Below are 272,945 nucleotides of genomic sequence, written 5' to 3' on the forward strand. Positions count from 1 at the left end.
TAGCCCCCTCACGGCACCCCCTCACGGCTCTCCCCTCACGGCTGCCCCCTCACGGCGCCCCCTCACGGCGCCCTCTCACGGCACCCCCTCACGGCTCTCCCCTCACGGCGCCCCCTCACGGCTCCCCCCTCACGGCTCCCCCCTCACGGCTCTCCCCTCACGGCGCCCCCTCACGGCTGCCCCCTTACGGCTCCCCCTCACGGCGCCCCCTCACGGCTCTCCCCTCACGGCTCTCCCCTCACGGCGCCCCCTCACGGCTCCCCCCTAACGGTGCCCCCTTCACGGCTCCCCCCTCACGGCTCTTCCCTCACAGCTGCCCTCTCACGGCTCCCCCCTCACGGCTCCCCCCTCACGGCGCCCCCTCACGGATCCTCCCTCACGGTACCCCCTCACGGTACCCTCTCACAGCTCCCCCCTCACGGTGCCCCCTCACGGCTGCCCTCTCACGGCTCCTCCCTCACGGCGCCCCCTGGCGGCGCCCCCCTCAAAGCTCCCCCCTCACGGTGCCCCCTCACGGCTCTCCCCTCACGGCGCCCCCCTCACAGCTCCCCCTCACGGCGCCCTTTGGGGGCCGTGCGCGCACTGCTGCACCTGCCGCTCCTCGGGAACAGCGCAGGCGCTGGAAGCTGAGAGATCCATAAGTAATTCTCACCAAACTCAAGTTGAAATCAACCAAAAAAACCAAAACATGTCACATAAATTCATCTTGAGTTACTTTATTTTCCACAATAATAAAAAATAAATTAGTCATAAACAAAAATAGTTAACATTTTTTCATCAAAGAGAAAATGTATACAATATGAAAAGGATGCTGTACAGTTCTGGTTCAGGTACATTGCCACGGATATATATTCCTGAACGAGTCAGAAAGCAATTTGCTTATGCTCTCCCCCTTTAATTCACTCAAGGAACTGGCTAATCAGAAAGTTTAGAAAATTGTATTATGGATTTACAGTATGACATATATACAAAAATATATATGTAATACCTGTGCTATAAAATTCCCTAAAAAGATGGGTTAGTATAATGAAAAAGCTGGACAAAATTTGAATGGTATATGTAAATAAATACATATTAGGTCCCTTTTAATAAAAAAATCTGCCTATTCTAAATATTTGAAATATTTTGGTGCAGTGGCTTGTTCCATAGACACAGCTCAGAATTACATATTTCCCATAGACATCTTGTATTTACAAATAACAACAAAATAAGTTATAATAAAGTATATCCTTCTCCCAAAATCAATTAGGAGGGTCAAATAGACAATTTTATACATATTAAAAAAAAGTTAGGGTTTCTTTTGTCTCCCGTCCTTCCTGATCCTCTCTGTAGATCCTGAGTGACTATGATGGGACTTCACAAGCTCGCATGTACCCAACCCTGCCAAGGCCACTGGTCTCAAGAGACCCAAACACAGTGTGGAAAAACAGGTCAGCAGCACTGATGTGCTGAAAGGTGAATGATCCACCAGAATAAAGCTCCCCTCCTCTCCAGGTATGATGGTACTTATCCAGTTACAGTACATAGGGATATAGAAAACTGGGGACTCTTCTCCTCTGAACTTCTGGTTATTAAAAGGTGAGAAGTAAAGGAGCAAATTCAGGTCTGCTATGAATTCTCTGAAATGGAATTTCCTCCCTTTCCGGTCTGAATTTTACCCACAGTGAAACATCATAATGATTACAAGTTTGCTTTAAAATATATTGAAAATATCGAGTGGATGATTTTTCATTTCTGATGTAGAAGTAATTATTTTACTCTGTTTTCTAAACAATGCCTAATTTCATCTCCCACAAACATTCTATAAGTATAGCAATAAATGAAGTTTACTTTCATGTTCAAAATTTCTTGGTTTTTGTTCCAGTTCCAGGCATGCACATGAATTATCTGCCCAATACACAGAATAGCTCCTAGGAAGTCAGAGACACAAAGTCTGAAGAAAACAGGTAAACACATGGCTTTTCCTTGGTGAGGACCATAACTATTTCTGTGCAATAGATCTTACATATGAGAATAAAGGGCCACCACAGACTTCAACAGCTGTGCAATCACAGGTTCATTGCACAGGAATTAATTCAGTATGTCCTTTACTACTATGCATTTTAAACTAGCCAGCATGGCTATGCACAGACACAAAAATCCAGGGGCTGGCAAAAATACAGCTCTCTTAACAGCTGGGCTTATTTCTAACACAGATTCTTATAAACCAAAGGCCAGTTCAGGATTTTCAGCAATTTAATATTGTCATCCAAAGGACAAAGGGATGAAAGTGAGATAAAAAGGACAGGAGAAGCATTGGTGTTGGTGTAAAAGGGAGGTAAGTCAGGATGAGGATGGGGAAAAACAAAGCCCTAAAAGGCACATTTTACTACTTACAGTGGTACATGTTATAAAGAGGCCAAGCCTCCTGTATGAGCCCTACACGAGCCATAGGAGCACCTCCCTCCTTCCTCCCTCAGTGAGGACCACTGTGCAGGACTACAGACTATATGACTGACACAAGACTGCACCACATTGCCATAACACTGGGATCTAAGCAGTAACACCAAACACTGCTTTATTCATACACAAAGTTCTCCATTTGCTGAAGTACTGGGGGAAAGCAGGATGTTTATGTGTGCAATGAGGAAGACAGCAGTACCCTGTGCAGGGATTCTGAGGTGGTCCTGCAGTGAGCCTGTGACCACCCAGCAGGGGTGGGCTGCAAGGCTGCAGGCCTGCAGCACAGCCAGGGGCACTCCCCAGCACTGCCCTGCCTCCTGACCAGCCCTGCCCTGCCCTGAGCCCTGGGCCTGAAGGCCACAGACCAAAGCAAACACCGACTGTCTCCCTGCTGGCCAAGGCAGGCACATGCACAGGTCATTCCCACAGGAGCAACCCTCAGACTTTCACACCATCCTCTGCGAGAGGAAGGGAGGACTCCATGAATTCAGTCTCTCAAATGTGGTGTGCTTTTGGTGTACACAAGGAATTCTACCTACATATGCTTGAAGATGACACTGCACAGGAGCTAGCAAAACCTGACAAGCCCTTGGTAATTTGATAAACAACTGCACCAGGAATCCTCCATTCCCAATGGAAAGTCCTTTGAGACACAGGGCCTGCTCTGGATGAAGCTGATTTTGAGCAGCTGCATGTGTGTAGGACATGGAAGTTGTATGCAGATTTTAACCCATAAGCAGCTGGACTCTTTCAATAAATTATCTAACTTACTCTGGTCTTCCTGGATTGCATAAGGCATCTTCAAGGCAAGGAAGCATTTTTTTTCCACCATTCTGCATTTTTTTGACTGTTAAATTGTCAGAAAAAGAAATTAAAACATTAAAAATCAGAAGTGTGCATAATTGATATTTGCAATTGATAATACACATAATTTCTTACTTATACTGGTTTCACATCTGCTCTATGTCTACTACATTCATTAAGGCCACCTTTGACTTACAGAAGATAAAATCAAATCCCCTGCAGGCATCCTCCTAAGTTGGGGCACAGCTCTATTAGAACAAACACTTGCTATAGGCACAATTTAAAAATCATGCTTTGTGAGATGGGGAAATCTTAGCACAGCACTTGTGCAGACAATATTAGTATATCAAAGTGCTGATGAAAAGGGCTCATTAGTTCATTTTGCAGGAACAACTATTTTAATAATGCTGACACATGAGAAGAGATGATAAATGATTAGGTTCAGCAGCATTCTGGTACTTTTCTTCCCATTAATATTTACTTACCATTAGATATTTAATTAAGTACAACTGTTTTTCTTTTTAATCTGGTACATCTGAAAAATGTCTCTTTACTTAAAAATAAAGTACAGTTTGTATAACCATATCTCACTGCATTAAATTCACAAAGCTGCATACCTTAGATGTAATACAGGGTTATACTGCCATGTATGTATATATTCCTTGACAGCTCTCACAAACACTGTTTACATTAGTGGCAGCTTAACAGAGCCTACAAGATGATCATCTTTGTAAATAAGCTAATGGCCATATATTCCAGAGCAAAATAACAGATTTTATAAAATAGGGGGATCTATCTATGTGCTGAGTCACTGATGGTCTCACAGCCAAAGCATGTGTAAGAAGAATTTGTTCTATGACTGCAAACCAGATTCCCTCTCCATCTCATTTGCCTCAGGGTTTCCAGGAAGCCTTTTCATGGAACAGGTATTTCCCTTAAGCTGACAGAGAACACTTCCTTGGGATGAAAGAGATAACAGCAAAAATTATATAATGCATGTCAAGATTTGCTGCAATTAGATACACAGATGAAAATCTGTATTCAGAAGTACTGGATTCCAGAGCTGTTTACACTGCACTATATCCATATCATTCTTTGGTCAAGAATCTAAGGAACATAATATGGTAACAAATCTGTAAAGTTATCTTTGTGGATAAATCTTTGTAATACAAGGAAACAGGAGGACTGTGAAAGATTAATGAACTTAAAGTTTCCTAATTAGAGTTTCTGTTTCTAACAACTTTATGTCTATTATTTACAGTGAAAAAGCCCAAGTCAAAGTGTACAGAAACAGCCAATGACATTTTTGGCTGACATACAACAATTTGTAGTCACAAAGAGTACCTCCAAATTTTAGGGGAAACACTTCTTCATTTCATGTAGCCAAACAGTAGTAGTTCATCATATCCAAAACATATTTTTCAAGAGTGACCAAATCAGAACATTCAGAAGTTAATGGCAATGCAAGGCAGCTTTTAGACTACAGGAATTCCACCTTCCTGTGGCTCTCAGCACAAAAACTGATGTGACTGCTTTCACACTCAGCAACCTTTGCCTCCCAGCGTTCCTCTCCACCAAAGCAGCAAGAAGAAAAGGAAACACAATGAGGCTCAAACATGGCTCTGCATCAGTGGCAGGATACCTTAACCACACCTCTGGGATTGGCTGAACATAGATTATTAAGCTGCTTTGCAACTCAGACATCAGGCACTTTAGGAACAGATGCATAGATGGGCACCACTAATTTACAAGCAATATGCTGTAATAAACAGCTGAATAAGCAGAGGTGTTTCTATTTTTCCCCTCAGCCTTATTTACACATTTGAAAGACCTCTCAAATAAAGGCTAGAGAACAAGCAGATAATGCAAAACCTCATCTGCACTGCATAGTATACTATTTGCCCTTAGCAAGTCTCAAGGCTTAGTACAGTAATTGCAGAAATGAAAAATCACCACTTAAAATCAGCTCTAAGTCTGCAGCCATTCTTAAGCAACAGGAAATGAGTGGTATGAATAGATCTGCACAATGAAACACTGAGCAAAAAAAGACAAGTATGTTGTAATAACTGATCAAAACCTGAAGAATGCCAAAAGCTAAGATCCCCTCTGTACAGATACTCAGCTACCAGACCCATACTGCTGCCTGATACCAGGAGTAACAGACTGCTCTAAGGCACACAGACCTCTCTCCTTTGGTGGCTGTTTCAGAAACTGGTGACATCTCCAGACTAGGTCTGAACAAAGTACTTTGGTTTGGCAGTTGTTAAACAATAGTGCAGAGACAAGAATTAGGCAAGATCCCAGTTCTGAAATAAGTCCCCTACAGAAAAGAGACCTCACCAATGGAAACAATCACTTTTTATACCAGCAAAGGTTCTTCACCTTTCTGGTTAACCTGTCTCACTGACAGCTGCAGCTGTTAAAGAGTTAGACACCAGTGTCACTCTGGTAGGGAATGGATTTTAAAATCCATACAGAATTAAAAAAGTGTGTCTTCATGAGTTTATGAATTAAATATAAAGGCACCTTCTGGCAGTCAAGTGTGTATATATTTGCTGCCTAAGGACAGGACATCACTTAAAAAGACAACTGAGAGACCTTAACAGTGACTCTGATTTATTATGAATGGACTGAAGTAGTTAAAAATAAATGTTAGAGTGCTAGGAAACTGATGATAAATGCTTTTCAAGGGTCTGGTTCTTTGGGAAGTCATTTTTCTCATGCATGTTTCATTGATTTAGTCCTCTAACTTAAGGCAGTCCAAAAAACCAAGTAAGCACTCAGAAAATAATGGAGCAGCTGCATCCATACTGGTCAATTATCTCCAGTATTGACTGCAATTGATTTTAGTTCTCATTAATTTCACAATCTTAAGGCCAGTATGTTCCTTAAATAAGTATCTGATGAGCAGGTGCAAATAATAGTATCATTAAAAATGAATGCTTTAAAAAAATCATGATTTTACAACAAACATCCTAAAAGAGATAACTGCACAATAACTGAAAGGGTGTGAGATTTAACCAAAGTCTCGATGCACTCAGCAATATAAACCCCATGTCTAGGAAGCTCCAAGTGCTGCAGTCCAAGCAGCAGCACTGCCCAGGCTCCACGTGCAGAGTGCCAGAGGTGCAGGGAGCAGGGCAGGCTGTGTTATCTGCGGCCCAGGAAGCCTGGCTGTCTGTTGGCCACGCGGCTGCAGGAGGCACAGCACGCTGATTTGTAGTAGGTGTACACACAGAGCCGGGCCTGAACCACCACGTTGCAGTTGTAGTATTTGTCCTTGCAGTTCTCATCTGTGCAGAGAAAGGAAGAGAGAGGAAACTGAAGAAAACAGTACTAGAGCAACAACTAATCAGTACTCTTCCTTTGACCATGTAAAACCTGGATTTGAACATTCATTGTCAGGTTAAAATAGGTTACCTAAGCAAATAAATTAGATTATTTAGGACTTCATATAAAGATATATAAAGCATGGAAGAAATGTAACTATCCCCATTTCCCCGGGTTTTTAATGTTGTCTTAGCATGTTGAATAATTCTCAACTGAAAGTTGTTGGAAAACATTCAGAGTTAAAACTGCCTCTAAATTCTTGCTTTTTTCTCTTCTTAGCCATTCTCATTACTATAAAATTCAAATCTGTATGAGATGAATGACTAATTCCAATGCAAATTAAGTGCATCCCTGTATTTACTATATACAAAAGGAAATTGCTTCATTGCACTTAATACCTTAGTTTAATTTTGTTGGTTCTTATAGAACCTGTTTCCAAAAACAATATATAATGATACCTTTTTTTTTGTTTTAAAGACTCTTCCAAGAGAAACCTTGGAGAATGCAAGGAGGCAGCAGAAAAACACCCTGAATTTACCATTTTCACAGAAGCAGATCTCTCGCATTCTCAGCAACTTCAAGAATAAGCCAGTTTCTTACACATTACAAGGAAAACATTTTCATTGGAAACCTACTTTTAAATCACAGAAAAGAGCTGTATTTTGTGTAAAAATAAAACCCCGAACTCAATAAAGAATATATACTATTGAAGTCTATAAAAGAACTTCTCCACTAGATGGAGTTGCACAGTTATACAGAAGTTTCCTCTCCCTTACCTATTTCAGGGACACAATCCTGTGTGTTACAGGGTTCCTTCTCTTCAGGTTTGAGCTGTGGGTCACACTGAGAGCTGGCTGCCATGTCATCCGACAGGCACCGCACCTCGCGCAGCCGGAAGCCTCCTTCGCAGGACTTGGAACACTGAAACAATGAACTGGAGTTCATGAAGGCCATAGGAGATGTGTCATTACAGCCAGTAAACAAGGGAACCTTGATGCCAGAGCCAGGTGTCACTGCAGCCTTTTATCAACTTCACCCTACTGGTTTTATTTTCTACCTAGGAAGCCCTTAATATACAGGGAAAATGTTCTTCAAGATTCCCAAACATTTTTGACCACAGCAGCAACAAGCAGACAAATAAACATAGTGGATGCTGTGCAACTGAAATGAAACTGGAACAGTTCCCTTTCTGAATTTATTACTTAGCATCTGCTTCTTTAATTAGTCTGGTTGTTCTCTGCTCATTTAGATGTATCTCCCAAATCTACTCTTTCCATAGTTTCCTGCTTTAAGAACTTAACTGCACTGAACTTTATTACTTGACTGCCCTGCCCTCCACTGTCCCTTTTGCCATTTATATACAAGCAAGAATAATTTAAATTACCTTTTTTTTTCCCTAGCACTCAATTATTTTTCACTTCTTGCAGCACAATGATTTTAGTAACCATTGTAAGTTTCTTTGAATTTCTTAAGGAAATATTTCTGTGCTCCTTCAGGGTCTGTTATGAAGCCAAAGACTTTTGTACTTGCTTGTTATGGTACTTTTAAAGCCAATTATTACACATTTCTGCCCATACTGAAGCAAATCCCCATTGGCCAAGGATTTTGCCTGAGTGAGGTCTTTGAGATTTGGCTCACTGTCCAGTTTGACCTAATGCTCAAAAACTTAATTAAACTTGGGTCATTTACGATTAAAACCCTAATAGCCCAAAACTAGTAAGAATGTTTTCTTTCTGACTTTTTTGGCATAATTATTTATTTTCCTAACACTGCATAAACAACTTATCGTGATCATAAAATCATATATTGTAAAAAACTAACCCAAGTAATCTCAATATTACATTTTTAAAGTGTTTTTTCATCTTTAAGTACAATCTTTACCCACATTTGAAAGGGCAGCCATGTGCAACAGTAACAGAACATGGATTTTTCTAGAGTTACTCCTGTTACATGCCCGTATGGAATACTGTAATTATTCCACATCCACATCCAGCCATAAGGACTTTGGGTCTCTAGAGATCTTAAGCACTTAGAATGGAAGCAAGACTCACATCACACTTCACACAAACCATTCTGAGCTGCATCCACACTGCAGAGCTGCCAATGGCAACCTGAGCTATGGCTCAACAAAGGGTCCAAGTGACTGCATTCAATACGGTGTCATCTCATTCTAAGATGACGATGGACTTCCTGATTTTCATTTAGGACAAAAATGTTGATTTTTTTCTGTAGAAAACTAATAAACTACATCATATATAGGAAATATGGATGAAATTGAAGTGTTTTGTGGCACAGTGGTAAATGCAGCTGGTCCACTTCCAGGGGAAACTGAAGATACATGAAGCTGTACAACACATTTTCTCCCAGTGAAGTTCTAAGTATTACAGTGAAGAGTTTACAGTAAAATATTATGGTAAAACTGACTCTAATGAATACATGCCTCATTCTTTATTAAATACTCCTTAATTTTAATGAAACTAGAGATCTAAAAGGAACTTCTAAGTGTACCACACTGTCTCACTGTAAGGGCAAAACCAACTTTCTAAAACAGGAAGATTCTATGAACAAGACATCAATGATACAAAGACAACTATGCCGTGTCTCTTTCTGGTCAAGATACTTCCTGAATTTTCTATGTTCCACCAGGCAAAGAGTTGCTTTCTTTTTATTATCATTCCTGTGCAAAGTTAAATCAATTTCATGATGGGTGGTTGTATGCAAATAGTGCTCTCTTTCAATATAAAGAGAAAAAGATGTGTCAAATAAAGTACAGATACAGGAAAACATGACAGACTTACTGTGCTCCATTCTGTATGAAACCACTTAGATCCACATGGTTTGAGGTAGCAGGACTGCTGGCTGGGAGGTTTTTCCAAATATGAACATTCATAGGGGTTCAAAACTTCAAAATTACCTTCAGTTTTCCTAACACAAATTACTTCTCTCTGCTGCGTTCCACTACCACATTCAGTAGAGCACTGTATCAGGGAACAAAAAAAGTGGGAAAATCTGTTACTCTCCTTATGTCCATCAACTTATTTACAGAGTAACATTTCTCTACATCACATGCTACTATGGACTCAAAACATTTCTAATTATCTTCATGAAGAAGACATATGACTCTAAGTGTAGTTCTGGAAAAATCTCAAAGTGTAGTTTTACCTGTAGCTATAAAAGAAACTGGTATTTATTTTCCCAATCAACAGAGAAGCATAACTCACTTTCTCCATAAGCAGAGTTACTGTTTCTTGCTGAAGCAGGATCCTATGTGCTGCACTGAACTTTGGAAGGTTGTAAGGTTAGAGCACAGTTTTGCCGCTTTACAAAGCCTCACATTCTGTGCTGTTTTTAGAAAATGCCTTGATCTGCCAGGGTGTTATTTTCATGCTTGCAAGTATCTATGTGATGTAGTGTTGGTTCCAGTCCTGAAAAGTGAATTTGACTCACTTGGATTCCTACTGCCCATTTAAAGGTTAAGTACACACACAATACTGTTTCTGGCACTTGTAAAAAGGTTTTTAGAAGATGATTACAGCAACACATTGGTTTCTAGGTTGCATAAAGGACTACGGTTTTCAGAAGGCTTTTTCCAGCCTAAACCAATGAAACATTCCTAACACTGGGGATTTTCTTTATATTTTTGGTAGAATTTACAATCCCTTTACCAGATTCCCACAAAACTCTTGAGCTGAATGAAGAACCTTAAGATAAATGCACCTGAATAAATTCTACAGGAAGTAGAGTAACTGCACTTTCTTTAACACAAAACATCTCTTTCAATGGTTCCTCTTAAAGGCACCATGTGAACACCCACCTTAGTTCTGGCAGGGGGAGGCCAGCCCTCAGTGTTCCCCCACTGCTCTGTCCTACTGACTGCTCTCATCTTGCTATTAAAAACCAGATAAAGCAGCCAGGGCTTGGCCAGTAGAACTGATGTTGTCAGACTTTGACTGTGTGCATCAAACAATTCAATTGCAAAGAAAAAAGGTGAATTAAAAGAATAGTCAGGATGCTCTGAACTGAAAACCTTTCCAGCACAGCAAAATGGGTATAGAGTTCCTGTTCACTGTCTGGAGCAGTGTGAGTAACAAGGCCTGGATTTCATCTGTTATTAGAACTGCAGATAAAGATTTTTTAAATATGAATTTGTTATTATTGTTATACATATTTTGATACACAATAATTTTTACTTGCACTTGAAAGCATTAGCATAGCAGTAGCCCTGTAATGTCCCCCTCAGCTGTTCCAGTTTAACTTCCAGCTCCTTATCTCCTGGAAGGACTGTGGATCTGCAGTGCAGTGAGTTAACAGCACAGCTCCACCAAGCAGTCCCAAAGGCTCTCCAGGCAATGCCAGAGCCCACACAAAGGGACACAAATGCCTGGGCATGAGTTAGCAGCTTCTGAAATGCCTTTGTACCTGACAGAAGAAATGCTCATTTGGAACAAGGGCTACTAGATGTGGATGAAGGGAAGAATTTACTTTGAGGACAGAGTATCAGTATAGAGCCCACTAACCAAAATTGTTCTTTTGCTTATTGTAATGACTTTCAGTACAAGAATACCAAAGCTAACTTTTGGATTTAGCCATTGCTTTTTGCCTTCTTTAACTTTTAAAAATGTCATATGCATACATATGTATAGGTATGTATCTCCCTGCATTCATGCATGATCACAAAGGCTCTACTTTAAGAACTTCAAATCCATTGTTTTAGTGTTTACCTGAACATGCTGAGCAGAATTCTGTCACCATTCTTTTCATAAATACACTGGGTCAGTAGGTGAAAAACAAAAAATGAAGATAGAGAGGAGAAGAAAACCAATTTTTTTTCTTTTTATCAAAGTAAAAAAACTCAGCAGATGCTGAAAAGTATTGAACATCAATTCAGTAAAATACAGGGAAAAATACCAAATAATACTGTAGAGAGAAATACTCTAGATACCAAATAGATATATTTGATATATATATATAATATCTATAGATATATTTGGTATCTAGAGTATTTAGATACTTTAAAATACCAAAAAATACTCTAGAGAGATGAAGAAATACCTTATGGCACACATCTTTATTGCATTGAAATACAAGTTTAAAAGTAAAATACCAGCAGAAAAGCAACAGACATGTTAGACTTGGTCCCTGCCTTACCTGTGTCCAGCCCCCAGCAAACCACTCGACCTTGCCAGCGCAGGGCCCGTTGTTGCAGGGCGTTGTTTCCGCGGGTCTGTTGTTGCCGCAGCCCTCCAGGGGCAGGCTGCTGACGTGGTTGGTCATGCAGAGCACGGAGCGTGTGCGGATCCCGTCCCCGCACTCTGCCGAGCACTGCGAGAGACACAACAGGGGCACAGTGTTGGGAAGGATGGAAGTTTGGCAAGAAAGTTTCACAGATGTGTGTGCTTAGCAGAAAGATTTTTAAATGTAGAATCTGAAGAAGGAATAGAGATGGAAGCAAGTTTTGATATAGAAGAAAAGAATTGCTGAGCCAGTCTTACTGGATAACCAAGGAGGCAAAGGGTGAGTTAGTTAGAAGGGGTTTTTATGACTTGAGCAAAGGATAAACCCACCTCAAAGAAGATGTTTTTACCAAGCAGAAAGATAGCACAGGCAAACAAGGCAGCAGATGTTGCAAGTAGAAAAAAGGTCTCAGAATTTTCCACTGCAAGAAAACTGAAAAACAACTTCTAGTCTAAGCTGTAAAGTACTAACTTTTAGTGATTGGAGAATAGTAACATGAATATGGTAATTATAGTAGTTATGATAGGCTATAGGTAAAAGTTAAGGTATAGATTGGTTCTACTGTATGAAGATGCTCAGCAAAGAAAAGTCTATAATGCATTGTAACCTAAACCAAAGGGTCTCCAGGCCTGCCTGCAGCTGGAGCTGACACCTGTAGGCACAGCTCTGTCACCCACCACCCTGGACTGCTGGAACCTCTTGGATATAATAAACTGCATTTTGAAGAACTCTCTGGAGTCCCACATCCCTCATTTAGGCTCTTACAGCACAGGAAATGACAATGACAGTCATGGAAGTTCATTCACTCATTCATTCATTCAAAGTCAATTATTTTTACTTGTAATTCAGCTGTAGCAAATTGTCTTACAGTTTCATACTTCCAAAAACACTACATGTGTACCTGTCTTTACAGTCAAAAATGAAAGGATTAGCTAAGAAAGAAAACTCTTGGTTTACAGCTTTTTGTTAGCTTTCTTACTTTTCCTTTCTGCTTCCTATCCATAAATTCTTCCAATTTTCATTTTATTAATCTTTTTTCACACTAATTAGTAGCTCTGAGAATGGGTAATTTCAATAGAAATAGGACAGCAGTCCTAGTTCAGCCTTTGTTTTGCTCTCTGGTTTCTCCTCCAAGCATTCAAGCTGTGAGCCAGGTGGATCTTACACTGGCTGAAAGGACAAGGTCAGGAAAACTCTGAGGGCTGTGGCACTGGGAGTAAAGTGACTGCACATGCTGGAACTCTTCCATATAACAAACTGACAGAGTCTGATAGCACAGTGAAGTAGAAGAATAGAAATTATTTTGACAGGTCATTTCAAAAGATTCAGGTAAGTCCTCAGTAAGTAACTGTAACTACCATGAGTTATTGCCCAGCCTGTTTCCACTGAAAGTTTAAAATTCGTTTTAGGAGAGGTGGCCATAGAAGCTTATGTCCATTCAATGCTGCTTTTTAGGGATATGACTTTCCAGTAACTAATGCTCACCATTCTGAAAGTTACACTGCTAAATTCTAAAAGCTCTTACTAAATAGTGATATGCAGATATTTATGTCACCCATTCAGAGACAGTATGCATGTCATTCACAAATCACAGGATAAATTCCATTTATGCCCTTAGAGTTTGCTCTTTCATCTACTGAAGCAGGAAAGTATCTGGTATTTCACTGTCCTAAGCAGCATCAAACTACTGACATTTAAAAACCAGAAACATGCCAAGGAAATAAAGTCTTGTGTTTGACTGTTCCTTTGTTGCTTAATTATTTCTTGATCTTCCCTTTTGTTTTCTGTTAAAATGCATTTAGCATTCTGTGTATAGACCATTAACAAAGAAGAAAAACCTATGTGCAGCTCACTGAAAGATATGTAAACAATGGAATTTAAACAAAGCAATTATATTTCACATGCAAAGAAACCCACAAATAAATATGTCATGTATGATTGAAAAAGATGCATTTGATTGCTATTTCAGATTTTATTTTTAACATATAATGTAATTAGGAGAAACTGTGTATTACTTCCACAATGAGTACCACATTCCTTGTGGTGCATTAGAACATTTAAAAAATTGTATTTACTAAGAATGAGTCAAAAACCTGGAAATGAGACACAAAGTTGACCATTAACTTGATTTAGCTGCCATTGGTAACAGTGTCAGGGTTCACTTGCAATAGTTCAGCTGCAGAACAGCAGATTCCATGACAACACCACTGTTAACAACAGGACCAACCAGCACAGTCACTCATCTTCCTGAGAGCCCAGGGACTGAAAGTGCCATTGGTGGCAAACTGCTCTTTACTCACTTGCAGGGAGGAACACTGGTTACTTGTGTGAAACATGTAGTCATGTTACACTTATTTCACTGATAGAGAATAGAAAAGCACTTTTCCTATCAGCAAGTTGATTTCTTTCACAAGATGTTCAAATAGAATAGCAAAGCTTTACTGAAATGGAATACCTAGGGAACTAAAGAAGTGATTCATCTCTTTAGAAGCAATTTTTCTAACAAAGTACAGTTTTGGAAAAAAACAGAAACTCAGGTTTCTTCCTCCATCTGCAAGATCAAGTAATTAAGCATCTCTTAAATGATGCCTAGAAGTAACATAATGAACCTTTTCTGTTGGTGGTGTACAACACAATTTTCCACCTTCAAGCAGGTATGTAAAACAGATTCACCTCCTCAGCAAACCAATTTCATGGCTAAGGAGGCCTTTTCAAGGTAAACTGGTAAAATCTTGAAACTACAAGAATAAGGTAAATTCTGCTAGTAGTGAACATTTTCCTGTTCACATAAACTACAACTGAACTACACCCATTTCAGACAGGCCACTCACAGGTGAGCTGAGCCCCACAGCCTGGCTTCCACTCAAACCTACAGAAATCAATTCTGTGGCTGTTCCCATTCCAAGTGTGTCCAATTACATTAAACAGAGAGAACTTATGCATATACTCTGCAAATACTTTTCTTATTGATAACTAATTTTCATTTGACAATCTAGTTTGCTTTTCTGCTTTTCAAATGAGAACTGGGAACAAATTTACTCTGTAAAGTTATCCAGAAAATCTCCCTAGTCTTATGTTTTAAATGATTATGTTATGAACTAGGCTTGCATATCAAATAACAGAGGAAATACCAAATGGGAAGGTATAGGGTTGTTCCACTCTCTGCTGCAAGATTTTACTACAGATTAACTACCCTCTAAGGATTTACAAAGCAAACTTAAACCTGAATGTTTCACATTATGCATTTGTTTTTTCATGTTTTTATCTCCTTTTCAGCAAAAAATCTTCTCTGTGAAAATCATAGACTTTTAAGGTCCAAGGCAGGGTGTACGGAGTTGGATAATGAATCTTTTCCCCTTGTTTTTCACAACTGACACACCCATTACTTTCAATTTGGTGCCATTGATTTGTTGCATTAATACACAGTAACTGCCATAACCTAACATTGTGAAACATGAGGAACTTTCACAAGCTGCAACTTTATTCTGGTCCTATTATTAAAGATATTTTGTTTCACAGTCTTGTTTTAATTGGCACAAATTCCTCAGAAACCTCCGTCTGTGTTTTAAGGAGTCTGCCATTTTTCCCTCTTCCTGAGGTCCTTCCCTCATGAGTTCAATTTCAGAAGCTTTCCATACCCATTAAAAACTAAAAATAAAACCCCTCATTCAGGGCTCTGATACTTGTTGGAAAGCAACTGAGCAGCAGTCCAGGAAAATAAGGCAAGTTCCTGTAAACTTGGAAAACTCTGAGTGGAAGTCTGAATTTTTGTCACAGCTACAAGACAAGAGTAGAGCAAGAAAATCCCTTTTAGCAGTGCCAGTTCCCCTTCACTAACGTGCCAGCCCTACTCATTGCACTCAAATGGGGCAGCAGAGCACAGGAGAGCGGCAGCAGAATTCTCCTGGGCCTCCAGAGAGCTTTCACACAGGCCTCAGCATCACTGCTAGCCTTAATTAAAGTTTTAAATAACCACCAATTGAGCTTGAGCAAAACACTCCTATTTGTGCAGGATTTCTGTCTACCACACTTTTAACCTTCATCACCTTAATTATCTCTCACAAGACAGTAAAGACTTTTACAGCCATCTGCCTGATTTTACTAGAAAAAAAAATCTATGTTTCAAATACATTTATAAAACTCCTTAACATTATTTGATCTACTCTGAGAAAATCCATTTCAGAAGGGATTTTAGACAGATTATGTAACCTTTGTTTTTCCAATAATACACCCAGAATCGTATTTCAGAAGATCACTTCTGCCACAGCAGATGGGGGCAGATTAAAAAAAAAAATAAAAAGAAGAAAAGGGAGTGAAGGAAGAATTATCTTTTTGCACTGTCAAAATATTTTCTGATACCTAGTTTTAAATTTCTCTTCAGAGTGGACCTATGCATGCAGCAGGTGCTGGGTCAGTGCAGCAGCTCCATGGCACCCTCCAAGCCCAGCACCAATGTCCCCTCAGTGATCAGCAGCACCAATGTCCCCTCAGTGATCAGCAGCACCAATGTCCCCTCAGGTGATCAGCAGCACCACTGACCCCTCAGTGATCAGCAGCACCAATGTCCCCTCAGTGATCAGCAGCACCAATGTCCCCTCAGTGATCACCAGCACCAAGGTCCCCTCAGTGATCAGCAGCACCAATGTCCTCTCAGTGATCAGCAGCACCAATGTCCCCTCAGGGAACAGCAGCACCAATGTCCTCTCAGTGATCACCAGCACCAATGTCCCCTCAGTGATCACCAGCACCACTGTCCCCTCAGTGATCAGCAGCACCAATGTCCCCTCAGGGAACAGCAGCACCAATGTCCCCTCAGGGATCAGCAGCACCAATGTCCTCTCAGTGATCACCAGCACCAATGTCCTCTCAGTGATCACCAGCACCACTGTCCCCTCAGTGAACAGCAGCACCAATGTCCTCTCAGTGATCACCAGCACCAATGTCCCCTCAGTGATCAGCAGCACCAATGTCCCCTCAGTGATCAGCAGCACCAAGGTCCCCTCAGTGATCAGCAGCACCAATGTCCCCTCAGTGAACAGCAGCACCAATGTCCCCTCAGTGATCAGCAGCACCACTGACCCCTCAGTGATCAGCAGCAGGGAGGGCACCTCTGTGCTCTGGCTCACACTGTGTCCCTCCCTGCAGAGCTGCCAGCAGTGCCCATGGGCTGAGTGCAGCAGCACACTGAGGGGGCTCTGCCCAGCCTCACCTGGCCCCAGGCACACCCTGCTCAAGGCCCCTTTAAGCCCTGCTCCATCAGTCCTTGCCCGTTTCCTCAGAGAGGTGACTTTTACCCAGCCACAGCCTGCCCTTCCATGATCCCTCCCCTGGGATCCCTCCCAGCCTGAGCCTGGCCCTGCCCCATGGCCACAGACCCGCCCCAGGGTGGCTGGGCTGGGTCTGACCCCGGGCTCTGTCCCTGCTCTGATCCTGAGCTTGACCTTGCCCCTGCCTCATCAGGGATCTTGCCTGACAGCCTGGACCCTGCTTGGGCCTGCCTGCCACCCTTCTTGTGACACTGGGCCACAGGTACAGCCAGGCAGGCTTCAGGGGCTGAACCGGGGCAAAGCAAGGCAGATCACAAGGAAACACAAATCTCTGTAGACCTTGGCCACCCTTCTATCAAACCCTCCTGGCTGTACGCTTCATTGCAAATATGAAGTGAATTACACATTCATAAAGAATGCAAACCTTCTATTTCCATATAAATCCCACATGAAATCAATGAAAAAAGGTATTCTCTCTTGTTTTTATTTTATACTAAAACAAATAAAGAGTGATAATAAAAAATAACTAACTCCTGCACAAGCTTAATGGTGGTTTTTCTTTTTTCCCCCATGTTTCAGGAGATTTCTAAGTGAAGTATCCAGATTTAAATAAAAAGCAGTGAAAGAAGAGTGTAAGCTACAGTACTCATTGGTCGTTCCAGATTTCACTGGTCAACAAACACACTTGAACCTTTTAGGGAATGTTTAGAATTGAGAGGAATAATGCATTGCTTTTATGAAGTTCTCCTTTTACTACAGTTCTCTTGCAGGAGATTATTACAGAAGCATTGCCGTTACTCTTTTTAATGAAGAGTGAAATCCAGAGCATGTGTTTGGTTTGTTTTGATTATGTTCCCTGATGTGCAGCGTTTTTCCTTTCTTCCCAAGATTTTATTTTGGCCGCAGAATCTCATTAACATCTAAGAATTGTTTGTATTTTGGCTTCTTTTCTAAGTAGGCTCTAAACATAAAATGAGAAACAAATGAACAGAGGAGATGGCAATGAGGAATAAACAAAAATGCAGGAGGGAAATGCTCCAGTTAGCTGGAAGGAAACATTGGTGAGTCTCCCATTGCTGTAAATCAGGAGAATGCAGTTTCCCGCTCCTGACCCATAGGAGAAATAAACTTTCCAGCAATTAGAGCTGTCAAAGAATCAGTCATGTGAAATGTTTGCAAGAATCTCATCTGCTCCCATCAATCCCATTTTGTTGCTAAGTTCAGTAAGGTTCACCAGATTTACTCTACTGATTAATGGACACTGGTGGAACTCTGCTGCTTTAATGCAGGATGACATCTTTAGAGAATTATGAGACAGGAAGCAATTTTTCTACAAATGCAAATAAAAATATCATAAAAGTTTGTCCAGACTCTCCATAGGCAAAAGAGGTTAAAGATCATATAGAAGTCAAAGCCATGAAACTTAAGTTAATTGTCTTATTTATGCTCAAGATAGAGCAATAAATGCAAAGACAGGCACAGACAAAGTAAGACCACCAGTCTCACTCTGCTACTAAAGACTTTTAAACCTGTAATCTTTTCCATTGAGTGGGTAAAAACTTCTGTTTCTCTCAAAACTGAGCCTGGGGGTATCAATAGATGGTGTTTAGACCTATTTCCCATACAAGGAACAAGAGTGTACACTTTTCAGAAAAGAAGTGCTTGTTTCCCAAGAACGAATTGCCTTTCCTCCCTTCCTTTCCAGAGCACACATGGTGGCCACACACCTTGTTTGTGTAACATACACTCAATGGACTCTGATACCTGTTTATCAAAATGCCACAAATCAAGAACTGCATTGTCTTAGGAATATGAAGAGGTTTTTAATTACATATATAAAGATTCAGGGTGTGCAGAAACCAACACCAAGGAGGTTAATGCCATGGGGCGAAACAGGTGGCCCCATAAAATGCATAAATACATTGTAGGAAAACAAGACTGGAGAACAGGGCAAGAAGGCAGCCAAGTGTTATTTACAGGGTAAAGCAACATATAGCCCACCCCTGGGAAGGAAACACAACTCCTACACACAAATTTGTATATGCTCTACAGATTTTTTAAGTGCACATATGTAATATTGCTGAAATCACATTTAGGGAAAAGTAATGATAGCTACTAGTTCAGAACCACAGAAACTATTAATAATAATATAGGTAACTAGCATGATTTCTGCATCAATTAAAATTTTGCATCTCAGTAAAATAAGAAAACAAAATCTTTTCACCATTCCTAAATTAGACCATGTTCTTTTCTTAAAACAATGTTAAAGAATACCCATGTCTAATTCTGCACAAATATCAAATCCTGAAATTGAACATCTGCTGCCAGCAAAGACAATGGTAATTTTTTATGTTGCTGTGTTTTTTTCTTGATGTTTTGCTAGTTAACCAAGGCTATATTGTAATAGCTCATGCATCCCATCAATCCAGACAGGGAAGTCTGATCTATCCCTTGCTGAAAGAGGAAGTATGTGCCTAACCAATCTCTGACAGGCTTCTGGAAATCTCTACTTGCTGCATGTGCAACTGTACACATGAAGTGTTTGCAAAGTGGGTTCAGAAAAGGCCTTCTCTTCCAGCTGTAACTAAGTTTGAACTCAACCATTTCAAAGTTCCAAAAGTTATGATAAGTTCTTTTACCTCTTATTTCTAGGCATGGCTGAAATGTCAAAATACAATGGGAAAGACTGTTCTGTGGTATTTCCAGCTGGGACTTGAAGTAGGCATGTAATAAATCTCACAAAGAAGGTCTGTTCTTGTGAGATTTCCACCACAGTTTTGCAGACTCAAGAGGTTTGAACAAGCTTTTTTAAAGCATTTGAACTTTTGGCTGCTTATCTGAACCATTTGTGGCTGCCCATCGCTGATCTATGCTTATTGCTGAAGTGTGGCTTGGCTTAAAGTACTTTTTAAGGAATTGTTTGGGGAAATGACACATGCAAAGCCCATATACCTGGGAATGACCATTTCTATTCCATGACAGAATTCTCTTGTTTTTCAACACAAACACACTCCTCTACAAAGAAAGAGAAATTTCTGCTCCTATGCTGCAGCCCTTTCAAGCACAAGCAGACAGCTAATGGCCAAGAGCCTGACCTTGCAAAGCTGTTCACTGCTGCTGTATTTCACTGCCTGCCCCTGAATGTCTCAACATCCCAGTTATGAGGTATGTGTGAATCTTAGGAGATCCTTCATGTTTCACCTCAAATCTGCTTTTTTTCCTGAAATAAGCTGTTTCTTACATCCTCTTTGTGAATCAAACTCCAAACCCACTCCTGGCAGAAGTGATGGTGAATAATGCCAACTACAGTAGCAAGCATTTGGAAGAAATTAATCTGTACACTTATATAAACTGAGAAGGTAACAAAATCCATTCTTTACTCTCCAGCCCTAAAAAGTCTGTGGTAAAAAAAAACCCCCAACATTTTCCACATTACCTGCTTCACTTCTACGTCTCATTTAACATGTATAAATAAGCATAATAACATTCTACAGTTATAACCTTCAGCTCAAAAGCTGCTTTTAATTCTGCAGAGGACTAAATATCAGTGTAAAATAATCAAGAGGATGGTGCTAGAGTTTTCACTGCAATGTCTGTGCTTTATGTGGTGGAACTGCACTGGACAAGAGCAGCTGGGCAAAATGATGACTTTGAGGGTATAATGGATTTAACAGCACTGTAGAAAGAACAGATCTGTGAGGAAAAAAAAAGGCAGAAATAAAAAGCACTGCTTTTTCCCTATAGCAAAATCTCTGCCCTTTGCACTAATACCTCTGCTTCTCCTGGTATCATTCTGTCCATACTATGCAGGAGCATACACTGGAAAAAAAAGTCATAATGACACAGATTAAATAGTCTGTACTTTTGTTTTCTTTATAAAATCTATTTGAGTCATCTGAGGGCTGAAAATTTTGCAGACCTTGTAACAAGAGTCTGATCAGCCTTTTAAAGTTCTGCAACATAGCAGGTACCTGCCCTACTTGTGAAGTTCCTGCTCCATCTCGGCATCTAAACCATGTGGAAAATCTTCTGAGTGTCCAAACTAATGCCCAGCCTGTGAGCCTGACATTCCTGGCTTTCAGAGGTACTATCACAAAGTGATCTAAACAATGAAATCATGAAGTTGTGAATGTAATCTTACAGCTTCACTGATAATTACATTATTTGTCTGTCAAAGCAAAGACAGACTGAAGGCTGAACTTGCCTACAGATGAAACTGATATGCAAGCATCCACAAGAGGGACCAAAATATCAGGCTTTTCTTAGCCCATGTTTGTAGCCCATGTTTTTTCTTAATGAAAGCATATAAATATCACCACTGAATAACAACTCTGAGCCCAATCACGAAACAAGTTAAATCACCACTGGTTTTACTGCTTTCATGCAGAGAATCTGACTCATTGGAAGAAAATTAACCCCAACATCCACGTTCACAAAATACAAGAGCCTGAATCAAGCCTGCCTGACTTTATAAAGTTGTACCCTTCTTTTCACACCTATGAGATAATTGGTTTATGGATTGAACTTAAACCCAGACATCAGGCCTCAAATCTATATCCCTTAACAAAACAGTGGAGAAACTTTTAAGAGTCTGAATCTCGAGACTCAGCACTAAGCAAGAATAATAATAAATCTCAGCACACTCAATATTTTGGAAAGTTCAGACTCAGAGCCAATTCTAAGTCTGGACATTTGGCCATGTACCCACAGGCTTGCCCTTTCTATGCATTCTTGCATCTTAACACAAATTCAAGAAGCCCTTGGGATCATTATTTTTTTGTTTGCTTTTGCCTGTTTAAAAGACCAAGAATAAACATGGAAAATAAGATTACTCCTTTTATGGCTATACAGATGTGTATTTTTACAATTCTGATGCTCTTGTTTTAGAAGGCTTGGCAGGATAAAGATACTGAGAAGCCTTACCCTGTCACTCCATTCTGTAAGAAACCAGCTCTTGGCACAGGGGCCCATGTCGCAGTTCTCGATGTCATTTGGCCGCAGTTTCATGTTACATTCCTCATCATCAACAACGTCCCCAAGGTTGCTGACACACTTCACATCTCGAGTCCTCTGCCCCACTCCACAAGGCACTGAACACTGGGACAAAAAGGAAGTTGCATCAGGACTGCAGTGGTTTATCAGGGAGCTGGAACCATTCAGTTCATTCATTTATTCCTGCTAAGACATCTTTCTGGTCAGGAAACTGATGGTCATAGTCAAGCAGGGATTTATTGAACTAAGATTTGCTTATTTCCAAGGTTTTTAATATTCCACTTTGTTTTAAACAAAACCAAGCTGCTGTTTGATTAGTGATACAAGAAAATTTGTATTCTTTCTGAGGCATTCTACCCCAAATGAATGGATCCTACTTACTGAGGTCCACTCAGTCCTGATCTGCCACTCGCTGCAGATCTTGAGCTGGCAGGTGCTGGTGGTGTCGGGCTTCTCCAGGTGCTGGCAGCGGTACTGCTGCACGGTCAGCGTGCGGTTGGCGTAGATCTGCCGGCACAGGATCTGCCGGTGCTGCATCCCCAGCCCGCAGGTTTTGCTGCACTCAGACCACTCCCCTATATCCCAGCTGAAGTGAAAAAAAAAGAATATCTTTGTTCCACAAAGAACTCTCTAACAATGATCTTAACAGAACTGGAATGACATTATTCTTATGCTGGTCCAGAATCCTATAAAATCCCACTTCAGTCTCTGTGTGTACAGTGATCCCTCAGGAGGCACCATCACACACTTGTTACGCAGCCTTCCTGCAGAGGCTGGTAATTGTGAGCATGGATACAGATTGCACAATTCATGGTCTCCAGACATACTACAAATGTTACTCAAGCCTGTAACAGCTGCTTGGTTTTTAAAAGAATCTGTCTAAAATATATATTACTGCTCTAATGACACTTCCCAAAAATTTTAAGATACACTGCATGAAATTTTTCTGAAGCAAAGGCTCTAAAATAGACAACACAAAAATCACGAAATGCATCCAGGCATTCATTCATCAGTAAAACTGAAATAGTAAATGATAAGCAATGAACAAATATAATTAACTTTAGAGACTGAAAAAAATCTCTAGATAGAGCTTTCTCATTCCAAAATTTCACTGTATTTATTCAGTCACTTTTAAATAAATATGTTATTTTCAGTTTTTTCTTTACAAGCATGAAGACACAGAAACACATTTAAAGGAAGTATCTAAATTGTTTACACATTTTATTTCAGAACTCCTGTATTTAGAAAGTCAAACTACTTTCCTACTTAGAATTGCCCCCTTGACATGCAAGACCCCAAAGACACTGGTTATTTCACTTAAGTTACAGTATCTTACAAAGCAGGGCATGGGAAGAGGTTGCAGGCCTCCTCTTCTGGAATGGGTTTGGTGCTGCTGTCACAGTAACCCTCGGGTACCTCCTCGTGAGTGATTCTGTTGACACAGTGGAAAATTGGGTACTGTGATCCTGAAATTAAACAGACAATTAATTGGTAAAAAATTGCAAAACACTCTGCAGCAACAACAGCAGCATCTGACATTGATGCAGAAAGGAAAAGCATAAATTGACAACAGGAAATACAGACAAAGGTTTTATCCAGAATTTCCAAATGTAAGAGCTGACAGGATGCGGTAGCAGTTTCTGCACGGTCCAAATTCCAGCAGATTTATTTGTTCAGTTATCTTAAATGGAAATCTAGGACAAGAGATGGTGGCAGTTCTCATGGGAAGCATTTTCACTTTGTAAAAGAAAGATAATCAAGTCTTTCTCTAAGTCAAAGTTTTACAAACGTGCTTTGAAATCTCTCAGGTTTTCATCAAAACTGTTAATTTAGCTCCCTTTTCTTTAGGTAGCACAAAAATAACTTATTTTTTCTTCTTGCAACTTAGAATTTCCTAAGGTCATTTAACTTTGGTGGATCTTAAAAAAAATAATTAAAAACTATCATTTATATTTCTGCATGAAGAAATAAAGTAGAAGAAAATGGAAAACACAGAGGTAAGAAAAAAGCAGAAAGTGTCCTCTACCGAATGATGCAAAATGAAAACAAAGCCTTAAATAGTACAGATTTTTTTCCTGATTTTTCCACTCCTTTCTTTGTCAGCCTATATAACCTAGTTTGGCTTGAAATGCCTTAGGGCCATCAGAGAGGCAAGGGCATTTCACAGCAAGATCACAAGAAATGTTCATACATTCTCAATAGTCTCAGGATTTGGCTCTCAAGATCCAGGTTCTTTTGAATTTAACTTAATCAGAACATGCACACATTCTTCATATAATGGGAAAAGAGACACTTATTTCTGGCAGCTCTGTTGCTAAATTACATGGAATAAATAGGAGGCTGAAATTAATTTTTTTTATTTTAATTTTTTTTAACGTCCTAGTGTTTTGCTATCTTCATTTTGACTCAGATTTCATTAATGCCACTGCCAAGAGTGACCAGATCCCTGCAGAAAGAACAAGAACCGTGTGCCAATGTTGATAAAGGCCACGGCATACACAACCAAGATTTCTGTGATGGAAAGGAAGAATACATTTACCCTGATGTGTTCCTGCAACTGCACCATAAATTACCTGATTTGGATACTGAAATTCACCTTGAGTATGGGAATTCAGTCACTCAGTAGTTGATACAGACTGATTGCTGCTAGCCAATAATCAGACACAATTATGGATTCTGCTAGATGACTTGTAGTAAAAGCACAGTGTGCTTAAATGCCAACTAAAATATTTTTCTCCACAAAAGGGCTGACTTAAGGAAGTCTGAATTTTACTGGTAGTATTTTAGCTCTAGTACTTCTGCAGTAATTTCTCCAAGGAGTTTTCTTTTTTTTTAACTGAGAAGCAGTTTTGATTGCTATCAATATTGCTGGATTTTTTCAGCTGTCTGTAGCTATAACATGCACACCCATCTGGCCTTAGACCAAATTTACAAAGTGTCTTCTCAAACTAATTAGGAAGCAAATGTTCTACATGTATATGAACTGGTGACAGTCAGCTGAGCTCCCACACTGGTACATGTTTATTTTAAACCTCTGCAGTTTTATGGTATGGTGGTGGGTGGCTATGCACAGTACAAAAGATTTCACTTTTACCATCAAAAAAACTTATTCTTCCAAGTAATTGCTTGTGTTCTGCATTATTGAATCTGTGGTCACTGTGAATGTCTGGCAGCAAAGCTTAATCCCTGTAGTATATACAAGCAGTTTATGCACCACTTCCCAAAAGTTCACCAGGCCCTTTCCACCCCTTTTCCTTCCCACTTCTTCCCGTTCAAACCTCAGACTTCTGTAGTCACACCAGTGCTGCTCCAGCAACATCCTATGAGACAGAGATCTGTCTGATGAAATGCCTGTGAAACCTTCCCAGGAAGATCAGAAAACACTTGACAAAGACACAAAAAGCACAGTGGGTGGATCTGACAAAGCTGGAGAGGCAAAAGGAATGGTAAAGAATGCCGAAGGATGTTGAGGAAAGTAGCTGTGTACCAAGGGCATAGGAGAGAGCAGCTGGCCATAAATGCTGAAATATTTCCTTTCAGAGACAAATGCCATATCCTTCCTTATAGTTTCCACACTTTCTATTTCAAATTTTGCCGGTTTTACTGATTTAAATATAAGCACAGGTAATAGCAGTGATGTGACCTTTGATTGCAAGAGAACAGAAAACAGCAGGTCTAACCATATTTTGTGCATACACAAAGCACTTACCTTTCCCACATGTAGTCGTGCACTCAGTTTTTCCAACCTGTTTCCAGTTGTACTCTCGGTTTTGCCTTGGTGGTTGCATAGCAGGCACCTGGTTTTCTGGCTGATGAGAAGGAAATCTTCCTGGCTGAATAACTGGAAAGGTTCCAGCTGACTGTCCAGTGAGAATGTCTGTCTCTCTGTGCAAATCCTCAGACTCATGACTTGTACTTTCTGGCATTCCTAACTGACCATTGAGTGGCTCCCCTGATGATGGACAATAATAGAAAAGTAAAATAATGAGCCTATTAGTCTTTGTTATTATTCTCTAATAATTAGAACTGGAGAATCACTAAACTTGGAAGCAGCTTTAATCTGCTATGTAGAGACTGCCTAATAGTGACCTGCAAAGATTGTGTTGTTTAAACTAAGATAACCAAATCTTAGCCAGCAAGTACATTAAAAACTAAAAACTGAGGAATCTCCAAAGACAAGGCAGAGTTAATGCACCCAGTGTCAAAATTTCCCAAAGCATTCTTGTTTTGTTCCGTGCTCTGCATTCTCTGCCTCCCCATGTCACAGCACAGCTGCTCCTCATTATGAACATACCAAACACTCAGAAATCTGCCAAAGCAAGTCATGAACATTAAAGTGAGGAGCAAATTCACTTGCAAAGTTTCTCCTGTCCTTCAGAACTTCCTAGGTGTACACACAGCACATACCCACAGCTCAGGCAGGAGCTGCCCAGATTCTTGCTTGGGAAGAGAACACTGTTCTGTTTCATCCTCTCCAGTTGCAAAAGGAAAGGGGAACTGTGGAGGGTTGTTTTAAATTATCTCAGAAAGAAAAACAGTCTGAAAATAAAGATCATGCTCTATTTAATTTCTGAGACATGGTTACAACACTCCTACTCAAAGTAGTAATCTTCCCAGCTAAAGCATAATAAACCCTGCCAGTTTTAATTCACTGAAGTTTTACCAAATCTATGGTGAGTTCTAATTTAACATTTCATAGGGTGAAATTCTGGGCCTCTCTGACATCAATGACAGCATTTACACTAATTCATTGGTATGAATTTCTCCATTAGCTTAATAAGTAACAAAAAGTGTTTGATAAAAGGAAATGGTGACATTTTACCTGGCCTCCTGTGAGCAAGCAACTGAGGACTAATGACATTGTCTCCTGGAATGATATATTCATAATGTATACCAGGGTTAGGCTGCTGATGAATCATCTAAAAAGAAAACCAGCATACATTGAGTTCTTCCACTTGTTATGTTACTAATACTTAAATATCAACTTGAACTGATCAGGTACATAACATTATTTATCACTGGTTGGGATAGAAGCAATCGTTAATGGCCAAAAAAAATGCAAAAAGAAGAAAATACAAGTTACTATTTGCAAAGAAGAAAATGCAAGTTCCTGTGTTTGCAAACTGAGCTAGCATTTGATGGCAGAGAAACTGTTTGTCTAAATCTTCTCTGAAAAACCTAAGACTGCCATGCTTGGGCCAAGGTGTGCTGTGGCCTGTGCCAGCCATGGCCTCTCCCCTCAGCAAGGGGAGCAGCAGAGGCTCACACCAGGCCTCAGCAGTAGAAGAGATGGTCCTAAGGTCATCAAAACACTCTCAGATAGCAGGGACTTGACAGACGCCTGAGGAAACAAAAGCAAAGAAGAAACAAAGCAGAAAAACCAAAACACCTCAACCCCCAACCCTACACATGCAGCCTCCTGCACTTTTAGAGATTCCCCAGTGGCTCAAAGAGACCCCTGCAGACACCACACACACACTGCTGTGTGTCCATGGCAAAGCTGCTGCTCCTTCCAGCACCTGCAGCTCCCTCAGCACCCATGGAGCCCCAGCAACCCAGCAGCTCAAACTGGGGCCATCCTGCTGCCCTCCCCAGGAGCACTGCCCAGCAAAGATCAGGGAGCAGGTCCCAAAGGCCCATGGACCTGCAGCAGCAGCTGAAGATCGCCTGCAGCCCTCCTGCATCCTTCCACATTCATCTTCAACTGAACCAAGATGCCTTACAGAACACAAGTCTATCAATGTGCTCTTTATGAAACACAGGCAGGAACCAGAAGGTTTTCTCCTTTAAATGTGAAAATGAAGCTCAGGGTTTTCAGAATGCTGCTGCACAAGCCCAGGTGAGCTGACAGGAGCATGACTCTGACAGTCACTGTTAAACTGGGGGTGCTTGTGTAAGCAGTTGGGCATAATAGGACCTGAGAAAGATATGACTTTAGGACAGCTTTTATAAACTGTTAGCAGCACACTCCATTCCCAACTGAATTCTACTGCACTGCTGCTCTGAGCCTGAGCACATCCACACTACAAATGCAGGGGTGTCATGAGCTGATAGTTCCACCACTTTAGCTCTCATTACTTCAGTACTCACACTCATGTTCTAGCCTGAACTCTCTGTGGAGATTAATCTGATAAAAGCCTCAGACTATACTCAAAGTACCCTTTAAAACCAAACCAAATCAAACCAGAACACAAACAAAAACCCAAACCAACAAACCCACAAGCAAACACCAGTGCTACCTCTGGCTTTTTGGTTCTCACCAATGAATCTCATGGATTCATGGACCTAAAAGTAAAATGTCCTGTTATCCTAATGGCCCAGTGACCCAGCAGAGGACAAGTAATGCTTCAAGGCTTCACTACATTCACATCTATTAATACCAACTAGGGATTCAGACTTCTGTTTTAACTTATGTCAAAATCACTCTTTCCTTGCCAAATATAATAGCTGTTCCTCTAAACACTGTCCCCCAGAGAGTATTCACTTTTCTGAACCAGCTAATAATGCACTGCCTGCAGTATTTTTTTTAAAGGTTGGGTCCTTCCAATGTCACTTTCTTATCCAAAAAATACACCCTCTTTGTGGTCCTGAGAGAACCAAGAACTGTGAACTAACTTCAGCAGTACAGTACACATCCCCTTCCAGAGCCAGGACCCTGTTCTTTAGATGGTTCCAGGAACAACTTCCCAGTGGTTCCCATGTGATGGTTTTTCCATCATATTTCTCAAAACAACTGACAGGCATATTTTAGACAGAGCTTAACTGATGAGGTCCCTAATTAGCATATTGTTCCAGGTTTCCTGCAGGAAAATACCTGAAATGATAGACCAGTTTTGCTTTGACTTAGTGGACCCAAGTCTTTGTAGCAATGTATACTTCACACTTGGACAGAACTTGCATCTCTTTTTCTTACTTATAACCTCCTGTACATCAGAAAGCTTTTCACTTTATATTTCAGAGTGGAAGAAAGACAGCATATCTCAGAAAAACAGATCAGAAGCCATTTGGAGTTCCCATCTGCAAATCTCTTCATTTTTCTACACAGAGCATAAAGATCATGAGTATGGGTGAATGGAGAATTACACGACTCAGGCACTGTAAGATGAAGTCTGAAAAAAGACATCTGTATCTGCTTGGCTACACATCTCAAGCCTGGGAGAGAGGCTGTGTCATACTGAGCATTGATTTTCTTGCATATAGCACTATTCACCTTTATCTTCCCACAGTATATTAAAAAAGAGACTAAACTACCATTTTGTACTGAATTGTATTATTCCTCCTATCAACCAGAAACATCTCAGGTGAGAATCCTGTCAAATCAGAAGTGGCAATCCACAGCAGCAGCCACAGAGCAAAGCTGGCAAAGCCATGCCCATCATGGCAGCTTTCTTACACTCCCTAAGCCTAAACCAAAACATTACAATATCAAACATCAAAACAAACATCAAACAACATCAAAACTTAAGGCTTTTTTATGATATTACTTTGGAAATGTTTAATCCATTTCCTAACCCATTTCTCTCTGGGTCATTACGTACTAGGCATTAATTGGCTGAACATAAAAACTCAGGGCCAAGCCTCAACTCACAAACCCTGTAACCTCACAAAAACACAAACATCTGAAAAACACAGAGTCTGCATTGCACAGTTTAGGAGCCCAATTGTTTATTTTTCCAGGCTTTTCCCAGTCATTCATTACAATCAATTGGAAAAGAAGTTTGGATCAGTTGGACTTGATGATCTTAGAGGTCTTTTTCAACCTTAATGATTCTAGTGTTAGTACAATTATTACACTGCTTTATTAGACACCATATAGCAGATGGGAAATAACTTTGCCAACATCTAACTTTTCCCAGCTTAGTAATCAGGGTAATTACTATTAAGTTTTCTATGGAATTATCCAGCACATTCACTTTTCTACCTTGCATTGCACTCAAGGACAAAAAAGCCTGTATGAAAGAATCATATATTCAGTTAATTTCTTTTTTTCAAGAAATGAATTTTACTGTGTGGGAGTGTATAATCTCAGAACACACCATTTATCTTGGAAGAAGTTGTAATCAATTCCAGTTATGTTTTTTATTTCAGTATGATGAACTAAAAACCCATCCCATCTAAAGTAAAAAGCTTTCTCAATATTTCTCCCTCTTAGACACAATTTGTCTTCTGTCTTCCTTTCTCAAATAGCCATTATCTATGGTCTCCCATCACAGCTTCATATTGAAACTGCCCTGCTTCAAATCCTACATTCTGTAGAATGGAATAGAAGCAAGCATGGACTTCCTTCTTTTAAAGGAAACTGAGATGGTGAGAGGCCTTGTCTGGCTTAAGTATTTGCTTCTTCACTGAGAAATTAAACTATACCAAATTTGTTTCAACAGGAAAGTATCCAGAAAAAATCCAGTTCACAAAAGAAAAGCCTTGAACATTGTATGCCATATTTCTACTTTACTGAGCAAGTTCAATTGGTTATACTGGATCAGTTAAGACTGAGAGAAAAAGGCTTGATGAAGATTTCCTATGATCTGGAGCAAAACAGATACCACAGCAAACAAGTATAAAACATCAAAACAAACATTTCAAAATTGCAGCAACAAAGTGTTGGTACTGAATACCATTTTAGTGTTGCGTGTTAACCATGAACTGAACGATTTCTTTTCCATCAGGAAGAATAATTTAAATACTAACTCACATAGACATCAAGGACTTCATTTGTTGGCCCATCAGCCAGAAAGGACTCCCCTGCAGTGCTGGAGATCTCATTGGGGCGTCTGTAGGTGAACATTGTGCCCCCTCCTTCGTACCTGCCCGGCCGGTCGATGGCCCAGTTACCGTTGATGATGGAGCGTCCCGAGCGGCTGCGCAGGGCTGCGGGGACACAAACACAAGCACTTGTCACAGGAAAGCCCCTTCCCACATGCAGGGACACAAACACAAGCACTTGTCACAGGAAAGCCCTTCCCACATGCAGGGACACAAACACAAGCACTTGTCACAGGAAAGCCCCTTCCCACATGCAGGGACACAAACACAAGCACTTGTCACAGGAAAGCCCCTTCCCACATGCAGGGACACAAACACAAGCACTTGTCACAGGAAAGCCCCTTCCCACATGCAGGGACACAAACACAAGCACTTGTCACAGGAAAGCCCCTTCCCACACTGCTGCCCAGTCAGCTCCCCACAGCTGCACAGAACACTCTCAGGTATTCCTGATGCCAGGCAACAAAGCTGATGAAAAAAACAGTTATATTAGTAAAAAACTCAGCAAATAAACACAAAGCAATCTTAGAAAACTGTGTCTCAACACTTCGTAGGTTTACACTGTAGGAAAAGAAGGAAAAATCAAAGACAGCTTGGAAATCTTTTTCAACAGTTTCTCCTAGGTGGCCATGTGACTCTCAGCCAGCCAGCAGCACACACAGCACACATGGATGCCAAGGAAGTGGTTTTCCTGCACTTTCTTCCCATTGCATGGACTAGTTTGTGATTTAGGCAGAACAAATCACAGAGTCAGGTACAGAAAACCAGTGCATTGCACAATGTAGAAGGACCAAACAACGTAGGAGCACATGAGTACCCTGAGCTGCCAAATGTTCCTGTTATTCTTCATGATGCCCTTTGGCTGGTCCCTCCACTTCCTCTTCAGAACAACTTTGTCAGAACATCTGCAGAGTCCTGACCTGCAGCACTGCTTGGAGTGCTGAGCATTCTGAAAATGCTCTGTAGGATCCCTTGCTTAAAGAAAGTGACTTGCAAATCAGACACTAGCCAGGGACTGATAAAATATGGATTCAATGTCCTGCTGGGCAGTGCCTTCCCTTGGTTATTATGGGCTAGTCACTGGTTTGGTGACATAGGAGCCTCTGTTCCTCCTCATTCCTATTTTCTTTATCTGTCTATGTGACTATAATTTTCAGTCTTTAAGGTCAGAAACTCCTGCCACATATATGCATAATATATGCAATACTACAGTTGCATTATTTTACATATATACATACATATAAATATATATACACATATAGAGAGAGAGAGAGAGGCTGAAGCCCTATCAGACATTGCTTAAGGACACAGGAATGACAGAACCCTTAGTTTCTCTAAAGGCTCTACTCATAGATTTTCAATTTTATTACAAAAGAATTTTCTTTTAAATAAAAACTTTTAAAGAGACAGTATAATCTAGTAATACCCTTGGCTTTATTTTGCTTGGTAATTTACTTTTTAAAATCCAAATTAAAGGTACAAGCTTTGAACTTAAAAAAAAATTTAGGGTCAAGGAGCCAGTTATTCCAATTTGCTTCTTCTTCACCCTGTCTCAACAACAGTGATACTCAGTTAAAATGCTCTCAACATTATACACAACTATTTATGCTACTAGGAAAAACTTACATGCATGGCCTAAATGATGGGAAATTAGATTTATGCTACTAATTCCAAAGTAATACACATTAGAGACAAAACTCTTCTTTTTTTGTACATATTCAAGACATCTGAATTAACTTAACTAATCAATAGAAGCAGTCTTTGTGCTTTGCTGCAGGACTCAGAACAGAACATCCCATGAGAAGGGACAGTGACACTCCCTTGTCTTGTTAGGTTGTAAAATTCAACATCTTTTGACTCAGAGGGGTTGCTGCTGACTACCCAACTATTTATAATTTGCTTAATATTGATGAAATATTTTTATAAAAGCAAAAATGTCAATGAATTTAATGGCTTTGGATCAGACCCTGTAAATGTAATCACACATGTTGAACTTTTATTTTACTTAACGCTACATGTTTATTTTCCCAAGAGCTGCCATACATCCACTTGCTTCCTAGGCTTCATTTACTGACATGCCAACAAAACAATCTCTATACTGTGGACATTACTTGAAAAATATTTTATACAACATCAGCCATGGAAATGGCTTCAGCATTCCTCATATCGTGCAGAGAGGAAAAATTGCAGCTCAAAAATATTGCACACAGGCTAAACAGGAAATCCAGCCACATTATTTGCTATTTACACTTTTTTACTCTTTGATTCAAACAACTATGGATTAAAAACTTCTGCAAATGTATTAAGAGACTGATTTTACTTTGGTTTATTAATGTGGAACACTTCCTTAACTTTATGATCTGAGTATTTTTTCTTAGATTGATGCTAAACAAATAAGATAAATGAATCATCAAGAGCTCAAGAAAAAAAAAAGAGAGCTGGCTAAGATTGTTATTAATAATGCAACTGTAGAAATATGGCTGTCTGAAAAACTGAGTGCACATTAAACTTTCATTTCAAATCCATCATATGACACATTTGAAAGAGGCCTCTCCATAAAAAGGGAAAATGTGCCTCTTTTATGTTTTGATCACTCTGCATCCACCACCTCAAGCCTGCCCCCTGAAGAATTTTTATGGTGTTAATATTTTTAGCCAAAGCATGAAAGATTATGAGAAGCTTTACCATTAAGTCCTCATGAGGAATTCCTCATACATGCTGTAGCCCATTTAATCTATCTTTCATCTTGGAAACAACTTTTAACTAAAACTGTGTTGTTTACAGTGGCCTTCAATAATGTTTTGCATTATGTGATATGGAGTATTTCAGGACCCAGAGTGATGTGGAGTATTTCAGGATTCAATTCTGATTAACTTCTCCATATTAGTAGTTTGATATATATTTTAAGTGTCTTGCTGAATGACTCCTATTTTTTAACCATATCTGAAGAGAAATATTTATGGTGTGGGTGTAGTACCTCACTATTTGCAGTACATTTTCACCCAAAATAGGCACAGTACCAATAACAAAATGAAACTTCTTAAATCTGGCAACAGCACTAACATGCAAAGCAATAGCGTATATTTTTCTGTCCTAAGGCTTTTCTGTCTGGGAGAACAGTGTCCTAAGTCCTACTTAATTGCTTTACAAGCCCTATTAAGGCTGCAGACAGACAGAATTGAAGTTCTTTCCCATACCCATGAAGTGTCTCCCATTTGGTCCTGCCCCACAGAGAGTGAAGCAGGGAGCAGTTCCCCTCTCTGGGAACAGCCTTGCAGCTGTGGCCAGTGGGAATCCAGGGCAGGGCCTGGCTGCTGGAGTCAACTGCAAATGTCTCACTGGTGATTCAATCCAGGGAACCTGCACAAGCTGCAGATGCATTCAAGTCAAAGACTGAAAAGACATCATAAAATGTTCTTTGATAAAGGTCCTCAACAAAGGCACCTCCAACAGGCGAGTGGGCGACATGGATGGGGCTCGCTCTCTCTGCATTTGCTTTGCAGCTGTCAACCAAAATCCAAAGCATCTTACAGGCAAAGTGCAGCAACTTTCTTGTTTTTTACACCATAAGCACAATTTTTACTTGACACATCACATTTGAAGCATTTTCCTTGTATTTTATTTTAACAAGCTTTCTATAGAAACACCACTTTCCCAGCACCTTTTAAGAAAGTGCCCAGACACAGCTGCAGTAAATAGTCAAGACTACTTCTGAGTAACCACTTTGATGAAAGAAGTAAAAGAAACATGCAACTTCTCCTTTTTATCTTTCCTGCACAAAAATACATTATATGGAGCTTTCAGAGACAAATCTAAAATATTCACATATTGCATTATAAAAATCAGTGCAGGGTGGTGCAATCTTGTACAACTCAGCCCCACAGATAGCCTTTGGTGACATCTCCTGGGAGGTAAGTCAGCTGGCTTCATGGTACTAACCATGAGGAATGCAACAGGAAGAGAAACTTGGAAGGGAAGGGCTTGTTGGAAAAGTGGAGCAAATGGAAAAGTCCAGAAAGTGGCAAAGTGCAGCAAATGCACAGAGCTGGCCTTTAACTCTGAGCAGCCATACCCACAGCCTGCTGACCTGAGCAACTCCTACAACCAGCGGCTACTCCTGAATGCATTCCATCTTGCAAGACTGGCAGGCATGAAGGCAGGCTGTGTTTTGTGATACTGAATAATTTTTTGGAATTTTTTTGAGGATTTTTTTAATGTCTGAAGTTGTCTTCAAGTGCTTTTGGAGAAGAGAATTTTGGTTGTCTGCCTTTCTATACAATTACACCATAATACAGACCCCTATTCTTAAATATATTACTTATTTTTTATTACATATATTACTATATTACTTATTTTTTTACCTAGAAGAAACTTCAAAATCTGCTTTTTAGAAATCCAACAAACATCTTTGCTTACAGCTTTGAGTAGCTTGGACATATGCTTATTTTGTAATGGTACTGTTGAATTTATCCATGAACTGAGTAGTTGTCATAACATTGCAAATTAAATATGACACATAGTAATTATTGCTAGCATTAGCAGTCAAGCAATTGCTTAAATATTTTTATAGTAGGCATTAGATAAAAGTACCAGATTCCCAACACTATTAAAAGGAAATGATAATTCAAGTATACTATTATTTCCAAGGAAAGGTTTGCACAGTTGTTTTTCTTATCTAAAATATTAACAGCAGAACTTCAGGTCAACAGCATAATCTTGTTCAATAAGTTATTCAGATATTCTCCTTGGGAAGCTATCACACAAAAAAATCCTGCTTCAAAGGGGAATAAATTTGAAACAGTGAATTTCATTAAACCAATTTTGCCAAGTTTGTCCTGAGGTCCCACTTTGGCAGGTTTTACCCCTCCACCAAGACAGTGTCAAAAAAAGCAAGTACAAGAGATTCCTATTCGGTTGCCTTAGGTGTAATTTAGTGTTGTTTTAGTTTTGAGAAAGCAGGCATCTTCTGGGTGCATTTCCTAATGATTATGAGAGCAGCAAGTCCCACTATCACTTTTTGAATATTCCAGATTTTTTTTTTTACCTGCAAAAAGAAAATACTGTTTATTTGCTTAAAAGCAATTATTTTGCAGTTAATCACTGCAAACAGAAATGCTCCTTTTCTGCACTGCAGCAAACAGTCACTTTCCATTTTGGAGGATCCATTGAACTAGTGCTTCCCCAATTTCCTCAGAGAGAAGCTCCCACTTCTCTCAGTTGTGCCTGCTCCTTTTTGTGCTTGACTCTGTAAGCCCTGCTGATGCATCAGCTCAAGGAAAATGCTGGGGCAGCAAAGCAGAGCAGACAATTAACCACTGATGCAAATAAGTATTACAGGCTTTGAGAAAAAAGCCAGATTTGCCCTATAGCTGTACAGTCTGTTCAGGCCCAGACACTACAGCAGGTCTGAAGTCTCCATGGCTTCAGTAAAAACCCCAAAGGAAGAGCAGGGTCAATCTGCATGGTGCCAAATACTGAGCTTCTGTCAGGAGAGGATGCAGGATTTCCCCATGCTTTTTAGCAGTCTTCTCTGATAGGTATTAGTAACAGCCCATGAAACAAAACCATATTAACTAGTCTAGGCTTCCTCTTCTGTCTTTTTGGTGAGATGAGAAGCATAATTTGAGAAACCCCTTCTCTGACTACAGCATTCTCACACTGTGACTGCTGAGACCTTGGCACACGAGGTACTGCAAAATACACAGGCAGATATATGACCTGACATGTGCAAAATGTGACCATTTGGCATTTATTGTGCTTCCATGTCACTGCTGCTCTCCCACACATCATCCTCAATCCCAGTGGGAACAATCCCAGTGCAACACAGACCTTTGGAAAACCATATAAACAGTAGTGTCACTCAGGCAGGGAAATGCTCTGCATCCTATTACCCAGCTGCTACACTGAGACTGAAAACCTGTGTCTGTGTACAGCCTGGAGCACTGAAAATGGGGAGCTCATGAAGCAGATTTGATGATGCAAGTAAAAAACATTCATCAAAGCAGAATTTCAGCATTTTGTTAATTCTTGCACTGCAAGGCATAAGCATTCCTTATGAATTGCATCTTGGATTTAATTTTCAGTTTTCTTCCTATTACTGTTTCCCTTTAAAATTGCTCTAATAAAATGCCTTTTCCCATTTTCCAAGGAGGTGCTCTTGAGTGATTGATGACTTTTAATATTATTATTCCTAAGTACAAAACTAATAACACTTACATGATTTCAAGGCTTTCCATGGGGAGTAAGTTATGCCAAGGCAGTAATTCTGAATGTTCAGATATGGCTCTAAATAGCAGAGAATTAGGGAACACTAAAGAGTATGCTTACCCAGATCATATAATTTAGTTTCTAAAAGCATTTATTGGAGGCCATACTAACATTTCCCAGGAAAGTAAACGAAGGAATAAGAGGAAACAACAGAGATGAAGTTAATTTTTAGGCTAGTGCTATGTTTATGAGGTCTCTAGCACAAAACCAAACCTGCCTAGGCCTCTTTAGTGTGACAGGCTTTATCAAAGTCAGGGAAGTGTGAAGGCATTAATGGTCTATGCTGTTCATGACATATGCAAATATTGGCACTGCATCTCAATAACCACCACAATTAAACAGGCAACAACTCAGCTCTTCATCAAGGGTGCTTCAATTCCTACTTTGTACCAAAGTATGGACTGCAATGAGCAAAGAACTCCTGTTAGAAATACCATCACTCCTGAAAAATCCCTTCATTTTATCAGGCATGTATTACAGCCCCCTATACTGGGGGGAAGCACAAGACAAGCTATCAGAAGGCCAGCACAACATTTGTTGAAGATAAGCATCGTTCCAACAAAATCTGAAAATGAGCAGATTCCATTATTCTGTGAATGACCCAATCTAAAAGGACTTACACAACTAATACACACAATGACAGTACACCTAGCCATTCTCTATAATTATATACTTCAAATACATTTTATTAAGTACTATTAAAATAATCTATAAAAACCTCTCTCTCTTATAACTTGAACAAAAATTTCCCTTGAGTTGAAGGGGTAGAAGTGGTTGGCTAAATTCCCAACTCCACTAAAGTCTATGTAAATTTTCTGCTGTTTAGTTGCATGTAATTTTACTGTTGCCATAAAAATACTGAAGAGGAAGGACAGAAGGACAAAAATAGACTGAGAGGAATTAAATATGAAGAGAAGGACAACACCAAGCTCCAGAGAACCAGAGTGAGAATCATACACGTCTTGTATCTGTAACTATGTTGAATGTATAGCCCATTGCATATCTACTATTTTGTTTTGGGAAATGCAGCACTTCAAAGAAAACTCCTATGGTTCAGAAGACTCTAGAAATTAATCAATAGAGTCTAACTCAAAATTGTGGGCTTTTTTTAATATAGAAATTCAAAATCCCTTTTCCCACTCTTACTTATACATTCTTAATTTCTTTCTGTAAAGAAGGCAGGACATAACTGAGGTTACAGTTTCTTAGTGGCAGTGTCAGAACTTCAGCTCTTACAGGGCATAATTAGAATTTTTATCTAAGCCCAGTAAAAAAGCAGGGCTTGAATTCTTAGCAATGTATTTCCTACCCTATGTCAGTAACATCAGGAAACAGTCTCCACTGGCAATAGCTGTAAATCAAGGATTTAGAAATAACAAACAACGTTCAGGACTGGTAGTCTCCAACAGGGATACATTTCCAGAGTAGCATGTGATATTTTAGCCATGCAGCTCCAGCTGAACCTGCAGATGATAGGATTTGTCTTAGTTACATTATTTCAGTAAGAATCTGGTTCTTGTATTTCAGGAGTTGATTGGACTGGCTGCTAATGGCTCTGAACATGATAGCTGAGCCTCCTGGCACAGTTCAACTGCATCTTAGTGAACCCAGCACAGAAACTCAGCACACATTTGGCAAAAGTCCTTTGGGTAGATAAATGCAATTGAATTATCTTCTAATCTAGACACTACTTCAGTCAGAAGGGCCAGATTAGTGAAATGCACATGTGTAAATACCCCACTTTTTTCTCCAGCTGGCATAACAAAAAGTGTTTTGTACCTCCTTGCACTCCTGTCAACTGCCAAGAATTGGAATAATTGTATGACAGCTAAACTAAACCAGCAGATTGTGACATTTCTGCAGAAAAGACCACTCTATGTCACAAGAATTAAAAGCTGAAGTAGAAACTGCTTCTTTTGTTTGCTAAATAGCTTTTGTTCCTTGCTATGAAAAACTGGAGCTAATGAATACTCCTAAACTGTTTTGAATTTCAAGTGGAATTTCTCAAGAATTTTGGAAGCTCTGTGTGGTGAAGTTAAACACTGGAACTCAAAAGACACAGACTGAGCTGCAGAGCACTGCTGGGTCCCCTGGCTTAGGCTCGAGTTGCTCTGGCGCTGGGTCTGACACTGCTGCTCTCTGGAGGCCCCTCACACCTCGTGGCTGGTTTCAGGCTGGGCTGACACAGGCACTGAGGTCCCAGGTACACTCAGGTCTCAGTGAGTGCTGACACTGGCATGGAGGAGAACCTGAAATGGTTTCCCTGTCCTGGCAGGAGCCCCCAGGGTGCTGGGGCCCGGCAGCCACGGGCCCTGCAGGGCAGGCAAACCTCAGACCAGGGGAGATGAGGGCACAGAGAGTTGAGAGCAGACAGAGACCAGACTGTGGGGGAGAAGATGGGCTCTGATTAATTAATCCTGACCTTTAGGGTAAGGACACACGTGCTTTGATTAATTCAGTGCCCATTACAGTAAGGATACAGCCACAGACTAAAGCAGACAGACTGCCCCTGCCCAGCCCTAAAAAATCACCCAGCTCTTCACTCATTCTTTCTTCCAATTAAAGTTGACAACAGCATGTAAACCTTAGTCTTTCACTTAAAACAACAATCATTCATTACACACCCTCTGGAGTATTTGACTCCTAGTGAAGAAAAATGCCAGACACTTGGGAGAGGTTGTCTCCATTTACCTGAGTACACTCTTCCAGAAGAGGAAACCTGGCACAATAAGCTGGGTGGTCAGAGGAAAGCTGGAAATACAGCACTGCTATCACTTTCTCAGGCATTATCTTCTGGCTATAAAGGCTTGGAGCAGTATCACTCATGTTATTGTTTATGTCAGTTCACACATTTTAATATAAAAAAGATGTCTGGGATGGAACTGATTTGATATTTATTTGACAAAGCCATCAAACCATGTGAAACACACAACTGATACCTGGAGGGAAGCCCAGAAATCTATAGACATGACAAAACCAGAAATCATCACATTTTATTGATGGCTTTTATAGCTCCAAAACCAACAAAGAATATGACTGAAATATTTTACAAAAAGTAGCACAGGATCATTCCAAATACAGAGAGCATTTCAGAGTATCACATCTCACTCTATTGCTGTTCTTTATTCCCAAGCTACCTACTAAGCTAATGAAAAAAAAAAAATTCTCTGATCAAACTACTCACAGAAACACAGGAAAAAATTATGGGTGTGCAAGGTGTGAGTCTAACCTCAGATCATCAGATAACTCTGGCTAATTAATGGCAGCATTTTGTCTGCAGCACAGATGAAACAGTGCAGTCCAGATTCCAAACAAACAATAGAAGAAAATGAGTTAAGTATAGCTAGCACAAACTATGTAATTATTTTGCCATCAGGAACTGAATTTATGCTTTTCCAAGCATACGTGGGAAAGAATACATTAATAAAAAGAAAGTTTCTCTCTTCTTTTAGCAAGAAGTAACTTATTTTTTTCCCCCTACAGTGTGCAAGCAGATCACTTGTAAACAGTTCTGCAGACAGTTGCTCCTAATTCTAAAGTTTGATCTTCTAGACCTCCTGCATCAGTCCCACAGATCTCCTGATCAATGCACTGTACAGGGACTGTTATATACAATGGTGTCAAATTATAGAAGCTGACTGAAATTAATTTATCCTTCTGAACATTAAATATTCAACATTTCAGAAGAAAGTTTCTAGCATCTCCTTAGGAAAAAAATCCTTGTCTTTCTATCTTTGATTAAGTCTTATTAAAGTTTGATAAGCTCTCTTTTCCCTTTAATAGGATATTTCCAGTACCACCTTTTCAGAACCATAAAAAAGTGATTAAATACAGGCCTAATTTTTGCTTAAACCAAAATTCGTACACTCCATAATCTATTTTTTCTGCATTTGAGACAGCATTTTTCACACTGTTTACATTAATAGTGAATTTAATTTTTGGTGAAAGTACATCCAGCACACGTAGCTTCATACTCAGCTGGGAACATTTTTTCCATGTTTGAGATAAATAAGCAAATCTTTTTATGAATGCTGTCTATGAGTGAAGAGCCTTTTCAATATCCACCCTCCCAAAGTAATTTAAACTAGTTTCCTGTTATAAACACAAACTAATCAATTACTGCAATGTAACATGTTACACATGTCTAGGAAATATGTGATGCTACTGAAAGTTAGCACGAACTCTTAACCAATGGTACAAAGTCTTCAACTTTACATAACCTATTTTAATACAACTCAAGCAAAACCAGGAGTTTTATCAGGGGGAGGGTAAATAGAAAGCAATCCACCTTTTCAATCCAGGTTTTTGTGGACTAGCCCATGATGACTGCCATAATTTCAAGTGGTTACACTCCCAGGCCACTGCCACATCACAAATCAAAGCGCTGATGTTTCTGTGCTCGTTGTATTCCAGGGACAGGACCTCAGAGAGCCCCTCCCAAAGCTCAACACATGAACAGGGCAGGCTGCCCCTCCTTGGGGGCTCAGCTGTTTATCTCCACACCCTGGGATCCTGGGGGAAAGGCCATGGCTTGGGAGAAACTGCTTTGCTGCAGTTTCTGTAGTATCTGCTGAACAACTGTGCGTGGCCTTTGCTTAATTACAGCTGTGTCACTGGGAGCACACACTGCAGCCTCCACTTCACCTCCTACTCCTGACTAAGGAAACACTGAAATGGTCTCACTGCTGACCACAGAACCAAGAAAAGCCTTTGGAGAGAAAAAAAGCCAAAGAGAATCAACTGTATCAACTTCAGAAAGGCTTTGGGATCCTTTAGAGGTTAGACATGTAGAATGCAACTGGTTTGTGCACAGCACAGTAGGCTGGGAGTAACTGCCAAGGCTTGCAGAGCTTGAGTAGGTATTATAAAATATAAAGCAATTGAACTGCAGATGCAGTCACTCAATAAAGCTGCTGAGTTACCTACATTTAAAAAAAATGCACAAGCTAAGTTTGAATAAATTAAATGAACCAAAAAAGTCTGTATCAGAGACTATTATATCATTCCAAGTAATCACCAATCCCTACATACTTCCTTGATGATTTTATATAGATATAAATCCAGGTTAAAATATTTACTAGCATTTTAAAAGATGTATTGGTAGAGTGAGTCTTTATTGGAATGAGTTTTGGTATTTTCCTTTATACTGCCTTTCACTTAGCATCTTCTTTCCCTTACTTCCTCCAACATTTCTTTTCCATTTACCTTGTTTGTTTCTATACTAGCTGCCTAAAAAGAAGTCTAACCTAAAGCACAAACCCTGTCTGCATCATCCAAAGCCATAACCAGCTCATCCAACAATGTCTATTCCACTCAAGCCAGTAAAATCATCACATGCATCTGAACTGAGATTCTCTTCTGCTTAAAGAACCCACCAAAACACAACCCCAAACCAACCCAAATGCCCAAAAATAAACAAAAAAGGCAACAGAAGGGTTCAATTCCTTTCTCAAATACGAATGTAAACACACTGTTTCTTTCCACTGCTAAAGCCTCATGAAGAGAAAGACTGCAGGGCTTTGTAGCACCATTTTCAGTTACCACCACCCTGAATAGATGGCTGCTGGTGTCACAGCAAACTGAGCTCAATGTTAACCCACAGGACCAAGGCTTCTTCATCACTCTCAGCCAGGAGCAGGGCAGGAAGCTCAGCACTTCATCCAGCACCTAACGCTGCAAACAGCACAAGAGCTTCAAGGCACTGATCAATAATGGCTTCTAATGCTTACTTAAGCAGAGTAGGAACAATAAAGCAGCAGAAGAAAGCACATAATTGGATTAAATTTGTAAAGAATTAAGACCTTATTGCACAAAAGCAGGAGTTTTTAAATTGGTGTTTGTGCACACTAAACAAACAGACCAAAGAGCCACCTCCATGTTACAACCTGTTCAAACCCCAGGATTACTGCTGCACTCTGAGGGGTGCCCTCTGTCACCCTGGTTGCCAGTGACCAAAAAAGACAGCATGTTACTGCAGGCTCACCTTTATGCAACATACCAAACTTAGCAGATCATGAATTTCTCAAGAGCTCTTCTCCCATCTCTTAGGCTCATTTCAGCCTACACTAAATAGGAAGATGCTACAAACCTGACAGAGTGCAAGTAACACTGCTCATTTAAATTGACAGATTGAAATGCTACTCATAGTCTAGCATGGTATTTATCAGTCTCCTTTTAATCAGTCACTGCATCGATGTTTCCAAGTTCCCAACCCATTCAATTAACAACTATTTTACTTCCAAATTAAACATCATGCTTGTATTATCTTAAAGGATCATAAATTCTAAGGAAAATATCTGATCATAACTGACAATGTGAACTAGGTATTAAAGGTCTTTCTGGACAAAACTGACGTGCATTTGTTCCAAGTTCAGTGAGTTTCAACACTGCACATTTTTTCATTTATAATCCTATCAAAAATCCACACAGCAACTTCAGCGGTCAACAGCATTTCCTGATTAACTTCAGTGAAGACAGAAACAAACCCCACCCTAAATACCAAAATGGTTCCCTTTACTTATTGTCAGATACAGTTTAGGATAATGGTCATTTGAGAGATAAAGGAATTTTCAGTAATCCAGTGGAGAGAGAAAATATTTTCCACTTCCATACTAGGTTATATCCAGAAATACCGATAACTTTATTTTGTTTTGGTTTTCTTTTCAATTTATTTAACATGTCTTTCTCTTGACTCTTACACAAAATCTATTCCATCTGTTTCCAAGTGCATCTTCATTTGAGGTGGTACTCCCATTCTGATGACTAGGTTTTAAAGCTCTTTATTCACATCAGGTCTTACTATACCCTGCTTTGCTTCCCAAGCAAGGAGCCAGGCCCTTCAGCTGGCCTGTGGCAGCCCAGGCCCAAGGAAATCAATGGCACTATTGTAATTTGGGAGCTGCACAGGATCTGCCCCTGCTTGTTTAACAGCAGCTTTTTTACATCCACAAGCACGAATGCATAAAAGTCTGCTCAAAGTTCAAAAGTAGTTTTAATTTTCGTACCTTGCTTTTCAAGCACTTTTAAAGTTATTTGGGCAGTTGAAAAAAAAACAAACAACCCAAAACAAAGCATTTTTTCCAGCTAGGCTGCAGAAGTGCTCAGTACAGTAGTGAGTGCTTGATGGGCACTTCCAGGCTGCTCCTTACCCTGCTCACAGGATCGTGAGGATCCAATTAATTAATGTCAGAAAAACACTCTGAAGATAAGAAGCACTTTCTGTGATGATTTTCTCAAAGAAGCAAGGAGCTTTTGTTTAAAAAGCCAAATTCTGGATGGAGGCATGAAATACAAACCCATACACTGGTGGATTTTAGCAGAAAACACCACTGAGAGAAGGTAAAGGAGGGCAGCGTTGCACAGCAAGAAGTTTTAGTCACTGTTCCCACTTTCCCTCTGGAACTACTCAGCATGTTGAATGGATTTTAAGCCCTAAACAGCTACACTGCTATTTATGATTAATTTTAAGAGGCAGTGTCTTGAAATACTTCTGGAATATCTTAATGATCTACTGAAGTCTGGGAGCCTTTCAAAGACCAGGAAGCCTGGGCAGCTCTGCTTCTGCTCAGGGGCACTGTGAATGCTAAAGGCTGCAGGAGATGAAAGCTCTGGCCTGTTCCTGCATTCCCTCAGAAGATCATTTCTAGCCCATGGAAATGGACTCTGTGAAAGCTGGATCATCATGCCAGCCAGGAGGTTCTAAATAATATTTAATTCCATTCCATCATTTCTGCTGGGGATGCCAACAAGCAGCACCTTTCATTGCACCTCACTTTCATCTCTGATTTGAAACCCAGTGCTTTGTAAAAGATGACTGTAATTCATCAGATGTACAACGTGTCAAAACAGAACCAGGACTTCACTAACTCAGACCAATTACACACATTACTATTAACATTAAACATTTGCTTGAAAAACCTGACTTATAGAGCGTGTTTTTAAGGTTTTAAGTTGTCAGAGTCAGCACTTATGCAGACCTAGTGAATTCCACCACTGCATTATTCTGCACAATTAGTGAGAGAATTTTTCTCCTTGCAAGGGGTGGCACTGAACTGCCTTAGAAGGAGAGCAAAACCAGGGGTGAGAACTGCAACTCAGAAATTAAAGGTTTTTTTCACAGTTTTCAAGGGAAGAAAGTCACAGCATGGTTGTTTTATACTGGAGGAGGGAAGAAAAAGCCCAGGTAGGTGGGGATGCAGAACAGATACCAGTTCCTGATAAAAACAAAATCCAACAGGAATTTGACTCCACATAAACAGTGCTGTACCAATGTTGAGACCACAGCAACAGATGACTCACATATGAGCAGATGCCATAACCTGATCATACAAATTCAGTTGAGTGTTAATTCATTCTACCTCTAAGACAGGATGAAAATTCAAACATAGTAAATTAAAATGACACAATCCAACCAATTGGAAAGAAAACAGCATTAGTCCAGTACTAATGACAGTAAGTTCATCAGGAAAACCTGCATCTCAGATGCATACACAAAATACACTAAGGAAACACTAGAAATTGTGTAACATCACTGTGTAATCCAGTCAATGTGCTTTGTGACAGTATTCCTGTGCTCTAACATGCAGCACTCTGAGGTTTAGATTTTCTCACCCTACAGTCTGACAGCCAGCTCATTAACACTGTAATACTAAGCAGAGTTGAGGGTCTCTACAGAGTATCCCCAGCACCTACAGAATCAAGGCCACTGGAGATGCATATAACTAATTTAAAAGGGAAGCTGCACTCCAACATGCCTGATTTGGGTTAGACCTCATAGGTATCCTAACCATATTACCATTGTCTTCTGCTTAAAATGAGTGATGAAGCTATAAGACTGAAAAAAGCCTTCATAAACTCACCTCCAGGGAAGTGTCACATTTCTATTGCTACATCTGCATTAGGAATGATACTGAAATAAAACACAAATGCTTACATCCCATTCCTCCCTCCCTGTCTCTTCCTCCTCAACCTTTAGATATATCCAAGGCAGGAAAAAATGATTCAGTTTGATTTCACCTTTGCTTCAATAATGTTTGCATTGGACATGCTAAAGACTTAGCACAGATTTTTGCCATAAAGAAACACTCCCAAGGGCCACTGCCAGGACAAGTTAATTCAATATTAACCTGAACACATTAATGGAATTTCCCATGTTTATCTTTATAAATTATACTATCTATAAGGTTCATGGCAATGTACTAAATTACAAACATGTGACACTTCTTCACAAACAAACAGAGCAGAATACAATTCTGTAATTTTCCTTTGTAGTTCTCCAAAATCTGCACAACTGCTCAGAACTGAAGTCACACTAACAGGCATGGGGAAGGAATCCTCTGTTCATTCATAAAGCAGTGAACCTTTGCTTAAAGTAACTCACAAACTTTGAAGTTTCAATGCAAAATAGCTCTCCCTCTAATAAAGCTGACTGCTGGCAGAACAATAAACTAGGTCTGGGGCTCATTAGGACTCTATGAACAGTTTCAAAACAATCCACGAGCAGCTCTTCTGAACCAGAGACTCAAAAGCTTCAGGGATGAGCTATGATGAGCTATTTAGTGAGGTAAGGGTTAGAGGAAAAATTGATTTCTCACTGTATCAATAGAGAAAGTCAGAAGAAAAGTCAGAAGTTCTTAAGACTATGTGCTTTTGTTTCAACAGACACATGAGAGACTTTTCTTCAGAAGTCTGCCTTGCTAAAAATGCAAAAGAAAATTTTGATGCTGAAAAGTTACAATCTATTGACACAAATGCAGGACTGCATCATGCTTCACTGTTTTGGTTTTTTTTTCTTTTAAATTGGCAAAAGACAACTGAAAAAAGTTATTGTGTGTTCATAAATTTAAGCTCACACCAAACAAATCTCCAAGACTTGGCCTTCCCCTGCATTAATTAGGCTTGGGGAAGGAAAGAAATTTTTTTTTGTAAGAGCAATCAAAAAATCTGAGGAACTATCATTCTGAATATAGAACAACCTCTTCTAGTTTTGCCAGACACTTGAGAAAAATTCAATCCCCCCAGTCCTCTGCAATATAAACCTGAAAGAGAATGATGAAGTGTTATGATGGAAATTCAACAGTAAACTTTTAATTCCACTTATTGAAGGAATCTTAATTCTGCAGTCTGACTGAACATCAGCAGACACATCACACACTAAGGTGCTGTTGCCTTAGGTCCTTACAAGTAATTGCAGTGACTAGGCCTCATTTCATTTTGCTAATAAATCACATTTCTTTTCCAAGTTTTCCAAAGCTCTGGTATGGCTTTTCATTTCAATCTCCCCATGCCTGGTTAGAGTCCTCCTAACAGCTCTGCTCTTGCTCCTCCCTGAGGGTGACCTGCCGTGATTTCAATGGAGCTCCTGCACAGAACCCCTATGTGCAGCCCAGTTCAGGTGTTCCTTGCTCAGGACCCCCAGAAGGCTGTTCAGGTGCCACACACACCCTCAGTGACCATGTGCTGCCTCAGGGCTGTGCTCTTCTCTTCCACAGAGGAGCTGGAGTAGGGGAATGGACTGAAGATGATGGACTAAGGAATAACCCAAACAACAACAGCTGCAGCTGGGCTGGTACACCTTTAAAACCCTTCCCCTGGCACTTCATGGTTATCAGTGCTCAACAGATCCTCACTTGTTCAGTCCTGGGGTCCCTAAGCCAGGTCTAAATTAGCCATGCAAGCTGGTAACTTTGCCAGGTAGCTCACCAAAAGCCAGCCCTCAATCTCACAGCAGATATTCACCTGACCCACATCTACCAACAACTCCCAGCATTTTCAGAACTACAGAAATTTGGTATTCAAAAATGGAGTTATGACCACGGGGCAACTACTGCTGCCATGGGTACAAATCTGAAAGGGAGACTGGGTCTGTAGTGCTTCTAAGCACCCAAATTCTTCTGACACAAAGTGTTTGAAGTAATATTCAATAGAAAACAAAGACATTGGGCAAGCTAAGAAATAAAGGATAAAGTTTAATCTCCCTTGACTAACTTAATCATACAGCCTATAAATCAAGATTTAAATCCCCATATATATTGTGTATTAGAAAGGACTTGGATTTCTTTTGGAATTTAATGCTGCAATATAAAAATATTCTCTGCAGATGAAATCTCTTTATTGGTTCCAACCATGAAGCCACTAATCATGTAGAATTTCTACTGGGTGATTATTTTACTAAAAGAGATTTTGAAAAGGGTAAAACCCAAAAATGTTGAAATTGAGCAGTTCAAAGGGAAATAAGAGAAGGAACAGCAAAAAAAAGAGAAAGTTTCTTTTACAGAATCAAAGATGTAAGAACACGTTCTATCTAACTAGATCAAGGGATGCTTAAGGAACAAAGAAAGGTTTTTCTCAATCCAAAAGAGAATTTTGCTCAGAATAAAATAAGATTATGGAATCAAAGAATGCTGCACAGAAATATCTGTGACAATTGAAACCAGGTTCTCAACCATTTTTCTTAAGTTTTGTAATGTAGCAGTTGAGCAACTATTTAAATTAGTAACAACTTCTCCTCTTGGCACAAAAGGGAAGAAGAATTGTGTCTTCATGAGATTTGGGAGTTTGCCTATGGATACTTTATGAATTTGGACTGATTCTGGTCATTCTTTATGCACAACTAAGTCACAGAATAAAATTAATTTTGAATTAAAATTTGTAAGAACAGGAAAATAGTATTGTATCAGAGCAATGACTACACCTTGCTAACAACTTTATAAAGTAGTGTTTATTCCAGATAAAATACAACTGAGCAATAGATTACATGTGAAGGATTATAATCAACTCCCAAAGCTAATAACTTCCCAAGAGTACATGACATTTCCAACACAGTCCTGTCCTGGCCCTTAGAGGGACAAAGGAAGAGTGAAGTGAAAGCAGAGAGTCAGCTGCATTAGTTAGAGGAGAATTCATTTTACTGAGGATTGCCCAGTGCCATGAAATGCACTCACCAAAAGGTGCCCCATTAGCACCCACTTTTCAGAGAGCTCAGGTATTTTAAGAAGCCTTGAACAAACAATGTGTTGATATTCCAAACACTCTGCACCCTTTAAGGGAGTGTTTGCATGGAAACTGCTTGGTTTGGTCATCAGCTAGAAGACAAAAATAATCTAAAGCTTTGAGATCTAAAAAGGTCCCATAATTGGGTTCAGATTAATAAAAACTGTTCAAACAGGCCATCTCTTTCATGTTTTAATGCATCTTCTTTGAAATTTTTGCATTCAAGTTCCTTAGTTGTGTCCGTAACTGGAAACAGAAGTCTAATCAAAACACTGTGAGAATGGCTGAAATTAAAGATTTTGGGGTCTGACAAGAAGCAGGAAATACTGAAAATCTTGCAGAGTCAGTTCTCCAGAGGCTTCCATGCCAAGGGGGTTTGCAAAGTTATATAAGCAACCAGATTGCTGGGTGTTTTACAAGTCAAACTGAACAACCAGCCTGAGTTCCCTCTCACTATTTTGCATATTGCTCTTTATCCTTTCCCTGCCTTTCAAAGCAACCTTTCCCAATTTAATGTGAAGGAAGAAACCATTCCTTTAATACAGAACTTTTGAAACCAACACCTCAGTGGGACTCATTGCTGCTGGCTGCTGTTCAGATGATGTATTTGCAGGGCAGATCATCAAAGCAACAGCAGGTTTCAGCTGCTGCTCTGTTGTAGCAAGTGTTGTTTTTATAAGAACAATGCTTACAAACACATGGTAAAAGAATGCACCACCACCTCTGTCATATGATGACACAACTAGGAAATGAAAATGTGATTTTTATGGGTTCCAAAACTGGTCATGACCACTGCCACCAAAGAGCAGGTATGAGCCAAAAAGCACAGCCAGCTGGAAAGAAACATCCATACTCTTCTTTAAGATGCAGAGGATAAAGGCCAAGGAGCCATTCAGTTGGAAAAACAGCAACATGGAGAATTCTCCTGGAGATTCAGACTGGGTGCAAAGTCATCAGCCTCCCAGGAAGGCACCTCTTGCTCAGCACCCCAGCTCAGGGCTATCCCTCAGACCTCCTGCCCTCAGCCAGCAAGGGGAAACTGAGTTCAAAGATCCTGAGTGAAAACACTGATGGCAAGTGACCTGCAGAGAACTGTTTTGTGAGACAGTGGTGGGAAGCTGGGACACACAGGTTAACCCAGCCATCAAGGTTTAACCTGAGGCCAGAGGAAAGAGGACTCTCCATCACCCAGAGGAGTAGCAAAGTCTGTCTTTTTGTAATATTTTTTAAGATTGGCCATTTAATATATAAAAATAAATAAACTAGCTTTTGAGAAAGTATTTCTTTTGTATGATTTCAAAACGTGCCTGGGACCCTACAGACCGCTATACGGAGTATTAGATACCAGCTGGCTATTTAATGAAGCCAGAAGGGAAAAGGTCACCTTGGAATTTACTATAATAAGATAACCCTGCCAGAAATTCTAAATTGCAATTATTTAAGCAACAGCAGTAGTTGAAAAAAATATATGGTCAGCAAAGAATAATGTCCTGGATATATTCTGTTCCAACTACAGGTCATTACACTAGGTAAGATGCTTGTGCAACTTGAATTCAGTGGAGTTGAATTCATTAGGGTTGAATTCCATCCAAAGTCTTAACAGCTTCAAGGGTTTTAGTAAGTGGTCATCCCAGCCAAGTAATACATGTTGGCTATAGTAAGATGAACATTTATTTAGTGAAAGACACACTCCCTGCAGAAAATCAATTTGAAACCATTTTAAGGACAATAACTGAGCAGATATAGGAGTGTAAGAGTGTGTACAGGGAGAACTGGACATGCTAATAAGGAACTACAGGTGAGAAATATTAGAAAGGGAGAAATTACACATCTCTGTTTGCCTTGATATACTGTTCTTCTATTGGTTTATAGCCCTTTTGCATTAAAAGCAAACTTGTGCTGGTTTTAATTCTCCCTCCTAGCTTATCTATACCTACATTGTGCACAGACACAGGAATATGACCACAAAGAGCAAGATCCAAGCTCAGCTGACCCAAAACCTCTTGCCAGAATCTGCTTCTAAGATTCCTGTCATCTCCAGGCATAAAGCACAGACTCCTCATACCTCTCCACCATAGCCTTGAACCCTTCACACAGAATATGGGAGCCAGACTGGCTATGGTAAAGGTAATTAACACCACAATGTCAGAGCAAGCTGTAGGCCCCACACGTACTGAAACTGCAGTTTGCAGAAGAAGACCATGAAATTATTAAAAATCACCATATAAACCCATTTAGCCATAACCAACCAACCACAATACCACATTTTTCAGCTCAAGGAAATGTGACCTATTCAATTTCTCAGGCCAGTATACCCAGTTAAACATAAATCCTGAAGGGAATCTGTCAGCAATTAGTGTAAGATTAAATCACAGGCTGGGTAGCTGCTAAAAAAGCATGTTTTCTGATCAGACCCTGGGCTTCTGTGAATAAAATAACAGCCATGGAAAAGCACTTTCCTGGATAGGTCAGCATTAGACACTTCAGTTTCAAGGCTGTTTTTAAATCCCTGGTGAGAAAGATGAGTCTTTTAGGAGACCTGTGCTGCTTTTGAATTAAGGCATGGCCACACAGAGAGCAATTAATTAAAATCATTATTAATTCAGGGAATCAATATATCTACAACTAGCAATACTAGCCAACTAAATTGAATTAACTGGAAAAAGGCAGAATCTTCTCTGCTCACAGGTCTCTTCTAAAACTGCCATTGAATTGAAATTTTTAAAGCGCCCCAAAATTTCTAAAGCAGCTATTAATGGCCAGTCTGGTAGAGGCAGAAAATATTTGACCAAATATAGAATCTGAAGCACTGAAGGATGAGACTGAGTGGAGACAAAGAGATAAGGCAAAAGCCAATAACCAGGAGTTATCAACTTATATTGCCAGTTCCATGTTTTTATCAGAATATAAATGATTTGTAAACATTTTCCAAAAACCCCCAAGTTCTTCCTCTTCCTGTGCAGTATTTCCTGACTCTCCAGTTCAGTATTCAGGAAACAGGGACACAACAGTTTCACTAGGATAGCTAATCATAAAAAGCATGTTCTTCTTAGGAACATTATTCAAAATGTGCTGCTTAAGTTTACACACTGATTGTAATTGCCTCTTCAGACAGTAATAATTCACTCTGAAGTTTCCTTATGGTTTGAACTTGCTGTGTCTAACTTCAGTTTATTTAAGAAGTGATTCCTTAAATCTTTTCTCCACATTTTGGAGCACATTGTTGGCTGTACTAAGAAATATCTTTGTTGTTTAACTCCAGCAGAGAACAGTCAAGAGTACAAAGGACAAAAGGTAAAAAAAATAGTTATTCTTATCCAGATATTGTAATTACATTTGTTTTTAAGTAATGCATTCAGGAAGCCACAGATGCAAGAGAGACACTCCAACTCTGATGCACTGACAGACACAGGGATGCACTCAATGATTAATACAATGTTCAAGTCCTTGGGAAGGTCTCAAATCCATCACAATAAACAGACATAACAGCATAGCTTTGGGTTCCAGCACTCCATAAACTCAAATGACAAACTGCAGGCTCTGGTTTTGAACAGAAATGTGAGAATTATCAATGGAGCACTGACAGTTCTCATGCAGAGGGAGAGCCACTGAGCCCAAGGCACACTGAAGCATTGGAACAGAAGTTTATTATAAGCAGATCCCTTGTATAAAGTTCATTCCAAGCCCTAAAAATTCCAATGTGCATCCTCTCCTCCATATTACTATATTCACTGCATCTTTTTTTTGCACAGAAACATTTAATCTTGTGTAAAAAATAAAACTAAAAGAATCATTAACAGCAATTTTAAAAGTATATTTTGAAGTATATTAGCTGACTTAATAAGCACCACATGAAGGAAATCAGTGAGTATATATATTATAAAGCTCTTCACATGATCACAGCAGTGCCTCTTGCAATGTTTATCTTCTAAATTCCTGCCAGTGTTCTATCTAACGCCTTTATTTGCTGTAATTTCGAATCTCTAAAGTGACTTCCAAATGTTAAGTTCAAGAGTTGCTAACAGTCTTTCATCATGAGATGTATTGTTTGAATGTTATCTGCTACAGAGAACACTGAATAAAAATGGTTTTCAGAGCCCCATTTCTTTTCACAGCCCCATTAGTATCAGGCCCTGTTGTTTTCATACAACAAATCCCTTAAGTCATATTCCTGTTCAGGCACACCAATATTCACAATAGTGCTATTAACATCCCTTGGACCTTTGTTTAAAAAAGTATTAATCTGCAACTTTTATTTTAATCACTAATTGTGTATACTGGCATGTGCTAATAGAAGATGCTAGAAATAGCAGAGTATTATTTTACAGAAAGCAGGGAAAATGGATTAGATCCAAAGATGTCTCTATCTCATTTACTGGCAGAAGTGACTTAACTCCATGAAAAACAAAACTGAAACACACAATATATTCCCTGAATGAACTGTAATGAGCTTTACAATTAGCAATTAAATAAGTTCATTGTGAAACAAACATCTTTGTAGAAAAGAGCATTCAGGTAAGAAAGAAAATGTTAGGAGACTTGCACTGGGAATGATCCACCTTCCCTTGGACAGAACCCCAGAGCCCTGCAATGGCAGGCAGTGTCTGCCACCTTCTCCTCACTCAACCCCAAACCCACAGGACTCCACACTCAGACAACTGCCCCAGAAACAACCTGTTCCTTGAGTACAGACATTACCACATTACCTCCATTAAAGTTCATTATGCAGTGTATTTCAAAACTAACACATTTTCAAGCACTGTGTTGTTCAATTCTGTATTAAGCTAAATTTTAATTTGAGCTGCTGACACCTCCTTCCCAACAGAGTGCCTTGCAGCTGAGGCTGTGGATATGGATAGCAACCAGCTTCTTTCAATTAGGTTCTCAAGACACAATATGCATAAAAAGCACATTCCAAATAATCACTTCAGATCTGTGTTATCTGGCTTTAAATTCTGCTATTATCTCAAATCCCAATCCCAAAGATGCAGAAGTATTTATACTCCAACCCACATGTTTTGCAGCACAAGTGCTGTAACGTGCTGGTCCCACTGAAGGTATCATGGTCCTACTTAATTCAGTGGCAAGTTTCCCATGTCAGTGTATGAGAACTGTCCAGATGATGATTACCAGTGGGATAAAAAGTATGCCTTTGTCTCTAGCATGTGACACAAGTGCTTTGCCAATGGAAAGGTCTGGCCAAGGTCAGCACTTCTGTTACCAAAAGGTTCTGTTACATGTGAGCCAGTAAGAAAATCCTGCTGAAAACAACTTTGAGAAGTCATTCTGACATAGCTCAGGGCTGGGCAGCCCATAGCCTTCTCTACACTTTACAGAGCTGGTAATACATAGCTTTTTCTCTCAACTGTAAAAAAATACCAGAGTAAATATACAGCCTGATGAATACATCATTAATAGTTATGAATAGCTGTTATACAGCACTCCAAAACTGCACTGCTTTCTTTCCCAACAAACACACACTAGAAAACCAGCATGAGATGTTTCCTGGGGAATTTCAGATACACCTCATGGCTCTATTAGTTAGTCTGTTTTGGCTCACTAAGACACACTAGTTAATGTTGCAGCCCATTCTCAACTTGACTGCTAAAATATTTTCTTTATCACATTGACACTCTTCCTACAGTAAAGATCTACAAGAAATGGAAAGTCTAAAAGGAATTGGAATACTTGGGCAGGGGGAGAAGAAAATATTCTGTTTGTGTTGCATAAAATTCAATTCATTTCAAACTGGGATTTTATGAAAAGTTAATTACAAACTTCCCTGAACAACCAATTAGCCCATCTCCTTTAATCTGCATATTCTGACTACCCAGATGAAATTCTAGAAACACTTTAAAGCTTTATATACCACTGCCATGCTTTCTCTTTTTAACAGAAGTTTATTGTTTTCCAGTGGCAAGAACTTAAAACATTTTATTCTGGAATCACTCCAGCTTGTGTGCAAAAGCCAAAAATGCAGTCCTCAAAATGAGAAAACTCAGTAAGCTGAATTATATTCAGCAGAAACTACAGAACTGTTCTTTTTAGGAGGGCTTTATCAAAATGAGCAATACACTATACAAAATAGTTCACAAAAGCAGTATGGAGAAGCTTTCAAATGTTTGGATGATTTCTAGCTGAGTTTGAAACTCATATTCTTGCCTGCTTTCCCCAGCACCTCCTGATTTTAAAGAAATACCTCCTTGTGAACACTCCTGATCACTCACTTGCTTGGTACTTTAGAGGAAAGTGTGGAGCTTGGTAAATCTGCTTAATGAAACCACATGGAACTCAAGACAATCTCCCAAACAGAGAAAAACAGGGTAACTGATACCTAGGAACACCTGCCATCATCTCCTAAAAAAAAATCTTAATGACCTTGAGCTGACTTCCAATTTTGCACTGAAGGAGCTAAAATGTACGAAGTGAAAGGAAAACCAAAAGCAACCAACTTATGCTCCTTGGAAAAAAAAAGGGAATGGTTCTTACAAGCAGCTCTGATAGCCACAATGGGATTATGACAGAAAAAGGTATTGAAAATTCAGTTTTGCAAAGCACTCAACTACATCCTTAAAGGAATGGCTGCTGGGTTAATTTTCTTGTTGCTGCTGCAGCCTAAGGATAATTTAATTTTTTTATTGTTATTTTTAAAGTTTGAGACTTCTGCTTATTACCATAAATATAGAGAAACCAGTAAATGCCTGATCTGAGTTTTCAAGTTTCCCAGATCCACCAGTGTTATGTGCACTATAAAAATGCTGAATTCTGAATGCTATTTTATCAGTGAGAAATTTGTGACCACCAATATACCAAAAAAAACAGCTGCATAATTACCATTTCACTTGCCCAATAAACTGTTTGATAAGCCTTTCTCTTAGTTTCAGCTTTCTGATCTGCTTGAACATGTTCCTTTTTGTCCTGGTGTAACTCACCTGCTTCAATAAACCAAATTTATTGTGTAACAATGTAAGCAGAGTGGCTGGAATCCTTCTAGGCTGGAATTACATCCTCAAGAATTCCTAACATGGGAGGGAGCTGGCAAATTTAGCAGATTAAATCCATACCAGCACTTTTAAATAAAACATATGAAATGGATAAAAACAAAAAAAGAAAGAAAGAAAGAAAGAAAGAAAAGATGATAGCATAAACCAAGAGCTCAGGGGATAAGAAGTAGCATGGGAAAGAAAAACTCTATCACTTTCCCATACATGCCAACAGCCTGGTTATTTTTGAACAAAAATGTTACTCTCTTTCTGTCCTGCCCATTACAAAAATGTTCAAGTTGCTCAGGACATTTTAATATAGTTAGGGGAGTTTTTCTGTCAGCTGTTTTCAGATGCTGGCACATAAATCTGACAGAAAAATTACATTCAACTCCTTGATTTTATATATTAGTAATGTGACTGCTTCCACTGTACTGCCAAGTCAGCTATGTTCTCACCCATTTTCTACCAAATGTACAAGTATCCATGGAAATTCTTTAGAAAGAATTATTGGTTTAGTTCATCATCAATTAAGTCAGTGTTGATGGATGCTATACAAACTGTTCTCATGAAAAAACAAATGCTGGTGTACACTGGCATATAATGTATCAAAACCCCATTTGGATGAAACCAAAACAAGTAAGAACTGAGACCACCCAGGCAATAGGTTCAGAACATTTGGCTTTCTTGGACTGTGGGCAGCTTTTTCTATTTCTTCAAATTAGAAGTAAATTTTTGGTAAAATTATAAAACTCACTTTCCAGTTCAGACTGATCCCCATAATAAACTCCCATCTACAGGCAACATTTCTGTGGAACTCATTCCAGCTTCAGCAGGAATTAAGGGGAAGAAAGTAGAAAAGAGAGGAAAAGCAATTCCATAATGAGCACCTTCCTTTTTTGTAGCTGAGCAGCAGCTGAGATGCTTTTCCCACCAGAAGGGAGGTAAAGCAGCAGTCCAACAAGAGGACTGGCATTTGGGACTTCTAGTACAGCCAGACTGTTTCTAGCAATAACCACACCAAGCCAGCACAGAAGTTCTCAGGTGGCTCCAATGGATGGTGAAGAGAAAACTGAAGGGTGAAGGGCAGGTTTTATAAATCATAAGTAACTCCTCTCTCTCCAGTCCACTCATCAGAATTGCCTACAAAACCTGCACAAATGTAGCCAAACTAAGGGCTTTGAAACCTAGGAACACAACAGGTTACAGTGGGGAATGCCACAGTTCATAAATGCATACAGGACTGATATAGATCTGGTATAAATTCCACATAATCTCTAATTTGCAACCCACTATACATATCTAGAAGTATACATTAAGATGTTATGTTACTATAAATATTCCAGGATCCTCCATGGTTTCAAATGAGGGACCTGCTTCTGAATAAACAGCTGTACAAAGAACTTGGATTCTGTGAGTACCTCCTCAATATCAAATTATCTCACTTGAAAAGAACTGAAACTTTTTGGCAGCCAGAAGATGCTCTTTTCTCCTCAAGCAGCCTTTTATAAACACAAGCATCTGCTTGGCTGGATTCTTGACTGATCAGAGAAGGTTAATGATGTGAGAAAGGGAAACATCACAGCGGAACCGATTAAAAGGAGAAACTAAAGCCAAGTCAGACAGACAGGGAAATAGATTGTAACAGGTCTAAAGTGTTTGTCATGCAAGATCAATCTAGAATTAAAAACAGCCAGTTAGTTCTGATCAAAACACCTGTTTAATGATTTCTTTTCTTTCCTCTCTTCTTCTTGACATTGATTTCACACTGCTCTGAAGGCCTTGCCTGGCATAACCTCCACCCAACTGCACGAGCACACAAAGCATTCTTCATTCACTGAGATGCAACTTACCCAAATAGTTGTTGCTCTTTGACATCTCAGTAATGTTGATTTTAGTAGCTCCTTCAGGAATTTCCACTATCTTGTGGTAGCCAAGATTTGTTAGCGTGTGTTTGAAAACTCCAGACACAACTTTGCAAGCAGTGTTGTCCCCTCCACATATTCCACACTTGTCAATCACCTTGTCAGAACCCAGATAGTCGTCACAGCCAATGCTCTGCAAAATAAAGTAAGATTTCTTTTTCCAAGATCTTACAACTGCAGACTTCGGACACAACAACTGAGAATAGCATGACTTTCAGAGAAGAATCAATTCTGAAATGATTTTGTGAATTAGCATTTCAGCAATGTCTTCTGTATGGAAAAAAGCAATAAAACCCAAAGGGTTCTCAGACTTGGTGTTTTCAAGGTAGCCAACAGGTTTTTACATGCTGCCAGGCAAAATCCAAGAACACACCACGAGCAGTAATGCATTGATCATGCTGACTGCATACTCCTCAGCTGAAAGAAAAGCTGAACATAGTTCCCACAGCTGCTGCTCAGGAAAGAGGTGGAGAGCTTTGATTTTGTTATAATTCAAAATAGGCTTTCTACAGAAGCAGAACTACTTCCTCTATAGTCTTGTCTCAATCTCCTCTAAAAGTGAGCACTCAGCCTATTCTCACCAAAAGAAGTATGTGAGAAATCTTTATACTACATCTAGCCAGTTAGAGAAGAAACTCATGTGTTCATTGAGTAGAAAACCTTCAACCCACTCAGTAACACACACCTGGACAGGATAGTTAAAACAAAATGATTTCCTAGAATATAGAATGGTTTGGGTTGGAAGGGGACCTTGAAGATGATCCAGTTCCAACCCCTTTGCCATAGGCAGGGACACCTTCCTCTAAAGCAGATTGTTCCAAGCCCCAACCAACTGATCTTGATCTGTACAATCCATAAAACAGCTTCTCTAAGATGAGATGCTAAAGGAATCCTGGATGACCAGGGATATAACTGTGTTTTTGCAAAAACAACACTGCTGGCCATTTTTTCGTACAGTTTAAAAACCAACTTATCTGAGATAAATCAGCTTCTGTTTTGTGACAACACAGAAAATACTTAAGCAGCAAGCCAAAGAAGAGATTTGATGTCCTGGAATTTTGATATTGGTTGTGGCCTCAGTATAGCCTGGAGATAAGTAGGAATTTGTGAGTGGCTGACAGCTAAGCAGCAAACAGACAAACCACATGGGATTTACTTCTGGAGTACAGGCTTGAATTTGACTTGGCTAGTGAGGAAGCCCCAGATCCTTAGGAGACAGCTTTAAGATAAGCAGCAGATATTTAATGTACCTCATGACAATACCTTTAAGTTATTAATGAGCAGAAAATCAGCTGCATGTAATTAGAAACTCTGTAGTCCTCAGAAAAAAATTTGGTTTTATTTGTGAAAAGGGTAGAAATGCCCAACTCAGGGCTTGCTGTTACAGGCATCACTGTACCTATGCTTTGGAGAAAAGACATTCCCCAAACCCTTCACAAACACAGCACAGCTGATCTACCCAGAGCCAGGATGTCCAACAAAGAAGCCCCTGCAACCCACACACCCCCAAAAATCACCCAGGCTACTTGCTGACATTGCATGAACACTTCATCCAGCATCTTTCACACAAGGACATTGGGGGTCACAACATAAGGAGCCTGTCAGAACCCCAGACATCTGGGCTTTCACTCCCATGGTATTCCATTGATAGCTTACTCAGGAGAAAGATCTGAGAGGGATCAACAAAGGAATTCCAGCAAGAACTACAAATATCACAAAGTAGTAGGACTTCAAAGTGAGACAAGTACTGGCTTTATATACAGCCCTTGAAGCCAGCAGTGGTGTGTTCTTCCACCTCAGCACATCAATAGCAATATTGGAAAATCAATCAAAATCTCCCAAACCTCAAAGAAAACATAATGAATTTCTGTCACAGATTTTGAAACTAAATTTTATTATTCTACTTCACCACTGTCCTATAATTAGATACAAGAATAATGATGTCCACAAGGTGGCACTTACAATCCTTGTGAAATCAAAATGTAGGTCTTTGCAAAACAATAAAAAAATTGAATTTCCTACACCTAAACACAAAGCTGATATTGCACTTCTTTTCAAATTAGCCTTTACCATATGAGTAACAACTCCTGCTGCTTTGTTACCAGTAATACATTCTTTAAAATTTTTCAGTCAACTCAAGGATTTCTTTTGCTTTGGAATGAAATAAAATGTTCTACTAAACTGAAATTTAAAAGAAATCTCAAACTGTTTCTTCTTGTATCATATGTTCTCCTTGTCTGGTGACCAGGTGGACTTCATTTATCAATTGTAAATAAATTATTTTAATCCAAATCCTCATGTCTTTTCTCCAAAGAAATCCTCACTGACTTCAAAGTTGACATCAACTGGAAATTTGCCAAGTCACAGAAGTCGGCCTCTTTATGGATTTGACAGGGCAGAATTCTATCAATTCCATGGTCTTCACAATGCAAAATTTACTAATGAATTTAAAAGATTTTTGGATTTAAGTGTGTCAAACAGAAGTATGTATGTTATTTTTCATTCACATGAATTTTTGTGTAAAATGAAATCACTTCCACTGAGTCTCGGAAAATGAGAAAGATCAAGTTAGGAAGCACCTGAGAAAATTTTATGTACACAAATCTTTGGGACCAGATGAGGTCATGATGATTGGTGGTGATGCCTAAAAAGTAACTGCCACATCCATCTTCATTTAGGGCAAGGAGAACCTGAGGCTCAGTTGCAGGTTGGTCACCCTAACAGTCCTCAGGAAGACTGCAGAGCCAATCCTCATGGAAGTCATTTCCAAATGTAGGAAGGACAAAAAAACCCAAAAAAACCAAAAAAGAAGACTGAGATCAACCATCATGGATGTACCATGGTCAAGTTGTGTCTAAACTTGTGATTCACTGACAAGTTCAGCACATGAGTGGAGAGGAATGGATGTTCTGTGCCTTGACTTCAACAAGGCCTTCAGGGTCTCCCTCAGTGTGCAACAGCCACGCCGGAGAAATCCAGAGTGGGAAAGCTGACAAGAAGGTATTGACACTAAGGTATCACAGACATGCTGCTCATGTAATCCTGTCCCTCCAGGCAGGAGGTACAGCAGATTAGGAACAAGGAAGCACACACTGCTTTGGCATCTGAAAGCTCTGGCTCCTCATCTTTCAGAACTACAGTTTGCATTAGTGGACTTAGATTCCTCTCCCAGACAGTCAGTTTCTGCTATTTTCTCCCCAACTTTTATTTCTTGCCTTTGGTAAGTCTCTCTTCTCTCCATTAGGAAGGACACTAGTTTTTCTGAGTTTTTTCCACTGAAGTCTAAGCAAGTCTGCCTAGAGATTGGTTGGATGGCTCTCCCCTCAATGTGTGAAGAAGCTGAACATAATATTACTACTTTTCTCAGGCTACTGTTAAAATCTTTGACCTTCACATATGATCTTAACTCCTACAATTAGATAAACATAATTCCTTTAATTTCTCTGTCTGTGAAGGGTAGTAAATGAGACCCCAATGAAGATGTTATGACTGCCAGAGAGAACCAGCCAGCATGTGCCATTTTACTAGCACAGCAGGGAAATGCCAGCACAGCCCATGTTTGAAGGATTTCCCTGTAGGAGGCACTGCCTGTGTACAGGCACCCGTGAAGGGTTTGGTGGTGCATGTTCTACAGCGCAAACAAACTGAACAGGCTGTTCAGCAGTGAGGAGCCATGGCTGTACTTGAGCAAGAGGTAAACCTCATGCTCCAGGAAACCTCCCAAGGCAGAGCACAAGAAAGGCAGCAGAGCCTGCTTGTCTCACTTCAATGTCTCACACGTCTTCAAGGTCGCAGCCTAACCCTCATTTGCTTTACGAATCAAAGGAGCAATGCTGAGAATTTACATTCAACCACAGGATAACAAACAACATTCTAATGGCTCTCACTTGATTTGTGGTTAGCTATAACCATAATTTTTACCCAAACATTTGATCCTGCTTTGGCTTTCAAATATTTCCTGCTGTCCACAGACCTAATGCTCACAAATCTTTGATGCTATTTACAGCCCCTCACGATTAGATTGTGGTCACATCCAGATGTGGTCCACTTAATTAATCACAGATTTTCTTACCTGCACAATAGCTGGTTTCATTACCTATCTGTGCTTTAAGCTGAACTTCACTTGGTCAGATAAATTTCAGACAGTAAGGAGAAGCAAGCTATTCATTTTTGACAACCTTAAGAATTCAAATTACATTTATAGTATGTGGATATGCAACAGTTTAGTGAAAAAAAGCTACTCACATGAAGACATATAAAGACTCTTTCACTAAGATATTCAATAGTTTCTTACTGGCTAGAAAATTACTTGAGAGAAAAAAGGTTTTATTCTTGTTACAATGGAAAAAGTAAAGCCAGGAAAAGTAATCATGTGAAAAGATGGTCTTAGAGATATCAACTAATAACAGCTAATAAAAAAGGATTAAAAAATCTAAAGTATGCATCTCACACTGATACCTCAGACAGGAAAACAACTTCTCTCCTGTTGTTTTAAGGAAAGATACTCTAAATGGAACTTGTAGCTCTCCCATACACAGACCCAATGTAAGGTCTATGAAATCTGCCTAAACCCCCAGCAATAAAGCCCTGAAATGCAGACAGACCATTGCTGCCTGTCACCTCTAGAAGTCAGAGAGCTGTTCAGCTTGGAGACCCCACTCTACAAAGAGCTTATTAAAGGAGTTTACTCAAGTGTTTTGAAGTGGCTGTGTTAGCAGCATTTCAGAGTGAAGAAGATGAAGAAGCCTAATCCTAGTATGTGCACTCCTTTGGCAAACACAGCTCTAAAGGTGAGTGCAGGGCTTGGGGTGCGTCCCCATTTGATCCCATGGATTCAATCACCAGCTCTCATTACTGCCTTGGTGATTCTTCCTTTAGGAGCAATCTCTCATACCCACTCCCAGGAGGCTCTGGCACTGAATCCAGCCACAGGCACATGTTCCCACACAGAAGGAGAGCAGTTTCCCCATGGCTGGACCCTGGGCCAGGCTGCTCCCATACATATCTGCTGCTAGAGCACTCACAAGCACATCCAGGGACCTGGGGCTTCAGTTCTGAGGCTTTGTACTTTCAAGCTCATCAGATTGCTCACATTCACTCAGAATGGAAATACTGTGATAGAAAAAACCACCAGAAGTATCTCAAATTGAAAGGTTGACTTTTTTCTTATCTGAACATTAAATTTGCAACTAGAAGCTCCATACTCTGAAAGTTCTAATGCTCAAGAGGTACAATAGGTCCAAATAATATATGCACCTCTAAAATGCACTAATTGTTTTTTCACTTCAGAAAATTTAAAACCACAAAGACATTAAAGCTGCTCTAGTACAAAAGCAGACTAAATATAATCTGAAATAAATATTCCTAGATCACATATTAACAAAGCACTCATGTCTGCTGCAAATATGCCAGATTACTTGATAGCCCAGATTCAGCAAGAGTAAGCAAACTCTATGCTTCTATTTAAACAACTTAACTGGAAAAGCAGAAAACCATTTCAATACCTAAGGTCAGATACCAATATAGTTCTTTAAGAATGGTATCTTCCTTCATAAAATTCGTATACAAAGTGCATATTGTGGATCATAAGGCCAAAGCCTTCAAAACTGCAGACAGGGCTTGGATATACAGATGTTCTGATTTCAGTAACAGTGCAGTTTGAAAATTCATGAAATGATTCTCCAAATCATTGCCTAAACTGACCTTGTTGGCAATGACAAGAAACAGTTAAACAAAATAGTCCAATCCACGTAGTTGATGTTAACTCTATGCCTTTTTAAAACAGCTCTTATCTAAGTGGCTAAAGCTAATGCATGTCAGCACCACCCGACCATATCTCAGTATCAGCGCTGGCAAGAAGCACTGCGCCATTGCAGGATTCAGTGAAAGGTCTCCACAGTTCTCTTCAAAAGGGTGGTACTTCAGAGAACAAGTGTGAAACCCCATAGAACCTCACCAAAGTTAGAGCTGTTTCCTCAATGCCTGACTCTCTGAAAACCCCAAAATGCTGCCTTTTCATTCCTTCCTGAGCTTTTAAAATACCTACCATTATTATTTTCTGGTTCATGAATGTCACAAAGAGCATAAACAAACAGTAATAACATTTGAAGCCAAGCTGAGGAAGAGAGTGAAGAGCACAAATAATTTCAGTTCTGAGTGGTGTTCAGAACAGCCTCCTGAGCCACTTCCAGGCAAACACTCACCTCTCCCACACAGCAATGAGTCACTGCCTCTATGGCAACTATTTCATTGTTTCAAAGGAAGTGCTTTGGCATGTTGACCTTTTGATGCTGTTTTTGTCCTGCCCTTTAGGAACAGGAGATGGAAAAGATGCCAGTCCATTTTGCTATTGAATGACGCAAAAATACAATCTGTTTCTTCTGAAAAATCAGAAGTGGCAGAGCAGCCACTCCACAATGCAGGAGACACCTCCAATGGCACAGCCTGGAGTGGAAGCCTCCATTCAATACAGTTCTATCTTCTCCATCTTTGGTGCTAAACAGCTACACAGTATCACCCCAATTAACATCCATTTAAGCAATTTGGGTGATTCACCCAAATAAACAAAATTAATGTATTTACACAAATACAAATTCTCTCTCTTCTCACTATATGCAGCTGTAATTGCATACTTGCAAAGGAGTCTTTCAAACTTACAGGTTCCAGTTTTCTACTTTTAAATTTTATTCTTGCAAAGCTCTATTTGAGCTTGCAGGACTGAAATACTAAAGTTCTGCCTGTCCTGTGAAAATAATAGCTCTCAAAACATAAAGCTGGGGGCAGGAGAGGAGTGTTGTGCAAATGCCCTGCAAAATACGTGGAATCTCCATCTTCTGGACTTTTACATACTCCTGCTGACCAGAATTTAGGAAAGGAGGCAGTGCACCCTAGCCCTGTTACATGACTTAAGTACAAAGCCCATTTAACACCCAGGAACCTGCATTAATGTTGTAGGGGGAGGAAATGTGCAAATCCAAGAGGGAGGAGACCACAAGGGCAGAAGATGTGATGGCACACAGACATTTGGATAAAGCTCCTTCCAAGTGTGTGACTGCATCACAACTGGCAGAAATAGGAACACCCATTTCCTACAAATACCTGTGAACATTTCTTTGTGGAAGACTCCACACAGCTGCAGATCACTTCTCTTCAGGATCTCATGTGGCCCAGAGCATTTATCAGATTTTTAGATTTATCTTAAAAAGAGATGATCCTTTACTCTTCAGCCAGCAAGGACTGGATGTAACTAGTGCCTGGTTCTGAACACAGTGTTGCTGGAAGGTTTGTGCCACAGTCCTATGCTGATTGTTCAGAAACATCCCTTCTGATTAAAAGAAAAAAATACATTTACTATCATGTGAAACAGTATTTCCAGGAGCTGCTCTGTTACCTGTTCAAGCTCTTCCTTGATAATCCTGCAACCAAGGTGTGCAGTAGATTCCCTTGGCTCACATTCTCCACTCTGGGTTTAAAGGAGTTTTGCCCAAACAAATCCTTGTCTATACAACACAGTAAAACACTGTTTTAAATACATCTGGTTTGTACTGCAGTGGGAGGTTTTTCTCCTATGTGATCTTCACCTCCTTGTGAGAAATTACTTGCAGAGATGATTTTCCTTTTTACAATGGGAGTTTGTGGTAACAGACTTGGAACGAGAGAGCTGCAGCACCCCATCCCTATTTGTAGAGCTCGTGTGAAGAGGGGCAGAATAAAGCTCTGGAAAAACACTTCACTAAAATTATACCTCTAACAATGAGTATGATTCATATAAAGATGATAGTTACATAGAACAGTGTATTTTTAGATGAAAACAAACCCGCTTTTTCACTTGTTTTAATGGACTTCTTACATGGGGCAAACCAGTTCACATCATTTGTCATGCTCAAACACTACCAAATAACAGAATTTATGTTTTGAGTAACACTTTTTCAGCCAGAAACCAGGGAATTTGGTTCTTTATAATTTGTCTATTCTCCTCTTTGATCAAGTCCAATTCTTAGGATACTGATTTTCCTGTAACTCAGAACTGTAGACCAAAATACCTTTTCTAGGCTTCTAAACCTATTCAGACAAGAGTGAAGCAGTTTCTCACAGAAAACCAAAACTTTAAAATGGTCTTTCTCCAGAAAATGCCACTGAATGCACCAAGCTCCTTCCTCAGTTGCCTGTGTATAGGACTTCATGGGGCTTCATAGGGGTTAGATTTAGCAGCTTGGATTACAAAAGAGATATTCCTGAAACCTAAGGGTGTTTTAAAGCTGCTATTAAACTCAGCAGTTTTAAACATCTCAAAGCAAACATGAAAAGGCAAGAAATACTAGAATTCACAGTGATTTGACCTGTCTATCACTAAAGATCTAAAATTAATTCCCTTTGTAAAATTTCAACATTTTTCTGTATTTTAGCAGCTTCTTAGTAGTTGCCAGATTAAGACATATGGTCAGGTATAAGCAATACTCTGTATTTAGTATCTTGACATATTTCAAAGCTGCAGCTCTTTAAGTATTTTTATTTCTGTTAATCAGAGAGAAGATGTGCAGACCATCAGTGATGAGGTCCCTGAGTAATGGAAAACTGTATGCATTTCTCTATTTTGATTGGCTTACAAATAAGGAAAAAAATGAGGCCTAATGCCCTCCTCAGAAGAAGGAGGTTCAACTTCAACATTGTGTCAATAATAACTTCATCCTTAATTTGCACTAGAAATTCCTGGCTCTTATTATTTTCTAGCTAATGTGAAGATACTCAGGTTAGCAAAAAAAGCCCCAAGTATGAAGAGCTTCAGAAGAATCTCAGGGCAGTGAATGATCAGGCCCTCTGAATGATTAAAATCAATCACCAAAACTCTCCCACCATATTACAAGAACAGAGAAACACCAAGTCCTTGCAAGTCACACCAAATGTCTGTTATCCAAAGGCATCAATAATGGGTGCATAAGAGTGATCCTAAAGCTGGGAAAAATGTATGCTATTTTGTCAGAATATGTTTCCAGGCTGCATTTTTACTTTGAGGCACAAAGACTTCCTCAGACAAATATAATGTCTTTCTATCATTTAGTAGTTCTTTATTGAATGTGCTTAGCTTCCTTCCTGAAATTTAGGAGGCCTAATTCCTGTGTCAGTCAGTTCCATTATGCCACATCATCTTCATTTGAGAATAGCACTGGGTAATTTCTGCCAGTGACTCAGAGATCTTGTCCTGAGACAGACAATGACAATCATTTCCTCTTCACATTCTCCATGAACTCTCAGGTTTTATGGACTTCACTCAGTCATTCTCACGCAAGTTATTATTTTTCCAGACTGAAATGTTCAGCTTATGGATTCCTGCTCATGTTATTCCATTCCCTTGTCATCTTCATTGGCTTAACTGCACCTCCTGTGCTTCTGAACAGCCTCACCTGAGCTGGGGAGCCACACACTGGAGATGCCACACGTATGTTCACCCATCTGTACACACTCATACCCAGAAACACACACAGAGCAACCTGCTCTGCTTTGCACTGCTTTCTTCATTCCTAAATTCTTTATTTTTGAGCCATTATGTTCATTTCAACACTCTTACTCTTCCTTTCTTCATCTCATTGTTGGAATATTACTTTAGTGCCTATGCAGGAGGCCCTTACATCTAATACTTTTAATAAAGTTAACTGGTTTTAAGATGTTTTTTAGGAATGCACGTTTCTCAAAAGTTCAGTTCTGGTTTAAATATCATTATAGGCTCTGTGCAGACAGAGCCACAACCACACTCAAGTGTTTTCTCAGGATGGAACTCATTAAAAGTTTGGTTAATTCTGGCAGGCTAAGCAAAAATCTGATATGCTTGCAAACAAATGCAATTGTAGCACTTTCACAACTGACCCAATCATTTCTGAGTTCAGCCTACTGCTATCCCTCATATTCTTACCGTATTGTTTGCTCTAAAATGCTTAGAGACAGCAACTCCTTCTTCTACTACCTTTCTTCAAATCACTTAAGAGCTCTTCATCTCAAACACAGTTTCCCTGTCTCACTGCAATAGTGTAGATACTCCCTCACCTCCCCAGACTTAGAAAGCAAGAGATCTCAGTGAAGAATCATTTTATATAGATGAGGACAAAGGAAACTGGAAATTACTAACTGGTATCAGCCATTACTAGCTTTACAACTCTTGTGACCTGGTCCAACATACAGAAAATCCAACTCTTAGAAGCAATTTTGTAGGAAAAATGTGTGCCAACTTCTGCAGAATCCAGTTCATAGCTATGTACTACTGCATCCCAACACTGCTCCTAGGAATACACAAACCTTTCTAAACCACATAGAATTCTCAGCTTTGTTCTGTAACAGATTTACAAGTTTTACCTGCTTGCTATGTGTAAATAAATGTTCCTATGGGTACACCATAGTTAGCAAATACTTGCATCTGTCACAATTTCAAAGTTAAAACAAAAAAAAAATCTAATTTTTTTCTGAAAATAAGGGACAATATATAAAAATATCCCAGTGTTACACTCCTGTAAACTTCTGACTGTTCCATGCTGTTTAATATTACAGGAGTCAAGAATAGAGACTATGTGAGGGACCCTTGAGAGGGGAGAAGTTAGATTCACTGTCTTTCTAATAATTCCCTATGTGAAAAGAACTCTAGCCCTTGCCAACAGACTAGTCCCAACTGGCTTTATGCTAGGGTTGTGTTTATTCAAGTGTTCTCCTTTATGAAGGAAAAACTTGGCTTTATTTCAAGGTAAAGAAAAAAAAACCTCCAAGCAGCAAAATATTTTAAGGACAGATGTCTGACTTGAAACAGCAGCTAACATAGCCAGAATATATCTGTGCAATAAATACTTACTCATTAGCCCTCTCTTTCAACTGCATGTATTTCTTTTTATCCATGATGTAGCTCACAAAAAAGGTAGCACAGAATACAGTGTTCTCTATTATCTCCTGGGACAACTTTAATGAATTTCTTTAATTCTAATAAGTCTGAAATTCAACAACGAGTGTTTGGGTTTTTTTCCCCTCCAGGGGTTTAATTATGTCTGTTACACTTGGAACTGTGCTACAAGAGCTGTGAGGTGCATGGCCCCAACAGCAGCAGCACCCAGGAACTCGATACCTCAGCAATCTCCTGTGAGCCCAAGGACCACCATGACCTGTGCTTCATCCTGCACTGCTCACTGACACTTGGCTCGTGTCCTTCCTCTCCACCTTGGTGTACCCACCTTGGAGAATACTTGACCTGATACAATTTCATGCCCAAAGAAACAAAGAAATACAAGCAGAGCTGGTAACTATAGTAATGGCTAATATTTTCAAGTGCTTTCCAATAGTATCCCTGTTGCTTTTAGATTGTTATAGCTCTGCCAAAATTTAACAACCCACACTGAAAATTTCCTTGCCAGGGACTTGAAACAAGCTGAACATTTATTTTCAAAGAAAATAAACAGCAAAAATAATTTGTTGGGTTTTTTCCCCCCAAACCTAGGATTAAATAAAATTGTGTGTTTTGCAAATATTTTTAGAAGAACTTATGACTGGTTTACTCAGAAATGCTTGTTCTTTTCTTTTTAAGACCAGGGGCTCAAAATTGGCGAGAAGACTGAGACAGTATCAAGGTTGTTTGTGTTCCTTTCTCTTCTTACGAAAAGATGCCCATGTTTAGTCAAGATTTAAAGCCCTGACTATCACCATGGCATCTGGTCAACACAACACCCAAGTTAGGGACTGGGCAGAACAACACTGAAAAAGACCTGGTCACACTGTGCATGCACCAGAGTTTCAGGTAAGTTCCAGCCTCAGCCTACAAACTGGTACTGTCATGCCAGGAGTGCAGGGAAGCAGTCCCTGAAGCAGCTCAACAGTTGTGAGTTCTGCAGACATGTTTGCCCAGCACAGAAGAGGACAAAAGAGGAGAGGATGAGTCATTCACAGCCAGAACCTGCAGAAACTGTAACAAGAATCCTCCTAACACTCCAGCTGTTCAGCAAACAGCTGATATCCAGTGGCTATTTGTCTAATGACTGCTGGCCTTCATGAGAGTCAAGGTGATTTCCTGATGAAACCTCTTGGAGGAGCAGGAGTTTGCAGCTTTCCTTCTCTAAAAGCAAAGAAAGCTTTTATGACTGTTTCAAATACCCAAAAATGACAATATTCAGGTGTATCTCTCAGTAAACTCTCAAACTCTATCTTGCCTCCCAACTCTGTATGAATTTCCAAGGTCAGCCAGAGGTGCAGAGATGTATCCAACACTGCACCCATAGTAAGGAGGTGGGATGGTACCTGCAGCAGGTAAGAAACACCCTTTCTTTGTAAGAAAATGCTACATATCTTATTGAGAAGTCTGGCTTGACATCTGGTCAGGCATTCCAGAAATGCTCTTTTGGCCCAAGGCACGGTGCTGGGGAATAGGCAGTACCAAGTTAGGCTGCAGAATCTGAGTTCCAAATGGTGCAGAGTGCAAGCAAGCAGAGCTCTGGTTCTTGACTGCTCATGCTCATTTTGACAAGAAGTTCTCATGGTCACTCCTGGACTGCTCCTGAGGCTGCACAGCCACGCTCGTGTCCCACAACGGCACCAGGCCAAGGCCTGAGAGAGGAGGTTCAGAGACACCTACTGTGGCCTGACCTCAGACCTCCCCTGAAGAAACATTCCAGCTCTTTAAATACCAGAAAGTCATAAACAGCCCATGGGAGAAAGTGGGATCACCACAATTTCACCTTCAGGCTGCCTACATATATCCAACACCTCTGTCCCCTCTGTGGTTTTATTAAGTCACAACCTGCAAAGTCATCTTAATACTCTGGAGCAAGGCACTGAATCCAATATTCTCCCTACCCTGAGCTGAAAGTGACACTCCCCCAGACAAGATAAAGTAAAAATTAACAGGTTTTGGCCTTGGGCAAAAAGAACATTTACGGAATGCCTAACCAAGTATGCCCTCTCTCCTTTGATGGAGGAATGATCAAGCACTGACATCCTGCAGCAACAAGAACTGAGCTGTTCTTTCAAGAAACTCATATCAACAATGGGAGGTAATTTCCTAGCTTGACTTCTACACTAAAAACTGGAAGCTATTGTATTTATCATGCTAATAGCAAAGCACATGCATCTTTTTCCTAGCACTTCTGTTCTTAGAATGTACAATCCATCTGTTAGTAAATGAGCTCGGCCTCAGGGATTATGTAATATTCTCACTCACTCACTGTATGGCACCAATTACACACAATTTCAGTTTCAGTTCTACTTTAAACATTTCAAAATCTCTCACTCCAAAGTACCAGCAAACTCACTGATGTAATTATCACACATTATTTGTGCCAAGACATGACAGTTTGAATTAATCAGTCTGTCCATCCTTGATCCCCAGCAAAATCACAAAAACAACTCTTCTAGGGCTCTTACTCTTTCAGCTTTTTACTCCAACTCCCTGATAAAGTGCATCATAGGAAGCCAAAGTAACATGGCATTTTTATTCAAGCCACATTTAGGCTCTTGCTGGAAATAAATACAAATTTTCCTCTGGCTGTAAACTGAGGATTTTCTTCCATTTAATTCTGCCTTTTTAAAATTTATTACTCTGCCAGTGAGTGCTTTTCAAATAGAAAACTGTTCATTTCTTTCACTTGGTTCTGTTGTACCTGCTGTGGCTTGCAGGCAAAAACATTACTTTGTGAGTGCTGTGAAGGATTTCAGTCCCATTCCTTTTTCAATCCTGCATGCTTTTCTCCAGTCTTTTCTCTCTACTCTATCACTCAAGTATCTGTTTTTTCATAGCAGGGGGTAGGGAGAGAGAAATGATGAATAGTGTTGTGCTTAGCCTCCTAAATACTTTATCTGGGCACTGAACTCAAAAGTAATTCTGCTACTTCATTTCTTGGAAAAAACCCACATATTTTCAATCAGGCAAATTCAGTGGAAAAAATGTAGCACTTTTCCAGCAACAGCTAATGAGATGTGTGTCCCACCTACCTCCATTTCCAAGTGTCTCTGCAGTGGGATTTACTGAACTGGTCCTACACAACCAGCAGGCACTCTGACTAATATTTGCTTTGCTGCAGCAATTTCAACTGTCCAATGCAAACACAAGTGCCCATCACAGTATGAACAGTGCAAATTCTTTGACAAGCAGCCAGACACCCGGGACAACTGTCCTCCTGCCCAAGACTGTTCTGCTTGCTCTTCTAGAAGCCCACAGCCCAAAAACTCTGAAATAATTTTTATGCTATTCAACAAAACGGAATAAAAATCTATTTTGAGCACATTTACTCATCTAACCATTTATGGTACATACAGTTGATATGGTTTCTCTATCCTTATCAGATTCTAACTTGCATATGACTTCTCTCTGAATGTGAAAGAGTATTAAATTCTTCAGAAATGCTATTTAATTGTGATTGCCCTAAAAATCTACTCAAGTGTGCATCACCATACAATCACTGGCCAGCTAAAGGGACACAATACCCTCAGGTATGAAGAACTGCAAGTTATGACTACAGTGGAGATCTTACTCTGAATTAGGCCCTGAATGAGGTCTACAGGACTGAGCCCTAACTCAAGAGTGTGTCACAAAATAAGCAGCAGTTAAAATAGAAATGTCCTAGAAGTGTGTACAGTAGCAACAACAACTATACTACATGCCAGAAAAATATGCTGACATACACATTTCAGGGCTTACAAATGCAATTAGGTTACCCAAATGGATGTCACAAGGTATCTAATACTGGTATTTCATAAATACCTTAATAATTAGTCGTAAAAATGAGACTAACTATAGCATGAATTTATACAACTGAGAAAAAACCAACATCTGAATGATTTCCTCATTCCAGTCCTGCAGTATGTCCAGACTCATTTCACACACACACAAACAAACACACAAACACAAAAAGCAAAATAAACTCTCTCTTTTCTGTAGCACAAAGTAGTTCAAAACAAGTAACTGCAAAAGCAGGGAAGTACAGTGTCAATAAAAGTTCTGGCAAACTTAGATTGTTCCAATTAGAGAGACTGCCAAAAGCTATATGGAAAGAGCCAACAAAATACCAATGGCAAGCAAGGAAAGAGCCAGCCAAGCCAACACACTGTTTGGTTTCCCATCCGAGGAATGGGAGAAGGAAGAGAGGTGAATTTCCACCTGGAACAAATACATTAAATAGTCCAGAGCACAGAATTCTGGCAGCTGTATTTGCTGTTATACTGAATCAATATCCTGATCAAATTTGGCAAAACTCAGGGAAGTATCTGTTTTCTGCTTCCACCTCTATGTAAATACCCAAGAAGCACAGCTCCATCCTAGGCAACGGGGGAGCTTGTATGCACTGAGGAGGACAATTCTGCAGCCTCAGGGGAGCCACAACAGGGAGGGTCTCCCAGCAGCTCTCTGCAAGAGGAAGTGGAGGGAACCAAACTTTCTCTCGGCACGTGAGCATCATGCACAGTGTGCATGCAGAACCAAGCACAACCAACCACGTGCAGTTTCAGCAATTCCATTACACAGCAAACTGATCACGGTACACAAAACAGCTGGGACTGAAAAAGGCAATGATACAGGAAGCACATGTCATTTAAAAATGTGTGCAATAATACAACAAAGAAACCCACAACAAACTTGAGATTAAATACAATACAAGCACAAAGGAATAAAAAAGGGGGAAAATTAATTAATCAAACCATACCATTACACAAAGTAAAGAGATGTCCTTGAAATCAACTTAAAGTTAATTAAAAAAACTCCAACTCCTTCATGAGTCCTAAGATTGCCTTAGGTCAGCTAGATCATTATAAGGAGAGGTACTAAAATGCAAGTAATGCTTTCAAAAACGCTACAGTACAATTCCACACAACCTGGATCTTTACTTCTCCAAGATTCACCTGAACAAAACAGTACACCAGAAGAGTTTCTAAGCAGTTTTATTTTACATAACTTTGGAACTGGAGAATCACAGGATAATATCCTCCCTAGTCTTTAAAACAATAAGGGAGCACTATCAAAATGTGCAATATCCCCTTGCCCCAAAATGCCTGAAGGGCTATAGAAATGGCTATCAACAAGGTGTTGTCAATTTGCTGAAAACCAATGCTCTAATCAGCTATTTTACTATCCAACATGTGTCTGCAGCCATGTTATACAGGCAACTTATTGCATAAGAATAAATAAATTCCCATATGAACATTCCAGACTGCATTTATATTGCTTACATCTAGATCTAACATCCACATCATTAGCAAATTAAATTAAATACTTGAAAAAATTGCCTGATAGTTCACTACAAATGAAACTACAGAGCTGAAACAAAGGACTCGTAGCACAATGTTGTTTTAATAAAATTTACTGTAAGTGGAAACTACTTAAAGTGCATAAAGGAAGGAAAATTATATTACATAATACTACCAAACTGTATTTTTAGTGACGACAGACTGGCTGTGAAATTATAGCAGATTGCAAAGACATCAGTGTTGGCTGAGGAAAAACATTTTGAAGGTAAAGCAATCAATTGAAACTTTAGTAATCAGATTAACAGAGGATACAATGAGAGAATTTAACAAGCAAGCAGATTGCACAGACTAGTCTCCATTCTGATGCCAACTGATGGCTGACAATTCATTCTATTCCTAGGAGGAATTTTGAACCATTTTTCATTAGTTAGATTACAGCTATGTCTAGGGAATACACTGTTAAAAAAAAAAAGTTACAAAAGCATTTTATTGAAATATTCCAAGAGACAGCAAGACACGGAGCGTTGTCATAATATTTGCAGACAAAGCCATAACACTGATGGACATCTTCAAAATTACACAGAAGTCTATGTACAGAATTCTACCAAAAATATTCAGATTGTTATGGATGAAAATATGTATGAGCTCCAGAACAAAGAGCCAAGCAACAGTTTAAAATAAAAGGCCTGTGTTGCTAACAAAGGACACTGTTCATTACAATCCAACGGAGAAACATGATGTTGATATCCAGATCAGAGAGCCCAGTGCATCACAGCTCTGCACTCTGGCAGGAGCAGGAGGCCTGGGTGTCACAGCAGGTCACCTTCACCCCTCCTGCTCCTGCTGCTGCAACAGGCACAGCTGTTGTCATGAAGTTACCCTGAATGAGAAAAGGGGACAATGCCCTGCAGCTCTCTGGATTTATGGAGAGAGTTCATGGGTCGAAAAGTCACTCCTAACTATCAATAAGGTTAGACAAGATCTGCCAAAAACCCCAAATCCTCCTCATGAAGCAAGAGCCAAGCCAGGAGACAGAGGGAGGACTGGAGAGGGCACTCCCTGCCCTCCACATTGCACAGAAGTGACCCCAGCCAAAGGACCTGGATAGATAAGTCTGGGTGTTTCAGTAGAGGACGTGGATGTGTCAGTGTCAGCAGTAAGATCAATGTGACTGGAGATTTAACCAGAAAAACCACTGACAAAGGCCACAGTATAATTGTATCACCTTAATTTCCAGAGATAAATAGGCAAAGGTCTATAGTAAGCCATATTTTCTTAATTTTACCCTTACAAAACCTCTGATAAATTTCAAAAGCTTCTTTCTAGAATTCTAAAACTTTTCCTTATCTTTAATGAAGCTGAAAATCCATTATTACTCACAAGTTAGCCATCAGTTCTAAACCAAAGCATCATTAGAAAACAGTTTTCCTGGCTCTGTTAAAAACTGGTAATGGCTTAAAACTGTTAATTGGAAAGAGACCATATTATTATAATACCAACTACAAATGTAATTTGTGATTTTTAGAAAAAAATCACTAAATATATGGAAGACAAATGGCAACTTGAAGTACAGACTATTTCTTAATGCCAGATTGAGAAAAGGGTTTGTGTGTAAGAACAATTCTGTAAGTGTAAGCAAATGCAAATTTACATCAGGAATTAAATTAATTGCAATTTAAAATAATTAAATTAAGAATTAAAAAGCATTTACATCCTTAAGTATATTATTCTGACATTAAATCAATCACTACTTCAGTCTTGCCAAAGTATGACAATACAAGGCATCTCACCTACCCTCATTCTATTTGCTGCTCGTTTTAAAATGTTATCTCACATTTCTGAGTTTTGTCAGGACTATGGAAGAGTCCTGATTTTAAAGCTGTGGATTAACAGATCATTTTTCAAGACCTGTCCCCTCAATTTGCAGAATTGACTGCACGTCTTATTTGTTTTGCCTGGCAAGCAGTGCTGAGTATTAATCTTTGCTTCCTGAACAGTAAGGCCCATTGACTGAGAGATGTGGTTGGCCTGATATCCTCATTCTTTATGGAAATCTAATTTAGCTTTTAAAGTAGATTTCACTCTTTTGCTCCTCTTTATAACACAGTTTAAAAACAACGGGTGTGTTATGTAAAAATGACAACTCAAAGATAACATAATCACTACTAGTGGAGGTAATTACAAGAAACTTTCAGTTAAAATGTCTTTGGATTGTTTTGTCATTTCACACTGATAAAGCAGCAGTGCTTCTAGTAATGACAGTTACAATGTGAGGTACTTCTTCCTTGGAAAGTTCTGCCTGACAGCTTTAAAATTGCCAGACCTCTGCAGGCCTGGTCCAGACGAGTTTCTGCCAGTGTCTCTCCTGCTCAAGAGGTGAGGGTGAGTGAGCTGTGTGGTAGTGGGGACCATTGTACCCATCAGACTACCAAGATGGCATGCTAGGAAAAAAGATTCTGTGATCCAACACTGGTGCTGAATGAATTGCCTGAAGTGCAAACTAACATGAAGCAGAGCCAGAAGTTTCCACTCCTCAGTGCTCTGTACATGAAGCAGAGCCAAGAGTTTCCACCACTGTGTGCTCTGCAGCATAAGACCAAATAGATATTCAAGCCCACAGCTAACAGGACAGGAGGAAAAGTAATTCTCTGCTCCTTCACTGCACTGAGCACGATCAATGACCAGGAAATTCAAACAGCTTATGCAAGGAGCACAGACTTGCAAAACGTAGGCAGAGGAAACTTTATAAAGACCACAGAATGAAGCCCATTATGTACTCATCATATTACATTTAAAATATTTTCTTTCTGAAGAATTTAGCCCAGATTGCAACTACCATTTCATATGAAGCTGTAAAAAAGTCACTACACGATGTTTCTTACTATATATTTGTTAAAAATTTCTAGATTAGAATTCAAAGAAATCATTATTTAAGTCAGTTGGTGCCTTTGTGATAATTAGCTTCCAAAAAAAATTATTTCTATAATTCTGGATCCAATGCATACTATCTCAGTATAAAAGAAAGTTATATCATGGTGAGCTTTAGAAACTTGATGCTAGAACTAAAAAAAGAGCCTGAATATTCTACTTTATACCCCAGAGCAAAATTTGCAGCACTTTGAAGTTCTAACACAAAACTTTCAAAGCCTGCCTAACCTTAACAAAGAGTCTGGGTGATGTTCACTGTATAAAAGGAACAATGAAATTTGTAGGGCTGAAGAAACTACCCATGGTTTAGGATCCAGCCCTTCCATCCCCTCTTCACAGTCCTGGATGGCTCCAGACCTCCCTGGCAGACTTCCCTTCCTCCCAGGCTGGCCACAGATCCACCGCAGGGTTTGCAGCCAGAGGCAGCGTTTCAGGATGCCAGGGTTCACAACATGAGGTTTCATCAAGGTTTCCCTGTTCCGTTTCCACATTCCTTCACTTTCTCCAGTGCTGTGCAGAACACCATAGATTAGAGCTACTGTGGTACCTCATCTAACCACCAAGGGAGCAGATAAAGTGATCCTAGAAAAGCAAACACGCCTATGCAATTCCCATCAACCACCACCTTGGCCCACAGAAGCATTTCAACAGGCCACATTTATGACATGCTCAGCCTCTCCGAGCAGGAAAGCATAAAACCCAGATCCACAGGAAAAATTCCTCACATCCTGTTCAGTGTGGAATTCCTCAATCCCATTATACAATAACTAGGGAGGTGCTACTGCTGCATTTTTGTTATGTAAGTAGTCCAGTCTTGCTTCTCCAATGTCTTTCATTTTGACTAGACACAAGCACAAGGGGAAAGTGGGTGTAACACACTAAAATTCTTATTTGTCCATATTTAGTACTTATTCTGCACACAACCTAGACACTCATCTGGGCATATGCTACCTGGGCAGCAAACACTGTGATGAAGCAAACTGTTCTAACTGCATTTTACTCGTTAGGATTTTAAAACCCGTTGTAAGCAGTTCGTAATTTTAAGATGGACTTTTTGTGTATTTATTGTATTGTATAAATAAACAAAATTTTCCTGGACTTGGTTCAAGGTTTTTGTATTTGTGATACTTGTTTTAAATTTAAAGTAAGAAAAAGCAAGTACACTGCTATATTTCACAGAACATCTATTCTGTTACCACATGACAAAAACACCAACCATACCAATAATTACTCTAATTCATTGAAGAGTATTTCTTTAAACTTGGCAGTGCAGTACAAAGAATTCCAAATGTAATTCTTAACATCCTCAGTCCAAAATACTGCCAGAGTTTAGAAGTCAGGCTTTCTTAAAAGGAATGTTTTTAACTTCAGCACTAACAGGGCTGAAATTATTGTAGAAAAAAGTGTATTTCCTTTTTCCTTCAAACACCCACCGCCTTCTGCGCAATTCAGCCCAAGGCTATAGAAAACTTTATGTTCTAAGTTTGGTGATCCAAATCCTTCAGTCTTTACTTGGGCAAAACTCCCACTGAAGTCAGTGAAGTCAGTGGGAGTTCTGCCTGGGTAAGAACCACTGGGTTTGGCTCAGAACATCCATGGCTCTGTAAGCTGAGGAGAATGTGAGTGAAAGTCATGGCTGTATGTAAGTAGCTCATTTTTCCAGCCATGAAGATCATAAATTACTTTACAACACAAAAACATAGAATGGTTTGGGTTGGAAGGGACCTTGAAGATGATCCATTTGCAACTCCCCTGCCATAAGCAGGGACACCTTCCACTATCCCCAGCCCCATCCAACCTGGCCTTGAACACTTGCAGGAACAGGGCATCCACAGCTTCTCTGAGCAACTTGTGAGAGTGTTCAACCACCCTCACTGCGAAGAACTTCTCCCTTATATCTAATCTAAACTTACCTTAATATACCAGTGAGCACCCTAACAATTTCATATTGCTTACATTAGGTTGTAGAACACAAAAGACAAAAGGAAGAGAGAAAGACTTTTATGGCCATTGATAGAGTTAAGTGGCCAGGATGACACTAACTCTGTGTGCAGTCACTGCTTTTCAGTACAACTTCTAACACAGCAATCACAAGAAAATATCTCAGACCTAAAATAAAAGCTTCTCTACAAAAAGGCAGTTAATGATTACTTGAACCTGCATCTCTGCTTAGAGCTGTGTATCTCATGAGGTCAAGGTCTGCTTAAAACCTTATCAATAGCTGTTCTATTGGCAACTCACGAGAATCATGACAACTTATGAGAATCTGTTCTTCAGTATATCCCAAAGCCCCTCTAGAAGAATTAGTTTCAGAGAAATGCTTCACAGAAAATACACTACTGTGCTATTTTATATAGACATAGTATCACAGCTGTGACATGTCCATTCTTCAGGGCATCTCACCATGCTTGCACTGGCCTGCATTAGTATATTTTCTCTCACACATAGGTACATGCACTCTGTGTGAATCTGGTCTGTGCTCTCAGATTTGGACAGCCCTAAACACAATCAGAGGAAACAGATACGGGGGTACAGAGTGAAAACTAGTGCATACAGAAGGGAAACAATTTAAATGAATTAAAATTAATTTACAGTGAAGCATTATTTGATTAAACCCATCTGAGCCACTCTTTGACATTCCACAGAACTGCATTTTAAGTATTGTGCCTAATTTTTAAATTTTCTGTTTTCCTTCCCTTTCCTTTTTAGCTTCAAGTTTAGATTCAAATTCATAAGTAAGTTTTCAACTTTTGAAATATTAACTGAATACTTCTACTCAACTTGAGCTTGACCTTGATAAGACTGAATGACATACCACTATCAAAATAATCTAACACTTTAGGTTCTTTCATCAGTTTTCTCCATTCTGCACCTATAAGAAACCAAGAAAAACCATTCTTAACAGTGTATCAACAACACACTTTATTTTCCAAAAGATTTATGTCAGGTTTACCTGAAAGAAGCCAACAAACACATCTGAGACAGAAGCCATGTGTGATAATTTGTTATGCCACTCTTGTACATACCAAAAATGTGGGCAAAGGCAAGCAAAAATGGAATTTGTAAAGTCAATGGTCCAGCAAATGGATTAGCAGGCACAGTTAGCAAACACAAAAGCACTGAGGATGGAATTTATCTTGGAGATCAACACTGAGGTATCACCTTGTGCCACTTCACACAGTGTTGGTTTAAACCTCAGTGGCACTTTTCTCCTTTCCTTTTTGGCAAGAGTGCTGAACTATTCTGCAGCAGATATTCCCATCAATTGAATCTCCTGCTGTTTTAAAACCAGTAGAGGAACTAAACTCTCCCTGGTTTTGATGCAGATCACTGCATTTCAGAAGGGACAGAGGATAACAACAGGAAACAAGTCAGAGGACAAATAAATATTGCTACTTAAGCCTTCTACATAACTGGAAAACACTAACTCTTCAAATAAAAAATACATGCTGTTCAAGCAGGCTGCCATGATAGATCTTAGAAAGACACAGACAGTTTTATGGTCTTATAAGCGCTCTTTGCTGAAAGGGAAACTTGGAAGTAATAAAGCATTTTCTTACAACTGAAGCCTGACCACAACTGCTGCCAATTCAACAGTAAACTGACTTCAGCTATGTGGAGTCAGATGGTTTCAGCTTCACCACTACAGGGAAACCAACTCTTGTAGCCTGGCACAACCACTATCTGGAAATGTGCCATGATTGTGCATTGAGTTAAGCTCCAGACAGACTGTAAGGGCTGAACTTTAAACCATTTGTATTTTTAATGTACACAAATAAATTTATGGCTGCATAAAAACTGTCATGCTTCAGGGATTAACCTGTAATAACCTCTCCTGCTATGTTAACAAAGACATTTAAAATCTGCCTCTCCAAGTTACACAGGATTCAGGTTAATGAAGGCAATTCAAAAAGAAATTTTAGGGCCTCATTATATCTAATAAGGGATTAGTGACACCAGCAATTTTTAAGACCATTTGTGGACACTTTGATGCTGCCCTGTGGCTTGGGACTCCCTCATTTTACCTCAGGATTCCCAGATGAACCTCAGTTTGGCAAGGTGAATAGAACATCACGGAAGTGAATGGCATGGAGGACTTGAAAATGGAAATAACTTCCAGAGTGTCATGACATACAGTTTCCTTGTAGGCATTCTACCATCTAACAGTTTTGTGTATCCCTATTTAATAGATGAGAAAAGGTCTATTCTCATGAGGCAGAGTTTACAAGGAAGAGTATCTACAGCTGAGCAGTGTTTTGTGATCCTACCATACCTAAAAACCCGACCATAAGTTCCCTACTTCTTAAGTTAAGCAAAAAAAAAGACAAGAAACATATTGGCAGAACAGGAGTGAGAAGTGGGAAGTTGTGTCAGTGGGAAATTTTAAGCCCTGACCAGTTTCAAACACCCTGGAAACATAACCAGCTTTTCTAGGCATTTGAGACAGGCACCACAGTTTTTGAGAACAGGAGATAAAGTAGGAGAAAGGGATCCTGTTAGAGCTCCATCAGGAACACCTGGCAGCACAAGGCCATCTTACCTCTGTTAGAACATCCATACAGAAACTGCTCTCAGTGTCACAATGTCAGAAAAGCTGGATTGGAGATATTTCATTAACCAGACAATAAAGGATCCCTATGGTACAAGGCAATACATGACAATGCTACAAGGGTCACCCCGTGCCATCAAAACTGAACAGCTGCAGAAATTCATGTGTGCACAGAGGCAACTAAAGCTGGCAAAACAATTAACAATTCTGATGACATTCCAAATCAGAAAAAAAAACCCCAAAATATCTGAAGGTTTCCTTTTCTCTTAGTTACTGTTGTAAACTTCATGATCTCACACATTTTCTGGGAAATTGTCAAATATTCAGACTATCCAACTTTTTCAGTTTTCTTTCCAAACAAAAAATGTATTCCTAAATTTAACTACTTATCCCTGAACCTTCAAGGATAGAAGGAAATATAACAGGAAGGAAAATGGAAATTGTCATGAGAAAGATCATAAGAGGTGACCTGAAACAGGAACTTGGACATCCTTACCCAGGATGGTAAGGACAATTCAAATCTTATATTCCAATATGACTCTTTAAGCTTCTATTTTTTTTCTTTTTATCTAGACAAAACAGTAAAAATACCAGGAAGAAAATTAAATTACATTTTTTAGAGATTCAAAGACACAAAGTTTAATTTGATTCCTGACACGAAATGATAAGGATTTCTCAGTTTCCATTTTATCTGAAGAAGTTCAACAAACCCATAGCAGAAACCAATCTAAAGGATAGCCATAAAAGTAGAAAAATAAAACTAAAATCCAAGAAAACTCAAGGTACCCAACTGGCAATCCAGACATGCATCTGATCATGTTGTACAAGTGCTGAAGTGACCTCACAAGCTGGGGTGTGTAGTTGGGCTTTTTGCAGCCACCAAGGACACACAGCAAGGCTGCAATCCTCTACAAATGGTGTCTGCTTAACTGAGCAGCAATACCAGATTACAATTTCTGTCCAGAAGATGCCATAAAATGCAGTTCAAATTGCAGTTCACGTTCACTTGTCTCAGGGACACAATGAACACTGTTATTGACACAATGTTATTGACACACTTTGTCAATAACAAGCCACAGAAAAATGAGCAAAAAACTTGATTCTTTGTCTGATTCAGGAAGTATTTCTAAAATGGTATGTTGTGCTGAAAGAAAAGAGACCACAAATGGACACAATGATTGCATTTATATGTACATGTGAATCCATTGGTAAGCATCACTGTGATCCTCTCAAGCAGCCCAGCAATGGTGTCTCAGAGGTAATTGTACGATAATTACCTGTAATTATCAGGTAATTATCGTACAATTATTTCAGATTGGAAAAAAATTAATTCCCTCTTCATATCTCTAAGTTTGACAATTCAGTGAGTGAATAATGTACTAAAAGTGCTAAGTGATCTTTGAGACAAAGGCTTAATTTCTCATAGATTCAAAGCAAATAATGGCAGATGTTATTAAAAATTTTATCATTAAAATGCAATTTAATAAATAAATGCATAAAAACCAGAAATCTATTAAGCTGCAGAACTTTTACAAATGAAAGAGGGACAGCATGTCTGCTGAATTTTAGCTCTACTCTAAAATTTAAAAGGGCTTGCACGGAATTTAGTAAGCTCTTACTATTTTTAGAAATGTCCCACACCAGATGTTTTTTTCATTCCTTATGTTGCAGGATACCACATTTATTTCCAGATCCTCCCAACCAATGCACTTACAACTCAGCCATTGTAGAGATATTTGTACAATGCACATAGGGAAATTTGCATCCAGTCAAGGCAGCGGGATTTGGCTAATGACATCTTTTCTAAATCTTCAGTCATTGAGATCAAAACCATAATAATGACAGTTTTAAATCAGAGACAATTTGGCTTTCAGAATCTTTATCTGAGCCAAGACTTCACCTTGACATTCCCAGTGCTGGTCCTCCACTTGCTTCCCTGCAATGTCTCCCTAATGAAGTCTCCAGTAGTTTCCACAAGGCTGATTGTTTTTCAGCTCATTTCCTTACTTTCCTTGGCCAAATCCTTCTAAAGCAAACAATGTTTTAACAGCATTCACTTCTTACTTTCTAAAATTTTGCCAAACTGCTTAGGATGAAGTAGAAATTTCCTTCTGGCTTGAAGCAGAAGTAGGAGCATTTTCTAGCACCATTATTTTGTTCTCCAAGAACTATCTTGTCCTCACAGGAAGATGTGAAGTTGTATGAATTTTAACTTTCCCACTAGGCATTCCCAGCCTTCTCTTCAACAGAGGGAAGAACCCAAAACTTGAAACTTGAGTGAGAACAGTGCTATGGTACTACTGAAATTTGTTCTTGCAAGTTCTGTGGTGTTTATTCTTCACTAAAATACAGCTTCACCAGGTCCTTAATGCTTATTTAGCAGCCAGAAACAGCTGCAGATGTTAACTTTTGATCTCATCTGCTCTCAATCAATTCTTAAAATGAACGGCTGCATATACAGCTGGAGCTACACCAACTGCCATTCTTTCCAAGGACTAACGGACTTCTGTGCATCATGTTGCCTTCTGACAACATGGAAAATGTCTTAGACTTTTTCAAGTAACTCCCACTTTATCAGTGCACTGAATGTCTTATAAACAGATATTTAGAGATTCTTCTTTCCTAAAATTGCCTTTGGGAAATTCATAAAAGGCTCATTTGTCACTAGTAGAAATTACTGCAGTGAGAATGACAAAATTGAAAGATGCCAAATGATTCAATGTATCCACTACTACAGCAAAAATGATGGACAGGAAAAGCCCATACTTAAGAAATAACATTTATTAACACCTTTAAAATAATGTGACAGTTGGGTAATTTGTCAGGAATGAGAACAAAGAAGAAACTAGAACTATACTTGAGAGGTTCCTTCAAAGCCTCTCAGTATTGACACAGCTATGTAGAAGGAGATTACCTCTAAAACTTTTTAATTTCTTCTGAACAAGTCATTATGACTATTTACCTTAAACTGAATCCTAAGCATGGTTTTACTTTGTTATTAACCATTTTTACATGGTTAGAAACCCATTTCTGTATTACAAAATAAAGCATCATGGCATTAGATGTCACTCCCAGTATTTCTCACTCTCATCTGAAAATCAGAAGTGGTGGTCATTCAGAAAGAAGAGGCAGGACACAAGCCAGCCTCTGCTGACATGGTGTAAGTGGAGATACTCCCCAACAGCCACACTGTGACAGCTGGATGCATTAGGGGTTTTCTTAATTTCACTACCACAATGCTGCAGTCATTTTGCTTTGCTTTAGCTTTGTTCATTCCCTGAACCATAATAAAGCAGCTGAAGAAATATTTCTATTTCTCGTGTTGATCCTTCCTAATTATTGGTTTCTTTGGTAATGCACTGTTCATCACCAATAGCCAAGCATCCAACAAACATAACCCATTACAACATTGGTGTATGCTCTGCCAGGGATCCTCAGGACAACACTAAGAGTTAACCTTGAAGTACTGAAGCACCACCTGAATACTCAACATTTCCAAAAGGATGAGATGCAGTCACAGAGCAAATGACACTGTAACAACCTCATGTCATGAGCAGAGTACCTGTGAGCAATCCTCAACAGCATGGGCGCCATGGACACATCACCTCTGTGTCACCTGGGTGCCATGGACACATCACCTGTGTGTCACCTGGGTGCCATGGACACATCACCTCTGTGTCACCTGGGTGCCATGGACACATCACCTGTGTGTCACCTGGGCACCATGGACACATCACCTCCGTGTCACCTGGGCACCATGGACACATCACCTCTGTGTCACCTGGGCACCATGGACACATCACCTCTGTGTCACCTGGGCACCATGGACACATCACCTCTGTGTCACCTGGGCACCATGGACACATCACCTCTGTGCCACCTGGGTGCCATGGACACATCACCTGTGTGTCACCTGGGCACCATGGACACATCACCTCCGTGTCACCTGGGCACCATGGACACATCACCTGTGTGTCACCTGGGCACCATGGACACATCACCTGTGTGTCACCTGGGCACCATGGACACATCACCTCTGTGTCACCTGGGCACCACGGACACATCACCTCTGTGTGACCTGGGCACCATGGACACATCACCTCTGTGTCACCTGGGCACTATGTACCTATCACCTCCTTTCTTCAATTCCTCCACAGCACCAAGAGAATCTGTGCCTGAGGTTCTCACTATCAAAATATTTAAGGAAATGTTTAAAGAAATTGTCTTCAGTTTAATGCATTGGCTCCAACAAGATAATTCTGTCATTTCAGCAAGAATCTTCCATTTAATGAGGAAATAAGAAAAGTTAAGAAAAGTTATTTATATAGTTAGTCTGTGTCCTTGTGCTTTTCTAGAGGATATTGGTTCATAGTTAACAACATCAAAACACTTGGTGCCCCTGGCTAGAATGCTTCACTATCACCTGCTCGTTCGAGCACTAAATAAATCTCAGTTTTCAAGTACTTACAAGCAAGAGTCCAGCACGTGTTTCAGACATTCTGCTCATGTACAGATGTTAATACATCCTCCACACACCAAAAGTTATCAAATGTGGCTTTGTTGTCTCTGCAGCAGTTACTTAAAGCTCATTTGAAATGTATAGTGAAATAACTACATTAATAGAAAGATCTTTCCTCAGAGGGGGTGATTTTAATGGTAAATCTGTTAACTCTTTGGGATCAAAATGCAGCATTTCCACACGCTTTTACCATTGCTTCTGTCATTTCAATTTCCAAGGTGCAAGGAAGCAATTTTATATTAAATACCAAGCCTCCTACTACATCATCTACCTGTGATATTAGTCAGCACCTTTTCAAAAACCAGTTTAAAAAAAAACTTTTCATTTTGATTAAGAATTTGAATAACAAAAGGATTTGTCTTGAAGTCAAAAATGTTTGAGAATTTTTTCTCATCATCATGACATTTAGGGAAGAAATCTCATGAAATATGGAAGTAAACATTATGCTTCAGTCAAAAAGCAGTTATGGTTGGAGGATTAATTTATTGACTCCTAATTCACCTCATTCTCCTGTGACTGCCAAATAGGTAGGAGTGGAGATTTGTCAAAAACTTTTGTCTCTTGATAAAACCTCCCTCACAACCCCACATGCTGGGAAAATAATACCTGTAACCCATGAAGAAACAGATCAACAGCTTCAGGCAATGACATACACAGGCAAACCTTTAATTTAATACTCTCTCATGCTTCACTTTCATGTGTCTCATTTAGCAGGGCTCTTTAAAGAGAAGCCATGTAGCTGCTGTCAGTGATATAATTGCTCTGCTGGTGCCCTTGGGTCCCTACACAGCAGTGAAGGATGATTGATCCCTGCTGCTCTCGTTTTGGCTGCCATGAACACCAAGTGATACTGAAGGGAAAATGGAGAAAGCTACAGATCAAGCAAGGACAGGGATCTGTGTCACATACCAGTCCCCTTCTGCCCATGGTCTCTCCACCATGCATTGAGTATTTGCTTTATGCTCCTGATGACTGCACAAGTGACCCAGCTCGGGACTCAGAGGCTCTGAGCAGCAGCTCAGTGAGCAGTGCCAGTAACCCACCTCCAGCAGCATGCCTCCAGGAAAGCTGGTAGCAAAATTCCATTTTGACATTTAACAGCAAAGCATTTCTTTAGTTACTCAGCAGAGTCTCTTTTGTGTGCCAGGTCTCCCTTCCAGAAAGGCCAGGGAATTCTAATAATCAGCCTGTTTCCCTAAAATGGGTACATCATCCATGGGCAGAACCTAACAGTGCTGTAACAAAATGCAAGATAATCTCACAGGCTGGGGGGAGCGGGAAGTGTTTTAAGAAGTGATACCACTTAAAGGCAACCACCAGGAGTTTACAAGAATTTCCATTCTTTTAATTAAAGATTTTATGAGTCTTGGAACACATTCCTGTGCCCTATTATACATCAGAGCACTTAAAAATTCAGTCTTATAAAATTGCCATAAAGAGATAGAAAAACCAAGGGAGTCTTTAGAAGAAAAACCTACTTATACAATGACTGTTATGATTTACAAAACAATTATAGTGTGACTTATTTTACTTACTATATCTTTATTTCCTCCTTTTCTGTTGTTTGTAACTACCTTTCAATACATTCTAATATTAGCTACCTGCCTTCTAAATTCATCGCTCCATTTATATGCTCAGCATGTTTGGAACAAATATTAAAATCCTCAGAAAGGAGCTAAATTCACTGTGCCAGAAGAAAAAGCATTTACATTACAGTGATAAAAATACATCCACTAGAATTCAATTTTAAGAGAATTATTACTTCAAAAAGCAAAGGTGAAAAAAAATGAGGCAAATTAAAAGAGTGGATACTGATAATGAAATATTATTAGTAAAGTATTTTGTAAACTATTAGTTTCTAGGGAAAAAAGTATTTCCAGGTGTAAAATCCATGGTAAACTCATTTAAACATATGTCTATCTAATAAGCAATCCAACAAATTTTTGGAACTGCTTTCAAGAAAATGGTCTATGAACCATGTCTCAGAAACAAATTGGCTCATCCATCACACATAACCATTTCTTTGGTAATGACTTAATGAATTTAGCTTCACTATGCTAGGACTGAGCATGATGCTGTAATTACTGTGGGAATTACTGCAGCCCTCAATCCATCTTTTAGATGTTTATGGCATGGAACAAGAAGCTCAGCACAGCCTGAACCAGAGCCCAAAGCCAAACGACTTTGGACCTAGAGAACTCCTAGGGAAGTACCCTTACAGAGTTTGGTCAGTGCACATCCCTCTGCTGGGACTGCAGTCCTGTCTCTCCCACAAGAACAGGCAGGGATACACCAGACAGGAAGAACTAATACCATACAGAAATCCTGAGAATAAAATTGGAACATTTATTCCCCCTAATCACATAGGGTAAAAGAACATGGTTGGAGTCATTTTGCTAGAATGTAATTAACTCTAAACTGAATGTTCTACTACACCAAGTTTACCCCAGAGTTTTCAAAGTAAACCAGGGTTGTAGTACTAATACTGCAGTTGAGACAGACAATAAAGTTGGGGAGAGTGAGGCAACAATGTCAGAGGTCAAATAAATGTGTACTGTGGTACTTACACCAATCCATAGAGCAGATTCTTATACTTTGGCCACGGCTGTGGATATTTACTTGACAGGATTATTTTTCAACTGTCTCACTTTCAGATGTTTTACTGGTGATGTCAACAGTTACTACCATATGTAAATTACCACATCTTTTTTCTCATCAGGTAATTTTAAAGTAAATCCAAATAACTTTCTTTTATGTATGCTAAATAAATAAATGGTTCAATCCCTCCTTAGTTACCAATCCACAAATATTCTCAAACATTCTCATGCCTCATAAACAGAAGGGTTAAGGGTGATGTTTTATGGGAAAGTAGCAGTCAAGGTGATGTATCAATTTCTCAGGAGAATCAATAGAAACCCTATTAACCTTGGCCAGCAGATGGAAACACTCAGGTACAGAGATGAGGTATTATTTTTGCCTGTATGGCAGTGGGAGAAATGATGTTTTCTTATATGCTGGCCCTGTGGAAGTCAGAGCTAGAAATGCTTGTTTTATTGGGCCCCATCATGAGCCCCCTGCCCATGACTGAAGGTGTGGCATCAGCTCAACTCCATCCTGGAGACTGAGCAGACACAACTTAACTAGTTCATCTCCCAGCCATACAGAGCTTCTTTGAGACAGTGCTCAGCTATAAAACCATTCATGTGCTAGAAAGGATGATTTTCAAGCCTCTGAATTGTATTTTACCTATGCGGTCCAGGAACTTATAAGTAACAGCTCTGTAACAGCACAACCTCACAGGACTATCATAAGGATAAAAAAACTGAAGATGACAAAATCCACAGATACATCAGTCATTATGGCCAATATGGCCGGTAATCATATGGCAAATAAGTCCAGTATGGCTGGTAAGCTACAGCTGAATGCAGTAAATGAAGACCACCAACAGTCATGCAGGATAAGCACTGCCATGTTTATTCTCTATGCTGCCCTTTCACAGAATTGGCCAAAATCACATCAGCTGCTGCAGATGTGACCTGCTGGGGAGCTCCCTGTCTCTTCACAAGAGCAGCAGCTCTGACCACAGAACACGGGGAGATTCAGCTGAATAGGATCAGAAATTTTACTGCAGTAAGCCTCAGGAAAGAGAGCTCCTCCTTGACAAGAGAACAGTCAGCCCAGAGTGTCAAAAGGACCATGACCTCAAGGTGTTTGGGGTCCTTTGTGGTTTGATTTTTGGGGGTTTTTTTTGTATTCTTCCTTCTTGCATGAGCAAGATCAACAAGGGAGAGCTCCATTCATATCAAAGTACCACACGGAAATAACTACCAACACCGAGTTGGACACTGAGTTGTTCACTGGGATGAACACTGAGTTATTTCTTGCAATGGGTTGCATTTGTGCAGTGGGGATTGTGACACCTGACCCTGTTCAGTGAATGATCTTTTAAAATGCTGCTAAGTTTGCTTTGCCTCTGTGGTTCCTGTGGACGAGCTACACACACTGCAGAGAGGCCAAGCAGTGTGGAGGTGCAAATGAACAGGAGAAATGGCAATCAGCTCCCCCTGCACTCCTGTCTGTTTATTCCTGGTCTTGCAAGGTGGGACACTGTGTGGAACAACTGCTCCATTTGTTGGCCCACAAGGCACAGATGAGAACCAGCAGTGTCTGCAGCACACCAAGAATCTCACTCAGAGTTGCTCAGGCTCCCTTTACTCATTTCAGAGGGTGGAGTGTGACTTTTTCACCCTCTTTATGCCCGAATTCCAAAGGGAAGCATTTCACATCTGTGAAATTTATTTATAATAAAAATATATTAAAACAACTCTTAAGGACACTGTTTAGTATCTTCTACACTTCATGCTGCACTACTTTATGAAGAAAGCTGAACAGCATCTAGTACTCAATACTCTGAAGCTGAACAGTATCTACTATTTAAGCAAACCTTTTGCTTCTATAAACAGCCTGATTAATGTGGCAAAACATGCTGTTATCTGAACTACTACTACTCAAGGACTGAAAATAATTAGGTATCTTCAAACCTGCTCCTGTTCACTTAAACATGCTGAAAGTTCTTTGTTAAGTCATATATTATGTATTTTGATGATTAGTCAGATTATGATTACTTATCACATTAAAATACAGATCAAATCAACACAGAAGTTATATGTGAGGCTTCCTTCCCATTGTCCACATATTTTGTCAGCTAGACCAATGTTTTTTTAAAAACTAATAGAAAACAATTTAAACCAAACTCAGAACGGTACAATTTGGTTTTGCTTTATTGCTGAGAAGGCCAGGCTGGTGACTTTGGAACATTTGCACAGCTTCACTGACACCTGTACTGAGGCAGATGGGGCTAACAGTATTGATTTATGGTCAATCTGTATGGGATTAAAGAAACTACTAAAATGGGAAAATTCAGTTGAATCAACTAAAATCCCAAGGCATGTGAAATTCTCAAATGCAAATATCTGACAAGTACTCTAAGAAAACAGAGTTTAAAAGGTTACCTGCTTTTGAGTGAAGAATAATGACAGACTTAGGAACACCTGAAAATACAGGGATGGGCTATTCCTCAGGAAAACTCCCTGCTTGCGCAAAGATTTCTCAAGCCCAAGGTATCCAGTCACACCAATGATTTTCCTGCTGGAGCTGATTCCAAATCACCAGATGACAGAAGTGAGAAGGAGGAAAGTTTGATTAAGCATTGTTTTGCAAGGAGTTCAGTGTGTTCATTTGCACACACACACAAGCTCTGGGCTTGGCCATATAAATGTGGTGCAAGTTGCAAATCTATATAACCTTATTTCCTTCCTGGATGGAAAAGTGATGCAATGTAGTTTCACTGACTTTATGCCAACTCATGCCTTAAATCAACAACAAATGAAAAGCAGAACATAATCATACATACATTAGAACAAGTGTTAGGGGTGCCTTAAGAATTATATGGGAAAAAAACATACTACTTGAATGTTTATTATTTTCTCTTTCTTGAACAGATAAAGTTCTGCAGCATTAAAATACAGGCAAAACAAGCTGGCAAGAAAAGCAACTTCCCATTGACTTCATAATCTATCAAAACCTGACATTTTTATGAGCAGAACTTTTAAAAATACATGCTTATAAATCAATTAAAATATTCAGAGATATATACAAAACAGTTCAAAGGAACACAAAACGACAATTCAGGTTCCTTTAAAAAATGGCTTCTCACTTATTTTCTCTGTCTTCAATTCACTGTCAACCACAGGAAAAATCTTTACTGAGTAATTTCCTAGAGAAATAATATTTATGTAGCTAAGGTTCTGCAGCTGGAGCAGGGAAATGCACAAGATTATCGGGTGGTCTCTTACAATACAGGACAAATAAATATTATATTAATAACAGTAGACACAGTATATTTTTATTATGAAATTTCAAAAATTAGGCATATGAACATAATAAAGGAGAAAATTTCTCACTACTTATGCTAAAATCTATAACCTAAAATTCACTGATAAAGTAACAGGCCAATTTTTTATATTCTGCTGTATTAGCTGAAAAACTAAGAAAAACAGTCCAGTTTAAAGTACTTGGCATATGGATCACAGTGCTAAAACATTCCACATTGCACTTTTACAGCAGAAATTAATTTCCAGGTAAGAGCACAGCATTGCTTTTATTTTACTTGCTAACGAGGATAATTGGCAGGCAGCACTGCTCTGCTCTAGATTTGCTCTTTATATGGATCTCTGAAGACCACATGTGCATGCAGTGGTGACAGAAATATTTTCCATACGAGCCACCACAGATTTTAAGGTCCCTCAGTCTGAACAAGGTGAGTCCATCTATCATTTTCTGTGCTCTATAACAATCAGCCAGGAAGTTAAAAACTTCTGTGACAACTAGAGGGCAATGATCAGCTTCCAGTTGCTCTGATCATCAAACCATTTAAATTTGTTGAGACACTGCTGAAAACCTTTCCCTGCTTTAACTAGATCAAAGGCAGCACAAGATTTCACTAAGAGACATTTTCTTGAAACAAAGCTGTTACAGATTCTCTTACTAAAACACCCTGAAAGCAAAATAAAGTTTATTTCTAGGCACGTGAGCTACAGAGAGTGTCAACCACACAGTGCTGGACAAGGTGTTTTTTCCAGTTCACTTCCACCTTTACCAGGGAAAGTAATTGATCTGGACTTCATTAGGCTCCTATTAAGTTATGACAGCACCAATAAAGCTTTAAAGCAGAATCACTGTTTTCAGAAGATTTACTTAAGGAATGCATACTTATGGAACAAAATTATCCAATGATTTGTTTAAAATGCACAGCTACACGTCCCATTTCAGGTAGAGCGAGGGAGAATGAGTATCAAATGTGTTTTCTGCAAGTAATTTCATTAGATGGAATATTTTATATCAAATAGTACCATGCCTGCTAAGTTATTTCCTAAATGGCAAAAGAGTAGCTGAAAATTTCTGCTTTGGTATGAAATAAGTACTTGATGACAAACTGCTCTGATGAGGACAAAAATCTGGAAAATGGCTCTTCATAAATCAAGCAGCAACTTTTTAAAGCATATAAAGAGCTGTTCTATTCCACTGTTGAAGATTTAGGAATTAGGAATATTAGGAACACATAAAGTCCTTCTTTGATTATACAATACAGAGTTTTTTAAAAATCAAGTTCTTTCTCCCCTGCCCCAGACTAAACATTACATATATTTGCACAGAAAGAATGTTATTAAAGTAATGAAGCCTGGAGGTTTTACATGCTCACATCCCCAAAATGTATCCTGTGCAAAAACTTTTTCACTAGCATACATTTTTGCAGAAAATATGAACAAAACAATACCATCTACTGCTGCAGAGTATCATATTTCTCTGTATGTTAGTATAGAAAAATTCACAAATTAGTCATTTCTCATAGAAAGCGTATTGTATATCAAATCCAGAGAAGTTGAGTTTCAAACTATTCTCCTCTAGTACCTTTTTGGCTTTTGCAAAGAAAAAAAAACAAAAAAATAAAACAAAGCAAAAAAGCAAACAAAAATCCCCCGAACAAAACAAACCCCCAAAACTAAACCAAAGCAAAAGCTTTTTACACAACACAAACAACACAATTCTAAAATGTCTAACAGCATAAAAATCATTCACAGTCCATCTTAACAGATCCGAAGGAAACGCAACTGTGACAAGACGATTTTTGACAAGACATTGTACTTTGCTTACCTCACCCCCAGGTCTTGCTAACATTGCTGTTTGAAAGCAGAGCAACGTTAGTATCAGGTAGCTGACAAACATTATTACCCAAAGTTAGAGCTACCCTGGAGGAGCAAACCCTGTGCCAAGTACTAACAGCTAGCAGATGCACTTGTGTCTCAGGATCACAGCCCTGAGCTCCTGGAGGTACGAGTCCGGCTCCCTCTCCCCCTTTCTCTCGCACTCACGGTCCGACCAGGAGCTTTGCTCTCAGCCACTGCTCTGAAGACAACTGGTAAGTTGATCTCTTCATGTAATGACTTCTCCCTGCTGGGGGAGGGGGCTCGGCCAGCACTGAGCTGGGGGGCTGCAGTCAGTGCGAAGCGAAGAAGGGGAGGGACAGAAATGGTCACTGCCAAGTTCTGCATCTGCTGTGATTCATGGAACAAGCTAAACGGTAACCTTTAATGCACGAGGAGCTTTGGCAAAGCGTTATTGACTTAGGCAGGCATGATTGGAGAAACAGGCTAAAGCTGCTGCAGGAGATGCCTGTTGATGGTTAGACGGCATGTGCTACTTAAAGGTACAGCACCTCCTTTTATTAACAAGTTTATAATACATAGAGCACAGCTTAAAACCTGACCAGGAAGCAACCTACGGTTTTACAGTCAGCCCTACACCAGCACAGTCCTGCAGCCCGAAGGGCCTGATCCTGCCTCATCAGCCAGAACCTGCTGCCTCTCATCCCTGGCCCCAGGGCAACAGCCCAGGGAAACCCAGGTACCCCAACTGCTGTCCCAACTGCTTCCTGAAATGGACTCCTTCCTTTAGAACAATCCTGAGTAGGATATGGATGTTGTCTCTCTTTTATTTGTATATTACAGCTGAAGAAAAGAAATTTTGATTTATAATGATCCAACCCATCAAATAACCTGCTTTGACTAAGCAGGCAAAAGTGCAAGTCTTTCTTAAAGTTCCAACTCCTGAAGTCAAAAAACCACACTATATTCTCATCTTTCATGTAAATACATAGTTCTTATCCATATGGTTCCAGGGGATATCTCAAAATACGACCCAAGAATAACCTGGTCTCGTATGTCAGACAGTAAACCACATGAACTCACAATACAGGTACTTGAAAATATCTCAACATTTTAGGAGGCAGGAAGTAAAAATGTTGGTGAAATTGAGAAGAACACCATTACTAAGTATTATATTTCTTTTTGTAATTTGGTGAGCTTTGTATACACAGCTGAGTATGTCAGATTCCTCAGGCTATTTTTAAACTAGCTTTACCAACCTGCCTTTTCCTCTCCTATGATAGGTGAAAGATAAAATAGTCTTCCTCAGAACTGCAATTAAATACAGTCAAACTCCCAAAGCTGTAGAGAAAATTAGCATTCACACTGCTGCTGAAAGTCCAGCTTCTGTTCTATTTGCATTTGGATATCTGGTTCTCCAGCACGGCAAAATCTGACCTCTATTAATTAGACATCATTGTCACTGTACATTTTCCCTCCCAGTTCTTTCCTTTTACAGACTATAGCCCATCAAGATCCCACCTTCTCCTGCCTAACCTGTCTTGCAATGCTGTGTTTGTTCAGCACCTCCAGAAAAGCCTGCCCATTTTTGCCTCCCAAATCAGCAGCCCACCTTTAACCTCTTCTTCCCCTTTTGGCACTCAGCAGTGCAGTGCTGTGTATCAATGTTTCTTTCACCTCTCCTTGCCCTTCTGATCCCCAGGCTTGCAGTGCTGTGCTCCTGGCAGCACCCCTGCAGTCCCTGTGAGCATCGTGCACGGTGAGGGCACACAGGGAGGAGGGAGGCCCTGTAATGCTGGCCAGGACTGGGGGTCTCAGTGTCACAGGAACCCTCTTGAGGTGACTCCCCTTGGGGGAGCAGGACAAGCTGCAGAACACTTAAGGAGTCAGAATGAGAGTTTCAGGATGGACCTCAAGAGTGGTTCTCAAAAATGATCTGAATGATCACAGGCTGGGGACTCTTAAGAATGGTGACTGACAGCCCAAATCTGCAGCTTCTGAAAACTTGACTCTGTAACCTTAATGGTACTTTCTGACAAAAATCACTGAGAACTCTCTATTACTATGTTCTCACAAATACAGCAGCTCCCTTCAAGACCTACAGTAAAGAAGTATTTTCTCCCCTTTTAAGGCAAGCTGAAGGTTTGCAGATTATACTGTGGTGCTGACAGCTAAATGCAGAGCTGCCATTACAGGTACTTTGTACATTGGTTGCCTATGGCAAAGTGTTCAGACTAAAAATGTAAAGCCAAATAAACTTAAGGAAATTTTCCATCAAAACCCTGTCAGGAAGCCAATCTGTCCTTCCATATTTTTTTGAAATATCTAGATGTACCACAAAAGGAAAAAGGATAGTGAGCAAACTGCCAACTAAACTGGAGTTCAAAACACTTCCAACAGAAGAGCTGCAACTATGATACTCTGAAAATAAGATTTAGTGCTTGAAAAAGTTTTAAAAGAACACACCATTTCAGACTGCAGTGTGTAACAGAAGCTCCAGTGATGAAAACTCCTTTATGCAGATTGACTACTGCTTCCATAAAATTAAACTCTGTCTTGTTTTGCTGTTCTTCACAAAGTGAACTAGTTTTTCTGAATAAATATATAGAACAGACACAGTATTGCCAATCTTCTTTAGAGGCAGGCAGAAAAGCAAATGTAAGGAAATGAAGAGTACCTGTGATTTTAGTCTCCCCTCTGCTGATCATTCCGCAGAGCAGTGTATTTTCTGCAAATAATGAACAATCTTACTGAAGTCTAACTGAATATTACTAGGATGAGTTTCTGAGCACAGAAAGCTGTGCTACATTCCCATTTAATAAGTCATGTAACTAATTCTTTCCATATGCATTTAATTTTTCCTCTATGAAAATCCAGGCAGAATTCCCTGAATTTCAGAAGCTGGTGCTCTGTTCTCCATGTTAAGACAAGAGATCTGTTCATACCTGGTCCTGTGCCTCCAAGCTTTCTCCCAGTGAACTGGATGGAACTGTGCTGGTTCATAGGCACAGCCTTTCTCTGCAGCACAGAGCAACTTGAAACTTAACACTGTGCCCAACTTGCACTGCTGCAACCTCGAGCAGAACTTCTCTGCAAACCTCAACAATCACTGCACTGGAGTTAAAAAATACTGGGGCAATAGGAAAAATCAGTTTATGACTGATCAGCTATTTCAGATATGAAGTTGGCAACAGCAGATAGAGAAACCAAAATACCTTACAGCAGTTAAATGGAAGAAATGTCAGTAATTTCAACATAAAAACGCCTTTGCTTTTACTTAGAAACATAGCAAAAATAACAGCATAACTATTTTAAGTATATAATTGAGATAGAAACTCCAACATTATAGTTTAAAACAAAGAAAAACAAAAACCAAAACCAGAAAAAGCCATCACAATATTTTGGGAGAACGTTTCTATCTCTTATTCTTGGAAATAAAATACACAAAACAAAAAAAGGAAAAAGGACCTTTGGATAGTACAGTTCTTATTAAGAAAATACTGACATTCATCTGTGAAAAAATTAGCTGTCAGTCTCAAAGGGTTTGTAAATATCAATTAGTTTATGAAGTTTGCTTACTACCTTCCTCCTGAGGCAATTGCACCTGAATTTCAAAGAGGACAAGTTTGTTAAACTTATCAAAAGTATCACAGCTACTGCTTTCTGCTAAATTAGTTTAGAAAGTTGACCAAATTTCTAATGTAAAAGTAATAATAGACAAAACATGAGTCAAAACAAACTTTTTAAAGACTTCCTTTCTACTTCCTACAGCCTCAATGTTTGTAGAGTTTAACTCTCAAATTCTTAAAGCAAGATAACACGGAGGATGACTACATATTTCAGGCTGAGTTACTTTAGAACAAGACATTGACAATTTCTGTGCATTTTGCATACCGTGAAAATAATTACTCTAATTCGTGTTTTGTCACTGCAGGTGCAACATCAATGCCACTGAATCAACTTAGTTGAAACACCTAAAGCAAAGAACTATTTAAAAGTAAGATGAAGGCCAAAACAAATTTACTGCTACAGCATAATCAACAGGTCCTTTAACTGTTTCTTAAAACAAGTATTTAAAATAGCATTCATTTGCTTTGGACAGACACCATCTTCCAGGAATCACTAACAGGAAAAGCAGTAGACACTGCATATTCTACTGCTATTTAAGAAAAGGTGTTAGGTTTTTATTTCAGTGTTCCATGTAAAAATTTAACAGAGGAGGAAAAAGGCTGAATATACAAGAAATTCAGTACAAATTACATTATCAAGTGGAAAATCTAGTGTGCTTTGGTTTTATTTTAATTGGTCATTTTTTCCAACTGGTGATCTACAGGTTACTTTAAAAAAAGAAGGAAAGGAGAAAATTTTTATGTTGATGAAGTCATGTGTAAAGATGGCTGCCATATTTATAGCTGTCAGATAGGCATTTCCAATCATTACCTCATTTCATTTTTTCCAAGAAGCATTCCTTTCTGAATTAATTATTCAGATGTATTAAGGTTAAAATAAATTACCACTGTGCTTTAGCCTGAACTACTGAAAGACACTGGCCATAACATTTTACTCAAAATTCCCTCTATGAGGTTATTTTCTTTTAATTTTATTTTTAAAATAATGTTGGTGTTAAATTAAACACTTGAATTAAAGAAGTCTCTTGCCACATTATGTGTGTCTGAGCAGACAGGTGATTTTGACTGCAGAAAGAATGCATTTTCCTTAGAAAAAAACCAGTGTATTTGAGATGGATGGAGACAGAAAAAGGCCTTTCCCTACCCTACCTTCTTGGCTTCAGGAAATACTGCAGCTGAAGCACTGAGGGATTTCTTTACCCCCATGAAGGCAAATACATCACCTCCCCTGCTTTCTGCATGTCACTGGCAGACAGGGATCTGATGAAAAAGGGCAAGAGATTCTCTCCTATCATCTGCCTCGTACAGCTAAAGCAGTTCTTGTTATTGCAGTTGTTTTGGAAGAGCTGTGATCACAATGAATCTGGATTTCAGCACAGGAAATCACAATAGCTACAAGAAGGACCAAGGAGTACTTGGACTTTTATAGAAGCCATTGCACAGAACCAAACGCACACAGCCTGGGGAGGAACACAAAGGGTGAGCTCTGACTGCACCTTGGAGGAAACAAATCCCAGAGCCTCACACATATTCCACTGCACCTCAGCATTCCTGCTTGGTTTTAACTCCATTTACTATGTGAAATACTACCACTTTCCCAAGTAACTCACAGCTTTTATTTGCACCATTTTGTTCAATTCTTTTGTTAGGAAAGCAGCTGACACACAATTTCTTGTACAAAGAAGCATTTAAGGGGATTGCTATGTCCCTAAAACTGAAATATTGTTTGTTACCAGAATACTCCACTGCATGGAGCAGCATGTCTCCTGCTGCTACCTTACATAATGAAGCTAGGGATTTACTTCTCAATCTGTATGTCTAATAATTTTTTGATCCCACTGTACAGTTATGGAAAAGACAAAGGGTTGCTGTGCAAAAAAGCTCTTTTTTAAAGAGTTTGTAATCAATTATTCCATACAGTCACTTTGTGTCCTGCCTAATACTTTAGTTGGTTAAGTACTGTCCAACTTAAGAGAAAAGAGAAAAGTAACCAGGTAGGATTGTGAATGTGATAGTAATTTTCAGTTTTGCTAGGAAACATTCCTGAAATGTTTTCAGAGGAAGAAGCCCTGGTAGAACATGTTTTCTTGCATATACATTCCCTGACCAGTTATTTCCTACATTGGTAAAAATCTCAAAGCACTAATGATATTCTTTGAGATGGAAGAAAACAGAACTTTGAAGATCAGTGTGAGTCCTTCCCAGGAGCAGCACATGCTAGGCCAATATGCAGATAGGAACTGTGTAAAAAATTATGGTCAAATCTACTTTTGCAAGAAATTAGCAACCACCTCCTGCCAGCTAAAGACAAAGACAAAGCTCTGCAAAAGCTGGCTGATATTTTTCATGCTTAGTACTTTACTAAAGCAATAAAACAGTATCAGCCACCTTCAAAAACTGTCAGGGAGCAGTGACAGAGTGACAGGGGCTCCCTAAAGGGATGGGGAGCCAGGTGTCAAGCTCCAACAAGGGCAGCAAGGCAGGTGCTTTCCCTGCCAGGACTCTGTGCCACTGCCACCGTAAGGCAGAGAAGGGCAGATCCAGAAGGGGCAGATCCAGAGGGGGCAGATCCAGGGGGGCAGATCCAGAGGGGCAGATCCAGGGTCAGACAAGTCTGTAGTGCCAGGGCAGGCCCAGGGCCAAGCCAAGCAGCCAGTCCTTGGAGCAGGGGCAGACTGGCAGGGTCCTGGCCAGGGCCCTGAGCCTCCAAAGCAGCTCCAACTGGGACTGGAGGCCCAGGGCTGAATTTCAGTGTGGCTAATGAGGTAGCCTGTGTGTGCACCAGGCTGAGGCTGGTCAGAGCTGTTCTATTCAGAGCCCTGAACATCTGTGATGGGCCAAAATTCACTTTTCTAACCATGTGTATGGAGGGCCAGCAGTAGCAGAAATCTACCAAGCAAAAGGAAGAAGGTAGGAGATTGTATCTGGCAGCAGATAAACAGTCTTGAAACAGAGGTAACCTCCTAAGGAGTCAGTACTGCACTTATCACACAGACTAATTAGGAGACAGGACTAGAGCAGCATTCCATGGAACAAAAGAAAGTCAACATCCCAGCAGGAGTCATACAGCTGGAGAACCAGAGCCAAGGACAATCCTACAGCACAGGCACCTCTGTTCTCTGATGTCACAGAGGTACTAAATCACAGATTAACATCCAAAGGATGAATAGAAAGAATCTTGAAAGACTTGTATCATGATCCATTGTATTTTTTATAGTTTATAGGAATACCAAGGTTCCACCCACTTCTGACAGGAAAAAAAAGGAAAAATAGCTGTTTTGTTACCAAAAAAATGTACATGTTTGACTGAAAACTTGGGATTTAACTGCAACGTAGGTCAAAATGCACTGGATGCACACTCACCCAGAATCCAAATACAGGAAGAAAGAGGAGGAAGGTTTCCAAAGTAATTTCACTACACATCCCAAGTTACCTGAAGTGAGCAGAGAGAACTAATCTCATAGTACTGTAGCCTACCCTTTGGGCAGCAAGCACATCTCTACTTTTCCCATCTAAGTACTAAACTCCTGAGTCAAAGATGCAGTTATTCCTCCCCAAAAATCTCTCCATATTCTGTTTGATTCCATCTTCCCAGTTCACCATCTCTACCAACAGGACTGTCAGGTCTCAGCATACTGGAACCTCTTATGCATTGCAAATTAAAAGAGTTAACACCAGCCTGGGTCAAAATCTACCCTGTTAGTGACTAAAGGCTCATTTTTCATCGCTGGGGGTCCAGGCCAGGTCAAAACCACAGAGCACCAGCAGATCAGTTACACTGCTGCTGCAAATTAGGTACAAATTAGAAGCATAGCTGCAGTGCTAGAACAAGGCTTCTCTTTCTCTGCAGATCTATAATGTATAAAAATGAACAACTCTTTCTAAAGAAATAGAAACTCTGCATCTTTATTGCCTAGATAAAATTCTGGGGAATCTGGTAGTTTATACAGTAGATTTTTTTGACAGTTTATCTTATAAATGTGCTTGCTTTCAAAGTAATCCTATTAAACACATGCTGCCCATTAGAACCAAGTGAACTTTCAGTGTATGTGGAGTCTTCTGGCTATCTGGACAGTGCTCCCACATGATTAAAAGCTTGGGAGGCACACAGCTAGAGCAGACTTCATTCCATTTTTCTAGGTGTCTTTCAAATACACATTTCTGAAAATGACCAATTCTGCATGGCTGATTTCTGCTACACAGGAAATTGGAACCATATAGCTACAGATTATGTTAAATCTTGAGCTAAATGGCATGTGTATGAATTCTGGAAATTCATGTGCAGCTTAAACTAGATAAGAAGCATCTTAAAATAATTATGCATCCTTGTGTCTCAAATATTTCATTTACTACTGGATTAGCAACTCACAAAACTGATAAATACTTGAATAAATAGCTGATGGGGCTCTGAGTACCCAGAGCACATCCAGTGTAATTTAACTTGAAATTTCCCTTCCTGAATCCACCAACTGAAACAAGTTCAGTACTGTCAAATTTTCTCCTGGGACAAACAACTTGTCTAAATTCAGGCAAATTCACTTCTCTACTATATAAGGAGGAGAGTCAAGCTCAAAATGACTGCATGAAATTGTTGGGTACTCTGAAAACTTTTCTCAAGTCACTCAGCATGCCATTTTTTTTTGTCAGCAGTTATATATAACTCTTAACCCTTGGTATATTAAAACCAGTATATATATATACACATATTAAAGACTTCAGTTTTACAGTGTAAAATCTCTACACAATGGCACAAAATCTGGAAATACTGTTTCCTGGTAACAAGGTGTAAATAAATCTAGAAATAATTCTAGTAGGAACACAAAGAAAAAAAATGACTTCTTAAAAGGTCACCTAGAACAAAGGAAGTGAGGAAACATTCTCTATGTGCATTTTGAAAGACACAAATGGTGCTGATTACTTTATCCCCATACTCAGACTGTCTACGTGGGTTAAAGCTAGCAATAATACCAGTTCTAATCTTAAAGGCCCATGGAGAGACATAAAACCAGACTGCTTAAGAAATCTGGTTGTAAAAGCACATCTGTGCAGCCAACACCATCACATGGCTGGAAAACAATCAGAATTCCAACAAGAATCAAGTGAATAAAACCCACAGAAAATTCCTTCATTGTGAAAGGAAGATTTTCTTTGGAAGATTTCCTACACAGTTCCAAATCTCTTCAATACAATAATTTCATACTTGTGTGGAGCATGTCTCAAACATAATTTTCCAACAACGTTTCAGGGGAGATTTCCTCACAATGAGCTACTTCTCAATTAATACATCACTTATTTTCAGGTACAAATCCATGTGCTAGCTCATGTCCAATGCCATAGTACTCACCAGGAACTTACTTGCCTGGGGTACCAGTGTTAGAGTCCTGCCAGTCCATTGGATAGCTGGTTTATATTTGATTTGCCTTTTTAACATGTATTTTGCAAACTACTTAAAACTGCTGGTTTAGATACACTGTCAAGGGATTTGAGCAATCATCCAAACCAATGACAAAAATAAGAATACTGAAAAGAAAATTTAAATATATATTTGCCTCATTTTTACTTTTTTATCCACTTGTAGTTTTTTGGATTTTCCCATAATGTTGGAAAGCTGCATGGAGAATGAAGGCACACTCACCTACATAGATTCCCCCAGTGAAAAATAATCAAACAGATCCAGCCACCATTTCCACAGTGGCATATATTTGTCTATTTAATTTGCATATTTGTCATTACTTGTTTTAGAAGCAAGTTTATAATTAAGAATGGTCATTGTATCCCACCCCAAGAAAACACCAAATCAAGTGCAATGATAAGGTTTTCAGCATCTGTCCTTACCCTCAACCATCTGAACAACACCGCAGGATGTGGCCCAGACCCAAGGTGCCAGCACTGCTCACTCAGGCTGCTTTGACAGTGCCAAGTGCCTCCTGCAAAGGGACACCAGGATCCTGGGGTGGTGACTTTGGTTTGCCAGGGCAAAGGGCTGGCATTGGTGGTCAAGGGCCTGGGGCCCTGACTGGGCAGCCGCCTCCTGTGTCTATGATTTTTTTTTCTCTGAAGCTTGTAAAGTAAGGAGCTGTTTTATAGTGCCTTAGTTAATTTATATTTAATCAGAAAAGGTGTGGTTGATTGGAAACTGTTTGCTTCTCTTTCAATCTCAGTAACCATTTCATTCATTTTTCTAATATGACACAGATTTTTATTTTATATTTACTGAAAAGAGCTGATATTCTTCTCTCTTATGAAAGTTTTCAGAGTTAAAATTTACAGTGCAAAATTCTGCACAATATGCTAGACCAGAAGTCTAATTCATACAAAATATGTAACGTTTCAAATTCCTAAACATATTATGTGCAAGTGGATCAAGACAATACTTCAGTATCCAGGCTAAAATGTGGTGGTAAATGGCATTAAACAAATTCAATCTGCCATGGAACCCTAATGACTACTTTTCCAAAGCCAAAATAGACAAAGAATTAAATCAAGCACTGCTCTTTGAATGAGAATATTTATTATGAAGTATTACAGAGAATACTAGGCATTTATATTAAAAAAACCTTTTTAAAATCTCATTCTTAGGACATGTAATATATCATAACTTATCAAGATTTTTTTGCAACCTAGAGACACTAAAAAAGTGTTTAGTTTTAAATGTTGGACTTCAAGTTGGTAACCTTTCTTTCTAGGAAAAAAATTGACCTTTTCTTTTCCTCTTAAAAACTTTAACTGTGAAGGATTCAAAGTCAGATACTAAACTTAGTTTTAGTAAATATTCTCATATCCATATCTAGAAGAACAATATATTTAAGAAGAGAAATTTTTTTTAGAAATTCCTCTGCACGATCACCTATTCTATGTATTATTAGGCAGAGCATTATCATCTTCTGAGGATATTTTAGGAGATTTCCAATTAGTCCCTTCAATACATCTGTCCTACCACCCCAACACTTTCAATCACTGCCTCTCAATCTGTGTAGGAGCCACAGACTATTCCTTTCATCGTGGAGAAAAAATATAGGGCACATCCATAATTCCCCATCTAGGCTTCATGCTATTCCCTTCCAAGGCGGTTTGGCAAGCAGGAAGATATTTCAAAGGAAAACATATAGGGCCCCACTCAGCCATATTAATGCTCCTTCACATTCCTCTTGCAATATTATCCTGCCCATAAGGCTTATTTAAGTACAGGAACATCTTTGGCAAGCAGGGCTTTCAAAACACAGACCCGCGTGGAGAATCCAACAGCAGGACTTAGTTTTCACCTTCACACAATAGCCATGTTACAAAAACAACTTGTACTTACATGGCAACACAAAGTGATGGATAGGTTTAGGTTTGAAATCAAATACAGCTTCCCCAGCAAATTTTAAAATTGAGAAAGTCTGCTGCTATCACCTTGTCATTTTGCATAAAAATTAGAAAGAAAACAACCAAAACCCTACAGAAATATACAAGCCAATATTCCACAGCAGCACCATAAAGGGTAACTCTAGACTAAAAAACCTATTTTTTTAATTGGACACAGTAGTGGGAAGCAAGGACTGTCCATTATATGGCTGACAAAAAACAACACACAGACACCCCTACCTTAACAAATGCCTTCTGTAAGCAACTTCATGTTATAAGTATTCTAACACAGTGTTTTAATTGGAAGAATATATAGGGTTTAAATCCAAAAGACATCCCCATTATGCTTAATTTAACATTCCTTTTCCAAACTGAAAACCAACAGGAAAGTTTGATCAGTTACAGGATGGTGCATCTTACACTTGAAGGGACAAAGAAAATTCTCAGAAGTGTGATTCTGAAAAAAGTGCTGAAAGCAAAATCTCTTGCATTTAAGCAATAAAGAATTTGAAGTCAAACTCATCAATGTAATTCCTAAAGCACAAGGAGAAAAGACAGCTAAGAGTTGCTCTGCAATAAGGACTGTTACTAGTTTATCAGATGTGATCAGTTGATCACAGAGAATTTTGAAAAATTATTTTAAGGCAGCTCTGTTTTGACATGGGCTATAGTAGGACTATGGAGAATATTTTTGTAAGAGTCAAACCTTTGAATGTATTGCATGCTGCACCCATCTTGGTCATCATTGTACAGTATGTGTATATAAATGACAGATTTGCAACAGGTTTCTGAGCTGGAAGTTTTTTTTAAATTACTTCCAAGTTCAGAAAAGTGCATAGGGATTATACTTAAGAAATACAAACTTTAAATGTAATATGAAATTAAGTTCTAATGAATTTGCTGTAGAACCGACTTTTTATGCAATGCATGACAATTCTGTATCTAATTCTGCATTCTGCCATAAATTCCATCAGGCTTTAGCACACCCCAGTTTACCACCACTGTTACTACTCACATCAATCACACAATGTTTACTCTGAACATACACTTGCTTAGTTTGTGGGGACATTGGAATACAGAGATTCCCAGGAATATATTGAGCATCTGAACCACCTATTCCACACAATTAAATCCAATACAACAGCAGCAGTATAAATACACTACTTCTGAAATAGACTGATTTCACTTTTTCTATTCTTCTGTAACTTTTGCAGACACATCCTAAGATTCTTAGATTAGCTCCCTATCATTTCATATAACAGGCTATGAAATCTTAAAAATGTACCTGGTTCTGTCTTCACTTGGAAAAGAAACCACAGCAAAATCAAAATCTTTAAAAACATATTACAATACATCTTTGTAGATAATTTTTCCTTTTACAACTAAAATTGCATTCAAGTCTGAGTTTGAACAGATATTCAGAAATATTTTTAGAAAATAAAAATTCTACACTTCTATTTGTGATGAATTCTGCTTTCTTCTAATAACTGATATCAAGGTCCTCTGTCCAACTTATACAGTCATCTGCTCTTTGAACCAACAGTGTTTTACAGGCACACACTACACACAAAGCTCTCTTCTTTAACTAATTAAAACGTGCTCATTTCACCCATCAGCCATGGGAATGCTGAAGAAAACAACAAAATCATGATGATAAAAAGCTTATTTAAGCTTCAAAAGGAAAGCATACTCAGGGATGCCCCATTTAACATGTAAGCAGAAACAGATCCAGCTACCAAAGCATCACAGGAATTGATATTCTGTCAGCAGAGGGGCCAAACTGTAAGCATCACCTGTACAGAGATTCAGACTGGCTTTCATTTGGCTGCTGCTATTTCCAATTCTGCCTTTTTTTTGTCTTGGAGAACTGCAAATGTCCAGCACCTCTAGGTCTGTATCTTGTTCAACTCCAGCCTGCTGACACACTGATGAACAGCATCTGCCAATTCAAAGCAGCTCTGAGCAGACTGACTTGATGCAATCTGGCAACCTTAATCATCTTAAGCTGTCCTCTGGAATACCTGTTCTGCATCTCAAAGTGCCTTTTCCACACAAGTAAAAATGGTTGGTGTAACTTTGTAGAAATTCATTGTTTTGTAACGCTGGGCAAAATGTTCTACATCTGGATAGCATGGACAAATACACAAAACCTCCTTTTATTCTCCCAGGTTAACATTTCCTGGAAGAAAGGAGGGCATGATTTAGAGGAAGAGCTGAGGCCTGAACATATGGTTGCTGTAACCTGTGCAACATGAACTGAGAGAAGGAGAGGGTAGCTCATCCAAGTTCTATTCTGGAATACATCTATGACACACCCATAGGCACTGTATAGACAAATCAAAGTATCACACACATAACAGGCTTAAAGAAAAAAGCAGAACTAGAAGGCCTTTTGCTAATTTTCTTGCTAGCAGAAAGGGTGATGTCTCCCTTTGGAAGGGGAGTTGGAGGCCAGTGGCAATAGGAGAACAAATTAGCTGTATTGGTCTGGAAAGTTTATGATTAGCTTGGGAGGTCTGAAGCCTGCTGATCACTACAAAAATAACATTTCACTTTGATGCATGTCTATCGACTCTCACTATATTAAAATGTTTTCATTTCTAAATGTGGGTTTCAGCTGCTGTGTCTGGCCACCATGTGACATGAAAGTGAGGATCTTTATGTAACACTTTTTTTTTCTAATCAGTATTTCATATAAGAGAAGTTAGCAAACACTGAAGATTCTGTGTCCTTGTGTGCCTGCAGTGATTTAAGAGTTCAAACTGAGACAAAATACTCATTCCTGAAAACACATACTGGGATAAAATGCACAGGTTCACCATTAGAACCAAAATATCTTACAGCAAACTGAGTGGACAATTCTGATATTTTAAAAATTAAGCCAGAGAACTGCATAAATCAAGATGAAGACTCCACAGTAAAAGCATACGAGCTACCAGGACATTGACCATATATCCTCCAGCAAACATTAGAAAGAATTCATTTGTGTGTTGGCAGAAGTACAGCCCCTTAAGCACTTGTGCAATAAAAACGTCGGACATGACAATCAGACAGTATGAAACTATTCCTCACAGGGGCTTTAATACTTGTTATGAACTGCTGTATTAGACAAGTCCAATCTTTCTTTGCAGCTACCTTTAGTATTTTTTCAGCCAGAGGCAAATAACTCTTTACAAATGTGCCTCTTCCACCTCTGACTTGAGGAATTGGGATTGGTTTCCCTAAATGAGGCTTGTCTTACATTAGCTTTGCAATAAGGAAGAACTGCAGTTGTACAGAGAAGCAATTCTGTGGCTATACAGCATATAAAGCTCCCTCTGTCCTCTCTTCATTGTACCATATGAAAAGGCTAATGGGGATCTTGTGTTTATGGCAATGGTCAGGGACTCTGAAAAGTTAGGGTCTTACAGCTAGGCACAAATGAAATGAGCTGTCTGTTCCTACATGGACAGCCATATACAAATACAATTCAAAATCAAGTTTGGATTTTAATACCAGCATTGAATGAAGACCAAATTTCACAATTTTGGAGATATTAGTGAATTTAGAGAATTAAGAGAACTTTAGAGAAATCTAACATAGATAGAAAACGACTAGGCTGTGATAGTTTGATTTGAAGATGCAGTTCCAATCATCACTTCCAAAGTTACAGTGGGTTTACATTCAACATTCCTTCTGATCAATCCCTAAATGAAGAGAGAAATGAGAAGCAAAAGTTCTTGAAGTGCCCAGATCCCCCACACGCAATGACAGCTTCCTTCTTTCACAGTCTTTGTGCCACAGGTCTTCACTACTCCTGAGTCTGTTTTCTTATTAGAGAGCCATGCAAATGTCCTCGTGACTTTTGTGCAATATTCTTTCAGCTCATGGAGGCTGTTTATTCTGCAAGAGTTTCTTCTAGCCCAACAGTTATTTGCAGGTAATTGCAATAATGACAGTTCTGCAAAGATTTTCAGAAATACATGAAAAAATTATGTATCGCTTCTCTAGAAAATTATTATCAACTTCTTTACTAAAACAGTTTTGGTGATCTCCAGTTCTCTTAGGCAGGCACATTTTGAATCCTACACAAAAGTTAATACAGATTCCAAACATTTGATGCTGACAGTTTATATGTGCAGGATAATGTATATTGTTGAGAGCATGTGCTATACAAACCAAGAAAACTGAAGAGATTGATTTAAAATTCACATTACACAGCTTGAGATAAGCTTCTGCATGAACCATCTGTCAAGGACAGCTACCATGATTCTGTGATCAAATAGCTGGTGACACTAGGGAAATTTAGAATACATATGCAAGTAAGCTGGAAATTATTTTAGACTGCTGTCACTATGCAAACAAACCAAAATGAAAGTTAAACAGAATGTTCTTTGTAATAGCTGAAAAAAGGAAGGAGACATTTCAGACAGATGTCACTGAAAGTCTATTGAATATGCTTCTAATATAGTATGAAAAATTATGCCAATGACTTTAATGGGTAAAAGTACATACTTGCAAAACTCAACTGAACACCTTAAATGAGTTATTTAACAAGTAAGAATGTCAAATACAAAAACTGTGCACCAGGCTGTACCACCTTTGTCATCTAGAAAGAAACAAGGCCAGGTTCTCCCTACTGACAATTTTGAAAGAGGTTTTCTCTGACTGTAAATGACGTAAGTACTGTAACCATGATATTCCATTAACATTATAATCATGAAAGGCTTTGATCTGTAGTTTATCAAGTAATTAAAGATGATATTGCTTTTCCATTGTTTTCCTGAACTTTTAATCCTTTCCTAACAGAATCTGTGGGTGGCAATAACATTTTCCCTGCACAGTAAGACACAGACTGCACAGATGCAATGGCTACAGAAAAAGACATTCCTAAACATACATCAATTTTCATATATATGCCCTTCCTCTTTGAGGAGCAGAGGTGTGACAGTGGCAGTGATCAGAATCAGGACATGCATTTCTGACCCACAGAGCTCCTAAGAATGCTTCCTTCACAACCCTCAAGGGATTGCTACTGACATCAAAGACAAGGACAAGTAGAAAACTGGAGCTCATCCTGTGAGATTTGAGTTTCTTCAATTCACTAAAAGATCTCCTCATGGAACAGGCACTGCTATAAAAGATTTCCAAAAGCAAAACTTCATCTTAAATTTCACATTCAAGTTTCAATAATTAATATTTAATTCTTAGCAAATCCAAAGAGAAGTTGATTAAATCCATTTAGTCAAGAACCCACCTTGCCCTTGGGGAAATTTTCAAAAGCACCTGAAGTGCAAGAAAACCAGAGATCCTAGTGCAAGTCAGCACATCTGTTGTGTTCATCTTTCCCAGCGCTTTGAGAAAATCTCCCCCATAAAGCGACAAAAATGTAAAAACATCTCTCAAAGCAAACTTTGCTCAAAAATGACTGTTCCCTGTATTCAGCATCAGATTTCTGATGTGCTTCTGAGAGTGCTACTCTTTGGAAAGTAAGCACCTCTTTATTTTGAGAATAAATAAAAAAATTTGAATTACAAATGTAAACTACTTTTCCAGCAAGCAATTCAGCTCAGTATTTCAAAATCCCAACAAAGCATTCATGAGTAAGTACTTGGAACAGTTTTTAAGCAAGGCACCAGTGACTTCAGGACTCCAAACTCCCAGGTTGCTGAAGGTCTTGACCAGCACACACATTGCTGTGCAAGGCAGAGACCCCCAGGGAGTGTTCAAGGGATCTGCTCTGAGTACAGAACATAACTGAGCTGTGACAAGCTAAACCAACAACTGCTGGGTCAGGTGTGTGCTGCCAAGTGGCTTCCACCATTGTTCCAAAAGGAACATCTCCAAAAATCTCCCAGTTTTTACCCATCTTATGCCCAGAGCTATTACAGCTGGCATAGCACTGAAAAACAAATGCTCAATAGGATAAAGAGAAAAGAGTTTGTGCAGGAAGTCTGCAACTGTGTTCAAAATGAACTCCTGATGACATTTTACATTTTGTATGCAATTGAATTCTTATTCTTTCTTTGTCCCTAAAAAAGATCTTCAAAGGAAAAAAAACCCCAAACTGTCAAGAGTCCTCGACATAAAAAAGTATGCACTAAATGCTATAGGGTCAAAAGTTTGAAAAATATCTGGGTTTTTATTTCCAATAAAAAACCCAAATATTTTTGGGTATCTTATATATTCTGCATATCTTTCCTTAACAGCACTCTTAGAACTGAGGAGCACACATGAGCCCATCTCCTCCTCCTCCTCTGGGGTCTGTCAGCCCCTGGAGGCTCTGAGGCAGCCCTGCAAACAGCCATGTAGGTCAGTCCTGCTGAACTGCTTGAGCTGAGCTCTGTGCAGCTGTACCAGCCCTGGGATACACAAGCCTCCTGTGCCAGGAGTCAGGTTTCTCCACACAAGGTTCACTGGCAACCGTGCCAAGGAATTAACCAGAGACTCAAGTCACTGGGGGGTTCATATGATTCCAAAAAAGCCAATCTGAACACAGTAAACTGTAAACTACTAACTAAGCCTTCTAAAACCTTATTATAGAAATTAATTACTCCTGAGTAGAAGGCTGGCATGCTAAAATGTTTTCAGAACCATAATATTCTCTAGATGACAGCCCTAGGCACAACTGCTGAAATAATCGTCCACTGTGAAAACTGAGGTTTGCTGGTAAAAACTTCCACAAAAGATTTTCATAAATCAGTGCCCACTCACACAAACACCACAGAGCAACATCCAAAGATTCCTGCTTACAGTTTTCCACGGAGCACTGCTGCCTTACAGCCAAAGATGGTACATTTTGCAATTTTTTCTATGCAGTTACTTCTAAAAAAATGCCTACATGGTACTTTGCAGCAGATGCAACTCCCTCTGTCCTCCTTCATACTCACCAGAAGCCAAATTTCCCTGTGCAGAGCAAGGTGAAAGGTGTAAAATTTAACAGTGGGACCACATGCCTTTTTGAGACAAAGTACCAGGCACACTCAGGATCAGCATCATGTGGTTACAAAGCTTCTGCATGGCAAGGAGCATGAGCCAAAAAACCTTGGATCTGCCTGCCAAAAAGCATGGCAAAGGATTACTTCAAAGCAAGCTGGAAGTAGATTATTTGAGCGCCTGAGGCTTTTGGCTGAAAATTTTTTTTGACTGGATGTCATGTGCATACCTCAGTCTCAGGGGTGCAACTTTATTATCTTACAAGAGGCTAAAACAAAAAAAGGAAAAAAAAAAAAAACACAGGAAAGAAAGCTTCTGAAGTAAATCTCTCTGCAGAGATACCACATCACCTTCTGGATCGGGACATGGAAACAAACTCCATACTCACTGCATCAAAATCACAGTACAAGACTCTGCTTAATGTAAGAAAATAATTCAATAAATGTGCATGCATCACTGACTTCTGGCTTTCATACCATCCATTAAGTTCTGGAGGTTTTTAGAGCAGAAGGTTACTATGAAGTTTACCACTTCAGTACTATCAGTTCTCCCACTTTTTGCACCTCCAAATGTTTTTACAAAATGGCATTGCTGCCAGGCATGTCATCCTGTGGGTTCCACCACACCGGCAATGAGCAACAGGCAAAAGACCCAACAGTGGTTCTGAACCCAGGCTCATTTCAACAGACTGATCACAGGCTTCCCTTTTTCATTAAAATCATTAGGAATAATGCAGCAAGAATCTTAAATATGCCAGTCCAAGAGAAAAGGCTGCAGTTATTAAATCTGATTTACTCGAAAGCTCAGAAGTCAGAATATTAGGACAGAAGACATTTATAAAGACCAAATAGCTACACTGATATCAAATTACTCAGCTACTGGGCCAAAACTATCAAGATAAATTATATTGTGCTAAAAATATTATCAGAAATACAACCCAAAATAGTAATTAAAAAGCAAAAAAAAAGCTCCAAGGAAAGGGAAGCTTAAAATGAAGAAGAGTGGTTTACACACTCTAGCCTCAGACAAGTAAAAAAACCCCTACAGACGTAATTTTATCTGCTCTACTTGTTTTGCAGCACAAGTACATGACACAAAGTACCTAGAAAATAACAACTGGGTCTATCAGAACACTGAAACATGATGTGACTTTTGCAGGTATATTTGCAAAATTCACTGTTTTAGATTAAGCTCTGTCAGTATTCCACTGGGAGTATGTGAAGAGATTAAAAATCTGCCTATGCTCTTTTACTTACACCTCTAACACTCCACAAATACATAGAAGCACAATCTAAGAATTTGTAAAACAGGATTTATTCTTTGCTATACACAGAATTAATGTTTCACTATTAAATCCCAAAACTTAAATTTATGCATTTCCCTGAACTTCTCAAGTCCCCAAGTCAAACACATATGAAAAAGAGAAACCTTGTGATTTCAACACATATCTTTGTTCTCACAAGCCTTAGCACCAACCTAGTTATTCCCTAAAGGAATATTTATTTCCTAGAGGAAAAATTCAGTCAGAAACAGCAGCAAAGAGCAATTAAACAGTATCAAAACATTCAGTCAATTTTGGCTTGTTATTTGTTAGTAACAATTTTATGTTACAGCAGGAATAAAAAACTTGACAGTTTGGCATCTGAAAAGCATTCAATTACATAATACCTGATACTGTGTACAGCAGATGTTCTCAAACTAGAGCCCACTGCCCTCATGAGGCCAGTAAAGACCTTCTAGGGCTTTGCAAAGTTCCTTCATTTTCCTTGTAAACTTGTGCAGTTACTTAAACGGGCTTGTTAGAGGGGGGAAAGGGTCTCCAGAAAAACCAAGTCTTCAAAGATTAAGAAAAGATCATCTGGTTTCACAGAATGTGCACAAGCACAAACTGACCATTTAAAATGCTCGTAGGAGTTAAGATCTGAACAATATTTATTTTTATCGTGCCATGGCAACAGAGAAAATTTGGGTATGGAAACATCTCTTATATCCCTGTCTGGGGAGTTATTTGAGAAACCTGGGTTCCTTCCTCACCTGCCCCCAGCCTCCTTGTGGCCCTGTCAGTGCTCCTGCTGTATTCCTAGAGAGCAGCAGACAGCCAGGAGCTGCAGGAATAAAGCAGCTTTCCTTGTCCTGCCATGGCTTTTGGCCTTCCCCTCCCAGGCAGAGTCAGGGCCTCCCTGCCACACACAATCAGAGCAATCATGTGACAGCATTTCAAAGGCAGCAGACAAAGGTGAGCTCCCACAGCTGGGAAGGCTGAGGGCTGACTGGCATGCAAGGCTTTGGTGCAGAAAAGATCCAAAGCATAGGTTTGACTGCAAATGAACCCACTGATTACATCATCTTACTGTCACAGGACATGCTGGTCACTATAGGCTGTGAGATCTCTCTCAAAGGCTCCAGTTCAGAAACAGATTTGCTTTATAGTTTGTATGAATTCTCTTTTTGCTGGAAAACAGTCACAGCATTGCTTTGTTTACCCAAATGCAGATTTCTGCTTGGGAACCACTAAAAAGCCAGAGAAAATGTTACATTCAGAAGTAAGATCACTCAAGGAAATTGCTAGTTTGCAGAAAGCCAGTAAAAATACAGAGCCAAAAGCCCCATGTGAGTAATTGCCAGATTTTGGAATGATGCTGTTCAAGACTTGATAAACTACTGCCACCACAACTCTCTGTGTTAGGTTGGCTGCAATTATTTCCCACTGAAATAAACATAAAAATGTGGCACATGCTGTACTTCCTACTTCAGTGCAACAGCAGCGGGCACTAGTCCTGTGTCATTAACTATTTTTTCATCTGCTGTAACTTTTTCCCCTATTAAATATGTGTTTCTGATTGTATCCATGTGAGATACATTAGTAAAGCATTTTCATTAGTATATCTGTGCTTGGAAATGCTTTCTTGTGTTACAAGACTCAGTCAGTCAGTAAAGCTTCAATTCATCAAAGCACTTAAACCTGCACCTAACTCCAAGTATGCACCTAATCCCATTGACTTTAATGGGACTGCTTACTTGCTTAGTTAGGCATGCATTTAAAAATCAAGGTCCATGTAAGCATAATTGTGCTCTTTGGCCTGGTCCCAAGCCCTTAAAAAAGGAAAAAAACAGAATGGAGAACAAATGTTCAGCAGAGCTGTAAGAAGGCACAGCAGCTTTCTAGGAAATATGTACAACATAACAAATAATTTAACTATCTTTACAGAAAGCCCCAACAATCAGTTAGCTGGCAATCCAGTTACTGAATTCTACCAAGATATCTTCAAACCTAAATTGAGCACTTTGAGGAATATTCATTCAATAAAGTTGTTAGAAATCATAAGTAAAAGAAAAGCTGTAAGCCTTTTGTGTGTTTATGCTGTTTCTCATCATTTTTCCAGTTACTAAGGAATACAATTCTCCAATGCTGCTAAGCACTGACACCTCTCTCACCTGTTATAGGGTTGAACTTTATATTAAATAGTTTTAGAACAATGTATGCAAAGTCTAAATTTGGAATATAATTTCAATGAGGTGCACTGCTGTAATTAAGAATTCAGTCCTGCAGCTTAAACTTCTACAGCATGTTAGACACAGAAAAACTTGAGGGCTGGAACACAATGGAAATGGTGAAAGTGAGGACTTTCTAGTGACAAGGGCAGCTGCAAGCCTCTAGTATATGAAGTGGCAATGGTTTCATTCAGATTATTAAGATGATTAAATATACATGAGGAATGAGATTTTTCCAAGACTGATGAGTCCTCCTCATCCTTCCTAACAATCAGGATAGATAAAGATAATAAGGTTCTGACAAAAAACGAACCCAAAAGCTTTCTATTTCATAAAACCAGAATAATTATTTCTCTTTCAGAATGGCATTTAGACATGACAGTTCAAATGGCCAAAAACCTGATAGATAAGATTTTTAGGTGGTTTTATAAAATGGTTACCAGAAAGTTTAACATTAGAAGAACAACTAAACAGAACACATTTTCTGAGGGATCAAGTTTCAGTTATACTTTACTCAGCAAAGCTGCCTTGCAGGAGAAAACAAATAAGATGAACCCATTTTTTAACAATGACTCATAGTGCAAAATAAGCCTGAAGCTTTTCTTAAGTACTGTTTTCACTAATATAACTACAAAAACACAAGACTTTAAACTCCTAAAATATATTAGATTCACAGAAAATACATCATAGCTTGCTGTAATGGCTCCTGAAAAGTAAAGAAATATCCAGTGCTTTAAGTATCTGGAACAATTGAAAGGTTAAGCAATAACAATTGGAAGCACACATTTTAAAAAGCCCTGCACAAGAAATCAAGCATTTTACAGGCCAGCAAGATGCAGTCAGTTAACACTGCTGTTTATGACCTCCTTTTGGACTGATTTAATTGGTTCTATCCAGTATCTGGTCTCCAGCAGCACAAACAGTAGCAGTAAGGCATCCATGATGTATGTCACAATGTACAAGTACTATTTGCAAAACAGTAACTTCAAAGTAACTGTCTTGCTCTCCTAGAAAATAGAAATTTAAGCTTTATAAATGTACCAGATGGGGGAAACAAACCTACAAAAGCAATTCCAAGCTCCAGTCCAGCCTCAGTAGCTGTACAAATTCATTAGTGTCCATAACAGAGGTGAATGACCTTGGAGCAGTCTAGGAGCCCCCTGCAGACATTCCAGAGTTCAGAGGTCATGTCCATCACACTGGGACTCTGTGTTGGCAAAGGGACTTAACAAACTTCAGGCACGTAAGATAAACTGCATCTGCCACATACAGCCAACTCTAAACAAACAAGTCTTGCAGTAATAAAATTTATTTGTTTTAATAAAATTCTATAGGCTGTAAAACAATATCCTCATGCAGGTAGGATTTCCACAGGTCAAAGACTTTTCAGTCATGCTCCATTTCTTGAAATATGAGCATAAACTGCAACAATCCCTTTAAAATGAAGCCTTGCCATGGTAGGAGATATATACAATTATGACTATTTTCCAGTCTTACAGAATACAGATATTTTAGGATGCTTCCATGCAGGTCACCATACCCACTGAAGGGTCTAAAAGCCAACTGTTCAGACACTCATACAGTTTCAGTGCATATGTACTTCCTCCATTCAGCACAACAACGAGATGACACTCCCTTATAATACTCAATGGTTGGGCAAGGCCACCTGAATATATTTTAACAGTTGTTTCCTCCCTCTTAGCAGACATTGAAATTAATATTTTGATATTAAGACGCCAAATTTAGGGATCAATTTGCCTGCGATCAAATTTCATTTAAATAAGCTTTAGGGAATGCCTATTCTTTCATACCTCTTGATATTTCACATTCAGTCCTTCTACTATTTTACTACATAAAACTTTTTTACATGCATTGTTTATGAGAATTTTAAATCATGAAATAACTGCATGAATGTGAGGACTTTATTCTTAAAAATGTGGGAAAGGTTAGCCAAGTTCTTCTTCAGCTTTGCTCACATACACAAGCATAACAAAATGAGATTGGTCTATCAACACAAACCCCAGAGATCTTCTGCAATGGCTAAGGTAAATTCATTTAAGTCCTGAAAATGATGGAAACCCAAACCCACATTTCTACTTCACATAAAGCACTACCTCTATGTGTGCATGGTACATCTGGCTGGAACCCCCTGAAGAAAAATATTCAGTAAGAAAAAATGTAGAACTTTTTCCTCAAGATAATTCAAGTGTTGATCAAAATAGCTCAATGAGTCTCTAAAATACAGAAATATATCTAAGCAATGTAGAATCACTGAAGTCCAATGGCACCAGAAGCAAGGGGAAGGTGAGGCACACCCAAAAACCTACACAGAATCACATCCTTTTTGAAGTCATGTAATACATACTAGATAGTAATGCTCAGAAAAATTCATGCATGTTTATTGCACTGAACTTCGAGGCATGAATAAAATGTATTAGTTTTTACAGAATTACTGGTAGCTCCCAGAAATTCATTGTTCCCCCTAAAATAATATTCTCTTCAGCACAGAGACATCTATCACTATAAAAATTTGCCTGCTCCCAAAGAACCTGCCAAAAAGGAAACAATTCACCATAAATGCATCCCAAAAGGGAAAAAAAAAAAAAAAGTAAAGAAACCAATCAAAGCAAGATGCTTTTCCAGTATTATCAATGTGTTGCCCAGAGTATTCTCATTGAAGTGACAATTTCCTCAGCAACAACAGAAAACGTGTTCTGAATCCTGATGGACCAGATGAAGAAATCAGAGCTCCAAGATATCTTTCTGTTGTTCTCCCTAAGGTCACTGTCTCAAGCTCCAGCACAATAGTTAATGGAACTAATTAATTTTAGCCTAAAATAGCTTTCAACAACAATGAGATTGCTAAAAATGGATCAATTTGCTGCAGAATTTGTTGAGATGCAGGCCTGGCTTCTCTTCTAATAAGTATGTTTACTCAATTTTCCCCTATTAGCTACCTCTGTTCCTTGAGGGAACAGTGTCACTGCCTCTTGCTCATACTGCTTTGGATCATGAAAGCTCATGGAAAAATTAGGAGCTATTAAAGATTACCTTTTTCCAAAAGGTTGATTTCTTTTAGGAAACTTAATTTTTTAGTATGAGTAAAATCAATATTCAAGCTATAGCTAGTTACTGAAATGAAGAGCAGAACTACAGTAATTGTAAAACCCTTCACCCACAGCAAATGGAAGGCAAACCTATTATCTTGAGTCTCTAGCTGCAGCAATTCCAGGCTGCATTATTTCCTACTTGACATGAACAAGCTTCATAGTCACAGGTGGTTACTGTTTTCTGGGAATCTGCAATAATGTAGTGTCACATCCAGCCCCTAAGCACATTCTAACCTTAGCAAACAGCAGTTGATTTAAAACTATGTTTTCTTCAAGATATTTGCTGTACTGCACAGGTGTGTGAAACCAAGACTTCCTTCTCATACTACCCAAGCTGTGTAAGACTCCTAAGTCCCCCATTATCTCCTCCACAGAATGCTCTTTCTTACCTGTGTGACTGCAAATCCATGGCAGAACTCTCTAGATTTGGTTCTGCTCTGAATATCATCAACAAAATCACCAAGGAAGGCAGAACTAAAGAAATCCAATTTGTCTTTTCATTGCACTTTGCACTCTACATAACTGGGTCAAACTGTGTGTGCTGAAGGGTACAAATCAATCATACAGACATGGTGGGAATCAGCCTTTTAGGAAAACAAGACTACATTCATTTATTGGAATCTTAGGTCAAGATGATGTTGAAGAAGAAGCATCTCCTCTGCAAGAACATGCATTTAACATCACAGCAGGAACTTAGCCCCCTTCAAAAATGTTCTGGTAAGCAATTCTTCCACTTTGCATTGTGCAAGATACCACCAAGGCACACTTGAAACATCTACAGAAATCCATTACACTCGTGTGTAAAGGCTCACACCCCTCCACAGCTTGGGCCACAGGGAACAAACACAGACAGGAAGGGAAGTGCCTCTGTCACAGAAATGTTTGGGACTGGAGAACTGCTTTTTGTCACAACTAGTTTCTTAAGTTGTTCACTAGAATTCTGCAGATATTTTTCATATTTACACAGGAACCAAACTGATCTGCACATTCCCACCTCTGTCACCACAGTTCTTTGTGTGTTCATGACCTTGATAAGAATTAGCCAGACTACATATAAATAGCATCACCAACAGTCCAATATCAGTAACTAACAAGTCTGACATTTCTGATTTCTGCAAGGTCAACAGCCTGAAACACAGCAGTTACTACAATTATAGGCACAGCTCTGGTATGCAAAGAAAAAGGCAACATCTTTAAAAACATTTTGTATTTTATAGAAGAAAACACATTTTAGTTTCAAATTTATCTTTCCCTGTTATGAGATATATATATATACATATATATATGTACGTTTCTGATTTCCACTTCACAGGATTTGTAAAAATTACACACAAGGAAAACTACACTAAAACACTCCCAGTGAACTATTGGGATCCCTTGACTGTGGACACAACAGCTTTAACCTTGGCCACATTTTCAATTCATGAAATGCATCAAGGTGCCACATTAAGCTGCCTCAAACTAGAAGCCAACAATGTCACATGGCAAACATTATTGATCCATTTAAATACATCATACTTGAAAAATAAAATGGATCCATTTTAATGCATGTGCTCAAGTAGGTTTTTACAGGAGGCTTGGAACAGGTCAGGTGTCTGTGTTACAAAGACAAGGAAGTCACTCACAAGCATTTTGATGACTTCACTGAGCAAGGTGTAAATGCTCCTGTTCAAAGACACCATACTGTCAGAACCCCAGAAAACTGGATTGTTTCTTCATCAGCAAGAACCTGGTATAGTCCTGTGACTGCAGAGAAGCCTGTGGCCATAAAAAGGATTAAATATGTCAGTCTTATGCAATACCATCACATTTCTGTTTTGTTCAAGTTTTGATGTTATTTCTGCAAATAGGAAAAATCTGTTGCTGCAATAATAAAATGTCTGAGATGCCAAAACAGGCCATGGGCTTGCAAACCAATAGACTTTTTAAGAAGGTTTTGAGCTCATATCACTTGTTTTCTGAAGTATGAGCCATTAAGTGTGATCTTGTCAGTTTGTGATTTCTCTCAGCAAACATGGAATTATGGAAATTTGCATTACTTTAAATGAAAAACTAAATTATTGTACACTCATGTATCTCCACTCTCTAGGAATCAAAAGTCAGACACACTGGCACTTGTGAGGAGAAAAAAGAGAACTGTAGAGGCAGTTTCAGTGTGAAGCCATACAAAAATCTGGCTGATTTCAGGTTCTGTTATAAATCAATTTCACCAAGTTTGAACAAGCTTGTTTTGATCTAGCTGTACACCATTTTTCCATCTCTAATCTTATTAAATTTCACAAATTGAGGTGGTACCAGATGGCATCCAAGATACTTTTTTATTCTGAACTTTTGAAAAAAGCTCAAGACCCTAATGTGAAAGCTTAAGCATTGTGAAATTTAAACTGAAAGGAACTCTGCATAGACTTCTGTGAAACTAAATCATATCTAAATTGTAAACATGACCTGCTGTACAAAAATTCAAACTCTGGTCTCAGCAAAGGGTTAAGACTCAGATTCTTGCTTTCCCTGAGAATATTCTCCCACCTTTGTTTAGCTGAAAGGCAAAGCACAACTTCCTGCAGACAAGTATGGTGAAAATATACATAAATTACACAAACCCAGCTTGTTACAGAGAACACAACACTCTGCTGTTAATTTGGCCTTAAGTACTTTTCACTAGCATTAGGACAAACAAATCACATTAAACCTATGAAACAAGGATCTGCTACATAATTCTCATTTACACATTTAGGACAAAGATGTATCACATGGAAGAGATGCCAGCAAGCCATCCAAGGGAGGGAAGTCACAAAACTACTGGGCTCCACCTTGGGTAAAAGAATTGGTTCTCCACAGGGCTACAGCATCCCAAACAAAGCTTCTGGGTGCAGTTTGCACACTCAGCTGACACCCAGTGCCCTTGCACGAGCTGGACTAACAACAACCAGAGGGTCAATGCAATCCCCAAGGTCCCACAGCTGGTTGGAATAGGGATCTGCATCCAGAGCAGCTCTCTGAAACAAGCAGCAGCCACTCAGCCCAGCCCAGGGACTCGGTCTCTCCACGAGAGTCACACAGTGGCACCTGCCCCACCCAAGAGTTACAGCTGTCACAGGTTTGGTCTAACACAGTGAGTCAATACTTCAAGCATATTTTAAAACAGAGCAGCTCCTCAACTATTTGCTCTGGGTCATCTCTATCTGTGTGTGCAAGTGCTGCATAAAAAGAAAAATAGATACATAGACACAACTGGAGCCTCTACAGACCCTCTTCCCAAGGATTTATTTATTCATGTGACAAGTTTGCCTATCCCAGTCTACCAAAATTGTATTCTTTGTTTTAAAAGAAGTGCCTAAAAACATATTGGAGCCTTTCCAGGCTCTAAAGTAATATTATAATGTAGTTAAATGAAAACAAAGCCTAAATACTTAATTTCCTGTAGATTTCCAAGATGCTGTTTCAGTTTCCTGGCTAAATAATAGGTATTTTGGAATATTCTGTTACAGTTATTAGCATTTTCAATTTGCTCCTAGAATTCATCAAAACAAAATTAAGCATTAACTTCCTCTTTGGCTCCTTAGTAAACATCAGCTTAGGTCAGACAACATTTTGCTGCACTGTCCTCGCTTTCTAAAAATTCCTCTATTTTCACTAAGACTTCTGGGTTACAGGCATCTGATAGTTTATTATAATTAACAAAGTCCTAGTGCCTAAATTCTGAAGTTCCTAAAATTACTGAATTGTAATAAATTTTTCATTTAATCAGTGATTTATCAGTTTTAACAATAATTAAAATACTACCAATACTCACCTGTCATCACGTATAAGAGTATTGCAAAAAAAAAAGAGATGAACAAACTTTAGCAGTAAATACACTTAAATCACTTCCATACTGTATTTCTAAGAACTCTGACTTTTACATGAAGCCTGAAATATCACTAGTCAACACAGTTAACACTGCTAGCACAAGGGAGTACAACTGCAAACAAAGAAAAAAATCCTGACCTCCAGACCACAGCTATCAGAGGAGGCAGCATGGATTGAAAGTGACAGTGAAAGTACCAAAACAAATCAAATTAAAATGAATACTAATTCCATTTATTGTTTCAATTATTGTTTTAGCACTCACCTCATAAATCCTCACACATGAAAGCCTTTATTTTTATCTCACAAATGTTCAAAATGCCCCCCTTCTACTTCATGACCCCACCTGCCATGAGAACACATCAATCTGCAATTAAGCTGTCTGTAACATACATATGTCTTTTTTTTAATGTACAGTAACTTAAAGTTTTACAGCACATTCCAACTCTACTGCAGGTTAAATTCTAGTAACCATGCAAGCAAGCAGGGTGAAAGTACCTAACCAAAGGAGAAGTCTCATTAAATATGTGATATACAAGCTTGCTCTAATGCTGTACAATTCTTTTTTATTCCCCTTGCTCTTCTTATATTTATCATGATAAAATAATCTGTGACTGTTTACAGTGACAGTCTTCTAGTATAAACATTAGCAGACAACAATAAATCCAAGAACAGCTCCTTCATTTTTATTTTTGTGCATGACATAACACACCACCCCCCACAGTAAGTGAGCTCCCCTTGCCAGAATTTTTCTGGGACAATGGTACAAAGCTGATGCTGCCCATTCAGAGCCTCTACTGCCACAGAACACAGGGTCAGTGAGCCAAATTCAGATGCTCCCATGTCAACACCTGCCTGAAGGGCTCTGCTGACAATCTCTACTGTCAGGCAGCTGACCAAGGATCTTTTTAAGCATTCTGCAGAGAGGAATCTAAAAGCCCTTTTTGGGAGTTCCAAGCTAACCACCACAATGAGATGCTGAAAGTCAAATGGCTTGAGCATTTCCAGGACGAGAAACATAATTCAGCCAATTAACAGCAAAAGGTATCATTTATACTGCAGGAGTAATTGCTAAGTTTTCAGCCCTCTTCTAAATAGGAGAACAAGAATGAATTCTTATGCAGCCAGTCCCCTTCTTAATAGCTTCCTCCCCACTGCTGGCTTGCCCAGGTGTTTAACAGATTCCTTAAATGTGAGTTTCAGAACATTACTTCTGCTGCACCCCTCTTTGTTTCTTTACAATAAAATCTAAATTACTTTGTTTCCTTCTGCTATTTCACCTCAGAAGAGGGGTCCTGCACTAGCTACATGACTCTTTTTTACAACTGCTTTCCCAAACTTTCATTGAAATCAAATGTATTTCAACTGGTTGAAATTTCTTGGTTGTTTTTTTTTTTCTTTGAACTGCTGTAATGTAACACAAAACAGGTTTGTTCTACTGGTTACCTAAAAGGCATTAACTACATCTTAGTAATTTCTGCATAAGAGACACATATCAAACCCTTCACCTCCACCATGCCACAGAGTACACAGCTCCTCACTGGTGTCCTCACTTGTGAATGCAGGACAGTGCTGCAATCTATCTTCCTATGGGCTACCAGAGCTGCTTTTGTTAGAGTGCATCCATGAACACTTGGCAAGGGACTGAGAAAAAGGAATAGCTGAGACCACATTTATTTTCTATTTTTATCCAAGCTCCTTTTTTCTTGTCTACACTTAATTTCTCCATCACAGAAAGGCAGTATTTCAGGGAAAAAAACAGTGATCATGAGTTCAGGATTTTTATGAACACCCATGTGAAGGGACTGGTGTGTTACTGAATGTTTCTTCATGAACACTCCCAGCCTCCTTTTATACCCTGTACCACAGGACTTTATCTTGTTTCTTTAAAACTAAGCTGGAGTGATCATTTGATTATTCCAACCTAGGGAATAATTAATTATTCACAAACACCCAACTTCACTTTCAATCTAATATACATCAAACTGTTTAGTCAGAAAAAATCAAGGCCCAACAACATGCAATATTTTATTTTCTACTCCACTGCTATACCCAGCATTCATGAAACCTTCAGATTTTTTTTCAGATTTACTTTGCTGTTATCATTTTCAACATCATTTTCAAACTAGTTCAAAGAGAAGCATAACTCAAGGATAATAAAATTCCCTAATTGTGTCACTTAATCATTAGAAATAACAGCATTTGCTTTCAGAACAACTTCTCTAGTGATACAATTAAGCCCAAAGCTGGGATGTATTTTCTACTGTCAGCCAATCTATGAAGACAAAGGCATACTGCAGATAAGGATTAATTCCACCTTTTTATAAAGATATCCACACCTGAAAAATTCTTGTTTTAAAAACGCAGAAATAAGAACAAAATAAAGGTACATAACATTCTATTCCTTTGCTGTAATCTCAAGCTGCTTGTGATAGGCAGGTGAGACATTCCTGACCACATCTGACAGGAGAGCAGAGTGTGGAGCACACAGGGAACCAGAATCTGGATTAGCCATTCTATGCTGCACTTCAGCACCTCCTTTTGCCTTCAAACTGAAGCAAAACAAACCTTTTCCAAGAAATGTGCTATGTATGCAGCACATATAAAAGCAGTTAAAAACCTTTTAGAATGAAGATATTTTGTAATACCATTTTGGTTGGTTTAGGTTTTGTTTGGTGTTTTTTCAAATGTTAAATGCCATTGTAGGCAACATCTGATCCTGATAAGGTCTGATTTCTGGGTCATTTACAGCAGAACTATAGATTCAGACAGCAGCTCCATGGAAGAATGAGGAGCTCCATCCTTTAGATTGTGAGGTCTTTTCCAGAACACGAGGCTGCTGCACAATAGGAAAAGAACAAATGTACAGATCCAGCACTTTGTCACTTTGTCTGAACTTGAATATTTGCTACTCACAACCACCTACCACCAGATTTCCCATCAGTTCACAGGCAAACTTAAAACAACAATGTCAGCTATAGTTCTCTTACCTGACCATTAGCACACACCAGCACAGTTCCAAATAGGAGCTCCTTACCTCATCCTGCTTTTCTGATGGAGATTTAGCATGGTTGGCTATGCTTCCTATAGTTGACACAAGTTATTTACCTCCCTAGAAAGTTTGCAAAGTTTTCAAGAGCTGATGCACTCTTTGTTTTAGGCAAGTAAAATCACTATTACCAATCATTTTGCTACTTAGGTTACAGTGTGCATAAAACTGCTAGATATTTTTCTATTAACGTCAGCAGTTAGCTGGAAGATGAAAACAAACTACATTGCAAGAGAAAATATAATATAAAAATCAGGAGACAGAAAATAATTGTTTCACGCACCTTTGAGAGGTACCTACGTTCCTACCCGAACAGAATTTTGGTTGGAATGCTGCATGATCCTTTGTAAAGCGCGCCCCCGCGTGGTACCCAACATCTCTGCAAAACCAATTTTTTTCACAGCTCCCAGGTGACGTTTCTGTCTCCAAAGCCACCTCGAGTCGGTGCTCACACCTGCCCAGGTACTGGCACGGCTTCTCCTAGTGGGAGTGTCCCCAGACACGTGCAACAACACATGCAACATTCTGCCCTAGAGGCACTTTCTCAATCCATGGGCAAGGTCAAAATTATTAAGAACATTCTTTTCTCATAGCTGGTTTATTGAAGTCTCCTCAGTATTCTCTCTGCATTTTTCTTCAAAGATTAAAAGTTACTGAGTAGGACCAACCCACTGTCTTCAGAAGAAATACAAGGATACACTCACTTCACACAAAAAAAGAAAAAAATCTTGAAGGAAGAAAACAGACACTTCTGATGAAATAGCAGATTGAAGGAAGTCCCATTGGCAGTCACTCTTTAATTTAATAGCACTGCCAAAATGCAGGGTTAGAAGAGGAGTAGCAAATACATTTACAAAACCAACATCTACTCAATAATACTGAAACATATTCAATGCATGTGTATTAGGAATAACCAGCTGTGGCACCAAATAAAACCTATAAAAAACCAGAAGTGGAACTCAATAGGACTGTCAATGAAACCATTTATTCACTTTAAAAAATGCATCAGAAATAATATTGTTCAAGTGTGCAGAAAACCAAACTTACACAGAAATAATGCAGCTGGTTATCAAGATCATTGTTCTACTTCTTTCTTCTGCTTAGGTAGAATATCACCCCATTCTTCCTGCTTTGTCTAGTTTTATTTTAAAGTATTTAATTAATTTAAGTATTTTAATTTCATTAGGATTCAGGAAATACACAATCATTTCAATGAAAAGTGAGCTTTTTTTGCAGCACTTGGGTTAGTATATGTGCCAGTTATGACAGTGTCACAGACAGTATGTTCTTGCAATGAAATACTCTAATCTGTTGGGCTTTTTCACTTCAAGTTTTTTTAAGGACTATTTCATCTCATATATCATTCTTTACTATATTTTTAATAATTTTTATTATTTCAGCATTTTCCATCTTTTTTTTCCTCTTAAGGTAAGCCGAAAATACTAACCAAAACCAATGGTCCTGGGAACAAAATAGATAATGGTTTGTAACACAGGGATATTATTGTTCTGGTAATGTAAAAGAATGTCCAACAGAGGGTGATAGAGACCACACATTTGTTAGACACAACTCAATTATCAGTTTTCTGAGTCATGGATCAGAAATGCAGTTAAAACAAGTTTCTGGCCCTTTCTGAGTTAGACTGAGATCAAGGAAAGCTTTAAAGCACAACCAGCTTCACCTAGATCTATCCTGTTCAAAGGAAATTCAAAGCTATGGCTCTGCTTGCACTAAGAAACACAGAACAGAAACAAACATGGCATTGTCCAGATGTGCACAAGTAAGAGGAATTGGGACATGCAGAGGACAAGGCTGTATTCATCAGTGATTTCCCCTGGCAAACCAACTATTTAAACTGAACTTGACCTTTCACTATTTGAGTTCATGAGCCACATCTGAGCCACTTCTGCAGCTTTTGCCAACACATATAGGAAACATCAGCCAAGCGTCAAATGCCCCTCGCTAGGAATTTATTTCTTTCACTAAGCTCACTTGACAGATTACAAATTTTTTTTCTAAACGCTGTAACATTTTGTTTAAAATTGCTACCATCTTGCAAAAAGTGTATTTATTCATAGCAAATGGAATCTACACAGCAGATGGCAAAAAGTCAACACAGCAGCTCTTTCTGAACCCATGAAATGTAACCACTCAATTGTTTTCTAAGAGAACATCACTGCTGAGTAAGAGGAGAGCCAGTAAGACCTGAGGCAAACATGGCCCAATCAGAAAAGTTTGACTACAAGCAGCTATAAAGCAATCCAAAGAAACCATTCTTTGGATTGCAGGTTCTGAAAAATATCTCCACTCTAAAACTGAATTTAAAAAGATATTGTATTTCTTTCTAATTTAAGCTTTCAATCCTCGTGCTCTTCTGTAGAAAGTAAAATATGTTGAAAAAGCTCATTGACAGACACCTTAATTGGGGCTAAAATCCTAAATCCATCCCTTCAGCACTCCTTAGTTTGTTCTCAGTAAATACAAAAGTTATTAAGAAATCCTCCAACCTGCAATAATAAAAGCTGATGTTTTTCACATCTACTTTAATACAAATAAATTTTTTTTAAAAGAAGCAAGTTTAAGCCAGCATTGCCTAAGTTTGGCAGCTGGGGCAGCCTGCCTTACCTTGCACTGCCCTGCCACGCAGATGGCCGTCCCGTTGGGCTCGCAGGGGGTGCCGTCGATCACGGTCTCCGCCTGGCGCACGTAGAAGCGGTAACCGATGGCCCGGCAGTTCAGCTCACACTTCTGACTCCCCTTCACTGCGGACACAACGCAAGGCCCCGTTACAGAGAGCACAGCAATAGACTGGGAGAGGAAAAGCTCCTTAAACGAGCAGTAAGGTCCGAAGGGAAGGAACAAATACGCAAACAATGCATTGTAAGCGACCACATCAAATGAACGGTGATTAAGAAACCAACTCCAAGGTAAGCACTCCAACACGCCTTATCACAGTGTAAACAGTACCTCTATTGGTAACGACTGGCACTTCCCTAAATGACCACGAGTGCTTTTAGTTCCTTAAAAACATTGCCCGGTTCGTCTTCTTTTCATAACTCCCGAGTGTCAGAAAAGTTACACCATAATCAGAAGGATGTGCATCAACTCAGGCTCACTGTACCAGTCTGTTCAGGTCCGTTAGGTACACAAACAGCCAGAACTGAGAAACATTTTAAACAGGACAGATGCACATTTGTAAAAATTCTCTTGTTTTTCTCTTCATTTTTACAAGTTACACTTTAGTAGGTGTTGCACTAAAAAAACTCAACTCTTACATTCTATTCCACTAAATTTGATTTTCAAAAATGTATAAAATGCTTTATCATTCAAAACCCTGTGATTTCTGCTGACATCCAAGAACCAATAGGAAATCAGTCCACTGAACTCTGGGTGAGAGAAACACAGAAGACAAGAAGCAAGACATGTTATCTTCCCTGTGAAAATCTGTTCCTTGAGCAGATACAGTCTAACACTCCCCACATCTTATGCTATCAGGTTTGTTAACACATTTGTGCAGCCTTTCTGTTGCAAATCATCTGTCAGGTCAGAGTTGCTCTCAGCTTATTCCCCATTTGCTAACTGACATAACAGTATCTTCAGCTTCCTTCCAACCCAGAGTAGTGCTGATACACAGTGGCAGTGAGGTCCAAACAGAAATCTTTTTTTATGACAATGCTTTCATTGCTGCCACAATAATGAACCAAAATTCCTCTCACTTCATAAAGCTTCAGCTCATCCCCTATACTGAAATTGAAAGTTGCTATTTAATCTAGGTGTCAAAGGAGATGCTATGTGCCCTCGTTGAATGCTAAAACATTGTGTTCACAAGATTTTCTACTTGATTTCAGTGGATTTTTGAATGTTCAGCTAAAAAAAAACAAACAGTCAAAATAAATAAAAGCAATCACATCAAATATATATTAAACAACTGTTTTCTGTAGAAGTACCAAAATTTCAGCTCAACTTCAGTTACCCCCTGTGCAGACACAGGGTTAACGCAGACCAGTTCTGTATCTTACATTTTCCTGTATACAGCTGAGCTCATTGAACTGCCACTCATATACACTATGAATTGTGTCTGGCAATCTTCTGATAAACCCCACAAAAACATCTCCTCATTTTAAGAGAGGTCAAAGATCTGTTTACTGAGTTTGGGTTTTTTGCAGAAGCCACGCATGCCATGTTCACCTAGGTCATCCATCCATTGGCTACCTTTTCTTTAGATTCACTAGCTTATGATTCCAATTACTTCACTTAGTTATTAAAAAAAAAAAAATCCAGCCCCCCACCCACCCCCCAAAAAACCCCCAAAACCAAAAAACCAACCAACCAAAACCGAACTGAGGTATTTCCTGAGTTCAATCTCCAAGTGTAACAGTCTAACGATAAACTGAGCTTTATTCTTAGCAGCTTCATCACTTCACACATAACTATATTCAGAATTCTCAAATAAATATAACCCGGTTTCAGTAATTCATTACAATTTAAGTCAACTTGTCCTTTTCTCAGTCTGAAAGTGTCCTATTTTCATAACATGCAAAGCTGGCAATCAAGCAGCACCTCTGGAGAGTACATTTTCTTATCTTTTCATTCTCTAAAATCAAGTCAAACAAGCCATTTAGGGTTTCTGAAATGTCCTTATCTTCTATGTTTGTTCCCTTGAGTTCAGTATCCTGAAGCCTCACATACCCATATTCTTCCTCTCACCATCTCCCCCATAGTTTTGATACTTTAAAATATTTATTCCTTAAATTACTAGCTGGCCTTCTAGATCCCAGTGAAAGTTTTGTGCTACTTGGATATGAAAAAATTACCTGCTGGAGGATGGTATTTTTTCCTGGATCTCTCTCATCCCTCACTCCTGCTGTGATAGGTCAGCCTACTGCATTGCTAATGCAGCACAGCAACAACCCCAACCAGGCTGAGATCACTTGCTGTGTAAAAATACAATTCCCATTTCATTATTTCTGTGTTTCATTCTTTCTCACCAGGAACTGTTCCCACTCATACAAAAAGAAGTATTAGAACAGTCACTGTTCTCTGACCACAAAAAACAAATCAGGCTTTAACACCAAACACACCCTATAACCCTCTGGCCTTCAATATTCAGATTCTTTTTATGAGTATGTGTAAGGTACTGCCTTGATCAGGCATATACCAACCACACCACCCAAAGACAACACTCCCAAATGTGAATGATCTGAAAAAAACTTGTCTACAAAGAGCAAAATCTGTTAACTGAACTGCCCCTGCTGAATGACAGGCATTTCCCATAAGGATTTTATGTAAGCATTATGTATTTATTATTGTGTAAATGCAGAAATTACAGCAGAACAAACACATTTTAGAATTCCCATGTAGAACAAGACACCACTCTAGTAAAAAAACCTCCCTTACCCCGTGTTCTGCCACAACTCTTGAGGTTTTACAGTTTAGGTGGTAGGTCAAGCTGCACTACTGGCATGGCAACTGGACATAAAATGTCAATTAAACAAAGAGCTGTGAGGGGATTGATTCCACACAGGCCACATTTTTGACTCCCATGTCAGCTGATCCCACACTTCACAAAAGGATCTATCTTCCCAACTTGCTGGCAGCAAGACACATTTCCAGAAAAAAAACCTCAGCTCTTCTGAAGTGTGGCACAGTTTCTAGGACAGTTAATTATGCAGGTACTGGTTAACATGTCCTCCTAGTGCATTTGTTTTTTATTCCCAAGCTCACCTTAGCATAACCGAGTCTTTGTGCTAAGTCTCACCTTATTCCCCCATAATTAAATAGTGAACTTGGGTGAAATTTAATGTTGCCACACAGGTTCTGCCAGACATATTCATTATTGATTTAACTGAAGGAGGTGCCTTTAGTGAACAGTCCTGGTAACATGTAATGTTTGGTTTTCATTTTACAGACTGAAAAAGTATCTAAATAAAAAAAACAGTACTTTCCTTAAAACATCCTTACCAAACTAGCCTTAAGTACCTCAGGAACATCCTGGTCTTCTCCAAACTGCAAGACTCCAGAACTGGTTTTTTTTCCAGGTCCTCTGTTGAAACTTACCTTCCACCTTTCCCTATGAGGAATAAGATCCAGGCATGCTAAAGCAGGACCACACCACAGTTCTACTGCCTTCCATGTCCCCAATAAGAACAGCAAGACCTCACATCTTACAAACTGCACATCACACAGCACACATTGCAGTGAAAACTTTCCACCATTCTCCTAAGATCGATTTTACTCATCAAACTGGAACCACAAATATCAACACATTTCATTGCAGATTTCAGTGCAGTAGAGGTTTGAGGAGAAAAATTCAACTGTCAAACATATCCACACATTTTTAAAGGCAAAAGAGTAATTTATGTGTTATCACACTACAGCCAGTGGCTGCAGTTCAAAGCGTGTCTCCAGCAGCATTTCCGGCTGAGGCCTCTCCTCGGGCCCTGCACAGGGGACGGCAGCCGCATGCCCGCTGGAAGCACGAGTGAGCAAGGGAGAAGTGTCCTCCACTGGGATTCACAGGCTGACAGCCAAAACTCAATCCTGATCTTTTAATTCCGCTACAGGGAAAGCAAGCACTGGCGTATCCGCGCCCACGACACGCTCCCACCCCGAGACGGTGTCCCCGTGATGAGGCGAGGCCGGCCCGGCCCGGGCACCTCAGGGCGAGAGCAGCGTCGGGCACGGGCCAAACGCGGCGTGGCCCGAGGGAGAAACTCCCGGGAGAGAGCAAACAAGCTAAAACTCCCTCCAACTGAACACGCTCGTTCTTCTCTTGCTCTCGCCCCGGGCCAGCCGCTCCCCGCAGCCCTGAGGGAGCCGATGGACCCAGCGAGGGCCGGGCACGGCCGGCAGCGATGGCGCTGCCCTCCCTCAGCCGCTGCCCTCCCTCAGCCGCTGCCCTCCCTCAGCCGCTGCCCTCCCTCAGCCGCTGCCCTCCCTCAGCCGCTGCCCTCCCTCAGCCGCTGCCCTCCCTCAGCCGCTGCCCTCCCTCAGCCGCTGCCCTCCCTCAGCCGCTGCCCTCCCTCAGCCGCTGCCCTCCCTCAGCCGCTGCCCTCCCTGGCGCGCCAGGCTAACCAGCCTCTCTGTGCAATTTCACCCTCATCCCGCGCCCTTTCGTTACATGAAAGTATAAGAAATTGAAGTCCTCACAAAACACCCTGCCCAAATTTAGAAACCATGCAGGTTTTCTAGAACCCAAATCTAGAACAAGGCAGGAAGTCACCCCTTCGGAAACATCCCTACTTGCAGGAGTTTGTGAATAGACCTGTTTGCATTTCATCGAGAAAGAGCATTTTCAAATCTTAGCGCTGTGCTGGCCTGTCCTATTGCCATGCTGAGGGGCCATGCTGAGGGGCCCTGGAGCAGCACGGTGGGATGCACAGTCCCCCCAGCTCCAGCCACCTTCCCAGGGCTGGACAGGGCTGGCACAGCCCACAGCCGGTCACCACAGCCTGTCACCAGGGCTGGACAGCATGGCTGGACACCAGGGCCAGTCACCCTGTGTGGTGACCCTGAATCACACGCGCTCCACCTTCCACACGATCTGAATCCCTCAGCATCGCACAGCCTCCATGTCCCACACTCCAGCCAGGCCTTCTGCCTCTGACCCTCCACCTGCACACCACGGAGTGTGTGGGAGGGCATTTGTACTTCATGCCAGCTTTTCCCCTCCTTCAGCTTCCTCTTCCAACATGTTCTGCCACCCTCAGCAAGTCCCCACCCAAGGAAAGGCTGTGGGGAGGCACACAGGCATGGTGGATGAGGCCAGGCTGTGATTGAGCTGCTCCACAGTGAGCTTGAAGAGATACAGAGAGAGCTCAGCAGGCAGCTTGCCAGGGCATGGAACTGCAATCTAATGATATTCTTAGGGAAAAAATGTCAGAAGAAAAAGCATTCTAACCACAATACCTTTGATAGATAATGTATTCAGTTGTTCAAAGGGAAATTTAAAATAGCCACAGACCAAAAAAACCCCAGGAAATAATGCCCAAATTAAATAAGAATGGAGCTATCAGTAAACTAAATGACACTGTACGCTGACTGTCCTTAAAGAATGTACCAAGTTCTTCCTTTCTGTCTCAGCTCCGAAGACTTGAAGCTGCTCGGAGCACATACTGCCTCTCACAGCACACACATTAAATCTGCCACAGATAATGCTGGCTGAAGGTGCAATCAGAATAAATGATACCATAAAGGAATTTCACATTCCTCATACCATGAGGTAGGGACTGGAATATACAAAACCTCCTCAATGGTTCTTTAGTCCAAATCTTAATTTAATGTGAGATCCAGGTTCCCTGTTGTTATCTACATAGCAGTTCTAGTTCTCCACAATACATTACAGAATGCTTTTACCATTTGTCAGTTTTTGTAAGTTTGCCTAAACATCTAAAAATAGTTAATAATAAGCTGTGCAATTTGAGAAACGTGCCTCAAGGGTGCCCACACAGAAGTGGCATGCACGCTCTTGGCAAGCAAATATCACAATCACGTTAATACTACATTATGGGATTAAGCAAATTTAAATTAGGCTTCATTCTGTGTGCAAACTGCCTTGTAAAGTCAACTTCAGTACTTCTCCATAGCAAGCCAAGATACACTCACCCATGATGTGTCAGAAGCAATTGTTCCAGGAACAAGTTGTCTCTGCATAGCTCAGTTATTTTCAGGGCCCAGCTTGCCATGGGCTGTAATTCAGTATTTACTCATGATAAAAGCAATGAATCTGCTTTACAGGAAGTGTAATGAAGCATAGCAGTCACTGGAAAAACTTTTAAGAGATTTGCTTATGTCAATCCATGTAACATCTCCCTTAGTTAAAGCTTATCAATGCTGAGATTGGGTGGGATTTCAGCAATAGATGTGCAGGTGACCAGCACTGTTCCCTGGGAGGGTGCTGAGCCCTGGCACAGGCTGCCCAGAGAAGATGAGGATGCCCCACTCCTGGAAGTGTTAAAGGTCAGACTGGATGGGGCTCTGAACAACCTGGTCTAGTGAAAGGAGACCCTGCCCACAGCAGGGGAATAGAACTACATGATTTTTAAGGCACATTAAAGATTTTCTTTCCATACAGGAAGTGCTTCAAGCCACATGCACATACAGAGAAACAAAGACAGGTCCAGTACATAACAGCAGAATTCTGGTCCTTTCACACTCTGCTGTGTCTGTAAGCTGGCAGCTCCACTGCAGAGTCCACACCAGGCCAGAAACAGCTAAATGTGACAATTCCACACTGATCCAGCAGTGATCCCCTGTGGAGCTTGGGATGGATAGCAAGTGTTGGTTTATTACTAAACACAGGCAATCCAGTTTACACAGCTTCCTATACAAAGAAGGAAAATGCATATGAAACACACCACATCCTCTACAAAAGCCTTCAAGAAAGCAGAGCTTCTTCATTTAAGGTTCCCTTGTTTTGGCTAATAGACTATGTGGGCTTAGTTATCAGACTGGAGCATGAGCTCAGGCTTTGCACTTAAGGAGACTAGAAGGTCCATGAGAGAAAACTGATCCCAAATTAGGCTGGTTTTCCACTGATGGACAGTTACAAGTTTTTGAGGTGGTCAGAGGAATAATGCTTTTTACAGCAGTTATCATATGCCAGATTTCTAAATAACAATATGCAAACATTTTCCAGGAAATAATTATCATGTAACTACATTTGGGCTCTCCAAAAGAAATAGTAATGTGATGTGGTCTGTTTTATTTGAGACTCTTTTGATACTTTGTCCTTATTAGGCTTGGGAACATCTCTTGACAATAACCAGAAAGGGTCGTGTTTATTTTTTTTCTTTGTCCCTTTCAGTTTTGTTAACTTCTTATAAAGTTTTATTACTCTGGTTCAGACTTTTTTTCTAAAAACATTTTCCATTCTTCATTCCAGTGATGGAAGAACATTGCCCTTTTTTTTTTTCCTACTTCCACTTTTCATTTTCTCATGTAATAAAGATGTTTATTACTTCACCTTGTCTCAACAATTTAATATATATTTGAAATGTTGCCTGCACTGGGGTTTTGATATTAAGTGAAAAAAAATTCAAACTTTTATCATGAATCTGCATATAAATTTTAACAAGCACGGAGCCCAAAAGGAAGGTACAATCCCAAAAAATTCCTCACCTTTACCTGAATGTACCACTTTTTTTTTCTACTCTTCAGTGAACAGAATATTTCTGAAAGTCCACAATGTTCCATGATCTTGTCTTCATAATTAATGTTTAAGGCAATAAGAAATTTTCAAACGTTGTCATTTACTTCAATTTCCCTGGTATCTCCATTCCTCCCAAACCCCTCTATCATTAAAAAACTATTAATAATATCTTACAGATTTACTGTCATGCATTAAAAATAACTGGAAAGTTGATTATTATTCAATGATATTAAAAGAAACCAACTACAAACAAGTAATTCATAAAACCACATGCACAAGTCTCTCTTGCTCAGTTGGATGTGTGAAAATCAGCAAAAGATTTAAGTCTGATGTGCTTCTATGCAATTTCAGTGCAGCAAAGCACTCAGCTGAGTGGCTCACATGGGCACCTGAGCAGTGAGTACTGCTGGCTTCAGTGCAGCTGCCACAAGTGAAATGTTTAACAGAGGCTCCTGGCCAGCACCCCTTTAAATGACATAACCAGGTAATGTAGTCTCCCACAGACCTCAGTTTTTACTGTGTTACATCTGGAACTCCTTTCTGAATTTAAAGGGGAAAAAAAACCCCAACTCCTAAAAATGTCTTTTTTCACATCAGCCTTTCATGTGACTGCAGTCACAACCCAGAGACAACCATTGGTCAGCCAGTGGCCACTGGATGTCTCCACTGGCCTATGCAAACAGATCAAGGCTCTCCATCAGTGAAAGCTCTTTCAAAGGGCATTTATCTGGTTTACAAGGCATCACTTACACTTTCCAGAGTGCACAGCAGCCACACAGAGCTGCCCTTTCTGGCCCTCAGCACAGGCAGGCCATGGCAGCTTCACGTGAACTGCACTTCTGGTGAGGTTTCTCAGAGCAGCCCCCAGAGTTTAGATCAGAATTATTAAGATGTGGCTAGGTAGGAAGAAAACCAAATAGCAATTGCTTGAGCTCAAAACTTTTTGTTTCTGTTTATATGCAGTGATAGCTAAAACTGTATCAATAAAACCCTCATAAGACAATCTCACAAGATAAACTATTAGGATTTCATGAAAGACGCCTTGTCTTGCAGTGATATTATACAGAATTTATTAAAATAAAATTACAATATTTAGGAAACATACTATTACAGACAAAACTACAGAGGACAAATAATACAGCTAGTCTAAACAAACTCAATTTCTGGCCAGATTTATATATTTATTTATAGGGGCACTAAACCTGCTACATGCAGTGCAACTTCTCATCTGGAAAAATACCAAAACGTGCTCCATCCCCCCTGAAGTGCTGACCACTTCCTGAGGGACACTGAGAGCTATCATTCCCAACTGCTCTTAGCCTGGGATGTTCTGGAAGGAACTTGATACTGCTTTCTGTCTGTCTTTACAATTGGAAAGAACTAACTATTTCTGTTTGTCTGTATTAGAATCTTACTGGCCTCTAGAATCTCAACTTGCATCCAGATCTGTAATTTGAAAAGTGATTTTATCTCATCAGCATACTAGTAGCCCCAAAAACTTGGAACGTCAAATAATGTTAAATTATATAAATCAGTATTTTGGCAACTTTAGTGAATACACCTTCAAATGCTGCCTTCAGACTTCCCACAGCCAGCTTGGTCAGTTTTATTCAAATCTGTTCTAGCTGGAGGACTTCATGTCACGCTTCAGAATAATAAGTGCCAAAGGTAGATGGGAAGAAAGGAGATTCAAGTTTAGACTTGTGATTCCACCAGCAGCATTCCAGACAAAAACTTTCAGCCATCTTTTAAGGAAGCATATTTAAAGTTAAATGTCTTAGAAGTCTCTCTCCTATAAAAACATGAACTCTGCACATGAACAGTAAAAACTCCCAAAGTAATGCCTATCATGAAAAGACCACAATACCCAAATCTCTAGTATTTCATAAAACTCCAAACAAGGCTGCAGAGAAAGGCTTGCCTCATGTAAATGGATGGCACACTGCTCTCCATGCAATCCTCACTGAAGTGCACCCTAAGCTTTCTTTAATATGAACATAAAGAAGGACCAAGCAGCCAAAAGTGACAGCAGGGAAGGAGGCAACATAATGCTGCTGTTTCTCAGTATCAGCCCCCAGACAAAATGAGCCTGCTCTCACTTTGTTACATGATTGGGAAAAAAAAATGAAAAAAATCATTGTTTTCTTTCTTGAACAAAACTTGCTCTGAGCTATACAGTTTGCATTAAAGTCTAAATGCTTTCTGATGTTACACTTTTCTGAGTTATTTTGCTTGGGGGATGAAATCTAACATTTTGTCTTTAAAAATGAAAACTGTTACATCATTATTTACAAGAAATAACGACACAACAATTTTTAAATCATTTCATATAGAAATCAACTTTCATTTTACTTTAATTACACAATTCAGAGACAATAATAATAATGTTTTCAATTATCTCAATCTGCCCTTTTTTTTTTTTAAATTTCCTTAAACAGACTGATTTTGCTAAAATTTCCTAGAGAAATAATTTTGGATGAACTCACAAAAATCATTCCCTGCCTCTTTTTCCTTGCTGTCTCCAGAGGAAGCAGTCACTTAAAAATGCTTCCCCAGCCCAAAAATCCAGATCCTGGACTCATTTTATATCCATCTGATAGATAACCTCATCATTCACAGTCTTCTATGCTGACATGAACACAGCCACTGAAGAACATGGACTTAAAATCTACTGCCTGTGCTTATCCTTGTTATACACAGGATACACATGGATCAATGTGAAAAGCAGGAAAAGAGACTAAACTGCTTTTCTGAAAGGTTTTTAACTGAAGATTCTTTGCTCTGGAACAACACCAAGAAATTACCACCTGAGGAGCCTCAGCAGAAAGAATGAAATGAGAAACAAGCAGCAGCTAAAGTCAGCCCCAGACTCACTGTCACTGTCCCTTGGGAAATATTTATCAGTAGGTTCTGACTGAGCCTTATACACTTCAGATTAAAAAAAAATACTACTGTGGGGTGAGGAGTGTTTCTGAAATAATAAAAAAGACTTGTACTCATTTAAATATTAATATAGCTATTATTTGGTCTAAAATGTCCTGTGTTTCCATGGCCTCTTGCCACAGTCCTTTAATAGGCAAATAAATTCTTAAGGATTACTTAAAAACATTCTGTGCTTTTATTTAAATACTCAAAGATGTTTATTTCCTTCACTCTCATAAACATCAGTTTAAAACATGAATGTTCATTAGAGCAATGTTTTCAGTAGGATGCCAGTGACCTGGAGCTCAGTCAGTTAACTTGAAAGCTGCTTCCCTTCTGGTAGCAGATAAACCCCTAAACATTCAGTGTTTCACATTACATTTCATTTTTAAGACTATTCTTCTATAAAAAGCTATAATGATCATTGATGAGACTCCAGATTTCTTAGCAACTTTGTTTCTAATTTTTCTCCTGGGTTTTCAAACTTTGCATGCCTTGATTGTTGCATGTTAAGATTCCTGCAGAAACCTGAAGGGTACCAACTCAGAGATCTCTTCTCAGGGAAAATCTAACTGGGTGGCACTGGGAGGCAGCTTTGCTCCCTGATGCTGCCAGCTGGGCTCCACCAGCTCCAACTGCAGCACTTGGAGCCTCCATGCTCTTAGCAACTGCATTTCAGAACAACAAAGCTTAAGCTGGGTCCTTTCCTGTATCACTGGCAGCCAAGGGACAAATGGGTGTCTGGTAAAAGACTATTTTCACATTGAGAATTCTGTCAGAAACTAGGATCTGTTTCTTTACTCATCTGTGGCATCACCCAACATCCCACTCCTCCAAGCACAGCAGTAGAAACCAGTATGGAGGTGTCAAGATAAAAACGTTGTCAAACCCCTTTAATTTCCTTCTACAAACAGGCTCTGCATGCACAAGAAGTAGTGCTGTCATTCAGCTTGGCTTTTCAAAGGTGTCTGACACTTCTTCAGTAAAAAATGACATCTGGAAGTTACTATAAGCAATGTGTAAAGTTGTTTTGAAAACTATTACTCATTACTACTCAGTAATTCACTGGCTGAGTTTTGGTACCTTACTGACAAAGAATTTGCAAGATCTTTCCCAAATACTGCTCCAGTTTATGTATTCATGCATGAGGTAGATGATGTGATAGCAGGAGGGATTCACAGGTAACAACACCAAGCTGGGAAAGGCAGCAGTACTGGAGGGAAGGATTAAAGCTGAAAAATATGCTGACAGCTTGGGGAAGGGTCTGAAAAGGCAGGATGAAATATAATAGGGATGGTATGATATCCTACACTTGTGACAGAACAACCACCTGCACAAACACAGACTGAAAAACTAATGGAGAAGCAGTAATTCTACAGGGAATCTGGAGCAGTGACAGTGGGTGCCATTTAATGTGAGGCACTGAAGGTGTGAACTTAACAAAAGAAAAGCAAACACTCTCTGGGTCAGTATAAACCAGAAGGCAATGTGCAAATCAGAGTCCAACACTCAGGGCAGCACTGTCCATTCTGCTGGGCCATGGGAAGACAATCCAGAGGAGAAAGTGAGTGACCAGAGCTCTAGTACACACACCTAAAGGGGGAAGATTCATGTAATAGTGGGGTTTTGGAAAAGCAGAAGGGATGACAGTCTCTAGGCAGAGATAAAAGACAAAAGGGAATAGAAGCCTTCCTATGTGTGCTGTGTACCAGACAGGAGCTAAGAGCCCAAACTGTTCCATGGAAATCTATATTACACTTCACAGAAGACTTCCACTGGAAGGAATAACTAAGCACCATTTGCTTATGGAGACTGCAGCATCTCCACCACTGAAGACTGGCACTGGACAAACTGAACAAGCACAAACTGTGCTCTTCTAAAGGGCTCCATTTCCTAACCTCAGATCTTAGAGAGCACACAAGCCTTCCTACATTTATTTATTGACTTATTTTTCCCCCCATAGAGCCTAGTTAGAATAGACACAGCAGTCACTTTTGTTCAAAATATATTTGCTGTCACGTAGTAATGGTTCAGATACTCTTGTTCTCCCATCAAGGAAACTGTTACCATTCATACAAACAATTTCTGCATGAACAAACCTCTTTCTGCAGCTTTTCCCCAAAGAAATGTCAATGCTCAACTGCAGTCCTAGATACACAGATGTTCAGAGTTCAAAACAACAAATAAGGAAGATTTTCTTGCACCTGTCTGGACTCTGTCCCAGAGAATTGCACCAAGAAACATAAAGTCTTAATTGTAAAAATATTTCCAATAGGTTAATTTTTTTCCTCTGGAAAGCAGTAAATCGTGCAAATTCACAGTCTTGCAAATTCTACCTCTCATTCTGGACAGCAGAAAGCATAATAAAAGTACATAAGTTTCTGTCCCCAAAGTTATACATGGAAAGTATCTACAGCCTGATCAATGTACAGCCAACACAGTAAAAGTAATGTAACACTTTAAAATCTTTGTAAAAATGTTATCACCTGTTATCTTAACTATTACACCAAAAGCAACCCACAGAGTAACTGCACCTCAAATGCCTAGAAAACATCAAACCCATATATCTGGGTTTCAGGCTGTTGATTTAAGGGCTCCTGTAATGGCATATGCTGTAAGTGCTTCAATTTATCTCACACACCCTGAAACATCTTAGTTTCTACCAACCTAAGATGTGCCTCTTGAACCAGGTCAATATAAATGCCTTAATAGGATTCTGGAGGTCAAACTATGAATCTCTAATAATAAAAATATCAGGGTGATCACACAGTAGTTAAATAGAGCCTTAACAAGTACAAACTCCTTCTCTTTAACGGTAACATACTTGTTGCCATCCAAGGGGAGCAAGGCAGAGCACATTTGCCTAATGCTTCACTTTTTCCTTTCCATACCACAGTAACCAACAGTCACCTCTGTGTGAAAGTACCAGAACCATTCCAAAGAGCTGAACCAATGAAGTTTCTCACTCTTCTGAAAATTACTTTAAGGTGTTAAATTTATAATCACCTTACAATGATGGTGTGAGGCAGATTAGCCTCTAGCTTTGTGTCCGTGCAGCCAGGCTATTCTATAGAAAACAATACAGAATTTTAGTGGAGACTGGGACAGAGCAAAAAAGTTTCCAAAGCCTCAAGAAAGCTAAATTAATAAACCATGTCCAGCCTAGTTACATTCATTCTTCCCAAAGCAATTAGGGGGGAGAGGGAATGAATGTTTAATTGTGCGGGTGATTTTTAAATGTCTGTATCAATTAATGCTTGCACATAGCAGAGAAAGAGGGACACACATCACTACAGCTCCCTTAAAATTTGCTAAAGCTCTTCTCCCTGCCCCTATCTCAAGTTGGACCCAGTGCAACACAGTAATGCAGAAATCCTTTCAAGTCTGGCAGTAAGACTGCAGCCAAATATGTAAGCTATTCACAAATATTATCCAAACACAGAGGGCAAGCACAGTTTGTGATTTAGGGTTCACCTGGTACAGACCTTTCAGAGGAAGAAGCTGGGCTGGAACAGCAGAGGTAGCCTTATTAACTAAAGAATCTGAGGGGCAAAGAGGGGAAACTTCAGCAAAACACTGTTGTGAAAAATAATGGATCACACTCACAGACTTTAAATATAAATTACCTCTCCTTTAGCCAAAAAACAGCTGTACAAAAGCTGATGTTAACGATTATCCATTTTCCATTGAAACCATTCTGTACTGGCTCAAACACTATAAAACTATAGTTTATATATGCACACACAAGCTTTCAGCAGCTCACCCTCCCCCTCTCTGAAATACTGCCTTCTCCTCTGGTGAAAATAAGCTGGTTAAGTCCTGTAAGCAGCCTGCTCAATATGATGCCCAATCCATAGTGCATAATCATGGATTTGGGGGAAAATCCACTTCTTCTTTTAACAAGAAACACAAGAGAGTTTTGCACTGTGATTCTATACCCAGACTTGTAAAAGCAATAAAATATCCATCCTCACTCAATACTCTCTTTTATTTGGCATTTCCCTAAACTCCAAGATGCTTGGCAGGGAAACAGGAGCACAGACAGGAACTGGCACTGCCCTGTCCCTGCAAGGGAACAGCCCCATTGTACCAGTGCAACCCCTGTGCCTTTAAAAGAAAACAGAGGAAAGTCAGAGGAAAACACAGGAGAGCTCAAGCTGCATTAACTGCTATTCTTCTGGAATTAATAATTATGGAACAAGAGATGTTGCCAAGCAAATGACCTATTCAGATAGATTCTGAGAAGGAGATTACTGATGAAATAAATATTTTGAATTTTGTGGCTCTCTATTAGCCCACTGAGCTTCTGTTACAATACAGCCAAGGACACTGACCCTCTCAAGCATTTTACTAAATAAACCCTACATAAACTAATACTTGAGCTATTCCAAGTTTATTGCCTGCATATTGACCAGCTTACACAAGACACAAATATGGAACAAAATCGTATATTAAATTAACAGCATACTCTTGAGAACTCCAGTGAAGATGCAAGAGAATTCAAAACATATGGAGGTATTTTCCTATGAACTGTATTAAATAGGAAGATGTATTAGCTACAACTGGGAATTACTGTAGACAGATATCAGCCACAGACATAGTGCAGCACATGATGTTTAACATTAGAACATCTCCAGTGCACATGAGGGCCTGATCCAGATATTTGCACTGCCTTGGGGTGCACAGATGCATCAAGAAAATTGTTTCTGTTGCTTTTTTCCTGACTGGAAAACCTTCCAAGCTTTAAATCATGCCACTGAGTAAATAATGTGAAGTAGCACAGCTTGTTACATGGGATGGAAAACCTGCAATACACAGCCCTGCTGCTCTAATGGTATTTCTTACACCAGATCAGTCCTCTCAACAGTGAGTTTCAGTTTAGACTCCAATTCTTTCTCTCAATACTTCTACAGCACAGAAGACTCTTACCTCAGCTGTGTCTCCATTTCCAAAACCAGACTTTATACCAACAAGCTAGTTCACAGCAACTAAGGTCAATCATGTTGGTTTTAAACAACATGACAGAAATGCAGATGGAAGGACCTACAGACAGATATATCCAGAAAAAAACCCAAATGCAATGTGTAGACATTAATTTGCATTTTACAATACATATAGTTATTTAAACTGCTTTATCTTCTAAATATTTTCCAACTCTCTTGCATGTCCAGTCTGTATGTGTTTGGTCAGATGCTTTAACTGATGTTTGATGTCCATTTGCAAAGACCTCTGTGAGCAGAAGGCCATGATTCTATTCTGCAGCAGGCAGCAAATACAGTCACAGAAAATTCCCCAAGAATCTCTTCAACACTGGCTGTGAGTCCCTCAAAAGACAATAAGGATGGCTTATGGGAATGAGATGTGAATGAAATTCATTTCAACTGAGTTAAACACATTGGAGACAACTGGAGTCAGAAAGCAAGTCTTGATCTAATATTTTATTTCCACTGCAAACAATCCCTTCCATGAGGGTGGTGATTGTGGATGGAGTGCTGATGGTACTGATGTGTGGCTTGGCACAGCAGGACTAGGAATGGGAAGAAGGATGGCTGCTGGTTATATATGATTCAATATGCTTAGCTTAGATCAACTAGCTAGCAGCAAAGATGAACAATTAACTGTATTTTTCTTCTGTATTTCCACTGGAAGCTGTCAGGCTGGTTTCAGGGAAATTCCCAAAATGCTTAGAGCATTGCTAAGATAGAAGTTTTTCTCATCAGTTTTTCAACTGAAAACTCATTTATGATTGTAAGAATTAAATTAATCATGACATTTAGTTTCTCCTCTCATGGCTCAGGGATGGATAGAATAAACAGCATTTCAGGCAGAATGCTTCATATTAGATCCTGCCATAACTAAGACTTGCTTTATTGCATTGGGCAAAATAGTAACCAGACATGTTCTATAAATTACAAACCACAAAATCAGGATAAAACTTCCTTTTTTTCCAGAAGTATTCCCATAATTTCTGTGATGCTCACTAAGTACTGTGACAAGAGCCAAATGAGTGCCCAGGCAGATGGAGTCTCCTGCTCCCTAACATTGATAAGCATCATATCCAACAAGATATCACTGTGATTAAAACAGATTTATGCTCAAACAACATTCAGATTGAGAAAGCACAACAAAACTGGCATCTGGGTCTTCCTGCTTCTTAAAAGCAAGATTTCCTGACAAGGAGCACTGCACACAATCTCCATCTTCATGCAGCAGGCACAGCATCAATTCTATCTGCAGCTGTTCCAGGCAAGAAAAGCAAACCCCATAGTTTGGATATTACTGCAAGTATAATCTGACTTCATTTTAAACTGGATTTTATCCAGTATTCCTGCAATAACCCCAAGGAGACTTGATCCACTGACGACTTCTAAACTGATTTTCACAGAACAGATCCAACATACTTCAAATATCTTCTTTAATTTCCCAGTGACTAATGTATGTTGTTTCCATCAACATAATGTTTTAATCTAGTAAAGAAAGCCAAAGCTTTTAATTTAGAAAGTTCACCTTCTTCCTGTATATGCTGCATCTTCTCTGTGTTCCCAGCTCCCACCCCAAATGAAAACAGAACTTGAGGCACAGAAGGGCTAAATGTGTCGACCCAGCCAACCAAAAGAACTTTCCATCTGGCCAAATGCAGATTTATGCAGCAAAAGCTGCTGTCCCCAGACAATAAGACCTTTGACATTTTTAAGTTAAACTTTCCAACTTAGCTATTATCACTTGAAAAACTTGAATATTTTTTTTTATGAGGATGCTGCAAACATGCTGAGAAATCACTGAAAACAATTTTCTAGATAACTCTCACTGATTTTAACAGGAGCTACTCAAATGTCATTGTGGTGGATAATCACCTCAGCAAGCTAAAATGCACACATGAAAACAAACCTGTTGGTTTGGACCTACTCAGGTTCATCCACACTTGAAGTATTTAAATATTGCTTTGTAGTTAATAGTAGCTAATAACCCTGTACAATACCTGAAAAAAATTCTGTATTTTTTCATGGTTCCTTTTGCTCATGCTTTCCCTGTGCTCCTGCTCTGGAACAGGAACCCCATCCCTATGCATATCCCCTTGCATTGCCAAGACACTTCATTGAGCCACCACCCTCCACAAAGAAATCCCTTGGTTCTGCTCCTGAGACCTGATCTAAACCTTCTTGCTTCCCATACAGGATGCAAACTGTGGTTCAGCACAGCTGCCTCCTCCTCTGTGCAACAGGAAAGGCAGAGACAGAGCCCAGGCCTCTCACCCCACCCCATTCCCCAAGGTGAGCAGCAGTAGCCAAAGGAACTCTGTAATTCCAGTTTCTGCCAGTCAGGACACTAAATAAATAAATAAATACAGCAGAATGATCTTACTGAACACACTCCAAATTTTAGTAGAGCAACAATCTCTTAATGTTGTTTGAACACAAACCAGAGATTGAGTGTTCTGCAATAAAATCTCTGTCAGTGACGCTAAGAAAAATATTAAATTTCAGCAATATGCTGACTTTTTAAAAACAGACATCTGTTTGTATTTAGGTTCTTCATGTGACTATATACAACAACAAGGAAAGGATGAGAGCATTCCTTCCTCCAAAACTGGCAGGTGACTATCAAGCTGATTAAATTGAGAAATTGGCATTGGAGAAAATCAAATCCAGCAAATCAATCACGTAGTCCTTGTTCAGTGGAGAGACACCTACTGAAATCAAAGGGAAAAACCTGAATTTCAAGTGATTGAAATCATCTGAGGTAAGGACTGCTGGATTTGGCACAGATTTGCAAGAGATCCTAGACTGTTCTCAAAGCCTCTCCATCCACATCTTCACACACCTGCCTGGTCCCGGGGCTTCACCAAGGAGACCATGTCCCATTGCAGTTTTGAAGTACAGAAAAGCAGAACCTTGTTAGGACTGAAAAAGCCTCATTTCAAGGACTTTCATGTGACTGACAGGAAATTTGAGCCCCAAGGATGAAAGCACTGAAGAACCTTCTCTGCTCTGCTCCACTGCTCCAAGGAGCAGCATCAGCTGAGGGATGTGGTGACATCAAAGCTCCATCCCTGGTGCTGAGCTACAGCCAAACACAGCCAGAGCAGCTGGGCAGCACTCCCACAGCACCTGTCCTCTGCAGCCTATTCCACTGTTTGAAACTCTCACCAGCCCACCCTCTGTGAGCCTCACACCAAGGACAGCCAGAGTCCTCCAGCAGGATTGCTGCACTCCAGCCACAATTACCACACTCCTGTTGCCCAGTCATTGCCCACATCTGGACATCCAGAGCTGGCAAAGAAAACTGGACAGCTTCAACCTTGGGGTGCTGGGATGTCACTGTTCCAACCCAGGTCAGCAGGTGACTATTTTTTTGTTCTACTGAAAAATGTCAAAGAAGCATTGGACGTCCCCAGGAGCAGCCAGGGCCAGTTTCCCAGCACAACCCCAGCTCACACACAGAGCAGTGACAAGGACAGCCTGAACCAGGAAATGAGGCAGAGATGTGGATGGACACAGAGCACTGGGTCTGCCTGGGAAGAAATGCAGTGTAAACACTGCCTGCTATTCCCATTAAGAAATGGGTATTGGCTTCTGTATAGCTACTGACCTCATTTCTCACACTTATTTTTGTGGAGATAAATACAGGACAGTAAATTTTCATCATAATCTATTATATATTAGAATTGTATGTTTTCACAATTATCAAAATAACAATTCTTGGGGAAAAAACTAAATTAACACAGAAAATTTGTTCTGAGTTACTCAAATAAACTACTTCTGGAAATAACTATGCTTTTAATCCACCCAAAAGTTCAGGAAATTGAGAAAACCACAATAAGATGCTTTTTTTTTTTTGCTGTGTTATGCAAGTATCTGAAGATTTGAAGTGTTTGAGCAAAGAAGCTGTTTCCACAATTTCAAAGCAAGAGATATAAATAAATTAGATTACAGTTCATAATCAACTCTATATATTAAATATATATCAGAAAATAAAAGGAAATTATGATGATGCAAAACTAGGTATTTTTACTATAATTCTTCATTCATTGCTTTCCTAGATCACCATTTGAACTAGCTATATATAATCAAACTCCACAGAAATCTGTTCATACAATATGCCTCTTTAAGCCATACTTTCTTACAGAAGGGAGAAGTCAAATACCATTGGCTTCCTTGGTTAAATCTGTACTAGGAGTGCACATTTCCAGGTACCTGGGTAATGCCCACTAATAACATGCTGTTAAAGCAGAGCTAGAATCCACTGTACTGCCACTTAGGTAATATCATCAACACTTCATTAATCCTATTTTCTGGGATTTATGTTAATGATCTGCCAGATTTTGCTGCTGGCTGGCAGACACTGTACAAAGTTAAGCATGTACACCCACACAAATGAAGCACCACCTCTCCCAGTCTGTGTTCTGTACAGGACCACAGCCTCATAGAACTCCTTCTCTCAAAGATGAACAAATCTGAGCACCATGAAAAGTAATCTTCCACCATCATATGAAAAAAGGTAGAATGACAAAATTCCCACTGACTACCATGAAGTCAGTAGTAGGACCAACTGTGCTGGCTTTTTGCAACCCCTGACTCCTATTATGCATTTACTGAAGTTGAGAAAGTCTGCAGATTAAAAAATATTTCCAGTCAGTCATTCAGCCAGCAAGCCTGTGGATATCTTCTGAGACATTTGACAATAAGGGCGAGTCCCAGTTTGGGAGTTCTGGTTTTTAATGGTAGCCTGTAGACCTCACATCTAGTTCCTGGGAGCAGTCAGCTTAAAATCCTGAAGTACCACTGATTTGTTTGCTGCTTCATTCTTAGACTTTGATTTTGGTATTGTATTTATGCATACTATGCATATTACTAGAATGTTAACAGTGCCTCATTTATTTGGAATATTTACCTGACTAAAGGGAAGTACAGAGAGGGGCAATAAGAAACATTTGAGTGGCACTTGGTTTTGTTGTTGGGATGCTGGAAGGCTCAGCTTTTTTCTCTTTTCTTTTTGGTAGATGACTGTAGAAATTGCAGAGAAGTGACCACAAGTGTCTGAGCTTGCTTTTTGCCTATTTCCATTTGCTGAAGCTCACAGAGATCAAGCTGATTGTCCAAGGTCACCCAGAAGCAAATGGCCCCAATAAGGACGACAGCTCCCACTCCACTCTTTCCTGCTCCTGCAGTTCTTTATGCTGAATCACATGGCAAAGTTAAATCTTCTTCCCCAAAATCTTGCTCAATTTCTCCCCATTCTTCTGTTTTCCATCACTTCATTGCTCTTCCAGAACTTGCAAACAATATGTGACTCAGTGACCTTTTTTCTTCTATTGTATTTCTCAATAAGAAGAATTACTGCATAATTAAACCACATTTTTGAGTATTTGTTTAGTTTCTTTAAGAGCTGTCTCTTTGCAACAGCCTTTGAAATTCTGTGAATGAACTTTTCTCTACCAGTCAATTTCTTTTGAAAAAACACAAATTTTTCCTGCACTGAATTTATTTTGTTTCTGTATTTGTGACTAGTTTAATCTGGACTTCATGATCTTAAGGATCTTTTTCAACCTAAATGATTCTGTGATTGTAGAAGACTTGGCTAGGATTAGAAACAGACTTCTACATCAAAAAGAACAGAGGCTCTAAACTGTGCTTAAAATTTACCTATTTGATCTGGCCCTTGGAAAGACATCTACACTGAAAGACTTCAAGCACCCAGGGACAAGATCAGCATCCCACAAAATGTTTACTGCTCACAGCTCACATTCTCAGACTCTGAGCCCATCAGCACTCATATGTAGGTCACTGTTTCACAGAAGTTTCCACTCCTCTGTATGAACTGACTCCTTCACAGAAGGGTGCACATGGAAATGGGTGCACATGGACATGTGCAGGACCCCAGAAATAACCTACAGGCAGCAGAGAGCAAGCCTTGCAGACAGACAACAACTTAGCATAAATATACAACAGTCTTAGAAATAAATGAACCCTGATCTGGCCTGTATACATGGGTAATCTAGAAATTCAGAAAGCACTTCCAGCTCACTCGAAATGTTTCCAAATTCAGAATAAGTGAGGCAACTCTTGGAAGAAGCAGCAAGGAGAAATTCACATCTTTCTATGAGGTAAACTCATCATTTCAACTCATGATTTATTAGAAGCATTAAAGGCAAGCTATTAAAATCTCCACTCTCTGGATCCAAAACAAGATCATGTTCAGCAGATATTCCACATGCTCAAGAACTTAAATTTGTATAACCATCTATATATTATCAGAATTCCTGATAATTGTAACCATATCAACATAAAGTGAAGAGTTAAAAAGATCCAACGGGACAGCACATACATACACCACTAACATTTTCTTTTTTATATTCTTGGGAAACAAAAATACCACTCTCTCCATCCTTCAAGACACTGATAGTTCATATTTCTCTTAGATTCCAAAGAACTGACAAGACTTTCCTTGTCTTAAGAACCAGAGACAAAGGGCATAATTATATGTATGTTGGAGATCCTTAGAGGTGCTTCACAGAACAACTTTGAGAAATCACAGGTGCAAGGTTGACAACACTGCTGAGCTCCCATTTCCCAAGGCTTCCCAGCCTGAAGACAGAATAAGGGATAAACCACCATGAAATACAGAGCTTGATGCAGTTCATACAGAACCTACACCAAGTGTCCTCCCACAAGGACTAGCTCAGGCTCTCAGAGAGATGCAGGGCATTTCCCTCTCCCTAAAGCCCCTCTGGTTTATTTCCACAGGGATGCAATCCAGGTGTCTGCCTAAACTCTACTGCAGCACTGGCATGGTGAGCTGGCCACGTGCCTCCCTCTGCTTTCACCAGTCAGCCTCCTAAAGCCAAGGCAACTTTTTGCAAAGCATATCTTTGAGATGCATCCCTGTTCTGTATACAAGGTGTCTGTGAAAAGAATGATCAGCTTCCTCTGCTCCCTTGTCCCCCCCTATGCTTGGATCCTCTTTTTTTCTGCAGGGCCTTACCAGAAGCTGACCTACCAGCCCAACTGTGCAGCTGCAAGGTCCAGGAACACATTTAATTCCCTTTTCCCCGTGAATTCCAAGGTGTAAGAAAGCACAGTCCTACAAGCCTTCATCTGTGGGCAGTAGCACATTCTGCCCTCCTAAGGAAAAAGGCAGAGGGATCAATTATCAAGACATGACTGGGAGGGAGCCAAATTATTCCTACCTAAGCAGGAGTGAACCTACAGGGAGCCTCTTGATTCCTCTGGTAGACCACAGAGCACGTCTCATGCCCAAGTAATAAATTAAGCTCTGCAGAAGAGGGGTTGCTTCAGACTCTGGGCGTGGTGTCAACTCCTCCTGGGTTAGGGAGCAGGGCCAACAGTCTCCGCTGGTCTCAGAAACCAGAAGTGCTAAATACTTTGATTTAAAAACACTAATAATGAAACATATAAACCTTTTGAAGCAAAAGCTCCAGGTCTTACTTGCTGACACAACACACTTTCTTCCAAATACTTGAAACAGTTACCAAGCTTTTCGGAATTAACCCACTTATTTAAAAACAGTAAATAAAAAATCTGATTTTATAGCTTCTAATGATAAGTTCCCTATGCCCTCACATATATGGATATACTTAAATTATGTGGCACATCGCTGCTTTCATTAATACATAGATTTTGTTAAACAGCTGGTGTCAAATAGGTTTTGGATGTACAAGCTGAAGAGCAGACTGTCACCCTTAATACTAAGAGAAAATTATAAACTTCAATCTATAAAATGCTAATGAAATAATCAACTTGAGATGGAAAATACTAAGCATTCCAGTGACAAGGCAGGAGTTCTCTATAAAATGCTATATTCACTTTGAAAAGTTGTAACACCTGGAATCTGGGAATGCTAAAAACAATCTCAAGAGTCTTCTTTTCTTCTGTAGTGTTATTTTCCTGCAAATGACATCTTAGCCAGTACAAATCACAGGGAGCTGGTGTCCCTCAGGCAGCAACAGAGTGCAGATGCCAGCAGGCTGAGGTGGCCGTGCTGCTCCCCAGCACAGCGGCAGTGGCAGAGCTGTCACCCCGCCTGCTCAGGCAGAATAATCAAAATATTTCATGTCAACAACGTGACTCTGTAAGACTCTGACAGAGCAAGGAATTCCCACTGGCAGGTGTGTGCAGAGAGACCTTCCCTGCTCTGCTGAAGCCACATGAACTCAGACCTGTGTCTGAGTGCAACTTGCACATCCCCCGTGTTTGGTTTATTAACATATTGTGGCACCTGCACAGCTCTGGACAGCACATAACCACATGCTGGATTATTTTGTAGTTAGTACTATTACATCTTTACTTACAATTAAATAGCTGTGCTAATTTCTGAGTTGGGATAAGGGTTTACTCCAGGGCATTGGTAATGACCAACTTCATTCTAGACAAAGGCAAATGATGCTTTTAGATGTGAAACACTATCCAAATACTGCTGTGCCAAACAAGCTAAAAGTCTCTGGAGAAAGAACAATGATAATTGTTATCTTGCTATTCTCTATCATATGAATTAAGCTTTCTCACATTTGGTGCTTTGTCTTGATGAGTTTAAGTTCCAACAGCATGACAATAGGCACAAGTCCAATCTGAACAGTAAAGGGTTTTGTTACTGTGCTTTGATTTTTTACTTTTTACCAGGCTGATCCTGATACTATTTCATTCATTATTATGAGTTTTACACTTTGATGGAAGCAGTTGGATCCTAAGTGAGTTTACACAGGAAACAGAAGATTCTTTTATGACTGAAAAATATGTATAACAATGTATACATTGTAAAAATGTGTAACATCTAGCAAGTACTATCAGGTTGTAGGGGCCTAGGAGAGATCAGCCCCTTTCAGCTGACTGAAAGGGTAACAAAGTGTTTCTGCTTCCTTTGTTTTCCAGCAAATAGAGGTTGTTTTCAAGTTTTTTGGGATATAGTGTCAGAGGTTTTCATACCTGTGTGATTGGTTGGGGATGGCCTCAGCTTTGCTCAGGGGAAAGAGGAGGAATCTCATGCTGAGCTCAGCAGCCTGCTCAGCCCCCACCTGCAGGGTGGCTCCTAATGGAAACCTGCCCTGGTTAAGAGCTCAGCCTTTAAGTCAGGGGAGATTCTAACTCACTGATGTTGCCCTTATACTGAATGTCCTTATTACTGAAAGACCTTTCCTCCTGTGTGTCTGACACCTGACTGCTCCTGCATTAACCTTTTGGACAGAAGAAAATGCCCCTGATAAAGATGAATGAAAGCTTTGCTCATGGATTCAAGGTAGTACGAAACTATCTCAGTTTCAGATTTTGGAAGAAGGACAAATCTTATTTTACACTAATTAAATAGATTAGCACATTGGACTACATCTAAAACCTCCAGTTGTCATATCTGAATGACTCCAGTAAGCATTACAAGCTCACCTTCTGGCATTTGAACATCCACAACCATTCCATCTAAAATTATTGTGAGTGCTAAAAAGCAACACAGATCTACAGTAAGTCTAAAGGAAAATTTTCCTGATGTCCCTGAGACTGGAAACACCAACTTTCACATATGCTGCCTCTGGGAACTGCACAATTAAATCAATTGACCTCTCAAAGTTGTCTCTTTAAAACATACTGAGGCTTTGAATGGGCAGTTGGAACCCCACTGGACCTCCAAATGGCTGGGCAACAGCTTTAAAATATGCATTAGCCCAATGGAGTTATTGAGGTGTATAGTGGTAATACACATTTGCTACTCAGGCATGCACTACTAGAAAAGTTCCTAATGAAAACATCTTTAATAAGTAATTTTGTTATTAGGGTACAGGAGCCACTTCTCAAGCACTCAGTTACATCAGCTTTATTTGCAAAGTATCAGCCTTAAGAGTTTATCCATCTCTCTTGTTCAAAAGAAGCTGTGGTTTTGATTCTAGAGTATGCAACAAATCTGTTATTACACGGGTCTGTCATTTTGGAACCCAACTGGACATGGTCTCAAAGATCTGCTGAAGGTGACCCCAAGTGAACTGAGGAATGGATCCAGACAAGCTCCAGAGGTCCCCTGGAGATTGTCTGGTTCTGTGACTTACAACTGCAGCTCATGTTTTCTCTCAGAGTTCCCCTAATGAGCAGGAGAAGCTTACCTTTGTATCCAAAAACCACCACCTTGCCCTGAGATCTTGCCAAAACCCTTCATGTATATTGTACTTCAGCATAAATACACATAACAATTACATTTTCATACCACAGGGTCTCAGTAATTTGTGATCATTCCATGCAATGTACCACAGAATACCAAACAACAAAACAGTTCAACTTCCATTTCTAGTTTAAGTGCCTCCAATTAGGCAATAAAATTAATTCTAAAGTTTCTGAAACCACACAAGACTGGCTGATGGAACTTCACTCACAGTTCATCCAGACTGTAAGTCAGAACCATCTCTGCTGGGTATCATGTATGTTCTGACTCCTATGGGTTTTATCACCAGTGCTTTTCTGTACCAAAACCAGCCAGCACTGCTTTCCCAGCTGTTTGGACTTCATCTTAAACATCACAATATTTGATATTTTTCTTTAAACTACAGACAAAAATAGAACAACCTCTAGGTCCATTTTTTAAAAACTTCTTGATTTTTGTGTGTGTGTACAATATTTTTAAAAAGTAACTCCATTAAAGAACAAAACTTAGTAAGTGAACAAAAATCCCTTTCCAAAATACAGTCTCTGAGGCTTCACCATTTCAGTGCAGTGTTCATGTTTTTCAAGGCTTTAGTTTGACTATGTATAAGACAATTAACTACATGGTAGAAGGTGCTGTAAAAGAAGCCTGAAGAAAAAACTGTCCCTGTAAAAAGGAAAGAAACATAGTTTTTGTTCTGACAAGAAATTCTCTCCTTTCCTTTGCTGTGGTACACAGAGCAGGATCTACAGGACATGCATGGACACATACCCTAAATACTTGGCATGCCTTCCCCACCCTTCCAGCAGCAAGGCAGCTCTCCAGCTCATGAGCTCATGCACAGCCCCACAGCTCTAATTCCTAATGCACTCTGCATAAGGAGCAGAGCACAGCTCAGGATGCTGAATTTCCCTTTGCATCTGCACACCTGCACATCCAGGCTAGAGGGGCTCACACAGACACATCTCCATCGTGCTCCTGAAACTTTCTACCCAGCAGTTCACCTGAGATTATTTCCATGAATTCTTATTAAATGTATTCAATTTATATCCTACTTGATTCTGTGAAAGTTTAAGACCCAAAACCCTTGCATCCTAAGGATAAATATCTTCTATGCCACAGAAATCTTGATCTATGAAGTTTAAAGAATATTAGCATTTTTATTTTTTTAATTACTTCCTATGTCCCAAAATATCTTGCTGACCTGGCCCTTCAGTGCCTGCTTATTTGCACCAGCCCTGGGCTGGGATGTCTGACATTTGGGAAGGTCACCCCACTGCAGAAAGCTTCCTGTGTAATGGACTGATTAAAGACACAGACTGTGTTGCATGAACTGTGGCCAAAGCCCAGTAAGGTACACTAATGCAATTACTGCTTTTCCTGAGGTCTCTCTATGTGGGATATAAGTGCAGGGGCCTCTTGGGAGGCAGACTTCCACAGAAAAGATTACCATGAATAATCCTAGAAAAAGGTCTTTCAGGAAACAACATATTACTTATTTGTCCTCGTGCCAACTCTGTCTCAAAAACTGACAAGAGGCAATAGCCTCAGAAGCAATGGGCCTGAATGCAATTCACAGAAAAAGAAACACAGAAGAATGAGTTCACAGCCAAACAGGAACATTAATAAAGTATCCCTTTGATAATAGCAGGACATGCCTATAATACCCATGTTTTCACAACCACTTGAATCTTATCTCAAGAGATCCAATATCCCAGGCAGTAGAAATATCCTTTTGAAACTCGGATTTGTTCTTAACAACACAGTCTTTTCTTCTTTGAAAACCTAACACCTGCTCTCCAATCTGTATTTGTAATTCAGGCCCCTGTCCTGGTGGTTCTGCTGTAACAGAGAGCAGAGGGATCGCCTCTGGCATGTACAAGAATATCAATCTTGCTAATATGATTAGAAGCAGCTGTGAAGACAAATGTATACAGATTTTAAGCTGTCTGTGGTGTAGGTGCATGTAGCAGTTGCCAACATACACAAATCCTCAGGCCATCATCTTCTCCCTGCAGTTGATGCCCGTGCTAACTGGATATAGAACACGTGCTGCTTTCACTTGGCCTTCCAAATTCAATATGCAGCACTAACTGTGACCAATGGCCAACGTAAACAGGTGGTCTGATCAGCAAAATTTCCACCTTCATGTGAATGCAATAAATATTTCAATAAGCAATAAGTATTTATTGAAATGTCAGGCCAAATTATTGCAAATTGCAACAATTTAGTGAATTATTCAATAATTTAAATGCTGCAATAAACACCTTAATATGTATTGCAGTATAGTTTCATAAATCATAAACTGACCAACATCTAGAATATATTGTATGTGCTATACAAACATGCAGCACCTCCTTCATATACAAACACTACACAAGCTGGCATACACATAATTCCTCAATTAAATGGTGGGGAGAGATTTACCAGTGCATAAATAAGACTAACTGCTTAGGTTTAGACACATGGTTTTAAAATCTGTTTGTGCACATTTCAATAAACTAAAAAACATATTTCAGTTCTAACTACTGGTAACTGTTTGTCCCTTTGTAAACACTCCTGTCATGCAAATGAATCTCAAATAAAAAGATTTATTAGAGACACACTTCATCAGAAATAATATCAATGTGTAAGATTAAAAGTAAAATTTAATTTGTGTGAACAGTTTTGTCTGCATGCATTAGGCAGCATCCATAAAACTTAACAAGTCAGCCTGATTTTGAATTTCAAAATATTTTTAAGGCCTTGACCATACTTTTTTTATGATTTTAATTTTGCATGTCTTCACTGTCAACCCATCACTCCTATTATTCCACTTGGAATGCAACATATGTTATCCTCAAGTACTGAAGTAATTTTCGTGGCAGTAGCAGCAAAAATACAGAATTACTGCTACTATTGGATAAGCCAGAGCTGACTTCACAGAACAGTGTGTATCAGAAAAAGGGCCAAAAGCAATCCTGTATTAAAAGACCATTCCTATCCCCAAAATTTCCTGCAGAACAATGCTAAATGGAGCTGGAGATTGAGATCTTGCCCCGGGCTGTGCAGTGAGGGCAGGCATAGCTTCACGTACAGCACCAGGATCCCATTTCCTCTGGCTCAGCCCACGGGGCTGGTGCCAAGTGTGTTTATTGATGGATTCCCCATGCTCTGCAGCAGGCTGCACATGAACAACATTTCAACCTAAACACAACCCACTAAAACTTCATCCAGCTGAGGTTTGTTCTCCTCATAGACTGCTCTAAGAAATGCTATGTTTTGCTGTAATTGTAAACCAGGTAATGGTGAAATGCACTTGGGCTGGGCTGTACAAACATGCAGGAAGCTGAGCCTGCCCAATTTACCTGTGAGAATGAGCACATTAGCTCCAAGATTGCCTTTGGATTTGAAACAGGGAAGACTAAGGGACTGTCCATATAAAAGAAGGATAAATCACAGAGAACAGGGAGGGAAGAAATTCAATATACCAAGCAAAAAATAATCCTTACTGCTCTGCAGTATCAGATCTAACCATGGTGCTAGAAAACCAACATTCATCAAAAAAAAGCTTATAAACAGTCACCAGAGAAAGCTAGATTATTCTAAAGTCTCAGACTCAGTCTTTTCATAAACGATGAAAGAAATAACTAGACTTTCCTTCCAATTATTTTTAAGCTAAACATATATGGTATAAGTGACAGTCATGCATAAACATCTGAAAATACTGTAACTATCCAATAAAGGATTAAGAATGTTCAGTAAAGCTGATATGGGTTTTGGATTAAGATCAAAATGAAACCCTCAAAACGAAGCCCAGAACCTAACTAATTAAAAGAAAAAGCAAACACTTGACAGCAAGATTGTTAAATAATTGAAAACCCTCTCAAGGAGAATTAAGACCTTTTAAACTCAGAATAGCAAGTTCTAAATACATCATGAAACTAAAGCTGGACAAATTAGGCTAATCAGCATGTCTTTTTTTACTCTTTTCCCTACTAATGTTCTGTATGTTCATTGAGATAAAATCACTGGGTTTTATTCTCTGTGTTTGGCTGCTGAGATTCAGGTTTGATTAATGAACAAGCACTGGAGTCAACTCCATGGCAACAGCTGCTCCTGGGGTGAGAAAGAGCAGCCCTGCAGCAGCAGCTCAGGGAGCAGATGCTCTTCTCAAACAGGCTGGGCTTGGGCTAAGGGGCAGCAGGGTTTAAAAAGGATCCTCCTCCTCCTCCTGTGACCTGCTTTAACTGCCAGGCAGTCCCAGCTGGAGCTGGCCCAGCAGAGCCAGGCACCTTCCTGAATCAAACTCCATCATCTCCACCACAACTGAACTGGTCAGTCTGAGTGCAGACAGATGGAACCATGCTGTATAAAACCAAGGAATGGGAAACTGGCTGGGATTTCTGCTTTCCCCTGACAGTTTCTGTTCAGAATCAGGCTTTTCTTCTATTCAAACGACTTGGCCATGTGCAAGAATCTCTTTGATATATTGTATTTCATATATTGTATTTTCAGCATTTTTTTCCATCTAGTTACAAACACAGTGGAGTCATCCAACTGATATTTTTCCCATTTTTTCAAAATTTTTAATTTCATGAAAACTGAGTATTTCCTCACAATGTTTGTTTTGCTGAAAATTAAGACAGGGATGTCAAAATCATTTTCACTTTCTCATTTCACTTCAATGCTGAAACACCTTAATACACTGAAAATTAAAATAATTTTACATCCTAATAATATTACAATTTTATATATATATTTATGTTTTGACAATACTGATCCCAAATAATTTGATCCTTAAAAATGTTTTGTATTCCTGGAACATTTTCCCATTTTCAGTTTTTGTTCAGAGTTGGAATGAACACAAGTAGTCAAAATGTTAACACTGCAACAACACAATGCAGCCCTCTCTCTAAGACACACAGAGCAATCAAACAATAAATTACATTACAACTCATGTAATTTTTAGATAAACAATTTTGACATAAACAATGCCCTGTTTGTTTCAGGATGCTTTGGCTCTTGTCAGTAATGTTAAAGCACCTCATTTATAGAAAACCCAAGAGATATAGAGGGCATTTGAAACTGAATTTTACACTTTCTCACTGCTAGATAGGAAACTTGTGCAAGCCTGAAGCGCAGCTCTGCACCCACCCTGCCTTCCCTGGGGATCTCAGTGCCTAATGCCACATCCCCACCAGTCCTACTCCCAGCTCAGGGCCAGCAGCACTGTCTGCCTTTCACCAGATCTGCATTTGCTGCATTATTTATAATTTTACTACTTCAGTTGATCAAAGTAATGGACTAGATGTTGACTTTTCAGATGTTTTGGCAGCATAGTTGGAGGAACTTGAAATTATTAAGCAGATGTTCTGTGCCATAACTGGGGGCTTGTTTTGCTCTAATGAGATGCAGTATTTGTTACAATGAAGGAAATTGCTTGTGGATTTGCTATAATGCATTTTACATACATGGGGTTACATTTATACTGGAGCAATGAAAAGAAAATACAGTAAAAGCCTACATTACTTTTCAGGTCTGATGATGTCACCAGACTCATATTATTACATTTGAAAAAAGATCAAGCTTGACTTTTTGAGGTCTGTTTCTGTTTTTATACTTGATATTCACCTCAGTGGTGAAATGGGTCCAAACAGTTTGAATCTTTGTGATCTCTCTCCAGAGGAATCACAGTACTACTGCAGCAGAACCAACCAGAGTAGGCTGCACCTCAGTGTTTTTAGGCCTCTGACCAAAATTATGCAGAAGCAGATCTCCTCCCTTTGTAGATATATGAGCAAATTTAATGCACGGTTTCTCTGGCTCTTTCAAATTCAATTTTAAATTTGTGGTGTTTGAATTTAAATTCAGAGTCACATAGTGCAATATGGAAAGTAAATTAACAAATTCACAAGTTGACTAGGTGGACAAATGCCAGAGATTTGTATCAATCTGGGTGTAAGAGTGAGGACTGATCCAGAAAAACATTAACAAGAATTGTCTGTCCTTTGTAAAAGACCTCAAACTGTGGCTTAGATATTTATTATGCACCACACTTATAAAACTTCCAAGATGTCTAATGGAAACAGAGCACAATAGAAGCCAGTTCTGCTTTTCATTTTATATACTACCACTGGGAATCTCTTTCTTCTGATGTTCATCCATATTGTAAGTTTTTTCTTCACAGTGGGTAAGAGTTTCCTTGCTTTGAAATAGCAATTCATCATAGCAAGAAGGAATATTGAGCGTACATAAATGCCAGTCCAACTACTTATACTGTCTAAATTGGCAAAATCATTTAATTCCCTTCATAACACTCAGCACTACCAAGTAACTCTATCAAAACACTAACAGAACACTCCAGAGACACAGAAATGCCAATATTTAATTAATTATGTGCAACAGGCACCCACATTCACACTAATATGTAGCCTCATTTTTCTAGCAAACAGTAACACCAGTGAGAGCTGTGACTCTGCTCCTTTAGAAAGCCTGGGAGATGAAGTAGGAAATTGTCCATCTGAGGGCTCTTAAGGGAATGCCACATTAAAAAATACACTGCAATCCTTAATCCTTTTGAACCCTCTGTAGAAGGTTGTCTTTACAACATCTCATCCCTTGCCCCTCTTATAATCCTGCACAGCGACTCCAAACTAAGCCTGGCTCAGTGAGTCTCAAGTGCAGCCACAGGCACTAAGCTTGGCTTTCCTACACACAAACCATCAAATCTTCTCCCCACAGACAGTGGTTTTATCAGAACAGGAGAGGCTTAAACACACAACTTCACCTTGTGTTTGTGCCAGGCCAGAGCAGGGACAACCTGCAGGCAGGGCTGAGCCTGCAGCAGTGGGTGGGTGCTGGGACAGCCCCTCCACAACAGCCTGGAAACGGCTGCACCTGCGATCAGAGCCACACCTGAGGCAGCCTGGATCTCTCCCTCTGGGCAAAAACTGCTCATGATTTAAGTGCCCTACACCATGCTTCAATGTCAAATATCAGTAAGCCACCAAGGAAGAAAACACAGCAGCAGCAGCCTGGCCAGATCTGAAACCTGACAAATTCTAGACTCCAGCAGGCTCCCTAAAATTCTCAACCACAACTTCTGACCTGTGACCTCGCACCACACTGCTGTTGGTAACTATGACCAAAGGCTTTGGCCACACTTTAAACTGACCCAAAACTTAGTTTCAAAACTGAGAAGTATTTAGAATGCTAAACAGGTAAAATCCACAGATTTTAGTGGAACCAGAACTATATACCTACCCTACTATATATCTACCATTTCAGTATATGTAGGTGTTAATTTCTGAAACCTGTATTATGCCATAGAAATTACATTAAGAAAAAAAATTTTACACCTAAATTTTCTGGAAAGTGTAAGTTCTACTACTGACAGCATGCGTAATGAATTTTTGAGTACACAAATGGAAACTGTGAACATAAATGTTTAGATTCACATTTGAGTCTCTCTGAAGTTATTGCTTTTTTTCATATTAGCTGAGACTGGAACAGGCTCAAAATGAACAAACTGTAAGTGAAAAGTATCTTAATATGTAATTCTTTCAATATAATGTAACATACTCAGAAGAAATCAGTCCTCCAAAGGAGATGGGAAAGTCTCTGTTTACTAAGACCCCTTTTATAGTTCATTTCTCCATTTCTCCATTACTTCAGTGCTTGGAGCTTTTTAGAACTAGAACTGCTGCACACTAAAAATACATGTACTATTTTCCCTTTTTAGGACAATTGTCAGTACTTTAAAAGTTCAACAGAATAAATGCTTCATTTCTAGTCACCATTTTAATTACTCAGGAACACAGCAAAACAAAAGACAGACATTTTGGGGAGGGGTAAATCAGGAAAGTACTTTGGTCTCTGAGATGATCCTAAAGCCCTTCTTTGTGTACCTGTAACTTGTTGACAGAATGAAAGAAGAGTCTGAATCTCATGTTTATGTCACTTTTTTCCGAGTCCCTGTTCATACACCCACCCAAGAAAACCATGCCCAAGTCAGCTCCTTGAACCTTTGAGCAGAATAGAGGCTGCAGGTGCACTCTTTGAACTCATCATTTTCAAAGAAACTGTGAAAATTTCTAGTGAGTTCCCTAGCCTCCATGGAATTATGTGCATACCAATTCTCTGAAAACAAAGAAATCTGGATATTATCAGCACGCAACAAAGTTTTTCAGGATCAGACTTCAGTTCTGTTCACTTTTTTAGTTACATGTGGAATTTTCTTCTAAATTACCTCATCCAAAAGCCATTGAAGTGAATGGGAAAAACTCATGCTGACCTGAACAATTCTTATACCATTAGGACCTATAAAAAGTTATATTTATATTGCTTTTCTTTAACTTCAGCAGCAACCTGACTGGGAGCTCTGCAGCCTGCTACACACAGCACCACATTAGGACAATTGCTCTTGGCTGGAACAGATAAATGTGAAAGCTTTTCTGAAATCAAACACATGGAAGATACTATGAAGCTATTGAAAACCTTTTGAAATGCATAATTGAATCAACAAAAACCATTTCCACACATTAACTGAGGCAAAGATAGCGTATTCACTTGATTTTTGAAACTGCAAATAGTAAAAGAAATGTGCTGAATTGTACAAGGAATGTGTTGAATAAATATTTCATGCATTTAACAACAAAAATGGAACATGTCTTGATAATCCTTTGCTTAACTGCTGCCCTGTTTATTCAATACTCCCCAAAGTTAAGGCATAACACGTTAAAGTGACTACACAGTCACAACCGTGCAGCTCCATTGTATTCTCCAGACTATTTCATAAATTTGGGAGATAGAGCAGGATCACTGGGGCTCATGCAAGCAGTGCACACCTGCAGAACACTGTGACCCCCAAGTTTGCCCCCATTCTTGTCATCGTACTATAAGGAATGGTTGTGCAGATCTGCCTGACGAGGACTCCTAGGACTACAAACATGGAACTCATATAAAATAATTTCCTTGTGAAGCTGTAAAATACATCTGCTCAGAGCATCTGATCCCACATGGCTCTGCTACAAAAGGAATCTATAACCAAACAGAACAGATTTAGGAGAATTCAGACTCAGACTCATTTTTTGGATCCCCAGAGGTGCAGGAATAAGGACAGGATGCCTTCTTTTCATTGGTGTTTTGCTATAAAGAACTCAAAGGAAGTTAAAATGCTGATTCAACAGCAAAGGCAAATTTTTTGAGTGAAGTTTTGTCTCTGAAGCTTAATGGAGGACTTTTCCCATGGACAATAGGAGTCAGTAGACAATACCAGCAAACAAGACTAAAGCATCCCAAATCCAAATCTCAGCACTCATTATGCAGTAACAGTTACTGGGACACAGTAACCATCCACTGCAGAGTGGGAGAAATAACACAGTCAGCATCTTCATTTGTCCCCATTCTCTCCCTTATCTTGTGAAATGGAGATTCCAAAAGAGTTTTTTAATTCTTCCAGTGGGTAGAACTGCAGGTTGCCACATAACCTTTGGGAGAACTGAGAGAAAAGAGATTATCTTTATTTCTTTCTCTTCTTCTGAAGAGATTATCTTCATACATGGCAGAGGTTTTGCTGCTGAGAAAGCTGTGCTTGGTCCAAAGCAGAGGGCTCAGAAAAGATAGAGACAAACCCCCTGGAACTGCCAGGGCAGGTTCAATTAAGTTCTCAGTGCATGTTAATTTAAAGCAACCTTGCTCAATGCTAATTTTCACTCCTGGATAATCACATTCATAACCACACCCTCGATCCCCAGTAGGCCTCTGTTTCCAGGGTATTCTCTTGCCCACCTCTACACAACTCAGGCTCTCCCCAAATCAAAGGGATCCAAATCCTCAGCTGTCCACTTGCAGCAAGTTTTAGGCTGCTCTGCACAGCCACTGGACACAATGAAGCTATGTGAGAAGTACAGACAGATAAGGGCTGGGACAGATTGATTACATGAGCTCATACATTGTTGACTCATGTAGTCCCACTTATTACAGACTTTGCCTGACAACCAAGTCAGACATTGACAAAGTTGTGCTAAAGTTACTAAATACTTAATACCAATAGCCTGTGTTTTGTGGATCAAAGCATTCCATTGATTCCATTTTATGGGGTAGAGGTCTTGGGTTTTAATTCATTTCTGAATATTGGATGTCTGCATCTTGTTTCAAGGGACACTAATAGGTAAAACAGACAAATTTCATCCAAGTATCTGTACCACTCACTGCTACACATGCTTTGCAAATAACAAATCTTCCTTCTACATTCTGTTCCAGCCTAAGAATCTTCAGTACCACACAATCTGGATACAATTTTGTTTCTACATCTGAGCCCTAAAGCCACAACATCTGCCCTTAACTTTCTGCTCCAACCAAAAGAACTAAGAAGTGTGCTTTGAAATGAGGGCATCCTTCTGCCTGGGACATTTCCCCAGCTCACAATTAATGCAACTGGACAGGCCAGATACTCTAAAATGCACCAGTAAATATTGGTCACCTGGACAGAGAGGGCAGTGTCTCTTACAGCAAACCTAGGCTACATTTATCTAAGGCCTGTAAGAACAGGACAGATGTGACCTGCCTGCTTTCTCTCACTTCCCTGTCTTACAGATACATTCTGTTTAGATGGTTTACCTTCCATTGCACTTCAGAGTGTCTTGAATTTACAGCTGAATGACGACATTTGATGGATGTAATTTCCCATTTTCCTAAAGGCACTAATAACCATTTCCAATTCTTGAGGCTCATCCAGGTGTCCATCTATAAACACTCACTTCTTGCTCTCACCACTCTTTAACCCACTTTCCCCTCCAAACAGCAAGTAGAAAAGTGAAGAAATTCAAGTATGCACAATGAATTAAAACATTACATGTGGTGCATATGATCTACTACAGGGAAATGGCTCATTTCAGTCACCAGAGTATGGTGGGCCCTGCTTAAAATAGTACCCTTAAAAAATACATATGCATTATTAATTATTGTAACAAATCTCAGAATCAAAGGTAAAAGCCAGGCTATACTATCACTAAGATTCTTACAAATGCAAATCAAAATATGTATATTAATAAAATTATACAGAAAAAGTAACTATAAAAGGTAAGTTACCATGTGGAAGCACTAGGTTTCCATATACATAAATATCTCAGCAATTTTTTTTATTAAAAGTTTCTATAGAAGTAGTTACATATTTCAGTAATACACAGGATATTTACAATTTCCAGGTCAAGCTCAACACAACAGATGTTCAGGAAGCAGATTTATAGATGAAGTCAAAGAAATGCCTCAGATACTTTACCACAACCATACTTATAAAAATGCAAACTTCCATGTGCTTTCTCTTGTGATCCATTCACAAACCAGCAATAAATAAAGGGGAAAACAGGGACACAGCATAAGTGAGCTTCTTGTTCTGCATTTGAATGAATTCTAGTCTCATAAGTGAGCAATATTTCAAACACATTTCAGTTAAAAGTGAAATAGGATGTTCAGTAATGTGTGGAAAATGGGTATTTCACTGCCTCACAAAGGATTTCCACTGAGTCTGAAGGAAATCAGGGATCATATTCCATGAGAATTCAAGAGGGATTTTATGCCTATAGTGCCTAAACTTTTGTCAGTAATTACAGGTATGTGCTTCAGGAAGTCTTGTATCTATCATTATGGAAGCAGGCACTGTTTGAGTTGTAACTAATCATTAGAAATAAACACTATCTACTTGTTACATTTCAAGTCTCCCAAAACTGTCTGATGCCTCACTGATGAATCTGTCTGCCTACAGCATTTCACATAAAAAAGGAGAAGCAAAACCAAACTGTCTTAGGAAATAAAGTGCATGCAATTAAAGGACATGCACTGTAAAGAACAACTAGCCACAGACTGGAATAGAAGCAATCAGAAATTTCTAACAGGTGGAGGCAAAAGAGAAGCAGAGAAGTATGGTCTGCTGCAATGAGAAATGAAGACTTCAAGCAGCTGCCTCATTGAATATAATAACTTGCAGCTGGGTGAACTGCAGCACAGCTGGATTATTTCTAGAGATACTGTGTACAGATTCCCAGTATATATGCATATATACATATATAGTTGCAAGATATATGTATATCTGTATGTTCACTAACTAGAAGTAAGTTACTTGAGAAAGTATAAATATAACAGTAAGATGACTTCTTGTCCTCTGCATGAAAACATTAGGCTGTCCAAGAATTGCACTCAAAGCTGAGAGAATGCAGCTCAGCACAGCCTCTCCTGAGCCCCAAGGAGCTGGCAGTCACAAATCAGGGAAGGCCAGGCATTCATAAACTGGGACTCAGTTATCTTTGGGTCTCAAGGACTGCACTGCCAAGGATCACAGGCACTCAGGAAACACACACCAGGACCCACCTTCCTGACCATACACAACGACCAATTCTCTGAGTACTCTAAACTGAAGTTCCACTTCCAGCTAACATAAACAGATGACACAAATGTTACATTTCTCCATATATATCAACCTACACAGTGTTTCTAGAATGGTTTCGTACCAAGATGTAATGAACTCCAGCAATGGACACTGAACTAATAATGTGCATAGAAACAATATATATCTATAATTTGTTTATAAACATATCTTACAATTATAAGAGGAGAGAAAAAACCCCACACTAAACCTCCAAATACAAGCATAATATATTCAGGCTTGGCCTTGGAACATCTTTCTGCTATTCCACCACTGAATGGAAAATACTCCACAAACATCTTATTGATGAGACTTTAGAAATGAATAAATGCTCTCCTCTCAAGCCCTTATACCCTTATGGTCTGCACAAAGCCCAGGCCACTGAGCTACAACCTCCCAAGCCTGAAACACCAGCACAGAGCAGCTCTGTGCCTACAGCTGGCTGTCCAGGATCCACAAGTGGCTTCTGCATTGTCCTGGTAACTGCACTCTCTGTACCAGCCCTCAAACCAGCCCTCTCTGACCCCTGGCTACTCCAAGTGCTTGATGCTACATGCACCTCGCAGCACCTGAGCAAGATTTTACACAGATCTTAGGCTTTTCTTCCATTTTATAATTACTTAAATCGTATTAATGAGACCTCATTCAGTGTCTTCAGTGTCACCAATTGCCAGCAGACTCGAGAAGTTTCTTAGCAACTTTAATATCTTGAGTTGGGCCACTACATTTTGATGTGTTAGAAGCAGCTATTTTGTCATTCAAAATGAGTGACAACTGTTAAAAATCCAGCAAGAAAAAAACTAAAAATCAATAAATGCTGCAGCTTTGCATTACTCTTCAGTCTCCATCTTAATACCCAAACTGATTCATACTAAATCTTAAATACCTCTTGTCTGACACAAAGTATTGAAGTTGCAGAATTTACTAGACACTGGTGGAAGCTATAAATTTCATTTTCTTCAGAGCTTATATTTATCCCAGCTGTAGCAGGCAGACATCTCTAGCTAGAAGTCAGGATACTAAAAGGTACTTTAAGACAAAAGTGAACTGATAAATGATTTTACAGCATGTACAGATTTACCTATACCGTGAGTTCTCCTCTGAACACAGCACAGTCTTCAGGATGGAGTACTGACCTGAGTGTCATTTTAGAGAAAAGAGTTCCATGGAAGTTCAGCATGAAAAACCACGCTGACCAAATATCCCTCCATTCATTCAATGCTTGGATTCTGATCTATTTCAAGTAAAGAAAAGCCAGCTGAAACTGCCTCCTGGCCTGTCACAAGGCTGGGTGCTGATTCCTGGCCCTGTCAGCCTCTTTTGCCCCAGCTGATTTTCAATCACTCTTTGTGGTGCCCATCAGTAGTCAGGTCTGGCAGCAACAACACTGGGGGACACTGGGGAGACATTTTTCCCCCCACAGAAAATGCAGCAGTGACATCAGTGCCATTTGACACACCCTGCTTTCAGCTACAGGAATTCTCATTCCAGCTGAAACTCAGCCTGACTCCCACTCTGCTCCCAGGAGCAACGCGGTATTCCAGGCTCTGTACCAACCCTGGCTCTCAGCACCAAGCACAACAGGGAGGTCACAGCAGCAAGCCAGGCATCGCAAGGAGGGATGGAAGAAAGGCTGCCAGGCCTTGCAGAGCTCCTGCTGCCAGCCAGAGCCCGCTGTGCCCGGAGCAGGCGAAGGAGCAGCACCCGGAGCACCCAGCGGGGACGGGGCCGCTCCGGGAATGGACGCGGCCGCTGAGGGGACGGACGGGGCCGCTCCGTTCCCGCTCGGCGCAGCCCTCCGGCCTCCAGGCCTGGCTGCCAGCAGCCGCTCTTCAGCTGCTCCCGAGATCTGAGCGTGGCTCCGCTCCTAGAAACTCGGCTGGCTTCATGCAGCACTTTGAGCCAAAGACATCCTGACTCTACCGAGTGGAACTGAATCAAGTGTACAGACAGCGCTGGGATGATCCCCGAGCCACGTCCCCGCTCCTGCTATTGCCTCCAGAGCCAGCATGCAGCCAGCCCCAACACAAGGCACAGCTGCTCATGTAAAATCACACACACATTGGGAACAGCCAGGATTCCTGGGGAGTAAATGGCCTGCTCTGCAAACAAGTGCAGTCACCTGAAAGGGGAGCTCTGAAACTAGAGCTCATTTATATACAACAAAAAGCAAACCAAAATATCATTTGGAGGCTATGCTTGGTCAAATATGCATTTTAGAAAATTTTCCATTAAAAATTCACTATAAAATAACAAAACAAAAAAAAAATAACAGAGTAATTTCCATTTAAACTTAACATTTCCCTTACTTTGAGGGAAGAGCCTCTGACTTTCAGTGGACCAAGCTCTGATTTGCAAAAAAACTCTATCTTTCTCTAAGAAAATGAAATTGCTCAAACCTTGCAGTATTTTTCTCCTTGTAAATTCCTTCACTTAGAAAGAAGAGAAAAGCCAAGTCCCCAAAGAACACATTTTTAGCTCTTTCAAGTTTTACACACTTGGGGGGCAGCCCTGACTGGTCACCATTCTGAAGAGCAACCGGGCCAGTGAAGCCCAGCGTCCCTGCAGGACCCTGCAGAGATCAGAGCTCACGGTGCCTGTGCCTGCACAGGTGGAACAGAAACCCAGGGCTGGCTGGGACTGCTGCTTAAAAGGCTGTTTATTACACATACCTGGCTGACATTTTCAAACAGAAGTCAAAGCAAGAGGGTCTGCAGCTGACCAGGATTTTTTGCAGTTGTTCATTTGAAAATACTGCATTTGACAATGAATTTTGGATTTATGAGACTATCCAGGTATCCCCCTGAAGACAAAATATCAGGCACAGGTTCTCCTAAGAGGACTTTATTCCATATTTAACCTTACAGAGAATTTCTGACAAAAAAGTCTGCAGCTGTCCCCCTCCTTTCAACAAATGCAGCCTTTTTTCACTAAGAGAGACTCCTGTGGCTACATCCCCACAGTTACCCTTTTCAATCCACCAATAGGTTCTCTCTTTTCAATAGATTCTTTTACCCAGCCATCAAAAGGTTATGAATTTTTCATCACAATTGAAAAGGAAAGTTAACTGAACTTAATATTTCAAATTAAAAGAGTTCAATTATCAGTATGATTAAAACATTCATTATTTCTTTAGAGTTAAACTTCCTTACAGGTGTTATGGTTACATCACTGTGATGTTTTCCCTCTGCCACAACTGGATCCTTCTTCTCAAATCCTGCCCTTAAAGTCATCATGTGCTATTGGTTCTCACACACAAACAAGGTTTTTCATTAAATACTCTACATTCATAGGGTTTATAGTCCTTCTAATATGACTTTTTTAATAAAGACATAAGTTTCTGTTGGAGCAGCGGATAAAATGGGTTAGAAATGCAGCTGCACCAATCTGAATGAGGGAGAAATAAAAATATGCATTTTTTTAAAAAACAACAATAATCACACTTAACTCACCACCAAGACAGTGCTGTAAATTACAGTTTAACTGCCCTTCTTAATCCAGTATAAACATTAGGAGCAAGCTGTGCTATGCAGGGGAAGGAAAAAGAAATGATCATGGCATGTTCTAGATCCCCTGATTCATCCTTCCTGGCAGAAGATGGAGGGATTCAAAGCTGCTGTGTAGGAAGCAAGGAGAGAGAGGTGGGCTGAGCTGCCTCAGCACTGCCTGGGACTTCTCAGCTGGGGTTTGAAAAGGGCTGCATCAAAGCTAATACATCATAACTCTTCAGGGCCACCTTTAGAAGCAGTGCTGCCTGCAGAATGTGCCTTCAGCCGTGCTGCATGCTGGGGTACCTGGCTCCTTGCTCTGCCTGAATGCATGGTACAGAGTGCCAGAGTTGTACAGCTCAAACTTCCTTTTCACAAAGACAAATGTGGCTTTAACTAGAAACAGCATACACTGAATGCTCAGAATTGGAGATAAAGAGGTGCAGCTCTGCCACTCCTCACTTTGCTCACAGTAGATAAGAGCAGGACTGAGACATGGCTAATTTGAAACAACCATTATCAGATCTACCTGAGTGTCAGATATAAACCTACCTTCATCTGCACTGACTCATGTTCAGCTGTAAAAATAGGTAACATCAGCTGTGATGGCTCCCACTAAGTAAAAATCACATCTGCCTTTCCAAAACACAATCTGTATAATAATGCAAAACCAAGTTGTTTTCCCTTACCTTCTGCAAAAGGTTCCCATTCATAAAATCGACCCATAAATGGCTTGTTATTGTATGATGCACACTGTACCTCTCTAATATTCCTGCTGCTTTCAGGACACATCTGTTTAGATTAAAAAAAAAAAAAGTAGCATTATAATCAACAGCCAAGTTAAGCCTTCCTATTAATGAACTTTAGAAGGTTAGTGAAGGCATTGCAAAATTCTAATCCAGATGAATGATATAAACATCAGGAGACCTCTTAAAAACAGGTAACAAGCTGTGCTGTTAAGTAACAGTATCAGAAGTGCCTGTTGAAGAAAATTAATTTGTGAAGTTAATGGAGCAACAGTTTTATTAAAAAAAAAAATAAGGTTCTATTGAGCTGTCATTTTCCTCAGCAACAGCACAACACTTCAAGATAAATTCAATATTAGATTAGAATTACTTCCTTTTCACAACAGCTTCACATTTTTCATTATTAGCTTTTTGGGCTCAGATTCAACAGAGTTGAAACGCTCAATGTGCATGCTTCCATAACTTAATAAAAGTTGACCACAGCAGCTTCTTATTCTCATCCTATGCTTCCATACCATATTTCCACTTTTCCTTTTGTATTTCTACATGCTGCTATTACAGTCACTGCATGGCTTTGCATTTCAAGTCATGCCTTCAGATCCTGAGCTCTTGAAACTCAGGAGTTGGTGTAGGAGTTTTGCAACTAAAGAGCTGCTGCTGTACAAGCACATGTGCACACACAGGTATTGAGGCAGGGCAGGTGTTACAGATGGAAGTGGCATCCTCCCTTAGCTCACCTGCAATGCACACCTTTGGCAGACCAGCCTTGTTTGCATGTGAAGTAGATTCCAAAAGCAAATACAAGTTAAATACTTAATGACTTTGTTCTGCCTGAATCCTCACTGCAGTTACAGCAGAAGTTGACTCTGTGTGTGGGCACATGCAAAGGGGAGAAAGGCTTCTACTAAAGGCAGGGGGTTAATTAAAACAATTTCTATGCCTGGACAAAATAGGCAAGCTTTGGGCACAGATGCAATTTTTTGCATAGCCTTTAGATAATAAAAATGACTACTAAAAATACAATTCAAAACCAGTAGAATTCACATTAAATACTTGACTAGAACAGCAGAATATTTTTTCTAGATGACAGATATCAAGGGAAAGCTGGAGATAACATTATATGAAAACAGCATGGCTAAATAACTGTGTTTTCAAAGGGAACAGAAGAGAATCACTAAGAACAACTCTGGTTGCAACTACAAGTCAGTTCTCTTATGTCTGTATAGTAGGAACGATGGGATGTCTGCTGGGGAAGCCAGGCACATCAGAGATCCCAGAGGAGTTCTTGCTTTGTATCCACCATCTCCCTAAGAAGATGCTTGTAACTGGATCAAAGAGATGTCACAGTCAAGAGTTTTCAAGTGGGCTATAAACTGTACCAAAGTCATGCCCAGGGGAAGGTTCATGGACTACTTTATCTTCTACTAAAATCATGGTAACAAATCTTCTAGAATAAACACTGTTTCTGGCCAAGCAGCCATCTGTGCTTCTTCGCCCACCCTTCTGAGATCTCCAAGTACATGCAAATACTGCTTTCCTCAACAAACCCTCTAATAAAAATTTTAAAAACCACTAAATCCAAAAAAAACCAAAAACAAACAAACAGAAAGCCTTCCCTGAAAATAGGACCATGAACCACCACATTGGAAGGGTGGGACCAAAAGCCTTTCCAGTGCCAAATGCAGAAAGCAAAGCTATATTCCCACAGCTGAAGCACAGCTCCTTCTGTGTGTGGCATCGTAATGCAGAATTTATTCACCACAACCACCATCCAAGGCAAGGAAATGGATTTTTCACAGAAACCAATTATTGCACATATCCTAAAGGTGAAGGGACAGAACCTGAGCTGGCATAAATTAAGGTCAGTACACTAAATTACAGCAGAACAAACATGAGTTTGTACCAGCCAAGAAGGCAGCCTCAAGGGTTTCTTTCTGGAATGCTTTTCCCTTTTTTTTGGCACACGTTTTCTACCAGCCTATTGTGAAGTTTAGTTGCTTCTTGTTTTTCCTTTCCTGACCCTTGAGCTCATGCTCTCGTGTACCAGTATTTCTGGCTCATAAACCATTTCCTGTACACCCTGCTCATACCAACTGCAGGCAATGTATGAGTAAAAATATCAAAATATTCATTGCTGTTGCCAACAAATAGTGACACCATCTCTTCTAAGATCCTTTTCATATAGCTACAATTTCTGTTTTTAAACTTATTGCCCACAAGACAGAGACCTCAGTGCTTTAAAGGAGGACCAAGGACAGAAAAATACACTGAACTCTGTGTGGATCAAGCAAAAATCAGAACAGGCTAACTCAGAACATCCCTGCTACTTTAGAAGCCCCAGCTCAGTTGCCCTTCCTTCATTTCATTCATCAAGATTTAATTGCAATATAAAATTTTGAGGAAAAAATTGAGCAATCTGATTTGCAAAAACACTTTGCTGCTTTGTTCTTGATACAGATTTTTAATGTCTTCTAAAATATTCTTTAGCTATGAAGTACAAGTAGGCAAAATTACTACAGTCCATGAATCACCAAGGCTTAAGAGTTACATTATACTCTATGTATATCCTAGTTAACATCTATGCACCATTTACTAGCCCCACCTAAATTGTTAATGCACAGCTGAATGCAATGACAGTTTTATGCTGCCTACAGCTCAGCCTCCCTGAAAATGAAATCCTTGAGCCTTTCTCAGAAGACCTAAGAGTGCCAGACACTGTCTCTTGGCCTCTCTGGCTTTTTAGCACTTTTGCAGGCAGAAAAGCATTAAAATAAAAAGTATGACCCTGTACAATGAAAAGTGAAGCTTCAGTATAGGGGCTCCTCTAGATCCTCATGTTTTATTTATTCCCTGAGAGTACAAGCTATTTTTACACTTCAATTTAATTACTATTTCTGTCATATCTAGCTTGACTAAAACTCCTAAAATACAGCAACAAGCTTCTGTGATAAGAAGATGGCAAGCCCAAAGCCAGCTTCTAGTTCCAGTGTCTAACAGTTGCCCCTTCCAGAGTTCACCATGGGCTTCCCAGCTCCCAGGCAGGAGAACTGGGGCAGCCAGGACACAGCCCTGGGGCTGCAGCACCACCCCACAGCTGCCACAGGAGAACTGGGGCAGCCAGGACACAGCCCTGGGGCTGCAGCACCCACAGGAGAACTGGGGCAGGCAGGACACAGCCCTGGGGCTGCAGCACCGCCCCACAGCTCCCACAGGAGAACTGGGGCAGGCAGGACACAGCCCTGGGGCTGCAGGTGCTTCCCCAGCATGCACAGAACTGGGGCAGGCAGGACACAGCCCTGGGGCTGCAGCACCACCCCACAGCTCCCACAGAAGAACTGGGGCAGCCAGGACACAGCCCTGGGGCTGCAGCACCACCCCACAGCTCCCACAGGAGAACTGGGGCAGGCAGGACACAGCCCTGGGGCTGCAGCACCGCCCCCAGCTCTGCCAGCCAAGGGCAGTGTGCTGGAAGCAGCAGGCACATTGGCATGGCTGCAGGTGAAGAATGTTCTCTGGCTAAGCCAGACTGCTAGGATTTAAACAGCCCAGATCTCTTTCCAAAATTTCCCAAAGGCTTTTGGAATGAACTTTGCTGTAATATTTAACTTACTGCGCGATTTCTCCCTCGGTTTCCCCTCAGTGACATCAAGGCATTAAAATCATGCTGCCTGCTGGAGACTTGAAAACAGTGTTTTGGTAAACAAAATGTTGACTTTGATTCAGGGTTTTGTTAATGACAGATCTGGAATTTCATTTTTTTCCCCTCAAAAACTTTGTCCTGTGATTACTAAGGGAGTCCTTTTTAAACCAGATCTAGGGAGGCCAAAGCAGCAAAAAATATACTTTGCATCTACTAAGATAAATCTCAGATTCCTTTGTGTAGAGGCAGATATAAATTATCTAGAAATACATACTCTCTGCTGGGAGAGGGTTTTTAAATTATTGTTCTTTCAGCTGTGCACTGTAACATTAGATACAGCATCTAGAGTGCATGATTTTGTATGGTTTTAGATGATCTTTCTCCTACTTCAACTATGCTGCTTGGACAACACAATAACGTAAATTTAGCACTTGGGGCTGCACTCAGCAAAGTGCCTTCAAAGTGCTGGATATTGGTATTTTCACACAGGGTAAGGTGTCTCAGAGCTGCCCCTGCTGCATTTGCACTCAGCTGTTTCAAGGAGGACACCTCAGCTTTTCTTGCTGTGCCTTCAGAGCGTGAGGAAATCCCCAGCAGCAGCACAGCACTGCCCTGACCAGGCAGGCAGCACTCAAGGGTCAATTTTATCAATTTTAGAAGTGTCCCTTTGTCTTGTTGGACCTCAGGCCACACTTCTTGAAATGCACTGTGCCTGCTGTTGATAGAAACTTTGTACTTTGGAAACAGTGGCATTATTTATGCCTCAGTTTCTTCTGAAATATGCAGGTATGAAAGTCTGAGGGACAGCAACACACAGTATTCTCTTAGTCTTGTCCATTCGAGTTTTCTTAAAATGACCGGCTAGTAGAGTTAAAACAAAGAAACCACCCTGCTAGCTTTTTAGCTTTTGGTTAACATTTGAAAAGCACACTTTTGAACAAATCCTTGACACTTGGTTTAATTAAAGAAGTGCTGGCAAAACACCAGAAAATTATCAGTCGGCCAGCTGTGGGCTCACATCTGCCATTAGCAAAGCTGTGTCAAAGCTGTGCTGAGATAACACTTCTGGAAATGTGTAAAGGGCTGATTTGGTCCTGAAACCACCTCTACAGGCAATTAAAACATTGACTAAGATTTCTGGCAATGTTTCATTCTTATGACCTACAGTAACTGGCAAATGCTTTTTCCAAGGCCCTACATCCCTTCTTGATTCTCCAGGTTCAGACATAATTCATAATTAATATTTTCTCTGTGTGCAATACTACATGCTTAATTAAGTCCAAATAATCTAGTTGTACTCTTGTTTTCATTTTTGTAGTGGTTCTATAGAATCACATTCATCCTTTGGAATCCCAATGGAAAAACAGATCTCCGAAGAAAAATCATTTAAATACTTGTTTCTTAAACAGTAATCTGAAAATTGTTCTTTCCTTTGCAGAGCTTACTCTTAAATGTATTGTGTCCTTCAATATGCATAGTCTATAAATTCCAGTTCTTTACACAACAAGCCACCACATCTGCAGTGAACTTTGAACTTCTGCTCTGAGCTGCTGGTGTCTTGTTTCTCCTGAAAACTACAGAAGTTCCAAGTCCACGTAAGAAAGTGGAATGCATGGTCCTTCAAATGTTAATTTTCCAGCTAAGCTGTTTCTCTTTGCATAGCCAAGGACTGTGCTTCCCATATAGGTAGTACCTCAAATCAAGGCAACCTAGTTTTGTTCAGCTGAACACCCACTGAAAGAGAAAAGGGATCTATTTAAAATCTGGAGACACTTATTTCCACAAAAGTTCTAATTTTATAAAATGGTAAGAGAACATAAAGACAACTGTCTGCCAACCAAGAAAAAAAATGTATATAAGGCATATTAAATATGTCTAGATATCTGTGGCACAAAATACCAGACACAATTCAAATGGAACTGATGCTCCTGAAAAACCAAAATGTGCAAGAAACTTTAAAATGCATGTGAAGAACAGCTCTGCAGTAAAAACAGTGCTAGCCAGCTCTGGTTACAGTGCACAGCCACAGACAGTGCTCTGAAAATGTCTGGCCTGACATGCAATGAGCATTTCCATCTGGGAATGCAGTGGTATCTGCATAAGTTTATGAGGAAGGAGCACCTGTACTGGCAGACTCTGCACTGCCTCAAGCCATGAATTTACACCTCCGTGTCTGCTGCAATGCAGACAAGCCGAGTAATGACAGTCCCTGTAAACTCCAGTGTGCTCCACCAACCACAGCCTCCAGGCCAGCAGAGCCCGCGGCGGCCATGGGGCACTGCAGCCCCTCTCTTCCCCCTCACTCCTCTCAAGGGCTGCCTGTCACAGATGGTAAAGAGCTCAGTTAGGTGTGTGCACAATACAAAACCAATGCACTTCTAGCAGATCCCATGCAGGGAGCAACGAGCTGGTGTTTGGATCAAGGGAGATGGGCCCTGGCAGAGCCATGGGGAGCCTGCCTGCCCCAGCTACTTGTGCCTGCCACTGCCATGGGCCAGGGAACTGCTGCCCCCTCAGCCTGCAACTTGAGAATGCTTTTTTCCATCAATATTTCAGCTTTGCAACAAGAAAGTCCTCTGAATTTAACAAGAAAAGTCTTTGAAGTGCTACCCAAAGCTGATCTTTATTAACTGCAATCTAGCAGACACGTAAGGCATTAATGCATAATGTGGCAAGTGCATCTATTACTGCTTTACGTTTTTTCCATCCTGTAGCACTTTACATCTGAAAATGCAGTCTGTCTAATAATGGGGAAGAAAGCTCAACCAAACAGATGGAAAAAGAAGTATTTCTGCTTAACTTCACAGGTTTGTGGCTTTTTTCTTTTTAAATTCTCACTGACAGATCCTTCTGATTAAACTGAAATAACTTATTTTATTTCAGATTTACAGCAACTTGTAAAAGATTCAAGTCCAGCTTTGGTTTTAAATAAAATCTGAGTCACTCATCCATCCCACACAAAGCATCTCCAATGATCTAATGTGCACAACTGGAAACGTTTGGAACTCCTACCTTAGGAGGGGCTAATCAAGGAGCTATAATAGGAAAATTAACAGTACATTTCCTCAGCAATACCAAAAATGTGTCAAGAAAATACTCCAGTTATGTTTAATGCTAAAATTTTACAAATACTATTCCAAAAAAAACCTAAGCAACCAACCAACCAAAAAATTCTGAGAAGCAATAATTGGTTTTTATAAGATGGAAGCTGAGCAGTTAGAAAATGGAAGGCAAATGCTGGAAACAGACCATGCTGGAACAGAGCATTATCTGCTGTAAAGCAATACAAGTACATCCTGAAAGTCAGGCCTATGTCAACTCACACCTGCACACTGAAGACTGTTGCTAGTCTTTTTTGATCCAGCTAAATACTAGATGACTGGTCTTTTTAAAGTTGGGGTTTTTTAAAATATAGTTACTACTTTACAGTCCCAAATTTCTTTTAGTACCCAGGCCCCTGAGCAAAGAGCTACTTCAGTATGGAGACTGGAATTTAAACAGAATATTCCTTCCATGCTCCCAAGCAAGCATCAAAAGCTTGCCATTTGCAGCAGAAATCATAACTGCTTTGTACAGCTGCTGTTCCCACTCTCAGCAGTGCTCACTTTTCTATAGAAATATGCTGCACTAAAAAATCCCACAGATACAAGAATCCCTCCAATCACCTACCTGTTTATAGAAACACTACACAGTGCTCAAGGTGCCTAAACTGCAGGCTATTGCCTCATTGAATGGGAAATCAATGAAAAGCTACTTCCATTTCACACAATCTGGTTCAAATGAAGAATGCCTTAACATGGAAGCTTTCAGCTTCATCATCCTGTACTGTCTCACCTGTCTACCTTATTCAAATACACCTGCAAAATGGAACATGTTCTATTAGTCCTTCTCAGAAAATGGGAGGTTTATGTACTAATAGCTGCTTTCCTATACTAGCAATAGCCTTCTTTATACTAGAAATACCAACCACTCCAAACCCTCTCTGGAAGGCACCACCAATATCAGCTATGAAATACCCTGAGGCAAACTCATGCTTGATCCATCTTTAGTAAAGTTAACAGACTTTAAGCAAAGTTGATGTGTCTAGTCCTCATAGTTTGTAGAAAATTATGCCACTGTGCTAAAACATCTACTCTAGGGCTTCCAGCAGTATTTGATTCCATTTTTATAGAGTATTGTTCTTGGAGCTGCCTGTTCTTTCTGGGGAGCAGTTTTTATGTGACTCTCATTCTACCAGCTTCAGCAGTGGGCAGGAGTAATCCTCCAGCAGTTTTCTCTATGAAAGCCCAATCAACTTCAATGGAAACTCAATTTCATGCATTCCATTTAAATGACTGCTCTTTGTGTGGGAGGAGGCACCACCTGAATGGTTCCGGCAGGAGGACTAAAAGGTTAAGGAGGTTTCTGATTGGTATTACCACAATAATCTACTTTTTAATTAAAAATTCATGCTGCAGCAGTAATCACAATATTTTTAGAGAATGAGCTCTAGTCTAAGTAACAACCAGGGAACAGAAATGTCAATGTGGTGCTACATGAGAGAGAAACATACAGGCAAATGTAAGCTGTTACTACAACCAAGGGGATTTGAAATACGTCTGTTGGGACAATGTATTTTGTTCATTTTTGTTAGAAAAAAAATAAAATCTAGGATGTGGAACAATTTATTTTCCACAAAAAGTGAACACCTTTAGAGCGATATAAATGCAACTTAAAAACAACTTTGAGCTTGCAGGAACCCAGTCTGGAAACAGAAATTGCAGCATTATTTAAATTTTAGAGTTCATGTTTCCATCAAAAATGAGTTTCTGATACAACACACACTTAACTGTTCCTGTGATATATTCTTTCCTCCTAGGTCATATACTTCAAAGAAAAAGAAAAAAGGCACTTCAAACCAACTGGCAGATACATTTGTCTTATTTTAGAACGGTTTAATATAGCTGCAGCTGGTAGCACTGTCCATTTACTGATGAGTTTGTCCAACTTTAGCCTCTCAGACTAAAACTTTCCACTCCTGTTATCATCTGTTTTAGTCTCTTTTTCTGACTGAAGCATTTCATCCCAGAATGAGTCCAAAGGAAAACAAAGGAAGAAGTGTTTTATTTTTTCCTGTGCTGCCAATGTTCTGACTTTTTTTTTTTTCCTAATGTAACTGCCTATTCTATTTTAATAAGTGAAATTATGTCAGCCAGGAAAGTGGTTTTTTTGTCAAGAATGCACCCTCTGCTTTTTCTATGGAAATCCACTCAAGTATAGTCAGGCCACAAGAATTTTAAAAATAATGCTGATAACATACTTTGTACATTTCCAATCAAAACCCATCAAAGTTCTGCATGTAACCTGGAGGAACAATCTGTTCACAGGTGTGCTCCATACCTGAGGCTCAAAGAGGCTGAGCAGCTTTCCAGCAGTTATTGGAAAGTGCTCCTGAGGTCTGTAATAGGGCAAGGACTGAAAATGAAAACATCTCTCTTCTGCTCTTAATAACCACTTGAGCCTGTTCCTAAAATGCAGGGAATAGTTTGGAAAAACAGATAAATCTGGGGACTGACATTCAAGAGATGAGGCTGGATGAGCCAGTCAGCTGAAGAAGGTACTGAGAAGAAGAAAGTGAAACTGGAAGAAACTGCAAAGAAGCAGGGAATTAAGTAGAAAGAGGAAGAGAGGCTGGAGGCAGAAGAGATGGGGAGAAAAGATGAAAAATATGAGACAAGATACTAAGGAAGTGAGAAGTGTGACTGAGGAGAAAATAGAGTGGGACAGCTCCAGGCAGAGGAGGGAGCAGAGACAGGCTGGCTGTGCAGAAAGGGAGGAGCAGCTGTGGTGAGAAGGACCCAAGCACCCCCCAGGGAAGCATTTCACCGCCCTGTGGTACTCTGGAGGGCAAACTCCCTGTGCCAGTGCCTCAGCTGCAGTGATCTGATCAGTTCTGTGAATACTGATGCATCTCAGGATGGCATTCTGCTTTTGAAGGCTTTTTTGGTTTGTTTAAACACTATAAAGTAAGTCACAGGGCCTTAAAAGAATGTTTAATCTCAAACTGGAAGAGACTGTCCATGCAATTACTGTATCACTTGGCTCTTGCTGCCTGTGAGGTCCTGCTCTCAATTCCATGATTGCATACCATTTTCCCCATATGACCTCTGACTCATTCAGTGTGCAGAATGGACTCACTCTGGGGAATGTTTAGCTGGAGGGGTTATTTACATAATCTCTGTCTCATTCACTGTAAAACCTGGTAGGTATAAATGGACATACAGAATAAGGAACATGAAGGACAGTCTGCAGCTTCTGGAACAGCAACTCTACCAGTTTTGAGGGGAAAAAAGTCACCTATGGTGCAATTACTTAATCCAATCCTTTCTCAATTTGTGAACTATGTACTTTCTGGTTTGGGGGTCTGACTGAAAACCTCTGGACCTGTTTTACAGATGAGCTGCCAAATCATAATTAAAGTTTTGGCAATGCAAATTTTACTTTGACTATTGCCAAGTGATAAATATGATACTGAACATGGGAAAAAATTCAATTCAAACTACTTGACAAGCAGCACTAATTATGGAACACTTCTCTTAAACCTCATTCTTCCACAGTGCAGCTCTATTTCTTACAACATATTAGGTCTTGCTGTCACACAGCAGCTTTGTGAATTTTAAAGCAAACACTGCAGTAATAGCATCAACAACTAGTCCTTAGAGAAGCCTTTTTTCTCACCTTCTGCAAGGAGCATTTTTAAGGCAGGGAGCCAAAGCCTGAATAAAAAGAGAATAACATTGAGTACCTTATCAGTCATAACTAAGCACTTGATCTATGCAGGGACCTTGGGATAAAAACTTATATTATTATGTAATTAAATAGTTTTCTTAACACAAGAGTTACCAGAGGATTGCTCACAAAACTCCAGGTCTGAAAGCTCTAAACCTCTGCAGGTTTGACTATGTCCTTCTAATGGCATTTTGCTGCTCAAACTAAAACCTCCCATCATCCAAAAAACCTGTCCTCAGAAAGTCACCCAAACTGAGGTCTCAAAAAAGCCATCAAGACCATCAGCATTCCTTGCTGTCTTTAACAAATGAAGATGCAAACAGAAATTCAGGAAAAGCAGTATGTGGGCTGGCTGGCAGCTTACTGAATGCTGCAGCCAAAGGCCAAAGCTGGTTTGCAGAATGTGGCAGGAGATGTTTCCCTGGCCTCTTCCCCCTACAGATCACCCAGTGCCTCCAACACTGCTTGACAGGTATAACCAACACAGGACTGGCTTTTCCACCAACCTAAGACAAGACAAACAGCCTTACCAACTTATCACTAGAGAGAAGCTCTGTTTCACTAATTACATGTGTATGTCTCTACATGTGCAATGTGCTGCCTGTGTTACATCTGGACAGACACCACAACTGATGAAGCAGATGAGACAGAGCACACCAGACTGGTTTGGGTTTTGTTGTTATTTTTTAATCTCACCACAATTGCAATTATTTCTGGGGTTTGCATTGTTCTGTAGGCAGTTGGCTCTTAATGTATCATATGCAAAAGGTTTGTTTACCTGCTCTGGGCACTGCAGGGCTTGCAGTGCCAGGTTTCTTTCAGACCACTTCTGGGGGAGAGGCTTTGGACTTCATCCCTAGTCTGTAGTTAGGCAAAGCAACACATGCTTGCTAGACATAATTTGATGTTTATGTTTCCTAACTTTCTACACAAATTTTGGCAATTTGCTATTTCCAAGCCCTGCTTAAAAATTCTATAATTAGATACCAAAAAAATCCAAAACAAACAAACACCAACCAAACAAAAAACCAAACCAAAATAAAACAAAACAAAAAAATCACCAACACCCCCCCTTTCCCAAAACTAAAACTAAAAACTTGACAGTACTGCTGACAGCTTTTTCAGTATCTATAGCTTAACTTTGGCAGCTTCTCCTGCACTTCCTCCTTCCTCTACTCACCTTGCTCAGTACAAGAGAGGACTGGTTGTAGTTTCACTGGAAGTTCCTGTATTCATGTAACAAATATTCTTTTCCTGCTATCTGGCTTGAAAATGTCTTAAACTTATGCACTGATGTCAACAATAACTGAACTAATCTCCTCCTAAAAATACCAAGAAAAAGCTACTCCTTCAATGTGCCAAAGCAGACACTGACATCTGACAGACCATGTTTTTTATACCTGTAATTAATGGGAATAGTTAACAAATATTCATCAAAACTGCATTAAAAAGTTTTCTGTAAATTAATCATGACATTTGCAGCCTCCTCTGCTTTGAAAACCTGGATACAATTAAACTGACATATAAATAAAAAGCACATTTCTTGTTCAAATTATGTGAGTGTTGAAAAATTCCACACCGGAATTTCAGACAAACACTTTTGTCAATATGAATTGACAAGAAGGAACAAAGACAAGCTGGAATGCTTTCAAATCTCTCCCACAACACTTGCCTATATTGATAAATGACACTACTCAAATTTACAATGCACTATTAAACAAAACTACAGATGTATCAGGAATGCAACCATCTGGTTACAACTGAGAAGTCCCAATTTTCATTGATGAGCTTCCTCTTTAAAACTTGGCACAGAAGTTACATCTGAATGATAACCAGGCAACCTAAATCACCCTGAGTCCTGTTCTACTGCAGAACAAAAAGCCCTATTCCATTTCAACAAGCATCCCAATGAAGCTTCCAAATCACTCCACAGGATTTTAAGTGCTAATGCTGCTATTCATAACTGATGAAGTGATGGAATAACTGTGGATCTTTTTCCTCTTTCCTCTTCTCCAAGACACATGTATTCCATTTATTCCAAGAATTAGCAAGGTAACTTCTTGGACAATGCCAACTACTACATGAAACCTCCCATTCAAAGTTCACCAGGAAGTTAGGAAAGAAGAGCTTTAGGCAACTGATTTGTATTTTGATTCTGAGGCACTTAGGTGAATTTTTAACATTCTTATGTCACACTGCCATTATACAAAAATGAGAGTCTGAATCTTCAGCTATTCACAGACACAAATTCACTCCACTTGAGGCAGACTTCTCCAGCTACATCATGCAACCCATGCAACAGGCCCAGAACTGCAAAATAAACCTCACAGAAGAAAAAGGCAGCTCAATGCTTCCTGCAGTACCATAAAATACTGAAGTACTACTGTTAACCATAGCTTCTGAAGTACTCTTATGCATTAAAATATTGGGAAGTTGACAGAGTCCATGGAAAATTCAGCTTCCGGAGCATTCAAGCTAAACCCCAAACATATCAATGACAGTGAATGTATGGACTGGCTAACTGACACACTGAGTAGATTTTTATCTCTGATACATGCTCTCAACCTTTGTTTTCCAGTGGAGTATTTCTGTTTTATGGCCTTAAGGTGTTTATTCTATCCTAGGCTCTACTGTATTTTATTTATATCTCACTGCCCTTGAATAAAGTCAAAGAGCTCATCCATAAGAATGTTACAGATCCCACTGGTCACTTCTCCCTAACCTGGAGAATACAGGACCTGGCTATAGCCATGTATAAATTTCCAAATTTTCACCTGCACCTTTTCCTTTTGGTCTGTGCTTTTATAGTTCGTGTCTCAACAGGGCATGACTCCTGGACTCCTAGATGTTTAAAGTGGATTAGATTTATGGCTCAAACTAAGTAACTCAATTTTCAATTAAAACCAACAAACCTCTAGACATCAAGGGTTTCTGAATTGTGTGATTTTGAACTTACTATGAACATTTTACTACATTAATAAGTAATTAACCTAGTAATAATGACCTTATGTAAAACAGCCAACTCTGTGTTACTGTCACAAGTACAGAGCACACTTGCACAATAAAACTCTTGGAGAGAGCTTTTCAAGTTACCTCAACATACTTTTCCTGATGACTTAGAGCTGAGAGTTTCCCATAATTATTTAAGCTCTAATAAGAATGTCATCATGCACAATGCTTTCTAAGACAGGGTTCTCAGATGTTGAAGGGAATGTCACATAACCACAGTGCAGAGATACAGAGGGAACAATTGTGGTCCAAGAGCTCCATCAAAGATGTCTCTCTGTGACTCTTTTCTACACAAATGACAACTGATCAAACTACATGAGATCCTTTACAAGGAATACCTCTGTGCCAGCCTCTGGTAAGTTCAGCCTGTACTGGTGACAAATCATTCTGAATTAATATTTACACACCTCTGCTGCAAATAGCAAAACATTCAAAAAGAAGGACAGTACAGCCCAAAGCAATGCAAGCTTTCAATAAGTTTCCTATACACCCACAGAATGTCAGACTACCAAACCCACACACAATCCCACAGTGTTTGCATGGAAAATTCCTCATATAAAGTCAAGTTTAAATTTCCTCAGGAAAAGATATGTCATCTTAACCCCACTTTGCCACTTATGTCAAACACCTACTCTATACAAATCTCAAAAGGAGAATAAATAAACCCTACAGGAACTCCTTGGGAATAACAAGGGGCTTTTCAGTCTAAAAAAAAAAAAAGTTCACCCAAGAAATACATAGGCTTTTGTTAGTCTTCACCTCAATGTGTGAGCATCCCAACTACATTAAAGAGTGCACACTTGCAGCACCCCATATCAATTCTGAAAAGACCTGTCTGGGAATTAGATTTTCAGTCCCATACAAAATTAAACATTTCCATTTCTACCTTAGCTAAAACTTGAAGCACTGGAAATGTTTCAGTTTCTATAGAGTGGAAAATTTTCAAAACTGCTTGGGCAGAACACCAGTGAGCTGGTGAATGGCCCAAGATCCCAGGTGCCAGGGGAGCCTGCCAATGCCTACCTATATCCTTTGGTGGCAGAAAAGCACATCACTGTTTAATGGACTCAACACATTCCTGCAGAACATTATAATTCTATTTAATTAGGATTCTGCATCCAAAAAAAACCTTTCAGTGGCACAGTTGTAACTCAGCATCGCTATCATCAATAAGACTCTTCGGAAAATCAAATATTTTAATTTGTCCCATCTTGACAGAGCTGAGGATTGATCCTGAGTCTTTTACCTCACCTCATCTCTTCTACTGTAAAACCTCTTTCCATTTCCAAAATTGTCTTTTCAGGTATTTCCCATTCCCTGCTCAGGTGCCATTTTCAAAAGCTCTGCATGCAAGAGCAACAGATCCAACAGAGGACTCTTACTCAGAACCAAAAGCCAGGTTTTCCATAGCTGTGCTACCACATGAATAGCAGGCACAGCTGGAGAGGCAGGCCAAGAAAGTAAAAGCAGTCATTGTCTTCTGATCCTATCTAGATACTGCTTCACAACACACCTGGCTTCTTGCTAGACACCAGTCACATCAAATACTGAGAAAAACAGCACAGTGTAACTGGAGACATGACAGTAATCCACATGGACCAGTGGCAGACTAGCAACTGGGAATGGAACTGGACGTGCTCAGCAAAATTTCATTAATAAATATTTCACTGAGCCCTCAGGAGTTACTCTTTCATACATTTTACCTTGACTGTTCCAAAGTCCTAGATGAATTTGGCCAAAAATTCACACCTCAAGCCATAGCTAATGAAAATTCAGATTTTACATCTATTAGGTATCACTCTTCATGCAGAAACTATGAGAGAATAGGAATAGATTGTAGGAGAATAGGAATGGGGCCAAGCCTCATCCTTAATGGGGTGCAGATGTGTAAGGCAGGTGACCAGCACTGAAGGAGAAGAGGCCTGGAATGCTGATGTGTACTGACCAACCACAAGAGAAAAGTAAAAGGGCACACAGGTGTTATGCAGGTGAGAAAAAACGTACAAAAAGTTGTACTGGGAACTAATTAATAAAGGGCTGATGCTTGTCACCATTTTTGGCATCAGTCATGTGCCACTGTCATGAAGCTACCTTAGGTAGTCTGGAATATCCAGAAGCCTGAAAGCCTCCTTGTGTACCCTGTCCAGGAGACCTGCAGCCTGGAGTTGGTTTACAAATATATTCTCACACGTTCAGGCACTCATGAAGAGCTAGTAGGGACTTGGCAGTGCTTGAGACAATTAATTACAGAAAGTGCTCAGTAAACAAATGTTCCATTTGAGTTGCTTCCTTTGTTCTGGTGACAAACCACACAAAGGTTGAATTCAAATTCTGTTTCAACCACACATGCATATAATCCCTTCTCCTTTAATGCAGGGGGAAATAAGGGAGATTTACTCACCACTTCCCTATTTCTGAAGGAATTGAGACCACATTGGAAGAATCCTGTTGTATTGCAGGTAGCTTATGGTTTCAGTTAGATCAGCCAGAGCTGTTTGTGAGGTAAGGAGAGATGTTTGCTGCCTGTTTCCTGCCAAAGAGGGTGACAGGCAGCTGTGTGTTCTGAGGTGAGCTTGCATGCAAGGTGCTGAACAGGGGAAGCCACTTATATAATAAGAAAATAGGTTTAACGACCTGCAGGAACACTTGAACAAATACAAGCACTTCCTAGGCTCTCCCTAACCAAACCTCACAAGTTTACCTTTAATGAATCAATCTGTCAGTCATGTGAAATGAGTTCAGCTATCAATGAAAAAACAATAAATGTACAATAATGAGGAAATGACCTAATGGACCAAGGCAGATTAACTTAATTTGTTATTAATTAGTTGCCCTCAGGAGAAACTGTAGAGGGAGTGGCCAAGTACCAGGATAAGGGTTAACAGAATACTTCCAATAAATGAGATTTTCAGTTTTGGTATGCTCCAGGAAGAATCAAAGAAAAGAAAGAAATAAAAATATACTGTTCTCTGCTTGCTGGCAAGACCACTGGTACATGTCACTGCTGATAAATTAAATTAAAGCCCGCGTGCAGAAGCATTTAATCAGGAAGAACAAGCAAACAAAGTGAAACATTATCAGCCTTGTTTTGTTCTCATCCTGGCCTTATACTACAACTGTTCTTAGCAACTTCTTTTTTATAATTACATTAATTACCACATTCTGGGGAGCAAAATAACCCTGAATAGCAATTACAGCCTCTCCAAGGGTAACAGAAACATTACTAAATAAAGAATATCATTATGTAGAGTTCTATGCTAGGAGAAGCTACTTCAGCTACAATTTCTCTTTGCTATTAAATCTCCTGTACTACAGATTTTTTTATAATTGTATTTATACAAGCAACAATGGCAAAGAGGCAGCAGCAGTGTGCTCATCTGTTTCCTCTTCATCAGTTGAATTCTTGTGTTTAAACAGCAGATTCTAAAACTAACATGAAAATATTTTCACTCCTGTTCTCTTCTATCAAAAGAAATCTGCCACTGGCCAAACCACTAACCATGCTGACCTGTCCAACCACTGTCCAATTCACAACTCACTGCCCTCTACTCTCCAGCCCACTTGCCATTCTCAAGAAATGCTTTCTACAAACCTTCCTTCTCCATACCTTGGCAATCTCAGATTGCTTCTTTCTTCCACCTCATTTCTAACTTCCTCATCTCTTACCCCTTGCCCTCTTAAAAGACCTTTCCCTGGAAACAATTTTGTCACATTAAGTCAGGCAGAATACTGTCCAACTTTGTGCACTGATGTGTGAGGGATGAAATAAAGACTGGGACATTTGTGTATCGCTTGGACACAGTGAGCAAATTTAGCTCAGAAAACTTTCCAAATTAATGCCCATGCACTAAGGTCATTTCCCATTTCCTTCAAAAAACAGAAAGTGTTTTTCGAAAGAGGAATTTGTCCCAGAGACTATTCTCAGAGGCTCAAATTAGCCGTTCATGGTTTCCATTCCAGACAAATACACTAAAGCTTTCTTGACATTAGGTCTTTTCAATTAACTGCTCCAGTCTCAATCAATGGACTTTATTCATAAACAAAGCAAGAGTCATAACAAAGAAGCAAAAAGGAACTCATCTGATTTGTTTAGGTTGTGGTTTTGTTATCCTGTGTTCCATTGTTACATATTCCACTACGCAGGTTTCACTAAACAAATCAGGATTTCTAGGAGGCAGAAGAATCAGATGTTCATCCATCCAAAAAAATATGGCCTGTCACGTCAACTTATCCAGATCTCTCCTGAATGTTCTGCTTTTAATATCCAAATACAGACTTCTACATCTTTGCAACACTAAGTTAGACTAGCAGGATAAATAAGAAGAACATACTAGGAAGACATACTTTGGGAAATACTAAAAGGGCACAGGCAGAAACTGGAAATTTTAGCAGGATGAAAACCACTAATGGGGACAAAGAACAAAACCTCACTTGCCTCCCACATACAATGGGAGACTGCCTGGAGCATGCAGCTACACCCAGAAAAACATTCTGAACCAAATAATAACAGATTAAGTTTTATTTAAAAATTAACACAGAACAGATTTTCGCTCCAATAAATTAAGAAGTTATAATCAAAGCACGTAGAAGTGAATGCTGGTAAAAGTATCAGCTGAAACAGAATGCACAGAGCAATACAGAAAGGCACTGGAGTGGCCCAGGCTACTGGGAGCTGTCTCTAAATGCTGTCTGGAACATGACTAGCACTCACAAAGGGATAACCTCATCTTACGGGACTGAGAAGTAGACAGCCTTCCTAACATGGCCTATCCAAACTCCATTTTTCAGTTTCTTTCATGGAAAAACATTAGGCTTGTCAGTGACTGCGGTGGTTTCACCCAGGCTGGGTGACAGGTACCCACTAAAGTCACTCTATTACTCCCCAGCACAACTGAACAGGGAATGGAAAATATAACAAAGGGTTAATGGGTTGAGATAAGGATCAGGAGAGATTACACACCCATTACTGTCATGGGCAGAACAAACCTGACTTGGGGAAATTGAGTAAATTTATTACCAATCAAAATCAGAGCATGAAGTAAAACAAATCTTAAAAACACCTTCCCCCTAGCCCTCCCTTCTTCCCAGCTCTACCTCTTTCCCTCAGTGGTGTAGGGAGACAAAACGGGGGTTATGGCCAGCCCGGCACAGGGGCTGCGGCCAGCCCGGCACGGGTTGATTGTGCTGCTGCTCAAGGATAAGAGTCCTTCCCCTGCTGCAGCACGGGTCCCTCCCATGAGACACAGTTCTCCAGAAACTCCTCCAATGTGAGCACTTCCCATGGGCTACAGCTCTTCATTAACTGCTCCTCTGTGGGTCCCCACAGGGTCACAAGTCCTGCCACCAAACCTGCTCCAGTGTGGGCCCCTCTCTGTCCATGGAGCTGCAGGTTCCTGGCAGGACCTGCTCCAGCACAGCCATTCCATGGAGTGACAGCCTCCTCAGGGCACCCCCTGCTCCAGTGCCCTCCATGGGCTGCAGGGCCAGGGCAGCTGCACTGTGGGCTGCCCCACAGGCTCCAGGGGAATCTCAGCTCCAGGGCCTGGAGCACCTCCTGCCCCTCCCTGTCCACTGACCTTGGCCTCTGCAGGGCTGTTCCTCTCACACATTCTCACTCTGCTCTCCTCTGGCTACCTCACAGCTGCACAACAGCTTTCTCCCTTCAGCATACAGTATCACAGGGATGGTACTGCAATCCCTGATGGGCTTGGCCTTGGCCAGCACTGGCTCCATCCTGGAGCTGGCTGGCATTGGCTTCCCTGTTGGACATGGGGGAAGCTTCTGGCAGCTTCTCATGGAAGCCACACCTGCAGTCCCCACACCCCTCCCCTCTACCAAAACCTGGCCATGCAAACCCAACATGCTCCACTCCTCACCACTGTGAATCACATACTTAAAAATTACCATTAAAATCCACATTCATCACACAAAAATCAAAATAATACCAGAACACGGAATGAAAGTGGAAAATTACACTAAATTCATTCCCTTGTCCCTTCAGCACAAGTACAACTAAAATTTTCCACCATTATTGCATTCTCTGACATTGTTCAGCCAATGTTTGTCCCTCTCTCAATTACTATACTTATCTCAAATTCCTTCATGCTCCTGGGTTTCATCAAATTAGAACTGTACATATTGGTAGATGAAGTGACTGATTAAAGCCCTTGAAGGTACAGTATTAGGTAACTGTAATATTACAGATCTATTTTCAGTATTCCCCAAGACACTCTAAAATAACTTCACAAAAATAATAATTAAATTAATTTTTAAAAAATTCAACTTAACTTGATGATTAGGTGAACATTTTGCATACTAGGGAAAACCAACAGCTGTCAAACACACGAAACACAGGAAAAGCAGACTTACATTTGTGTTGCAGAGTTTGTATTGCTTGTAGGCACCAATGCACACGATGGCTGCAGCCCTCTGGGGCTGGGGCTGGCCCTGCAGGGCCTGAGGGCTGGAGTCACCGCCGTGGAACAGGCTCTGAGACACAGGGAATGAAGGGGACTGATAAACCGAGGGCCCCAGGACCGGGTGTCCTGCCTGAGGCCCCCCTGGCTCTTGGTAGAGGCTGCCATGCTGCAAGGAAGGAGCAGCAGCCTGGCTGTAGGGGCTCAGGAGGCTCGGGCTCTGCTGGAACAGGTGGCTCCTGGACGATTGGCGCTGCCGCCGCAGCTTCTGGGGCTGCTGGCCAGTGTCAGTTTGTAAAGGTAAAATGTACGGCACCTTCCCATAGCCATACTTCCCTGGACCAATGGGATTTCTGTTTCTGCTTCTAAAAACAGAGAGAGAGAGAAAACAGTTATTGACTCCATAAGCAAAGGAGCACTTAGGTATTTACAGGACTTATAATAAATATGAACAAGATGTAGTCTAGCTTGATGTATCAGCAATCTCAAAAGGCCTTGATCCTATCTCTGCAGTCTGACAAGTAAGTTGGCAAAAAACCATTTCTTCCAGTTCAGAGCCATGAGTGAATGCAGTTATTCTGGGTGACATTTGCAGCTCAGGAAGGGAGACACCGTTAAAGAAAAATAATTTTCTTTCTGTACAGAAAATACATTTATGTTTTAATATATATGCAAAACAGACTTGAACTCCAGTGAAAACCAGAGATTATAAATTGACATACTTATTTTCTAGAAACAGAAGTGCTACAGATGTCAGACAGTCCCCAGATCAAAGGGACCTTTCTCTGGGTTTGTTTTCATTTGGGTTTGTTTTCTTCCCAAGTCTTATATTCTCCCAGGACTCTTGCTAGCTGGGAACCCTGAAAGTCATTTACCTCCCATTCCAGCCTTATGGCCACGTGGGGCTTTTACTCAATCTTCCTGGCTCAAGATGTGTGAACCAGAGTGCTGATTTGCCCTGGCAGATAAGCAACCAGCACTCTTGAACTGTTTATCCCTGTTAATCTGCTCTGTGAGCATGACAGTCATTGTTGAGGGAAGCTTTTGGTAGTTACAGCAGAGAGAGCAGTAGAATGGGTTTTGGTATTAAGGGAGGGAAAGAAAAGATTCCCATAACTATACAGGAGAGGAAAGAAAGAGAACCCCTCTTGTCCTACTTAGCCAGACCTAAACAAGAGTGAGATTACACAGAATTATTTTTTCTGTTGCTCCCTAGGCTAGAAGAAGAGAAGACAGGCTAAGAGGAAAGCAAGTACTCAACAATATTTGCAGTCAAGTAGGACAAAAAGGGGGGAAAATGCCACCAAGAATGGAGTTACCATCTAAAGGTAAATTAATGCCTAACAGAAAAATATTTGTAGAAAAGCATTACGTAATTCATGTCAGCCCACAGCCAGCAGACATCTCTGATCTACTGTGTTCATCTCCAGCAGAGGCCTAACAGCTGTTTAATGCAGACCTGACAATCTCCTTTCTTTGGGCATAATTCTCATATACACATACATATACTCTTTGATTGCTCAGACAAATCTCTTTAGCACTTTGATAACAAAAATGATGGGCCCCTTTAAACTTAAGCCAATCTAAATATATTCTTTATTTCAAAAAATGTATTTGCCCAGACAAGTAAGAAAATCAGGTTTTGTGCTGTTAATGTAAGAGTTGTAGCAAACATCATGATGATGATGATGTAGCATTTTTACTGTTGTAACTTCTAACAATTTCTCTCATGCTGAGAATATGTCAGTGAATAATAGAAACTGGACCTTCTTAGCACATTTGCAGTGTCAAAAAGGAATTTGGTTGTTGTAGCTTTTTCTAATTTTAGCTATAAGCAAACGTGTGCCTTGGCAAATCAGTGCATTATCACTGCCCCACAGACCTCATGCTAAGAACAGCGCTTTGAACCTCAAGTGGTCTTCAAGACTGAAGCACTTTCAGAGCTGGTGGGCTGGTTATTTATACTGAATAGAAACCCTCTTTGAACTAAGGATATCCAGTGTCTTTAAAATACACAGGTAAGATTGCAAATTTCCTGGGCCTCCACCTCTTCTCTGAAGTGCTCTTTACACAGCCTTTCTCCAACATACCTTTTTCATTTTTTCCCTTTTTCCATCACTTCCTCTCTCCTTACATTTCTCCCACTGCCTCTAAATGAAGGTTCCCTGGCTTACTTCCAGCTGAAGCATAACTCGTTTTCTTTCTCTTCTGATGTCAGGCAGAATAAAGAATGTACTTCCATGAGCTTTTCAGCATTTCATTTATCTTATCTCCTAGTATCAAAGTACTTCTCTTGTAAATGAAAAACTGCAAGGGTGAACATTAGCAAAACCACTCATTTATGACAACAAGGAAGACTTGTTCTACAACTGCTGGAAAGTTTCCTTAGAATTAACCCAAAGAAGCTTCTGATTGCTCCTATTTTCAATTCACAACCTTACATGATTTCTTCAGAAGCAGTGAAATGTTTTGGAATGGTAACAACCTTCAGCCACCAGTTTCACCAGGGATAAGGAGAAAAAAAACTGCATACAAATTACAGATTTTTTTTCCCCCTAGATTTTCTCTTGTCTATTGGCAGAAATAATTCCACAAGCAGAGGGAGATGGTTTTCTTTCCTGTATTCCCAGTCACAACAATCACACTAATGAAAGACAACAGAATCTCACCACAGATTCTCAGATAGAGTAAAAACAAGACCTAGACCTTTCTTTTCATTTTGTGTAGAGTTTGGTCAAGTTTGAAGCTTTTTTCAAAACCTTCAAAGGCTTCCTTTCCCAGGAGTCCTGTCCTGGAATGAACATTAAAGTCCTCTAACATACTAAGGAAAGCCCTGTCCTCAGTGAGCCTGGTCCAGCTGCATCTCAGGGTGCCCAGGGCTCAGCATTTTCCAGGTTCTTGCAGGTTCTCCTCACTCAGGAATTCAGCAGCTGCCCATAATCCATTCTCTGAAGTGTTGCTGGCTGTGCTTGTGCCCTATCAGCACAGCAAGAGCCCAGAGCTAGCACCTACTCCAGCTGAACTTAACACTGATCTATCAGCAGAAACAGAGGTTCCATGTGCACGATGAAAGTGGAAGAAAAGAGAGAAGACAGGTTACAAATGTTATTTGTACTTGATTTCCCAAAAATAGCCCACATTATTTATCACTGCAAAAGTCTTTTAAACTATACTGATTTGTGCTTTGGTGTTGCTGCTATTTATTTCCATTTCAAAAAATACTCCAAAACTGCAGTTCTTTGATTTTGGCTAGAAAATTACTTCTAAAGGAGCTGAGTCCCCCTAGATCCCTATCAAAGCTCTTTGGCTTAAATTTAAGCCCTTCTACTCATCATAGTTTTAACAGAACTGCTTTTTAGGCAAAATTGTCTATAACTGAATCAATTACATACATTAATTTAATTAAATCTATTTCTGTGGAGAAGTGTGCCAATATTTTGCCTAACACTTGAGATCATAGCAAATTATCTATTTTGCAGCACCACATTACTGTAATTAATTGACAGGTTTTAAAGGACACTACCCATCTACTCACAGTTTGAGTATTTAGTACAGAATTGCCTTGATTCTTTTTCTGAAGAACTGAAAGTGACTTATTAGCTATTCCTGTCAGCAATGAAGCTATTGAAATATTACTCAATTATTTTAAATGTAACGAAGAAAAAAAAATGGGGGGAGATGGAAAAGTCCTTGGAGACAAAATGTCAAATTGGAAAAAACCTGGTCCTAATTCTTTAAGTTTCTGTTAACAGGATCACTATGGGCATATATTTTTAATGTACTATTTTTTATTACTTTTTTTATTACTAGATAATGTTCTTAAAATAATTTCAGACATGCACATTTAATCCATGGCATTTCCTCCATAATTCAAAACTGTGACTGGCCTACAATTGTCCAAGTCAATCATTTACTTTCCTGCCCTCCTACTGCTTTTCATTTTCTTTCATGCTTTATATATTATTAGGCACACAGTTAACAAGGTGTACTTTCAAAAGATTCCACCGTAAATTTTTTCCCCCTTAAGTCACAAAATAAACTGTCTTATACTGTTCATAACTGTTAGTGAGTTTATACCTCACAGTGTTTTAGCAGATTCTTTGACAGGAATCATTTTTAACAAAAATGACTGATCTACTGGATCTGGGAACAGGTTTCCACCTACTCAAGAAGGAGAGCTCCCAGCAGTCAGGCTGATTCCCATCAAAAGCCACCCTGCACTGCCACTCCCACTGCACCACAGCCTGTGCTGCTCTGCATTCCACGTACTCACTTTGCACCAGCTCCAAATCAATCTGGAGAAAATCACTTAAACATGAATGAATGAGAGAAGGAAGCCCTTTGACTGTTTCATGTTACAAAATGCATGCCTGTCTGCTCACTGATCTAGAAACTGGCCTTACAGCAGTGAGGAGACACCTCTGTGAAATGTTTGGTCACAAGAGCTCAGACAGCCCTCTGAGAGTGCATCACACACTGCAAAGCAGGGCCAAAGGCACCGAGCTGTGCCACACTCCAGCTCATTGTTCCCTTCCCTGTGCCACTCTCCAGCACATTGCTCCTTCAGACACCAACCTGTGCCACTCTCCAGCACATTGCTCCCTTCAGACACCAACCTGTGCCACTCTCCAGCACATTGCTCCCTCAGAACACCAACCTGTGCCACTCTCCAGCACATTGCTCCCTCAGAACACCAACCTGTGCCACTCTCCAGCACATTGCTCCCTCAGAACACCAACCTGTGCCACACTCCAGCACATTGCTCCCTCAGAACACCAACCTGTGCCACACTCCAGCACATTGTTCCCTTCCCTGTGCCACTCTCCAGCACATTGCTCCTTCAGACACCAACCTGTGCCACTCTCTAGCACATTGCTCCCTTCCCTGTGCCACACTCAGCACATTGCTCCCTTCAGACACCAACCTATGCCACTCTCCAGCACATTGCTCCCTTCCCTGTGCCACTCTCCAGCACATTGCTCCCTCAGAACACCAACCTGTGCCACTCTCCAGCACATTGCTCCCTTCAGACACCAACCTGTGCCACTCTCCAGCACATTGCTCCCTTCAGACACCAACCCGTGCCACTCTCCAGCACATTGCTCCCTTCAGACACCAACCTGTGCCACTCTCCAGCACATTGCTCCCTTCCCTGTGCCACACTCAGCACATTGCTCTCTTCAGACACCAACCTGTGCCACACTCAGCACGTTGTTCCCTTCACCATCACACTGCAGGGCAGCTCAACAGGCCAGGCTGTTGCTGCATCTTACTACTGGCATTTCCATGAACTAAAGCAAGGGAACTAACTGCCCTTTTTACATTCATGGTAACTTTGGTAACCACATCATGATTTGTGGATAGGCACTGTTTCCCATGTATCACACATACATAAGAGTAGTAAAATCATTGTGAGCATATTTGTCTTAAAAAATTCAACTGCTAGAATTCACAGAGTAACCAGCAATGCCTAAAAAGTGTTTCTTCTGAAGAAAAATGGATTATACCACATGACACCACAAAAGCTCTCATTTCTACATCATATTAGGGGGAAAAGATATTTACATTTTTCTGAGACAGTAAAATTAATCAATAAGGTCACTAAATAAACTGTCTCTTGGGAACAGGTTTAATTAATGGTATGTGGACTATCTTAAATTAAACCTTCCATCCTCAGAGATCAGCACTGATACCCCAGTTCAGCATAGCTGCAATATACCCAGTACAATAACTCAGTATATTTGCCTTTACTGATCTCTCAGCAAGTGCTGTATAACCTCATTTATGTGACTTTCAACACTGAGATAGGATTTCAAAATCAAACCCAAATACTTCAATCCTCTTTTTCAATAATACCTCTGATCCCAGGCAATTCTTAGCCTCTTCTTTAAGATTTGATTGAATAATGCAACCATGCAGTTGGCAGGTAAACCAGCAGAAATTCAAAGCAAGTACCCTCATAACTCTGCTGAGATGCCTTCCCTCCTTTATGGGAGGTTTGGCTGTTTGTAGCCCTCACTGATGGGGCACTAATTCAGTGGTACCTGACTAAACAGCAGCAGGGCTCACACTCCTCCTCCTTCAGTGAGCCCAGCTCAGAAAGGGGTGAAATGTTCAGTATTAAGAATAAGCTAGCTTGAATGGTTTGCAGTTATTGTACTGTGTTAGGGGGTTATTTCTGGCAATCCCACTCAAAGCATGCTTGTAGTAGCATAATGAGAACTGATACTGATTTGGTAATAATAAGACCTAGAGCATGTCATGTAGATTAATACCCAGATGAGAGGTGTGACAGCAAAAAGTCAACCTGAGCTATCCCAACTAGCTACTCATTTTGTGAAGAAACCCCTCATTTGAGCATTATTGCCAGAATTTTATTTGGAAGGAAAATAAACACCTTCCTCACATGGCTTTAAATCCCCCAAGTGCTACCACCATGAATTCTTTGATTACCATGCCTGCTCTTAGATCTTTCTGGAAAATGTATCCTTACAAAGGGATCCAATTCTTCTCTCTCTATGTTCTTTCTGTACCTGAGAAAATAATACCTTCTTGAACCTGAAGGTCCAGCAATCACACATTTTTCCACCTCTAGGAACCGGAATTGACTAGAACAGGTCACAGAAATTGCATCACAACACTGTGGCTACTGGTTAAGGAAATAACAACAGAACTGTCCTTTGAAAAGTTAACTGTAGACCTGCCAGCAGAGTGACCTACATTTGCCTGGTCAGAGCATCTGTGAGAGGGGACAAAAGAAATACTTTCAGAAAGGAAATTCTGGTTTGACATGAAATGATGCACTCTTCCTTTCCATTGCTGAAAGGCCCAGAAATGCAGACTGACCCTACACAGGGTACAGAGCAGCACAGCAGACTTGCACGTCAGCTGCTGGCAGCAGAATAAAGGCCCAGAGCTAGAGCCATGTGAGAAGTCAATGATTTTTGGATTATTTCCTCAGTGCAAATTTTTCCTCTCACTCTTCTTCCAAAGACACAAGAAATGCTTTAGGGAGGCCCTTTCCTTATTAACACACTTCTTCAACTTGCACTATTTATGCAAGAATGCTTGAATTATTTCATTATTCTGGTGATAATTCTAGTTTTTTTCTTTCTGTTCCTATGACCCCAGAGTACATCTCATGCTCACACAAGAGGACACTGAGGTTTGCTGCTCTGCCACCAAAGCCTAAGTGAAGCAAAAGTGAAGGTGGCAGCTGGAAACATCCTACACTCAACACATTGGTGAGGAATTGTGGTTCTGTCCTCTCCATCACCAAAACAGAGAACTGCAAATGCAACATTTAAGAAGTACTAAAACCTAGTCCATTAATACTTCCTTTCAAGATGTGTTTTCTCTCTTAAAGCATCTTATCTTTCTGCATGTCCTTATTACTTTTCTGTATGTGCCTCTCAATAAAGTTGTCTAAATGCTTTAATATTTTTTCACTATCTCCTCTTTCCTGTTTGTCCTTAGTGTGTGTGTGCTTCATGCACTTTAGCTAGGTGAAAAATAACAAACCAAGTGTGTGATACAGGGAACTCAGCTCTTCAAAGATGGGGAGGGCTCCCTGCCTCTGCCAGCGGACAACCAGTGATTGTAATTAACACATTCCAATCATGCAAGAACACTTCTTACTGCACAGAGTTAAACAGGGGAGCACTGAAATTTTTTAAACCAGGCTTCTAATTGCGAGTAACTCAAACCTCACTCCCCGTGAACTTCCCATGCAGTCCTGGTTTCTAATGCCTAACTAAAGCAAGTTTCAAAACCTGAAAATGTGAATACCCTCTTCAAAGACAAGGTATAGAAAATCTTATGACAGACAAGTTCTATTTTGGATTTTGCTACAAAATCCCTAATCAGTTCTTTGTCAGCTGCTTGGAAGCAGGCAGAGAACACTTCCTCTTGCTGGTAAATGATACAAACACACTGGGCTGCTGTATAGGGCTGCTATTGCTGTTGAAAATCTTTGCCTTGGAAGCCCTCCAATTTCGTTCTACCATGTTATCAATGTGAGCTTATCTCAGTCACAGATGTCCATTCCTCTCTTATTGTTTTATGGAAGTCTGCTAAAATTACAGCTTTTATACAAGGTCCACTACAGTAAATAGAAATACCCCAAAAAGTTTCCACTGACAGTACAAATTGTGAAAACACAAGTGTTATTTAACAGCCTGACATGAATTTCCAATATCAGCCTTTTAGTGAACACTAAACAGTTCTACAGTATAAAAATCATGTGTAGAGTCACTCACATTTTGAAATCCATTTTCCATATACCTGATAGGAACAGTAATCTCCTTTGTAAAGAAAGCTTTTACTCTGGATTTTTTAAATCAAGGAAAACTATTAGGTTTGTCATTCATATGATTCCATTTTCAAATAACATTTTTTGTTCTCATTCTGTTTTTACAGTCATCACCAAGGAATCTGAAAGTTATGCAATACAACAGGCTTTAAAGCCACCAGGGACCTCCTAAAACAAGATGGAAATAACTTATTATGCAAGTAAGATTAAAACACTGACCTTGAATCCAGTCTTTTGCCAAGGGGCAGAGTGTGAGGGGGTGGAAAATCAACTGTGGTACAGAAGCTCGCACTGCGCTTAGGAAAGGACAAGAATTTTCAAAAGCAAGCACCTCCATCACACAGGAAAGTGAGCATTTTAATATTTCATATGGCAAGGCCTTTCTTAGGCAGTAACACAGCTTCAGCTCTGCACAGTCAGGATCATGTTCCAGCCAATCCTGCAGTGACTGCTCCAAACCCTCCCAGCCTGTGCTGGCCTGCAGAGGCCACCAGGGCAGCGGGGACAGCCCGTGGGGATGGAAGGCCAGCAGAGGCAGTGGGGCTGTGCAGAGCCAGCTGGGATTCCCTGGGACACAGGGGTGCCAAGAGCCAGAGCACAGAGCCTTTGGATGGCTTTGTGCTGACAGTTCAGGGCCAGGCTCCCATGCCAGCAATAACCCAGCCATGCACCACAACCCGGGGCTGTCACACTGCACAGCCCAGAACAGAAGTGCATTATAGCCAATTATTAAGTAGGAAAACAGAAAAAAGGAAGTATGACTTTTGCCTCAATGCACTCATGTTAACACTACTAATCCTGTCTCTGGCACTCCCTGAACTCTGTGAGACCATCAGTGCTACACTGACTTTGTATTCAGCAGGTCTGGGCTGTCATTGGGATGGGTTTGACAGAAAGACAAAGCAGGGACATAGGAAACTGGCAACACCAGAGAAGACCAACATCTGAACAGCTGGTCCCAATTTCTGAAACTCTTGCTTCACTGAGATAGGCAGGAGCTTTACAGGTTAATTCTGTTTTCAAGTATTCTTTTCTATGGACAGAGTTTCTTGCAGGGGTTGAGAATGTCTTGATCAGCAGCAACAGAGACCTACTGTCTTATTCCAGCCAGGCTGGAATACTGCCTCAAGGTAATATTCTTTCTTATGCTGCTAAGGACAGCAAAGTATCTTTAAAAAGGGAATTACAATTGACTGCTTCATTAGGAATCTTAAAGATGCAGATGATATGAAGGAAGGTTTCTTTGGTTATGTCTGCAGGGAGAAACTGGAGTGTTCTCTGATTTATTTGGTTTGGGTGTTCTTGTCAGCTACCCCAAAAAGCTTCTCTTCACATATCTCCCAGAAGAGAGCTGAGAGGGAAAGAACCAGAGAGGTGCTGGAATACATGGAGAGCTGCTGGAATACATATTCAGAGGAAAGACAGAGAGAACAGACATTTAAAGAGTGCTCCATCCCAGGGGATCTCCATGCCTGTTCTGCTCAGTCTCCAGACTGGAAACACATCTATTTTCCTCTCACACATATATAAAAGAAATCTGATAGACTGATTTCTAAATGGATAAAGAAGTGTTTCTCCAAGTCGGAAAATTAATTGGAATTACTTGTAACAGCACAGCTTCACCCAGCCTTAAAGACTATTACTGTGAAATTAATAAAAACATATATAGTGTTTAAAATACTCTGTGTATTAAACAAACAGGAAATTTTGCTAAAAGAGGTGGTAGGAAGGAAAAAAAGAAAATGAAAAGGCAACAAATAGAAATATAAAGCAAAACTAGAGTCTGGAGTAGAACTAAAGTCAACAGATGGTTGACCATCCTTTATGAAAAAAGTTAAATTTTTTTCCAACCAATTAATACCAGACTGGCTGCTGAAGTTATGAATACAATTATAAGAAAGAATACAATTATAGGAGGAAGAATAGGAAAGAATACAATTATAGGACAGTTATTTGTTCTGATATTTAATGGAAATGCCAAATGAGAGCGCAGCAGAAAAGGAAAAACCTCTCAATAAATCACAACACAAATCTTAAAGGGAAGTGAGATAACCTGAATAATGACATTTGCCCTTGGACATCATGTAAGTAGTCGCGGGAGGGCCTTGAAGGCAGTAGCCATTGTAAAAGCCATTCTTGGTCTCTACTAAGGTCCCTGTAGGTGTGAGAAGCCCCAGGTGCCCTGGCATAGCCTGGCACAGCCGTGCCCAGCCCGTACCTGCTGTCGGGCCTGGCGCTGTGCCGCGGGCCCTGCGAGTGCCGGCTGCCCCTCAGCGCCGCCCGCCCGCCCTGGCTGCTGCTGCTGTTCCGCGGCGGCGCCCAGGGCTGCTCCTCGCTGCGGTGCAGCGGCACGGAGGTGCGGATGGCAGAGATGACGTGCCCGGGGTAGGCGGACAGCGAGTCCTCGCGGTGGGCGCCCGGGTGCGGCAGGGCGCGCTCGGGGCCCGCGAAGTGGCGGCCCGGGCGGCGGTAGCCGCGCTCCCGGTAATAGGCGGGCAGGCAGGGCCGCGTCTGCTCCATGACGCCGCCGCTGCAGCTCCGCGAGCAGGCGGACCAGGGGCCCCAGCTGCCCCACAGGCCCGGCACTCCACCGCTGTCCTCGGGGCCATCGCCGTGCTCCTCTATCCTCTGCGGCACCTGCGGACACAAGGACAGCCTTAGGAACCGGAATGCACACCGGAGGAAGAGGGGAGCACCAACACCTCGGTGTTCAGCCCTTCACTCCCCACTCTCAAGAGAAATGGAATGGCATCGGAAGTAACTTGTGCTATTCCCTGCCTGCCAAAGGACTGCCAGTATAGGAGGAGGTCTCCTACAGCCATCAACCATTGGGACAAAAAGTTTGGGGTTGGTTGTTCCGGGTTTTGTGGTGGGTTTTTTTGTTTGGTTGGTTTTTTGGGTTGGGTTATTTTTTGGTTTTTCTTTTGGACTATCTGGATAGAAATAGATTTTCTTTGTTCTCAGCAATGGAAAAATTGCATGATGCAAAGCTTGGAAATGTGTTATAATGTTACCAAAAGCAGGAAATAAGGTCACTTTTGGTAATGAAATTGAGTTAACAGACACTCACTGCTCTGCTGCACTCTGACGCTTCAACAATGCAGTGTGCTGCTGGTTGCAGTAATATTTCAGGAACTCCCATCTAATGTGGAACTTTTTACAAAGGCAATGATGTAAGAGGACAGGTTGATTTCCAACCAACCCAAAATGCTGCTGGAGTTAACTCTTATATTACCACTCTTACCCCAGTCCCCACATTACCACTTCAGGATGACCCACTCAATCCTACATTCACAGAAACCTCAATAAGAGGTGGGATAAATAGCTGGTCTGGAGTTCAGTGCCACTTAGTCCATACTCACCATTCAGCAGCACAAAGCAAGTGAAAGAAAGAAGCCCAAAGGCAGAGATTCCTTCTCATGAAGGAAGCTAGGAAGGATTAGCAAGGGCAGGGTCTCTCCACAAAGAGAGTTAACTCTTCAAGCCAAATATTTTACACATCCTGACCTTGTGATTGGACAGGTAGCAGCACAACCAGGAAGTTACAATCACCCACCCCCATCTCCAAGGTTTAGCCACCTTGGAGCTAGATAGAGTCAGGATTTCTCAGTGTTTTGCAATAAACAAAGTACTCAGACTTGCAGTTTTTCTCTTGCTTCTCTTGAACAACTAGTTGAATCACAAGTTTTTAAGCAGGTTCCCAATATCTAATTCTCACAGTTATTAATATGTAGAACATTCTTTTAAATGAGCATCCTTTAAGTAGTTTATTAATACTCTAAACAAGTTTTGTACCAACAAGCACACACATGCATCACTTCAGCTGGGAGACAAGAAAAGGCACTGTCCACAAACATGTGTGCCATAGCTCTCCAGGCCTATTCTAGTGCAGCTACCTCCAAGTGAGCTTTTCCAAGTGAGCTTTGGAAAGCCAGCCTTGTCTGTGTCACTTCTCCCCTTCACAGCATGAGAACCTAAACCCATAACTTCCATTAATAATTTTGCCTCAAACATGACTGTGTAGCAGCACAGGGTCACCATCTGCACACTGGGTCTCTCATCACAGGCCCCAGGCTGTGGTGACTGAGCTTGCCCCAGAGTGTCAGGGAGCACACCCTCCTCATCAGCTGCCTGCAGACAGGCCAGGCTGCTTTGCAGACATGCCTTGAACACAGCATTACAATGCAACAAGCAAGCCAGCACAGGGTTTGTGCTGCTGCTGGGTAATAGCCACTTGTGGTCTGCATCATCTGAAACATTTCCCTCCTCTGGGGTTGCTCTCACACTTTCATCACCAACCACAGAAAAAACTGCATTTAATTATAACTTGTGATTAATAAAAAGCATCTGCATTAGTGTGATATGTTACCCATTTCTCCCATGTCATTTGAAAACAGGAGCAGATGTCTGTGTATTTAATGTCTTTTTTCCTGTGCATACTCCATTTGGCATGAGCCTTTAAAATCCAAGAGCCTGTACAACCTAATACCACATAATGTCAAACTTAGAACATGCAGCAAGGTCCTTCTGGCTGCTACATTTGCTTTCATATCCAATAACAGAACCACTGGTTCACACTTTGACCAGCTAAACAAGCTATTCTTCAGTTTGTGATTTTTCCAGTGAATATTCACTGTCCATACTTACACTATGCATTAATGTGCTCTACCTCAGATATTAAATGGTAATGACTACACACAGAGACACTCTTCTGGTCTAAACTCAGTCTGCAGTAAAGTTTTCTTACTGTAAAACTAATAGTCCTTTGTTATCCGATGTGTTTGGACTTGTTTGGACTACTTAATCATTTTTACAATGGTTCAGTACACCTGGTTTTTTTAATGCCAAAGACACTCATGCAGACAACAACTAAAAACTATAACCTGCAAGCAATTCAAGTTCTCACTAACATAAGAAATGTACCATTTGCAAAAAGAGAAACTGAATAGTGAAGAGTGTCAACCTGCTACAGACAGAACCTTCCAGCTGCCAAAATTCATTGCAGCAAGAATTGGTTCAGATAAAATGATGCTTCATATGACTGAAGGCAATGTAAAGTAATTTCACACCCCCTAATCTTCATAGTGAAAGAGTTGTAGACACAGCACAAGAAGGTCTAATCCAGCTAGTTAAGGAAGAACATAAAAATAAAACTTAAAAAATAACATTATAAAAAAAATTTTTTAAAGTAACATTATAATGTCATACTGATAGACAAATTCATCAATTCTACCTAGGTCTAAAATAATATTTTGAGATGGGAATTTTCAGTTGTAAATCAGGTTATGAACTTTTATTACTTTTCTTACTGATATTTTACTTTGAGTAAGATAAGGGCTACAGATGGATCATCAGAGGAGAGATGTGATTGATGGCATAATCTACTCAGTGAGTTCTACTATGAAAGACTGAATAAACTGAAGCTGCTTAGTTTAGGGAAGGAGAAACAGATTGGATAATAAAGACACTTCCAAACAGTTGACATAAATAAATACAAAGATCTGTTACTTTTCTCTTTGCAGCAAACTGTTCTTGTTTATAGCCAACACATGAATAACCATTCAGATTTAAATTTACTCAAAGGTGATCCCAATTAAAGGAGGAAAACTACATAGAGAGCAGGCAAACAAAGCCCAGGAACAAATTGCCTGAGGAGATCCCAGCAGCACTGAAACCAATCCTAAAGCTCAACCAGGAAAACGAGGTGTTACTGACCCTTCCCCAGGGCAGAGGAGCTGAATTACAGCACTCACAGGCCAGTTCCCCTCCTTTGATCCTGTGATTTCCAGGTAACTTAATAGCCAAGAAAAAATCTGCCACAGCTCTGTGATATAGCCAAGAAATTACAGCTGAAATTACAGGATTCAGCTGAAGTATTTCGGAACCTCTCAGACACACCACATACTCAGATCCCTGACATTAGGTCCCTCCTCTTGTTTTAACAACTCACCATTAAAAGCACACTTTCTGGAAGGAAGAGTCTGAGCCTGCACTGGGGAATAAGTGAAATGCAAACTGAACTTTTCTTGCCAAATTAAGTAATGAGAGTAAATTCTTTAAGAGAATCACATAGCCCATTGATAGAGATCAACCAACCCATTTAATCTACTTTCCCATAGTTCATGAGTGATTCCTTCTCTAGGTGACCTAGACTCATTCCAACTATAAGTGCATTACCAAGATTTCTATTTACTGCAAGCTAATCACAACCAAATATTTTGCTTCCCCTTTAGTTTCCCCTTTTCTTTCTTTCCTACACATTTTTCAATCTTTTTAAGCCAGGGCTTGGAAGTGGACACAACACAGTTCACTCCATGCAGCTGTACAATAAACAGTAAGTTTAAATAACAATAAACAAGTAAGTTTTCAGGTATGCAAGTGCTTGAAATTTCTACAACTCCTATTAATCAGCTATCAAGTTCCTTAAAAGAGAAATTTTCTTCATAATGACTGTTACACACCAAATCTCTTCCAACCTGCCACCTTTTGACCAGTGAGTGGCAAATGGAATTGAGGCTGGATTTTCAGAAGGGTACTTTCAGGGTCACCCCTTCCTTTACTCACCAGTACCCTGCATCCCTTTCTGTTCTCCTTCCCCAGTTTTCTTGTATTTTGTCCCTTTTGTACACAGGAGCTGCACTGCATATGGGTTTTATTCTAAAAGAGTTTGTTGGGTTTTTTCTTCTGAAATCATATGGAATTAAAAATACTACCAGCAGGCTGACATAGATGACATTTTAAATAGAAAAATAGTTTATCTTTAATTCATGTGATTCACCAATTACTCTGATCCTGAGTCAAAAATTCAGCAGAAAGTAGGAATACACAAGGTATAGAAATTCAATGCCCATTTCTAGTACTGCCTCTGTCAGAATTTAGAAATAAGATCCACATCTCAGGATTTCAGCAGCAGTTGTTGAAACTGTGCTATGCAACAATGTCCCTGAAGAGGAAACATCACTTGAACTGAAAGCCACAACTATTTAAAACGTAACTTCTTGTGCAGGAAGACAATGGCAGACAACGCTGTACTGATCTGACAAACCCTAATTTTAAGTACTGTAGGACACTTCATCCTGTTAAACTATAGCTTAAATACAAATTCAGAAAAGTAGGTGGGGGGGAGAAGCAAAACTTTAGGAAACAGTGTAAGAACCAGGACATATTCTGAGATATCCAGGGACCCTCTCTTACAGCTAATCAGTAATTTAAGGGCCTCCTTCAGCTAAACATCATATTGCCATTGTTTTTCATAACCACTACTGGACTTCTTCTCCATGAATACAATTAATACATTTTTTAGCATATTTTTAATCTTGCCTTCCAAAAGATTGTACATTTACATTGAAAAAGTGCTTCTCTGTGCTCTGGTCATCCGTGCAGCCTGACCATTTCACTATGTCTCCCAGATTTTTCTTAGTGACAAATGAAGAATGATCATTCTGCATTCACTTTCACCAGGCTACGATGTCTAATTTGCAATTGCTAGCACAATCCAGGATCTCTTTCTGAAATTCAGCAGTCCTAATCTGTTCAGTTTCTTTTTGTAAGGAATTCCTCATTCTCAGCACCTTTTCCACTCCTACATTCTTGCACGGGTGTGCAGTGCTGCATGCCATACTCCAAATATGAATTAATGATGGAATTTCACAGTAATAATGATTATAATGCTCAGTGACAGTATATACCTTTTAGCCAGCTACATAATTAAGCTGTTGTAGCTTTAGCCAGTGTTACTAAGTATTCTGTAGGTATTAAGCATGCTATAGCAATCCAAATTCAAAACTGAAAACATATACAAGACAATGGCAAGCTTTGAACCTGGAAATATCTAAACCAAGACAGACATTCCTGGTATTTCTTACCATTTCAGTTTAGATACAAGAGTGTTATTAGATTTCATAGATTTAATTTGTAACATATTATCCAGTAATTCTTTGTTCTGGGTAAATGCCCAGAATGGAAATGGACTCATGAACAAGTTAACTACATCATATTCCTAAATATCCGTCTGAAAGGGATATATCAGGCATAAATATATATTTCTCAAAGCTTTATGGTATTACTTTCACCCAAAGGCAAAGAAATTGTATCCAGAAGAACATTTTATCACCTGCTCATTAAAATGCTACCAGTGGTATTCACTGAGTTAATCCATATTCATACACTGGATGCAAAGGGGAATTAACAGAAGCCAGCATGTCTTACTTTCAGCTGCTTCTACCCTCTTTGTCCTGTGCTTCCCAGAGCAAAGAGCCCCTGTAAGTTCTGTTAATATTCCCCAAAACGCTTCGAGCTTTAGGTGTTCATTCACTGTCTCTTCCATGGTCGTTCTTCCCACTACCCCACACATGATAACCCACACTATGACACCAAACTGCCCCCATTGTCAGTAAAGGAGTATCAAAGCACTTGGAAAACAGGACTCCTTATTGATTCCATGGCTCCAGGGTTGCATTTTCCTTATCTTACAGTCCTGGCTAATCAAAGATTCACTAAGGCACAGCCTGTCACAAAGGGTATGCATGCAGCTTTTACCACAGCCAGGCTCAGACTGACTGATGATTCAAAATAGCAGTAAAATAATGTACAGATTTAAAATGCACAGGTCATTCTTGGGATGAGATGAACACTCATGAACACTCACCTTCCATGAATATAATTGATCAATGATCAAGCCACAAAGTAAGGGCTGGACTTCGCCTTCTTAAAATTTCAAGAGTATAAAACCAAAACCAGTCAGACTCCCAGAAATGAGACCTGAATTGCTGCTCAGGGCAGAGCATGCCAAATTGTGCATGGGCTGAGGAAATGTTAGTTTTGTTTTAGAACCTGTTCAAGTGTAACATGATTGTGTTTCCCTGCCAGTGTTGTAAACACATCTATGTGTAAACACATCCTTTAATTCTGTCACCAATCTAAACATTTTAAGGGAATATTCTTCCAGCATTAGTTCAGCTGATTTCCAATAAAGTCCATACCTATATAGCTATGACAATTTCCCAGCAGCAAGTCCATCTTATGTATGTTTACAGTCCACGTTATATATGTTCATTTGCAATAACTGCATTTTTTATCCCTCTTATAAAAAACGTGGGACATTGGTGGTTTGATAAAAAACAATTTACCAAGCCCCTCCTCCCCCCAAAACTTGCAGATAACTTCTCTCAAGGCCAGCAGAAAAATGGAGCAGAGGCCAACCAAAACATCATGACACAATGTGTACATGTCTGCCTGCTTCGTGTGCTCAGCCATTTTAATCCTTCAGTGCATTTTGGAAGCCTTTAATCAGAGAAGTAGTAAACCATTTGTATTTTACAGTACGTGGTAAGTGTAAATATTACCAGCTTAAACGATTTGGGTTTCCGTCCTTTGTATAAAATCTCTGTCTGAACATCTGTGCCTGTGAAGATTAAAGGCTGAAAAGCCTGGAAATAGAAGACCTTTGTATTCACAAATCACTGAAGGGAGTTACAATGTCTGGACAGCTTAACTGCCCCTTCAACCAACTTGGACCACATCTGAAGAAACTTTAACATTATTTGAATAGTCTAGAAAGTAAACAGCTCTGAAAAAGGTTCAGGATAGTTTTTGTGCCAACAAAGCTTGAAGCTTCCCCCAAGTTGGGCTAATATTTTCACACCAAGACCACCTCCATTGCACTCTGGGAGATTAGTGTTTAAAGGAAGAGATTTCTTTCCACTCTTCTGTGAGACCATTAAGTGCTTTCAAGTAACAGACAGCTGAGTCCTGACCTCACTTCTACCACTTCCATACAACCATTCCTTATTCATGGTAGGATTGCTTCTCATTTACAGTAAGGTAAAGATGGTAGCAATCAGGGCCTCACTTGATCACAAATTAGGTTTCTTTATTTTTGAAAGTGTTCCCTCACCATTTGTGGCCGGTCACTGAGCTTATACTACCCTTAGCCTCCTCCAGGCCAGCCATCTACAGCTGTAACAAAGTTGTTGCCATTCTATTTATTTCTACACTTAGGAAAATTCTTTGGGATCCACATGTGGTAGAAATACACATTTTATTTATTCTCTAAGTGCTGTAACACCTCTCCAGATCTCTTGGTGACTCATCCACCCATCACTCCAGAAGCAGAGAGGACAAGCTGTCACAAAATAGAAAGCAACATTCCCTAACAGAAGAACTCATCTGTGAATACAAAAAGCTTCTCATCTTTATCACCACTCTTACCCAAAGCTTGGACAGAGCTAGCTTGCAGAACTGCTCTGAAAGAAGGTGAGAAACTTATCTATGACTCTGTAAGCTTACCTGCACTGGAATCTAATTTGAACTGTGATATTTTCATATTTTCTTCCAGAAAAAACACAGAACTCTCTCTGAGCTTAAAGAAGTCAGTATTTTTAAATTTAAATATAAAAATAGAAATTCAGAGGTCCATGATAAAGCAGGTTAAAAACAACAGAAATATTTGCCTTGATTTTTCAAAGAGTATATTCACATAAAATTATGTATCCTTATCCTGGTCTCCTTTCCCAAAACAAAGATGAATTTTATTTCCTAACCACTTTAATCCACAACATCAAGGACAGGGAATTAGTAACAACACAGAGATAGTAAGAAAATTCTTTCAGCTGTTGTTCTAAATATTCTGTTGTACTAACAGGCTAATTTTAAAGGAAAAGTCTTCTTGTGGTTTAAATCACATCTCCTAAGGACTACTGCAATTAGAATGGCAACATCATTAGTGAAAAGACTATTTTACCAAAGGTTCTGAAAGGAGCAGATGTATATCTGTACAGTTAAAGGCAAGCAGATATACTGACCAGTGAAAAATTGCCAGAGAAATATGGACTCCCTTGCAGCTGGAAGTGTTTCACACGAGTGATGTGGATGAAAATACAAATAATGGACAGCAGTTATCCTATAAACAAAAACATCACCAGAAAAGAAGGGGTGACACCTGTAAGCTTTGTTGCAAAGGAAGAGCAGCTGTGCAAATGCACAGTGACTCAGCCTCTGCAGTGCAATCCAGCTCAGTTGCACAGCCCAGACAGACAGACCCCAGTGCCTTTGCTGGGGCTCTGTCAGCACGAGCTGAGCTCCAGCTCAGCAAATCCTGACAAGTTCCACACTTGGGTCACTGCTGACCCTGGGGCAGAGCTTCACCCTGCCTGGGCTGCAGGGCAGAGCACAGCCCTCCCTCCCAAGCCTCTGCTTTGGAGCTTATTTAAAGGCAAGGTGGTGGCCAGCTGTGGTGCAGGTCCCAGGGTGCTCCTGACAGCTGTTGGGCTTTAGTCCTGGTGCCTGGCCAAAAGCCAGGCTTAGAGATCAACTACTCTGTCTTACTCCAGTTTGCTCCAAGGAAGGACAGAGCAGACTTGCTCCATGCTTCACATTGCCCTCTCTTACAGTGTGTCCAAGAAACTGAACTGCTCAAACTGCTCACCATGACCAAACAAGAGATCTTGGCCACCTTTTCCTTCCCCCTGTTCCACTCTTTTCCCTCAGCTCTTGCTTCTGATCCTGGATGCTGTTCCTTAGCTCTTGATGACCCCTCCACAAAGGTATTTGAATCCAACACAAGAGAGAGGGGAAAAAACAGCCAAAAAACCCGAAGCCAACAAACCCCAACACACTTCCCAAAGCACATTAATCTCAAAATTCTGTGAGGAGTATAGTCACATTCACTTGATAAATAGTTGCTTTTCATAGAAACATTGTGTGTCTGACAGAGATAACATCAAGTTTATTTCTTCTTTAATTTTGAGCCAGCAGAAAGAAATTACACTGAGCCCAAAGAAGCTCAAAATTCTTTAACAGTATTGTACTGCCCAATGAAAAACTCGTAAAAATAAATCTTGACACTGCTTCCATACAATAAAAATCAGTTTGTTAAGACACTGAACTCAATACTCATCTACAACTGAGTGACAAGAAGATATGCATAAATTCAAAGCAATTTCTGTTGCTTCAACACTCATATTTAGTGCCATAACAGAAGCAACATGTTAAACCAAAGCAATATTCATGTCAGAAATTTTATTTGGACAGACTTTGCTACTATTTCCATTACCAGTTTTGCTAAAATGAATAAGGCATAATTATAACTACAGCTTACTTTCCTAACGCAGAAACATATGAGTAGTCAAAAATCCACCCAGGAGTGACTTCTGGAAAATTGGGAATACAGACTTCAATGGTTGTCTAGGAGAAAGACTGTTTATAGTTTAACCTTCAGTTCACCACAGTATGACACTTCTCAGATAAGGTTAAATTTCAATAAAATAAGTATAGGGAAAGAGAACAGAGAATTTGACAGCATCATGAGCAGCAGCAGGGCTGTTCATATGTCCAGTACTGAGGATAAGGCAAGTAAATTGTTCAAATAATAAGAAAGATTTCAGTTTATCCAGCTGCAGAGACCTTGGCTGATTTTAAAAGGCAAGTGGCAATTATTTTGTTTCACATAAGGTTTCCCTGTTTTATCCTGTTATTGATGAATATTTTGGCCTTACAGAGTGCACTTGATATTAGAAATTAAATACTATGCATGAGGAATAAATAAGTTAGATTATTAGAAAAAGCTCCAAGAGACTTCCAGCCAACACTGCAACTCCTGTCTTCAGCAAAAAACCATAAAAGTCTTTAAAAAAAAAAAGAATTTTTATTTCTATCTAATGAACATACCACATTTAATGTATTTACATTACTGTACAAACCTGTGCAATTTAGAGATAGGAGTAACAGAGTAGTGACCTAAACTCAGATGTAGGAACATATAAAGTTGGGTTTTGTTTTCAGTTTTTGTGCACTTCTGACAGCAGAGACAGTGTTGATTAACATAAAGAAGCTCAAAAGCTACATCTACATAAAACTCAGGTAGCCATGTATTTCTGGAACTACAAAGTCTGTATTGGTCAATTCTGACTTTATATGTCTGACAAGCTTCCAAGACTTTTACTCAGAAATAATAAAGTCTAAAAGCAGAAAACATTGCCCAATCAAACCTTCTCCCACAACCTTCCCATTTGGTTTTGTCATTTCCCCAAGTCTTAATTCCAATATGTGCAATTCCATGCTATGGAAGTAATTTGGCTCATTCTTCTAGCTATCAGTCTCATGCTGTTATGCCAGAAACTGATTTTTGTGTGTGCATCTGAGGAAGCAAGCTGCTAAATCATGTTTAGCTTAATGCAAAATAAACACACAGTAAGAACTGGGCTATGGTCTAATGTTTCATCAGACTTCAGCTCTAGTTATTTGATTCCCCATACTGTACCCTTTGAGTGGGTATATGAAAGTCAGCAAACACCACTTCCATTATTCACTATTTGTTAAAATTCTTCATCAAATCCCTCATCTTCCTCCTCTCCCTTTCTTTCTTTCTGCACAACCAACTCCCTCTCACACAGAAAGAACCCTGCCAAACAGCAGAGACATCCACCCAGAAATACAAGGGGATGTCAGCAAATATATGTTGGGGTTACTGCAGGAAAAGAATAGAAGAAAGAACCTCCAGAGCAACAAAGCTGAGAACTCACACTCAGAAACCCATGTCTGACTTGGCCTTCAGAGTTACTAACAGCCCCTCTTGCATGGAGCTTATAGGTAGGGCAGAAGGTTTGTGAAAAGTGTAATAAATACAAAGTTCCAGCCTAAACACAGTTTGGCATGAATAGAATCCTCTCCTTTAGGGTAAGAGCTGAGAATGACAGCCAGCCTTGGGGCCGCGTGTGAGATTGTCACTAGGAAACTTGTGCCTTGTTCTCAGTAAAAGGGACATCTCCAAGGTGGTTACCATGCCCTTAAGTCCCTTTAACTAGGATGGAACACACTCCAGACCCGTGGCATTTCTCATTCAATTGAAAACAAAGAATCTGATTTTATCTAAATTAATTCCGGGGCTTCCCAGAATGAAGCAATTGTTTCTCTGAGTTACTCCATTTTAGTTAGTAGATTTATTCCCCCTAAGGCCATTTGGAAGCTGGACTGAAGCATCTCTCCACTGTCAGTGTTACAAAAGAATGTCTAATCAGACAGAGTACTGAAACCAGAGCAGCAGCTGGGACCATCTCAACTGCACAACAAAAGAGAAGAGATGTAAGATAGGCAAAAATACTAAATTGTCCTGCAGTTTAGAACAGAGCCCTTGGACAGCTGGCAGCAGACTGGACTGGGCCAGTTTCACACCCCGTGTTACTGACCTCATTTAGCTTGTCTTACAAACAGGCTGCACAAGGAGTTAACAGGACTTCTGGGTTCTTCTGGAACTCTGACAATCAGACAGCTTCAGGTTTCCAGTCCATACCTATGAGGCTATTGTCCAAATAACTTCTTACCCTAAAGGCAGTGGCACATGCACATAAAAAAGGGAAACCCTGCAAACTTGCCTTTTATCTCCTTTTAACAGTATAGTTTTCAAAAAAATACACATCTTGGATTATTATTTAAAAATCTATAGTAAAAAGCAAACTTGTTTTTAAACAGGTTATTTGATACCTTCAATGATTAACTGGTTTTGTTTTAATACCAATAGATATGAGATACCTATTAAGATATGAGAACAACATTGATATCAAGTGAATGTGGTGAGAGTGTAAAGAAACAGAGCAGCATTCAAGGGGTCTTGCCTCAGGTCTGTGGCAGAATCAGCAACACCTGCACATTGTTCCTGATAAACATTCGTCCAACACATTCACAGAGACTTACATCATGGAAATTCTAAATATTATTCCATCAATATAATCTTCTTTATATCCTTACCATGACAAGTGTTTTCTAATGTCAAACCTAAGTTTCCTTCGCCTCAGATTAAATCTGTTCCACTAAACAGAAAAAAACCTCACTATCTATACCCCCCTTTCTTTTTAGTACTCAAAAGTATTTGAAGGTTATATCTTCCTCCAGCATCAGTCTTCCAATCTTCAGAATAAACAATATGAATTTGTTCAAATTTCCTTCAGAGGTAAGATTTTAAAATCTCTTAAGGATAATCCCTGCTGCTTTCTGTTTCTCTCCAAATTGTTCACTCCTTTCCTGAAAAGCAGTGCAAAAACCCAAGGACTCCAGCCAAGATCTCCCTAATGCTGAGCAGGATGGAAAGTGTGCAGGCTGCAAGCCTTCCTAGAGATGCCAATGTCTAGGATGAGTGAACCATCCACAAGAGCACAACAGGAAATTCCAGCAGTTTCCAGCTCCAATCTCTAGCAATGTGAATAGCAACAGAGTGCTTTGGGTCCAGCTTCTGTTTCAGACATTTCTATCTCTGCAAGAGAAAGAGCTGCCTGTGAGCAGCTGGGTGGTTCTCTGCTCACTCCATGCCTGCTCTCTTTTTCCATGTCTTGCATGATGAAAATGCTCCAAAGCTTTAGTAACTATTTGTGACCTATAATACTCCATACAACTACTCAGCTAAGTAACCATGATGAGCCTCTTTCAACCATGTATATAATTATTAAAAAAAGAAACAAAAAAAAAACTCCCATATGCACAAACAGAAGCCATTTATTCCCAGAACATTATTCAGATTGCATTGCTTTACACTTCTTATTCTATGTTTTCACATTTACTTTTCAGTACACAAAGTCTGAATGTTTCTAATGCTTACCTTTCTGTGTTCAATTGAAGGCTGTGGGATGACAAGCTGAAATCCCAGCACTGCTAGGGAACTGAGAAGTCTGAAAAGGCAAACAGTGAAACAGAACAGATAATTACCACTAATACAAACCACACATCTACAACCTTACAAGGCTTCACACTGCAAGAAGATATTTAAACACTTGAATATCATTGCTAACCAAAGCAGACTCACTGAACTGTATGAAATGTTCATATAAGATTCTGCTCACAACAGGCTCATACCTGAATGTATGAACCAGGTTCATGCATAGATTTGTCCAGCTATAAAGCAAGAGTGAACCAAATAGAATCCATTGATAGTATTTCATATAACTTGATGTTTAAATTTAAAAATTCCTGGCAGTGCATATTTTCACACCTCAGCATTCAGTGTGAAACTGCCATATGCTTTGCAAGTTTTCTAAAGTGCTAAGTAAGAATTCACCCAGCTGTGTACCACATCTGCTTCTAGCTCTGGCTCCTCATTTCACAGATGAACACTCCACCTTCAGCACACAGCAAACAGAAAATAGGTTCCTCCCCAGCTGCCTAACACTTGTGAAAATTAAATAACCTAATGGGCACAGAGGATGGAAAGTAGAGAACACAGCCCACCAGAGACTGAGGATAAGCAGCCAAGCATCACCCCAGTCCCCACATCTTCAGTCTGAAAGGAGTCATAATGGGAACCAAGCCCAAACAAACTCTTCTGTCAAGCCTCACCACTTTAGTGACTCCTAGGAGCCTGTTACAACTTAGGCACAGTTAGCTCAGTCTTTTGTTTGCTAAAATTTGCAACAGAAACTGGTTTGTCTCCTTCTAACAAGCCCCTTCACCAGAAAACATGGACAGGTATGGCAAATAGGATCAAGGTATCTTTATTTTACCAGAAGCTTGACTTTTCAGACTACCAAGAGTATGTTTCAGACCCACTATAAGGGGGAAACCTGCTAATGATTTGCTGAATTTCAATGCAGAAATAAAACTGATGGATTTGGATACAAAATACATCTGCAAACTAATGAACCAGACAAAATCCAGCTGCATTTCCTACTCACAGCTCCCTCCTTTGCTCCCTACCCAGTAGCCCTTCAAACATTTCTTATTGTTTCAGGTATTTTCTGAGACAGACCTCCTAAAGAGAAAGGGTTTTTTTTTAAAACTAAGCATTTAATTACCACCAATACAAATATTCTTCTGCTAGGGAGAATGTTTATCTTGTGTTTTCTGTGTTTGTTCTTGCTAATATACTGCAAAAGGAACCATTAGGTAAGTACTGATTGCACATGGCCTATCATCACCTCACCATCTATGCCCCCCTCCATCAAAGCAATAAACCAGTGAAAGGCCAGAAAAAGTCATTACTACTTTACTGCTACATCAATTTAGGGGAGAAAAAAAGAAGCCCTTTAAAAAGCATGTTAGAAGGAAGTCTGGTATGTCACAAAGCTATCATTTGTGATAAAGCAAAATACATAGGAGGTGTCTGAAATCAAAGCCAGTGTAAGAAATGAAGAAATCACAGCAGGAGTCAAAACATTCAGTTCAGAGCAGAGCCCAATCACACAGTGGTACATGGAAGCCAAAGGCACAAATAAATAAACTGATTTGCAAATCACACCTGAAATCAAAGGCAGGAATAGAACCCAGGCCTCCAAACTGCAAAATTACAGCATCAAGTCTGTCTTCAACTCACCTGCCTATCTCTTTTCTAAGTGTTTAAGTGATCTCCCAACTCTTGTCAGTGAAGAATCACAAGCACCTAAGTAGGTGGAGTGCAGTGGCTGATAGGCCCAGCCTCCATCCTCTGCAATTTATATTTAACTTCATCTCAGAGTCTTCCTACCCACCCCTGCTCCCTTATGGCTTCTGCTCCCTATAATCCCTCAGAGCATGTGAAAGAAAGTTCAGACTTCCCATAAGGAAATGAATGCTTTCATCCTCAACAGGACAGGATTTTTCTGATCGGTCTGACATTCTACAGATTTCCATGTGTAAATTCTTCTGAAATCATGCACAAGGTTGTGAGTTCTGAGCTGAATGAGAACTGTAATCTTCAAAGCAAATTACTTACCAGATTAAAGTTCTCAGTTCTAAACAGCAAACTTTTAGTATATGTGTGATTACTCTGTGCCAGGCTTTTCCTGACCATTCTTTAAGGAGGTTGCACTGCAATCACCATCTGTATCTATGAGGCTCAAGGACAATAAAGACAGATTTTAAATTTGCTTCTGTATCTGCAAATGGATCTGTCAAAAACAATGGTATCAAGCTACTATTTCAAACACACAGGAAATCTGCCAGGAATACTTAAGCTATCTTGAGGTAAGCCCCAGCTTCAAATCAGTGTGTGGCAATTTAATTTTTTTAATGTTATTTCCCTCAGCAGCTCGCTTTGGCTAAGTTCTCTGGACTAGGCTCTTTTATTTGTCATGCATGACTAACTTTAAGCTTCCCAAGCTACAAAAAAGGCTTCTCCAATTTCAGTGGGTTTGGTTCAGGTATCCTCACAATGCAGAAAAGCCAAAAAGAACAAGTGCTTTTTAAAATAAGGCAAAACTTTTCAAGTATACCTGACCAGGTGAGGTACCAATTGCAGCTGATGGGTGGCTGTAGAACTCTGGCCTCTGGTGCAGAACCTTGCTGGCACAGCCCCTGCTCTCACAGTTGAGGCTCTGTTTGGAGCCAAGCACCCAGTTTGAAGCAAAGTCAGACTTTAAATTCTCTCACTTTCTTTTACAGGCAACACCAATTGCCAATAATATAAAAACATAAAAGAGAAGCTTAAATACAAGCATGAACATAAACAACTGGGAAAGACTGGGAGGCACAAGCACAAGGCAGAATTAGGTCTATTGTAGGAGTAGCATGAAAAATTTTGCAATATAACACCTCATTTAGGAACACCTCTCAGGGTTCTTCCTACTCAGTGCAGTGAGTGTTAGCTCTGCATGAATGAAGCTAAAGGGTACCAAAGCAGATCTCTCACACGTTGCTGTCCCTCAGTAGCTGCATTTTATGGAGGAATATTCTGGCCAAGTGTGGATTGCTCACACACAGGTGATCAGTACTGACTGGTGCAATGTGGCTCTTGTCTCAAATTCCCAACTTCCTCTCAAGTCTGCTGAACAGCCCAAGTCTGGGACAGCCTGGGAGGAGCTTTGCAGGTCACCTTTCAGCTGGAAAGATAACACTGGTAGTGTCAGTAATGTGTGACAGATCTGTTTTGATGGAAAATCTGCCCTGGCATATTAAGAGGGTGCCAGAATTGCAATTCAAATATTGATGTCTCAAAATCAGGAGAAGCAGGTTGGAGCAGAGGTGTCACAGTAACTCCCTCCCAAAGACAGAGCACTCAGCTGTCATTGCCTGCAGGAGGGCAGCCTGTGTTTGTGTGGCACCAGGGCTGCCTGTGTGCTCTGAATCTGCTCGCCCAAGGACAGGGCAGAACCGGACAGACCAGCTTAGGAACAGCTGAATGTTTCCTTTGTTAGCAAAGCTCTTTGAAAGGTCTTTCCTATGTTTGCCCACTGGCAAACTGTTTCAGGAATGCATAAGACAAATCCATGAATGAATTGCAGCACAGGTACTAAAACATGCAAATCAGCAATTTAAGCCCAGTGACTGTAACTGTACAGCCTCAGCAAAAAGCACAGGAACTTTCCAGTCATACAGACCATCACCTTGGCACACACCAACAGATGCTCTAAGCATGAACTAGCACTGAGAACTTTCTTTTCTCACTATCACCAAAGAATGCTATGTCTGGTATGCATATACTTGAGTATTTGGTCTTGGGACAAGATTTCTATTTACCCTCCTACAATACAGACATTTCTAACAGCAGAGCAAGAGACCACCAAATTGAAATTTACTGCAGTGTGTTAAGAGCATATTAAATAAGATTTTAAATGTTTTATTGCATCACTTACCTCAAAGAAACTATTAAACTGTCTACCATGATCTTTTAATGCAAGGTATCTTGAAGTGAAAAATTCCTCTTCACCGTGGTACAGCACAATGACAATCACACACAAATCCTACAAAAAGAAAGGAGAAAAACAATTAACACTGCTTATTCAGTATTTCCCAGGATATCTATAAAACTGCAGACACACCCACATTAGCCATCTCTACTTCAATTCTTGGGACTCTACAGCAATTCAAACTGAATATCCAGTGTATGTTACAGAAATAAACTGTACACACACCATTTTTTGCAACAGGATTTCAGTATTACCAAAGTGCTCTGCAGAAATACTGTGGGATGCAAAATCTTGGTTTGATTCCCAAGAAAGCAAATCTGATGTCAGACTTACTTGCCCTTTGAATTTGCATTCCTGGTATGTTACTTGTATAACAATAAAGCAAACAACGTCATTTAAAGTCTTGTGTTAATAAAATTCATAGAAATGAACCTGGGTTTATAACTTCTAATGTACCTAATATTATTAATACATTCTGCATTTGGTGAGCAATGCAAGGATGACTCTGTGAGTGCTTATACAGTTTGCAGAAAAAACCTGAAGAGCAGCCTTGTTTCCTCTACTAGAGATGGAAAACCTACCCACAATGAAGTGAAATGCCTTATCCACAGTGAAGGAGGAAATCTGGAGTTAAACAGCATTCTGAATAGAAATTTAACTGATCCTTATTTCTAAGTACTATCAGTGCATCACCACTACTGTGAAAACACAGAAACCCTCCCAGCCCTTGGGAGGATTACCCAAACACACTTCCATTTGTTTGTAAATAATCTCAAATGTTCAGACATCTGGGAAGTTCTTATTTTACTAAATTTGAAATCATATATTGGGCATCTAAAATGCACCCGAATTTTCAGGCTGGAAGGAGATCCTTGCAGTAAGGAAATACAGCATAAATCAGAAGGGCTGGTGGGAAAGTGGCAAGGAGGGAGGGAAAGAGGAAATAAAACACTATTAGAACATAAATCATACATTTCAAACCTTGGTCAGCCACTGTCTGTATCTTTCCCTTTACAAGTGGTTACATGCTGAAATGCAGTGGAGTGAAGAGAAACAAGAGAACATTGCTGTTCACAGATAAAGAGCTCTCAATTTCTGTCAGACAGCCAGATAATTGAAAACTGCCTAGAATGGGACAGGACTGGCAAGAATGGAAGAAATGTGCAGTTAGACAAAGTACAGATCCGGCTGCTAGGAAAATGCAGATTGTTTGCAGCTGGACAGGTTAAATACTCCCTACCCTCTCCTAAAAATCAAACAACAACAAATTTGGATTAGGAAATCCCAAAATACTTGTAACATCTTCAAAAGAGAATTCCACCATTGATTCATGATTTGATTGTTTAGTTTCTTAATGGAAGGCATTAAAAGTTGAGTACTTGGGAAAGTATCACAACAAAAGTTCTGTATGTAACAGGTTTGAGTCAGTCCTGAGGAAGAACACACTAAGGCTGAGCTAAACTTCATCCTCTCCTGCAGTTTCACAGTTGTCAGTAGATATCAGAGGTTTTCTCAAACTTCTTCATAGTTTTCACTACTTAACACTGTAAAATTGGCTTGTTATAAGATGGGAAGCACTTCTGAGAACAGATTTTTAGTCTGGATCTCCTGCAACAGTTCACACCATTTGAGATTTTAGCACAGTCAGTAAAAGCTGCATTCCTTTAAACATTAGGCAAGTCCATACATCCAGCACAGATCCCCTAACACAGGATTTACTAATTCTGAACTGAGAAGGAAATAAATGTCTCTGCCTTTAATTACCTCTTAATTACCAAGCATACTGAGGTACAATAGTTGTTTATATCACTTATTGAAGATGGAGAATCCATCTGTGACATGCATTGTAACCAACATGGTTTAAAGTTCTTATCATCTTGGTCTTTTTTCAGACATACTCTTTCAGATTTTTCACTCCACAAAAATCTTTTCATCCAAAAACCTTGTATGGAGTGACACAGTCTCAAAAGAACACTGCTCCAGGATACAAAAACACTGAAAAAGCAATGTACACTCCACTAATCCCTTCTATAAACTGCACCTCGTTTGAAAAACAGGGAAGATAATATGATAGATCTAATTTTGCAAAGTAACAAGAGAAGGACCAGAGTGTTTCTGGAGACTGTTCTTTAAAAGAGTGCCTAAAGTCCATGCATATGTTTTCAATTTTTTTCAGTTCATTTGTATCTTCATTGTCAGTGGCAGGCTGCATTACTAACTCTACTTTCATCTGCATTTCAATGCCTCTTGCAAAACACCTCTCACCACAACTCATAGATGCATTTCTTTTGAAATATCATTTGTAGCACATAGTGTAAAAACTGCTAAATATTTAAGTGACTTGAAGAGCTTGCTTTCCAGATTGTTTAAGAGCCTAGGTGCTTACAGCCTAGTGAAAGGCATGTCATTTTGGCAGTGGTGTCTTTGATATGAAAATGTGCAAACGTGACAATCATTTTCCCTCCAGAAGATCCAGGGCAAAATGAATACCTGAAATGGCTACACAGTTAACACTGGGATTGAATAACATGAATTTGGCAGGGAAACTTTCAAAAGCCTGATGAAGTGTACTTGTGTTCAATAAGTCTTGCATTGTAAAAGTCAAATTGCCTTCCCAGAAGGGGCTGAAAAGCACTATAGACCTTTCTAGCAAAAACCCTTTAGTAACTCTGCATAAAGCAGAATATATATTAATTTCTTAACTAGAATAACCCACACTCGTCTACTTCACAGTGTCAGCAAGACTTTCTCCACTGCAAAACATTTGACTTTTCAGCAGTGTTCCCTATTTCACTTCCAAGCTGGATGAGAACAAGATTGATCTATGAAACTGGGTGGAGGAAAAAAACTAACAAAAACACACCCTCCCAGAAAATCAATCAATTAAACCAACCAACTACCTCACAGGATGAAATAGAATACAAACCACTCCAGGGGTGACAATGACAGGGAGAAGTGTTTCATTCCCTATAATGAAATGCACAATGGGTCACAGAAATGATTAAAGGACCCTGCTTAAAGTCTCCTCCCCTTTCACAGTGCAGGTGAGTGGCTGTAACACCTCCCAGCTGCTGCTGCTGTCTCAGCAGCAATTACCAAGCTATTGCTCAGCAATTGCAATTACTCGGCATTGCTACCAAGCAATGAAATGAGCCCATCATAACCATCCCTTAACTTGATATTTACTGACATCCGCCCAGACCCTTTCTCACAGCATTAGAAAATAAAAATATTAATTTGTAATGGAGATTTTAAAAAGGGGTGGGGATGGAAAATGGCAGTAAAAAACCTAACCTAATAAGCTCATTGCCAATCACAGAAATTTGCTGATAAGGACAAGAAAGATTTCTCAAGGAGTTAAATGACACAATACACAGAATTATCTGGACAGACACCACAGATACAGAAAGTTAAGAAAAGAGGAAGAAAGTTCTTCTGAGAAGTCAAAGATAAGAGCTACCCTTTGGCTAATTAACTTCAAGAAACATCTTCCTACTCAGAGGTTTGAAATTTTGCAGAAAGCCAATGTTATCCTAACCTCTTAATTATCATGGGACTACTCACATGTGGCTTTTCATGTGACTGTGCCCTTTGTGTATTGTGAGTGGATGGTATTTCACTTCCATGAATTCCTGTGTCATTTTAGCATCAATCTGTACTTCTTGTAAGTCCTGCCAACACACATACATCTGCATCTATGTATTAACAGAAATTCCTGAACATGTGCTTGTGTACAGGACCTATTAAAACAATGCAAGCCCCTCTATTTTAACTCACAACAAGAATGTGAGATTCATCTTACAGAAACAGACAGTAACTCAACCAAGTTCAGAAGTGCTCTGAGCTTTTAGCCTCTTCTACCGTGGTGACTTACATATATATGAAGCCAACTTCAATTTCCTTCAATGTTTTGGTTTTTTTTTTTTTTGGTCAGATTATTTATTTGCCAGCTACTGACAATGCCAACTTGAAGCAAGCATGAAAGTAGAGCATTGTTCCAAAGTCATGTTTTCACTGATAGGAAAAGTTCTCATTTTGTTGTTTGTTTGTTCATTTTTGGGTTTTTAGGGTGTTTTTGCTTGTTTGATTGGTTTTTGGGGGGTAGTGAGGGGGTAATCATAAATAAAGAACATCTAGAATATCACACCCTTTAAGACTGCCTTGCAATCTGTCGCCTCGCACATTTGTAAAGTATAGTGTATCTGTTGGTTTAGTTGTTCAAATCTATTAAATCATGTTCAGTGCAAGTCCTTTGGATTGCATCCAAAATTCACTACATTCACAAGACTTTGATAAAGCACTCACAGTTTGCCAGGTTTATCTAGCTACATAATTTGTGCATACATCCAACAGCTTGAACTGCAGCTGTTGACACCTACCACCAGAGTTTTAATCTCTTCAAATATTCATTAACTACATTAAAACATACACTTGTCTCTGAAAGCTGCATAAAAGAGAAATCTAGCATTAGATCTGATGAAAAGTTCTGATACTTACACGGAGAAAACATTTTATTTAAACAAAAATGGCAAGTTGCTCCACCTAACCCTGCAGGTACCTTTCTCTTTAATTTGAAATGCTTTGAGAACTTTCAGGTTCTCCTTCTGGGTGTGCCCAGAACTCCTGCAGTCCAAGAAAGCTCAGTGCCTGTCTCCAGTGTAAGCTCGATCAAGATACATTTTCATTGTGTGAAAAATGCCAATCACTTGTTTTAAAAATTTTAAAAGTTTAATAGTAATAAAATGGTTATAAAAATAGTAATACAATTAGAGTAATAATAATTTGGACAATTTGAATTAGGACAATAAGAGACAACAGAAACAAAGTTACAGACACAAGCCCAAAAAAGGACCCACGTTAACCGAGGATTAACCCTTAAAAACAACAGCCTGTTGCATATTCATACACTTCATACATGATGCATAAATTCCATTCAAATAGAGAATTCTGTCTGATCAGTGTCAACTTCTTCTTAATCCTAATGGCATCGTCCCGCCTAAGTGAGGCAGGAAGAAGTTCTTTTCTCCTTCTCTGAAAGATTGAGGTGTCCTGTGGCTGCTATATGTTATAAACTAAAACTATATTTAACACACTACTTAAGAGAATTAATACAGCATTACTTTCTAACACAACACATACAATATTCATTTTAATATTTGCGAAAAGCCAATCATAAAATCCGCATTTTTCACAATTGCTTTGCCTGAAATCTCACACGCAGGGAGTACAGTAAGAGCGCTCCACCAACAGCATCATACCCGGAGCTGCCGTGCTGGAGCCCTGGCTCGGGGCTCGCTGAGTCACCCCCGGCCCGGGGCGCGCCCCGCCCGCGGCACCGCCCGCCCGGGCAGCGGGAGCGCCGCTCTCCCGGGACACCGCAATGCTGCACGGGGCACCCAAAAACACGGAATGCTGCACGGGGCACCCGACACACACCGCAATGCTGCACGGGGCACCCGACACACACCGCAATGCTGCACGGGGCACCCGACACACACCGCAATGCTGCACGGGGCACCCAAAAACACGGAATGCTGCACGGGGCACCCAACACACACACCGCAATGCTGCACGGGGCACCCAACACACACACCGCAATGCTGCACGGGGCACCCAACACACACACCGCAATGCTGCACGGGGCACCCAACACACACACCGCAATGCTGCACGGGGCACCCAACACACACACCGCAATGCTGCACGGGGCACCCAACACACACACCGCAATGCTGCACGGGGCACCCAACACACACACCGCAATGCTGCACGGGGCACCCAAAAACACGGAATGCTGCACGGGGCACCCAACACACACCGCAATGCTGCACCGGGCACCCAAAAACACCGCAATGCTGCACCGGGCACCCAAAAACACCGCAATGCTGCACGGGGCACCCAAAAACACCGCAATGCTGCACGGGGCACCCAAAAACACGGAATGCTGCACGGGGCACCCAAAAACACACCGCAATGCTGCACGGGGCACCCAAAAACACACCGCAATGCTGCACGGGGCACCCAAAAACACACCGCAATGCTGCACGGGGCACCCAAAAACACACCGCAATGCTGCACGGGGCACCCAAAAACACACCGCAATGCTGCACGGGGCACCCAAAACCACCCCGGGCTGCTGCACCGGGCACCCAACACACACCGCAATGCTGCACCGGGCACCCAACACACACCGCAATGCTGCACCGGGCACCCAACACACACCGCAATGCTGCACCGGGCACCCAACACCACCCCGGGCACCCAACACCACCCCGGGCACCCAACACCACCCCGGGCACCCAACACCACCCCGGGCTGCTGCACCGGGCACCCAACACCACCCCGGGCACCCAACACCACCCCGGGCACCCAACACCACCCCGGGCACCCAACACCACCCCGGGCTGCTGCACGGGGCACCCAAAGCCACAATAGAACAGTATCGGAGAGGCCAGAGCCGCCCTGGGTACTCAGGAATTTTGGTCATGTTACTAGAGCTCTAATTCAGCAAATATTTCGCTTCTCAGAGAATAAATTCAGCTCATTTGGCTGGATTTCAGTGGAAGAAGTGTGTAACCCAATCATTTGGCAGCTAACCCTGTAATATTTAATTGTTCACCGAAAATCTAGCAGGCAAAGGTGGCAGAATCCAACAGTAACCATACACACAATTTCCCAAAATATCCGTTCACAAAATCCAACTTTGGCTTTTAAAAATATAGTTATTCTGGAGGGTGCCACAATTCAAACAATTTGCTTCCATCTTTCATGAAGAATATATATGATCAACAATTTTCTTCCATCTTTCATGAAGAATTCATAATTTAAGAACAAACAAGTGTTGTGACAATAATCGTGTAATTTGAGGGGGGAAGCAGGAAAGTGCATGCTTAAAGGTGATGAGTTGCAGTCAAATTTGAGTAGTAGGACTTCTTTTAATTATTTTTGGTCTTTGCTCATACCACTGATTATATATTTGCTGAATGTGCACTAGTAATAAAAATATCATAAAACTGGAAGGATTGCAATAATGAGCCTGGTCTGAAATTTACTAAAGTCTTCTTAAACTCAATAGTTGGCTTAAATATGGATTTAAGACCATAGGCCTGATCATCAATTAAAGTATATTGCTGTGGTATAAAATTCAAAACCAATTCAATTGTAAAGAAAAGACACTGGAATAGCAGCGTTAAATTGATTCATAATTCTGACATTATTTACAATCACCAAACTCTGAAAAAGTAGTTTATGTGGAGTTCAGACTTACTAAACTTTAAAAAGAGTCCAGAAAACACAAAATCAAGTGTCAGAAAAACTGAATTGGTTTTTCGTTGAAATAATAACCCAGAGGAATGATACTTTCTCAAGATCCAGGCTGCACTAAAATTTCTTTATTAGTCTGATTTTATCCCCTTTTTTACCTTTTGAAAGTGTTAGATAATTCTCACAAAAGCTTACTGCATGTGAAGTTCTCATGTGCAGCTTCCAGGCAAAGGACAATTATGCAAAACATAAAATGAATCACAAAGTTGAGATCATATCACCCTCCAAATTGCCAAAGAGATTTTTGGGATGCAACTGTGTGGAAACAACTGCAAACCTACCTTAAGTGCATTTCAAGATTTCAGAGTGGTAGACTGTGCAGTTTTGGCCAAATCCCTGAATTAGTTTCAAAACTGTGCTTAGCAACCAGATGGTGGTTGGTTTTTTACCTTCCCTTCTCTGTCTAAAGAGGTACTGTAGTAACCTTGATACCAGCTTGTCACCATTCACTGGTTTAAGGAATTTCAGCTCTTGTCAGAGCTGTTCTGGATAACTAGTGCAGAACAAACTGGAAAGACCTTCTATAAGACAAGTGTGCAGAGATGTGCAGAGACTGAGTTCTGTTCCCATGTGAAAGACCTTCCTCAATGCTCAGTTGGGATATTCCACCTGTGCTGTGCAAATGTGGCTGAATATTCCCTTTGCCCACAGATCCACTAACACTCACTGCACACACAACCATTAAGAACTCCCTGTTCCACACTTAATCACCCCAGAGAACTGAAAGGTTCAAGCAGTGTCAGCACTTGAAAACCATGAAAGCCATCACAGCTCTATGTAATAGAAATCATTACCTCTTCTAACAAAACACATTACATGTAGTTGAATAAATTTTCCTTTCCTTGTAAAAAACTTTCTTGCTACAATCTGAATCTTCTAAATCAAGAATGTAGAAGGGGCTGAACATGTAAGAGGAAGGGGGAGATTACAAGTTAAAAATCCTTTTCATTAAACAACCTTTCTTAACCACTCTATAATCCAAACCAACACTTATCTGATTACTGATGTAGAAAGATATGGAAAAAATAACACTGACCAGCCCAAAAAATCAGGTAGAAATACCTGAAATCTCTATAACCATTGATGCAAAATAGGTGAATTCGTCATTGTTATGACAAGCAAGAGAAACAAATCTGTGTGAACATCGCTGTGATTGAAGACTGAGAGTCCTGCATACAAAATGAGCAGTAACAGCACAAATTTGTTTTCAACAAGTTCCTGTTCTAATCACTTTTCTACCAAGTGTAAGTAGGTGGAGAGGTGCTTTAGATTTGGTTCAGGTACTGGTTTGGGACCCACTCCATTTTGTGAGTGGGTAAAACTGTCTGCTGTGACTGGTAGCTAGAATGCCCTGGATGGAAATAACTGAGAGAAGGATTATAAATGAAATGGCAGTCTGCAAATCTATTTGTTTAGTAGAAGTCTTAATGATATTGATATTGCCAAGCATCTAACTGCATTTCAGAACTGGGAATAATGGAAACTTCTTAGAGCCTCTATTAGTCATACTAATTTCTTTACCTGTAAATATGTCAAAGAAAATTAACTTTTCCTACACTCTTCTCAGAAGAGCATAAGAAAATTTAATCTTTAACCTTCTTTAATGAAGGCCATTTTCAGAATTGAAGAAAGGTTGAAAGTTAGAAGCTTTTCCTAGTCTGCCTTAAAGCACAGGCTCCCAGCAGCATTTCACTGGTGGCTCTGAGGACCAACTGTCTTGTGCATGAAAACCAAGGACCCACCAGCTCCACTCAGAGCTGTAACACACCCTGTTTAAAAAGGTCAAAGAAAACAAATATTTCAGCAAAGCTAATTGAAGGCACATGCACAAGGAAAGTAAAAGACAACATATTTCAGGAGTATAATCAGCTCTTTCTGAGTAATGCAGCCGGGAGACACCCCTCTCATTATGTAAAAATCATGTATATTACATAATTATTGTGAAGTTAGAAGATACTGTCCTTCTGCAAAAAGGAAACATGATTTTCACCCATCTATTTAATAAGAATGTCTGTCTGGCAGACAAGTCCTTTTTTTTCATTTTTTAAAACTGCTACCCATGAGAATGGTATTCAAAAAACATTGTAAATACATGACTAAGCATCAATATCCTCCATTTAGTAAAAGAAAGGACAAAATGTAGGAAGCTGTGCCTTGGAGAATAATTTTTAAAGTACTGGGCAACATTCAACATCATTTATAGGTGAAGAACAAGTGTTCCTGTTGTTAATGTACCCTCTGAAAGAAATATTTCATTTACTGATAAATAGATGTGTGTGCCATTAGCCTACCACAATTAACTCTCTGCATTACTCCAACACAAATAGAAAAACTGATGTAAACTACCCTTTCCATAAATTAGAGCTGATTCACAATAACAGGAGAGTAAAAGGAGGCAGCAATTCCTCTGTGAACTCACAGAAACATTTCTGGCAATATAAAAATCCTGAACTTCATAGCTGTGACTTCCTAAGGAAGGAATTAAGCATTAGAGGAAGGCTTAAATATATCACAGTCCTCATTTTTTTAAATTCAAAAAAATTCTCCTGATCAAGTTACTACCTGAACACTTACAATCTCAAAATATTAGCTTAATATTAACTACAAGATTCCTTCTGTTCTATTGGCATGATTTCTGAGGTGTTGACCAGTGTCAGAACACAACATGGAGGACAGCATGAGATGTGGACTTGTAATCTTTGCTTGCTTATTCAGAAATGAAGTATTTTCTTTGCCATATCAGTGGGAACCATCTCTCTGCACAAGTGATACCTCCAAATAACAATTCTTTCTGGCAATAGTCCCACATTATCCACAGCAGACAAGGATAGAAGTGTTTCAATACAGAGACACTGCAAAGTCAAACCAAACCACTTTTAAACTTGTTAGCCAACCTCTAATGGCTAAGCTAAGCCTTCTTAGTCCTTGGAAGAGATCACTTTGCATCTCCCAGTTACCAGAGAAAACACAGACTGGTCAAGAGTGACTCAGTATTTCTCTTCTGGGTAGCTATTCATATCCACTATCATCAGAGATGTTTAATTTTCTAAAGTTAAACTCTATTTAACAGAGGAACAGTTACTAACTGGAACATGTGCCTATAAATACAAGACAGGCATCCTATTGAAATTAGCAGGAATATCCTTGGGATTCAATTTCAAACTTCAGCTACAGTGACTCCAAGGGCTTCTGTAGCATTATTCTTGATGTACTAAACTATAAATGGGATAAAAACCATTTCTGGGAACTCCAGAGATTTCCCTGCCTGTTATGTAGCTCTCTGCCTTGGGTTAGGCATTCTAAAGGAAGGCTGGCATTCCCTCAGGACTGAATGGGCCTTTGACACAGAAGAACAACTAGGGGAAAAAACCCCAAAGAAACCCAACCCAAACCTATTTGTTAGTACAGGTAAAAACAAGGCAATACCATGTCAGTTTATTAGTCCATATACTTAGAAATAAAATATATTTATAAATGGATATGCCAGGCCACAATCCAACTTGTCTCTCTCCCTTGCAGTTTGGCAGCAAAGGAACAAAATCTTGGTAGTCCAAGGACTATCCCCAATGTTTCAGTGCAGGGCTGCTCTGCAGACCACTGACTCCTGTTCTCTCTCTAATGGAGATGAATGTGGGCACACATCCCAAAAAACCTCCCCAAATCTTTTCCTACACAAGTTCTCAAGGACAAGTGTTTTAACATGCATTTCAATACTGCCAAAACTGGAAGGAAAAACACCACAGGTACCCACTGACAGACATTTTGGACTAACAAATGTCCAAGAAAAAGTGACCAAGGCTTTCATAACAGACTCTAAACATGATGAAAGTCCTCTTCTGCAGTCAGCAAACTGCTTTATTTTGGCAAAAAGAAGAGATTTCTCTTTTCTACCATGCAATTCCTAAATGACTTGGGCTTCACTTCAGTCAGTGAGCAATACTGTGTTCAACTCAGCTGTCATGAAAAAGCTGAGCAACAGCTTGGCTGTGCTGTACTGGGGCATGGAGGGCCAGAGGGGCACCATCCTAAACATTCCAACACCACCTTGTCCTCTGGCATTTGGGATCATTTGGGCACCAAACACTTGCTAAATAGTTTCAGTACATGAAAGCAACACAAGGCTTCAGCTGACCAGAGACCAGACAGAAGGATGTTGAACTTCTCAGGTACCCCTGTGGGAATATATTTTAGGGACTGCTAAAAAATAAGTGAAACATGTCCAAAATAAACAGTGCTGAGATTATTCTATCATCCTGGTAACTGCTGAACATGCCTTTGCTCAATAAAGCATAAAAAATCAACTGTTCACATCAAGGAAATGTCATATACCCAATAGTAAGACTTAGATGTTTTATTTTTAAAGCGGAAGTATAGAAAACTGCTAGATCATGGACAGAAAAACAGCTCACCATGTAGCTTACAACTTCATTGTGCATTTCACAGTCTAGGCTCCTGAAACATCTTGAAATGAATGAGTTGTGCAAGATTGCCTAAATGACATTGTTATTAAATAATATTATAAGAATGATGAGATTCTTATTTATTTCTGATTAAAATTCTCTCTGATGTGAGGCTTCCCACATACTGGTACAGAAATGCAACAATAGAATTTGAAGATTTATTGTTTTCTTTTATGTTTCTACATAATGATGAATAATAGGTCTAATGAGAGATCTTGCAAGAGCACTGTGAAATTAAGTATTTTTTCTATAATTTCAAAATAGAATACAGGGAACTTCAACCCAATATGAAACAAACTATCAATGGATTTCTGACAGCCAGCTGGAAGAATGGCAATAAGTTATCTTGTACATCTTTTGCAAATATTAAATTCTGAATGCAAGTAAATTCAGGGATGACTCAGAGAACACAGGGAAGAACTGCTCACAGAAGTCTATTTAGCTTTCATCCAGAATAAAATTTAGATGAAGTCTCCAGCACAACAACAGAGACATTCAATATGTTTATCTGCTGAGCTTGATATATATAGAATCTTACAAATAGTTCAGTTCCAAAACTGGACTGACAACCAAGATAGCAGCATCAGATGCCAATTGTGCTGCCAAGCCTTTACCACTTAAAGGGGTACATTTGCAGAGGTGCATCTCTTTTCTATGGGAAGAAGATGTTAATGGAAAAAAGGGAAAAAAAGTAAGTTACTAAGCTTTAATTAGTAAAGATGACAAACATTATCATTGTGTCTTTTCGAGAAAGAGAAATTAAGATTCAGCGTGAATAGGGACAGCACAAGAAATGTAAAATCCCCATGTTCAGAAATCCAGAAACAATTTACATTTTCAATTCTGCCCCTGAGACTGATGCCACTGAATATCATTTTCCTGAAGTCCTTATTTGGCTTAGGTTCCAGAAATATCCTAATGCTTGTATCAATCATAACCTCCATGTGGTGAACCCTTCAGCCTCCTGCATTTTAAAGCTGAACTGCAAGATCCTTTAAGTGTTGGGAGAGGGAGCTGTTTATTCTTATCCTGTCAGCTTGAAAGGGGATTTTAGACATCCTACAAATCTTGTCTTGCTGCTATGCCTCATGTGCTCTGGTGGTCTGGATGACAGTTATTATTTCAGTCCATTTAGTGTAAACTGCATGAACTGTTACACTCCTCCAGGAGATACCAATACTTGACACAAAAACACAAAGATAATAATCATACATTCAAGGAATCCTGAGCTATCATTCACTGAGCAGGGAAGTTGAAACCTTCCACCAGCTGCAGATTAAAATCTCCCTATTAGGAAATTTATAGTTTGGAAGATGCCATCCAGTGGCCTGTGAACAATGACTTCATGGTTGACAGATAAAAGATCCAACCCTGCAGAATCACCAAGAGCCCTTGTCACCCTTGCCAAAAAACCTAAACAAGTGAGGAAGATGCCTTTTTGACTTCCAGTTGTTCTTTCCAGTTCAGGTTCTAGTCTTGAGTTTTTCTCAGCCTAAAAGTAAACTCAATCCTGCTTCCAGTAGGGGTTTGCTTGGAGAGCAGGAGTAAGACATGATTGTAGTCTGACTTTGAAAGAACTGAGTCAACTTTGCTGCTTGAGAAGTCATTCACCAGAGCTAATGCACACAAGTACCCACTCTTATATCTGCCAAAGCCAGAAGGGTTGAAGAGAAAAAACAGTAAGAAATACCATACTGCCCTGTGATTCCTGTATGGGCTTGCACAGAAAGGTAGGTTAAAGAAAACCCCTTTTTAACAGAGTGGTGGAAAGCACCAGTCCAGTTAGTCAGTGCATAGTAAAGAGGTGACTGTCCTGCCTCCCCATGTAGCCATACACTACTTTATTCAGAATAAAGGAGCCCCAGCATACTTGCAACACAGCAGTGTGAGCAAAATTATTATACTTAGTTTAGTGAGAACCTGTATCTCACATTTTAACAACATAGCCAGATCAGGAGGATACCAAGAGGGGGAAGTGTGACTCCCATGATACAGATCCACTCCCTGACAGCATGTCCAGCCTTCTGGCTCTATCTACAGCCACTGACATTTCAGATGAAGGTATTCTTTTCTGTCTGTATATAACAAAAGTTTTAACTTTGCTCACTATCTCTGTTAATCAGATGCAGCTTACAAACTGTGCTTCATAGTGGTAGTTTCAGAGTTGGCAGCTGTGCAAGTCACAATGAAGTCACTTCTCTCTTCTGACCACAGTAACAGCCAAATCTAATTCAGTGTATCAAAGTCATCTACAATCCAGAAATCTCTGCCACCCTTATACCAAGTTTCAGGACTTTCATAACCATTCCTGCTCAAGAAAATCTATTCAACTGGCTGGGACTTGGCCTAAGCAGAGTGAATACCTTATTGCATCAGGTAAAAAAGAAATCAAAGGTCATCTCTTGGCAGAAGAGCCTGAGCTATTTGTGCTTGAGGGCAGCTTATTACAGCACACTGACCCTCACCTGACGTCACTCAGTGCTTCCCATGTGTCTGCAGACTGGAAAACAGGGACTGAAAATGTGAGTGCAAGACTTCTTGAATCTGCATGACAACAAGAACAGCCTATTACAAAACACTGGCAAAGGAAACCAAGTAGCTCCTCCAACATTGTGGACTTTATCTGCTGCTCTATAAATTCTGTATGCAAGAGGAGATAGAGGGATCTTTTTAAAAAATGTGACCAAATTTCATATGCTGTCTTTTGGGTTTTTGGTTTTTTTAAATCAGAGTCTACTGCTGTTGCTCAAACTACTTAGAGTCACACAGTCTTATAGAGTGACTTTTAATCTTCTGCTTGAGTACTCACTGTTGGAGATAGGTGAAGACTTGCTGAAAGGAATGCAACTCAAATGGAATCACTCTGGGCACTGCTTCACACTGTGCTCCCTGTTTGAACATAACATCTCTATGGTCTGAGCAAACAGGCATTCTGCAAAGCCCAGAGTTTTGAAAAGCCCTTCTAACATAACTTTAGGAAAGTGGCAAAACAAAAAGCAGAAATAAACCCCACCTTTCTGTATCTTCAAATGCCAGGAGGATGCATTTGGAAACAGTTTCTCCCCCCTTCCCATTTCAAAGCAGCAGACACAATCACAACTAAATCACAAGCACTCTAGTTCAAAAGATACCAGAAAAATGATAGTTTATGTCCAATTTTAACAGTGTGAAAGCAGCAAAGATATTTCAGCCCTTTTAAGCTCTCATGATTCAAAACTGCAGAAAGATTTGTTTTTTTGTTTAAAATAATTCTTAGTTCTTATTATTTAAATTTTGAACAAGTTCTCAACTATCACTGCATTCAGCCATGGTGTGATGAATTTGGCCAGCAACAAACACAGGCAGAAGGCACAGCTTTATGACAACTGACTAATTACAGCAGCATTATGAGTGCCTAAGTAATAAATCTGAACCTGATCCTGCAACACTGTAAACATTCCTGTGGGAAGAAACAAAAGTACTCCAATTGTCTTAATCTGAGCAAATCTCTGAACTGAAGGGGGGGCAGGAAGAAAGAAAGAAAAAAAAAGAGAATATTTTTGGTGTGCAATATGTACTAATGAGTAAAAGTAACACATGAAGAAGAAAAGGAGTATAAGAAATTACATTTTTAATGGCTGTTTATCACTACAAAAAAAACAAAACTGACATCCTGCCTTAACCCCTGTGTTTCAACACATGAACAGTATTTCCTGGGCCAATAAAACTGAACAATACTAACAGTTAATGGTTAACCAACTCTATTCTTTTAAATCCTTATTCTTATGCTGGTTTAGTAAAGTGCTTCAATTTCACATAGAGCCCCTGAAAATCAGCAAGGAGGTTTGCCCACTATTCCCCACTCACTTCCCCAGCTGCTGAATGCAGCTCCACAGAACTACAAGAAAATGAGACAGCTTTCATTTCTGCCAGATTAAGTAATTGCATCCATTGCATACACTTTATCACTCTTTTGGGCAGCTTGTGTCATGGGATGACATTTTCTTGTAATTATGCAGGGTGGGATTGGACAGGCTCTTGCTTCTCTTTGCCAATCTGATAAGCAAAAGTTTTTTTTTTTTTTCTTTTAACTTTCGTAGAAACTACATGTTCTAGATAAAAATAACCAAACAAAAATGTAAGTATAATGCACAACCAACTAATGGTTTGATGTTACCAAGTCAGGACTACAGCAATCACCTTTACTGTGGAAAAGAAGTCCAGGATATCTGAATACTTTCCAAGTCAATATTTACTCTCAGATTAGTGTCACTAGTTTTGCTGAAGTTGCCATTTACAGATAGGTTTGTCCTTCCATGCACTTCTCTGCAGCTAATCCAAAGGGAGTATCAGGGGAATCCGCCTGACTCAGGATTACAGATTTTAGTCACACAATATTCAAGTATCCAAGTGACGTTTCTCTCCTGGGGGAGCAGTATCCATGCTCACATATCCAAGTGCTGATCCAGCAAGGCCAAGCACAACAGATGTTTTTCACCAAGAAGCAGGTTTCATGAAGAAGAGCTTTTAAAAAGGGCTTCTTTATCCATCCTTTTCCCCAAACCAGAGCAAAGAAAACACATTCCAACTCGGATATCATGAGTCACATAGAAGGGAACAAGCAGGAAACCACAGCACTTCTATCAGTGTTACAGACAGCATCCTCAGGCTCCCCACAAACATTTCACTATGGGGAGCCTGCTCCTCCTGCTCTCTTATCTCCCCAGGCCATGCAGTCCCAAAGCACTGACCTTGCCCCACCTCCTGGGCAAGCCAGGTCCCAGGTGTCACATCAGCCCTGCTGGTTCATCAGCAGGGACAAACTGGGAGAGTCTGCTCACTACCAGGTCTCTCTGCTAAACTTCATTCTGATACCAGAAGAGGCCAATACAACCCAGCCAAAGATAAAGGAAGTTCAGAAGTTGGAACTTCTCTTGTCACAGCAGTTATCTCTTGGATTTACTAAAAGGGACTATTCCTTTATTAATGTTTGTATTTTAAGAAGCTTGGGTTTAGGAAAAAAAAAACACAAGTAAGGGAAGCTAAATCAACAAAAATAACACTCAAAAAATGGTAGTTTTCTGTATTTCTCTCTACCCTTAATCACATATGGCTATATATAACTCATGAGTTGACAACAGTCTTATAGGAAGGGGAATAAAGGATCACAATTATGAACAAGTGGCTCCTCTGCAAAGGGGTGAATTTTATCTACCAAGTCCTGTAAGTTAAATATTATTTTGGTACCCAGAGAGTCTTCCAAAGGCTCCAGTTCCTGGAACCAACTATTCAACAAGTATAACTTTTCAAGTTAAAGAACAAGTCACTAACTCTTGTAGTGTCAAAGAAAACACAGGAAATTCATGGCTGAAATCAGTGGTCCTGCTTTCCAATGACAAGAGCACATCAGATGGGAGTGGCCTGATCTGAAAGACACTGAGGTTGCTGATAACCTTTTCCTTGACTTTACTGGCTCTTAGACCAGAGCTTTAAATAAAAGAGATAGTGGCTCTTGCACATACTGAGAAAAAAATCTACAGAACTGATGGAAAAAGTAAATTTTTTAAAATACATTTTTCCATATAAGGAGCCTGGAATCTTCCTGTAAAGGGAAATTCCAAAACCAGGACCAAAATAAATACTGAAGTGGGATGCCAAATAGTAACAGCAGCACAGGACTGATGTGAAACAGCCAACAAGCAAGACCTTAAGTTGTGATTTAGAGAAGCACAGTAATAAACCTATGAAGCACAAACTACATAATTTGGCTTCATTCATGTACAATAAATAGTTTAATTCAAATTACTTTTTTTTTTAGTAGCTTTGCATGCAAACTATCTTCAGGAAATTTAACAGTTGACCAACATCCTGTAATTATCATACCTAGTTCAGAGATAGAGGAACAAGTTCAGAGATACAGCAAGATGCCAATGGCCTGGATGAGCAGCACAGGGCAGCCCAGGGAGGGTTGAAAGCAGAAGCCCACATTCCAGGAACTCACACATCCATCAGCTCAGCAGCCCACAGGGCTACTTGCCCTCACAAGGACTGGCCTGAGATCCTATCTGCATTTCTAGTGCCAGAACAGCTCCTGTGGAGAAGCCCCACATTTAACACTTGGTAGCACCATGTAAAAAATATGTACCAGATGTCTGTACATGGTGCTGACAAGTGCTGACTGTTTAACAGCAGCCAGAATTATGAAGGCTGACCCATCTCTGGGAATGCCATAACCCTGCAGGGGTTACACAAATTTGATGTGTGACATGACACTCAAGTCCCCAAGAGAAAAATGGGTGGGACAGAACATTCCAGGAGGAGAAAACTGAGTTGGTTTAAATTACAGAATTTGAATCTGTTATTGTCACTAACACAAAGAAGAAAAATTAGCAAAAAATAATCAGGCAACACTAAAGCACATAGTCTCAGCTCTGCTTCCTTTATACAGAGTAAGATATGAGGCAAAACCAGATCCATCAGATCATTCTGTTAATCATTTTTTTAATATCTGCTTAACATCCTTCTAATTAATCTTCTAAATGAAGTACTAAACAACGCATTCTTCCTGAAAATCTAATATACATTAACAGAATTATCGAGTGTAAAGTAATAACTATCCTGAACAAAAACAAAGCTACTGCAATGCACTGTTACTTATCCTGCTAACAATGCAACCATGTTCATTGGTCACATACTGAACCACATATATTCAATAACTTAATTAGCTTTACAATTACCCAAGTCATGGTCCAAACTGCATTTAGGTCAGGTAGAGCTGCTGTCTGAAAACAGAAGAACTAATAACTGAACTACCAATATGTAGTAGTAACTACTAACTAACTAGTATGTGCCTACTCAAGGGAACAAGACTTGTCACAGAATCTGTTCTGCAGCCAGCACTGTTACCCCTGGAAGCATTTCACAATTCAAAGCTACAAAATGCTTTCCCTATCAACTTTGTGGTAAAAGTGCTACCATCAAGGTCCAAACTCTTTAAGAAGTTGGTTGGACACAGTAAGTTTTCTTTTACTTTTTTCCTACTTGCAAAAAATAACAACCTTCCAAACCTAAAGCTTGTTATGATAACACAACACTACAGGGGACACAGCTAAAATTGCTTATGCATGGTTGACTTTGGAGCTCCTTGGGTTTTTTAAGTGCTTAACCACCTAGCCTTACTCCTCTTGTACAGAATTTAATGCCCACAGAAGTGTCTGCAATGACTGCACTTCTCTGTAGGTGATAAATCTGATTTTCAAAGTAAAAAAGAAAATCCCAAGTGCCACTAAGTTTCTGACCAGCACTTCACCTGTTTTTACTACAACTGCCACTGTGAATAGTCTGAATATCCCACATCTGATGCCACATCACAGAGAACTGGGACTGCAGTGTGGAAACCCAGCTTTTCTGTTGTCACTGTCTGCACAGAACCCCACACTGAGGCCAATAGGAGTCTTCAAGATGATCCTTGTTTTGTTTTCAGCCTTCATTTAATGCACATTTCTAACACGTTCAGCTTGTTCTACAGCATAACCAAAGATTTTGTACTGAGATCATACAACCCATCACTGCCTGGGAGCAACCTAATTAATTGGCTACAATTAAATCTGCTGGGGCTCTGAAGGAACCTGCTGCATAAAATGCAGAAAGACTGAAATTTGCACCATACAACACCTCCAAGTGTTTCTGAGAGTTAGTCAGGGATCAAATTGCTCCTTCAATTACAACGGAGCTTTTTCAGATTAAAATCAGCAGCAGCAAAACCTGGGGTTAGCCCTGCTCCTAGATAAAAGCTAATATGTTATGTTCAGGGCACAATAATGATAAATAATCCATATTTCCTACCTATACTCACTTGGAAGGACTCCCTATGACAATCCATACCAGCTGGCCTCATATTTCTAACTTGGCTAAAAATGCTCACTTTGCAGCACTTTACTTGTTAAAGGCAGTCTCTCCTCCTAGTCTGCTTAAATCCATTCTCCCACTAGAGAGAATTCTCTTTCCACTCTGGAAATGGAATTCCCTGGTGAAAAAGAAAGCATCAAGAATTGCAGGTGTCTAATGAATATCAGCAATATCCAGTTTCACTTTAAATCCCTGATTATACTGAATAGATGAAAACCACATCAACCAGTAGATTACTACTAAGTTTACACCAGAAAGAAGTCCAAGTTGGCAAGCTACAGCTTGGTAGATCAACTTTCTAAGAGTGCATTGGCAGTTCCACAAACAGCAATAAACAGACAGATTTGGGCTATTTTCTGTTCCTGCTCTTGCCACAGAAGACAGGAAGAACATGCACAGCAGACTGACAGAATATTAAGAGCTCATCAGGCAACTATTTAAAACATAACCTTATACCCTTGTATTGAGCTACTAACCACTAGTGCCTCAGACAGTGGTTTCTGATTAAAAAAATTAATCACACTGATTTACCAACAGGTGACACATTGAGTTACAAATACTTCTGTTACTTTTGATGGCTATTCACAATATTGATGTACCAAATTATCTGTCATGTCTGCAGCAGACATCATCATGCCCTTATATAACCCTGTTGTATTGAAATCTTGCACATAGCTCAGTTTTGCTGATCCCTTGATTTAAAAAAAAATATTAAATGAAAAATATACAGAAAAGAGAAATTACATTGGCAAGAGACACAGAAGAAAGGTGACTAAAATACTAAGAATTCTCTAACCTGAAATAAGGAATAGTTGAGGTAGACAGATAATGAAAGAGCACAGCTCTGAAATACCACAGAGATAGTGAGCAAAAACCAAGCATAATTCGTTTATAATGTCCACACAGTATCAGGCACAAAAATTAAAAGAAGCAAAAGGAAGTAGTTTTTCCACACAACATAGTAACCTGCGGAACTCACTGCTGCCAGCCTCCCTTAACTGCGCACATATCTAGAATCTGGAAGAAAATAATTTGGATGAATTAATGTCAAGTGTGTCAAGAGCTATGAAACACACAGGTATGGACACACTGACATTTGCAAAAACGTAAAGCCACAGCTGGAGAAGAAAAGGTATTTCAAGATTCTCCTCTGCTACAGCACATACCCTGTAGCCTGACAAGTGAGCACAAACAGCTCAAGTGTTGGTAGAATTAAAGGAGAGACGGTAACAAAGCCAGAGGCAGGAAAGCGTGAAGAGAAACACCGAACGCCAAGCGCGGTTCATGCTTTGCACATTGTGCTTACTTAGACCAAAAGATCTGGCCCCAAGCAAGAACAATTGCAACACGCAATCTTCGTGAGGGGAGTTATCCGCTTCTTTCCCTCTCCCGTACAAACTGCTGGATTCGGCTCAGGCTACGTGCAGCCACGGCTTCTGGTGGGACACCGAGGCAAAACGAAGCAGCTCCTTACGCTGCCTCTGGATGCAGCTCCTGGAAACCGAGCGTGCGAGGAGAGCAGCTTTGAAATGGCTACTTACGCTACTTACACAGCCAAAACACGCGGCGCAGCAATCCCGCGGAGCGCAGCAGAGCCGACCGCGCTCCCGCAGCCGGGGCAGGGCGAGAGCCCGCGGGCCGCGGCTCCGAGCGCACCCCCGGTAGGGAGCAGCCCCTCAGCGCGGCCTCGGGCTCCGCCGCCCCGGGCACTGCCCGCGCCCCCGGCACGGCGCCCACCGCCCACCTGGCGCGCCCACCCTCGCGGGCCTTGCCTCGCCTCACCGCTCCGCGCCGGCGTCCCGTCCGGGCGCCCCGCGACGAGGCGCTCTCGGGGGCGAGAGGGCTGAGAGCTGCGCGGCCCCCGGCGCATGGGAGGCGCTGCGCCCTCGGCCGGGAATGCCGGAGCCCCGCAGGACCCGAGCAGGTTCCCGGCGGCTCCGGGGCTCGGGCACAGCCTCCTCTCCCCTCGCTCCCGCCCGCGCAGGAGCCGCGCGCCGCCTGCTGCCACCTGCCGGCCGCGCCGCGCAGCCGCTCCCTCCCTGCCTCCCTCCTTCCCCCGGCGGGCCGGAGCTCCGGGCGATGGCCAGCGGGGAACCGGCGAGGCGGAGGCGCCGGGCACCGCACCGTCCAACGGCCCGCGGGGAGTGAGGGGGTATGGAGGGTGCGAGGGACCCAGCGGTGGGGCTGCCCCGCGGGTTCCCCGCTGGCCCGGAGCGCAGGTGCCCACCCGCGTCCAGCCCGCGCCGTGGGAGCGGCGCTCGGGGGTGCCAGGGAGGCAGCGCTGCCCCGGGCTGGCCGCGCACCCCCCTCTGCAGCAGCGGCCGAGCAGGGGAATGGGTGCATTGGGCTCCGGCCGATTTCAGTTCTTCGAGACGAGGGCACTAAGGCACCCACACTGCTGCCCTCGGACACTAGACGAAAACGCGAGAGACAACTGTCATCTCCCTACTCACTGACTGGGTGAAAGACCATCTGCTTCCAGAAAACACACTGACAACTACAAAGTAATATGTGTTTCTGACAGTGCTTGCTTAAACGTCTGAGGTCTGAAAGCGAGCCAGTAACAGTGATACACTGGCACTGTGAATACCACACCACCGATAAGCAACTAGGGGGAGGATCTTCTCTTGGTAACTTCTGAGTTAGCCTCTGAGGGAAAAGCCTGGAATTGTGTTTCTGTTATTGCTTTATATTAACTGTACTGGACCCAAGATCCCTAAGGGCATTTTCACTGAAAAGAGCAATAAAGTGTCCAGCATGAGCTCTAAACCTTAGAACCAGATAGTCACTGGCAACAGTTCATTGCAACATTTAGTTTTACGCTTTAAAAAACCCACAAAATTATTATTATGCTGGAACTGGCCCAGCCAGGTGAATGTATTTATTTTAAAGCATAGCAAAACAGGTGTTTTTTCTTGCCAGCATTTTGGGCTTCATTACACTTGAACCCAGACAAAAAGAAAAGAATAAAAGATGATGTGTTGACTGTGCTATTCATTGCACAAAAACAACCTTCTCCATTCCCAAGTTCATGTATAGATATAGGCTCTAAGCAAAATATCTGCTGCAGAAAACCTACTTTCTCCTGTGTCTTCACCAGGCAATTGCCACAGCACAGCACTCCCAAGCAGTTTCAGATGCCTTGTAAGCACCATGGCAGATCTTGGTTGCAAAAAGACAGCTGTACACAGCTGTATGGTAACAATTTCTCACATGCAAAGAAAAGCTGCATTATAATACTAAGAGAAGAGTAGCTATGCAACCTCCAAGAGGTCTCATTTGTAGGAAGAAAACGGGTTTGGAAACAACAGATTTAATCCAGAAAGAATTCTGCCAGTCCCTCCTGAGTTATGAGGTGGTTTGTTATCAGGTAGAACTTCACATGAGCTTCCGAACCTCGACTGAAGCCTGTTTGGCAGTGGTAGACAATCTCTGAGGAAGCAAATACTGTGCTGCTCTGACTATGAGCTAATGAAATACATAAATAAGTGACTAATTGCTAAGGTAGCATGTGAGCAAGACTAGCTCTGGCACGTTACAGTATTTTAGTTCTAATCTCCGCTCAGAGTACACATTCTACTTCACCTACTCTGCCAGTTGCACGACTGCGTTTGCTTCAGGGAGAGACACAACTGCAGCCAGATGGACCAGAGACAGGAGCTCTTCTCAAGAGCAAACACCTAAGTACTAGGGTATTAATGAATTAATTACTGTGCTTAGTTTACATGATGGGAATGCTCTGCTTGAGACAGTTCCTAACTCCTGATATTGGAGAAAGATTACTTAACCTGTGCCAGTCTGAAAATTAGCTACCAAGTTTTATCAGCCCCCGGGGGAGGAAAACTTGTTCTAAATTAAAGGCAGCTGAAGAGCATTAGCCTCCACTCTGGAGGTGCCAAAGGTTGTTCAGCTGGGCACAGCCAGCAACAGAAGGATACATTGAAGCAGAAGCAGCCTTTTGAAAAGCCAAGGAACATATACTTGCTACTGTTTTCCCTCCCTGTTTCTTTTGCTGCCTTTAATTTCCCTAACTTCCCTCTTGCTTGCTATTTGAGTTTTGCAGTGATTGCTCCCTCCCAAGAGCAGAGTCCTGTCTGTCACCCCTGCCTCTCCTCCTCCCCTTGCTGCTGCTGCACTGCTCAGAACAGCGTGCATCATGTTTTCCCAGCAGTGCAGGAGGAAGTTGTCCTGCTGCTGAGGGGGCGAGGAGCAATCCTTCCCACCCTTATCTGTGCAGCAGAGCAGCTGACACTCAATTTGTTCTGACCAACTGCAGAGTTACAGTCCCCTCAGTGCACTGCAATGTTATTTCAGGTCTTTCATAGTCTCACTTAACAAACCTGGCTATCTGATGAAAACCACCCAATATACTCAGGCTGTTGGCTGCTTTTTTCTAAGTGGACATCAAGGGGAATGTGAAATGGCATCATTCTCTTAAATAGAGAGCAAAATATAAATGCTTGAAAGAAAGCAGCATTCACTAGGAGATTAAATGTAATTGCAGTAACTCACAAAGGAAATGCTCATTTAAAGCTTTAATTTGCAACCAAAGATGCTGCAGAAAATAATGCTTTTGAGGGAGGCATGAACTCATCAAGCCAAGAAAGATCAGAGTGTAGGACAGGAATCATAGAATCATTAAGGTTGGAAAATACCTCTAAGATCATTGACTCCCAGCTGTAAACCCACGACTGCCAACCAGTCATCAGAGTGCCACATCTACACACAACCACATGAGTTCACCCGCTTGATCATCTCTTCATATTCCCCTTTGAGATCCAAGGGGTACTGGGGTATTTTTACTTCCAAAGCTGAAGGACTTCCCTGCCCATGAGTCAGTTCTTTGGCCAGCTGCCTCAGTGAAAGAGGAGGAATCTATTTCAATTAGTTTCATTAAAATTCTTTGTGTTACAGCAGCTTGGGAACAAGACATTAGTGCTACTTCAAAAATTCAGACAAGGGTACAGCATAAAATGATAAGACTGGCAACAGACAAGAGGGTAGAAGAGTGATGTAGGACTAAACTGCTGCTTGCTGGTCACAAAGAATCATTTCACACTAACAGTGGGAATGAAAGTGTGTGAAAATCCCCATTGGGATAAGGAAAGAGAGAATTTGAGAAAGAAGATTAGATTGTGGTAGAGTAGGAAGCTAGTGTTTCCCTCCCTTGAATTGTTTCAGCCACTTATTATTTGTTTCAATACTTCTCTGTGAGCCACTAATTGTCGCAGTGGGATCTTTCTGCTTCATTTCCTTCTCTTTGTGAGAGCAGGCGTCAACACTGCAAAGAGTTAGAAACCTGCAGCCTAGTATACAGAAGACAGTGTCCAATTTGCAACATGTCCAGCATAGGTCAGTGGCATGGTTAAGCCTTGGAAAGTGCCTTTTATACAAGCATTAAAAATCTTGGGGAAAAAATACCACTATTGCAAAACCCAAAAACAAACAGAAAAAAAGAAAGATGGCAGATTTACAAGTTTTCTCTTCACCCTTTGATCTGTAACTCTTTAAGCAGGAGTATTTAGTAGAAAGAGTACATTTCACCAAAGGAAATTATTAGTAGCTCAGTTGCAGCTTAGGTATCCTGAGCAGCAGCAGTGCTTTGTAGTTTACACTCAAACTGTGTTAAGAAAAACCTGGTTTATGTCCTCCATGCCCTTCCCCAGTGCTAGATCAAGAGTTCCTCTCAGATCCTGGCCTGAGAACAGCAGAGATGCATAGAAGTTCTTGAATTAATAAGTCACATTACAGAAATGGGAGAACACGCCTGTTCTAAACTTGTACTTTGCATGTGAGGGCAAGTTCCAGGAGTGGCAGTTCCCTGGGACCTGCAGCTGCTCTGGTCTCTGGTACCTCTGCCTCCTGCTTATGGAAAACTTCTCAACAGCACAGCAGGACACGTTGACTTTCTAGCCAGACAAAAGAAGGACTTGCCCCTCCCTCGTCCACACCAAGTATTTCTCTTTGGTCACACTGAAGGACTCCTCCCTGTTCCAGATAAGCACCAGCCAGTTAATGTACAACTACACAGACCACATCCTTTGCTCAGCAGTTGTCTTTATGTGGACATACCTTTACTTTCTTCCATTGCCCTTTGCTAATTACCATCTTTAGTCCTTTAGAGCTAGTATTATGAAACATATGTCAAATAACCTGCCTACACATGTTTTCTGCTTAAGCCTTCCTTTTAAAACACATTCACAGCAGAAAATATGAGGGAAAGAGAAGCAGATTACACAGATTTAGGTGAAGCAGAAGTAGACATTTAGGAAAACGTGAGGGTCATTTAACTGAGTGACCTTTTTAGCTTGTGTTTCTTATCTTTACTATCTAATAGCAAGACTGGAGACCTACAGCACACACATCATGTGCTGTTTTACATTTATTTTCCTTTGGTGTTTCTCAGCTGTATAATTTAAACCTTCTTTCTTTTACTATATCTGTAACTACAACACATTCTAATATTTACAAATGGAGAGTGACTTGGCACAATATTGGGTGCAGTCTGTCTGCCATGAGAGAGGTAGTCTTCAAATGGACCTGCCCACTGCAAGAGCTGGGAGATCTGAACTGTTTGTTTAAAACCTAATATCCTCTCAAAATATCTAGACACAGCTGTAGGTCTATTGAAAACTGTTAAACAACTGGATATTTAGACCAAAACATTGGTTAGAACCCTTTTAAGGAACAGCTAAATACACCATGACAAGTGGGAGCAAAGGGTGCCCAAGGTGTTCAGAAAGGAGGAGCCAGAAATCAAGACACTGTGCTAGGCAGCAAGCCTTAATCCTGCCATGGAAAAGAGAAAACCTGAGAGAGATATCATTATATTGCAAAGGCTCCATACTGTTGTCTCCTTATTGCAAGAGTTCCATACCTTCTTGATGTTTCTTGTGGGCAGCTCCTCAGAGCACTGACTCTTCCTTTTTCTCACAGCAGCCAACCAACTCTAGTTCCCCTCAACCAACCAATCCACTCTTTTATAGCATCTTCTTCTCATTGCTTACAGCTGTGGCCTGTTAAAGTCAGGCCTGTTCCTAATCTCTAATAATTGGCTCAGCTGCAACTCCTTAGGGGTAAGATTACTTTCTATACTACCTTTATTTTCTTATTTTCTATCCCCCTACTCTTGGAACTTAGAAATCATCATGGATTTCAGCATTGTTCACAGGTTAGAAAGGCAGATGCTTAGTCATCCACAAACTTTGCCTAAGATATCTTTATTTCCTCTGGATGCAAAGGGATAATTAAAAAGACCTATTATAAGATTGAGAACATCCTACCTGACTAAGCATTCTAGCTGAAAAGCATCTGTGAGCAAATAATGGGATATGCTGAAGAATAGTTACAAACACCCAATTCCCTCAATTCCTACATCAGGGATTTTTATTGACAGGAAAGCATTAGCACCAGTCCTTGCAGTGCAAACACATAATGCTGCCTGCTGCAAAGGGCAGATGTGGCCAGAAGCTTCCAGTAAGAAGCTCCAAGCCAGGACAGCCACCTCCATTCAGCACCACCAAGGTGGGGGGAAGAAACCCACATGCTGGCCCTCCTTGTTGTGCACCTCCTCTCTCATCACAAATCTGTGCATTTGTCCCCATGCTGGAGCTGCAAATGAGCCTTTTAAGCAGTGTGAGAATAACAGGATGAGACTGAGGAAATTGTTCTTGAGCATGAGCTTCGACCCTTCTGGGCAGTGAATATGAACCACATGGGCTGGACAAGTCCTGGGCACATTAGATGCCTTTGTGAAGTTATTTGCTGATTCAGAGGTGTGAAACTCTAAAAAACACTGTGGAAGCAATGGCACTGCTTGTGGTACTGAAACAGCATGGATTCCTCCTGGGCTGCTGCGACTTCATAAATATTGACTTTGGATAAACCTTCTAACAATATTCTGGTTGAGGCTTTTTTTTCTTCTTCTTCTTTTTACTCCCAAGTGGCTTCCCAGAGTTAATTTACTTAAGGCAACATACATGACACAAGAATAAGCCCTTTGAATAGTGATGCATTTGCTTGGTCATGAAATGAAAAAAATCTGGATTTTGATTGATAGTTGGAATTCATGCTGTTTGTTTGATTTACTCCGGATTCTTTGTCACCTCAGTTCTATTCCTGCCAACACATGTCAGAACACAACTGATTATGAGCTGAAATACGGTTTGAAAGGGGTTTTTTAATTTTAGACTTATTAGTTTTCCTTCCCCTTCCATAGGAGCAATGCAAATTTAGCCATGAATTTTTTTTCCAAGAAATCTCAGCTACAATTAGCCTCATGCAATTCCTCTTTCTTTTCTCATCTGCAGCACTATGAAAATTAAAACAGCCTAATTTAGTTCTGTAAAATCATTCCTCTGCAGTTCATTGGAAGTAGGTCTAATATACTTTAGGCAAGTACTATTATTTTTCTCTCTGTGGCATGATTGCAATTGCTCTAGTACACTGCTATACCAGTTGACAGTCAGAACTGTCACCAAATGAGCACCAGCACACATTTCTCTCAGAGTTATGCACAGGAAAGTCCTGATCCAGTACAAAAGTGTCAGGATGCTACCTGTCAGTGAAGGTAAGTACATGGAGGAAATGATTGTTTCCTTGCTTTGGAGACAAAATCAGACAATTCTTCCACTAGACAAGCTCTTCAGTATTAAATATTCCTATGTGTTAGCCTGAATCAGGCCCAAGTTTGTGTCTTTTATTCTCAACAGAACAGGCTGGGAGAAGAACCAAGAAAATAATGAGGGTAGACTTTACCTACATCTGAAAAGACAGGAGCTTAAATACAATTTAATGCACTTTGCTATACTCTGCAGGGGCAAGTAGAGTTTGGTAGACACCAGCAATATTTCCAGGAATGCAAGTCAAGTATTAATATCTAAGTTGTATTCATTATTTCTTGCCCCTTTACTCCAGTATGCACCACTGCCCCTATGTCAGGCATACATGCATAGACTGAACTCACACATATAGCTTGGAATAGAGGTTGTTTCCAGACAGTTTTTCTCTTTAACATTACCTTCTTTCCTGATTTACTGATTCTTGGCTGAACTTAAAATTACCTGAAAACCATTGCCCCTGAGAAAATCTTTACTCAAGTACTTGCTGAAAAAGTGTAACCTGAAGAACAACATGCAGAGATCCAGACTCTGTGCTGTGGCTCTGATCAGACACTTGAAAGCAAGTCACTGGCAGGAACACTCCTGTCAGCTTCTTGTCATGCTGGCAACCTGATGTTAATAGCTTAACAATTGTATCAGTATCTCAATCAGGATATTAATTTGAAGCAGAAGAGAGTTGTTTACCAAGAAAAAAGCCCTATGGATTATCTAAGTACTGAGCTATGAGGTTTCTTTTTCTGTGCAGCAAACATGCCTAGATGCTTTTCCCCTGATTCATGGAAACAGTTGGACCACAGGCAACCTGTGTGCTGATCTGCAGGCAAATATTGTGTCAGAACACTGGTCTATACTGAGAACATTTCCAATGCACGAGGAAAAGCATGAAAAAAAACATTATGGTGGCTCCCTCTCCTGCACCCCCTGAAAATTATTAGATCTGCATCATCTTTTACTCTCACTGGAGGATGTGAGTCCTATAGAGTAAAGATTTCCATTCTGCACTGAGAAGAATAAAAGTACATGTGAACATCATGTACTGACTGAATTATTAGGTTATTAATGAGACAAAAAGACAGGACAGTGGAAAATGGACCTGTTCAATTCCCCTTTCTGAAAGGAAGGGTTTTTTAGCATGAGGTATGCAGTATTTCAGGAGGAGTATGTACAAGGTAACATTTTACATAAATGGTCATGGCCAAGACTATCCAGCTGCTCTGTAACACTTTCTACACCATGAAAAGTTATCTTTAGAGCCAAATCCCTATGAGCACAATGTGAGCAGGATTTCACCCTGTCTTCTGTAGAAACAAGGAGTCATTCTGGGGCAAGAAACTAAGACATATTCTACATAACTCAGGAACAATTCCCTCATCTAATAAGCCTAGCCCGAGGTTTGTTCTTGTAAAGTTTACCAGCAGAGTAACTAGAAAAGTTAAACTTACCTGTTTAGATTTTATTTGTTACAGTGAAATAAAGGGAGGAACAAAGTGGGTAGAGAGAAGAGGGAAGATGTTCTATTTAATTTAGAGATTAACATGAGGATAGTATTGTAAACTAGATTTCATATGTTGCCTTTCTTTGTGCATGATGTAAGCAGAGCTCAGTTCACTTCAAGCAGATGGTCCACAGACTCCAAGCACTTAAAATAAGGGACAAGCACAAAAGGATGAAGAGGACCAGGGCTTTTGAAATATCCCAGTATAGACTTCCTCTAATGCACATACATACTGCAGAGCAAGACACCCAAATTCTGCTTCACTGATCTACCTTCCCATAAAACATAATCTACATAACATCAGCATCTGTCCAGCAGGACAATTAGACATGTAATGGTGTATTATAGATAAATACACACACACAGAACCTCAGATTGGGTAGTTTATCACATTCTATAAAGTAGTAAATAGAAGTATGGTCATGGAAAGCACTTTCCTCATGTTGGAAATGCAATCTAGAGACATTTAAAGAGTGAATGCAGTACTCCTCACTATCTAAATATCTCTAATTCCCAAATTCTTTGAAGTAGGCACTGCTAATTTTTTTTCATGAAAAATATTCCCTTATGCCTTTCAGCTGCACAGAGAAGTGTTGAACAGATGTGTTTACAGGCACAGAAGAACAAAACCATAACTTTATAGCTCTGTAGCAATTTTTCTATCTGCAGTGTTTCTGGATATTCACTTTACAATTCCTGTAGTTTATTGCAGTTCTGTGGGGTTAATTAAAATCCTTCTACAAAATCAGATAAACAAGAGCAATGGGGGAGGGAAAGTGTGTATTTTATGTACTGTCTATTCATCTGTAATGAAGCCTGCCCCATGTGTACAATCAACATCTGGGGAAAGCCTGCACTTCAACCAGAACAATCACTACTCACATTCCAGCTTGAGTGGCTGGTTCTTTTCTTGAATTTTGTGTGTATGTATCCATGCACACATACATGGTTTCAGCACACGTTTCACAAATGAAAGAAAAAAGTGAGAATTTACATAGCTTTTTATTAAGGTAAAAGCCCAAACCATCTTCAGGCCTTAAATTGTAAACAGATAACATCTTAAAATTTCTACTCTGAGATTTTCTGGGAATGAAGAAGGAGCCTTTTTAAATCATATGTAACAGTCATGTATTGATGTGAAAGCAATCAATATAATCAACTAAATCAATTTAGATAACACTTACCCTCTATGTATGTATAGGATCTTTCAATACACTAAATGATCTAAGCTGGAATTAAATCAATGATGAAACACCATATGGATTTCAGGCAGCTGGGTCAGACCCTTACACTGCAAGCCAGAAACAGCTTATATTCAACTCTTGACTAGTCCTTTTATGCAGCAAGATGGGCTTGTGATTGTATAAGTGCTCCTATTCCCCAGGGCTCAAAAGAGCACGGTTTGTTTCCTAGTTCTGCTATCCCCACCTGTCAAGTCATTCATTTTGGTAACTAAACATTTCTCCTCCTGATGGAATCTGGAGTTTTACTCTTCAGATAAGCTCTGAATTAAATTTCTTTAGTCACACCAACAGCCTTGCCTCAGGACCTTGAGAGCTGAGAGATAACATTTTATGCCAATGTCACCACTGAGTTAAGAGAATGACACCAATAGGGAAGGCATGTGTACTTTTGTCTGCAGAAAAAGAATCTGCCCAGCTCTCCATACACCTTTAAGAGACCAATGCAAAGAGCTGTAATGAATGCTGCCTGTTCTGGTCTTATCTGTAAAGTCTGAGCTGCATCCATGGGTGCCAAGAGTTCTGCATCCATGGAACATCACTGAGCTGTGGTTAACACAATACAGGGTAAAACTGTATTGAAATAGCATTGGTGGTACATCAGCTGTGCAGGTTAAAAGGCAGGCAGGGTGCAAAGGAACAGAAAAAACTCCAGTCACATAAAAGTAGCTCTTTGCACAAGAGATTATTAGATACTTTTACCTGAAGTCAAAAGAGATTTTTCATGTCAGTCAATTTTTGAAGACTACTTTTGATAAATCACTCTGTGATAAGATGCTGCAGTTCCCTTTATGCAGCAGGATACCACCATATTCTAAAATGACACAACAACCAGTAGGAGTTGTCTCTGCTTAATGCCTGTGCTAACAGCCTCTGTTTCTACAAAGCAAGAATTCTCCAGTCTAGTATCTCAAATAATACACAGTGGGTTTGGTGCTTACATAACTACCAGGGAGGGTGAAGCAAAACAGATCTTTTCCTGTGGGCTATCAAAATTGTTACAGGTCACTTGGTCATTACTTTCCATATTTTTATGTTGTTTATTTCCAGTATTTCTTTAGCAATCACTGCATTCTGTGCAGCATTTTGCAGCTCAGATCCAGAGACAACCAGCTCCCTAAATGAAGCACCAAAGCACTTGGACATCTTGCCTACCTTATGCCATGTTTGCCCTGTGTTCAACATACATCTCTAAAAAAAACATAATTCCAATTATCTTTCTTCAATGGCCTTCCTCTTGAAAGTTTAGCTTCATTTTCTCTTGGAATTAGGGATGTAATTTCAACTCTGAGGAAACTAGAAAGAAACCTCCACTCTATGTTATACAGACACTGTACAGTCAAAGCACAGTTTGTCAGTACAAGTACTGAGAGCCAAATCACAACCTCCATTTGAAGGTGTGGACTAGATGAAAGAAATAGAAAATGCATTACAATGTCCAGAAATCTGTCAGAGGCTGAGAGAGATTTTAAATCTTAACCAGCCCAATGCTCTGTTTCCCATCTCCCAGGGCACTGTGTGTTTGGGGATTTCAGGTTCCAATGGATGCTGCTGGAGAGGCAGGGAAGGCAGAGCAGCCTGGCTCTGCACAGCTGAGGCTTCTGCCACATCCTCAGGGTGAGCTGCAGAAGGAGCTCTGAGTCAGCTACAAGGGTTGTTTTTCTACCTGCACAAACTCACAGCTCCCCACTATGTGCAATGAAGAATATGAAGCTGTTCAGCCTGGGCATTTGGGTTTGGATGAGACAATCCTCTGCATATTTGGAGATCTAGAGAATTTCCTGATAGATTATGAAATAATTAGTTGGCCAGAGATCCACTTCTGGGCCCATTCAGTAGGAAGACAAATTTTATTCCCTTACAATCTCTGACTGGAGCTGGACAGAAAAGCTGGGGGTTTTAATCCCTAGGGCAAAGTTGATAGGCTTGAGATAATGGATTTTCCAAAGAAGCTTAAGTTATGGTGAAAAATTATAAGTTTCCTGTTTGTTTTTTTTTCTATACTTTCCTGGTTTTCTCACTTTTGTCCTACTATTTCCTCTAAAAAGAAATGAGTTAGGGGGAAAGGAGGGGAAGGAAGAAAGAATGAAACTGATCCTCTCCTTCTCTAGTTTTCATACATTTAATACAATCTGTTTAATAGAAGATAGTGATTATTAAGAAAATATGTAAGTGCAAAGCCAGACTTTTTCTAATTGCTAAGATCACCCAAACATAACCCAGAGGAGTATTGAGATTCAAACTGCAAAGTACAATTCATCAAAGTAATGAAATGCAAGTAATCAGAGGTTTTAGAATTCCAAGATTACTGTTGGCACAAGGTAAAACCAAGCTCTAAAAGAACTCCTTCAGCAGCAGGCAGAAGAAAATTTATCACAAACTTTTGATAACCCAAAAAATAATGAGGCCTTTTGGAAATGCTGACATCAGATAGAAATATCTAGGGGGAAAAAAAGAAAAAAAAAAGAAGAAAAACCTAAATACACATGATTTAGAGACATTTCTGCTTGATAGTCACAGTAGAGGGATGTACACCAAATGAAGGAGTTTAGTGCTCTTCATTTGCCAAGAATCCTACAGGCTCCTCACTTGTTTCACTGTGAAGATACAGGATAACCCAGTGAAGATCACCTGTGGAGCCTTGCACAGGGCAGAGCAAGATTAATGGTCATGTGCAGAAATCTTCCTGAGATATTGCTCAGCTGACTAGAACAAAAACACACCCCAGAACTCAAGCTGCTCTAACAGACCCTGCAGCAGCATAGATGTTCTCTGTGTAACCTAGAATAGCTCACAATATACACACTCCTGACAAATGTACTGGCCCATACTTTATCAGACAAGATTTGAAATATGTATTACTTAGAAGCTATGTCATTTCCCAAGGACAGCTTTTCACCCAAGGTCTGATGCTGTCTAAAAGCTTCTGCCAGCTCAGCTTGAACAACCACTACTATGCTTGAAATAGGAAAAAAAAAAAAAAAAAAGGTCCTAATTGAAAGCTTTCCAGGGTACCAACATCATCTGCCAGCTGTTGTTTAGTAGTCCCCATGATTTACTCCTGTGATGCCTTTTCCTTTTTCACAACCTACTCTCTCACATAAGGGCAAATGCTCAAAGAAACATAAAATAGACACATAAATACACACATAAATACACATATATATACACAGACACAGAGCCTATTCCTAATCTTGGTGTTGCTGCAACCCTTGTAGTTTTGGGAAAAGGAACCCAGACATATTTTAATCACGAAAAGCTGATTAGATACATTTGGCCTGATTTGTTGTTTATCTGATAAATTGTTCTAACAGTTTCACCTACTATGGCACATGGCCAGTACTGGCCCAGGGTGGATGTGAGTATCATCTCTAGTTTGATCATGCTCCCTCCTCAGTACTTATTCCAACAGTCATTCCTTCACTCTCCCTGTTCTTCCAGGACTGTGAATGCTCAGTCACAGGATCATAAACATGTTTGAGGTTTTAAATTTGTTCTTTTGCAGTGTTGTTGTTGATCTTTGTTTTGTTGTCAGTCCATACATTTCAGCAGGTTTGTTTCTAACCCCACACATGGCTTGATGCCAGTACATTGCTTTAGGAGTCAATAACGTGCCCAATTACCCCTAAGGAAGGGTCACAGAAATATTTAGTAATCAAGGGGGAAATAGCATCACTTATCCCCTCCTCACAACTGCCAGGCCAGAGATGTGGAGCTGTTGTCAGATCACACTGTTCTAATAAGGCTTTCAAAACCAAACCTCTTATCAGCACTGGCCAAGTAAGCATCTGACCCATTTCTCCTGTACTCTGATTTGTTATCAAAGTTATGATGTGTGAAGGTAAAGCTGATCAAAAATTAGCATGGACTTTATGTTCAAGCCAGAAGTGATTTCTCAGGCCCTGTAGTAAAAAAGTAATGCTAAATATCAGTTGAAGATTATTATATAATAAACTACATTCTGAAATATGACTTGAAAAATTTGATACATATTTTGCAATATGTGTACATAAAGAAATATACACTATAGGAGCTTAAGTCATCAAGTCAGCCCCTTTATAAATTGTGCCTTTATAAATTGTGCAGCATTATGCCCTCCTCAGACATATAGTAAAAGCCACTGACAGAAAACACTGAGGGAGATGAGCCATTCCTCTGCCCACCTGAATTTTTCCTATACTACATATTGGTAGTACATTTTAGCTTTTAAGTCTCAAGGAACAGGAGCAGCAGTAAAACTTTTGCCAGTAAAACTACCCTACATTTTAGGCTGACTTACTCTTTTCCTTGTCTTCAACAGATATTAAATTCACTTCCAAATTATCCCCTTTCCTGGAACTGGCCTAGATGTCATTAATCTAAGGAGAGAATTTTGTCACAGCTGGACTTAGTAAGCATCAACTATGAACAGCAAAAAGAAGTAATTCCTAAAAGCTCATGTGCAGACATTCTGGCACCTAAATGCAGACTAAACTATTTCTATACTGTCCTTTCAATCTCACTATTTCTTCTATTTCATCAAAATAGCTATAATTTTCTTAATCTCTTGATTTGTAGGACTACTTGTATCTCTAATGCCTTCATTTGTGTCCATGTTATTAAGTTGCCCAATAATTCTACTTGAAAGAATAACCAAACCCCCAGAGGCTATGAATCCTGTAATCATAAAACCAGAGAAAATGCTCATTCCAGGGACTCTAGGGACTTCTCTCCTGTCCCACAGCAGGATCAGATCTACCTTGCCTGTTAGAGTTGTACTTGAAAGCCCAAGTGACAGAGATATTACACTTCCAAAGAAATAGTACATTATCCCTAACTAAGCATTAGGCAAAGCTAAGTAGAATCTACCTTATTCAAGCTCTTTATTTCTTTTCATATCAAAACCTGAAACCATGCACATTATTTTTCCTACTTTGCAGTAGTTTTTCAGCAATTAAGGAAGGAAATTTTGTTTTCCCAGTCAGAGAATTTAGCTTTTAAAAGAGCACTGTCACTACTGGAAAATGAAAGGAACATATTTAGACCTTCTGAAAGCTCCAAAATACTGGTTTCTTTCCTAGCTTATTTGACAGCACTGTTTCTACAGCAAGCCTTGTGTAGTGACCAAGTACAAATGACATAATTCATCTTGCCCATGCCAGAATTTCAGAAGTGAATCACTGGCCCTTTTCCTTCTATGCTATTTAGAAATTGTCTTCTAGTTTGTTCTTAGTTGGGGTTACTTGTGTACTGGTCCTTTGGCACAAGGCAGGAAAGCATATTGTATGACAGCACTGCAGGGTGCTGAGGAGCAGCTGGAACACCTACAAGCTGCAATTACATCTTCTTTCATTTCACTCCTACCCCTTTTCATTCTGGTCAATATGGATCAGGACAGAGAAATCAGGGATATCAGAGAACTTTGTGCTGGCCATCAGAGCACAAAAATCCTGTTTGAGAACAGCATAAATACAATGTATTTGTACACCCAGCAGTTGAAATTACATGTACATGAGAGAATCCCTCTAATTTTCCTATGTCGTGATTTATGATACATGTCATCCTAAGAATGTTAATGATTTCAAGCCTTTCAAGAACCTAAACTACAAAGAATCATGACCCTGACTGTTTGTAATTCAACCCAACAGATGACAACTTCCTGACAATAAAATGCTCTCTCTGTAGCTATGAGTACGTACAGCAAACAAGGAGAAAAACTCTTCTCAAATCCTGTCCAGTGTTGAAATGAGCCAAAGTCACAGACAATATTCTGTAAGACCCCAAAACCAAATCACTGCCTTCCATTCCACTCTAGCAAGAATAAACATGTAGTGTTGTTCTCACAGAAACAATACAAGAATTAAAACCCAACTGCATCTCAAGAAATTGCAAGAAAGCACCCACACTGATCAGTAAAGATAGCAATAGCACCAGGGATTCAAATTCAGTTGCCCTGAAATTAGTGGCAGTTGCTCACTGCAGAGCCAGGTTGCAATCCTTATTTATAATCTTTTAAAAAATATTATAAATCTTTTTTATAGATAGATGCTATTTATGAGCATCTATAACCTGCTGCCCTAAAATATTGTGAAGCTCTAGTGTGTTAATAAGATGAATAGTGACCTGGAGTTTGAAAGAATAATTGCTCTGTGGAGTTTAAAGGACTACTGTTTAAAGCAAGATACCTGCTTTTTAAAGTTCAACATTTTGATATTAAGGTTTTTTATACTAACTGGCAGTATATTGAATGGGCTAGGAAATGCCCCTAAATAAATGCTTGATATGTGCACTAAATTTAGGGAAGTTTGACCAGGAGTAGTATTTGTATATAGCATTAATAGAAATACCAGCATGTCGCACTTCAAATGGGATTTTGAAATACAGGAATTGCTATTGTAAATCAGGTTGTTAGTCCAGCCAGATCTGCTATTATTTTTCCTCCTACTGTGACTAATGCTTTGGAGAGGAGCACAAGAATCCAGCAGTTCTTTTGGCCTCACTGACATCTGACAGTGACAAGTTTTACTATTCATTGCTTTATTGCTCTGGCATAAAAAAGGGGGGAAAAGCCATTCCAGAAGCAATGCTTTCCAATCTTCAAGAATGCTCTTGCCTGTGTGCTATAGAAAAGGTGAAAAGAAACACAGGTGGGCTATTTCAGAGCACACCAGTACAAACACAGCAGTCAGGCCTTTTTTCCTCAACTGTCACTGGTCCTACTTCCCTTTTATGTGTGTCTTTCTGGGACTTGAGGTCTCTTTGGTCCCTTTTCATTTCCTCATAATGCATGGGTGTGGCTGCAGCAAACTCAAAACATTACAAGCTCAGTATTACTTCCTGGCCTTTTCTTTAAATTCCTACACAGGTAGTTTATTTCTCTGATTGCTGCTTAATACCGAACAAATAATTTCATTATTTTCATTGAGTCAATGATACTTCATCTTTTTCCTGTTTTACAGCCAATTTACACAATTGGCTAAAATTATTCCTTCCACTGCATGTTATTGAGCATTTGACAATTGTTCCACGTGTTATCATGGTGCTTGTGACATCATTTTCTATGTGCAAGTCCTATGCAGTTTTCTCTAGTGCTGTGCATTTCACAAAGTATTTTGAAACTTCTACACCAGCCCTCTGCCCCATTCCACTTTCTTCCTTGAGTTTCTTCAAAATGTCAAGTTTACCAGAGCCATCTACACTAATCCTGAGATAGTCCTTTAAGCACCAGTTTCAATTCACTGCCAGCTGTCTGCATCCTTTTCCCTAGAGGATTTTCATTCTGTTTCTCATTCTATGCATCATTTATGGAAAATATAATATGCTGTGCAATGGTTTGCATTCCAATTGCCAAAATATAGCACCACTCCCCACAACTTGAAAACTCAGAGGAAGTTTGAATATGACCATTTTAACAGCTCAGCAAACTACACAGAGTGATCTTTTATTCACAGCCCTTCACAGTGTGTGAAGGTGTCTGCAGACTCTTTGTGAGGGCAATCACTCCCTCTTGGCAGCTGCTTCACTGCTCTATTATTAAGCAATTGGACTCTGCATCAACACTTCTCCTGCTTTACTCCTATAACTTCAGATTTTTTCTTCTCTTTATACTCGCTTACATCAGAGAAATTACTTATTGTTGGTTGAGATGGATGCGACTGCAAGCTAAGTGCAGCCTGTGCCAGATTGATGCCAGTTCCCAAAATGGTTCTGAACATTTTGTTCTTGTATATGCTGGCAGCAAACTCACATTCATCTGGGATTCTGCTGCAATACTGCTGACATTTAATATCAGCAAGAGATAATTTTCCTAGTATAAACATATATTTTTTCTTGCCAGATATTAAACTTGTGTCATTCATAATACAAGCAAAAGCCATTTTGCCACAGAACCCATGGGAATGTTTTTGACTTGAACTCATTTTGCCTCCCACTGTTGAAAGGCTTGAAAAGAAGTCAATGAAATAGAAGGCCAAATTTCTCAATGGTTTAAAATCTGTGCATTTCTGTTGATCTGTTGATGGTGTTGATAAGGCCATGCGTGAGCATGAAATATATTTTAAATTCACATTTCTCCTTTTATTAATGCAATATGCTATGGTCCTCTTAATTCTAAAATCATACAAAAATTCCTTTGGATTAGAACTCAAAGCCCTATAAGTGTGCAAAACCTCTGAAAATGCACTTGGGTGTAAAAGCCAATACACGTTCACATTCTCAACAACAGAAATTTTCCAACAAAACCCCAACACTTTTAAGAGTTGTGTTGTGATTCTTTCAGCAAAACTGAAATCACCACTGCAGACAATGATTCTACAACTACAGCAATTATTAATTCCATCTGACTTGTCCTAGTAGGTGCTAAACAGGTTGGAAAACAGCTACTGAAATAAAAACCTTGCTTCTTAGGTTCACTGCACTGATGTGGGGATAGTTTGAGCAGAATCAGGCAATATCATGTGAAGATAACGTTGTAATTTGCACCTGAAATGAATGTGCTGCTGTGTCCCAAAACTCCCACAGTTATGCTCCTCCTCCTCTGATATTTTAGCTCAGCAAAAACACTGATTGGCATTTATTAAGAATTCACTGCTTTGCACCAGTCTGAAACCTATGAGCAACCTAAGTAATCAGTGGAAGGCCTGTATGCAGTAGCCAGAAAACCTGAAGCCTTTCAAGCTTTGAGCTTGATCTGGAAATTCTTTCATAAACCTTCCTTTCTTTCTTCAGTACATAGCATTTTATTAGGAAAAGCATGACAGATTAAAAAAACCCAAAAAAACAACAAGTTAAAAAACCAAAACCAACACAAAGTTAAAACATGGAAAGGAGAACAAAGAAATGTTGAGTTAATTTCCTTCCCAAATTTGTCACAGCTGCCTGGCTATTTTAAACTACAAATAACAGTAATAAATAATCATGGTGAAATTAATGAAACTGAGTTAATGATGACTCATACATTTTCAAAATCCATTACTAATAGATAAGTAAGTGTTATTTCAGGGAAGCACAGACCAAAAAATCATTTGTTTCAAGACCAAACCTAAATTGCTTAAACACTTTAAAATTTTGGAAGTAACTTTTTGTTGAAGAGGACTAATGAGAGGAACTATAAGACAGGACAATACAACTGGAAATCTAATTCTGCTCCTACTAACAATGGAAAATAACTGATCTCAGGACTTCCCCTGGTGCAACACTTGTTCAAAGCCAGCTGACTGACAATAGATCAGGTTACTCAGGGACCTGTTCCCCAGGTGACAGAAAACAACCAGTATCCACTGTTCAAGTCTTGGGAATGAGCTGAGTTCAAGGAAGTTCTTTACAGCTTTATTATCACACATGGATGACTGCTTCCCCAGAATGGGAAAATTACCATTATCTAGCTGATCTGGATTGGAAATAGAATGAATTTTACATTTTTATATATATATATAATTCTAAAATTATCTTCTTCTTCCAACAAAGTATTATCACATCCTTGGGAACTGCACCAACAATACCACATACTGGTATCTCTATTAAAGATCTCCAAGTATAATTCTACCTGAGGAACAGGTAGATAAGTAAGAAGATAAATAAGAAGATTTGGTAATTATTAATACAAGTGGCAAGTGTAAATATTAGAGTGGGTTAATGAGCCAAAATATTCGGCTCTCCTCCAGTCTTGCTCAGGTAGTTAGTGTGTAATGCTAGTCAATATATTAGAATACTTAAGAGTAGTTCACTGATTTTGGAATTAAAAGTCTAAATCCTCTGAAACTTGAGGTGTGGAACAACTGGCAATGTAGGAGAAGGAAGCACAACTGATATTGCCTCACAGCCAAGCCCCAAATATGTCATTAACAGAGTTTCTGGAATGCCTCATACCAGTACCTGCAACATTCAAGAATGTTGGTATGTTCATAAGAGTTTACTCCTGCCTACAGTCTCCACATGTCCACTTCACAGTTATTCCTTTAAAACTGCTGGGAGACTATCAAGAATATCATAGATATTTAAAGAACAAGTTTCACCATAATGGATTTGGCTCTTAATCTCTAGGATACTTGAAATGGAAGAAAAAAATTCTTTACCTTGATGTGGACCACTTTGAGGGGAATGCCAGACAGAATTAAATAATTATTTTTGTCTCTCTCCATTTCTTCTCTAAGGCTTGTCCAGTCTGATCCTGTCTAAGCAGCAATAGAAATAGTTGCAAAAGGACTGTTGCTGTTCTGAACAACTGTCACTATGCTTGAGAATAACAACAATAACCTACTACCCAGTGCCAAGAAAAATGCTCTGTAAATCTTTAGCAGTTACCTGAACTATTGCTTGGCTCTAAGAACAATTTTTTGTTGAAAAAAAAAATTACCACTAAAATTTTAATTACACATTAGTCTCCCACATAATTTATTTTCCATTTCCTTGATTCTTACTGAGATTGGTGCTCTGAGTCATATTTCATCCACAAGTCTAGCACTTGGAGTAAGCAAGCCCTTCCAAGGGAGAGTTCCAAAAGCTGCTGATGTTTTGGTCCTACGTGCTGTGCTCACAGGCTGCCTTTAGTGCTGCTCCCAGTGCTCTTGGACAGCTTCCTCCCAAAGAGAATCAGGATTCTCAGAGTACCTGCCATTGCCCAGGCAGCAGATAGTGAAATCACACAGACGTGCCTGATGTTGGACAAAATGTTCCAAGTGTAACAAAAAAACCCAACCAGCATCTAGCATGCTTTTCATTCTGTTTCTTACTCCCTCCACCCTGTAAAATATCTCAAGTTTTATAAGATAGCAGAGCTTATGGAAGGACATGGAAAAGACATTAATATACAGTATTAAACAGAGTAGTGTCCGTGCACACGTATTTATGCTTTTAAAGAAAAAAGCCAAAAGAATACTTTGAGAGTTAAGAGGAAAACATTTCTAACTTCTTAAAAATAGATTCCTTTATACTCCACTTTTCTTCTTTCACACCTTTCCTTCTTTTTTCACTTCATTAAAAGAAACCAAGCAAATCAAACCAACCAAACAAAAAACCCCAACCATGACCACAAACCCTGAAGAACTCTCTGAAGAAAAAAATAGAACAAACTTTTTCTTGAAATCCTGCAAGGTAAGAGGAAGTGAATCTTTGTTCTTTGTAAGTGACAGCAATCACATGAGCAATTTTTGAAAGGGGGGAAATAAATAAATAGGTTTATCTGGTATAAATATTATATAGTGACTTTCCAGGGGAAAAATGCAACACAACTTTCTAATGCAGGTAGAAAGAAAACTAACAAACAGAATTTTAAAAATCTGTGGAACCTGCCTCAGAATTTCTGGACTTGTTTTGCCTTTCTTTTTTTCCTTCACACTTCCAAAATCCAATCTTCCTGTCCTTGTAAAATAAAGGTAAGTCTGTTAGTTTTGGGACAGGACCCTTATGAAGATTACAGGTTCTCACACATCCATTCGGATGGGCTTTAGGGTTACTGTGATGCTATTTTACCTTTTCCTGATCTCCTGGAACTGGCACAATTTACTCATTTACTAGTTGTCCAAATGGGACAATAAATCCTTCTTATTCATTTCTTGAATCCTCCTGAGAAGCTCTATGTAAGTATTTTACAGTTCTTGAAACTTTGCTTGGTAATTTTCAGGTAGAAGCTCTGCAATGAAGAATTTGGAAACAGTTGAAAATCAGCAGTAAACTCAGGGGAAGCAAATCATCCTCAAGACAAAGGCTGCAGTCCTGCCTTTCCATCCAGTTGACAGGCTCAAACAACTATTGCATGAGAACTGCAGTTTTTAAGTGTATTAACTTAAGCTTTTTTTCTGTCCTCATCAGTTATTTCACTGTAGTTGTAGCTTCAAATCTGATTATGGATTTAAAAAAAGAAGAGATTTATAAATTACATTGAGGTAAAAAGAGATGGCAAACAGAATGGTTTATAATCCAATGAAAGGACTGTAAAATGGTGGAAATCTATGCATCAGGGTCCTCATACTTGCCTGAAAGAAAATTGCAATGGCTTCCAAGTGATGTGTCACAGTTGTTTGCTTGCCTATTGTGTGGTCTAATGTCCCATTGCAAAATTAGTTTTCCTCTTTCTTTCACTGGGTTTTCTGAGTTTGTTCCAGTGTCCTACATGGCCTATATGTCTGTTTAATAACCCTGTCTTGGGTTATAAACTCTGCAACTGCTTGGCCCCTGGTCCTAAACAAAACAAATCATTTTCTCAAGCACTGTCAGTAAATTTAAGGAAACAAACTGCTCTCCAATCCCACCAAAGAAGAGAATATTCTCTCTCTTGTGGTTTCAAATCTGAAAAGGAGTAGAATAAATCTGTATCATCCATGTTTATCATGTATATCAAAAAGTGGTTCTGCTTTGCTTTTTTTTCTTGTTTCTTAGTATTCTTGCAACAACAAGTCTGCATGCAGGATTGGTTTTGGGTTTTAATGAAGTACTTAACTGTTGAAAGTTGAAATTTCTTTGCTGAATGTCAAGCTCTGCTTTGGGTAATCAGCTTTATGGAACACTTACCTGATGTCTGCATACAACATAGTAGTGCCCTAACCTGCTGAATGTCCCCTTTTTTTCTTTTTTTTTAAGGGATATCAACAGAAAAGAACTTTTCCAGCATAGAAAAGTTGCATACTGTAAAAAAATGAACAATTGCAGTGAGTTATCCAGTGAGTAATTAACTTAATTAAGCTAAAGAATCAACTGCAGCACATGACCCAAACAAAGGGAAGTGGATGTAATTTTTTCCTTCCTCACTTTTCACATCCACAGATTCCTACATATAGATGGTCCTGTTTGATCAGGTTTAAGGCAGTTTATTAAAGAAAAAAGGACTGCAAGTGATAGGCACCAGAGTGAAAAAACCCAACCCCACCAACCAGTCCAGAATTCAGGACTCCTGGAAGAAGTGTCTCATTTCAGACTTGGAAGTGTTTTAATGCTTTTCTGTTTAATGTTAGAGTAGGAATGTGGATGAAGTGTGACAGGTTTTCTACCTACAGGATAAAATACACCTCAGAGATACTAAAAACCCAAAATCCCCACTCTTTGCTTCCTATCCTGATGAAGTTTAGTGTTGGACTTTATAACACCAACAACCAGAAACAATTCCCAAATGCCACTAGCTTGAGCCATCAACACAACATGCCTCCCACCACACATCAAGCTCTGCTGTCTCTGGTATTTTCATTCTTTCTAAGGAATGAAATACTTAATACACACAATTAGACAACTCTGCTCAATATCTGAGCTAACATTCAGTAGAGGTAAAGGCAGTAGTTCACACCTCCCACTATTGTTGCAAGCTCTGTGCAAACTTCTGGCTGCATCACCTACATCCAACTTCACATACTTGAGGTTTTCTTTGATACTAAAACAGCTATGGTCTAATTTTCTTTAAAGAAAGAATATCAAAGCTGAGACTGAAGGATACATAGAAATCTCAAAGATTTATGTGGAAACCTCCTGGCCCTTTTCAATTCCAGATATAGATCAAGCAAATGAGACACAGACAGAAAGGAGCTCTCTGCAGCATTGTCTGTGCTTAGATTCTCATGAAAGCAAGACATATTTTTAGCACTTGCACCTCCACTAATAATAAAAGCAGAGCACTAGCAGTGTTGTATTTTTATCACACAGTGTCCAAAAAGGCCTGGATGTTGCTGCAGAGTCAGCCAAATTTCAGCAATGCTAAAACCAGCTGCATTCTCCAGCTGTACAGTTGTAAGGACAAAGTTATGGAGTATCAAACCCAGCAGCAATATGCTTTAAGTAACTGCATGTTATCCCACATTAAGATTGCTTCATTTTGGTCATTGATTTTAGTTACAGCTCCAGAGAAAAGGAGTTCAAACTGACCTCAATGCCAATGAACTAGCATTTAAACACTTATTTAGTGTAGAAACTTCTGAAAATCTTGAGACAAAACCTCTGTACCATACCTCATATCATTGCAAGGACAAGCCCCCACTTCAGGATGAAAATATAGCTTCCTTACCAGCTTGGTTAAACAAGACTAAAGATTTTTGTCTCTGTATCAAGACTGTTGGCCAGACCACACTGGAATGCAATATGAGTAGATGTTGATGAGAATACAAAGAAATCAATCAAAAGAAAAAAAATTAGAAAAAAAAGAGCCCAGAAAAATGTATCAACCTGTTTGATCTATAGCCTAAAGCACAAGTCCTGCCAGAGAAAATACCTTTTTATTTTTAATATTTGGATGAGGCATAATGGAGTAATAGCAATATTTTCTATAAAGTAAATGGTCTGTTTAAGAAACATTAAGGCCAGTTTGAAGATTCTTTGCCTGTTTGTCCCTGATTTTCCAAGCCACCACATCACTCAGTCTTTTCAGATAGAATGCCTTTGATTTGCACAGGTTGGGCTTAAGGTCAGCAATGTAACAATCCTGAAATAACAGACCATCCTCTGAAATGCCATGTCTGAGGAAGACCCTGAGCAATGCTGGCAGATTAGGGAATCATCTTAGACAACATTAGGGGATGAGTAGTCCTGTTCTGTCCCTAGACACTGATACAAGCCAGCTCAAAGCATTAAACTTTTCCCACCAAAGAGGAATAGGTCGCTCAGCTGGAGCCTTCCCTGCCCCATGTCTGGAAAGGGAGGAGAGGAGCAGATTTCCATGGGCATGGCATTTACCAGTAGAACATTTGCTGCTGTATCTGCAGAGCACCAAGGAGAGATGCCTGTTGCCAGCCAGCTGCTGTCACCCACAACTTGCACTGCTTTTCAAATTAGGGCTGGGGGGACTCTATCCAGCTATGCCACCTTTTATCTCTGCAGAAAAGGTCTGCCAACTTTTCAGCAAATGCAGGAGATGGGAACAAGCTGCTGCCCCAACAGAACAATTGATCTAGCCTGAATTTCTCTTGAGCTTATCCACTCCAACACAGAACAGAACTATGAAAACACTTTTCAAGAAATGTATTAACCCTTTAAAAGCAGTGAGAAAATAACTGCTCCTCTAGAAAACACAAAGATGATGAGTGCCACAGACTTGCATGAAAGTTTGAACAGTTACTGGTTTTCATAAGAGGCAGTGTTGGGAATGTCTGAGAATGTCTCTGGTGGAGGACCAGGAAAGAGACCTCACATTGCAAGGATTATCAGACTGTTCATAAAGGATCTGTAAAGGACCTACCCTTTTTAAAGTGAGACAGGTATTCACATGATACAGCTAATCTGTGTCCTTTCATACAGTGATCACCGGGCATTCCTAAGGTAAATAAAGGAGCACCAAATACTCAATAGTGATGTAAATCCCTGAGCTGACACAGGCCAGAGGCATCCTCCTTTAACACAGCCTGCAGAAAACTGCCTTCTGCAATGCACTGGGAGAGCAACCAAAGAGAACAGTTAAAGAATGTTATGAGAAAAAGACAAATGTTCACTGAGGTTGGGGTGCACATATTTCTCACTCAAAATTACAGAGACCTGCCAAGCTCTACAGAATTGAAATCAAAGTTGCAATCCTGGCTCCCAGCTCACTCATGCTTGTGTCTAACTCTCCCTCACTCCATGCAGCACTGTAGGCCTCCCTGCACTCCACAGCACTGTGCACCAGAGTCTGCTGCTTTCACAAATTCCCCATGTTCTAGAGGAGCCCTTCAAAAAAGCTTATTTCTGAATTTCAGACTGCCATTACAGCCCCTCCCTATCTCATTGCCCAGACTCCTCTACTCTTGCCACCCACCCATTCTTCCTCCCCTTCTCAACGATCTCAGAGAGGTAAAAATAGGAAGACCAAAATTACAAATTTTGAGCAAGTTTGCACCTTATCTCCATTGCAGTCACAAAAGTAACCAGTTCCTTCACCTCTGTATGATAAGAACATATCTAAACTTCTAAAAGCAGCTGCAAGAATCCATGCCCTTTCCAAGCTCATTCTAGGAAATCAATAATACAATTTACTAACAATGCAGGCAATAATTTCTCAGATTTGAAAGTAGATGTAAATTTTCCAAGAATCACGGATTTTCCAAGAATCATTTCCAGGAGATCACTCTGGAGTTTGCCCTTGCCAAAACCTTGATCCCAGTGTCACAAGTCTTGCCAAGAACGTGTTGTACCACTAAGCTCTAATTGTCTCTGATGTGGAGACTGATGTCATCACACAATGCTGGAACAAAGGAAAGTCCACCAGCATCTGACATCATACTGCTTTCATCCAAAATTAAAGCAAGAGAAACAGTTATAGTCACCAAGTTAATCTCTAGAACATTCTGTAAATACTTCTGAAAAAATGTACTTCATGAAAGTAGTCTTGAGCACATCACAAAGCTGCCTTTTCAACAGTTAAGGAAATAAACCTTTGAAAGCTTTCTCCAAAAGAGATGAAAAAATTTCATCCAAAATTTTGAAATAACTTTTATTTGAGGTGCTAAATACAAATTCCAAGAACCTACTTAAAGTTTGCAAGATTTTTAACTGTACTGTAAACTGTCATTAAAAAAAAAAAAAAAAAAAAACATGCTGCAAAACCAAAAGCCAAACTTGGCAATCTTGTAGATTTCTAAATGTTTCTGATTAAGAATCATTGAATTGATAACATTCTGAAACAAATGTGTATGAAGAAATTAAGAGTATGAGACTCCTCCAAATCAACAAATTTTTCAGAGAGATATTAAATATTTAGCACATAGGCTCACACAAAAATACTTACTTTCAGTGCATTTTATCTATCACAAATTCCACACATGCTATAGGTGTAATGAGCAATAAAAAAGACCCCAAAACAGCAGCCTGATTTCTCCCTAGGACATAAGACAAACTAGTTTATAAAATGAAAGTAAATACACATGACCTGTGACTGTTACAGGTGAATGTGCTGGTTAATGAAGTCTGTGTTAGTGGCAGACAAGTTAGGGATTCTCTCATCTGCTGGCTCAATTGAAATCAGAGCAATAAGAGCCAGGAAAAAAAAAATCCCACTGAATTCCATGTGCTAGAATTATTTTTCTCCAGACTGAGAAAAATAATACCTGTACCTCCAGCACTCCTCTCAACCTCTCCACCAAACACAGCCACGCCACTCCAGCTCTACACCAATAACTAATGGCACTTAAGCAACAGCTTCCCTCTGGCTCTTCCCCACTGCAGAGACTGGGAAAAGGGAAAAGCTGCCTGTGCCTGCCTTCTGTGGGCCAAACACTGAAGCCACAAGCAATGGTGACAGCGTTTTCCTTAAATAACGACAGAATACACTGCAGCTTGGAAACAAAGGGTGGGGAGAGTGAGAGTCTCTTAAGTGAGTATGGAGGGGAAATTCGGTATTTGGCCTCTCCTAACAGTTCTCACACCTCTAAAAATACACAAGACTGCTCACTCTGTGTAGCTGCCCAACACTTAATACACAGTACAGATGAGATAAACAGCACCTGGCTGCCCTAACACCTTTGTCAGCTCATTAGCAGCTATCTAATGCAACCAAAGGTTTTTCTTTCACTTTTGCTTCTGCTAAAATGTAGGTCATGAGGGGATGATCCTCTTTGAGGCATGGCTTTTTATCTTACAGTCTCCTCTGAGTACCAGTTTGGAGGAATTTGACCAGTGTACTTCATAAGGAGTTTCTGGAATAAAAACTGAGAGCTAGTCAGTAGTAAAGGTCCACAGATGTCTTACACTAAATATTCTTAACATGAGAATCTTTACAATTGACACTCATCTGTTGCACAGAAAGACATCTAACACATTCATAGGTCACATACTGAGATGCACATTATCAAAAAGCTAGTTTTTCCCTGCAACAGGACAAAGTTTGTTGAAGTGAGGTGCTGATGGAAGGTGTGAAATTTTCACATTGTGAAAAATTACTAATCTTAGATTGCAACATATGTTGACTGTATTTGGAAACTGCCCTGAGCACACCTCCATCTATTAAAGTACTTTCCTGACACAGGCTATAGTTAATCCCTGAGTGAGCTACAGCCAGCATCATCAAACAAGGGCAAAAGTTCAGTACCAACAAAGAAGAAAGAGCAAATAATACAATTTTGTCAGACCACCTGTGGTTTCTTTTTGGTTTCTTCTCTTCTTCAATGACACACATTCATGCAATTAAAAAAACAATCTTAACAACAAAGCTTAAGGATCCTTCACATCTCTGAAGCATTTTTTCTTCTAAATAAATCTGAAAATACTGAGAATGATACTCTGCAGAATGTATCAGAAGAATCTGCTCAACAACTTGAACACCCATATTATCTGCAAATGACCTACTTTCTTCACAGTTGCCCAGCACGTAACAATCTCTGTACAAGAGACAGCAGCTGCCTTGCAACCAGTGAGCTCAGCACCAGAGAAATGGCTGTGTCTAACAAATGAGATATCTTGGTTATTTTGACATGTTTAACACATGTATTTCTGGCTTGTCACCAAAAACATTTAACATGTTTTGCAACACTTTACTGCTCACAGCCATATGCTATTGCACTGCTTTGAGTGAAAAAGCAGTTATCTGTTACTGCCTAACAATGTCTGCTCCAATTCAGTCTCCCACCCTGTCCACATGGCACTCTCCCCTTTGGCAATAAATGCATTCAAATCAGCAAAGGAGAGAACCTGTGGGCCAGCCCTCAAGGTCTCTTCAAATGTGACAAAAGGATTTCCTGATCTAGATCTCAGTGAAGTCTAGCATGACTTGAGGCATGCAGTTCTCATTCTGGAAGTCTAGGACATTTAGATTTTACCCCCCAGTCCAACTAGAACACTTTTTTTCATGTTTAAGTGGGCTGCTTCTGTGGGCTCTGACTGCCTTAGAAGAATATTCTGGTTTGAATCACAAGACAGGGAGGCACACAATATGCACAATATGTGGGAAGGATGGAGCTGGTCAGTACAAGGCCAAGCTTTTGCAGACATCAATATCTGGAAGACTACATCCACAACTTTAACAGGGAAAGAAAAAAAAAAGCAAGAACAACTCCACTACATTGAAAATACAGACAGCTAAAATAAATCAGATGTTCTACACTGTAGAAGTGTCTATTGTCCTCCAGGCAATACAGAATCTAGAGGAGTTTCTAATCTAAATGAGATTCTAATCTGAGACCCAAGACACAACAGTCATCACCATATATATAAAAAAATTCTTACTCAAATGACTAGGAATCTTGCAACAACTCCAACAGCATCAAAGGTTTTAGCTCACATAGGTTATCTAGTTTGGATTTTCTTGTTTTGATTGTGCATCCTAATAAACAACATAACTCAATGCAAATACCTTTGAGAATCTTCAGCAGTGTGTCAGCTTGAACCTAAACTTTGCATTACAGAGGGGACTACACTCAGCTTCAGTCAGATGACTCTGAGAGCTCTAACACGAGGATTTTATCCAGGACACAAGAGTTGTATGAAGCCAAATATACTCTATTGTCAGTGCTGAGTTAGAAACTGAGAAAAGCTGTACTCTGTGCTTCTTTCATCACTCTTCAGAATGATTATTTTATGAGGAAGCATAGATCATTGAAGCCTAATGCAAATAGGCAGCAAATGTGCTACATATCCAACTAGAACACAAACCACAGCACATATTGTATCACAGTATAATGTCTAAGTGTTGCATAATAGCTAATCAATGAACTCAGCATTTTTTATCACTGTAAAGTCACAGCTTCTCCACATATTGCAATGATTTCTTTTATTGGTTGTGACCACTGTTATTTGCATGACCAAGTAAGATGTCTAGACGAGTGAGCATGTAGGACAAACATCACATTCACAGCCACAATTTCTTCACCACTGTAGTCAGGATTAACTTTACAATCTCTTGTCTAATGATACATTTATAAATAGATGGCAGCCATTATCATTCTGGGACATCTTCTCCTGTGCTGAAGTGTCAAGTGCTCAATACTACATACACAAAGGCTTTGCATTATTACCTTTACTCTTGAAAGCTATCATTCTTGCTGTTTTGAAAAGGTTAATGCTGTTTATGCTATCCATGTCTAGAATTCCAGAAGGAATGCACTTTTTTTATGACCTGAACAGTGTTCATTAAAAGTTCCAGTTTTGTTAAGTGCAAAATGGAATATTGCTAATTGCAACTTTTAACCTCTAGAATACCCATATAACTCAAACAGAAGTGAAAGGAATAATTTGAAAGTGGAAAATTTCTAAGTTATGGATGTAGTAATACACCACATGCCATGCACTCTATGAGAATGAAGATTGCACACAAGATTTTCCTTAGTATGCAAGTACCTACCTAATTGGGAAAAATTGCAACAAAAATGGGATTAAGAATTGTCATGCCATTAACCAACACAATTCATCACCAAGAAATATGATTATTCTGTCTTGATCACATTATTTTATAGTGCACCAATCAACCAAAGCCCACAGCAATCAGGAAGCCATCAGTCTGGATTTTCCAAAAAAACTGGATAGAACTACTACCCATAAGGGCCTCCTCAAGCCAGTGTATCAGTAGTAAGGACAATGGGGTTACCTTGTATAAACCCATTTCCTGGGCATGCTGGATGCTTCTAATCCTGGATTTGTTATAAATATTCTAACTTTCAGTTTTCTACTTTTTCATACACTCAGTGTACTTACATCAGTCAAATTTGTTTCTGCATGTAACATATCTATCCATAACTGAAAAAAACCCCCACCAAAACCACATAACTTAAATTTGAAGAGAGTCATTTTTTCCCCCATTAAGACTTCTCAGCTCTTCACCAGTGTTTCCTTATGTTTGATACAATAAGCAGAAATGTCTGTCCACCCCATCTGTACAGAAGTATGGCATATAAGGCTGAACAGACAGCCTGTAAAGAAATGCTGTTTTCACCACAGCAAACAGAGACAAGAGTTCCTCCAGATGAGCTTTTCCTTCTTCCCCCGAGAGCAGAAGCCTAGCAAAGCTTGCCAACAAAGTTAATACTTTGGTTGAATAAACAGTCCCTTAGATTCAGCTTTTTAGCTCATGCTCAAGCAAATCCAGCTCTGAGGTGATGTGTGTAAGCAGTTCCCTCTCAGCTTCCTGTAAGATTGTCTCAAGTTGGCATAGCCCACACTAACTCCTATTTGCATGCAAAAATAAATCAATTTATATTCACTTTGGAGTAAAAGCCACCTTATCAGACAGTAGAACGAAGTGATAGCCTGTCTCCTCCTTCCCACTCCTTGTTCTATACATATGTAGCAAAACACCAAGACTTAACAAATCTCTGAAATCTGATGCCTCCAACTTAAAAAGAAAAATAATTTCACTGGAACTGGGTTTCAAGATGTAGCAGAGTTTGTGTGATATGGAAACAAAAAAACATCCAAGCAGTCTGTTTTCTCAATCAAACCAAATAGCTGCTGTTGTGATTTTGACCTCCCAATCTAAATCACATATTTATGACTATGACATAATAAGAAGAAATAGCAAATATTTGCCTTAGCTTCTTTAAATAAAGCAGCTAACAAAACCCAATTCATCCTGATGTGTCACTGTGATAAAAAGCAGAAATTGGAAACATCATTTTCACTTTTACAGCCCATAGTTCTGGTTAAAAAAGGATACACTTTCCCTGAAATTATGGAATGTATACATAGATTGTGGAGTCACTACTGTTTCCACAGTAGCCTAACTTCACGTGCAGATCTGTTTTAACAGGTTAACCTTCTTATTATTGCCATTTTTTTGTGTAGTTTACTTTATAAAAATACATTTGTAGCAGTGGAAGAAGATAATTCACTTTTCTATAATGGAAAACACTTTTCAGCTGTTTCTGGATTCAGATGTGTCCCTTGGTCCCAGGCAGTGTGGCAGTGGCACTTCTATGCTTAGTTAAAACCTTTTCCCAGTACCTTTTTCCTCCTACCTGACAGCATCAGCTTTTGGTTTGCATCAAGTGAATTTGTTCTCCCAGTGTGGCAGCAAATATGCAGCTCTATTACTTTTTCAGATTCTCTATTAGAAGGAATGTACAAAATACAGCTCCTCATCAGTCTCCTTAGTGAAGATCAAATTTCAGTTGTGTAACAAACAGTGACTCTGCATGACATAATGGGGCCTTCGTGTGTGAAACAGCTAAACTGAAACTAAACAAAATATCCTACATCATTATCTGCTTTTGGCTGGACACAGAAGAAATTTGTCTCAGGAAAGAAGTAAATTGCATAAATAATCCAAAAATCAACCCAAAAAGTTTCCAAAGCATTTGAACAGTATCTTTTTAACCCTCAAGGTGATTTCTAGTTAACATACAGATATTTTACAGTAATAGTTCCTGTCTTGTGCAGAAGTCAGGCTACAGGAGAGGATCACAGTTTACTTTGGATGGGATATCAGTGAAATATTAACAACATCAAAATTTGGTTTTATTCAGCATTTAAAGGCTTTTGAAGAAGAAAGCAATGACTGCTTTCAGACTGGAAGTTTTATTAAAAGGTTCCCTAGCTTCAATATCAATTGCTATTTTAACTCATAAGTTTGCATCTGTAGCCATAGAAAGTTCCTATGTGTGGCACTTAAGTTTCAGAACATTTAAGAATTTGCTGCTTATATGACCTTCAAATGTTTAGGTACTAAGCAACTACAGGAATGTACCTCATGAGTCTCTATGAATTAAGAAATTATTTGGGTAACCACAAAAACAACATCTAGCATGCTAACAATTTTAAGATCCTCCATCTGCTGAAAATTCTATGTATTCTTAGACCTAACATCACTTTAATTTATCACTTGTTTCCTAAAAAGAATTAGTCAAAATGTAAGTTCCTTTTTTTTCCTACTGGTTTTATGTGAAAAGAAGTTATGAGCCCAACATTAATCTTTCCTTCATTTATAATAGCTGCCTACCTACCCTCACTTCAGCCATTTAGCAATCCTGTTATGAAACAGCTGCTATTAGTGAAAAGAGTCCAAACTGGCAGCACTCACAGACCACTGGGAATACAGAGCATTTTAAGATGTTCCTACAACTCCCCATCAATACCCTCTGATTCATTTTTTCAAGATCCTACCTTAAAGCATCAAACCAGGATTATGCTTCTAAAGACTCAATATCAGAAAGTCTGGCTTTTCTCTTGATTTTCCCATGGAGGACTTCCTGTTCCTCTAGACCAATACAACCTTCTTAAAACATTTTTTTCCACTCTTTTACTGCTGCTGAATCTGATTCAAAAGGGGCCCATCTGTTCCAGCAACATCATCAGGAGAGCTCTGCACTTCCACACAGCTGCTGAGCTTTCTGTCCCCCTGCAGAAGCTGGAACTGCTTCATGCACCCCCTTGGCACAGAAATTATGTAAAGAAAATGATAGATCCAAAAACCTATTGCATGATCATTTCTACACTGGCTGTTTCTCTAATGTAAACTCTCCTTTTCTCACATTTTGCAGGGCCCTAATTTGTTCCTTTAATAAAATGCACTATAAAACTCGAGGGTGCAATTTTCCAATGGAAAGGAAACAAAAATCCCACCAAACAAACTAATCTTATTATAAATTCCATGAAGCAGCTCAAACAGCCCAGATAGGTGATTGTTTCTATTAAATTCTATCAACTACTGGAGCAGTTTCTCCAGGAATTCTAACACTCCCTTAGAATTTAAGTGACTTAACCTCCACTGCATTCTGCAGACTGAAAAGCAGCTACCAGCAAATATAACATGAACCAAATGGAAAATTGCATTTAACAGTGATGTACCCACATCACTGCTAACCTATCACATGCTCTGAAACTGGATTCCCTCAGACAACACAGATGCACCAACATGACCTGAATGCAAGCAGGCTGAACTCTCCAAAACACCTGTGACCATTTAATTCCTGTACTCACTCAGGGCTCAGGGAGCTTGGTCTGCTCAGCCTGGACAAGAGTTAAGGGTGACCTTAAAGCACCTTCCAGTGCCCATGAGGGCTCCAAGAGAGCTGGAGAGGGCATTGGAACAAGGGCATGCGGTGACAGGACAAGGGGGAATGGCTTGAAACGAAAGAGGGAAGATTTAGATTGGATATATGGAAGAAATTCTTCCTGTGAGGGTGGTGAGGCCCCAGCAAAGGTTACCCAGAGAAGCCCTGGCTGCCCCATCCCTGGAAGTGTCCAAGGCCAGGCT

The 272,945-nt window shown here is 40.0% G+C and overlaps 1 protein-coding gene across 2 annotated transcripts; it reads right to left on the reverse strand.

Annotated features, from left to right (window-relative positions):
- Positions 1–691: 691 nt before the first annotated feature.
- Positions 692–239,510, reverse strand: THSD4 (thrombospondin type 1 domain containing 4). 2 transcript variants are annotated; one of them, XM_054641791.2, is made up of 18 exons: positions 239,328–239,510; positions 217,822–217,929; positions 213,879–213,948; positions 200,511–200,929; positions 189,935–190,346; positions 170,092–170,194; positions 127,930–128,066; positions 57,928–58,132; positions 30,763–30,938; positions 26,893–26,989; positions 25,780–26,022; positions 23,407–23,536; positions 22,452–22,656; positions 22,002–22,175; positions 11,725–11,898; positions 9,375–9,554; positions 7,353–7,497; positions 692–6,539 (listed from the first exon to the last, which is right to left on the reverse strand). In XM_054641791.2, the coding sequence occupies exons 2-18, from the start codon at positions 217,848–217,850 to the stop codon at positions 6,397–6,399; spliced, it is 3,042 nt and encodes a 1,013-aa protein (XP_054497766.2). In that variant the 5' UTR covers positions 217,851–217,929; positions 239,328–239,510; the 3' UTR covers positions 692–6,396. The 2 variants fall into 2 exon arrangements, with proteins under 2 accessions (XP_054497766.2, XP_077041543.1); XM_077185428.1 differs by lacking the exons at positions 127,930–128,066; positions 170,092–170,194; positions 189,935–190,346; ... (2 more) ...; positions 217,822–217,929; positions 239,328–239,510 and adding an exon at positions 93,906–94,051.
- Between the last annotated feature and the right edge of the window lie 33,435 nt (positions 239,511–272,945).

The sequence above is a fragment of the Agelaius phoeniceus genome, chromosome 13, assembly GCF_051311805.1.
Source record: "Agelaius phoeniceus isolate bAgePho1 chromosome 13, bAgePho1.hap1, whole genome shotgun sequence".
NCBI classification, from domain to species: Eukaryota; Metazoa; Chordata; class Aves; order Passeriformes; family Icteridae; genus Agelaius; species Agelaius phoeniceus.

Excerpts from the sequence above, each read along its gene's own strand:
- THSD4 (XM_054641791.2), bottom strand. The coding sequence starts at position 217,850 with ATGGTAGACAGTTTAATAGTTTCTTTGAG. Across the intron at positions 213,949-217,821 it reads AGTTTAATAGTTTCTTTGAG|ACTTCTCAGTTCCCTAGCAG; the intron begins GTAAGTGATGCA and ends TTGCCTTTTCAG. Across the intron at positions 22,176-22,451 it reads TCAGGACTGAGTGGACCTCA|TGTTCAGTGCCTTGTGGAGT; the intron begins GTAAGTAGGATC and ends TTTTTGTCCCAG.